At 41.9% G+C, this 251,515-nt stretch overlaps 5 protein-coding genes, 1 long non-coding RNA gene and 2 pseudogenes across 10 annotated transcripts; 4 read left to right on the top strand and 4 right to left on the bottom strand.

Moving 5' to 3' along the window:
• The first annotated feature begins 1,485 nt into the window (after positions 1 to 1,485).
• LOC122429871 (40S ribosomal protein S4, X isoform-like) lies at positions 1,486 to 6,016 on the top strand. The gene is made up of 2 exons (XM_043450534.1): positions 1,486 to 1,630; positions 5,119 to 6,016. The coding sequence occupies exon 2, from the start codon at positions 5,126 to 5,128 to the stop codon at positions 5,915 to 5,917; it is 792 nt and encodes a 263-aa protein (XP_043306469.1). The 5' UTR covers positions 1,486 to 1,630; positions 5,119 to 5,125; the 3' UTR covers positions 5,918 to 6,016.
• Positions 6,017 to 15,545: 9,529 nt separating this feature from the next.
• On the bottom strand, positions 15,546 to 18,382 carry LOC122429682. The gene is made up of 3 exons (XR_006266085.1): positions 17,981 to 18,382; positions 17,698 to 17,751; positions 15,546 to 16,098 (listed from the first exon to the last, which is right to left on the bottom strand). It is a non-coding gene; the product is annotated as an uncharacterized LOC122429682 (long non-coding RNA).
• A 17,031-nt stretch (positions 18,383 to 35,413) lies between these two features.
• On the bottom strand, positions 35,414 to 42,947 carry SRSF3 (serine and arginine rich splicing factor 3). The gene is made up of 6 exons (XM_043449799.1): positions 42,815 to 42,947; positions 40,896 to 41,103; positions 39,507 to 39,641; positions 37,309 to 37,347; positions 37,014 to 37,100; positions 35,414 to 36,847 (listed from the first exon to the last, which is right to left on the bottom strand). The coding sequence occupies exons 2-6, from the start codon at positions 41,099 to 41,101 to the stop codon at positions 36,820 to 36,822; spliced, it is 495 nt and encodes a 164-aa protein (XP_043305734.1). The 5' UTR covers positions 41,102 to 41,103; positions 42,815 to 42,947; the 3' UTR covers positions 35,414 to 36,819.
• An 8,760-nt stretch (positions 42,948 to 51,707) lies between these two features.
• Positions 51,708 to 52,008, top strand: LOC122429739 (annotated as a pseudogene).
• Positions 52,009 to 74,799: 22,791 nt separating this feature from the next.
• LOC122429291 lies at positions 74,800 to 75,420 on the bottom strand (annotated as a pseudogene).
• Positions 75,421 to 84,596: 9,176 nt separating this feature from the next.
• On the top strand, positions 84,597 to 126,065 carry STK38 (serine/threonine kinase 38). Of its 2 annotated transcripts, none has more exons than XM_043449777.1 (14): positions 84,597 to 84,923; positions 89,436 to 89,568; positions 101,862 to 101,913; positions 102,815 to 102,937; positions 104,611 to 104,694; positions 108,278 to 108,401; positions 110,898 to 111,052; positions 114,359 to 114,461; positions 115,569 to 115,630; positions 121,084 to 121,201; positions 122,186 to 122,309; positions 122,516 to 122,611; positions 123,498 to 123,592; positions 124,072 to 126,065. In XM_043449777.1, exons 2-14 carry the CDS (start codon positions 89,438 to 89,440, stop codon positions 124,200 to 124,202), a joined length of 1,398 nt encoding a protein of 465 aa, XP_043305712.1. In that variant the 5' UTR covers positions 84,597 to 84,923; positions 89,436 to 89,437; the 3' UTR covers positions 124,203 to 126,065. The 2 variants fall into 2 exon arrangements, with proteins under 2 accessions (XP_043305712.1, XP_043305713.1); XM_043449778.1 differs by having other exon boundaries at positions 89,433 to 89,568.
• A 3,902-nt stretch (positions 126,066 to 129,967) lies between these two features.
• KCTD20 (potassium channel tetramerization domain containing 20) lies at positions 129,968 to 168,394 on the bottom strand. Of its 4 annotated transcripts, XM_043449781.1 has the most exons (10): positions 168,231 to 168,394; positions 150,197 to 150,339; positions 147,253 to 147,306; positions 144,148 to 144,357; positions 140,918 to 141,191; positions 137,955 to 138,057; positions 137,470 to 137,590; positions 136,252 to 136,449; positions 134,753 to 134,863; positions 129,968 to 133,486 (listed from the first exon to the last, which is right to left on the bottom strand). In XM_043449781.1, exons 3-10 carry the CDS (start codon positions 147,272 to 147,274, stop codon positions 133,194 to 133,196), a joined length of 1,332 nt encoding a protein of 443 aa, XP_043305716.1. In that variant the 5' UTR covers positions 147,275 to 147,306; positions 150,197 to 150,339; positions 168,231 to 168,394; the 3' UTR covers positions 129,968 to 133,193. The 4 variants fall into 4 exon arrangements, with proteins under 4 accessions (XP_043305716.1, XP_043305715.1, XP_043305717.1 ...); XM_043449780.1 differs by lacking the exon at positions 150,197 to 150,339; XM_043449782.1 differs by lacking the exons at positions 150,197 to 150,339; positions 168,231 to 168,394 and adding an exon at positions 168,010 to 168,111.
• A 14,630-nt stretch (positions 168,395 to 183,024) lies between these two features.
• Positions 183,025 to 200,031, top strand: PXT1 (peroxisomal testis enriched protein 1). The gene is made up of 3 exons (XM_043449511.1): positions 183,025 to 183,196; positions 193,372 to 193,502; positions 199,664 to 200,031. The coding sequence occupies exons 1-3, from the start codon at positions 183,025 to 183,027 to the stop codon at positions 199,766 to 199,768; spliced, it is 408 nt and encodes a 135-aa protein (XP_043305446.1). The 3' UTR covers positions 199,769 to 200,031.
• Positions 200,032 to 251,515: the final 51,484 nt, after the last annotated feature.

The raw sequence follows: 251,515 nt of genomic DNA, 5'->3' as shown, positions 1-251,515 counted from the left end.
AGATATTATTGTTAGTGATGAGGATTTTAAAATATATTTTTGAAACCATAACTCTATTAATCATGTTGACCCCTGAGACTCCCCAGGCCAGAATCAATAGATTTCTGGAGTGTCAAAAGAGGAGCAGATACAATTTTGTACAAAAAAGTCATTGCTCTCCTTTAATTAACAAGTTTCCCTTTTTTGATGATGGTGGGGGCCTCCTTGTAAGGCAGTGATCTTGAAAGACAGGTTATGGGGAGAAAGAAATTATTTTATGAATGTTTTAAGCTCCCACTCCTTTATGTCAGCCTGGAGGACTTGATCATTAAGGAGGTTACTATAATCCAGGCTGCAGAGAACTTAGTATATGGCACAGAGCAGTATTTCTGTAATTTCGAGAGAGAGAACAAGACTGATTTCTGGGTCACATCCCAAATTACTTGATGGATAGGAATCTCCAAGGGTAGGAGCCTCTGAAGGGATGTTTATTTAAGCCGGTGCCCAGTTAACTCTTGTCCAAGAAGTTTAGGAAACCTTGGCAGAGAGGATGTGCCCACCCCTGAAGCCCTGGTTCGTTGTGAGAAGGAGAGGGACTGGGGAAGCAGTTGATTGCAAGACTGAGAACTGATCCTTCCCCAAGGTACCTGGGAGGAGGAGAAGAGAGAAACGGTCATTTTAATGAGGTGACTGAATATTTATTTGTTAGGTGCAGTTGAAATGGAGGCAGACCAAGATGCCTAATTGACAAGTTGTCCCCTTCCTTCTCAGTTCCCTCTCTATGAGATGTGGACTCATGAGACAAATTAAGTGAGGGGAAGAAAAATAATGTCTTTGTACATCTGAGTGTCCTGTGAATGAATTGCTGCTCTCAATGATGTCAGAACTTTGTCATCAAAACATCATACCATCGTTATCAAGAAGTCTTCATCCAAGAGTTTCTTCAGCTTTGAAACCCAGCTTTTATGGGTCTGGGGTCGCCCAGGAGCTAAACCAGGTTAAGGCCCCTTTAGGTCTGAGAAGTTCAGGGCAAGAACCAGAACATGCTCTTCTAGTCTTCTGGGAAAGAGTTTGGGAGCAAGAGGCTGGGAATTAAATGTTCCTGGAGGAATCACATAGCCAATAAAGGGTGGGTCCACACAGATGGTTATAAGAGAAGAGGTCAGTGTGCTTCCCTGGCCTTGGCATTCTGGTTTTCTCCAACGGTCACACTTCTCCTGGGCCAAGGGTTCATGTCCCTGGGGCTCTGTCGTCTTTCTGAGAGGGATTTCCTCCTTTTTTCTGGTCACTCTGCCATAGTACAGATGAAGAATTCTGAAATTCTAAATATTTAATGCCTTTGATTATTAATTGTAGAAATAATTATAATAAACTCAGATTTGAACCATTTATACTGTTTTAAAAATTGTAGTAAAGAATTGTAGTAAGAATAAAATCATTTTAAGCATTTAAAGTATGCAACTCAACGGCGTGTAGTACACTCAACAATGTTGTGCAACCAACACCACTATCTAGTTCCTGAGTTTCCTCACCTCAAAAGAAACCCTGTACCTATTACATAGTCACTTTCCGTTTGTTCCTAACCCCCAGGTACCGGCAGCCACTAATCTGCCTTCTGTCTTTGTGGATTTGCCTGTTCTGGATATTTCATGTAAGTGGAATCATATGATATGTGGCCTGTGGCTTCTTTCACTTAGCATAATGATTAAATAGTATTCCATTGTATTTGATATACTACATTTTGTGTATCAATCAGCTGGATATCCTTTATACATTTAAAGTGATTTTTTTTTTAATTATTTATTTTTGGCTGCACTAGGTCTTCATTGCAGTATGGGGACTTCTCACTGCGATGGCTTCTTGTTGCTGAGCATGGGCTCTAGGGCGTGTGGGCTCGGTAGTTGCACATGGGCTTAGTTGCCCTGTGGCAAGTGGGATCTTCCCAGACCAGGGATCAAACCTGTGTCACCTGCACTGGCAGGCAGATTCTTAACCACTAGACCAACAGGGAAGTCCTAGAGTGCTATTTATATACACCGTATCACCTGATCCTCACCAAAACTCTGGGAGGTGGTCAGGGCAAATATTCATTGAGATTTTCCCCATTTTACAGATGAGACAGAGGCTCGTAAAGGTGGAGTTACTTGTCCAAGGTCTCATAGGTAGTCAATAGCAGAATCAGAACCCAGGTCTCTGAGTTTGGATGAACAAAACCTTTCTTGAGCTGTTTGCTTTGTAATACTAAACAGTGTCCTTCCTCCAAGAAGATCATGAGTGGACATATGCTCATCATGGCAAGATAGGTGAGGACTAGGGAGAGTTCAACCCTTCAGTTCAGTTCAGTTGCTCAGTCGTGTCGGACTCTTTGCAACCCCATGGACTGCAGCACGCCAGGCCTCCCTGTCCATCACCAACTCCCAGAATTTACTCAAACTCATGTCCATCGAGTCGGTGATGGCATCCAGCCATCTCATCCTCTGTCATCCCCTTTTCCTGCCCTCAATCCCTCCCAGCATCAGGGTCTTTTCCAATGAGTCAACTCTTCGCATCAGGTGGCCAAAGTATTGGAGTTTCAGCTTCAGCATCAGTCCTTCCAATGAACACCCAGGACTGATCTCCTTTAGGATGGACTGGTTGGATCTCCTTGCAGTCCAAGGGACTCTCAAGAGTCTTCTCCAACACCACAGTTCAAAAGCATCAATTCTTTGGTGCTCAGCTTTCTTTATAGTCCAACTCTCACATCCATACATGACTACTGGAAAAACCATAGCTTTGATAATCAGCCCCAGGGTTTGGTATAAAGGTGGTAGAGCTACAAGAGAGACCATGCATGGCTGCAGCCAGCAAGGGAAGAGTGGGGCACTGAGTCCTGGAATGGAGGTGTTTAGATGGGTGAATCCTACACTCCCTGCTTGGACAGGCCTAATTTTGTCCATTGACAAAGTTGATCACTGCCTACAAGGCCTGATCTTACGAGGCTTTTCTGCTCAGACCTCCTTAAGGATTCTTTTTCCATCTCTGCATGAAGCATACATACTTGCTTAAAGTGCTTTACTCTACAACAGCAAACCTAGCAGTCAGGGCTTTATAAATGTTTGCCAACTAAGTCAGTTTAAGGACTTCAGGTCTCTGATGTTTCACCCTTTCTCCTCAGCAGTGTGTCACCAGTAGCATTCTTCAGTGCAAATGACCAGGACTTCAGGGAGTAGAATCCTACTCTGCTGCAGTGAGAGTTTTATTCCCACTAATATAACAACACAACCAAATAATGAAATGTTTGGAAAGCTGAACAAAGCAACAAAAATAATGCATAACCTTACTACCCTAACACAACTGTTATTTTGAAGAATTCTCTTTCCCTAGCTTTCCTTCCTTTCTACCTTCCTTCCATCCGTCATGAAAGTAATCCAAAATATTGTAATATTTTAAACATCACCTAATATCTCACATGCAGAGACAACCACTGTGAACACTGTGCCTACTTTATTTTTTTTAAGATTTATTCATTTATTCGGCTGCACTTGGTCTTAATTGCAGCCTGCAGTATCTTTGGTTGCGGTATTTGGACTCTTAGTTGCTGTGTGTGGGATCAAGTTCCCTGACCAGGGATTGAACCCAGGCCCCCTGCTCTGGGAGTGTGGAATCTTAGTCACTGGGCCATCAGGGAAGTCCCAGAAAGAGACACTTAAAAAAAAAAAAAAATTTCAGCTGCACCACATGGCATGTGGGATCTTAGTTCCCCAACCAGGGATCCATTCCCCACAGCCTGCATTGGCAAAGCAGTCTTAACCACTGGATCACCAGGGAAATCCCTTCTTCCAGTCTTTTTCAATGCCTTTTCTTCATAATTGCAACTGTACTGAATGTTCCATTCTGTTAGTATATATGTTTCTGTTACTAATTTTTTCCTAATAAGTATGTTTACAGAAATTTATGGAAAAAATTAGCAAAAAAAGGAAATAAAAAATTACCCAGAATGTCCCTTCCACGTATGGAAATTTTAACATGCGTTTTTAAAAAAGATTTATTTGTTTTTGCTTGTTTGTTTTTGGCTGTACTTGGTCTTCGCTGCTGTATATGGACTTCTCTAGTTGCAACAAACAGGGGCTATTCTTCGCTGCAATAATCGGGCCTCATTGCGGTGGCTTCTCTTATTGTAGAGCACAGGCTCTAGGTGTGTGGGCTTTCAATAGTTGCAGCTTGGGGGCTCAGTAGTTGTGGCGCATGGGCCTAGCTGCTCCAAAGCTTGTGGGGATCTTCTTGACCAGGGATCGAACCCATGTCCCTTGCATTGGCAGGTGAATTCATAACCAGTAGATCACCAGGGAAACCCTAACATGGGTTTTTTTTACATAGTTGTGATCCTACTGAATACAGTTTTTTTTCTTTTTTCCCACCTATCTTAATCTCATTTCTGCATGTTGCCTCATAGTCTTTATCATTGACTTCATTTTTGTCTTAATTTTTAATACATAACACATTTATATAGTACAGTATTTTAAAAATCAGGATACTATGGAAAGGTTTTTTTCCCACTTATCTTTCATTTGGCCGTTTTTCCTCCCGCAGCACCCACTGTGACCTGTTCCTTGTGGACCCTCCTCCTGAAGCGCCCTTCTGTGCATATCTAAAATACATTGTACTTAAATATGTTCTTTCCCCATCTTTCCATTTTTTATATAAAAAATAATGAACTATGCACACTCACCTTCTAAAACTCAACAATATATCTTACAGTTTTTCCTATTCAAACAGAGCTTCCTCATTTTTTTTTTTTATACCACATAGGATTCTGCTTTATGTAGGATAGCATAATGTATCAAACTAGGTCCCATGAGGGGAGAGGCAAGATAGGGGTATGAGTACAAACTATATGTATATAATGTAAATAAGCTACAAGTATGTATAGTAAAAACAGAGAATATAGCCAACATTTTTTTATAGACAATATTTTATAGCTATAGATAGAATATAAAATAGAATATAAAATAGAAATTAAAATTGTGAGCTACTGTATTGTACACCTGAAACTAACATAATATTGTATATCAACTGTACCTCAGTTTTAAAAAATATATTTTGTAGAAATTAGGCCCTGTCAATGAATATTCAGGTTATTTTCTCTCTCTTTGTGCGCAGTGCAGCTATGGCTCGGGGTCCCAAGAAGCACCTGAAGCGCGTAGCAGCTCCAAAGCACTGGATGCTGGATAAGCTGACCGGCGTGTTTGCACCTCGTCCATCTACCGGTCCCCACAAGCTGAGGGAATGTCTCCCTCTAATCATTTTCCTGAGAAACAGACTTAAGTATGCCCTAACAGGAGATGAAGTGAAGAAGATTTGCATGCAGCGTTTCATTAAGATTGATGGCAAAGTCCGCACCGATGTAACCTACCCTGCTGGTTTTATGGATGTCATCAGCATTGATAAGATTGGAGAGAATTTTCGTTTGATCTATGACACCAAGGGTCGCTTTGCTGTTCATCGTATTACACCTGAGGAGGCCAAGTATAAGTTGTGCAAAGTCAGAAAGATCTTTGTGGGAACAAAAGGAATCCCTCATCTGGTGACCCACGATGCTCGTACCATCCGTTATCCTGATCCCCTCATCAAGGTGAATGACACCATTCAAATTGATCTGGAAACCGGCAAGATTACTGATTTCATCAAGTTCGACACTGGTAACCTGTGCATGGTGACTGGTGGTGCTAACCTGGGAAGAATTGGCGTGATCACCAACCGGGAGAGACACCCAGGTTCCTTTGATGTAGTTCATGTGAAAGATGCCAATGGCAACAGCTTTGCCACTCGGCTCTCCAACATCTTCGTTATTGGCAAAGGCAACAAGCCATGGATCTCTCTTCCCCGTGGAAAGGGTATTCGCCTTACCATTGCTGAGGAGAGAGACAAGAGGCTGGCAGCCAAACAGAGCAGTGGATAAAATGCTCTCTATGTAACATGATTAGAAGAGTCTTTGTACTTAGTTAAAGGTAATAGCACATAAAAAAATAAAGTTGTTTCCAGTCTGCTGCCAATAATACTACTGTGACTAACATTGTGTGTATGTCATTTCAAATGTGTGAGCCTCCATATGTGGAATAAGTTCCTAGAAGTGGAACTGGTGAGTCAAAAAGTGAATGCATTTATTAATTTTGATAGGGCCAAATTGTACTCTGTAGGTTAGCAGCACCAGCATGTGATTTAACCCAGTGTCTAGCCTTAGTTACTTTCTCCATCTTCTGTTGTCCCTGTAACAAAGTTAGGACCAGCCTCAGGTATAAACCAGTTTTCCTTTCTGGCCACTCATACATAATCTGTGATATATTGAAGGCTACTGGATGACAGACAGTTGCTGTGTGTTGAGAGAGAAATATGTGTAAGACACAGGTGCTGTCCTTGGGAGCTGATCTCAGAGTGAGTGGGGGCTGGGAAGGGAGCACGGAGGAAGGGGTGTGTAAGAAGAGCCCACCGGGCCCTCAGCCTCTGAGGGGGAGGAGCTGGGTGTGGTTTTGCTCTCCTTATACCCTAGCTCCTAGCAGAGCAGATGGTAGGCAGCCAGCGTTCAATATACATTGAGGGAATAAACGATTAAATACCCAAATGTCTGGTGTGGAGGAAAGGGGAAAGGTGCTGGAGCATGGGTGTTGGTCAGGGCAGGCTTCACAGAGGAGAAGAGCATTGGAGGGCCTCTTTGAGAATTTCACCAAGTGAAATTCTAGGCCAGAGAGGCTAAATATTCATTGGCTTCCTGACTCAAAGTTGGGCAAGGAGAGTAGGGTGACAGGAAGGATCTGGAGACAGATCTGAGTGGGTGGGGTTTGGGGGTCCTTCTGATAAGTACTGGACAGTAGGTATCTTCGAAATAAGGCAGAGGGTCTTTGAGTTAAGACAAAGGGGGAGAGGCTAGTGAAGACTGCCGAGGAAAAGCCCCCCCATTTCCCCACTCCGGTGCAGAGTGCAGCTCCTGTGGGGGACAGTGACCATTCTCCTTACCCTGTCCCAGACCCTGGCACACCCTGGACAATCCAAATTCTGCACCCTGCTGGTGCAGGCTGCACAAAGGATGCCCACCCCTTCCCCATCAACCAGGTTCCAAACCCCACAAACTAGTCTGATGGCTTGGAAGCTCTGCCTGCGTCTCCAGTAACACAGATTCCTGATTCTCCCTGGGGAGCAAAGCAGTGTAGTTTTAGCTTCTCTAGTTCATTTCCTAGAATTTGAGAACATTTTAAGGATCTGACTCCTACAGAAAATCAAATGCCAGCCCATCCCCCACCAGCCCACCTATTTTACAAGTGAGGTCACTCAGAAGCAGCGCTAGGTCCTGACTTTCTATCCAGTGCTCTCTGTTCTGAACCAGGGGATGGTGGTCAGGATGGTGACACATAGGGCTCTGGGGCTGGAGAGGGGAGCCCAGTGCAGGAGCGGGAAGCAGGGGAGGGGTAGGGGTCAGCTACCTACACCTGTTCCAGTTGCTGTGTTACAGACCCTCTAGGAATTCCAGATAATACACTCATGTCTAAGCACCCTGCTTGGAAACAGGTTTGCAGCATGGGTTTCAGAAAGTCCTTGGCCCAGGAAAGATAGGTGTGTCGCCGAAAGAAGTGGCCTGGCTAAGGGAGGTGGATGCTGGAACGCCAGGTTCAGGAAACCATCTCGGGTAGAGCTGTTCCACCCCTGCTCTCCCAGGGGCCCCGGACGGCTTCTAATAGTGACTCAGAGCCTGCAGGCAGTGCTCCTGGGAGCCTAGCCAGAGCGGAGTGGCGGCTGGCCTCTGATTCCCAGACAAAGGATGGGAGGCTGCTCCTCCTGACTTCTCGGGACCTTGACTGCTCTCGGGAAGCTGCTTTGAGAATATGCCAGCACTTGATTTTCTCTTCATAAAATCCACAGGGGAGTCTACTTTGGGATTTAGCCTCTAAAATGCTTTTCTGGATACACTTTCAACTCTGGCCCACTCCAGCCAGGGATTCCTGAGGGGTGAGGGGCAAGCACATTCCTTTCTCCTGCAGCGGAAGAGGAAGCAAACAATTCACCTACTAGAGCAGACAGACCTGAATGAAATGATGAAATAAAAACTGTCTCTTACATCAGTGAGTGGGTACCTTCAGGTTTCTTGCCGCCTGGTAGTCCTGATAGAACCCCATGAGAGGTTTTGTGACTCCTCCTTTACAGATGGGGAAACAGGCCCAGTGAAGTCATGTCACTTACTCTAGGACACAGCAGAGTACCCAAGGCCAGGGCTCCATGACTGTTGGCCTAGACAGTGACGACTCATACTCAGGTCCTTGCCACTACCCTACCTCAGGCCTCCCCTCAACAGCTGATTGGCTTTTCAGTCATAAACTCACTCAAAGAGAAACTGAACAATACTGGTTGAGGGCTGTGTTTTTTCAGATTTAGGGGATTGTGATTCATATTAAGAAATGCATTTTTACACCACGATGCAGTAACCAGGCACAAATATAATTTACAACACTTAGAATAGTTGGTAATTATTTTCTGTCTACTTACAAATATGTAAAAACAAATGCAAGTTTCATAAAATAATGCTTCCTCCTACTGCCTGTGGTACAGTCTGGCATTTTCTAATTTTCTTGCTATTCCATGTCGGCCTTTTTTGAAAAGTGCTCATGTGATTCACTAAATTGACTCTGACTTGAAGTTTGAGAAGCACTCTGATGGATGGCAGCTGGATCCCCCCCACCCTTGTCTGCAAGCGGGAAGTGGACAGTGAGGCAAGAGATCAGACTTCGTACACTTTGTGCCTGGCATTGAACTGTGTCCTCTGGGGACAGGAAGAGATACACCCACGGGATCCCTCCCTTCAGTCGCTTGTAAACAGTGGAACAAGACTTGCCACATGTAAAGCAAAGCTGACACAAATTAAAGGCAGAAAGAAGCAGGGCCTCTTAAGGACTATATTAATCTGTTTAGGGGTGCTGTAACAAAATATCACAGACGGGGTAACTCAAAGAAATTCACTTCATCACACTCCTGAGGGCAGGAAGTCTAAGATCAGGATGCCAGAAGACTTGCTTTCTCCTGAGGCCTCTCTCCTTGGCTTGCAGAGGGCTGTCTTCTTGCAACCTCTTCACATGGTCCTGCCTCTGCACATGCACCCCCCGGTATCTATGTGCCCTAGTCTCTTCCTATGAAGATACCAGTTAGATTGGACTCTAAGGTACTGGGGGATAGGGCTTCAGCATATGAATTTGGAGCAGGGGCTGTTCAGTCCATAACAAGGACCTACGTGCACAGCACATTAGCTCATGCATCTTCACCCCACAGTGGGCACTAGAGGCTTTATTCCTGTTTTGAAGACATGGAGGCTAGTCCTGGGAGCGGTTGGCAATGGCTTAGAGTCCTCCAGCGGACAATGGCACAGCATTTGAGTTCATGCTGTACGCTCTCACATAGTCTAGACTTCAGACTTCAGTGGGAGAAGATGGCGCTGGGCGGAGTTTTAAAAAGCTGTCCTGCAGGCAGACGGGAGATGAGTGACAGCAGAGAAGGAGGAGGCAGTGCCTGGGCAGGACCTCATAGCTTTGTCCAGATGAGAGGAAGAGGAGATGGTTCCAGACAAGGACAGTGAGAACTGGAAGGTCCTCCTGAGAACTCAGACCACACTTCCCATTTCACTGAGGAAATGGGACCGGGAAAGGAGGGAGTGATGCAATGCTTCCACCTTGTGTGTCTTCACGTGGAAGGCTTCTCTTCTCCCTCTACTCAAGGCCAAACAACATTGGCAGTTTCTCTGTTCTCTGCGTAGGGCCCAGTATGCCATTCAGAATAGAGATTCAGGTGTTTAGATATGAAACACGGAAGAAAAGAAACAGTGGGTAAGGGGTCTCAGCTTTATGCCCCTGACCTCCAGTGGTGGTGTGTAAAGGTATACACGACATCAAAGGAAAAAGCAAGCAAATTGCTAATCACACACACTTCTAGAGCATGAGGATGTGTATTACATATACACACATTCCTGCCCCTGACAACACACACAATTTTTCCCCTTTTTAGACTTTTCATTGGAGAGACATCCTTCAGCCAACACTGACTCAGCATCAGAGGGTCTTTTCCCTCTCCAGGCTCCTCTTTCCTCTTCTCCCTGCCTCCACTGGAATTCTCCATGTTCTTCCATGAATCTTCAAATGAGGATTTTGCTAGACAAACCTCTCTTTCTTATTTGCCCAAACAACCCAAAAAAAAAAAAAAAAAAAAGGTGTGGAAAACCTAAATAGTCATTTCTCCAAGGAAGACATGCAGATGGTCAACAAACACATGAAAATATACTCAACATCACTAAAAATTAGAGAAATACAAATCAAAACTACAATGAGATATCACTTCATGCCAGTCAGAATGGCCATCATCAAAAAAATCTAGAAACAATAAACGCTGGAGAGGATGTGGAAAAAAGGGAACCCTCTTGCACTGTTGGGGGAAAAGTAAATTGATACAGCCACTATGGAGAACAGTATGGAGATTCCTTTTTATTTTATTTTATTTTATTTTTGGAGATTCCTTTTTAAAAAAACTAAATAGAACTACTATATGATCCAGCAATTCCACTCCTGGGCATATACCTGAAGAAAACCATAATTCCAAAAGATACACCCACCCCAGTGTTCACTGCAGCACTATTTACAACAGCCAGGACATGGAAGCAACCTAAATGTCCACCAACAGAGGAATGGATAAAGAAGATTTGGTGTGTATATAAAATAGAATATTACTGAGCCATAAAAGGAGCAAAACTGTGCCATTTGCAGAGACTTCAACGGACCTAGAAACTGTTATACAGAGTGAACTAAGCCAGAAAAAAAAAAAATTGTATAATATTGCTTATATGTGGAATCTAGAAAAATGATACAGATGAACTTATTTGCAAAGCAGAAATAGAGACATAAAGAACAAACATACAGATACCAAGTGGGAGGCAGGGGGGGTGGGATGAACTGGGATGTTGGGATTGACATATACACACTACTGTATATAAAACAGATTACCTATTGAGAACCTACTGTGTAACACAGGGAAGTCAGTGCTCTGTGGTGGCCTAAACGGGAAGGAAAACCAAAAAAGAGGAGATGTGTGTATACATATAGCTGATTCACTTTGCCGTACAGCAGAAACACACAATATTGTAAAGCAACTATATTCCAATAAAGTATTTGCCCGGTGTTGGCTGGTAAATATTAAACAACCAACTCCCCAGGGGAAAAACAGATATATCAACAATCTCACAAGAGCTGATTAAAAAAAAAAATGGTAGTAAGCTAACTAGGAAGAGATGAATTTTGAGCATATTTTACTTTTTAAAATAATTATGAATTTATATCATGTATTGTCAACAGGGGGGAAAATTGGTTTTTGGCAGGGGATGAAAAACAGCCTTCCTGTCTTTATATATAAAGCACAAAAATACATCCAGTGCATAAACAGATATGCAATGTATCTGTGATATTAAAATTTTACAGGGAGAGTGGTAGGAGGTTAAGGGGAAAATGTCTAAAAAAGTCCTTAGGAGGCTATGAACAAACGGTTGAGAAACACTGAATCATATCATTTGATTTTTAACAACCAGCTCACGGAACTCCTGAATATTTAGTAACTGGCTCTTGCAAGCCTGTCTGAGCTGGTTCCAGCACACCCCCAGACCTGATGGGAACTAAGGAGAGGAGAGAGAAAGAACCCCCTCTGCCACCAAACAGTATGGCAGGTTGGTGGGAAAGATGGCATCAAGGGGTGTTAAAGCAAAGAGTCTCTGGACCCCCATAAATCAATGGTGGCTGCCCCTCCATCAGCCACTGAGTCTCTGCCCACAGCCTTGGGTCCTGGCCCACGTCATCCCATCAGATGGTTCCCCTGTCCCCCAGGAGCCCCAGGGCCTAGGCAGCATGGCAGGTGGGCGGTGGCATCCCGCAGGGCCCCCTACCTAACAGGGCGCAGCAGGGATTTGTGCACACACTCTCATCCTCCCCCAAAGGGAGCTTCAGAGAATTCTAACTGTCTTTGTTCAGTGCCTCTGGTTGGGTGGTTCTGCTGAAAGGTCTCAGGCAGGCATAGGGTGGAGTAGGGGGCGGGGGTGGTGTTCAGGAAGGGAGGGGCTTGCTTTCCCATTGGGAATCAGAGGGGCCTATTCAGTGATGTCCCTCCTCATCAAAAGTTTCCAGTGATGAGGATGACACAGGCTTCAATGCTTGATTAGGCTGGGCCCATGGAAATCTGGAAGGCTTTGGGCGCATTTTCAGAGCTTCCTAAAGCTCTGGGGGTAGGGGTGGGGGCTTGGGGACCTCAGACATGCAGATCCCAACAGATTTCACCATGGGGGCCCCCAGCTGGGCCTTCAGCCTTGCTGTGTCAGTGGCTGGACTGGGGAGGAGAGTGCCCCCCTTGAAGCATTGACGGTGGTTGCTCTAATTGCTTCAATGGAACCCATCCAGAGTCAGCCAAAGGCACTTTGTTTTCTGTAAGCAGGGCAGAGAGGAGGCACTGGGAAACCTAGGAGGAGGCAGTTCCCTTTCTGCCTTCTCTGTCTCTCCCCCTTTCCTGATCTGTTAGGAAGCCAGGGTCTTCCCCACTTATCCCAGAGGTTCTCTGAATCCTCACAAAACCTCTACCTAGCTCCTCAGAATCTCATTTTCCAGAGGCTCAGCTGCCTCCAGAAAGGATCAGGCCTAGCAGTCACCCCAAAGAGCAGCTTTCCTCCCAGCCTTGCCTTTCCCTTTTCCCGTCCTGTAAAATAGGTTTAATCACTGCCTTCTGACCCAGTCGAGGAGGAGGAGTTAACTGGCCTGAGTTGAGGCTCTGGTGACCACTGCCCTTTTGTGCCCCAGTTGCTCTGAGGCTTCTTTTTACAAAGTTCATTTATATAGTGCTTGTATGCTAAGTTGCTTCAGTTATGTCCATCTTTGCAACGCTATAGACTGTCCAGGCTCCTCTGTCCATGAAATTCTCCAGGCAAGAATACTGGAGTGGGTTGCCAGGTCCCCCTCCAGGGGATCTTCTCCACCCAGGGATCAAACGCGTCTCTTACCTCTCCTGCATTGTCAGGCAGGTTCTTTACCACTAGCACCACCTGCCCTTCACTATTTCTCCAAAGAATCACTGGGGGTTGCCCCGCTCCCTATCTGACAACACTGTCCCTATCAGCCACTACATCAGCTTCTACTTTTGGGCCTTTGTCAGACCTCCCCTAGGAGGCCCCTGAGGCCAGCCTATCACTTGGAGCTGAGGGAGGCTGGAATCTGCACTAGCAGAGGGTGGCCAGCCTCCAGCCTGGTCACGGAAGACTTAGCCACAGTGCTCCAAACAGGTGGGCCACATGCCTGGAAGGGCTGCCAAGGTCAGCTGGCCAGAGATCAGGGCAGGACTTCCAGTGCTCACGCTCAGCACGTCCTTTATACACACCGTTCCCTCTGCCTGGAAATCTCTTCTTCATTTGATTAACTCACTCATTTGCCCCAGCCCAACCATCACCTCCTCCAGGAAACAGCTTTCTTCTCATTTCCCACATTTATGACAAACCTCTGTGATGACAGTTTTCAAAGCCAAGGGATCCTGTGTATTGGACCTAACTTCTTTGGGTGTTAAAATGTTGTTAATCTCTATGTCTCCACTTGAAGTTTCCCAAGAGTAGGTAGAAAGTCTGTTCTTGCTCATCATTGCACCTCCATCTAAAGATTTGCTGAATGAGGGGATGAAATGAGTTACCTGTGAGGCCCTCACCACATAGCATTCCCTATGTTGTCCTGAAATCAACTGTTTATATGTCCGTCTCTCTAGGACTAGAGGTACTGAGGTGATTTGGTGAAGAGCCACTGTGACTGGGTTCATACTCACACTCTGCCACTTACTAGCTAAATAATAACCTTAGGCAAGTTACTAAATGTCTCTGTACCTTGGTTTCCGCATCTGTAAAGTGAGGGTAATGGTAAGTGAGTTAACACATGTGAGATGCTTACAGCAGGGTCAGGCAGGTAAATGCCCCAGTGAATGTGGGTGCTGTTACTATATGTCACCCAAACCCTACGGCCTGGGGCATAATAGGTGTTCAGTAAAGACATTGATTGAACCAGCAACATCCTAAAAAAAGAAAACTGAAGAGATGGGAGAGAGTGAGCCTGAGATAAGAATTGGAGGGCCTTCAAGGGTAGAGAGAAGTTAGACAATCAGAAACCTAGCTGCCTCAATATTTCCCTACCTAGCAGTGCTTTTTCCCCCTGTTAGTAGCAGTTCATTCCAAGAGTAACAGCTGATTCCAATTTGCTTTTTTCCACCAGTACTCACAGACCCAGCCTCCAGGTTTGCCCTCAGGGACACCAGGTCCCCCAGCTGACACCCCCTCACCAAAGGTCTGGGTTTCGGTTGCAAGGCCCGCCATCCTCCCAGCTTCTGAGTTTTAACAGCTGCGAGCTTTTCCCTTTGTTTCTCCAGCCCCCCACTGCTTCCTGTGGTTGTGACTCACTGATACTTCGACATTCTCTCTTTGCCTTTTTCAATTCTTTAGGTACTTTAATCATGTTTTATATTAGATTCTCTCTGTTGAAATGACTGGTGTGGTTTCTGGCTCCTGACGACCCTGACTGATACGCTTTTCAGATCCTTGAAACTGAGGCCCAGAGTAATACAGCAGGAGCCAGCACCACAGACCCCTGCTTTGCCTGAATTCTAAGGGGAGATAGCTGCTTCAACCCCTTTCCAGGAATCCTATGGACGAGAGAGGGATATACTGCTCACAGGGATGTCTAATCAGCCCTGGAAAAACTGGGCCAACAGTTAAACCACACAAACAAAACAGCTGCAGCTCCACAGAGAGCTGGCTGCCTGGGATAACGCCAAGACAAACAGGGTGCTCAGGGCCCCACCAGGGCTGCAGGCTTCTTGGGTCTGCATGGATACATCTCAAGAAAAAGGGGTTGAGTCCCCAGAGGCTCTCATTCCTAGACTCCAAGTCTTCCTTCATGCCCTCTTGGATTCTCTAGAATAGGCTGCCCTGTTCTACTTTAGAACCTTCCGGTAAACTGTGGAGCCTTCCAGGGCTTCCTTTCCTGGTGCCTGTCAAAGGCAGTGAAATACACATGGGAAGTTTCTAAAAATACTGACGCCTGAGCCCCACCTCAGTGCTGGTCAGAGATTCTGGTCTGGCCCAGCACTGAGCATTACAGCTCTCAAGTGATTCCACCGTGCAGTCAGGATTAAAATCCACCGAGCTGAAAGAATGTATTAGGACAGCAATTCTCAAATTTGAGAATGCATCAGAATTACCTGGAGGGCATGTTAAACCACAGACTGCCAAGCCTCACCCCAGTTTTCCGATCCAGTAGTCCTCGGGCAGGACCCAAGAATGAGCATTTCTTCTAAGTTCCTGGCAGATGCTCCTGGTCTAAGGACCACATTTTGAGAGTCCCTTACTTATGAAGTACAGCCCAGGTTTGAATCTCAGGTTTGCCAGATGTAGTTGACTATCCACCTGTGAGAGTTTTGTGAGAATGACATAACTTGGCCAAAGAGCCCCACACAGTATGCACTTATGATAATTAGTAGGCAAAGCTACAGAATTCTTTTTATTTATTTTTTTTTTTTTGGAGGAGGGGTGGGTGGAGCCATGTCACACAGCTTGCAGCATCTTTCTTCCCCGACCAAGGATTGAACCTGGGCCCACAGCAGTCAAAGTGCTGAGTTCTAACCATTGGGCCACCAGGGAATTCCCAATAAGGCGACAGAAATCTTGACTTGCAGCAATGTGACACTGAACCCTCATTTTAATCAGAGCCTCAAGTTTCCCCATCTGTAAAATGCAGATAATGATACTCTGGCTCATCCCACTTTACAAGTTGCAGAAGGATCAAAGGAGTTCCTTGATGTCAGTGTCTTGGATACTATAAAGCCCTGTAGGAGAGCTTTATTACAAAGTGGTCAGACCAGAACAGCCCCATCCGGGAGCCACAGGTAGGGTTCCCTGCTCACAGAGGACATCTGAAACAGTAGTTCACAGGCTGGTGAGAGACGAATTCCTGTGAGTCCCGGCTACATTCCTGCCACCCTCAGTATATTCAGACGTCTCAGGGGAAGAGATAGGGGGCTGAGGGTGCAGCCACACCCCACTCAGCAGCATTTCTGCAAAGAAAAGGAATGTGGTGGAAGAGAGCAAAGTTGTGTAAAGGTTCCCTCCCCAGGCCTGGCCACACTGTGGCCCTCAGGTGCCTGTACCTCTGCCCACCTGGCTCCAGGGAGCAAAGACGGGCAAAAGCTGCACTCCCAGCAAGACTGTTCTGCCCCGGGTAGGCGCGTGCCCACTTGGTGCCATCTCTGCAGTTCAACTCAACAGACACATATTGTACATCTGCTAGTATAAGGCTAACAGGCTAGTTGGTATTAATGCTTTCTGAATTTTTTTTTTTAAAATACATATTTTGGAGGAATGGCCTCACAGGGGCTGAGTTGAAAATAGCTAAGAGCCCTTGGCAGTGAGAACTTGAGAAGCCTGTGGGCTTCTACACTGCCAGTAGGGAGGGGCGGGAGGCTTGACTTGACTCAGGGGCCATTTGGCAGAACAGATCAAAAGTCCAAAAACGTGCATTCTCTGACTTGGGGAAGTCTAGGACTCCATCCCAAGATGATATCACAAAATGATCTGATTTTTTTTTTTTTTTAGTCTTGGCTCTAATGTGGGTGCCCTAGGGCAAGTCACAGCTTCATTCCTAGAATGGGGTTTTTTGCCTAAAATGCAGTAAGTGCTCACTGATACTAGCATCTTGCTTGGGGGACCCTCAGATATAGAGCCCCAGATAAGAATTTGGGAGGCGAGCCCAGGAATCACGTGGGGCTCTGAGATGGGGAGGGAAGGAAGTCCGTGCAGGGCACATTTATCACGATGTGCACAGACTGAGCTGCCTGAGGAAGCGGAGTCCAGAAGGTGAGGGGGTACCTGGAGGGCTCTATTCCTTTAAGTCTTGCTTTTATTTATTTAAGTTTTTTTTTTTTTTAAGTCTTGCTTTTAAAATGCTCAAGACTGTCTCCACATTTGAACGTGAGGGAAAAATATTCTTAGGTTTGAGCCACTTATTTTGCTTTTCTGTGATACACACCTGAGTTTACTAATCCTTATCTGCAGCTGGAGGCCAGTGGCTGTCCCCAGCAAGAAGCTTTCCAGGGGGACCCAGTGTGGAGGCCCAGAAACACAGGCAAATGCTGTGATACTAACATCTCCCTAGGGAAGTGATCTCACCAAGGGACTCTACTCACACAACCCACCCTCCTGGAGCCTAATTTTGTAGTGGAAAAGTTCTCCTAGGTAGGAGTTCATCCCTCCCACCCAAATCCCTAGGGTGTCTGGCACCTCCTTCCTGCTCAGAGGTGTCACGGGACCTCCCCAAACGTGGGCTCCCTGCGCCCAACCCTTCCCAAGCCCTCCTTCACAACTGATCCTTCCCTGTGCCCTTCTCCTTGGTCTCTGGTCTCTTAGGCAACAGCCAGCACATCTGACAAGTGAATCGGTGTTACTGGGTTAATGTGTCACCCTCCAAGTAGCCAGGAGGCTACTTTGACAGGAGCCAGGAGGAGTCGAGGCCCTATGCCCAGAGCCGAGTGACGTGAAGATCACCAGAAAAGCTAGAGGCCACCCTGCTGCTGGCCTCACTTCCTGTGTGCCGCTCCCGTTTCCCCCTTCATCCCATCCCCTCCCTTGGCGCAGCCGACCGTGGTCGTAGCTCCTACCTCAGCAAATGCCAGGTCCCCACCCTCCACCGCCATTCTGCTTGAGCTGCCACTCTGAAGGCAAACGGAGTCAGAACAGAAAGAAAAATAGTAAAACTACTGAAAGAGAAGAAACAGCTGGCAGAGTGTTGGAAAAATTCCCAGGCGGGAATCCCCAGCCCTCAAGGGCTCTGACTGGCTGAGGACCTTCTTAAAGGGCAATCTTGAAATGTGCTCTTCACATCGTGGCCGACTCACAGGCGTACCCGACCCCTGGACGCCCCCCTGCCCCAGAGTGTGGTACCTGCATGAGCTGTGGAGGGTCAGAGCAGAGTTACGGTTGAGGGAGAGGGGCAGGGCTGAAGGACGCAGCAGGGGCATGGATGCGTGAGAATCCAAGCTCTTCTGGGATTCTGGGGGACAGGCAAACCCAGCAGGGGCGGGGCTTGGCAAAACCGCGCAGCCCAGAGGGCGTGCGTGCAGGTGCAGGGAGGGGGCCTCCAGGAGGCTGCGCCGGCAGCAGCAGCCGGGCGGTGGCAGCCAAAATAAAGTTGGCCGCTCTTACCTAAACCCAAGTGAGACTTTATATCCGTTCAGGAAACATGGATGGAAACTGGAAAAGGTTGAAACAGGGATCTGGCTTGTGCTTCTGCAAGTCTGAAGCAGGCATGACAGAGGTTGGCAGGCAGGGAGGCAAAAGCAGTGGTACCAACGAGCACAAAAGCAAGGCTCCAGCCATGCACGGAGACCGGCCGACTGGCCACCAGGAGGGGCTGCCATTAGGATTTCTGATGAAGAAATATGAAGGGGCCTGCAGGGTGGGCACAGGGGTGGGGGACAGGGGGTGAGGGAGAATAGGAGCGGGTCTGCAACTTACCCGAACGCTGGGTTTGAGTAATGGAGTTTGGAGAGAAAGACCAAGGCTGGACCTGACACAAATCATCACGTCTTCTGGCCAAGTCTGGGAGACCTTTCAAGTCCCCGTGTTTTGGGCTCAGGACTTGACCCACCAGAGAGGCCCCCTCACGCTTTGTGAAATGCAGTTACTGATAATACAAAGAATAATCCACAATAAAAAGGCAGTCAGTCCTCTTTGATGAGGAGAGAATAATTTCTACCAAGTTCATTAATTCCAGATAAGCTATGACCTAAGGAATGTCCCGAGCCCTATCTACTGATTCTTCTGTCTTCACTCTTCTCCCTCCAGCCAGTAAGGAGGTTAGAGGGGTTCACTGCCCGCCCCCAAACCCCAAGTCCTTGCAGCCATGTGCTTCTCCCCATTTGACTCCACACACACACCCACAGCTTCCCCTGTGGTTCGGCTGGTAAAGACTCCACCTGCAATGCGGGAGATCTGGGTTCGATCCCTGGGTGGGGAAGATCCCCTGGAGAAAGAAAAGGCTACCCACTCCAGTATTCTGGTCTAGAGAATTCTATGGACTGTATAGTCCATGGGGTTGCAAAGAATTGGACACGACTGAGCGACTTTCACTTTCACCGCCCCCAGAGTAATCCTCCAAAGGCACTTGGATACCCACTTTCCCTGCCCAGCATTCACCACCATCCAGGCCAGCCCATGTTACCTGGCACCCTGACCTCCCCCCCTTTCTCACTGAGGGGGGTGGAGTAGAGGAATGTCACTGTCAGAGCAGGGGCTCTGAGTCTGAATCTGCCTCCACTCTTGGTGCCAACATTTCCTCATCTGCAGACTAGAGATAATAACCATACCTACCTATGTGGATGTTTTGAGGATTAAATGAGTAAATAAATATAAAGCACTTAAACAAGTGCAAGGTATGTAGTAAGCACTCAATGAATGTGAGCTATTATTATCTTGGCTATGCACAATATCCACAGAGGAGGGGTTTTTGTTTTGTTCACCAGCTTCATCCTGCTGACTCGAACAGGGTTGAGCACGTAGTAGACAATGTGTGTTCATTTATTTTCTGTTGTAAACTCTGTTCTAACCTAACTCTTCCCTGTAACACATTTTATACATTCCTACCTCCATGCCTTTGCTCATGCCATTCCCGCCTCTTGAAAGGCCACACCCCATCCAGGGTTATTCCTCCTGCTATTTTGAATTGCCAGCCTCCTCCCTGCCCCCTCCCGCCCAGAGGCCTTCCCCAGGCTCAGAACCTGCACAAAACAAGCTCTCAGTAAAAGCCTCAGTGGTTTGTGGCCAGGATTTTTTTTTTTTTTTAACGCTTTGGCTCCAAAACAGAGTTTCCTCACTGACTTGGCACTTAATGTTCACCACCTCCTGGGGTGGGCCCTAAGAAGTGGCGCCCCTCCCCACCAACCAGCGACTATATATGTCACTCATCTTGTGGCTTTGACATTCAGAGAGGGCTTCCCAGGTAAAATTACCTGAATAACTACACATAACTGGACACGTGGTCTCCAAACCACAGTTTCTAGGCTTCCTAATTGGCGAGTTGAGAGACATGGCATCTGTTTGCCCGAGAAACATGAGCCAGGCGGCTTCACATCAACAGCCCGCTTTCCGCCCCGGATGGGGCAACAGCTGCCTTAACTCGGCTGTTTGTGCACTAAAAAAAGAAATTCCATGGTGACCAGTTGACTCAAGCCAGCTCCCAAAGTGAGGAGGTACTTTCAAAGTAATCCCTGATGACACCAAACGCTCCCCACCCAGTCCTTAATGAAAAGAAAAAACAAGGGCAAAACTTGAGCAGGAATTTGCATCAGTTGATATTCTAAACCTCCTGGAGTGTGTGGTGTCTGAGCGGGAGTTGCATCTAGAAGGTCGCAGGCCTAACAGCCCCCGCCAGGCAAGCTTGTCCCCCCCTGCCCAGAGACAGGGCACTCTCCCCACTCCCTGAGAAGGATCACAGTGCCATCAGAAGGTCCTCCTCTGAGGCTGGGGGCGGGGAGAGAACAGGAGGTTGACTTGACTAGCAGCATGTCCGGGCCGGACTGTCCACGGGCCTCCCTAGATAGCATGATCATGTGTTCTCCACAACCAGCAGATGCACACTTACCACACATTAGGCCTTCTTCTCAGTGCATTACACACATAGCTCTTTTTTAAAATTAGTTTATTTATATTTATTTTTGGTTGCAGTGGGTCTTCGTTGTGGTACACGGGCTTTCTCCAGTCGCGGAGAGCAGGGGCTTCTATTTGCAGTGTCCAGGGCGTCTCACTGCCCTGGCCTCTCCTGTTGCAGAGCACAGACTCCATGCACCAGGGCTCTGTTGGTTGGGGCACATGGTGCTCGGTACTCGTGGCGCCTGGGCTTAGCTGCTCCAAGGCACGTGAAATCTCCCCCAACCAGGGGTCCTGTAGCCCCTTCACCGCAGGTGGTCGTGTCCACTGTGCAGCCAGGGACGTCCCACAGTTCTCTCTCAATCCTCACACACAGCCAGGAAGGTAGGCCAAATCACTTCTGCCATTCTACAGGTGGTGAAACTGGAGCCCGGAAGCATTAACTGTCCCACCTGTAACCACTTGAGAATAGCCAGGCTGGTTGGAGCCTGGGCCCATTCTCTGAGTCTAGAGCTAAGTGGACTTTAGTGTGTGCCCTTCCTACCCCTTGAGAGTGCCACCTCTGCACCACCACCCACCCACGCTTCATGCCTCCCAGTCACTACTATCTGCGTGAACTTTGCACTCTGCCCCTGTGGACCCAGGAGAAGTGCTTCCTCATAAGAGGACATCGCCCAGTTTTATAGTTTCCTCCTAGACTCTTTGGCAACACCTGAGCCTGCTGCTTCCCTCTTCCCCATCCCCACACTCATAGTCACCCTCACACACTCAGAATTACACTAGTCTCACACACACACTCGACATACACATTCACAGACAGACAGAAGCGGTGATGACATTCACACACACAGTCACTCACCTCTGTGATGGCTAATGGGATGAGAACTACTTTCTAGAAAATCCTGCCTGGCTCTCCTTAAAGCCCTTTGTCCAGCCCCTGGAGCTCCAGGCTTCTGCCTCGTTTCATGTTTCATAAACGAGTCACCCTTGCTCTGAGGGCCACGGTCGCCCACTCTTTCTGTGCCCGCAGGCAAATCTGGATGTCCTCTGGATGGAGTGGAGAACCAGCTTTCTTCCCCGTGCTGCCCCCTTGGGACCCGAGCCCAGAACTGTGGGCTCTGTGCCCCGGGGAGACCCACTTCCCTGGGAGGCTCCAGCATCAGGTGGGCTGTTAGGGGAGGTCTACACCCAACTGTCCCCCGTCTGCAGACAGGCAAGCCGAGTAAACCAAGATGCCCTCTTCCTCCACCCAGTCTTCAAGGGCACAGTCAGCTGGCACAGCAATGGGAGGGTGTGCCCCACAGACCAGTGCGTGCCAGTCTTGAGCTCACAGACGCCCGTGTGACCGGCTCTCACCTCGCTCACTCCACTGAGGGACACTTCCAGGCCTCTCTGCCTTTGGTGAGGCAGCAGCCCAGGAGGTGTGCCCCCCTTCTCCTCCTTGAGCCCAGAGCCAATGTGTTTCAGGCGGAGTGATTTCATCTCATCTCTTTATTTTACTCAGTTTTATTTTTGGCCCTCTGGTGCAGTGGGATGAGTCAGTCTTGCTCCCTAGATGACGGCTCAGTCATCACTATATGCCTGACTTGTTCTCTCTTGTTTTATGTTATTTCCCTTCACCCTGCGGGCCACTCCCATCCCCCTGCAGCACAGGCAGCCATTCTAGTATATCCTTTTATTTGTACGTATTCTAAGTGCAGGGTTCTGTAGGTGTGTGTTACCGCACAGCGCTGCCTACTACTGCCCTACTCTTTCATTACCCTTTTCCTGACAGTGCTATTTAAAGTGTTTGGGGGGAGGGTTAATAGACACAACGTGTCCCAGAGTGGAAGGGCCTTACACTGAGACTCTCTGTATTAGTGATCATGGAAGTGACTGCACTTTTTCACTGATTTGTGCTTCCTCGAGCATAACCTCAGGATTGTGGGTCATGGGCAAGGCTGCCCAGAGGCCTGAATCCTCACCTCAGCTCTGCCAGACTTACTGAGACCCCCTGCAGGTCTTTTACCCTCTGACCTGTGGATTCCTCATCTGTTAAATAGCCCTTAAACTAAGGCCCTTGGAAGGACCCATCTACCTTGAATGGTCTTTGACACTCAGAAAGGTGCTGTCTAGGAGTCACCAGCCCTGGAATTCTTACCCTGAAGCCAGACAGCCTAGGTTCCAGTTCCAGCTTCCCCAGTTGCTGCCATGTAATACCGGGCAGGTTACTTAACTGTGTCTGTTTTTTAACCTGAAGATAGTAAGTAATAATACCTAACTCTCTGAGGGTTGCTGTGAAGATTAAATTAATTAAATTAGGTGAACAGTGCTGGGCACCTACTAAGCATTAATGATTATTGGGGTTTTTTTTGTTTTAAACTTTATAACAGCCCTATGATCCTATTTTACAGATGACAAGACCAAGGCTCAAGGAGCCAAGTAACATGCCCAGGCTTACATAACAGTATTACTAGGAGCCAAATCTAGGTCTCCCGGTGCTGAATGCTATGGTCTTCCCACGAGAAAGCCTTAGGACTTCAATGTGCAACCTGGAGACATTGTGCAAAACCTTCTTGACACCAATCTGAGTGACAAGAGGTGACCCAGGGCCCACTGCGCAGACACTTGTGGCCCTGGCAGTCTTCATTCCTCACTGGCACCCTTTTGCTTTACACCCACCGGCCCTGTCTGACAGAGAAACTGCTTCCTCCAGGGTTTTGTGGGTATCCACGCAGTCTCTGAATCAATGTGAACCACAGTGGCGTCCGTTAATAGCAGACACACACAGCTGAGATGTGCTGGAAGAGCCAGGGCCTAAGGAGTCAGGCCTTGGTTCTAGTCCTGGCTCCAGTCCTCCCGGAGTGAGGAAATGTTCCTTCTCTAAACCTCAGTGTCCACATCTGTGCAGTGGGAATAGCAACCGTTAACAAAGCTGTGTGAGGGCTGTTTTGAGAGACTGTTCCGATCTTAATCAAATACGAACACCTGCCTGACCACTGTATGACAGAAAGTTCCTGTTAAAAAATCCTGATGCCAGGATTTCCCTGGTGGTCCAGTGGTTGAGAATCCATCCGCCTGCTGTGGGACAACCAAGCCTGTGTGCTACAGGCTACAGAGCCCAGCTCTGTAGCACGGCAGCAAAGACCTGCACGCCGTGTACCCAATGCAGCCAAATTAATACAAATTTTTTTTTAAAAGCCTGATGCAGCCTTGGATGAATTCTCACCCACTGTATGCACATTTAACATTTTTCCTTTACCCTCCAAGAAAACAACTGCCTGGACCTGCCATCCTTACCAAAAAAAAAAAATTGTATTCCTTTTTTGGACTTGACAAGTCCTAGAATATAAGTGCTGGAAAAGACCTTGCAGACCATTTGGTCCCAGTGTAGCAAACTTGGATCTGATTAAGAGCTGCCTCTGAAAAAAACAAAAAAAAAAGCTGCCTCTGCCTGAAGCGGGGGCATGAGCTGAGTCCAGCTGGAAGGACAATGGGGGCCATTTGTTTACCAGGTGCAGTGGGAAGGCACAGGCTGCCACGTGAGGTACATGCCACCTGCTGCCCAACTGTCCCCCCCCTACAAACGGCAAACCAAGGAGGTGAAGATCCCGTCTCTGCCCTCAGTTGGCGCAGGAGATAGGTCTGTGTGCCACCTGGACTAGCACAGGGCAGGGCCTACCTCACATGTGATCACTTACAACCACCACACAATTAAGGTTCCTGAACTGATGTCTTTATCTTTTTGGAATTCTTCAAAATTACAGATAGATTTTAGGGAACAATTTGCCCACAATCCACTTGACCTCCTACTCAATGCATAATTTTAACCACTGAAACAAACAGTGCATATTTGTATTACCTTAGGCATTAAAACACTGCAGTTGGTTTCTTTTAGAAAACAATGGAAATATTTGCTGGGAACTCCAAGACAGCTAGCAAACAGGAAAGACCAGAAGAAAGCAAACACAGAGTAAAAAAGCACCCTTTTAAAAGCGAGGGTTAAAAAAAAATAAATAAAAAAAAAATAAAATAAAAAAAAATAAAAGCGAGGGTTAAGACTCCATGTTTTCAATGCAGGGGATGCAGGTTTGATAGCTGTTCAGGGAACAAAGATCCTACATGCTGTACTGCACAGCTATAAGGTTTAAAAAATTAATTTAAAAAAAGGGGGGAGGGAGGGAAAAGCCCAGGAGAGTACTTATGTGCTTGCAGAGCTAAGGACAGTACCAACCCAGTATCCCTGGGAAAGCAAAACGGAGGAACCTAAAAACCCTGAGTGAGTTGTTTACTCACAACCTGCCCACTTCCAGGATTCCAGCACTGAACAGGCTGCAAAACAGGAATTTATCTTCAGTGGGGAATGGTTTTAAGTATCTCAAAGTCATCATGAGGGAAATACATTATGGGTGCAGGCTCCCTGTAAACATGGGGGTTCAGGGGCAGGTGTCTCAAACTCACGGGTGGGCACCTCAATGCAGGTCACCTCTGAGGTCCCTCTTGGTCCTGACACGGGTACTGGGCTTGGACTCACAGGCTGTGGGGTTCAAACCTGGCTTAACCTTCCTACTGTCTGTGTGACCTTGGGAAAGGTACTTCCTCTTTCTGGTTTCAGTTTCCTCATTTGCAAAGTGGGGCCATGATATCACCTCTCTAACACCCCCTAAACACAAATGATGTTGGAGAAGACTCTTCAGAGTCCCTTGGACTGCAAGGAGATCCAACCAGTCAATCTTAAAGGCTTTCAGTCTTGAATATTCATTGGATATACTGATGTTGAAGCTGAAAGTCCCAATACTTTGGCCACCTGATGCAAAGAACTGACTCATTGGAAAAGACCCTGATGCTGGGAAAGACTGAAGGTGGGAGGAGAAGACAACAGGAGATGAAAAGGTTGGATGGCATCACCGACTCGATGGACGTGAGTTTGAGTAAACTCCGGGAGTTAGTGATGGACAGGGAGGCCTGGTGTGCTGCAGTCCATGGGGTCACGGAGTTGGACACAACTGAGCGACTGAACTGAAACACAAATAAATGAAGACTCTTTCCACTCCAAGCATACAGAATAAAGAAAATAGGACAGAAAAAAAACTTATGAAAATCCAAAGCTATTGGGTCACTTTCTTGTTTATGTGCTGTCTGCCATATCGTGGATTACCTTTGAATTAAAAGCGAGTAATTAAAGAGGATGGAGTAGAGCTCATGTGAAAAACGCTGAGCTTGGCAACTTTCAGCGCTCCCTCTGTGCCAAGCAGAGTTGTTGAAGCTTTACACGAGTTACCTCAGGTTTTGTCCCAACAAGCCGGGAAGGGAAGCAGTTCTGGCTCCCACTGCTCAGCTGTGGAGACTCGAGTTCCCAGAGTCGTCAAAAGCTTCACTATCACAAGGGGCCACAAATACAGGACAGTATGGTCAAGGTCAGCACTGCAACTCCAGAGAAAGCAGAACCTTCTCCCTCTCCTGCGATGTGACCACAAAGCCTCGGAGAAGCCGTTCCCAGCAGAGCGATACTCTATGAACCTGCTTCTGGAGGACCTGCCTGAGTCAAGGTCAGGTTAATTTATTATTCGATAACAGCCTGTGTCCAGCCAAAGGTTTGAGTGTGTGAACTTACTTTTAAAACATTTGTTTCTGTATAAACATATTGCTTGCTCATGGTATTTTTCTCTTCAGTAGCAAAAGAATGCATTCTCTAAACAAAAACGCTAATATGAATAATGTTATGATTAAAACAATACCTCCTAATAGTGGTTTATCATGCTTTCCCAAAAAAAAAGAGGACAAATGATGATAAATGGTATTTTTGAAATCCTGGGAGTCAGTAGCCCACCAATTCTCCCATGCTTCAGAGCCACCATGTCGCCAACATGTCTGCACCCTGGTAACACGGACCACACCCCATGACGCTGCCCCACCCTGATACTGGAACTGAGGTCGATGGGGCAAGGCTCTGAGCTGCCCACGGGGACAGGGAAGACAAGTCCCTTTGTGGCCTGGAAAACCCTCCTTAAAAGAGCTGACACCTTTGTCAAGCTCACAGGTGTCTGCCTGTTGCTCAAGAGTCCGGATCTGGCCACAGAGAGGGAAGGGATGTGGCACAGGCACAAACCGCTGGGTGATCAGACCTGCGCTGACTCCTGGAGCCGGGTATTGTTTGCCCTCCGTCTGAGGCTTTATCTGCCAGGGAGATGGGCAAGCAGCCAGGGCCTTCGCAGGTGAGGGGTTGTACAGCCAGGGCAGTGGCATGCTGCCACACCAGATGTCAGTCTCTCAGGAGAACTGGGCCGGGACTCAGGAGGCTGAGCACCCAGAGACGGCCCGAGCTGGGCTCCATGAGTCTCAACAACTCACTCCCCTGTGCCTTTACCTCAGGCTCCACAGGGTAAAAGTGTGGGCAGCATAAGAACGCTCACATGGTGCCCCAGGAGTCTCCCAGACATTTGATCATGTTTAAATATATGTTTGTATGTCTAATGATTTTGTTTAAGTTTTTTAAGAACATAAAACTTACTAACATGCTAAAGTGAATCTGTTTCTAGGTTGTTGTGAGGTAGACTTTCCATCCTGTCACTTCTGGAATTGCAAAATGAGTTGTTAAAAAAATACTTACTTCTCTGTACAACCAAAACAGGAAAAACTTGGTTCTGAGGTCAATTTAAGACTGCATTCATCAAAACATTTTTTTTCCTATCTTTGTAACTGAATTTATCTACCAGAACTTACAAATCATTTAAATTCCTGTGTATTTTATAGTTATAATATACAATTTCATTCCAGAAAAAGGTTTGACTAGTTTTCAAGTTTGAAAACCACCAGTCCCTGAACTCTTAAGTTTTCCTGTAGTTCTCACTTTTTACTAATCTCCAATTCTAAACCCTGAATAAATTCACAGGCTCTAAGAAGTTGTCAGTCCACAATAAAACCTTGAAGTTTCCTGCCTTTGCTTTTATGCACATGGCTTTTTTCTTTATACAGCCAGCTTTCTATCCTAATCCCATTCTTCAATACTTAGCTCAAGTACAACCTCTTCTACATGAAACACTTAACATGGGTCTTGGACGTTAAGTCTTGATTTCTTCATCTGCAAGATGAGAAACTGCCCTCAAGTGGTGAGGTTTAAGTGAGCTAGTAATATGTATATGTAAAACATTTAGCAAGATGCTGGCAAGAGCTCAAGGAATACTAGTTATTATCGCTATTGTCTTTATTACTATCTTTATTGTTATTATTCTAGTGGAAAAAGACACTTTGGAGTCAACGGAGACACAATTCTACTCAACAAGTGTGTGACCTCAGGCAAATTTGGCCCAGTATTCTCAGCAGGGCAGTACTGCCTCCTAGTGGGTGCCGGGGAAACTGAAGCTCTTCTTTTCCTTTTTATAGTTGTCACACTGGCCAGGGAGCATCACTGACATCAGGGGAAAGAGGACAGACACACTCCATGTCTGGTATACAAAGAACTGCCCATGCCCACAGGTCTGAACCAAGCACAGGTAGAAAGTATTAAGTGTCTGCATAAAGCCATTAAAGAAAATGATTAAATGGAATAAAGACATTGTCTAGAACTGCAAGGAGATCCAACCAGTCCATCCTGAAAGACATCAGTCTTGGGTGTTCATTGGAAAGACTGATGTTGAAGCTGAAACTCCAGTACTTTGGCCACCTGATGTGAAGAGCTGACTCATTGGAAAAGACCCCGATGCTGGGAAAGATTGAGGGCAGGAGAAGAGCAGGAGGATGAGATGGCTGGATGGCATCATCGACTCAATGGACAAGGGTTTGGGTGGACTTTGGGAGTTGGTGAGGGACACGGAGGCCTGGCGTGCTGCGGTTCATGGGGTCGCAAAGAGTTGGACATGACTGAGCAACTGAACCGAACTAGAATTGTACTTTACCTTGTGCAATCAGGACTACTTTTTCCTAATTGTTATTCCCTTTCTACCAAAGGATTGTTGTCGTTCAGTCACTGTCATGTCCGACTCCTTGTGACCCTATATACTACCTAATACTTTATGTTTAAAAGTGACAGGAACTGGTTGATCACATTTCATGTGTTAATTCTTAAATCCTCATAACTCAATGGGACAGTCCTGTATTATTTATTCCACTCGCCTTGCCCCATGTATTTTTTTTTGGCCATGTGGCCTGCAGGATATGACCAGGGTTCCCCTGCAGTGGAAGCATGAGTCTTAACCACTGGACCACCAGCAAAGTCCCATTGTGTGTTTATTTTCTGACACTATAGTTTTAAGGCCCAACTCATTTGTGAGAATACTGTACTATCTCACTTCTCCAATTCAGTGACCTGTTGTATTTGTTTTGACATGCTACCCCTACACTTCAATTATTTCTCCCTCTCTCCTATCATGTTCAAGTTAAGTATGGTCTCATTACTCCCTGGCTGTAGCTTTCATTCTGATTTCTACATGTGCCTTCACTCTTCTTACAGGGCAAGTATGGAATGGCTTCAAGTGGGTTCAAGCATCTGACTTATTTCTTATGTCTTCTGGCAGTCATACCCAACATACACAAATACATTCTATTTTATAAACTGCTCCTTTTTATATTATAGTTAAGGCTTCATCTTCTTTTTTAAATAGTGAACACAGAAAATAGATTTCACTTCAGGATAGTGAAGGATCACTATAAAATATATTATATATATATATGTAATTATATATTATATACCTTATATATATTTTATATATGTGTGTATATATATATACACACACAAAGGGAGCCCCAAATCTGTTGAGAGACCACTCTCCCTCTCTGAGCTTCTTGAGTAAATGAGGTAACCCCAACATCAAGAGTTGATAATGAGGAAAAGCACCATACATGTATGTGCTCAGCGCATAGTATTTCAATTTTCTCTCTCATACTTTGCTCAAGTACTAGCAACCAACTTGATCAGTGAACAAAACAGGATTTTCTGGTAAAAACAATCTCATCCAACTGCGAGGCAACACCAAGGCAAGCACCCAGGGGTGGCGAAAACTGGGCAGCACCCAGTTTTCAGTGCTGCCTTTCCCAGCAAAGTGGCAAGAACAGGGATGTGCCTTTCTCCATATACAGGGAGGCCTAGGAGAACTGGGGTGAGGAGACAAATATACCCAAAAGACTACTGTGGGATAAGAAACAGATCTTAATTCTGATCTTATCATAAGCTCTTTAGACTCACCTATTCAAACTAAATCAGAACTATCTGGGGACAGGGCCCAGGTATTAGTTTCAAAAATTCCCCTAGGAGATTCCAGTATGCAGCCAACAGTGGAAAAAACAACTGACAAAGATCAGTGTAATAACCTCTGAAGTGTTTTGTTATCTATCCCCAACTTTACAGATATAAGTGACTTGTCCCAGACACAAAAAAAGATGGAAATCTGAATACAGGCTGGGCTAATTTGAAAACCCACTTCTAAGGAACTATCTAGTATTTAGAATCCACCTTATCCTCCCTACCTATCCTTGTGACTTCAGAACCCCCTTTTTTGAAATCTGCCTGGACCCCTGTAACCAAAAATGTTCCTCTTGACCTTGTAACCCTGAAAGCAACATCCCCTCAAACTGGACAATATATTCAGAAGCAGGTAATGACCAGGGTCAGTGGAAATACTCGTATGCACTGGGGGCACTCTTGCTTGCCCAGCACGGAAGTGGTTGTTTTTCTTTACCAGCTGAGCCACCAGGGAAGCCCTTAGTTTTGCTTAAAAGCCATTCCTTGACTAACTGCATACCAGTGTTAGCCTGCCACATAAGAGCTAATGCTTATTGAGCAGTGTTGTCAGTCTGTGTTGTCATATCTGCATCACATGACTACAGTCTCAAAGGTAATTCATCTATTTTAAGATGAGAAAAATTAAGTGTTAAAAATTATGCAGCTGGCCATTGGGCTTTAAGTGAGGAAGCCAGGATTTAAACCCTGAAGTCCTCAATATTATGCTGCTCCCTGGAATAGCACTTCAGTAGCTGTTGAGGCAATCCTTGTCCCAGCTCTGCCAGGGTCCCTGCATGACCTTTATCAAATTCACCTTCTCTAAATATAGGACTCCAACTATGAACTCCAAGGCCACTACCAGTTATTCTACACCTGGTATTGCAACCTGGGTTACACCATTACAGCTCAATCACTCCTTATCCAGCAACTTATCCAGCCTTCTCTATACTTCAGTCTCTTCCTCAATAAAGCATAATGAGAACATTACCTTATTACTGACACTCTTTTTAATTATTTCTTCCTGTCACCTGCTTTCAAGTCCCAAAGTTGGCCCTGGTTCAGGAACCCATCTTGGATTATGCACTTAAACTCTCTTCCTTCCATTCACCTCTATGAGAATCCAAATCACTTAGTGTTCTTCCAGGTCAGCAAGCTGTGGCTGCTGGAGGCAATTCAATAGCTTTAATCACGAAGTCCACTGTCAAAAAAATCTAAATGATCACTCAAATGTGCCTACTTAACTCAGAGGAGTTTTCTTGAATCTCCGCAACAGCCTTGTTAGCCGTGGAATTCTGGGGTACTCTCCCTCAGACTCCATTATTTTAAAGAAGGAAAACATAATTGGTATAGTTTTCCCTATGAAGTTGCAATTAATAATAATTAAAATGCTCCCTCAAACAAAGTTTGTTTACCAGTCCTCACAGGCAATACTCACCAATGTTGGTCTCACATTGCTTTAAGGGTTAACACAGGTGATGTCAAAACCAGGAGACTGGAGCAGACATAGCAACTATTAACAGCTTTGACACATGCCCATGACACAAGGTTAATAGTCAACATGGACCGATGGAAACAATGTCAACCCATCTATATTAGCACAACCCATCTATATTGACAATGACATCTTAGTCATTAAATTAGGCATCAGGATAAAGCCATCTGTCTCGCCAGGTGGCACACTGGTAAAGAATGCCCACCAACGCAGGAGACGCAGGTTTGATCCCTGGGTCAACATCCCCCGGAGAAAGAAATGGCAACCCACTCCAGCATTCTGAAAAATCCCATGGACAGAGAAGCCTGGCAGGCAACAGCCCATGGGGTCGAAGAGTCAAGACACGACTAAGTACACACATAAACCCTGACTGCGTAACAGTTGTACTATTTGCCCAGACGATATGTAAGTTCAGACAGCACATTTCAGATGGGCATGCCTCAGACGTGTAATAAAAAGCTGAAGGACACACAGCACTTCTAGCTGTATGAACACTTGCTCATCACAGTATGCCTAACTTTCTAACAAGTTATCTCTAGAAAGGAATTAATTCCCCAGTGTATGTATAATTTACTTTTACTGTAAGGGTATTTTACAACTAGAAAAGACAAGTCCTAAACCCTGTTAGTCACATCTGTATTGTTTAGCAGGATGAGGAATGATAAATGAGGAACTTCTTTTTTGCCCTTTTAACAAGGAGACTCACCTCTCAACTGGATAAGCATTTCATAAGAATAAAGTCATAGACAATGTTTGGCAGATCAGCACTCAAAAAGAAAACTTCCTTTCCTGGAGGATACAGCTGGCCAAGTGAGTAGAGACGGAACCAGAACAAATAATTTTTTAAAATTTCCTTTCCTGACTATTCCAACTGTCCTCCCCCAGCTTCCACCATCCTGAGAGCTTTGATCCTTTCAAAACTATCAGTTTTCATCTACTCCAGTTTTCAAAGTGGGCAGCTTCTATTCCCAACCTCAAACAGCCATACACTGCCAACTGAAGACTAACCAGGATTGACAGTTAAGTCAACTTCTTATCCCCACTAAACTTTTCATTAGAGCAGTAACACTCCCAACTTCTTAGCCTTTCCACCAGTACTAAAGCTAGACAAGTTATCCTACACTGCTTATTTAGCAATAGGGCTGAAAGAAAATAAAAAATTTGACTGAAATTGGTACAAATTCAGTAAAACAGTTTTACCTCCAAAGAGTTGTGCACTCCACTGCTCCTGTCCTCTAACTTCTACTTTATGATTAAGGTTATTTATACTCATTTCGTCACCTCAGATTCTTTACATTCACTTGTTTTCCACTACTGCTAGGTAAGGGGCTTTTTAAAGCACATGAAATATTTGCCACCTCACTCAAGATCCAAGAGCCTCTCAGAACATTTAAAAGTCCTACAACCAACATCTCTTAAGTCATTCTAATCTACGAGTGGATTTATTACTATCTAGTTCAAGGTTTCAACATCCCAATATTGAACAAAGGTCAAGTATTACCTATGCTGTTTTGAGACAGAGCTAGTGTTATGCCTTATCACTGCACCCTATTCCCCATTAAATGCCGTCAGTCTGCATGTGGGCAAAGTGTGACACAAAAAGGATTAAATGACAAATCAACATTCCAATCTGTATTTATTTACAAAACACACTTGAAAGTTAACATGGATGGTTTTTCCTAAACTAAATTTTCTCATTACAAAAGAAATTCTGGTGGCAAGAGAGCCAGCTGGATTGAGTTAAAAGAAAGTGCCAGCTGCCTAAATTTAAAAGGATGTAGAAATTGTTTTCTGAGGGAGTTCTCTCAAAACTTAGAATGTTTTGTATGTTGATCATTTCCATTCCCCTTTCCAAATGATTGATACAAACAGCAACCCTACAGCATTCACTAAGTATTTTTCTTCAGTAACTTGCCCCCTTTGCTACAACTTGAGGTTTGGGGACTTAAAAAAAAAAAAAAAAAAAAAGCCACTAAAAGAATACTAACGTGCCCCAAATGAAATCTGAGAGTTATACACTGAAATAAAAATGCCAATTCATAAATGAACAGAACTTCAAAAAGAGGGGGAAAGTCACCTACAGTCTACTTTTTCTGGAAGGTGTAATTTCACTCTGGAAATAAAGTGAAATATTCTCCATCTCATCTAATCTCCCAACAATGACTACTAGCAAAGAAGGTAAGGATCAACGTTTCCAGAGGTTTTCACTTCAAGACTAAGTACATACATGTACTAATAGATAAGGCACTATATGGCCACCAATGCTTTATGCAAGTAAGAGAACCAAGGGAAAACTTAAAAAAAAAAAAGGTAATATTCTACACATGTACTTCATGTGTTAGTCTGGGAAACATTTTGGCTGTTGTCTTGTGCTCCATCCAGGTAGTTAAAAGAACTGGGATACAAAATTATGAAAATACCATATTATGAATTTCTGCAGTCTCAATAAGCAGTAAGTTGAATAACAAAATTAAGCAGTTAACTAGGTTTATCAAGACAAATTTTCAGTATTTCTTCTCAGAACCTTACAACTATTCTGTATACAGCTGAATTCTTTTGAAGCAGCCAATGAATTTAATAAAGTAGAATGAAGAGAATTTGTGTGAATATATAAAATTGAATCCAACAGTATCAGACTGTTTTGATAAAAATATACTCCAACCCAGTTTTTCTTCAGCTACTTTAATTATAAAGTCTTTCGTGTTCTCAAAAAAAAAAAAAAAAAAGAAAGAAAGAAAAGAAAACCAGAAGGCAACAGTCTAGTACAAAAATATACAACTGGAAGACATTGCCACCAACCAGGTCTGACAACTAAATCATGTTGGGGATTCTGAAAACAAAAGCACATTAATACAAAGTACTAAACCAGTGGTTCTTATATAACCCAGGGATGGAAAAATGAATCAGTAGGCCTGGAAAATACCATTCCTGATAAAGCACTGCAGAAATATGAACCACAACATGCCAATAAAAAGCAACCAGGACTTTCCATCCAAATATGGGTGAGTCTAACTAAAAAAGGTGGTGATGCCATCTACTGATCACATTATCTTTTAAGGAACTGTAAAAAACATAGAAATAGTTGGTAAAAGGTATCTATATCTCATAAAATTAAAACTTCTCTTTTTGCTTAAGATATGGAGGTCAGAAGTAACCCACAATGAAATAAGAACCATAGAATTAACTATTCCTGCAAAAATAAAAACTATAATCCTTAAGACATGTTCCTTATCACCAAGTGTTAACAGTGACCTCTAGTGAACACCTGTTATCATTACATCACAAGTCAGTTTCTGTGACTGCTTTCAGTATAATATTCAACTGAGAATCCAAGACACAACTGGCCAATGGGACTTGTAATTTCAGAAATTAGTTAACTACAGAGACCTTTCTAAAAGCCACAATGTAAACGTAGAATGCAAAGTTTTAATAATTTCTACCTTCTATATTTTTTAACAAGCCATAAAACTGTGCTAAGGCTTCTGGTTAAAGTGATTGCAAATTTGGATCCTAAGGATAAATCAGTTAACTTTATATTGGGTCTGTATTGGCCACTTTGTAGCTATAATGTTTCCTTTTTACAGAAGCCCAATGTGAGACTCTGCAAGTTGCATACTGTCAAAAGTATTCACGTTCATTATAAGGGCAGTGTAATATTGATGTACTGAATTACTTCCACGAATCAGTAGCTATCTTGCCCTGCTTGATCCCAACAGTTTTTAAGCTCATTATGAAAGGCCAGAAGGCCCAAAGCCTGAGCTCTCAGTAAGTAGGCAGTTTTATAAATGTCTTCTGCCAGCAAGGATCATACTGAACTCCACTGACACCAGTTCTCTGCTGTGATAACCCAGGACTCTTCTCCCTTGACACTTTCGTGAAAGGTTAAGAAGGACCACTGGAAATAAACTTGTTTAGGATGAATTTCTTATAAAACATCCTTATAGATTAACACAATGACTTGTCTTTCATGTTAAAGAAAAGTCAGTATAGCACAATTCAAAACTATCTTTAAATAGCACATTTAAGGAAACTAAGCCACAAGACTGTTGCATTATGATTTAATCTAATTGCACAGAAGTTTGAAATTACAACTCCTCTAGATATTTAAGAGGAAGATTATGCATGCCTCCATATTTCAATTCTGCACTGTTACATTTGAACCATGTAGTGAATTTCACATAATGATGGATCAATTTAGAATTCCCATGCAACACCTCAAATTATATAAAATGGAAGCAATTTTTAAAGCTCTGTGGAACATTGTCATGCTAGTGATAAAAGCTTTTTACTGGCAACTTTGGATTATAATGTATCAGGTGGCTATACTTTAAAATGTTGGTCACTGAATAATCATGGACTTTAAACTGGCTTCTGCTCCTAAAAACACATCACTTAGGTGGACACCAGAAAGTCCCTTCACTTCAAAAGCCTCGAACGTTATTTCTTAAAAAATAAGATTTGTGTAACCAACTGCCTTCTGTGGGACAAGAACTATGGTAATAGTGGGTTCAACTATTACAATTATGCTTATATTTTATTTTCAAAAGCACTTTACAAGAAAATATAAGTATGGCTTCCAATAGGAATGTTATACCTGGACTTGGTACCAAGCTCAGATTTTAGTTTTGCAAGGAAAAACAGGCTTTCAGGTTAAACAACAATTTGTAACCAAAACTTTAATCCCAAGGATTCTCACAAAACATATTACAAATGACAGCATGAAAAAAGAATCTTGCACAGTAACTCAGTTCAGCTCTACAATGTACCCTTAAACTGGCAGGACATTTGTTATCTTGAGTATCTCAGATTTCCAAATAAAGAACGTTACAAAGAGCTATGTATTCATATACAGCAATCACAGAAGGAACTTACAACCTAAAGCAAAGGTAAACTAACTTCCTTGAAACTTCTTAGATTCTACACCAACTGGACAACCTTTTGTCCAGTGTGAAGACTAGTGGGATTTTTAAACCTCTAATCTAGTTTAAGGGTGAAGCTTTAATTTTTCCAGCTGGTTTTTGAGTTCACAGCAGTTTAAAAACTGCTTAACTACAGCTGCATACCATATCCCAGCTATGTTGAAAAAAAATCTTCCAATTTTTGCCAGTTTTTATTTCCATAATGTTAAACATTGACTTTAGCTGGGCAGGAGTTAAGAGGTTTATTATCAGCCTATGCAAGACTAAAATTCAAAGCAAATTAAATTTTGCTTAAGGGAACATTGTAAAGTAACAATTCTTGATATTACATGCCCCATATGATCCATTTCAAACCATAGAGAATTACACCTTTGTGTCACTGTTCCAACAGACAAACAAATGTGAACAGCTAAAACATTTTAAAAATGCACCAAGCTTATGAAGTCTCAAACAAAACTTGAATTTTCTGTACATACTCCTGTCAAATGAAGTTATTTCCTGTACACCACTCCTCTTGCAAACTTGTCTTCTATTTCCTTTCATTTGACCTAGATCGGCTGAAAAGTAAAAGTTACATCTGTTAACTCAGTTACAGGCAAAACTTAAAAGATTTTTACAATAAAGTTATAAACATTTTGTCCTAGTAGCTTAAAAGACTTATTTCTGTTTTTAGTATATTATGTATGCAAGCTCTTAAATGGCTCAGGTCATTAAAGATCTTACCTACGAGACCTAGAGAAAGATCGGGACGGCTTGTGATTTCTCTCCCGGGACAGTGATCTCTCTCTTCTCCTATCTCTAGAAAGGGACCTAAAGTAAGGAGAGAAAGAAAAATAGAGCCATTCAGGATTATACAAACAATGTCTCAGTAGTTCTTGAAAGCTAAAAGTTCTGTATGTTACTTGATTCATCACTAAAGTCAGAGTCTATTGCCATTAACTGAGTCATCTGGAAAACAGCTTACAAATTGCACAAACACTCCCACTTCTGAGAATGTGGCCCCCAAAAGATACTTTACCTGCTCCGGCTGCGGGAGAAGCTTCTCCGTCTTGGAGATCTAAAAGCGGAAAACAGGAAAATTAGGCTAACTGTCAATTAGCATTTATGGCGTGAGGCATTTCCCAACTTTTCAATCTCACTGTTGGGCCCAGTGAATGTGCCGAAGAACTGGCACCCATCGTCCAAAAAATAAAACTTTTTAAAGGAAAACAAAACAAAAAAAGGGCACAGAAGGATTAAGGAACCAAAAGCTCAAGTGAAAAGCAGGTATTCCAATCATGGATTCACTTTAACAAAGAATGCTTCACAGCAGATCTGTCCAATGCAAAACTTCATGTCAAACTAACTTCACTACCCAAACACCACACCAAAATGTAGTCCCACAAGTAGTTCCAAAAACAGTACCATAAACCAGTATTTGGAACCCATGCAAACCTGTAAGTCCATGACAAGACTTAGGTACCAGGTGGATAGTGTAATTTTGTGAAAACGCGCTAGGTGTAAATATTGATGCCATTAAGTGCTACATTAGAACTGCATTTGTGATCGTCACATTTAAGAGTGTGTTTAGACTTATCAAAATTACCTTAGCTTGGCCCACTTCACCCCCAAAATTTAAAAATTTTGAAAACTGTTAGTAAAACCATTTAAAGGTGATAGGATTCAACAAATTTTTGCTAGAAAGGAAAGCTAAATCTGTTAGAGTTATTAAAATTTTTAGTTTGGCATCTCACACATGCAAATAAGTTTCACTTGAAGGTCTAGTTACATTATGAGTTCCCTATCACCCTTAAAAGTTTTATTCAAGCAATATATATGTACGTTACCATTCAATTATGCACAGCCAGCCTTTGATCCAGAAAAAAGAATTACTTTAAGCCGCTTACTCCTTATTTTAACCAGCAGTAAACTGTATAAGCAGGAAAAACTTACTAGTTTTTGGGTTTCAACAAGCTAGAAATGGTGAGGTGAGGCTGCCGGACTGACGGCCAGGAAGAATTTGCTGAAAAGGTTTTGCCAGATGTTGCGTTGGATTTAGTTGGTTGGCGAAGGGGGTGTTGTGGATTTTTCCTGCTTTTTTGTTAGCCGAAGGCTGCTGCTGTAGTTGTTGTGAAGACATTTGGTAAATAAACAGCTGAGCTGATTGGCCAGGAATGTGTGGGCGGTCGAGGTGGCTGCTGCCGATTTGGTTAAGGTTGGAGAGAAGGCTGAGAGAAAACAGCATGCTCGGGAACCAAAGGGCGGTGCAACCTGACGACTGGCCATGCCTGGGTCATGTGAAACGACACCAGCCAAGCTGAATGGGGCGCGCTGGTCACATGACGCTGAAAGGGCTAGTTGACTGGCTAATGCAGACTCAGAGGGTGGTGAGAAGAGACATGATGGTGACTCTGTAACGGGGTTCATTTTTATTAATAGATGGACCAAAAAGCACAAAAAAAAAATGAAAAACAAGCCATCAGTACAACCATCTATTAGCTAACAAATACTCTTTATTATGATGGGCAACAGTGTGTTGTTTTGTTTTTCAAAATAGCAAAAGGGGCAAGATTTTGAACTCCTATCTCCTAGGACTTCACTCACCTGTAAGAGGTAAATTCAGTCCTATAGAAACTATTTTGGAGGTTTGAGGAGATGTGGAGTTAGCATCCAGACAGTACTGCCTGGTCCAAGAATGATGCCATTTTCAATTATAAAAAAAACCTGCATTCTCTCCTATTTGGGTTTGAAGAACAGATGACTGGGATTACTTTAGCCCCCTTTATTGGTCAGTGACTTTAGTTTCAGAATGATTTCTACTTTACCAGTTGTAACAATAAAACAGCTGCCTGTTTGATAAATATTACAATCGTGCTAACAGTAGAAAACACATTTTTGTGAAGAGCTAGAGTTGAATGTAATGTTTGTCATTATGGAGTCAAGAAATGGAAAAAGGCCTAAACTGAAGTATAAGGGAAGACTTGGAAAGATGCAACTAGAAGATGAACTAGAAGACAGATCCAAGATAGAAGTTACTGACTACCAACATGAACAGTGACCTAAAGACAAAAGCCAACACTCAGCACAACTCACATATCCCAAACTACACCCAGCAAACACTTCATAAAAACCTGATTCTTCAAAGTTAAAACCCACCAACAAACTTTTAAGAGAGATACCTGTTCCTATTAGCTACTCCATTACACCAACACCTCTAAACACGCTCTCTCTAAGTACCTGCGTCGAGGTGGAGGACTCCTCCTCCGATAATCATCTCGAGGGCGACGACCCCAAGAAGGAGGTGGGCCACGATTACGACTTCTCTTTTCACCATTCGATAGTTCCACTCTTACTCGGCAGCCACACAGTGTTCTAGGAGGAAAAGAAACAGTAAATTCAAAACAGCCAAACTAATTTTGAGAGACGTGTATTAAAGGAAAGAAAAAACAAAAAGCCCCCTCTTATAGCTAGCTAGCTTCTTTGCAAAGAATCCAACTGAATGTCTGCAGAATCCTTAATACCAAAGCAAGTTTTAGTTCCTTATCTTTTTCTAGTAAAGAAAACCAACTTCCTTATGTTTTATTGCTGTTAGTCTGATCACTGGGCTCAATGTTAAGTTACAATTTAAGTATGAAAACCTATGGATTCATCCTCCAAGCTAGTTCATCTGAACATCCTGTTTTGACTTCTTCCTTGGCAAGTTGCAGCAACTGTTTACCAACCATAAATACTCTTATTTGTTGGTCTCTCTCCTCCCTATCCCCTCTAAGCAAACAACAGTAAACCGGACAGAAGCATCCTGGACATTTTACATTTTCCTTTCCCTTCAATCATCACACAACAGTTTAAACACAAGAAACTGTAGCTGAGAACAATTAAAAAAGAAAAAAAAAAAAAAAGACCTTTATATTCCACCTACTCATTGGTCCACAACCACTAAGTTTAGATATGTGGACAGTGATTGGGAAGAGGTGGGGTCCTGGAAAAATGTTTCTGTAATCTGCTCAGCTAAATGACCTTTTACATATCAACTCACAGACCCTTTAATTTTTGGATCTTAATTCTTTTCCTTGGTTTCATGAAACCCAATAGTTTTCAAATGCCAGGAAGAAAAGCAACACACTTGTTCACTGTTAAGACTCAGGTGTTAACTTACCAGCCAGCTAACAGAATATTGTAATGCAAAGGGAAATATTGTTATATGATGCACTTCTTAAACAAATATTTCCAACATGTATCAAAAAGATAATAGTACAATAAACCCATATAACCATCATCCACTTACAATCTGTGGTCATTAAGAGGGATGATTGATCCACAATTATTTAGACACAATTCAAAGGTGACATGATTGATGCTTTGTGGTGAATTTAGATTAAAATGTTTCAACCACATGAAGTCACACACCCAAGAACTGACCATTAAAATTATTTTCTCCAATGGCCAACTGAATAAAAAAACTTCCTAGATATCTTCACAAATTGTTCACTTTTTTTGATTGCCAAAAAAAGGTTTTATGTAAATTTCCAATAACATCAAAGAAGAAACCTAAAAGCCATACATTCTAGAGATTTTAAACATTAAAACACAATAAACTATCATTAATTAAATTAATCGACAAATTACCTCCCATCTAGCTCTCGAACAGCATCAGCTGCATCTCGGGGATCTTCAAATTCAACAAAAGCAAAGCCGGGAGGGTTTCTAGCAACCCACACACTTCGGAGTGGTCCATAATAGCCAAAAGCTCGTTCCAATTCAGTCTTGTTACCATTGTTTCCAAGATTACCTACATAAACTTTACAGTCCAATGGACAGGAATCACGATGCATTTCTGAAATAATAATAATAAAAAATATTATAATCCACTGTGAAAAATAGATTTATTAAAGAGCTCAATACTAAATAAAACCCAAAAAGCTAGGTCTATCCCAAGTTACCAATAACTGCATAGAAGCCAGAACAAATTGTGGGGGGGGAGAGGCTGCGGCAGGGAAGAAAACACACCAGACGAGCGTTTACCAAAGTATAAACTAAGAATTTTATCTATTTCAATTAATTTCACCTACAAGAGGAGAATCACCTACTCAGAAGCAAATTAAAAAACAAATTGAAACAACTCACTGAAGACAAATCACAAAGAAAAGTGATACTAATGTGCCTTCACAGGTCAAGTTAACCAGCACTCTTCACAATGCAAGATAAATCTGTTTTTTAAAAATGTACCAAAAAAATAAATAAATAAAAAATGTACCTTACTCTATTCTCAACAGCCAAAAAGTGTCAAGCCAAATATCCAGCAACAGGTAGATAAGCAAAAGGTACTATCCAAATTATTCCGGAATCAAATACCCATAAATGCTACAAATGTGAAATGACCTATCAGAGCATGCTGTTCTAGGTAACAGACACAAAATAGTGCACATATTACGATTCCAAGGATGTGAATTATCCAAAACGGGCAAATTCAGAAACATTTTAGTAGGTACCAAGGGCTTGGGAAGAGAGGACAGGGCAAAAGGTGAATGGATGCTTCGGTATACAGGTCACTTCATTGGGTATAAAAGACGTTCAAACTAGTCAGGTGATAGTACAACAATGTGAACATACTAAATACCTCTGAATTGTGCACTTTAAAATGAAGTTTATGTTAATTCCACCTCAGAGAAAAAAACATTTGCTGCGTAAAATTTAAGCCACCCAAGGGGGCTTACGTTTTTACAAACTTCAAATACACAGTCACTTAAGCAATATCTAATCAACTTATAGGCCAGTTATCAATTGCATAAAAGAGCAGTCTGCCCATGAACTCAGCTCAAGGGCTTGACAATTTTCTTCTCACTCTGGGTTTATCCATTTTAAAAAAACCAGTCCAGACACATCCTATTTGTGTGACCCCACCCTGCACCCAGGAGTTCTGAGGCCAAACCACTGCTGGGGAATGGGTTTTTTTCCCCTTTTCCAGAAACTTTACGGTGACCAGTTTCAGGCCCACGCATTAACAGGAAAAGTCACAGAACAATTCAGCTCAAGGAAAGTCGGTTTAAACAAAAAAAAAAAAGTCATTGGGTACCGACTGTAAAAAGTGAACTCAAGTTAAAAAATAAAAATAAAAATGAAAGTGAGTATAGAAATCAATTAATATGGTTCGAAAGGCTCAGTTTTGATTAGTGACCTGAAGGGAAAAAACGATGAGAAGCTACCTAAGGAAACGTGCTGCCAAGAAAAAAAAAAGGCGCCATAAATTGAAAAGCCGCGGCCTGGAGTACAACCGACTACCGAATCCCCCTTCTCCTCGACTCGGATAATCGCCCTTCCCGGCTCACTGCCTCTCCGTTACCAATACAGGATTAAAAACACCCCCACTTTGAGGCCTGGGTATACCTCCGAAGGGCCGAGAGCCCCCGCCACAGCCCCGAGCTGAACGTCACAAAATGGCGGCAGCGTCTCTTTGTCTCAGCCTACCGCCGCCATTGGGCCTATCCCCACTTCGACCCCTTTAAGGCCCATTTCCCACCTCATTCCTTTGGTAGTCGTTCGCTTACCGAGATCTTGGGTTAGAAATGCGGAGGTCCAAATCCACAGAACCTAGGCTAGGTCTTCTCAGTCCCCTCCCGCCCAGCGTTCCCGGATGCTCTCGCACACCCGGCGTCCACGAAATGGCGGACCACCGCCTTCTCCTCGCCCTTATTTATACGACACACCAGAGTCACATGATTGGATGGGCTCGCCCAATGAGAGGCGGAGAACGCCGTGACGTACTGGCTACAAACGCTGCGAGAATCGCGGTTGCTGGGAGCGCGCTCAGGTCTTGCCGCCTTGTCTGTAGAGGCGGCACTGGGGTGCTCATCTCTGGTCGTTTCAGGCCCCGAGTTCCCTCAGGTGTAATTCCCCAGTTGCTGACTTCCAAGTTATCCTCAGTCCCGTCTCCCTCACCTCCAAGTAGGCGGGGGTTTAAGAACACCTCCGCTGTCACTCTCACTGATAAAACGTTTTGCTCCTAATAAGATTAAAGTATTAAATAATTATTAAAGTATTCACTAATTACTTCATCCTCGTAAGCGGTTAGCCTGGAACTAAGACCATCAGGTTTAAAAAAGTACTTCGGAATTGCTCCCAAGGTCAATGAACATTTGTGATGTCCCACACTTAGGGAAAAGCCCAAGCCTACCTAGAAAGTCTGTGGAATTCTGGCTGGTATCTCATGTCTCACCCAAACTGCAGGATTTGACCGAGACGATGGCGCATTATACTGGACTCCTGAGAAGTTTAATAGCAACGCAAACGCAAATGAGACTGGTCAGGCCATCTGAAAACTACCACATTTAGCAAATAAAAATGGAAGTTCCAGAAGAAGATTGAATTTAAATTCAGGGCTCCCGAACGAGCGCTAGCCTTTCTCCTAGCAAAGGTTGCTGTATTGGCCTGGGGGCAAGGGTGGGGTCCGTGGGTCACTCATACCTCACTCTGTTTTCTACTTACCCTTAAAAAAAAAAAAAAGAGAGAGCCACAAGATTGGGAGAGAAATATAGCGACTGTGGCTTCCCAGGTGGCGCTAGTGGTAAAGAACCCGCCTGCTAATGAGATAAAAGAGAGGTGGGTTCGATCCCTGGAGGGGGAAGATGCCCTAGAGGAGGACATGACAACCCACCCACTCCAGTGTTCTTGCCTGGGAAATCCCATGGACAGAGGAGCCCTGCGGGCTACAGCCCAGAGTGGAACTGTAGCGACTTAGCACACGTGTCAGAAAAATCACCAAGAGCCCCTTCCTCAGAACAGTGACTTCAGTTAGGAAGTTTGCCTGGTGTTCCCTATCCGCTTTCACTGGAGTCTGTGTTAGTTGTTCAGTCGTGTCCGACTCTTTCGCTACCCCATGGACTCATGGAGCTCACCAGGATTTTCCAGGCAAGAATACTGGAGTGGGTTGCCATTTCCTCCTCGAAGGAATTTTCCCGACCCAGGGATCCACCCGGGTGTCCCGCTTTGCAAGCAGATTCAGTGGAGTCTGACTTAATGCTAAATCTGCTCTCAAGAGAAACTGTAACAACTTGTATTTTTCCACCGTTACCTGAAAGATATACCAATTATTGTTTTGTTTCTCTCAGGTGTTCTCTTACTGTGGCTCTAAAAGGTTTATCCGTAGTAGGGGGGAAATACAAAGATTTAAGATCACCTGACCTGCCTCTTGAGAAACCTATATGCAGGTCAGGAAGCAACAGTTAGAACTGGACATGGAACAACAGACTGGTTTCAAATAAGAAAAGGAGTACGTCAAGGCTGTATATTGTCACCCTGCTTATTTAACTTATATGCAGAGTAAATACATCATGAGAAACGCTGGGCTGGAAGAAGCACAAGCTGGAATCAAGATTGCAGGGAGAAATATCAATAACCTGAGATATGCAGATGACACCACCCTTACGGCAGAAAGTGAAGAGGAACTAAAAAGCCTCTTGATGAAAGAGAAAGAGGAGAGTGAAAAAGTTGGCTTAAAGCTCAACATTCAGAAAACTAAGATCATGGCATCTGGTCCCATCACTTCGTGGCAAATAGATGGGGAAACAGTGGAAACAGTGGCTGACTTTATTTTTCTGGGCTCCAAAATCACTGCAGATGGTGATTTCAGCCATGAAATTAAAGACACTTACTCCTTGGAAGGAAAGTTATGACCAACCTAGATAGCATATTAAAAAGCAGAGACATTACTTTGCCAACAAAGGTCCGTCTAGTCAAGGCTATGGTTTTTCCAGTGGTCAGGTATGGATGTGAGAGTTGGACTGTGAAGAAAGCTGAGCACCAAAGAATTGATGCTTTTGAACTGTGGTGTTGGAGAAGACTCTTGAGAGTCCCTTGGACTGCAAGGTGATCTAGCCAGTCCATCCTAAAGGAGATCAGTCCTGGGTGTTCATTGGAAGGACTGATGCTGAAGCTGAAACTCCAGTACTTTGGCCACCTCATGCAAAGAGTTGACTCATTGGAAAAGACCCTGATGCTGGGAGGGATTGGGGGCAGGAGAAGGGGATGACAGAGGATGAGATGGCTGGATGGCATCACCGACTCGATGGACATGAGTTTGAGTAAACTCCGGGAGTTGGTGATGGACAGGGTGGCCTGGCGTGCTGAGATTCATGGGGTTGCAGAGTTGGACACAACTGAGCGACTGAACTGAACTGAATAGCCCTGAGCCTTAGTTTTTATATCTGTAAAATGGGGCTTCCGTACCAGCAAGGGAAGAGTAGGGAAGGAGAAATGCAGTAGTTGAGGCAGACCCTGAGCTGGCCTTACCTTGGGTGTTTACCAGGTGAGGGATTCTAGCAGAACCTTTCCATTTCTTACTTTTCTTTCCTTCTCTAATTGCTTTTCTTTTCTGGCTCACATAAATTTGCTTTGATTTGCTCCCCTCCTCCAAGGTAAATTGTTCTCCTCTTTTATTTCCTTCTATCAAACCAAAGCTTTTTTTTTTTTTTTGGCTGCACCCAGCAGCATGTGGGACCTTGGTTCCGGGCCAGGAATTAAAACTGGGCCCCCTGCAGTGGAATCATAGAGGCTTAACCACTGGGCTGCCAGGGAAGTCCCAAAGCAAAGCCTTTTTTAAGTCAGACTATCCTGGATTTCGACCATAGTACTCCTGCTACTTACTGTTAAAAGTGTCTGCAGAAGAGTCCCTTACTGTCACTCAAGATCGCTTTCCTCGCTATAAAATGGAGTAATTATAGCAATGCAGGGTTGTTGTGTACTGTCTCCCCTCACAAGAACTTCAGCTTTGGTCTCCTGTGGTCACTCCTGCATCCCCAGGGCCAGGAAGCAAGCCTGATACACAGCAGGTGATCAAACATATTTGGTTAATTAAGTAATTAAATGATGTATGTCAATCAGCTGGCTCAATCTTTGTTCAAAAAAAATATTGCTCTTTTCACATCTCATATCCCATTCTTTCCCACCATTTCCCCTATTTTTGTTGTTATTATGTGTGTGTGTAATGCTAGCCTGCTGCTGCTGCTGCTGCTGCTGCTAAGTCACTTCAGTCGTGTCTGACTCTATGCGACCCCATAGACGGCAGCCCACCAGGCTCCCCCGTCCCTGGGATTCTCCAGGCAAGAACACCGGAGTGGGTTGCCATTTCCTTCTCCAATGCATGAAAGTGAAAAGTGAAAGGGAAGTCGCTCAGTCGTGTCCGACTCTTAGCGACCCTATGGACTGCAACCCACCAGGCTCCTCCATCCATGGGATTTTCCAGGCAAGAGTACTGGAGTGGGGTGCCGTTGCCTTCTCTGAATGCTAGTCTAGTGTGCATTTTTCAGTGGAGCACTCTTAATCCCTCCCGCTGTATTTTCAAATACGTTCTGAACCTCTTCTTGTGGTCATCCACACCACAGCCCAGTGAATTATCCATTTAAATTATAGACTATTTTAATGTTCCTTTAAATTTATTCAACCACCAACCACTCTTGTCTAGACCCTAGAATCATAGGAAGCTTCAAGTGAACATATCAGAAATTCTTGGATGGGCATCATACGTTGTAGTAAACAAGTATCTTTTGACTTTCTCTGAGGAACGATTCTCACAGTAGACCGTGTTATTGACTTAAGTGTGGTTGGATCCTATACCCTACTTTTTTAGGGGTAGAGGCATGAGCACCCCTAGTTAATTAAATCATCCCCATTCTTAGTAGCCTCCCTGCCTTACCCCCATTAGTTCAGGAATGGATGAGTAATCCAACCAGACCTGTCAGCTAATGGGACTTGTAATTTGCAAAATTACAGTTATTTTAAAACTTTTAATAGCCATAATCTAAATGTAGAATATAAGATTTTAGCAATTTTCATCTTCCGTATTTTTTACAAGTCATAAAACTGTGCTTGGGCTCTTGGTTAAGGTGATTGCAAATTTGAACTCTAAAGATAACTTCCTGGGGTTATCTTTATATCATCAGGTTCTGTATTAACTGCATTCTAGCCATAATCTATTATCCTTTATACAGAAACCCTTCCAGTTTAAGACTCTGTGAGTTGTATACTACCAAAAATGCCCACATAAATTTATAAGAGCAGTGTAATTATTGATGTACAGTATTGCTTCCATGAACTAGCTATCTTGTCAGCAGAGAGGTATGTTCCTTTTCTCTGACTAGCAGGGTCTTGAACCTGGCAGCCATCCTCTTTCTAGAAGGGAGGAAGCAGCCTGCAATAAGACCCCCAACCAAAAGAGAGGGAGAGCTGAGAGACGGGGACCAGACTCTTGGTGAAGAAACACTGAACCCAGTTCCATTTTTGAGATTTCCAGTTGTGTGAACATACATGTTCCCTACCTCTGCCTCTGATTCTAAGTCACTTTCAGTTTTTTTTTATCTGTTACTTGCAAACAGGAGGATTCCAAATACAGAAATTAATTACTCTGACACAGACTTCTCATTACCTCGTCTAGAACCATGACTCTAAGCTATGTTACAGTTCTAAAATTTGCCTGCTACCAATTTGCTAAGTGCTTAGAAAAAAAATTTTTTTTAATTGAAGTACACTTCATTTACAGTGTCGTGTTAGTTTCAGGTGTATAGCAGAGTGATTAATATATATATATATCTCATATATATATTCTTTTCCAGATTCTTTTATTCTTTTATTACAAAATATTGAGTAGAGGGAATTCCCTGACAGTCCAGCAGTTAGGACTCAGTACTTTCACTTCTGTGGCCTGGATTCAATTCCTAATGGGGATCTCCCGCAAGTCCCTGGTAAAGCCAAAAAATAAAATTAAAAAACAATCTTTTTTAAGTATTGAGTATAGTTCTCTATGGTATACAGTAGGTTAAGTACTTTTTTTTTTATTAAAAAAATTATTGGGCTTCCCTGATGGTCCAGTGGTTAAAGAATTCACCGTGCAATGCAAGGGATACTGATTCCATTCCTGGTCTAGGAAGATCCCACATGCCTGGAGGCAACGAAGCCTGAGGAACACCACTACTGAAACCACTGCAACCTAGAGCCTGTGCTCCACAATAAGAGAACCCACCTCAATGAGAAGCTCAACTAGAGAATAGCCCCCACTAAACACAACTAGAGAAAGCCTGCATGCAGACCCAGGGCAGCCAAAAATAAGAATTTTTTTAAAAAGAAAAAAAAAAAAACTATTGATGGTCAGGCATTATTAGCATTATGTATAACAAATAGAACTTTTCAATATTGTGATTGATCTCAAGTATCCACGAACAAAAATCTGTTGAGAGTGTAGACCATAATAACAATAGTTTATTAACTGCTTGATATAATCAGTGTCCTCACAGGATGCAGATGGCATACCAAACAAAGGGTTAACTGAAGAGGTAATTATTTACAGAGGTTCGGGTTAAAAAAATCCACAGGGCAGTGGGGAACTCCCAGAGGCACCTCTTCTAGGCCCAATGGGGCAAGGAAGGGAGCAGGGTTACCAGAACCAGACCAACGCTATAGCTATGAAGAGAGGCCCTTAGGTGGAGGAAATGTGGCAGCCCAGTTCAGGCAGGGGTGGGGGTGGCCAGAAATGAAATAACTGGAATTCTTTCTCTTTCTATACTCCCATCTTTTAATAGTGCCTTCTATTGCCCAAGGCTATCTGGAAATCTGAGGACAAGAGAGCTGAGTGATGCAAGCCCAGGTCAGCCACCCAGGGCACAGAGGAGGACAGAGAAGACTGGAAATTGGTCTAGGGTTATAGTGTCCACCACTAGGCTCACGGGGTTATTTCAGTCCAAATTGACATGTACTATAAATGTAAAAATTCTTCCTGGATTTCAAAACCTTGGTATTCAAAAATAATGTAGAGATCTTACTTGTTTTTTATACTGATTACATGTTGAAATGATGATGTTTTTATGCATTGGGTTAAATCAACTATATTATTACAATTAAATTCATCTGTTTCTTTATACATTTTGACTGTGGCTACCAGAACACTTAAAATTAAGTGTGTGGCTCACATTGTATCTGTTGGATGGTGTTGCTCGACATGGACGAGTGGAAAATAACCACACAATGACAACAAATGATCATTTAAAAACTCATTTTAATTCTATGTCCTGGACAACTATATGAAAATAGTGCTTCTGCAAATCACATAGTTTAAAGTTTTTTAAACCTAATTGCCTTGATCCTTTGACATATGGCCCTTCTATGTATTTTTATATTATTCCCTGAACTAGTTTGTTTTTTTTTTTTTTTTTAGGTTACATCACACAGCATGTGGGATCTTAGTTGCTTGACTAGGGATTGAACCTGCACCCCCTCTATCTGAAGTGCAGATTCTTAACCACTGGACCACCAGGGAAGTCCCTGAAACAGTTCTTTGGATCATACTGCGTATTTAACAATCACTCATTCAGTTCCCATCATGGGGCTAAGGTCCAAGATATAGGGGAACTAGAAAAAGAATCACATAACTGGTTGTGAAATTACTTATGTAGAAAATGGTCTGAAGAGGGAAATGGTGTCTTAAGACCATATCATAAGAAAGATTGGCCTGATTAGGTAAACCAAAGGAGGCTTCCTGGAGGAAGTGATGATTTAGCAGAAGCAGGAGATGTCTGGCAAAGTTTGTGAGAAGGAAAGTTCCTGGAAGAGGGTACTGAATACATGAAGTTATTGTAGCAAGTTAGAGGAATTAAAGAAAAATAGGGCAGTGTGGTTGAAGCACAAAGTGAGGAATAGATGTGAAATTTTATGAATATGTAAAATGTTCATGTTATACTTGTATTTATTTGTATGTCAAGTATTTACCAAGCTACTAAGTGCTTTCAGAGAAGCAAATCTGAATCCATCACTTTCAGTCAATAAACATTAATTGTTTTCTCTCTGGAAGGCTCAGAGAGCTGCTACAGTGGTCTGTTAGTAGCATGGAAAGCTCACCCAGGAGATTTTCCGCCCTCCACCATGTGGAAGATTCCAGGTGACAGTTGGACTATTTATTTATTTGGCTGCAGGATCTTACTTCCCCAACCTGTGATCAAACAAACCCCTTGCCCCCTGCAGTAGAAGTATGGCGTCCTAAACACTGGACTGCCAGGAAATTCCCTGGACATTTTATCTTCTGAGGAGGGTTCTAGTGCCTGGAAAAGCATAGTGATTGATTCTGGAGTTCTGATTAATGTTAAATTTGTCAAAGTTTCCAATTCTTTTTATTTATTTATTTTATTTGGCTACACCATGTCGTAGTTTGGGCATGTGGGATCTTTTTTTTTTTTTTTTTTAATTTTTTTATTAGTTGGAGTATTTATTTATTTTATTTGGCTACACCATGTCGTAGTTTGGGCATGTGGGATCTTTAGTTGCAGCATGAGAACTCTTAGTTGCGGCATGTGTGATCTAGTTCCCTGAGCAGAGAATGAACCCTAGACGGCTGCATTGGGAGCTCAAAGTCTTGGCCACTGGACCACCAGGGAAGTCCCCAAAGTTTCAAGTTCTTAAATCCGTTTCTTTCTGTATAGTTAAGCTAAACTTCCAATCATTGTTATTTTATTTTCTAAGAAACTAATTTTTAAAATAAGATCAATAATTCCCACCATCCTTAGATAAGTCTTTAATAGAATCAAGGGACTTCCCTGTGGTCCATTGGTTAGGACACCACACTTCCAATGCAGGGGGGCAATGGTCTGATTCCTGGTTGGGCAACTAACATCCTACAGGCTGCATGGAGGGGCCAAAAAAAAAAAAAAAATCAGAAGTTAAGCAGAATTTTCCTAAACAGTTAACATTATTTACACACTTGACTGATTTAATTCCTTTAAATGTATCAAGCAACACTTGTATATTTAGTACATTTAATCCTCTGAACTATTTCAAAGGTCTATCATAGCAGACTTAAAATTCTAACAAGCAAAATATCCCCTATTCATGGATTAAATGACTTAATAGTGTTAAAATGGCATAGTACCCAAAGCAAGCTACAGATTCGGTGCAATCCCTACCAAAATTCCTGAAGTGGAGGGTGGTCTTGTGAGACTGAACTTTGTATCTGTGAAATCTCATTCTGTCTCCCGATAGACAGTTGATGTGGGATCTGAACACCGACTAAATGTTGGATGACATTAAGGAATGATGATTAATTGAAATGATTTTTTTAGGTCCTTACCTTTTTAGAGATACATGCTGAGAGACTCACATATGAAATAATATGTTCTGGGTTTTCTTCAAAATAATATGGGGGGGACTTCCCTGGTGGTCCAGTGGCTAAGACTCTGCACTCCCAAGGCAGGGGGCCCAGGTTCAATCCTTGGTGGGGAAACTGGACTCCAGAGTTTGCAGACCTCAACTGAAAGATACCCACATGTCACAGCTAAAGATTCCATATGCCACAACCAAGACCCAGCACAACCAAATAAATAAATGAAAATAAATGTTAAAAAAAAACAAAACACATGGGTTCCTCTGCAGTTCACTTCAGCTCCCTGCCACCCTCGCGTCTTCAACATGCCAGGCCCGACCCCCAGCGGCACTAATGTGGGCTCCTCGGGGCAGTCTCTCAGCAAAGCAAAGCACAGTCTGGCAGAGGGAGAATGCCACCTGTGGAACAAGGAGAGCAAACTGTACGACCTCAGCTGGCACTGCGGGGATGTGGCGATTCTACACAGAGGATTCGCCAGGGCTCAAAGGGGGCCCTGTTCCAGTATCGGTTATGAGTCTTCTGTTCATCGCTTCTATATTTATGTTGCATATTTGGGGCAAGTACACTTGTTCATAGATTTGGCTACATCCATCTGTCTGTCATCTGAAGAAGAAAGGAACAAAATCCCAATATATCTTGGATCAAAAACATAGTGATTTTCTGTTCATGAGGAAGAAACTTTCTGTAAGCTTACTGTTTTACAGGGAACTTAATGAAAATTAAAGAATCAATTTTTTTCTATGGCTAATAAACTTTTTAATTAATTAAAAACAAAAAACCCACACATGGGGATGGGGGAAGTCAATTGAGTCTCCAGTCCTCAGCTGATAAAACAAGATTGAGCTCAGAGTTGTTGAAGCTGGGTAATGAGTACATGGGGTTTGTTATGCTCTATTTACTTTTGTTATGTGTTTGATATTTTCCCGTAATTAAGAAGTCAGAAAGAAAAAAAAAAGGAAAAGAAAAGGAGAGAGGCCACAAGAGGAGATCAAGAAAGAGAAAAAGACTAAGTATGCTGCTGATGACATCATAATAGTGTAGCATTTTACAGAACATTTATGGAACATTTACATTCAGTACCCCAGAAAAGACCAGATAGATCCTCAATTCTTCCTAAACCTCTTCCCAGCCACAAGATCCCTTCCTGTCATGAGACTAAACCCAGCCTGACACATGGAAGGTGATAAATGTTCATCAAGCATGAGTATGAAGGGATTTTCAAGTGGTTAAGTTGGTTAAGAGTCCACCTTCCAATGTGGGGGACGTGAGTTTGATCCCTGGTTGGGAAACTAACATCCCACACACCCTGGAGCAACTAAGACTGAGTGCTGCAACTAGAGAAGCCCGCAAGACCCAACACAGCCATAAAGAGGGACAAAAAAAAATGAGTGTGAAGCTCTCGTTGCCAGCCCTCCCCACACTTCCCAGAGACTCTGTTGCCATCTTTCCAGCCTTGATCTTAGAACAAAGAGCAGTTGTGGTCCTGGTGTCTTTTCATCCTTCTCTTCTAACATATCTTTTATTTTAATTATTTTTATTTTTGTTGAAGTATAGTTGATGTACATTCCCTAGTATGTCTTGATTGCTTGCTACATATTTCAGAATTTAAATTACACCCAGATAAAGCTTTACTCTACAGGCAAAATTCTGTAGCTTGCTTCATGAGCTTTCATTGTTTGTTTTTATTTTCAAGTTTAAGGGTCAGGGCCAGCAATTCAGGTTATAACCTGTTCTTTTATAAACTATTAATATAACCTGTTCATTTCAGTTTATAAGTTATAACTATTCAGGTTATACTTCTTCCCATTCACTATGTTGTATCCTCCTTATGTTTAGGCCTCTTAAAGTGTGTTACAGAATCAAAAAGATTGGGAAACATTGAATCAATAAACAGAAATTTTGTGTGTAAGGAAACTGAGAAGGCTGATGGCCACTTAGTGGATTTTAAGAGGATTCACAGCTATTCTTAACACCGCCGCCCCAAAATGACCCCCACATAAACCCACACAGGTTATAGAACAATGCAGGGATGATTTATTTTTCAAATATATAAGCATTATATATATATATGTATGTGTATGTCCATACACACACACACACACACACACACACACACACATATAGAGACACAGAGAAAAAAGTAGAAAAGTTTACATACACAATAATAGCATTTAACCTATCATATAGCATAGGAAACTCTGCTCAGTGGTATGTGGCAACCTGGATGGGAGAGGAGTTTGGGGGGAAATGTATACATGTATATGTATGACTGAGTCCCTTTGCTGTCTTCCTGAAACTATCACAACATCGTTAATAAGCTATACTCCAATATAAAATAAAAAGCTAAAAAAAAAGAGAGAAAAAAAGAATAATTAGCATTTACTTCTAGGTAAGATGAAGATTTCTCTTTTTTTGGCCATTTCTCTACTTGGTCCAATTTTTTATAATTACATCTAATGAAAATTCTTTCTACTGAAATAAAGAGCTGAAATAACGTGGGCATAAAACTTTCATTTTAAATTGACCCATAATTATTTTCCTTTCCACACTGTCCGCGGGGTTCTCGAGGCAAGGATACTAGAGTGGTTTGCCATTCCCTTCTCCAGTGCGCTACGTGTTGTCAGAATTCTTCACTATGACCTGTCCATCTTGGGTGGCCCTGCATGGCATGGTTTATAGCTTCATTGAGTTACTCAAGCCCCTTTGCTATGACAAGGCTGTGATCTATGCGTTGGGGAACTCTCGAGAGTCCCTTGGACTGCAAGGAGATGAAACCAGTCCATCCTAAAGGAAATCAACCCTGAACTTTCATTGGAAGGACTGATGCTAAAGCTGGAGCTCCAGTACTTTGGTCATCTAATGCGAAGATTCAACTCACTGGAAAAGATACCCTGGTGCTGGGAAAGATGAAGGCAAAAGGAGAAGTGGGCAGCAGAGGATGAGATGATTAGATAGCATCATCAACTCAATGGACATGAATTTGAGCAAATGCTGAGAAAAGGACAGGGGAGCCTGGCATGCTGCAGTCCATGGGGTCGCAAAGGGTCAGACATGATGTAGTGATCAACAACAGCAAATTATTTTCTGATCACCATCAGTTGATTATCTGAATTCCCCTAGTCCGGGGATATGTCACGTGACAACTGAAGTTAGCTGAGAGCATTTGAGTAATTCTGTTTCCCCGACATCGCACCCGCCTGCAATACCTTTCTCCATCTGCAGTAACTGCTCCCAAAGCACACACAATAATTATCACCCTGTGGTTTTCTCTGCATATTACTTGATTTACAAAATGTAACTGTAGCACTTAAAACAAGTGGAAACTGGGATGCAGAGAGGTTAAGTAAGTTGCCCAAGGTCACACAGTTTGTAAAGAACAGAGGCGGGCTTCAGACCCCAAATCTGACTCTGAAGCCTAGAGGAGTGGAAAGCAGCCAAGCTCATGAATTGTGACCATTTGGAAAAACTGCCTCGATGTCTCTGGGTGTGTGTGTTTGTTTTTTCAGTTCCCCATGTTCCTCCGGGAACCCCAGGGAACAACAGGTTACATGAACAGTGATCCTTCCTCACTGGGCCCAGGCCCCAGAGTCAGCTCTGTTCCTGAAATCCGGTTCTGATTTCAGCTCCACCCTCTTCCCCTCTCGTGGTGCCTCAGTGTATTACCTTATTTGGCTCTCAGGCCCACAGAGAAGTCTGGAAAAGGATCCAGGCCAGAGTAGGATTGCTTCTACAGTGAGGGGGTAAGAAATCTTTATTTTAGTGACCTTGGCTCGCGCTCTGAAAGTCACAAATACAGGGAAGTAAGTTTAGTCTCAAAAACAGCTACAAGAAGCAACTGAAGAGGGCAGAGCGGAGGTGCCAATGTCACAATTTTTTACGTGTGCATAACTCTGTCTTTAGAAAGAGATTTTTCTTTATTGTGCTCTTTTATGGCTGTCTTTCTTTCTTTCCTCTTTCCTGAATTTCCAGAGTTTGTACCCCAATGCAAGGAAACTCAAGCCCAGAAAGTATAAAAAGTTTTAGGTAGCTGGTGCCGTAGATATCATAGTTTAGCATATGCTTATATGGCTTATGAACAATGTTTTAAACACAGTTCAGAGAGTCTCTCTTTCTTGTCTAATTCTTGAAACTCTCTCAGGTAGATATTCTTATTATCTCCATTTTATGCTTTTTAAAAAATATTTTTATTTATTTATTTGGCTGTGCTGGAGCTTAGGATCTCTAGTTGGAGCATGCAAACTTTTAGTCTGGTCTAGTTCCCTGACCAGGGATTGAACCCAGGCCCCCTGCATTGGGAGCGTGGAGTCTTAGCCACTGGACCAGCAGGGAAGTCCCTCCCTGGGACTTTTAATGTTTCATTGTTGTCGTTTGGTTGGTTTTGGTGTTTTTGTTGTTTTTGGCCGTGGTGCTCCGCTTGTGGGATCTTAGTTCCCTGACCAGGGATTGAACTCAGGCCATGGCAATGAAAGCTTAGAGTCCTAACCACTGGATTCCCAGGGACTTCCCATTATTATCTCTATTTTATTGATGAGAAAACTGAGACACAAGAGTTTAAGTCACTTGTCCAAGGTTCCAGAATTCAGAATGACCAAAGCCAGGCTTGCACCTACAGTCAGGATAGTAACTGTAGGCCCATGCTACTACTGAGACATCCCAGGTTTCTGGGGGCCTTTGCCTTACTTGACCTGTTATTACATTTCAGCCTGTTAAACCCTTACCCCTCCCTTTCTGTCTTCTCCCTTCCAGATTTGCAAGTTCCCCACTTCCTGGCTCAGTGTCCATCAGAGTGCTTCTTCCTCCACTGCCCGCTAATCCGAGGAGCCCTTAGGATTCCCTCCTGGTCTCTTCCTGACTCACTCTATGTCTCTGTCCATGAGGAACCTTCCTGACTTTCAGGAATTAGGTTCATTGCTTTATCTTTGGTGGAGTGATTATTCCTCTATTCCCTGAACCATGCATCTAATACACATGCTTCTTTCTCAAGTCTCCCATGTACTCCAGCCCTCCAGTTCACTATCCCACATCCTGTACCCCACATCTGACTCTCACTGCTTCCCAGACACCGTTCACCGACCATGAGTCTCACAGCTTTCATATTGGCCCTGCCTACCTCCTAGTCATCTTGTCTTTCCTTTCCAGAAACAAGCTGTGTACCTCTGCATTCAGCCTCCTTTGTCTGGCATGCCCTAGCTTAGGTTTTTCAAACTTTTGATCCCAAGCCTAAGAAATACATGTGACATCATAACCCAGTATCCACGCGTGCATGACCCCAAGGGTAGGCAGCATCTAGGCTGTCTCAAAAGTAGCTGACAACACCACATTCATGTTCAAATTAGAATACAAGTGCCAGGTCACACCAATGAGAACTCCAATCCAGTTTGTGTCCACACCCAGGCGGGTTGTTAAAAATATTTAACCATAGTTCAGCCTGAACCCTAGATGATGAAGACAATGGTGGGAGGGTGACAAGAGGAGACTGGGTGCTGTGATGTGAAGAAGACAGGGGTGTGGTGGGAGCATCTCAGAGTAGCAGTTATTTATCAAAGAACACTGATGGTTTTGAATATTTTAGCAACTGCTACCTCTGTTTCAGAGTCTTCCAGCTGAACATCACTCCATCCACTGCTTAGCTTCAGTGTCCCTTACTGACTCCACCATCCAAACCTGCTTTTCTGCCACTTGGGGGAAAAAAAAAAAAAAAGCCTCATCCTTGCTTGGAAAAGAGCCCAGGAAGTCAGCCCTAATTAATTCTAATTTCTGAAAGAAAAGCAGTCTGCTCAAACAGAAGTCAGTGAAGGGTGTTTCATGGCAAAAGAAAGTGTTCCAGGCCTGTTGGGCCCCAGTGTTTAGCTTCTGCCTCACACTAGCAGGGGCTGAGAAGGGCAACGCACCAGTGAGACCATCCAGTAATGACCCTGCTGCAGGGGAGGGAGTTTGGCGGGGAGATGGGATGTTTCTCAATAACTCTGAGCTCGGAACTAGGAAGCAGGCACCCTTTCAGGCAGACTGTGACAAGTCCTCAAAGTACCTTGGCAACCAACCAAGACTTTTATTTTAGAAGCAAACTCTTATCAGGATTCTTGATTGTTGGCTGAGATTGAGACCTTAAGCAATTTCCTGAAACTCTTTTGAATCTCATAGTCATACGTTTCAAATTGCAAAAGGGAAAATAAGAATGACCTACTTGATCAAAAAGGTATGGAAGGATGAAAATAACTCTTTGTTTTGAAAACTGGCAATTACAGGGAAGGAGTTAAACATTTAATCTCTTTCTAAAGGGAACTATATTTAGGATAGCTACACAATCTCAGTTTCTGAAAGTTCTATTTTACTGAAGAATGCCAGCTAATTAAAGTAGAAATAATAAACCAACATTTTTGCAAGCTCTAATGCATTTAATTCAAGCAAGTATTGTCAACTGCTGTTAAAAATCATTAGGTAGGGAGTTACCTGGCGGTGCAGTGGTTAGGGCTCCACCCTTTCACTATTGAGGGCCCAGGTTCAATCCCTGGTTGAGGAACTAAGATCCCACAAGCCACACAGGTAAATCCTGCCCCTCTGAATGGCTAAAATTAAAAAGCCTGTCCATACTATATGTTGGTAAGAATATGAAAGAATTCTACAGACAGGAAGCAGGCTGATAAAATGACTCAGCTGTAAACAGTTGCTTCTTTCATGAAAAAGGAAGGATGACTCAGAAAATAGAACTTCAAATCCAGAGAAAAGAACTGAGAGCCATAAGGAATTATTCCCAGGCCTTAAAACCCAATGGAGGGACTTCCCCCGTGGTCCAGGGGCTGAGACTTCTCGATCTCAAAACGGAGAGGCCCTGGTTCTATCCCTTGTAGGGGAGCTAGATCCCAAATGGCGCAACTAAGAATTTACCTGCCACAATGCAACTAAAGATCCTGCATGTAGCAACTTGCAATGCAGCCCAATAAATAAACACAGAAACAAAGTAACAAAGTGAAACAAAGCAAAAAAAAAAAAAAAAAAACCTTAATGGAGTTTACAAGATTGGATTTCGAAATTTCTTGGGAAATTTCTTTCCCTTTTCCTTTCTATTTTTTTTTTAAGTTTTTGTCGCATCACAGGGCTTGTGGGATCTTAGTTCCCCCATCAGGGATTGCACCTGGGCCCTTGGCAGTGGAAGCCCAGAGTCTTAACCACTGGACTGCCAGGAAAGTCCCCCACCATTGTCTTTTGGGAGCAGGAGACTTACTTTCTAGTTTCATGGGTGCACAGATAGGGAAGAATTCTGTCTCAGGCTGAATTACATCCAGAGTCTCCGCTATATCTAACTTAGATGATTTTAATGAGATTTACATGAGATTTAGGACTTTGAATTGATGTTTTAATAGGGAACCTTGGAATGGGGTGAATATGTTTGATGTATGACATAAATCTTTGAGGATCAGAGTGTAGTAGGCAGAATAATGGTCTTCAAAGATGTCCACATCTCAATACCTGGAACCTAGGGACCTGAGTTCGATCTCTGGGTTGGGAAGATCCCCTGGAGAAGAGCATGGCAACCCACTCCAGTATTCTTGTCTGGAGAATCCCATGGACAGAGGAGCCTGGCAGTCTACAGTCCATGAGATCGCAGGGTCAGACACAACTGAGCAACTAACTCTAACTCACACTATGAATTTATATGTTACATGGCAAAATGAAATTAAGAATCTGATGACCTTAAAATGGGGAAATTATCCTGGATTATCTGGGTAAGCCTAATATAGTCACAAGAGTCATTTAAAAATGGGAGAGTCAAAAAAAAAAAAAAAAAAAAAAAATGGGAGAGTCAGAGAGAGAGAGAGAGATAACTATGAAGAAGGGTCAGAGAGATGCTACATTGCTGGCTTTTTAGATGGACAAAGGGATCCATGAGCCAAGAAATGCAGGCAACCTCTTGATGCAGGAAAAGATAATGACCTGGACTTGCCCCCAGAGCTTCCACACAGGAACACAGCCCTGCTTACACCTTGATTTAAACCTGGTGAGACAAACGTTGAACTTCTACACAACTGTAGGATACTTGCTTTTGTGTTGTTTTAAACCACTAAGCTTGTGATAATTTGTTACATCAGCAATAGAAGATCAATAGCATGCCCTTTTAAGATGTTGCATTTATTACATTTCAGTTATACCTAAACAGAGATGTTAGAAATTAAATGAATGTTGACAGAGAACTGAACATACAATAGTGCCAATTAATACCACACTGGTCCACTTTTAGTCTCAAACTGGGGGTGAGGTTGATGTAATGGTGTGACGGGAGAATCTGTCATTCCCCTAAGACTGGTTGAATCAGTGATGAATCTAAACTTTCTGATGAAATAGTATGAACACACAACACTACTTAAGCTGTGGTCTAGCCAGAATGGTTAAAGTGAGTCTCTTACACCTTTAAATATAACTTTTCAAAATGCATCTATTTATTTATTTTTGGCTGCACTGGGTCTTCGTTGCTGCTCACAGGCTTTTTCTAGTTGCCGTGTGTGGGTTGCTCACTGCAGTGGCCTCTCTTGTTGAGGAGCATAGGCCCCAGAGCACCTGGGCTAATTAGTGGCGCACAGGCTTAGCTACCCCACAGCTTGTGGGATTTTCTCAGACCAGGTATAGAACCCTATGTGTCCCCTGTATTGGCAGGTGGATTCTTAACCACTGGCTCACCAGGGAAGTCCCTAAATATAACTTTTAATTTACAGTAAATGCAGGGCGCAAGATAAACACTGCCACAAGGAAGTAGACAGACAAATCAGAAAATGGAACATTCTACAGTTGGCCTGGTTTCTCTCAAAGTCAAAGTCATGACAAAAGAATCAGAAGGCACAAAGGGCTGTTAGAACCAGATCAATGAACAGTTCTGCATCAATACTGCTTGCAACAAATTTGCTAAGAAGTACATTTTGGAGGGAAATTTGAATGTGGTCGGATAGTAGATAAAATGAAAATATATGAGAGTGGAAAGGAAGAAATTGTTGACTGAAAAAAACGAAAATACAAAGGATATAATTTTGAGTTTAAAAGTGTGTGTGTAGGAAAAGATCCAGATGGATAGTCACTAAGTGTTAACAGTGGTCATCTCTGGTAATGGGATGATAATATTTTATTTTATTAAAATACAATATTTTATAAAAATATTTACTTTTGCCTACTTGGATTTTTTTTTTGCCGGGGCAGGGGTGGCATTCCACATGGCATGTAGAATGTTAGTTCCATGACCAGGGATTGAACTTGTGCCCTCTGCAGTGGAAATGTGAGGTCTTAACCACTGGATCACCAGGGAAGTCCCCCTACCTGGATTTTCTAACTTTCTACTCTACACATGCATGGTTTTGTAGTAATAAATTATTTTATAATAAAGAATATCAGAATTATGTGAGACAACAGATCAATATAGCATTTGGAGTATATTAAGCACAATTGTGGCTACTCCACAAGGTGTAGGGCTGTGATGATAACTAACATTTCCTGAGGGTTCACAAGCTGCCTGGGGCTTCCCAGTGGTTCTAGTGGTAAAGAAACCCCCTGCCAATGCAGGGGACATAAGAGACACAGCTTCGATCCCTGTGTCAGAAAGATCCCCTGAAGGAGGGCATGGCAACCCACTCCAGTACTCTTGCCTGGAGGATCCCATGGACAGATGAGCCTGGTGGGCAATAGTCCATGGGGTCACAAAGATTTGGACAGGACTGAAGTGACTTAGCATGCACGCACATAGGAGCTGCCCCATATATTTCTAACTCCTTTGGCTGTAGTAACTCAGGTTTTCAAACCTTTAGGGTGGTGACTCACCATAAGACATGTATTTTACAGAGCAATGCTGCACACTCAGGGGCCTGCCAGGTGGCCCAGTGATAAAGAATCCACCTCCAGTGCAGGAGACACAGGAGACTCGGCTTTGATCCCTGGGTCAGGAAGATCCCCTGGAGGAGGGCCTGGCAACCCACTCCAGTATTCTTGCCTGGAGAATCGCATGGACAGAGGAGCCTGGCGGGCTACAGGCCATAGGGTCGCAGAGTGGGACACAACAGCAGCGACTGAGCAGACACGCAGCCCTCATACATACACGATGGAGACTAATGATTTCAGAAGACAGTTACTTATCCTGACTGTGGGCATTCTGATATCTTCTGTTAGATTGTATTCTGATTCTATTTCATTTTTTTTAAATACAGTTAACCCATTAAGTTGATTTCATGACCCACTGACAAGTTTTGACCTACAGTTTGGAAACCCTTTTAGTTCATTTAATACATGTACACACAGGCATATACAAACTCCTCTGAGGTAAAACCTGTTATTGTATCCATTTTTTTCTGAAGAGAGAATTCTGGCACAGAGAGGTTTGATAACTTGCCTAAGCACACTCAGCTAGGGATAAAGTGGGAGAACCCGGATTCTAACCCAGGTTGCCAGCTTCAAAGACAATCCTCTGAACTACTCTCTTACAGGGCCTCTCTCACCCCACCTGCCACATGGTGGTAAGTATCTGCTGACAGATGTCTCTGCTCCTCCAAAGGAGTGATTCAAGTTGTATTTGAACAGAGTGCTCTGTTAAGATTATTGGAGCATTCAAGGTTACAGCAGATTTAGGGAGCAGCAGTTATATTTTCTGACTCATATGTCACAATGAACAGTAGTTCTGTGTGAAGAGCATAGACTTCCCAGGCACATAATTCTGGGTTCATATACCTACTCCACACCAGGGACAGATCCAGACTTCTGGGGGCCAAAAAGTGAAAGTCCCTCAGTTGTGTCCTACGCTTTTCCATCCCATGGCCTATACAATCCATGGAATTCTCCAGGCCAGAATACTGGAGTGGGGGGTAGCCATTCCCTTCTCCAGGGGATCTTCCCAACCCAGGGATCAAACCCAGATCTCCCGCACTGCAGGAGAGTTCTTTCCCAGTGGGAACCGAAGTTTTATGCAATTTTGAAAGCTCTTCCTAAGGAGCAGAATAGAGCTCATGGATTCAGAATTAAGAGCAGTACTTTGAAAGGGGCCCGTGCAAGAGAGGGCTCTGGGGCTTAAGCTTCCTTAGCTTCCTGTTTATTTGCCTCTCTGCCCTTTATCAGCCCCTTGTTTCTGACACTCAGTTTTATAGTCTCTGAGATAGGAGTAACGATTCCTATTTCTCTTGGCTGCCAGACGATCAGCTGAAAAACCCCAGCTGAAGAACCTAATACGATATTCACTGATTAGGTACTCAATAAGTACTTGTTAATAGTAATAATAATAAAAATAATTAAAAGAATACTTCATTTAGAATCCAATTTTAAAGCAAGGTTTCAAAATAAAAACATGATATGGAGAAAACTTATTTTCTCGATTCATTTAAGCCCAGCTCTGCAACTCAGCTCTCCCTGGAGTCCAATTATTTTGGTTTCTCCAAAGCTCTCTCTCCAAAGAGAGGTATAAGTAAGAATAAGGAAGCAGAGCATCCAAAAAACAAAGGCAGAAGTAGAGAAGGGTATCAAGGGAGAAAGTCTGCAGCAGGGGTCCCTGAAGGCCAGATTTCCAAGGCGTGGATGTCAACAAGGAGAAAAATTATTTAACTCTTTAAAGTCTTTCTCAATAACCCAGCACTTTTCTGGAGGTCCTATGGTTAAGGCTACAGACTTCCACTGCTGGGGGGTGCAGGTTTGATCTCTGGTCAAGGAACTAAGATCCTGTGTGCTCTGCAACACAGCCAAGAAGGAATTAAAAAAAAATTTTTTTCTCAATAAACCAAAAAGGGCAGATTTCAAGATGCATTTTGGTATTGAGAGAGCAGGCAGCTGGACGTATTCTGTGCTGGCAGAGTCAAGCTTTAGTCACCTGTATTCAGACACTTTATGCTTGTTCTGCTGTGTCCTGAGGGATTATCAAAAAGCAAGAGGCTTCTGGAGTCAGCTTCCTGCACCTAGAGAACCAACAGTATTTGCAGAAAAGCATGAGGTCACTTTGCCTTCCACTTACATCTTATATTCTCCTTTCAGAGTTTGAGATTCTAAAAAAAGGAGGTATGTTAATATAGAGTTACACGAAAATATAACGGGAGTCTTTCTCAAACATGTGGCTTCTCTTGGCAACCTGTGTAGGGTTTTTTTGTTTAGGTGACTGTTGTGTCATTTCGGTAATAACTAATACGTGGGGATGTGTGGAAAGAGAAAAGTCAAAAGATGGTAGGAGGTAATTAGATTAATTAGGTAATTAAGGGGAGATATGTGGGTGATTATTAAGTTTCTGGCTACCTACATTTAGGCATAAGCACGTTTTATTTTTCTTAATAGTTACAATGACTCATACCCTTTGTGATTCAACCATCACAAACTCTTCACACTTCCCCCCAGAAATTCCTCTGTGTAAGGCTGAAGATGAAACAGCCCCTTTCCTACTCGTTGGCAAAATGATTTCTTTCCTTTGTCATGTCTCAAAGTGTTAGTCACTCAGTAGTGTCCAACTCTCTGTGACCCCATGGACAGTAAGCCCACCAGGCTCCTCTCTCCAAGGGATTTCCCAGACAAGAATACTGGAGTGGGTTGCCATTTCCTTCTCCAGGGGATCTTCCCGACCCAGGGATCAAACCCCGGTCTCCCACATTGCAGGCAGATTCTTTCCCATCTGACCCACTATGTCTATTTATCAACTAAAGGCATCAGCCAGTTCTGGACGCATCTATTGCCTCTAAATCCCTGTTTCCCCTGATTCTCATCCACAGCACCTATGTCGGGAGGCTGCTTTGCAGTATTAACTGGTGGCTTTTGTCCCCAGCATCTTCTTTTCTCTCTGGTCTTTCCTCCCATTTGGTGAACTTAATGTTTGTTTTCTGAAATCAGGGAAGGGTGGACTCTGCTGAAAGAGGAGTCTTTTCCTGGCTTTGAGAAACAGAAAGAAGGACTCCTGTGGGGAGACAACACGGAAGGTTGGCCAGAGTTGACTTGACCTCTGGATAAGCTCAGGGTCCTCAGACTGAGGAGAGGGTGACTGGGGAACTCAGGAGCTAGTGCATTCCACACAAGGCCCGGTTCTGTGCCCACATTACCAGACCAGGCCTTCTGGGTGGACTTAGAAATGGGATGAGAAGAGCCCCCTGATAACTGTTTCGGCATCTTCAGTGGTTGCTAGGCAAAATTTCACACAAAGAGGCTGTGTGGCCACCATCAGGCTGCCCTGCTGCTTTAATCATTCCCAATGATCGCTTTGGACAAAGTCCGGAAAAACGTAGCAGGGGGGAAATGTGAATACATGAGGAGGATGAAGGGAAACATTCAGATCCCTATAAAAACTAGGATTCATAAAGACCATAAGCTCTCAGTACATTTCAGCCTGGCCAGCATCACAGGTGATATTCAGGAGCAGAAAGTCACTCCCCCTTGTGTCTTGTCACTACAGGAGTCCCTGGAAGTTAGATATGACTCAGGGGAAGAGCCACTGGTGTAGAATGGCCCTACACATCTAATTGCAACCTGTGATAATTGCTACTCCGGCAAAGCACACACAGGAAGCCCTGCAGACTGGTCTGGGGGGACAGGGAAGGATGCCCTGAGCGGAGACTTGAAGGGTGAGTTAGAGATAGCTGTTTGTGAAGGTAGAAAGACAATGCAGTCCCTGGACTGGCAATTACCCGGTGAGCCACCCAGAACCACTTATGAAAGAGCACCATGAGGAAAACAGCAAGGGAAGGAGGATCAAGGACTGATCAATAGCGGCAAATGCTTCAGAGAGGTCAAAGCAACAAGAAGACTGTTGGATTAAACACGGGAGACTTTGTGTTGCCTTTGTCAAGAGTAGTTTCAGCAGATTGAGGGAAGAAAGAAAAGTTGTGGGAGGCTGAGATGTGGGAGGTGTAGAAATAAAGATGGTAGAAAGAGAGATACTTTCATGAAATTTGGCTGTGAAGAGAATGGTAAAAAGGCAGTAGTGGGAGCTGGATAGGAGGTCAAAGGAAGAGGCTTTCAGGTTGGGGAACTTTAATAGACATTGACAGGAAGCCCAAGTAGAGAGAGCAGGTGAAGGAGAGAGGATGGAGTGGGGGCGGGCCTTCATTAGCAAATGGGAGGTAGGAAGTGAACCAAGCCGAAGCCCATGTAGGAAACTGGTCTAAATAGGTGGAGAAAAGGCTGGACAAGGGTGTCAAGTGGCTAACTGGGGTGGATCAGTGGGTGGGAAGGGTTAGTGAAATCAAAGAATTGGAGAAAGCAGATCTGAAATAGCCAGTAGAATCGGTACGAATTCCATTTGCGCAAGCAAAGCCTTCTGTCTCTGTACCTGTATTTCTGTTTTGAGCTCTGATTCCTCTAGGTGGCAGAGGCTTCATCTCAGTCAATTCAAGAAGAGGTGGCAGGGAGGCTGCTGGGTTCAGGAGCCTGGAACTCAGAGAAGAGATGTGGGCTGTAAACATTCCTTGATCAGAACACAGGGTTTGTCTCTGGAGCCTCAGAAGTCATGGACAGGCCTCAGGGAGAGTGAAGAGAATAAAGCATGACACTTGGGGGAAGACCCAGTAGAGGAAGAAGAATCAGCAAAGGTAACTGGGAAGGTAGGAAGAGAAGCCGGAGACTGTCATGTCACAGAACTAAGGGAAGTGAATATTTTAAGTGAAATAAGAGGTCAACCAGGATTGGGATTATAAAATATTCATGGGTATCATGTCTTCTTTCTTTGGGTTGGGATATGAAACACAAGATATAATCATAGTGTGTGTTAGTTGCTCAGTTGTGTCCGACTCTCTGCAACCCCATAGACTGTAGCCCACCAGGCCCCTCTGTCCGTGGGATTCTCCAGGCAGAAACACTGGAGTGGGTTGCCATTTCCTTCTCCAAAAGGAGCTATAGAAAGAAAGAAAGTGAAATCACTCAGTCATGTCCGACTCTTTGCAATCCCATGGACTGTAGCCTACCAGGTTCCTCCATCCATGGAATTTTCCAGGCAGGAGTACTGGAGTGGGATGCCATTTCCATCTCCAATAATCATAGTACCTACTATTTATAGAGTACATAGTGCCTGATTATGTCATTCAACTAACCAATCATATATTAACTGAGTATGACTGTAGAGAATTTTTATTCTTATGAGGGCAGAGCTGGGGACCACCCAGATAAGCACTGCTAGTGGTTACAGAGTCTCAGAGAAGGAGGCAGATAGCAAAAGCTCAGTGCTTAAAAAAAATGCTACACCAGTTTGTTCAGCTTCAATAATGAGGAGCAGGTGGAGAAACAGCAAGAGAGAGAGCAGCTTATTCTAAAAAGTTTGAAGATTAAGCTTTGAGGGGAGTTCCTGGGTGGTCCAGGCTTTATCCTTCCACTGCAGGGGGCACAGTTTCAATCCCTGGTCAGGGAACTAGGATCCCATATTCGACATGGCACAGCCAAAGGGGAAAGAAAAGATTAAGATCTGAGGGTCTTGAAGCAGTCTGAGATTCAATCTTAAGATTTAGGAAGTGAGGACTCTGTTCATCACCATGTCTTCTCACAAGACATTCAGGATCAGCAATTCCTGGCCAAGAAACAAAAACAGAGTCGTCCCATTCGGAAGTGGATTTGGCTGAAAACTGAATTAGATAGAACTCCAAGAGGAGAACAAGCTGGGTCTATAAGGAATTGCACAAGGAGATGGAACACATATTTATTTTATATTAAGTCACTTGTTTTCTACCATATCACTGAAAACATCAGTCTCTGGACAGCTAGATGTGTTTTCTTGAGAAAATGATTTTTCTCTTAGTTGATTGACTCAGTAATAAATATGTGAGAACTTTCGTCAGTTAAAAAAAAAAGATTTAGGAGGTGAAAACTGTGAATTTCTGTTTGGAACAAGTTCACCTACAGGCAGGGCTTCCATAGGTGGTGCAGTGGTCAAGAATCCGCCTGCTGCTAGTACAGGAGACTCAAGAGATGCAGGTACAACCCCAGGGTCAGGAAGATGCCCTGGAGTAGGAAATGGCTACCAACTCCAGCATTCTTGCCTGGAAAATTCCATGGATTGAGGAGCCTGACAGGCTACAGTCCATAGGGTCACAAAGAGTTGGACTCGACTGAGCAGGAACTCACAGACATCCATAGGCACTGATGCCTGTTCTGATGTGCAGAAAGGGAAGCACCCTGAGAGAATCTCCTTTCTGTAACAGAGTGCAACTGAAAACAGGATGTTAGGGATTAAATCAGATTATCCATGGATGAATGGAGTTCACTGTGAAAAAAGAAAGATCCCTTTCATTATTAATTCTTTTTTTTTTTCTTGGTCATGCTGTGCAGTTTGTGGGATCTTAGTTCCTCCACCAGGAGTTGAACCTGGGCCCCAAAATGAAAGTGCCCAGGCCTAACCAGTGAACCTTCAGGGAATTCCTAATTTGACCCATTTTAGATTAATTTATTTTGGTATATCCATCACTGAAAAATTATACAATGAGGCAGTTCCACTTGTCCATATGTGGAAGGATTTTTCGATATCTTTTTCAGTGAAAAATACAAAGGTACAAAGCAGTGTGTTTGGCGTGCTCTTTTCAGAAAAGGATCTATACGGGTATATTTTGCATATACAAAGAATATGGAAAAAACAAGAAACTGGTGACAAAGGTGGCCTGTGGGGAGGAGAGCTTGGTGACCTGGGATCAGAGCAGAGAGTTTTCATTGTATATTTTTCTGAATGTTGTACCAAGTACTATTTATTTAGTAAGTAAATATATGTAAACATGTAAAAGATGCCTTTGGTGAATCATTTTGCAAGTTTCATTTGTAATACAAACAGCCACTCCCTAATTTGCTTTGGAAATGTTGACATTTGTGTACTGGATTTTCTTAAATACCAGAGTCTGCAAGCCACACCCTGAATGCCCTAAATTTGAGGTCACCGACAAAACCAGCCATGCAAGTGTGATTTTCCAAAAGGTCAAACTGCTTCAAGCAGCAAGGGGCTTAAAACATTCCCAGCCTCTGAGAAGGTCAGAGAGAAGGGCCCTTGGAGAGAATTGGTATAATCCTCTTCTTTCTAAAGAGGCTGAAGGGGAAGAGTCTTGCCTAACAACGAGATAATGCCATTTTGTGGCTTTATAAATATGGGAGAAAAAACCATCTCTCTGCCCATATCTACATAAAGAACTCAAAAAGGATACACAGAACACTAATAGCAGCTAACTATGTAGAGAGGGAAGGTGAGGGATGGGAGGGTAGGAGACAGAGGTAGGAATGAGATTTTTCACTTTGAACCTTTTATAATCCTTGAACCATTTTTTGAACAACACAAACCTTTTTAAAAGCTGTATAGGGATGTCCCATGTGGTCTAGTGGTTAGGGCTCCACAGTTCTGCTGCAGGTGTAATGGGTTCCATCCCTGGTCAGGGAAATAATATCCTGCATGCTGCATAGCATGGCCAAAACTAATAAAAATAAAATTTTTCAATTAATAATATAAAAGCTTTGTAAAGAGAGATGGGGGCTTTCCTGGTGGTTCAGATGGTAAAGAATCTGCCTGCAATACAGAAGACCCAGGTTTGATCCCTGGGTCAGGAAGACCCCCTGGAGGAGGAAATGGTAACTCACTCCAGTATTCTTGCCTGGAGAAGTCCATGGACAGAGGAGCCTGGTGGACTACAGTCCATGGGGTCGCAAAAAGTTGGATAAGACTGAGCAACTAACACTTTCAAAGACAGATGAACGTGACATCTATGTGACTTACAATTCAGTTTTCAAAGAAGACATCCTGAGGCGATGGGCTCAGAGATAAATGAAGAATCTGGTGTTGAAATCACAGGTAAAATCCTGCTGCTTCAAATGCCCATGGCAGTAGGACTTATTTTGCCATATTGAGATTTGTTTGAAATAACATGGGCCATCAGCTTGGCTTAGATCCTGTTTTTGATTATAGACAGATTTGTCAAAACCGCGCAGTAGCAGCTCCTTACTAGTCTGTGGATTCACTCTCATGGAGACACAGGGCAGGACAAAGATCAATAAACAGGAAGTCAGCAAAGCTGGGTCTAACCGAACTTCATATTTTAATTCACCTATGACTTCAGGTCTCCTTAGGCCAGTTTTCACACCTGTAACATGGAAGGATTAGAGGAAATGATCTCTAGCTCTGATAAGACTGAAGTCTGAAATAGCTCTTAGCAGTTTAGAACAAAGGGGGAATTTATGAGAACTTCATTCCTTTGACTTGAAGCTACAAGAATGAGCAAATGATCCTCTTGGCCCTTTTCTCCTACACCCGCCCCGCCCCATGATCATTAGTTAGATCTGTGTTCTTCACTATTCAACAAACATTTCTGATGGAGAGTCACAATGATATTTAAGGACCCAAGTCCTGTAATAAAGAAACTCATATAGGGAACTCTCTGGCGGTCTAGTGGGTAGGGGAACTTCCTAGGTGGCGCTAGTGGTAAAGAAGCCACTTGCCAGTGCAGGCGTACGAGACGCAGGTTCGATCCCTGGAGGAGGGCATGGCAACCCACTCCAGTACTCTTGCCTGGAGAATCCCATTGGACAGGGGAGCTTGGTGCGCTACAGTTCATAGGGTTGCATAGAGTTGGATGTGACTGGAACGACTTAGCATGCACGCACGCCAGTGGGTAGGACCCAGTGCTTTCGCTGCTGTGGCACAGGTTCAATCCCTGGTCAGGTACCTGAAATCCCACAAGCTATGTGGCATGGCCCCCCAGAAAAAAAAAAAAAAAAAGAAAAGAAAAAGTGGAAAAAAGAAACTTACATAATTTTACTTAACCCAGCATTTTCCAAACTTACGTATATGGAACACTTTAGTGTGTCCTATTACTTCTATTTAGAACAACTGGGATTCACATGCCTCTATTTTTAGGGAATACATGAGATCAGCTATCATCTGGCAGTTAAGACAGTTCTGGGGCTTCTGCAAACATGGGAAGATTGAGCACATTCCTAAGGGAGCCTGAGAGTCTTGTGATTCATCTCTCCACCCCACCAACTGAAAGAAAATTTTTCAACAATGGGAGCCTCAGAAACTCACTCATTTTATAGGAAGGTTCCCATCTAAGTACAAAGAGATCAATGGACATCTGATCCTATTCACCTCTGACTTTCAGATTTATTTTTTCTTTGGGGAACTTGCTTCTGTCATCCTTTTTGTTCAGAAATTGTAGTTCTCTTTCTCTCCTTGCTGCAAAAGGTTTAATTCTCTCCCTCCAAATGTTTTCACTCTGAAAACAGACAGGTAGGAAAAGTGTATGCAATGTGCCACACTTCACATTCTGCATTTGTTTTTGAGATTTTTTGCCCTTAATTTCCAAAGAAACACTGACTCATAATCACACATGCGCGCACACACGCACAGAGTCATTTGGAAAAAATTAATTTAAAATCTGTTTTTCTTAAGACTTCTCAATTATTTTAGCCCCATCACTAAGCATTCAGTTTAAAGAAAATAAAAACTCTAAGTAGACAAAATCATGACCAAAGCTATCATTGTACAGTGTATTGGTGGCATATCTGGAAGTCTGAAACCGAGAAGCAATATGAAAAGTCACTTTTGCATTTAGTATTTTTTTTTTTGAGTTTTCAGGTTTGTAGCCTAAGCATTAAGATAAAACTGACCAGGTGGCAGGGCCAGCTGATTATACGAAGGCTTCCCTTAAGAACTACAGTTGCAAGTAAATTCTTTTTCTCCTGACCAGCCTTTATTATTGGCAGTTACCACATAGTATATGGTGTCCCCTTGTGCTCTCCTGGGACAGTGGGAAAGACATGTAAATGAGAAGGCAGCTGGAGAGGGGTGGAGGAGATACCCACCGACTCTCCCACTCTGCCTACCTTAGCACCAGTTCTCTGATGGGTTGTCATTTATTTATTTGGCTGCGTTGGGTCTCAGTTGCGGCTCCAGAGACCCAATCTTTGTTGTGTCATGTGGCTCAGTAATTGGGAGCATGGGGTTTGTTGCTCTGCAGCACATGGAATCTTTGTTCCCTGACCAAGAATCAAACCCACATCCCCTGCATTGCGAGGAGGATTCTTTTTTTTTAAAACATGCATATCATTTTATTAATTATTTTCGGCTGTGCTGGGTCTTCACTGCTGGCCAGTTGCGGTGAGCAGGGTCTTCTCTAGCTGTGTACGTGGGCCCCTCATTGCAGCGGCTTCTCTGGTGCAGGCCACAGGCTCTAGGTGCTCGGGCTTCAGAAGTTGCAATATATGGGCTCAGGAGTTGTGGCTCTCGGGCTCTAGAGCACAGTCTCAGTACGCGGCACCCAGGCTTTGCTGTCCTGCAGCATGTGGGACCTTCCTGCATCAGGAATCGAACTTGAGTCTCCTGCACTGGCCGGAGGATTCTTTACCACTGAGGCACGAAGGTAGCCCAGCAAAGAGGATTCTTAACCACTGGACCACCAGGAAAGTCTCTTTGGTGGGTTGTCTTAATTCACCTGGGACATATTTACTGAAAGATGTGGTTGAATTTTAAAGAGAAGGGCATAAAATTAACTGGGAGGGAAATAAACAAAGAGAAAAAAAATAAACATAATGGGGAAGAGATTACTTAGGATAATGCAGGGTGTGGTGGTTAATTTTATGTGTCAACTTGGTTAGTTTATGGTGCCCTGTTTGGTCAAACATTCCAGATGTTGCTGTGAAGGTATATTTTAGAATCATTAACACGTATAATCACTTGACTGTTAAATTAAGCAGATTACCCTTCATAATGTGGGTGGGCCTCATCCATTCAGTTGGAAGCCTTATGAGCAAAGACCCGAGGTTTGCCAAGGGAGAAGGAATTTTGCCTCAAGATGATAGAAATCCTGCCTGAGTTTCCAGCTTACTTGCCTACCCTGTGGATTTCAGACTTAAGGCTGCAAACCCTTGCCTGAGTTTCCAGCCTGTCCTACAGATTTAGAATTTGCTGGCTCTCCCCAACTCTGATGTTTAAAACAAATCTGTTTCTCTCTACTCTGTTGCCTGTTTCTCTGGAGAACGCTGGCTAACACAGAGAACTCTAGGAAGGATGATCCTACAGCAAAAAAAAAAAAGAGCTGTTTGACCATAATCTGATAAAAGCTATCCAGTTTGACAGAGAACGTGCAGATAAATCAGTGACAGATATCTTAAAACAAAACTATGCAAGGGAAAAAATCGAAGCAATTGTTAACTTCAGGGAAAACAAAAAAAATGACTTAAGACAGGGTAGTGGGACTTCCCTGGTGGTCCAGTGGTTAAGACTCAGCACTCCCAATGCCAGGGGCCTGGGTTTGATCCCTGGTCAGGGAACTAGATCCCACATGCCACAACTAAGAGTTAGCATGCTGCAATTAAAAGATAACTGCATGTCACAACTAAGGGTCCTGCATGCTACAACAAAGATCTAAGATCCTGAGTGCCTCAACTAAGACCCAGTGGAGCCAAATAAATAAATAAATATTAAAAAAAAAAACGACAGAGTCATTTGGTTCAGTTATAAACACTGAATTAAAAACAATCTTTTATAATTGAAGTACAGTTGATTAACAATGTTGTGTTAGGTTCAGGCATACAGCAAAGTGATTCAGCTTTACATATATATAAGAAATGCACATATATTCTTTTTCAGATTATTTTCCATTATGGATTATTACAATATGCTTTGCTGTGTTATACAGCAGCTCCTTGTTTTATCTATTTTTTCTATAGTAGTGTGCATCTGGTAATCTCAAGTTCCTAATTTATTCATCTCCTTTCCTCTGTGGTACCCATAAATTGGTTTTCTATGTCTGTGCCTCTGTTTCTGTTTTGTAAATAAGTTCATTTGTATCATTTTGTTAAACTCCACATATAAGCAATATCATATGATATCTACCTTTCTCTGATTTACTTCACTTAGTATGATAATCTCTAGGTCCATCCATGATGTTGCAAATGGCATTATTTCTTTTTATGGCTGAGTAATATTCCATTGTATGTATGTACCACATCTTCTTTATCCATGCCTCTGTCAGTGGACACTCAGGTTGCTTCCGTGGCTTGGCTATTGTAAATAGTGCTGCTATGAAAACTGGGGTTTTCATAGCAAAAAGATATGCATATCTTTTTGAGCTAGAGTTTTTGTTTTTTCCAGATATGTCCCTAGGAGTGGGACTGCTGGATCATGTGCTGGATCATCTTAGTTTTTTAAGGGACCTCCATACTGTTCTCCATAGTGCACCAACTTACATTCCCACCAACAGTGTAGGAGAGTTCCCTTTTCTCCACACCCTCTCCAGCATCTATTATTCGTAGACTTTTAGAAGATGGCCATTCTGACTGGTGTGAGGTGATACCTTATTGTAGTTTTGATTTACATTTATATAATAATTAGCAAAGTTGGGCATCTTTTCATGTACTGTTGGCCATCTGTATGTCTTCTTTGGAGAATAAAATATTGATTTAAGGAAAATGACAGTGGTGGAAGAAGTTATATGGAAGTTGTGGTGCAACTAAGTAAAATCTTCATCTTCACTGAGGAAGTTAAAAAATATCTAAAACTGGAAATTTAAGAAAAAGCAATGTTATTTAGAAACAAGGTGATAAATAACAGAAGAAACAACTAAAAGCATTGAAAGCAGCTGCTTGCTGATTAACTCCAGTGGCAGTGGGTGGGGCAAGGAACTGCTATTTATCATTATAATATTGTAGATAATTTTGTGCTTTTCAAGTCCATACTACTTCGATAAAAATAAAAATGAAATTAACATTACATGAGTCCAATGTGGAAAATTTGGAAAGTACAGAAAAGTATAAGAAAGAGATAATAACCACTCATAATCCTTCCAACTCAGAGGAAGTAACTATGTACATATTTGAGGAATAGGATTATTAAATGAATTTGATATTAAGCTTTTAAATTTGAGGATTTAATTTGAGGGTTTTAAACTATCATAACTTAGATATAAATGGACAAATACTATAACAAAAGTATGATACTGGAGACTTCCCTGGTGGTCCAGTGGCTAAGGCTCCCAATGCACGGGGCTTGGGTTCAACCTTTGGTCAGGGGATTAGGACCCAAAGTCCCCGCATGCCACAGTGAAGATGGAAGACCCTACGTGCTGCAGCTAAGACCCAGCACGGGCAAATAAATAAATATTTGAAAATAGAGTACAATAGTGTCTGTGAAATATTACAGGTATAATTACAGATAGTAATAATCATGTACAGTATGACCCCATTTGTGTTTATGTGTGCATTAGAAAGTAATTTGTACGCCTGAAACTGATATAAAGAAAAAGGAAAATTGCTAACCACTTGGCAGTTAATTTATTCTACTGAAATCTGTGATTCCCAATATACTACTCAACATACTCACAATAAACATTATTACCTGCAATGATAACTTTCAGCCAGGTGAGGCCATCTAGTTGCTTAAAAGGAGTTCATTAAAATAAATAAAACATAATTGGGGGGGAGGCGGTTGTTTTTAGTGACTGAAACAAGACAGACCTAAAACTGCAGCTTTTGGGAGAACCATCTGTTCTTGCAGTCTTGTATCTCTCCTCGGACTTGAACTTGGCCTCTCGTTGGGCCTTGCGTTTGAGAACAGGTTCTCTGAAGACGTCCTCGTTGACTACAGCTTTGTCCAAGGGGTTATCCACGGAGTACTTTGTGGGCCTGAGTTGATTGGAATGATAAACTTTCACAAAAGACTTGATCTTTGACTTCTTGGCAGTTTTCTTCTTGCCCATGGCACTTGTCACTTTGCAGGGATAGCAATCAATTCCAGCCACCAGAACATGGTTGTAGATGCGGTCTGAGGTGCCATCATCAATGTTCTTCATGATGACTGCTTTGCGTTCGGAGTAGTGACCAGCCAGGACCAGCATCACATTCGGGGTATCATGAACTTGCCTATTTTGGCAGCAACCTCTCAGGGCTACAGCAGAAAGCACAAAATACTAGAAGGAAAGAAAAGAAAAGGGAAGGAGGGAAGGAAGGAAGCAGTCTGAAGGAACACCTACCAAAATGTTGCTCGGCAGTGATTGGGGCTGGGATTGGAAGTAGGGTGGGCAAGTAAGGTGTTAGGACTCACAATGAAAGGAAACACACTCTCAGGATCAAGAGCATGCTAGCGCACGGGCTGTACCTGAACTCAGGGCCTTCTTCAGTGCTGCAGAGACATCCCTCGATGCCTCACTTGCCTCTGTCTTTGCCCTGATGGATTGTGGGCACTTTCTCCTTCTTTTTCACTCAGATATATGTTTACATTCCTTATTACTTCAAGGGATGTGGGCCAGTGGCATTAGAACCACCTGGGAACTTGTTTGAAATCCAGAATCTTAGCTCTGCCCCAGACCTTCTGAATCAGAAACTGCATTTTCTTTCATTTTTTCCTTTCTGGCTGTACCACAAAGCATGCTGAACTTCCTTGACCAGGGAGAGAACCCGTGCCCCTTCCAGTGGAAGCCAGAAGTCTTAACCACTGGACCACCAGGGAAGTCCAGAATCTGCATTTTTAACTGAATCCCAGGGGATTTGTTTGCACACTGACGTCTGAGAAACACTGGGCTAGCAGGCACCATGCACGGTTCCCGCCCTCAACTGGAGGGAATATTCAGCAGCAGTTGATGTCATGGCCACCAGAGGGTTGGACACACACTGCCAGGGATAAGATGCCTATTCCCTAAGGGTCTGTGGTCTTTGCCAAGAGGCTGAGCTTCAGTTGGTGATACAATCACAGGTCAGCTTGACCGAGGAAGAGCAGGTATTACCTTTGGGACAAAGAACAATTCAGAGCAATGTTTAAAGAGAAGGAAAAGGTTAATGGGTTTGAAACTGGGAAAAGGAGCAAGACAGAAAAAAAAAAAGGTGCTAATATTTGAACCAAGTAATTCAAGTCCCACGGAGATGACGAATGACAGTATACTGTAAGGTTATTTATCCAAGAGTTTTTTAGAGAAAACTGTTATAAAACAGAAGCTTGGATTTGGTGAATTATATTAAAATAATAAAAAGGCGGAGATAATATAGAATAGAAAATACAAAGGGAATGACTCTGTTCAGTGTTCCCATTAACCAGAGGTCAATTAATAAGGGTCCTGCTAAGTGCCTTATGTCTGTTCTCCATTTGATGGTTTAGTCTCTAAGGCCTGTCCAACTCCTGCAACCCCATGGACTGTAGCCTAACGGGCTCCTCTGTCCAGGGGATTCTCCAGGAAAGAATACTGGAGTGAGTTGCCATTTTCCTTTTCCAGGGGATCTTCTCGACGTGGAAATCAAACCCAGGTCTCCTGCATTGCAGGCAGTTTCTCTACTGAGTGAGATACGAGGGAAGTCCCTTTCTCCATTTAGATTAGTAAAATAGATTAAAAGAGAACAGCAAAGTAATATACACTGCCATGGCAAACATTATTGGCTGTACGAGCTAATATTCATTCCTCACTAACCTCTTTCTTCTTTGCCTGCCTCTCTAGAAGATCATAAAAAGCTGAGTTTGCTTTCCCAGGGAGGATGACCATGTGATGCAATTCTGGCCAATGAGACCTCTGTGGATGACTCTAGAAACTATGGGGAGCCATCACCACTCTTACCAGAACAGATTCAGAGTGATTGTTCCAGGGCCTGAAGTCGGGTTAAAGTGAGGTGAGCAAGACACTCACCTTGGCATAAGATTTATAACGGTGGCAAAAAATCAGTAATCAAAGTAATATTTCAATGCAATATTTTTTTCATTTATTTTTATTAGTTGGAGGCTAATTACTTTACAATACTGTAGTGGTTTTTGCCATACACTGACATGAATCAGCCATGGATCAATGCAATATTTTTTTTAAAAATACCAGTTAATGCAAAAAAAATGCATAATGAATGAAATAACATTTGAAATAAAGGCCAGATCTGCCAACACCAGAATTTCACAGTGAGGCAAATGAAGCTAAGTATTATAAGAATAGGATCAGATCACCCTAATTTCCAACTCACAGGTGAGGGCAGAGTCGGGGGTGGTGGGTGGGGGTCAAGGTGAATAAGTGATTGGTGGCACTTAGGTATCGTGCCTGCTCTCTAGCTGCAATGGAGCCTAAAAAAAGGCTATCTGTAATTTTCAGTTTTGATAGTAAGAAGTGGGAAATACAGGAAAGGATTCAGGAGATTGATGGTCAAAAAGAATGACTACACTTATTGTGTCCACTACACTTACTGGAGTCATGGTAAAATGTAACCATCTGGGTCCATGCAGGGCTAGATCAGCAATCAGGTTTCTCAGGAGGCAGGTAAGGTGGCCTAGTATTCCCATCTCTTTAGCGTAGTCAATGAAGCAGAAGTAGATGTCTTTTTGAAATTCCCTTGCTTTTTCTACGATCCAATGGATGTTGGCAATTTGATCTCTGGTTCCTCTGCCTTTTCTAAATCCAGCTTGTACATCTAGAAGCTCATATACTGTTGAAGCCTAGCTTGAAGTGTTGCAGGAAGGAAGACCGCTCTTGTCTAACACTCAGAAATGAATTGTCCGGGGAGACACGTGTACAGACAAAGCAAGAGATTTTATTGGGAAAGAGCACCTGGATGGAGAGCAGGAGAGTAAGGGGACCCAGGAGAACAGCTCTGCAGAACTGGCTTGCAGTCTCACGTTTTATGGTGATGGGATTAGTTTCTGGGTTGTCCTTAGCCAATCATTCTGACTCAGAGTCCTTCCTGGTGGTGCACGCCTTGTTCAGCCAAGATGGATGCAGAGAGAAGGATTCTGGGAGGTGGTTGGACATGTGGTGTCACCTTTTGACCTTTCCCGAACTCTTCCAGTTGGTGGTGGCTTATTAGTTCTGTGTTCCTTACCAGGACCTCCTGCCATAAAACAACTCATGCAAATGGTTACTACGGTGCCTGGCCAGGGTGGGCGGTTTCAATCAGTGTCTTCCCCTAACAACTCTCCCCTGAGAAACTTCATACTCAAGATACTTCTTGGGAATAGGGCGGAGGTCTTTCTTCTGTAACTCGTTCCTGCTGTGCATGGGTGTAGGCCTGCCTAGCAGAGCAGAAGTCTCTCTCTACCTGATCTAAGCCAAGGTACTTTTTGCCTGAAACCAGCATTCACCCTTGTAATAACAGTAATTTAGTTAGAAATTGCTGGCTCCTCTCAGAGATGAAATAGACAGGGGCCAAACAGGAGACCTAACAGGATGGTCATCACTGGTCCCCAGAAACAGGAGGCGACATTTGGGGTGAGGGCTGCAGGGTTTGTGACTTCTTTTTTTTTTTTTTATTTGTTGGTGGTAAGGCAACAGAGATATGCTCCAAGAATCTTGTGTTTAGTTTGACGTTACCATCCTCCACCTGGGTCAGGGCTCCATTCTGTAGAAGAACTCAAAGACATTGTTATGCATATTTCTTTAAGTAGGAATCAGGCCCCTGTCTTGAGGCTGTACCAACCTTTGATTGTCTCTCCTCTGTTTCTGTATCCCCTCCCTTCCCTCATTAGCAATTGTTTGAATCCACCCTTTGGAACTCAGGAAAGGTCAAGGAGGCTGAATGAAGCCTATATCCAACAGACAAGAAATGGAGAACACAGAACAGATCTGTACTCCAGAGCCCCACAGAGTTCTGCTCAGTTTTAATTTAGGGAATTGGGCAATTATGACTGTGATAACTTCCTGTCAAAATGGGGCATAGGACTGCCTCAGCTTGGAGAATAGACACTGAATTGGAAGTATTCCTGAGTTCCAAGTTCTAGATCTGAGCCTTGTATGATTAAAATCTCAATCCCTTGGTCTGCCATTTTGGTGTAACATACCTAATTAGAAGTAGTCGGAGGAGTGATAACTGGAATTTTAATAGACAAAATAAATCTCATTTCTTTTTAGAAGAATAGGCCTGAAACCCAGTCTGGACCTGTCACTTTGGGGAGACTTGTAGCCAGGTAGCCAGTTGCCTAGTTTTATAAAAAGTAAGGTTGCAGTTACTAGCTTCAGCAGACATTGTTTTGAGAATGGGGGCATCCAAGCCTGAGACGACTCAGAAAACTCAAGTGTTTAGCAATACGAGGTCTAATCTGAAAGTACACCCATAACATCACCTAGTTATTTCCCAGGATATCTGAACCATAGCTACTCTATTTTGACTTTTAATTGTAAAATTTTCCTTAATAGCCAAAGCAGATGTCACCATTAATGATGTCAGTGTTTCTCTAGGTATGAGAAGATGCAAGAGTTGGGATTCATAAAATCTTCTCCTGAAAAGATCTAACTATCTGAAGACCTGTTCTGCCAGTTTTTCCCAGACCACAGAGTGCCTCATTCCTGATTTTCACCCTGAACTCCTTTCAGGGGAGCTGAAGTTCAGCTGTTGCAGTGGCCATGATTTAATCTTTGTGGATGTAGATGGCAAGTGTCAGTTTTCAGTTGGCAGAGCCCCTTTTCACTCATAAACTTGACCATGATTCTGTGGGGGGCATTTCATGACCAGAGATTTGTTGACAGGCCACTCAGTGTGCTGTTACTGGACTAGGCCATAAAACAGTATCCAAAATTCTCTGGACCACCTGTCTTACTAGCCTCTTGGTCCAAGAAAACATTCCCTCTTGTTGCTTCTTCCAATATCTAGAGTTACAGTGTTACCATCATCGATCTCACATGGAACTAAGTATTATTTTATCAGAGGCCTCAGTCACACATTTGGCAGTGTAAGAAACAGCAATTTTGTAAAACAGATGAAATACAAATAACATAGCCAGCAGCATTAGTAAAGTCATAGTAAGACTTAAGTTAAGAACTTCCATTAGATGTGGCCCAGTATATCCCAGGTCATCTGACTTAGTCTACTCTGTATGAATCTTTATCTTCCAGGGAAATTATATATTGGCACTGTCTAAAAGGCACATCGCCCAGTTATCTGTTGTTAAAAAAACAAAAATTCCGCCAAGTAAATCTTAAGTTGTAATTGACTTTGTTCAGTCTTTGTGAATCAGGCAGTATCCCAGCTAGTAAAGAGAAAGGAGCCCGAAGACCTTGTGCAGAATGGATGGTTTTTACAAGTGGGCAAGGAAGCAATTAGCAAATGAAAGGAAAGGATTGTTTAGGCCAGATCACCTTATTTGGGGAAAGGGTGAGGTTGAATCATGCAGATTCCATCTTCTTCCTTTGTAGGGGTTGTGGAGGGTGGGATGGAGAGGGTCCAAATGACAGATTACCTTGTTGGTGCTCATCAGAAAATTCCAGGATGAATGACTGAGACTACATTCCCCAGGGAAAGTAAAAACTGCAATTAGATGAGGTATTAAATCTAAGTTTGTTATCATGGGCTTCAGCATAAATGATGCCATTTTGGGCCTATGGTTTTCTTTTTAACGCTACAAACTCACCTTTGTAACCAAAAAGTACGTACTGTATAGTACAGGGAACTCTGCTCAATATTCTATAATAATCTAAGTGGGAAAAGAATTTTAAAAAGAATAGATATATTTATATGTATAAATGAATTACTTTGTTGTACACCTGAAACTAACACAACATTGTAAATCAATTATAGTCCACTATAATATAAAAGTTAAAAAGTAAATGTTAGAAAAAAATAAAAATAAAGGGCAAGACCTTGATCTTGAAAAGTAAAACAACAGCAGCTTATCCTTTGTGACTTGCCAAAGAGATGTGAAGATCAGAATGGCTGTTATCAAAAAGATAACAAGATGTGGAGAGAAGGAAATCCTCATGCACTATTGGTGGGAATGGAAACTGGTGCAGCTACTATGAAAAACAATTAAAAATAGAACCACTATTTGATTCAGCTTCTACTCTTGGGTATTTATCCAAAGAAAACAAGAACACTAATTAGAAAAGATGTATGCATTCCTATGTTCATTGCAGCATTAGTTGAAACAACCAGGTTATAGAAGCAACCTAAGTACCCAACAATAGATGAATGAATAAAGATGTAATGTATATATATACATAAAATATTCATATATGAATACTACTCAGCCATGAAAAAGAACAAAATCTTGCCATTTGCGACAACATGGATGAAACTAGAGGTCCATATTACGCTAAGTGAAGCTAGTCAGATGGAGAAAGCAAATGCCGTATGATTTCACTTACATGTGGAATCTAAAATAAATGTAAATGAACAAACATAAAACAGAAACAGAGTTATAGATACAGAGAACAAGTTGGTGGTTCCTAGAGGGGAGGCAGGTAAGAATGGTGGGGGAGAAAGGTAAGGGAGATTAAAAGTACAAGCTTCTAGTTACAAAATAAATGAGTCATAGGTCTGAAATGTACTGTGTGAAAAATATAGTCAATAACCACATAATATCTTTGTATGGTGACACTAGTAAACAGACTTGCATCATTTTGAAATGTGGGCTTCTCTGGTGGCTCAGTGGTAAAGAACCCACCTGCAACGCAGGAGACACAGGAGACACAGGTTTGATCCCTGGTTTGGGAAGATCTCCTAGAGGAGGGCATGGCAACTCACTCCAGGATTCTTGCCTGGAGAATCCCATGGATAAAGGAGCCTGGCAGGCTACGGTCCATAGGGTCGCAAAGAGTCAGACGTGACTGAACACGCATGCACACACGCATTTTGAGATGTATAGAAATATTGAGACAGTATGTTGTAGAATAGGAACTAAAGTTGTAGATCAATTATACATCAAAAACAAATAAATGAACTCAACTTATAGAAAAGGGTATCAGATTTGTGACTACCAGAGCAGGGAGGGGAAGTTGAATGAAGGTGGTCAAAAGGTACAAACTTCCAGATTTAAATACTAGGAATGTAATGGACACTGTGATAGATATAATTAACACTGTTATATATATATGAATACTATATATGAAAGTGTCAGGCGAGTGTATGCTCCTCCGTTCTTTGTCTCGGCACAACAAAAATTTGGAGTGACGGACATTGAAGCTCCCTCGGCGGGTCACAGCTCTTGGAGGACAGACCATGTTATAGCTCTTAAATAAATCAGTGTTACAGCTCAGTGTTACAGCTCTATTTATTTAGATAATAGCAGGAAAATCCATCTTCGAGGAGTGAGGGCACGTTGATCCAAAGACGCGAAGAGAAGAGCGCCCCATCGCGCGAGGGGGAGAGAGGAGGAGAGAAAGAGAGAGAGAGAAAGAAAGAGAGAGAGAGAGAGAGAGGGCTTTGGCTCCTCTTTTTATGTTTCTCTGTCCCTGGGCCTGTCTTATGTAAATTGGGCCTAGGCAGGAGCATTGTTTGTTTTACCTAAGGTTCTCACTCCAGTCCTCGGACCTTCCTTTGTTCTATTTTCGTAGGCTTTCCCCTTCCAGGTGTTTTAGCCACCACCATTTTGGACTCTTTTTCCCTATTCTAACCACCTAACAAAAGTATACTATATATGAAAGTTTTGTTTCTTTTTAAAAAAAATTATCAAAAAAATTTATCTTATTTTGCAAGACAAGGGAGACTAACTTGACTTGGTCACTTCTTGCTTACGCCTCTGGAAATCATAGGCACAACTTAAACTCTTCACCAATATTTTTATGAGGTAACGACTAACCAATTCCCTATCATTTAAGAAAAGTCTAATACTGTAACCAATCACTGTGAAGAATAAGCAGTCACTGCCTCCTCAAGTATTCTTGCCTGGAGAATCCCAGGGATGGGGAAGCCTGGTGGGCTGCCGTCTATGGGGTCGCACAGTCGGACACGACTGAAGCGACTTAGCAGCAGCATCCTCCTCACTAAAGTTGTTATCGTTGAGTTGCTAAGCTGTGACTGACTCTTGAGATCCCATGGACTGTAGCCCTCCAGGCTCCTACGACCATGGGATTTCCCAGGCAAGAACACTGAAGTGGGTTGCTCTTTCCTTCTCCAGGGGATCTTCCCGACTCAGGGATTGAACTTGAGTCTCCTGCATTGCAGGTGGATTCTTTACCAGTAGATCCACAAGGGAAGCCCTAAAGTTTTGTTTCTTTGACTTTGTATTTATGTGAGATGATGGATGTTTACTAAGCTTATTGTCATAGTCATTTCATGAGATAGGTCAAATCATTATGTTGGACACCTTAAATTTATACAGTGCTGTCAATTATACCTCAATAATTACGGAAGAAGAAGAAGAAGAAACAAGAGTTGTGAGGATCACCTGAGATTAAGTTCTTGCATGTGGTTCGTAAACCGAAAAGTGCTATGCAAAAGTCTGGCATGTAACTAAGTCCTTAAGGATAGGGAGGACTTTAACAAAAGTCACTGAGGAAGAAGGGCCTCTGGTCGGGGGAATGAAAAGCAAAGTGGTTTTTGTGTGCTGAGACTAAAGGAAACTGGGCTTTGAAGTCTAGCAAGATGAAAGCAGTCAAGGAAAGCCTATGTTTTTAAGACCATTAAGGAAACAAAGCCTAGGACCCCAAGCTTGAAGGATTAAAACCTTAGGTTTTACACAGATACAGAAGAGCCTGGGGGCACCCTAATACCACAAAACAGTAACGAATGACTTGCACACGTGCTTCTTTCGCTGCCTAGATGGCCTCTATTGAAGGCAGGCAGGGGCATTGTCATCTTTGTTTCCAGGAGCCTGGTAATTTCTGCTCAAGGGCACTGCGCTCCATTCTCAAGGAACCAGTGAGCGTCCAAGTCTTGGGTCCTCGCTAACCCAAAGGATGGGACAGACTCCGCAGCTGGCTAGCCTTGGAAAGCAGGTTCCATGCACACTGGGGTGCCCTCCCCGTATCCGGTATCAGATGTCCAAACATATGAGAGCTCACCCCATCCAAGGCAGTGTATGCTAATCCTTACCTTAAGGCAGTGTAGATGCTGGCGGGGAGGGGGGGGGGGCGGGCGGAGGGAAGGGCTCCGGGGGACCTATTTATGAAGGAAATCAAGAGTTGGTAGGGGACCATGACTACACAGGTGAAAAAACTTCATGGAACTACACAGATGGGCGCGAGTACGCTCTCACACGCAAAAATGAGTGCAAGCCCGAGTGGTTAAATCTGAGGTTTGTCATCTAGTTAATTGCATCGGTCTAGTCCATTGTACTCCGCCGATATTAATTTCCTGGTTTTGATAACGCAATGTAGTTATGTAAGATGCTGAGAGAAGCTGGGTGGGTGATGGGTAAAAGGGACCTTTTTGTACAAATTCTGTCACGTTGGGGGAGAGTTTATAATTATTTCAAAACGAAAAAAACAAACAAAAAAACCCCTAAAAGGACTCTCCCCGCGAGCCCAGCCCGGTCCCGCCCACCCCGAAAATGCCCCACCCCTCAGACTTCTGCGCTCAACCCGGCCTCTCCAGCCGGAATGGGGCGGGGCGGGGAGGGGCGGCGCATGCGCAGACCCGGAACCCGCGCCGCGGCTCCGGGAAGTCACGCTTGCGCAGTCCGGCGCCTTGGCCGCCGCGCCAGCCCGTCTCCGCCGTGGGGTACTGGGCAGCGTTGGCCCCTGCGCTTGCCGTCTTTTCCGGCAGTTGGGGCTCTTCCTGTCGTCTTCACACCCGCAACCGCCCCGCGGCTCCCTCCTTCAGAGTCCCTAACGCGTCCCCTCCCCTCCTCGGGTCGGCTGGCAGCTGCTGCGGGGGTTTCGCCTTTCCTCACGTCGAGACCGCTGGCCCCGCCGGCGTCTGCGGCTGTTCGCCGCCCCCAGCCCTGCCTCTCCCCTCAGCCCCGGGCTCCGGTGAGTGTCTTGCTGCCGTTGTCTTCCGTCCATCCCGGCCTTTCCCCTTCTCTCCTCTTTCCCTAACTCTTTTTTGGGGTTCTCCCTTTCCCTCCGGCGTCCTCTTTCCAGCCCTGCCCTTTCGACCCCTCCTGTCAGTGCTTTCCCTCCCGGCTTCCAGAGGCTCCTGGCCGGTCCTCCGCATGGTTTCCCAGGCTCCGCACCCCGTCCTTTCTCTGTCTTCGCGTGCGGTTGGGGCGGGGTGCCAGGCTCTCTTCTTTCCTTGTCGCCTGCTTTGTCTGCTCGCTGCCACCGCTCATTCCCCTCCAGGATGTCTGTCGGTCGTTACCAATTTTCACGTCCTTTTCTTTTTTTTCCCTGGAGTCTTAAGAATCTGAGAGGTGTTGTCTGAGGCAGTTGTCGAAAGCCACCCTCTCTCCCACCTTGGGGGGCGGCGGTACCTTTGCGTCTGCCCCCTTCCCTATGGTTAGTCTTAGGGTACCGGGCTTCATATAATCCAATTGAAAACCACAGGAAAATGTGGTGGAGCCTTTTTTAAAGAGAGAGTGGAGAAGGAAAGTAAGGACTTGGGGCAGAGTCTGTGCAGAAAGACTTTTAAGTGTGCAGAATGGCAGGTAGTGAGACCAGAGCTCTCACTAGACGAACAGACACAAAGATGATCTTGTTCTTTTTGAAGTGTGCGGGGGAAGGCTGGAGTGGAGACCACTGCGTTTCCTCTCCCTTTCAGCGCACTTTGGCTCCGAGTTAGAGTTAGCCAGGCAGTGGATGTGGTTTCCCTAAGCGTAGAACAACCACCACCTCAATAATAGGCTCCAGTCTCCCCCCAGGCGAGAGATGGCAGCTTCCTCTTAAGGGGATGAGGTCAACTCTATCGCGCTCGGTATAGAAAACCATTCCATGTCCTAACCCCACCCCCGTCATACATACATATTTTCGGCTCCTAATAATGGGCATAAGAAACCAGTTTTTCCTAGCAAATCTTTTATAAGATACTTAACTAAGCGCGTAGTATTGTTCGCGATATGGGGAAGAATATTAAAAGCATTATAGGACAGGGTGCTTGCTTTCCAGTGTCTTACAGTTCCAGGAGGAAAAATTAGATATGTGACTATTAAGGAATAGTCTCAGCTCCAGTGTTGAATTGTCCAAATGAAAGATACTGGGTTGTCAGTCACAAAGACAGAATTGGTGAGGAAAGGGGATATTTACAGAGTTCACAGGGTACCTTTGTAAAGTCAGTCAGTTAACCATGCATAACTCTCTAGACACGACAATTTTCATTTGATCTCCTTTTAATGTTTGCCCAGACTTGTGAAGAACACATTCTTCTGTTACATTTCTTTTTTAACTTTTAAGATTTCTTGCTTACCTATCATTTCTTAATTCTGAGTTGGAGAATGAAACAAATAGGGCAAGGGCCTCCAGTGGCCTGTAGGTCAGGGCAAGAAGGCTTGAGTTGTCAAAAGCTTGAGGGAAAGCCATCTTATGTAAAGTACTTGGTTGACCCAGAAAACCTATAAATTGCTGTAGGGCAATGGTAACTTTTGATGAAAGGTTATTAGAATTATCAATTATGAATTTATGAGCAGAGGAAAAGGATGGGGAGGAGGGTTTGAAGAAAGGCCAAAGGGAAGGATGGTGTAACCTTAGCCATTGCATTAGAGACTGAATGAAGGTTGAAACCATTCTGTTAGAACATTGTTGGCCTTTTATAGGAGTATCTTTGAGTGTATTTAATCTCCCGTTGATCTTTTAAAAAGTTTAGGAAGTCATGCTAGCAACTTAAATAGGTCAAAATGTTTGTTCTCCAGTTTTTATATACCCATTAATATAAATGTAATTTTGTTCTTTACCTTTGTTGACAACTGAAAATCTTTTTTTTTTTTTCTGAAAATCATTAATTTGCTCAATCTATGTTTACTAACTGCCTGTTATATGGAGGGCATTGTTTTTCTTAGGCTTAAACACTCTCTAGTTGTGTTTTTACGTGGAAATAATTTCATTTGTTAAAATGTGTGTATATATATATAGAGAGAGAGAGAGACAGACAGAAACATTCTCCGGAAATTTTCAGACAAGGGAGGAGTACTAAGCACTCTCTTGCTTCAGACTTGTTTTTAAATCTGGTTTTAAAATTTCCTCACCAAACTTAGAGAGCATGTGGTTTTCATTGTGGGTGGAGGGGGTACAGGCTGACAAATAAGGAACCACACCCAAGCTTCATAAACCAGACAGAGGTTTAAAAAGAATTCTGATATCCTAAAAACATTTGAGTTTGCTTTGATGTTAGGAGAAACTTCCCCATAAAAAATAACATTTTATAGTAAGATTGAGATGAATTCAGTGTCTTGAATTTGTGATTACTGATGATTTTAGCACATCATGAATGACTGACTTTGAAGTAGAGCCTTGATTTTGAATCTCTTCTCTGAAAAAATTATTCTTTATGTGATTCCCCCCCCCCAGTATCTTTTTGTAAAATTGCTTAATTTGAAAAAATTGCCTTTTTTCTTAGTAGTAATGTGTTTACACATATCTTAAAAGGCTACATTTAATTTCCAAAACAATTTTAAAAGTTGCAAAGTATCAAGAGGAGAACCTTAAGAAAACTTTTGAAATTAAAAGACGCTTGCTCCTTGGAAGGAAAGCTATGACAAACTTAGACAGTGTATTAAAAAGCAGAGACATCACTTTGCCAACAAAGGCCTATATAGCAAAGCTATGGTTTTTCTAGTAGTCATGTACTGATGTGAGAGTTGGACCATAAAGAAGGCTGAGTGCCAAAGAACTGATGCTTTTAAATTGTGCTGTTGGAAAAGACTCTTGAGAGTCCCTTGGACAGCAGGGAGATCAAGCCAGTCAATCCTAAAGGAAATCCACCCTGAATATTCATTGGAAGGACTGATGCTGAAGCTCAAATACTTTGGCTACCTGGTGTGAAGAGCCGAGTCATTGGAAAAGACCTTGATGCTGGGTTAGATTGAGGACAGGCGGAGGAGGGGTCGACAGAAGATGAGATGATTGGGTAGCAGCCTCGATTCAATGGGCATGAGTTTGAGCAAACTCTGGGAGATGGTGAAGGCAGGGAAGCCTGGCATGCTGCAGTCTATGGGGTCGCAAAGAGGCAGACACGACTGAGTGACTAAGCAACAACAAAGCTATTTAAACCTCATTGGTATCAGTTTTCAAATATGTAAAACTAGGAACTTAGGGCCTCTTGTTTTTAAGGTATCTTTCATCACTAAAGTTATGACTTAGGTTTTTTCTTTTGTAGTATTGTTTCCATCATAGTTCTTTGTTTTAACTTGTCAACTCAAATAGATAGCAGACATCTGTCGAATACCATAAGCCGTGTCACTTGTCATTTATACTTGTAGATGAAGATTTTAGTCATAGATTTTTTTAAACTATAGAAATTGTAAATTTAAAAGTTCTTGGTAACTTAATGGTAATTGTACACACTCATTGACAAAAACGTGGAAAAGCACAGACAAGAAGATGATCTATTGTATTCTCCCTGCCTAGAGTTAGACCACTAATATTTTTTCCCACTGGTAACATTTTGATATATGTTTCTAATAATTCTTTGCATATACAGTAAACACATAAAAGTGAAATGGTATATGTTCTGTTTTATAACCTATTATTTTCAATTAGATTGGAAATATTTTTCCTGAAAAATGTTTTTTGTTTTATTCTTTAAAGGCTTGCCTGACAAACATTTGAACATATTTTAATTGTCTGCATGTTATTTCATTGTAGGACTTTTCCATGATTTAATCAATTCTATTCTTGATTATTCAAGTTACTTGTAGTTTTTCTTTGTCATTACAATGCTGCATTGAATTCCTTTGTGTGTGAATCCTTGTGGGTCTTTGATTCCTTTAAGGTAGATTCCTGATGGCAAAGAATGGTACTGCCTGTGTTACATGTTCTTAATATATGTGTTTGGTATTGTGGTCTTGTTCCCTTCTTTCTGAAAAATGCAACGCTCTTCCTTAAGGATGTATTCATGTTGCTTTTGACTGCTATATGGTTATTTCTTTATATGTCTCCACAACATTTTACTTCTTGATTTGCTTACTGAATTGCTTCTAGTTTCTCTTGACACAGTTGATGGCATAAGGACCATCTTCTGTAGTGCACATCCTGTTCATGCTCCCTTAAAAGCCTGTGTGGAGTTGGGGGGAGTCCCCTGGCAGTCTGGTGGTTTCAACTCTGTGCTTCCACTGCAGGGGGCACGGGTTCCATTGGCGCAAGAAAAGTTAAAAAGGAACCTGTGTGATAGTTTCTCTAAGGCCTTATACCTAGCCATGGTATTTCTGTGTCAAAAAACATTAATGTATACTTGTTTTCACCAAGTATTCTGTTTGTCTGGGTTTTGTTTAATACTGTTTGTATTCCAGAAAACTTAGGTCAATTTACATTCCTATCAGTAGGGTAGGAGAGTGCAGAACTGGTGGATTCTGTCTCCAAAACTAATACCTCTTTTTTTTTCATTGTTTCTAGCAGCCATGGCAATGACAGGCTCAACACCTTGCTCGTCCATGAGTAGTCACACAAAGGAAAGGGTGACAATGACCAAAGTGACCCTGGAGAATTTTTATAGCAACCTTATTGCTCAACATGAAGAACGAGAAATGAGGTAAAGAATTTTGAGAAAATCGAGTTATGGTTTGGGGATCCTTCTCTTGTTTTATGAATCACATTTGTAATATGACTGAAAGGAGACGAGGAGCAGCAACCATGTTCTAACCAATTCCATTACGGTGGAGTAACAGTGTTGTTGATTTCCAAGGTCCTTGCTATTAACCTACTTATTTCTATTTCTGTTTACTGGTCAAGAACATAAAATTCCATGGTACTATAAGAAGTTAATTGGACCAAAACCTTGGAGTTCATCATTAAGACACTGTGATATAATGGAAAGAGCAGTATTATGGAGCCAGATCTGGCTTTAGAATCCTGCCTTTACCATCTGGTCAATGTATGAGGTTAGAACAGGTTTTTAGTCTTTCTGCACATCAGTTCTATCTGGAAAATGAGGAGAGTACTACTTGCCTTTCAGAATTGCTGTGGGTATTAGATGTAACACATATAAGTACCCACCAAAGTGCCTCACACCTAGTAATCACCTGAACGGTGATGGTAGTGTTACAGAGTCCAAGCTCATACTGCTCGCTGCACTGACAGACCAGTAAATTGAGAGACGAGTTGTTGGGGCAAGAAATAGTGACTTTATTCTGAAAGTGAGAAAACTGAGAAGATGGTGGACTCATGCCTCTAAAGAACCGTCTTGCCTAAGGCTTTTCTTCCACTAACCGGGGAGGGAGTAAAGTCAGACATTTCCTGGTTCCAGTCAGCTTCCAGAGGGGCTGTTTTAATTTCTTCCTCCCTACAATCATTCACAGGTGGGCCTGGTCATGATTGTTCCTATGAGCTAAACAAAGGTCTTTTAGCTTAATGCTCATTCCTTGAGAGACAGGGTTATCAGAGATGGGTCATTACGTATAATTTAAGCTTATAGGCAACATCCCTTTAGTGATTAACTTGTAATAGAATATAAAGAGTCTTCCCTATTAGAGTGGCAGGTATTGTTACTGATCTAGTGTGTACTATCCATGTAGTAAGTCATTATTTAAAATTTTTTCCCAGTATTTTATTATGAAAATATTTAGAAGCACAGAAAAGTTGAAAGAATTGTTTTCAATAAATACCCATACAGACATCATATAGATTCTACATTTATCATTTATCACATATTGATCTGTTCATCCCTTAATGCATTTATTAATTCATCTTAATCTTTTTGCTTGTACCTCAAAGTATGTTGCAGATGTCTGTTTGTTTTACTTCTGAATATTTCTGCTTGTATAACGAGTTTGAGATATATATTTTTTAAGGGAGTTGCAAGTTTGCATACAATGAAATGCCCACCTTAAGGGTACATTTCGATGAGTTTTGACAAAAACATATACCTTTGTGACTTAAACCTCTCTCAAGACAGAATATTACCGTCACCCTAGAAAGGTCTTTCCTGGAGATTCTTCTTCAACCCCTGGCCACTGCTGTTGTGGTTTTGTTTCTACCATAGATTAATATTGTCTGTTCCATACAAAAGGAACATGTAAATGGATTCATTTGAATAAGGCACATCTTGCACTCAGCCTAATGTTTTAAAAGTTCATCCATTTTGCTGTTGTGTCCATAGTTTGTTCCTTTATATTGCTGAGTACCATTCTGTTTTCTGACTGTACCATAGTTTGCTTATATCTTCTTTTATTGGTAAAAATTTAGACTTTTTAAAGTTTTTGGCTATTTTGAGTAAGTTGCTCCGAACATTTATATGTAGATCTTTTTGCGAACATTTGTTTTCGGTTCTTAAGTAAATATTTAGGAATGGAATAGCAGGCTCTTGGCTCATAAATATGCATTAGTATATGTTTAGTTTTATAAGAAGTTGCTAGACATTTTTCTAAAATATTTCCAATGTGTATGAGAGTTCTAGTTGCTTTATATGTATATATTTTAAACATTGGTATTGTTAGTCTTTTAACCAGCTCTTTTTGTGGATGCTCAGTGGTATTTGATTGTTTTTTTAATTTGCATTTCCTTGATGATTAAATGATGTTCATAATTTTTATTTATATGCCTTTTGGCCATATTTTCCTTTGTGAAGTGTTTGTTCAAATTTTTTGACTATTGAGTTTTGGAGTTTCTTTAGATACTGAGCCTTTGTTGTAGATGTGTTTTGCAAAGTTTCTACCAGTCTGTGGCTTTCCTGTTCATCTAATTTGGCATTTTTTTTTTCTTTTGAGGTTATTGCCTTCTGTGACCTCTAAGAAACCTTTGCCTACTCCTCAGTCATGAAGATAATTCTCTTATGTTTTCTTCTGGAAGTTTTATAGGCTTAGTTTTTAAATTTATGTGATCAATCTTGAATTGATAAGTGTGTGGGGTATGAGGTGGGGTTTGAAATATATTTTCCATATGGATATCCAATTATTTTAGCACTCTTTGTTGCAAAGACTTTATTTTCTCCATTAAATTGCTTTTGAAAATCAAATGTCATATAATTGTAAATCTGTCTGGGCTGTTTGTTCTGTTTCATTTATCTATTTGTCTGTATGCCAGTATCAGATTGCCTTGATTATTGGAGCTTTGTAGTAAGTTTTGAAGTCAGTATAAGCCCTCAACTTGGTGGTGGTTCTTGTTTTTTTCAAGATTACTTTGAATATTCTAGGTTCTTTGAATTTACATATACATTTAAAAATTAGCTTAATCAGTTTCTGCAGAAAAGCCTGATGGAATTATGGTTGTAGTTGTATTGAATCTGTAGATCAGTTTGAGGGAGAGTTGACATCTTTACAATATTGAATCTTTTGATGCATGTCTCTCCATTTTTGTTCGGTCTTTAATTTTTCTTAGCAATATTTTCTAGTTTTAGGGTGGAGGCCTTTCATGTGTTTTGTTTGTCTATTACTAATATTTTGGGATTTTTTTTGATGCTGTTGTAAGTGGATATTTGAAATTTCATTTTCCACTTCTTTGTTGCTAGTATATAGAACTATAACTGAATTTTGCATATTGACCTTAAACCTTGCAACTTGGTAATTTACTTTCATAGTAGCCTTTTTGTAGATTGCTTAAAATTTTCTTTGTTAAGAATCATACCCAGATAGAGGTTTACATCTTCCTTTCCAGTCTGTACACATTTTCATTCTTTTTACCTTTTCACATTGACTAGGATTTCAGGTGCAGTGTGGAATGTAAGTGATGGGAGTAGACATCTTTTGTTCCCGATTTACAGGGGAAAGCACTGTTTCTCTGTTAGTTATGATGTTAAGGTAGGTTTTTCAAAGATGCTGTTCATTGATTGGGAGAGTTTCCTTATGTTCCTATTTGAGAATTTTTATCATGAGTGGGTGTTGAATTTTGTCAAATGCTTTTTCTACATCTTTGAGATGATCATCTTGTGTTTTCTTTATTCTTTCACTGTGGTAAATTACATGGACTGAGTTTTGAATGCTAAACTCACCTTCCATTCCTGAGGTAAAACCCTCTTGGTCAAAATGCATTGTTCTCTATATATTGATGGATTCTGTGTGGTAGGGGATGGATAAGGATTTTGCAATCATTTTTTATAGGAGGGTATAAATCATAATTTACATGGGATATATGATTTGATTTTAAATATGCAGCTCTGTATGCAGAATAGCAAGATACTTTATACGTGGTGGTGGCTAGCTTTGTTCACTGGGACAAAAAAGAGCACGGGGAATTAAAAAATAAATTTGCATGCTCTAGGCATGTGAAACCTGTTGGGGATGGTTATTTTAAAATACAACTGCTCGCTCGCTCTCTTTTTTTTTTTTACAACTGCTCTTTTGAAATCAGAGCTTCTGGTGTTGCAGTTACAAAGAAATGTTTATGAGTTCTGATTAACTTGTTTTATTTGATAATAGTTAGTTGGTACTTGTTATCTGTTTTATTTACAGTAATGTGTATATGTTAATCCCAATCTCCCAATTTATCACTTCCCTCCATGTTTCCCCTTTGGTAACTGTAAGTTTGATTTCAAGATCTGTGAATCTATTTTGTTTGTAAATAAGTTCATTTGTATCATTTTTTAATTAGATTCCACATATGTGAAAGTTAGTCAGTCGTGTCTGACTCTTTGTGACCCCATACAGTCCATGGAATTCTCCAGGCTAGAATACTGGAGTGGGGAGCCTTTTCTTTTTCCAGTGGATCTTCCCAACCTAGGGATCGAACCCAGGTCTCCCACATTGCAGATGGATTCTTTACCAGCTGAGCCACAAGAGAAGCAGATTCCACATATAAGTGTTACCATATGATTTGCCTTTCTCTAACTGATTTACATCACTTAGAAAGATAATCTCCAGGTCCATCCATGTTGCTACAAATGGCGTTATTTTCTGCTTTTTAACGGCTGAGTCATATTCCATTGCATATATGTACCACATCTTCTTTATCTGTTCCTCTGTTGATGGAGATTTCAGTTGCTTCCATGTCTTGGCTATTGTAAATACTGCTTCAGTGAACATTCGGGTGCATGTATCTTTTTGAATTATGATTTTCTCCAGGTACAAGCCCAGGAGTGAGATTGCTGGATCATATGGTAGTTCTGTTTTTAGTTTTTTAAGGAAGCTCCATGCTTTTCTCCATAATGGTTGTACCAGTTTACATTCCTACCAACAGTATAGGAGGGTACTCTTTTCTCCGTAGCCTCTTCAGCATTTTTTGTTTGTAGACTTTTTGATGATGGCCATTTTGACCTGTGTGAGGTGATACCTTATTCTAGTTTTTGCATTTCCTTAGTGCCCTCTTTTTTGGACGTGAGTTGATATTTGGTCTTAAGTTTGTTGATACAGTTTGGTAAGACTGTCTTATTTGGGGTTTTATCACTCTAAGAAAATTTAAAAAGAAAAGCAGTATATAAATAGCTCATATAGCTCAACATCAGAAAGTCAAACAATGCGATTGAAAACTGGGCAGAAGAGCTGAGTAGACATTTTCCCAAAGAGGAAACACAGATGGCCAGCAGCCACATGAAAAGATGCTCGACCTCACTAATCATCAGGGAAATGCAAATCAAAACCACCATATCACCTCACGCCTGTCAGAATGGCTATCACCAAAAAGAACACACATGACAATTGTTGGCAAGGATGTAGAGAAAAGAGAACCCTCCTACATGGTCAGTGTGATTGTAAATTGGTGTAGCTACTGAGGAAAACAGTATGGAGGTTTCTTAAGAAACTAAAAATAGTTACCATATGATCCAGCAATTCCATTCCTGGGTTTTTATTAGAAAAAACCAGAGTCACTAGTTCAGGAAGCTGTGTACCCCAATGTTTATAGTAGCATTATTTACAGTTGACAAGATATGGAAGCAACCTAAGTGTCCATCAACAGAGGATTGTGTAAAGAAGATGTGTGATGTATGTATACATACTCACACAATGGAATATTACTAAGCCATAAAAAGAATGAAATTTTTACCATTTCAGCAATGTGGATGGACTTACAGGGTGTTATTGCTAAATGAAGTAAGTTAGATAGAGAAAGACAAATACTGTGTGACATCATTTGTATGTAGAATTTAAAACATACCACAAACCAGTAAATATAACAAAGAAAGAAGCAGACTCACAGATAGAACAAACTAGTGGTTACCAGTAAGGGGGAGGGGTCATAAAGAGGTCGGGGAGTGGGAGGTACAAACTATTAGATGTAAGATAGGCTACAAGGGTGGATTGTACAACATAGGAAATATAGCCAGTATATTGTGATATTTGTAAATAGATTGTAGCCTTTAAAAACTATGAAAATTTGAAAAATTTAAAGAACAGTGATTGGCAGGAGCTACTACAGTAGTCAGTAAACTTAGATTGGAACTGTCAGAGATAGATTTTTAAGAGTTTTGATGTCATGGGGGCAACATCACAGAACCTTGAAAAATAAGCAGAGTTTTAATGATATGAGACAATTGATGGTTAAGAAACATTTAATTTTGAATATGTGGCTAATATATGATGAGCAGTTTGAAATAATAAGTATTGGGCTGGTAAATTTGGGGGCTAGTAAAAGAGATCAGGTTGTAATACAAATTTTTGTTTGTATATGTCTTGTCTTTAAAATCTCTAGTTTTTCTCCCACTTACATGCAACTTTTTTTTTTATTTTTACTTATATGGTTCTGCCAGGTCTTCCTTGGGCCATGTAGGATCTAGTTCCCTGATCAGGGATCAAACCCAGGTCCCCAGCATTGGGAGTGTGGTATCTTAACCACTGGACCACCAGGGAGGTCCCTATATGCAACTTTGTGCCATTCTGTTTATAGTAGAGCACTGAGTTATATTTGCAACTTTTTATTTATTTATGGCTGCACTGGGTCTCCATTGCTGCATGCGGGCTTTCTCTAGTTGCGGCAAGTGTGGGGCTTCTGACTGTGGTGGCTTCTCTTGTTGTAGAGCTAGGCATGTGGCCTCAGTAGTTGTGGTGCATGGGCTTAGTTGCTCCTCCACATGTAGGATCTTCCCAGACCAGGTTTGGAACCTATGTTCCCTGCATTGACAGGTGAATTCTTAACCACTGGACCACCAGGGAAGTCCAACATTGGTTATTTTGAACAAAGGGTTTACTGCAGAGGGAAATGAGATCAAAGCTGAAAGGCAGAAGGAAAAATGAAAATCATTTGGAAATTGTCTCCTGTATAAAAGTAGAATAGGGAACATTGGGCTATTTCATAGAAATAGTACAGTGATCCTACATATTGGTTTAAACAATTAAATTTCCTGAGTCTAGTGTGGCAGAATGCTTATTGAAGCTCCTTATAGATGGCAAACTGAGTACATCGAGTAGTGCAAATCATTATTTTTTAATCTGTCTTTTGCCTTTCCTGGCCTCTGTGTTAAGCTTCTCTATCAATGGCAGTTCTCCTGTTCTCTCGTGTAATCCTGGGTATCCATAAAGAGAGATAGGTGTTAATAATCACCTAGTTGTTCATAGAAAATTAATGGTTTGGATAATTTGTAGCAGTTTGAAATGAAAACTGAGGCAACTGGCATTTTTTTTTACAAAATGATCTGTGTTGTTTCTGTTCTTTATGAATATTATTTTGGTGGATTAATTAAAGCCACAAAAGCCTAATTTATTTTTTTTCTAAAAGCCTAATTTAATAGGCAATAATTTTGTGCTTTTCCCTTTCTTCCCCCTAAATCATAAAAGAATTCTTCTACATTTTACCCTCTGAGAACCAGCATCTGCTGCTACTTCTCTTCCATATTCTTACTCAGGTTTTTCTGTTTGCTTTTAGTCTGATCTGATACTGAGTTTTGCAATGTGTGGTTATTATAGTGAGCAAATGCAATGTTTGATTATTACTAGTGAACAAGTGTCAGTTTTATTTGGGCCCCAGGAATGGGTGAGTCTAGACTTATATATTAAGAAGAGGTGGCAAGAATACACAGAACTATACAAAATAGATCTTCATGACTCAGATAACCACAATGGTGTGATCACTCACCTAGAGTCAGACATCTTGGAATGCGAAGTCAAGTGGGTCTTAGGAAGCATCACTATGAACAAAGCTAGTGGAGGTGATGGAATTCCAGTTGAGCTCTTTCAAGTCCTAGAAGATGGTGCTCTGAAAGTGCTGCACTCAATATGCCAGCAAATCTGGAAAACTCAGCAGTGGCCAGGGGACTGGAAAAGGTCAATTTTCATTCCCATCCCAAAGAAGGGCAATGCCAAAGAATGTTCAGACTACCTCACAATTGCACTCATCTCACATGCTAGCAAAGTAATACTCAAAATTCTCCAAGTCAGGCTTCAACAGTACATGAGCCGTGAACTTCCAGATGTTCAAGCTGGATTTAGAAAAGAAAGAGGAACCAGAGATCAAATTGTCAACATCTGTTGGATGTCACAGAAAAAGCCAGAGAATTCCAGAAAATCATCTGCTTTATTGACTACTCCAGAGCCTTTGACTGTGTAGATCACAACAGACTATGGAAAATTCTGAAAGAGATGAGAATACCAGACCACCTTCCCTGCCTCCTCAGAAATCTGTATGTAGGTCAAGAAGCAACAGTTAGAACCAGACATGAAACAACAGACTGGTTCCAAATTGGGAAAGGAGTACGTCAAGGCTGTGTATTGTCACCCTGCTTATTTAACTTCTGTGCAGAGTACATCATGTGAAATGCCAGGCTAGATGAATCACAAGCTGGAATTAAGATTGCTGGGAGAAATATCAATAACCTCAGATATGCAGATGACACCACCCTTATGGCAGAAAGTCAAGAACTAAAGAGCCTCTTGATGAAAGTGAAAGAGGAGAGTGAAAAAGCTGACTTAAAACCCAACATTCAAAAAACTAAGATCATGGCATCCAGTCCCATCAATCTATGGCAAGTAGATGGAGGAACAATAGAAACAGTGACAGAGTTTATTTTTTTGGGCTCCAAAATCACTGTAGATGGTGACTGCAGCCATGAAATTAAAAGACACTTTCTCCTTGAAGAAAAGCTGTGACCAACCTAGACAGCATATTAAAAAGCAGAGACATTATTTTGCCAACAAAGGTCTGTCTAGTTATAAAGCTACGGTTTTTCTGGTAATCATGTATGAATGTGAGAGTTGGACTGTAAAGAAAGCTGAGCGTTGAAGAATTGGTGCTTTTGAACTGTGGTTTTGGAGAAGACTCTTGAGAGTCCCTTGGACTGCAAGGAGGTCCAGCCAGTCCATCCTAAAGGAAAGCAGTCCTGAATATTCATTGGAAGGACTGATGTTGAAGCTGAAACTCCAATATTTTGGCCACCTGATGCAAAGAACTGATTCATGAAAAGACCCTGACACTGGGAAAGATTGAGGGCAGGAGGAAAAGAGGACAACAGAGGATGAGATGGTTGGATGGCATCACTGACTCGATGGACATGAGTTTGAGTAAACTCCAGGAGTTAGTGATGGACAGGGAAGCCTGGCGTGCTACAGTCCATGAGGTCTTAAAGAGTTGGACACGACTGAGTGACTGAATTGAACTGACTAGATATCAGTCAGACTAATTTGTTGAGATTTTTAAAGATTTGTGTAATATTCATTTTTAGGGTAATTCTGGAGAATTCTAAGTTCTGATCATGGAGATACCCACTGTTTATTTCTATACCATTTTCCTTGGTTTTAAGTGATTCATCTGCAGAAATTGGAAATATTGTCCACTCAACTTGCTTGTATAGTGGACTAGCCTTTCCTCCCATCCCTGTTGCCTTTGAATCAAGCTGTATTGGAGGCGAGTCTAAATTAGGTGTAGTAAGGGGGCTAATTACAAGAAGTAGTCATGAATGTGTGTGTATGTTGACACTTCTTTTTTTTTTTTAATTTAGTAAATACATCTTGGGCTTTCCTGGTGGCTCAGAGTATAGAATCTGCCTACAATGACTCGAGTTCAATCCCTGGGTTGGGAAGATCCCTTGGAGAAGGAAATGGCAACCCACTCCTATATTCTTTCCTGGAAAACTTCATGGGCAGAGGCTCCTGGTGGACTACAGTCCATGGGGTCGCAAAGAGTTGGACACAACTAAGCGACTGACATACAACAGACGTCTTAAAAAAGTTGCTGTGTACAAAGCACTATTCTTGGTGGAGAAGGAGGATTCAGATGTGGTCCTTGTCTTCAAAAGAACTTACTGTCTCATGTGGGAAATGGTCTCACATGCTAATAAAGGGAGCTCAAGGAAGCCTTGCTGGATGGGGCTGGGTGTGGCCTCTATGTATGGAAGCGCCTCTCCCCCTCAGGGTCCTGGTTTGAAACTTGAGCTGAGCTGGAGTGACCTCACCAGAGGCTGCGGTGTTAAGCTACCTGGCCCTGCCACCAGAGACGTGCAGTGGAGGGAGCCCGCCTTTGTTCATCACTGTGGACACTTCTAAACACACGCGTAGAAAGACTAATAACAGTGACGCCCCATACAGTCAGCCCTTAGGTTCAGTGATTGTCAAGACTTTGCTAAATTTGTTTCATCTATTCCATTTTATTTTTTCTTGCTATTGTGTTTTAAAGCAAATTTGAAACATCTGTCTTCTGAGTCCTGTCTGCTTCAATATGCATCTCCAAAAGCCTGGCCATTTTCTTGTCATCACAGTGCCAACACGAGTCTGACAAGTCAGTAGCTCTGTGGTGTTGCTTCACAGAGGATGTGATTCACACGCCTTTTGTAAGATGTCACTGTGTTATGCCATTTTTGGTGTCTTCAAGATCTTTGACTTGGTCCCGGTGAATCATTACCATGGATCATTTTGCATGGTAGGTTTTTTCTGGAGTTTTTCTCTAATAAAAGAATCTGAGGGGAATTCCTTGGCAGTCCAGTTTTAGGACTCCGAGCTCTCACTGCCTGAGGGCCCAAAAGTTTGATCCCTGGTCGGGGACCTAAGATTTCGTATTTCACAAATTGCACGCAGTGGCCAGAAAAGAAAAGAATCTGGTTGTGTTCAAGATGCTGCTGCTGCTGAATACTTTACTCTCAGGCAGATTATCTACTGAGACCAGTTTAATTACACTTGCAGCGGCAGTGTAGAATACTTTCCAGTTTGAATTTAGATTTAAAATTCAGAGGGAGCCATCTCTATAACACACATTGTGTGATAGCATGTTAGACTGCTGTCACAGTCTGGTGTGATCATTCAGAGAACATATAGTCAGGAAGTATGATGGTGTTTGATACTCAGAGCCCAGAAGTAGCTGACCAGGGTTGAGTTCTTATAGTTCTTACCATGCGTTTACTCTTCTTACTGTTCCCAACTTCAACTATTTAACCAAAAAAATGGAATTAATTTTCACTCCTGAAGTTACCAGTGGTACAGCCTTCTCTCTCTAGTTTGTGTGCACACATAGACGCATATCCCCAGACAATTCTGGGAACTAGGAGAAGAGGAGTGGGCAGACTGGGAGTCATGGAAATGCTTTCTTCTTCCTTCAGAGTTGGAGTGGATCCTTTCACTTCCTGGGAGTTTGGACACAAATTCTTGTTTATCATCCGAGCCTGTGGATTTGTACTGTAATATGATTTCTAATAGTAAATAAATATAATTAAATAAAAATACTCATTTTCACTAAATACTGGTATTGCAGCAAATATTCACTGACTAAAATAAAACTCTTATTGTCCCAGGTTCCTCTCTGTGTGTTCCCTGTCGTGGTTAGTGGCACCATTATCCTCCCACACAAGAAATTCCAGGACTGTTCGCTTGACTCCTTCTGTCAGCTGGTCATCTTTGCAGTGACTCTGGTCACATATTGAGTTTCCAGCCCTAGTTCCATCTTTATTATCCATCTGACTCATGATTACTTTTCTTGTTCCAGAGTCCCTTCCTACTTCTGTTTCCTGTCTCCTTTCTCTTCTGCCTGTTGCTTTTCCTGATAGTCCATCAGCTCATTACTACAGGTTGCCATTCTCAAAGAGAAACCTCATCACACCATTCCGTTGTGCGTAAGTCTCTAGTAGCTCCTAATTGTGTACAGACTGAGTCAACCATCCTTGTGTGGCGTTTGAAGTGCAGGGTGCCTCAACTGGGCTAGACCACATGATGGTGCTTGTGTACCCTATGTGTCTGTTCTTCTCTGCCCTGCTCAGCTGGCCTGTTATCTGGGATGCTGACAGGGATAGAGGAGATTCTAGCCCCTGTGCTTTCATTTATTATGCAGAATAAATAACAGATGTGTGGAACTAGTTATAAGGAAATTTTACTTGTTTCTCTTAGTTTTATCAAATCAGTATAAGAGTATAGGTCAAAAATATTCTTGGATGCAGTTTCTAAGGTATAGCACTCCAAGGATTTAGAATCTCAAGTTTTTTGTTTTTGGGTTTTTTTTCCTTGGTGCTTTTTTGGTATTGTTTTGTTGTTGTTTGTTGTTTTGGCTGGTCCATGTGGCTTTTAAGTTTTATCAGTGCTGCTAATCACCTTTTTCCAACATTCCCCCCACCCCCCCCACCCCCCTTAAATCTTCAAATTCTGTGTTTACCTTTGTTATTACTGTGCTTGTGGCAGGGAGGAGGAGGAAGATGTGAAAATAAAGGAAGTAGATTTCAGTCTGGGGCAGGGAGAGAAACACCCTGATAGAAGAGGTTATCAGACACCAGCTGTTGGTGGTTTGTTAAGGAGGAACTACCACACACAGAGAGTGAGAACTTTACATTTCGAAATTAGGTTCTTTGTTGTATTAACATCTTAAACAATTTTTGTCAAAATGTAGAACTAACAAAGGATGAGAATCTTTTCACTTGCCTTAGTAACTGTAATTTGTTGTTTTAATGAAGCATTTTGAGTTTTACCTGTTTCTATCAGTAAAAAAAAAATTGTACATAGATTAACAGAAAGTTATCATTCAAATGTGAATTTCATATGTCTTTATTTTTAGACAAAAGAAGTTAGAAAAAGTGATGGAAGAAGAAGGCCTCAAGGATGAAGAGGTAATTAATATTGGAAGAATTTTCCTTGAAACCAAGCCTGACAGATCATGTCTTGTGTAGCAAGTTATTAGCATTGGTGCATGGAGGAAGGGTTTTGACTTGTAACAGGAAATTATGAGGGCGGGTGTGCTTCTGGATTTAGGTACTCATGCAGAGGGAGAAGTTGATTATTAAATATCAGGAAAGGATGGCTTCTAGGCTCTGTAGTAGTAAATTAATTAGCTTTAGAATTCCAAGAAAAGGAAGACATGAAATAAAATTTTAAAAAGCAAATTAGCATTTTTAATTCACTGAAAACGCTCCATAGAAGTGGAACAAATTTCTGAAATTTTTGTCAAGGTGAAATACCTCTCGAATCAGCCTTTTCCCCCCAATGCCCACAGATGTGGCAGAAAATATAATTAATAAGAAACTATGGAAAGAACTGAAATGGCTGTGGAGGTGTTCTCAAAAGGAGGAATGAATCATAGAACCCAGAAAAATGGTGAAAAAAACCCAAGACTTGTAAGAACAATAGGAAGTTAATGCATAGAGTGAACCATAATGTGTAAAAATTCCAGAGAGAAATTTAAAAACCATACTTGTATATAAGAAAAAAATAAAATAAAAACCATACTTGTATATAAAAAAAGTTAAAGGGAAATGTTGATTGTTTATCCTTCCACTTTAGGAACATTAGAGTAGTGGGCTGTGAAGCAGGTTCATCCTCTGTTCAGGGTGGTTATTGTGTCTGAGAACGGGGAGGCAGGGCTGACCTCCTTAGGGTCCTTCTGCGGTGCTTTCCTGTGTGAACAGATGGTGTTTAGTCTGGCGGGGCCCTGCTTTCTGGGTGGGCTAAACCACAAATAAGACTTGTTGCAGAGTCCCTTCCCACCTCTCTCCCTCTCTGTTTAAACATTAGAAACGACTCCGGAGATCAGCGCATGCTCGGAAGGAAACAGAGTTTCTTCGCTTGAAGAGAACAAGACTTGGACTGGAAGATTTTGAGTCCTTAAAAGTAATAGGCAGAGGAGCCTTTGGTGAGGTAAAAACACCACAGCTACTTATCAAATACAGGAATGCCACAGCACATCGAAGCTTCTAACGTAACGTGAGCTTGTGCTGGCTGATAGAACTGTAGCAGGGCGTGGGTGGGCCCTGTTTTGAGCCCCACGTCTAACCTGCTCTCTGTCCTCTTTTTCTTGCCCTCTCACTGTCCCAGGGATCTGGTTGTTCTTCTCTGTTTTGCTAGAGATGATGTTGATGCTTTAAATATTCATCTAGAGGGAGAGTTGATAGGTAGAAATAAATCAATATTTATTACTTAGTGAGTGCTTCTTTCCTAGAATCATGACTAATATTTTATACATGATGTGGTTAAACCTGAGGGGATAGATAATGTTCCAGTGTCACACATCCATTGGGCAATGGTACCAAAGCAGGGCCTAGGTCTTCCTGATCTCAAAGCTGTTGCTTTTCCCATTACACTGCCTTTCCAAGAGCAAACTTCCAGCATATTTCCACCCTTTATTTCTTCCTGCCAGATTGGTACAGCTCTGAAAAGAGGCCCTGGGAAACAATTTATAGAAATAAGTTAATGTGGGTGGTGGTAGAGAATGAAAGTATTTGCAGCTTTGTCCCAGCTGGTTGTTCAAGTGCGTCCTGCTTGATCACAAGAGCAGTCTGCTGGGAAGGGTTTGAATGAGCCTGTGCAAGATCCTCCCCATTTGTGGAAAACACCCGAAGTGGACGACCTACTGATGCAATAGTTTCACTATCATTGTAAATACAAAAGGAGCAGCACATTATAAAAAACCAGCACCTAGGGGAAATGTGAGTACATATTCAAAGGCACAGGTGAAAGATTAAATTGATCCCTCAGTGTTCAGAATCCCTGTTGGCCTCTTGAGAGAGGAAAAGGTACAGGACCACATCTAAAAGAGCTTTATGTTCACTGAGGGGGGGACATGGGGACGAGGAAAATAAGAATGTTTCAGAGAGAAGAAAGCATACTTGTCTTGGGGGAGGAGGAGGGGATGTGCAGGGACTTGCCGAGTAGTTGTGTTTGGGTTGCAGACCATTTCTTTTTTTTTTTTATTAGTTGGAGGCTAATTACTTCACAACATTTCAGTGGGTTTTGTCATACATTGATATGAATCAGCCATAGATGTATACGTATTCCCCATCCCGATCCCCCCTCCCACCTCCCAGACCATTTCTTTTCATCACAAATTATCTGTTCTCTTTCTCTCAAAAAAAAAAAAGGAAAGTAAAAAAGAGAAAGGAGAGCTGCAGAAAACTCTATTTCCCTAAGTATACATTTTAGTTCTTCCCCCACTTCCAGGCATTTTTTTCCTGTGCCTTAGCTTTTGCTATTGTTTTAGACATTGTCGTAAACATTTCCTTATATTTTTTTGAGCTGACTGGATGACATGTGTCATGGGTTTGATGAGTCCAAAGTGAGGATTTTGAATTAGCTTGATCTGTTCAACTTGGGAGCCAGAGCTGTTCAGAGGTGGAGATATCTGAGGATGTTTCGGCACTGACCTCACTGTGTATAATATATCCATTTTGAAACACTGAAAAGCATTTTCTTCTGCTTTGTTATTGCTTATATAAAAATTGCAGTACTTTTTCAGTTTAAATATGATTTCCTGTTACACATGAAACCATTAGTTTGGCATCATGAACTCTTGGCGTTTCTCTTACAATATTTAGGTGCGGCTTGTTCAGAAGAAAGATACGGGCCATGTGTATGCAATGAAAATACTTCGTAAAGCAGATATGCTTGAAAAAGAGCAGGTAAAGCACAATTGTAGCAGTGATTTTAGTCATCTTAATGAATTTTTGTCTTCTAAAACTGTTCTTATTGCTTAATTGAAGTGTATATTCCTCTTTTAGTTTTCTTTAGCCCTGTCATATAATATTACTTTGCTTTCTCGCACCCCCCCCCCCACCCTATAGAAGCAGTTATATATATTTTAGGTACAAATAATACCTAAGACATTATGTGCAGTCTTTTTAAAGTTGAAAATCTACTAGAGAAACGTCTGATATTTGTGTTTTGCAGTTGATCACAAGCTGTCCTTGTCATTAGGAGCTGTTTTTTGAGGTTGTACTTACTATAGTAGCATGTTCCTTACAGAATGTTGAGGAAAGTTGTGTATTATACCTTGGAACTGAGACTTAGGAATTAGACTTTGGAGTTTGATCTAAAATAGGTCTTAATATGCTTCATTCTGTAAATTCACGCAAACCCAGTTTGGGTCTTCTGAGTGGCTTGTCACTATGTGAGAGAGGCCATTCTTGTTTGGGAATGAATTTGAAAAAATATAATGAAGGTGGCACAGCAGTGCAGACTCTCATTTAATGATTAAGAATATTTTCTAAAACTTCAAATCTACTTTGCAAATAGATTTATAAGCTGCATTTAGTACTTTATGCAGAATAAGTAAGATTTTAAATATTAGTATATATTAAAAGTGAGAATGCAGATTTTCTATAAATCTGGTTTAATTAGCAAAACAGATTGCAGTGGGCGATGCCTGCAAATATCCTATAAAATACCAGTTATTACAGGAGGGCAGAGAGATGCCCCCTGGAAAGGAGAGCTCCAGATACAAAACCTCAGAGCCAGGATGGAGGCTGGCCCCATACCCAGTCCTTCCAGCCGCCTGAGAGGAGCTATAATCACTGAGGCTTTTCTGCCCTTCATCTAAGTGCTAGCTCAAAATTTTGGATTTTAATTTTCTCTTTAAAGCTTTCTCTTTAAAGCTTTAGACTCCCAGGAATTTTGGTCAGAAGTAGCATATACCCTGGCAGTAGATCTTCAGACATTATATGTTAACACCAACCTTATTCAAAATGCACACCAGCACTATTAATGTATCTAAAAATCAGTGCGATATGGGTATTGACACTGAAGGAGCTTCAGTTAATCTTGGAAAGGAGAATGTGAAGCTGTACTGATTAGTCCATAGTTTGTATGTCCATAGTTTGTATGTCACAAGTAAATTTTATTTTTACAAGATATATTTCCTGTAGTTTTAACCAAGACTCACAATATTTCTTTATCAAATGAATAGTAGAGTAAAATTGTAAAAAGAAGTACATGTCATAACTTCCGCTTATTAATCCTTCATAGAGGTAACAGGTGGTGACAGGATGATCCAAACATACTGTTTAAAGACATTCTCTCAAGTACTGTACCTTCTTCAAAATCAGGTTCTAAAGACTTCCTACGTGAAGATAAAGGAAGTATCTGTTCGAATTAGGATTTTAAATGAATTAACTTAAATCGTTAGCTCCTCTTGCTGATGGACTCAGCTCCCTAGGTTTGATCTCAGCATGGTCCAGTTAAAGTTTCCGGCCACAGGCTTGACCTGGGGCAGCTGTCCTGAGGAAGCAGGTAGCAGCTTTGTGGGGCAAATCCATCACTTCTGAGTGGGGCTGACAAAGTACAGATTCAGAGTCTGACTTCTTGTAGGTATAGGTGCCCTCTCCAGAGGAAAACTTCTTATTTGCTTTTACAAAACTGAGCAGGAATTACAGCTACCCATTTAGAGTTCCGGTTGTTATTCCTCACAAGATGGAAGTTTCTGCTACCTGGAAAATGAATTTTAGAGGATAAGAGACCAGTGTTTAGCTAGTCTCTTCCCATTTCTCTTCCTGTGCAAAAGGACAGCCTCTGGTTGTGATGCCCGTGTAGGGTTAGGATGGGCCCAAAGACCGGCTGTTCTCTGCTCTCCTAGTGCCCTGGCTCACAGCTGGCAGATAATCCCCACTCCCCTCAGTGTTTAAGGAGCAGGGGAAAGGGAATCCAGAGCCCACCCCTCCTGTAAAATCGCCTGACTCCTAGACCTTGAGTTCTTGACTTGCTGTCTCAGCCCCGGGAGAGAAGGGCGGGGTGTGGTCACTGTGCCTACAGCTTGCCCTGTGACAAACCGGGAATGTTGCAGTCACAGTCTGCCCTCTAAGGTGAGTGACAGGCAACAGTGGTCATGCCTGTCCTTTACTGTGTGTCCCTGCAGTAGGCAGAGGCCTTCACAGGAGCCAAGGGAAACAGGCGGGTGAAGTCAGCTCCGTGCAGTCTTTGTGTAGTAACTGACTGGGTCAGAGCCAGCAAGTGGCATGAGTGTTTCCTCAGATCTTTACTGGGCTTCATTCTAATTTTATAGCACCATTCCTTATCACCGTTACCTTCTTCCATTTTTCCCACCCTCATGCCATAAGTAGGGATGTAAAAATGTAAAATTTCTAAAACACTGAAGTTACTTAAAAATTTCCTTGAAAACAGTTTTAGTAGAAACTGAAAACTCAATAGGAGTTTTAGGCCCATAGGAGTGAGCATGGAAAGATGAGGCAGGTTAGGTGTAAGACAGGAGAGAAGGCTTTGGGGTCTGTGTCCAAATGGAATAGAGAGCGCCTGGCTTTGCTGAAGACATTCCATTAAGACAAGCACGCAGAACATCCTATCAAACAAAACAACAACCAGGGGCCGAGTTTGCCAGTAGAAGTGCCAGTTTGTGAACTTGGTATATCTTCACCTCCAAACATTGTAGGAGGTCCCGGGCTGGAGCGCATGTTAAAATAAAAACCTCTACTCAAGGATCAGCCTGAGTCTTAACAAATTTAGATCTGATTCAACCCAGTCTTGCAACTTAACAGCACTTATACAAGAAGAAAAGGGGTGGGACTTGGTGATATGCAGTGGTGTTTTGATTATTATTGTATATTTAAAGTAGATGAAGTCAACTTGATAGTAATATTTTAATAAAGAAATCCTCCCAAACCTTTGGCAACTTGGTCTCCCTAGCTAAATATTTCAGTAAAAATAGAAAACTGGCAGTGTCATAAATGAGTTGACAACTCTTCTTAGCTGTTCTCATGTTTCAGTTCAGTAAGAACTGAGCACCTCCTGTGTGCACAGCCGTGGCCGAGTACTGTGGCATCACAGTATCGGGGATTGTCAAGCAGGGCACCGTCTTGGCAGATGTCACTGAAGACCTGAGGCAGGATTTGCTTAGAGAGTCTCATCTTGGGGACTTACTTTTATTAAAAAAGAATTATTAGATCAAAAAGATATGCAAAAGAATGGTAATTTTAACTAATCAGAGGTTCACTTTATAGTACTATTAAAGTTTCCATTTGCATTAAAACCATTGAATTTTGCCACTTTCAAGTCTTTCATCACTCAAGTTTTCATTACCGAATACCTTCAAGTCAAATGTTGTCAAATTTTGAGTTCGTAGGTTTGCCTAAGCATAAGCTGTATGTTTTGCATCATCACAATTTAATACTCAACAGTATTTAAATTGTTTAAGCAAATATGCAGTCTGATGAAGCAGAGCAAGGCTTGTCATTAATCCAATGCGTGTACCTCCAGGTTGGCCACATTCGTGCGGAGCGCGACATTCTAGTGGAGGCAGACAGTTTGTGGGTTGTGAAAATGTTCTATAGTTTTCAGGATAAGCTAAACCTCTACCTAATCATGGAGTTCCTGCCTGGAGGTAATTACTTGACGATGAAAGGTCATTTTTCCTTTTTGTTTTGTGGTTTCTCTCTTACATGGATTAACCCTCCTTTCTACTTTTAACCGTGCTCACAAAGTTGCTTTCTGTATCTTTTTAGGTCTGTAAAGGAGGTCAGTAATCTGTCTGTGCTGGGTGCCTTTTTACAGCTTTAGGGCCATAAAAATAACCTTCTCATTCATTCTCATGATTTCAGATGGATATTTCTTTTCTTTTTAAATATATAGAAATATACTAGGAGCTTTGCCTGTCTTTCTGTCCCTGGGAATAAGTCTGTTTACCTAAGTGACAAGATTGATTGAAGCTATTACATTCCTTGCTTCAACTTTTTTTTCCCCCCTGTAAATTATAAAGAGTGAATTTCTCATTACATATATTAGTAGTCACAATCTGTTTCTTATTTCTGAAATTTCACGTTTTTGGTAACTTGACTTGTACATCTTGTAAGACAGCTCCAAAGTAAACCCAGAATAGAACATGCATCTGTTCTGGGGAACACAGTCTGTTTCCCAGTGAGCAGATAAACTGTGAGCACACTGGTAGGGAAAAAAAGAAAGCTTTCTCTTTTTATGCTTTTATACCAAAGCTAGTATAATTGTGGCATAATATTTGATCTGGTGACAACTTTTAGTTATATCTAGGGTCATCAGTACTTTTTATTAACAGTTGATGAAGATTTTAGAAAAGAATCTATATGACAGAATGAGGAGAAACTTTTTAACATTTAGGTGTCAGTTAAATAGGAGTGAGAACCAGCTCAGGAACCAGCCAGCCCCCTGACGTGCATCTCCGCAAGCCTTACCTGCACTGTCTTCCGTAGCTTCCTGTGTCCCCTGGACCCTGCCCTTTGCACTCGGTGGGGTTGGCCTGCACAGCCCAGACCCTCTGGCCTGAGCGCTCTGATCATCTGGGCGCGCTTGTACAGGTGAGGCCACTGGCTGCTCTCCTGGGCCACTGTGCTACGGCCACACAGGTACCTCAGAGCCGGCCCCACTGATGTGCCTCCAGATTGAATCTTTGGCGGCCAGGAGTGATTAGGAAATCATGTTTTTCAAGTTTTGGGGCAAAAAAGGGAGCATCTTAATAAGTGGCTTAATTTTTGCCCAAGGGTAAAATACCCACTTTTCTCCTTCCCTCAAAGTTAGAAATAAGCAGCATGACATGCTATTAAAATCCGAGGTTTCTGTCTCTTTTCCGTTTTCTAACATAGATTGCTTTCTATGCGATGTGAACTGAATCTTTCCTGTTTCTTTTACCTTTAAACTGTATTCATATTTGCTTTGCTTTCATCTGACTGTTGAATTGGATCAGAATCTTTTTTTTCACCATTGTATGTTGATGGTACAGTTTAAGAGCAGAAATACTTAAATTTTGACTTTGCAGAAAACTAAGGAAGTTACTGCTTAACTGCTAAAATACTGACATTGTGTTGTAAAAGTTTGGTATACATTTAAGTACCCACAATAAGCACTGGAGAAAAAACCCCACTGATCTTGGGAGGTGTTCACTATGCACGTTTGGGAGGCAATTATTACACATCCTAGTCTGTAGCATTTTCTTTTCATATTTATAACAGCTTTTGTTGACTAACACTTTGCTTCCTAAATCCTACCTTTTTATATATGTTCTAGTGTTCTGTGAATAGACATTGGAAAGCTTGTTTTCAGCCTCCCCAGATGTTTACGTTTTTGTTTGGGCTTCCCTGATAGCTCAGTTGGTAAAGAATCTGCCTGCATGGCAGGAGACCTCTGTTATATTCCGGGGTCGGGAAGATCTGCTGGAGAAGGGATAGGCTACCCACTCCAATATTTTTGGGCTTCCCTTGTAAAGAATCCACCTGCAATGCAGGAGACCTGGGTTCAACCCCTGGGTTGGGAAGATCCCCTGGAGAAGGGAAAGGCTACCCACTCCAGTTTTCTGGCCTAGGGAATTCAATGGATTGTATAGTCCATGGGATCGCAAAGAGTTGGACACGACTGAGTGACTTTCACTTCACTCAGCCTCTCTAATAATGGCAGTACAGCCATTGTTAGAATGTGGAAATGCCTTAGAGAAGTTTGCAGGTATTTGTGCCAAGTGAAAAGTAAAGTAGCTCTTTCCCCAGTCCAAAAAATTGTCTTAAGCAAATTTATTGATTGATTGGTTTATTATTTTAGTATGAGAGACATTTCCTTTCTCTCTCCAAAGTTAAGTGGAAATCACCGCTCAGGGGTCAGCATCAGTTAGCTTAGTGAAAGTGTTTTGCCATCCGTGGCTGTGAATTTTATCTCTTAAATGTTAGAAACTGCTTACCATTTCTGCTCATGTCGGGCATTTCCGCCCATAGTAGGTCATCTCTGGGATATAGCAGAGACCTATTTAGCACCGCCTTATGGTGGCAGGTAGGGAGGACATATCTGAAAACTGGCTGTTACTCATATTGTTTTGTGTGTTTGTGTGTGTGCGTGTATGTACTTTGTATCTTTTTGTTTCCAGGGGACATGATGACCCTGTTGATGAAAAAAGACACGCTGACAGAAGAGGAGACTCAGTTTTATATAGCAGAAACAGTGTTAGCCATAGACTCTATTCACCAACTTGGATTCATCCACAGAGACATCAAACCAGACAACCTTCTCCTGGACAGCAAGGTACTGTGAGGAGTGCAGGCCGACCAGTGTGTCCTTACTGTCTGAGCAACCTCTGCCTTAACACCTGCATGACCTGTAATCACAGTCGGGGAGCTGTGAGCTCCCTAGGGTATTTTCTTCTTCTTTTTTTTTTTTAAAGGTAAGAAAGGCTTATGAATTCCATAATTTGATTAAATTTTCCTCTTAAAGAACATTTTGAAAAATTATTAAGCATAAAATTGATTTAAGTTATTTTGTAATGAAGCCAAAGATAGTCATCTTCTCAGATGATTAACTACACTAACGCATCCCCTGTTGAGAACCCCTCTGTTGAGGATCCCAGCCCAGAACTAGGAAGTACGGTGACAGCAAGAGTAATCTGTACAAAGCTCAGCTTCCAAACCCTGTGCCCTGGGCTTAAAGCAGAGCCCTGCTCAGCCTCTCTGATGGCCTCTTTGTAGTTATCTTTACATATGCTCGTGAACTGAGTTGCCTGATTCTTAAACTCGCGACAAATCAGAGGAGAATCCCTGTGCTGCTGTGTTGTTGATGCTGCTTGACAAGTTCCTCCACCGTCTGGACCTCACTCATCTGTGAAGTGAATATATTGATTGGGAGATGCTCCAAAGTCCCTTCCAGCTTTAAAATTCTAGATTGTTGTGTTCTGGTACATAGAATTGTTGTCTAGGTTGAATTCTTCTTTTAAGTAGGAAAGTAAATTTAATTCATAGGGTATTTTCCTTTCTTACTGTCTTTTGATAACAGTCTTTGGAAAAAATCTGAAGTTTTAGTCTACTTTCTTTGAAAACCTTAATCTTTCTGTTTCGAGAGAGTAGGAGATTTGTCCAGTAATTTTTTCTGGTTAATAGTTTTTTTCTTCATTATAAGAATAACATACATACATAATGGAAAATTTGAATAATACAGAGAGCTATAAAGAAGAAAAATGTAATGTCATTGTTCAAATTATTATTATTATTTTTTATTTAAATAAATAAAGTATTTTTGGCCGTGCTGGCTGTTCGTTCCTGTGCTTGGGCTTTCTCTAGTTGTGGCAAGTGGAGTCTGTTCCCCACTTGGGATGTGTGGGCTCCTCATTGTGGAAGCTTCTCTTCTTGCGGAGCACAGGCTCTCTGCGGATGGACTTCAGCAGTTGCAGCACGCAGGCCTGGTAGTTGTGGCACACAGGCTTAGTTGCCCCGTGACATGTGGAATCTTCCCCGACCAGGGATTGAACTCGTGTCCCCTACATTGGTAGGCAGACTCTTAACCAGTGGACCACCAGGGGAGTCCCAGTAACAGCTGTTTTAGTATAATAGCTTCAGTAGCTTTCTCTTTGTGTCAATTTATGTACAGTTAGCATCCTCAAAGTAAATAGCTTGATATTCTGCTTTTAAAATGGTAACGTGTATGAGATTATTTTTCTGTCCTTAAGTTCATGTATCTTTTAATAAAGTAGTAGCTCTACTTTGTGTTGTCCTGGGTTCAGATGCCTTGGTCCTGCACCCAGTGCCTTAGTGCTGGCCTCATTGTAGGCTAAGTCTGTGTTCAAGGCCAGCAAACATACTGAAGGCCAAGAGCTGGGGACTCAGTCTAGCTGAGGAGGACTGGGGACACCTGTTTGGTGCAGACATGCTGTCTACAATATGCCAGCCCAGACTTGTAGAGGAGGGCTCATTTATGTGTTTAGCCGTATTGGTTGTAAAACTGAAAATGTAGACATTTTGAGTTCTTGCTGTATAAATGAGAAGAGCTACAGAGTTCTCTGAAAATCTAGGTTTGAACAGCATTTGCTCCAGACACTGTTTTTTAAGACTGTTCTGGAGTTGTCTAGGTAAAACATGTAGTTAAAACTGTGAAACACTTCCCTGGCTTGTGGAACAGGTTATTTGCAAATCTGAAAGGGAAATAGCAGGTTAGTAGGCTCAAAGCCATCTTTGGTAGTTTACCTTTTATGCTTAAGCCTGCATGTGTGTATGCACACAGAGCCAAACCTAATGAGATTAAAAAAAAAAACAACAGCACAGAAAGCTGCTCTTAAGCACAGCTTCTGTAGCCTTGTACCCTGGGATGTTTATATGTTAGGGACCAAAGACCACAGATGGGGAGGTCACTAGGGCTCAGTCCTTGGCCACATCACTTCTGACTGTGTGACCTTGAGCACTATAGAGTTGCTCCCAGCAGCAAGAGTTGCTCCCCTAGTTTTGGTTTTACCTCCTTATCTACCTAAAATTTTGGTAGGTGAACATTTGGTCCTGACTATGGCCATTTGGTTCGTGACAAAAGTTCCTTGAAATTTGGTTCAATCCAAAACATCCATTTTAGACAGAACTAAATACCAAGGACCTTTTGGTGTGGATCAAATGTCCTGCAATGGAAAATTTCACCACCCCTAGAACACCCTCTTCTACCTTAGAGAATCAGGGAAGGAGCCTTACAAGCCTTAATTCTCACCATTTGTGCCAGGAAGATACCATGATTCTCATTTTCCAGATAAGATCAGGGGTTGGAGAGGGGTTAAATAATCCTGGTCTGGAGAGAAAGAGCTTTGACTTCTGGCTTCTTGCTGCCATTTCACCAGCAAGTCGTTTAATGACTCTGAGTCTATGAAAGGTGGCTTAAGAATTACAAATGAGAAAACACATTTAAAGGCATGGTGCCTGGCTCATAGGAGGTGTGAGTTTTCTTTGAAGAGAATGGTGAAGTCAGAGACTTGTGATTGGAATACAGTATGGCAACACTTATCAAGAACTGTACAATGAAGTTGATTCTCTTTGTCTTTGGAATAGTTTACTCCTTGGAATTTATCCCAGTGAAATAATTCAAGTGGAGAAAAAGCTATGTGAATAAAGACTTGCTCAAACAGCCTTTTGTAAAGTCTCTTTTGTAAAGACCATCCTCTGTATCATGCCTGACTAGGGTTGGGAACACGGGCCCTCTCTGGCACGGGGATGCTTATTGTAATCCACATGACTTGAGATTGGATTAAATAGCATTGGGGGGATAGGTAGACAATGATGTACCGAGTCATTTGAATATTATATAGACGTTAAAAAAATCTTTGAAGAAACACAGAATATTGATTGAGGTAGTTTAAGAGGTAAAATTAGATGCTGTGGATACACCCAAAACATATAATATTTGTATAATAGGATTTGGAGTGATCTTTAATTTGTTTGCTGGTATATATTTCTCCTCATAATAAAAGCAGCAGCAGTATCCTTTGGTTGTGGAGCCATAATGGGTAATGCACAGAGCTGGAGAGGATAATGTTCTCTTCCACATCGTGAATGCTCATCTGTTCTTGCCCTTGTTTCCTCTCCATAGGGCCACGTGAAGCTTTCTGACTTTGGCCTTTGCACAGGACTGAAAAAAGCACACAGGACAGAATTTTATAGGAATCTGAACCACAGCCTCCCCAGTGATTTCAGTAAGTGTTAACAGTGATGGTAGCCTTTTTATCCCTGGAAGAGCTATTCCCCCTGGTAACCAGAATATGCAGCATGGAATAGGAGATTATCACAGTTCAAGTCTTTCGAGAATAAAAATACCTTCCCAGGTTTGCCTGTGATTTGTACTATGTGGTGAGAGAAGATGAAGGCCACCAAATGTTTTAAGGCAGATGTCCCAACAAGCATTCTTTGGAGCTCTCCTGAGAAAGTTACAAGGGATGAACAAGGAGCAGGCAAACAAAAGTAGTAGAGGAAAAAATCCTGGGAACAACTCCAGGATAGATTTTTTTTTTTTTTTTTTCCAGGTTAGATTTAACATTGGTGCTGTCATGGCAGAAAGAAGCTTGCGAGTTACTTTCACTCTGTCAGACTGTTGAAAAGTGAAAGTGAGAGGGTTAGTCGCTCAGTCGTGTCCAACTCTCTGTGACCCCATGGACTGTAGCCTACCAGGCTCCTCTGTTCATGGACTTCTCCAGACAAGAATACTGGAGTAGGTTGCCATTCCTTTCTTCAGGGGATCTTCCCAATCCAGAGATCGAACCCAGGTCTCCTGCATTGCAGGCAGATTCTTTACCATCTGAGCCACCAGGGAAGCCCCAAACCATTGAAACTATGTAGTAAAATTACATTTCATCCTTGGGAAGCTATGTCTATAGTATATAATATATACTATACAGAAGTCTCTGATTATGTAGAGTTACTACTCTTGGGGGAAATTTGATAGTAATTTGAAAAGTTGTGCGTGTTTTAGGTCCACTTTGGGACCTTCGCCTCTCTCTGATGAGATTGGATTCCCTGTGATTCTGATTCAATTCCCTGTAATTCTGTTTCAGGCCTGTCCTCCTCTCTGGTCATATTATCTCCAGGGAAGTGCGGCTTACAACTCTCTGTGTGATACTTTGAATTAATGCTTTAGCGCCTCTGACTGGGGCTTACGGATTTGGTGGAAAATGTATCACGTAGAGTTCTTGGTGTGTGGGGAGAAAACCGAGACTTGAAGGTGTCCTGTGGCTTGAACCAGAGCCTAAAAAAGTAGTAAACATTCCTGAACTTTGCTTATTAGAACTTCTTTTCTCTGCTTTTAGCTTTTCAGAACATGAATTCCAAAAGGAAAGCAGAAACCTGGAAAAGAAATAGACGTCAGCTAGTAAGTAATACCTGTGGCTTCTTAAATGCTACAAACCAACTATGAATCAGTTTAGAAATATGCACATAAATTTGCATTTGATAAATGTTTGCAGCTTACCTATTCCTTGTTTTAAATTACCTTAAGAGAAGCCTGTCATATTGGTAGCACCAAAAGTGGTATTTTGAAGGATCGCAGGTATAAAATGAGGTGGTTTTGGTTGTGACATTTTCAGTGGATGACCTCATTCTGACCTTTTACATTGGTGACAACTGCTTTCCTTCCTCTTCTACGTTTTCCCTCTATTTATGGTGGTAAAGGGTTATATTGGAGGTGGAGTTCTCTCAAACTGAAACTACGTACAAATACCTACCCAGAACTTCAAGGCTGTGGTTCTCAAACTTGTGATTGACTTAGTCAATTCACCTGCCCCACCCTTTCCTATGTTATGGCAGAAAAAAGAACTTGGTGATTAAAAATTGGAGAGAAATTTAAGGGAAATGCTTGCTTTAATAATTCATGTATATACACATAAAATTATGCCCCATAAGCTTAAAAATAAGTAACATTATTGCATTTACCTCAGTAGCATGGTGGAACTTATTTAAATAGTGCAAATTTACCAGTGAAATGTTCTGTCTAGGCAAACTTCTATTCTGATTCATTGGTTCATAAATTGCAATGCACATATCCCAGTGTCTAGTTATCGGGAAATTATTGACCAGATGTAATAGGAATGTATATCCCTACATTCTAGGCTTTGCAAGAAACCCAATAGCAAATTGAAAATAGTAAAGCTAAACTGGCAGTGGGTCATTAGAAAGCAAGAATGGCAAGGATGGAAAACTATGACTAACTTGGAATGATGATCATGTGTGTGTATTTCTAGAAATGGTGGTATTTCTGCTTGTTGGTGTATACAGTTGTAACTTGGCAGGTTGGCCAAATACTGTGTTTTGGCCAGAGTCCTTAGTAAAATACTGAATTAGGGCTCTCTATGGTATTTCTAATAATTCATTTAATAGGTTGCTAGTAAGTACCTGTTAGCCATATGTGAAAGTTGGAAGCCTTAGGATTAAGAAAGAATCAAAGAAAGGCTTGCATTTTTTTGATTCATTTGAGGCCCATTCAAGACCATGTTTTGAATATTATGATTTTTATGTTAAACCTGGGCCCTGGGAAAGGCATTAACCTAAACCAAACACTTTTGGAAATGTAATAAATGAAATTAATCTTTGATATCTTTTCTAACATTAATTTCAGGATACTAAAGTTTGGTATGCCTAATCACATCATAGCCTTCTTAGGAACTCTGATACTCTTTAAATGTTTAAATTTTTTAGGTGGTTGAACACCATTTACATAGGTTGTGAAGGATTAGGGAACATTGGGAACAAATCTTCTCAGATGCTTCTGTTGTCTGTCACAGAGCGGTAGATCTTAGCCTTGGCTGCTCACCAGAATCACCTGGGAAACTTCAGAACATACTGATGTCTGGGTCCCACCCCAGGAGATTGTGATGCAGCTGGTTTGGGGTATATAGTCTGGGTACCTGGTTTTTTAAAGGGGCTCTGGGTGATTCTGCTGTGCAGTCAAAGTTGAGACCGTCTACCTAAGAAACTGTTTCTTAGACAGTAGCTCCTGCAGTCCTGGGAGACTGATACTTATCTGTGTTTTGGAAGGTAACAAAAGGTAAGGAATCTTCTATGATTAAAAAAAAATTTTTTTTAAGCAAACTAAGATTTAATCTTTGGCCACTTTTATTTTGGGGGTAATTAATCTTAAATACCTTAAATTATCCTCATACTCTGAGAAGCTTTATGCCCTTTGACATACACCAGGAGAGTCATGTCAGACTTACTAGGAATGCCTTATAGGTTTATAAGGAAGGAGATTCCACAAGTTCTACATTTGGAGTTAAATGTCCTTTAATAGTTACTATTCTTTAATTTGAATAAACTTAGGTTCTCATGCTCTGGTTAAGGTTCTTGCCTTTTTATCTACAGTGGAAGTGGTCATCCTCATATTACCTCCTTTGATAACTTGAAAATAAAGCTACCTTTAGTCTTCACAAGGTCATTTAACCCTGTGCTTCTGACCTTTCGTAAGTGATCCCATTCTGCTAGTAGAAGGTTAATATAAGTTAATGCTTAGTATAAATTTATTGCTCTAGGGTAAGCCTAACATATGTAATTGTTCACCCAGCCTGTTGCTCTTCAGTCTGTTGGAAATCACAGGAAACAAGTGGAGGCTGCACCTTCATTTCTGGCCGCTGAAATTCCACTCTGATGTTTGTAGTGCCAGCACGGTCCTGGGCGACTGTTAGGCCAGTAACCGGTTAGCACATGGGTGTGAGTGAAAGTCGCTCAGTCGTGTCCAACTCTTTGCGATCCCATGGACCATATAGTCCATGGAATTCTCCAGGCCAGATTACTGGAGTGGGTAGCCTTTCCCTTCTCCAGGGGCTCTTCCCAACCCAGGGATCAAACCCAGGTCTCCCATATTGCAGGCTTATTCTTTACCAACTGAGCCACAAGATATGAGTCAACCTTAATTTATTTATTAAACAGAGGTAAAAGTTGAAGTACATCTATGCGTCTAACCTTTGTCAATTAATTTTTTTAAGTGTAAAATTTACAGAAGTGATTAAGAAAGAAATTAAATTGCTATTTGCCCTAAAATCCTAAATGAAATAGTAAGTTGGAACACATCTGAAATTACTCTTAACAATGAACAAAACTTTTTAGAGCACAGCTGCAGTTGACACTGTAAACGCCACTCAGACAGCAAGGGAAGGGCACAGATTTGAGGTGTTAAGAGCTTGAGGTTGGAGGACACGTCAGCATGGAAAACAGAGGTTGGAAAGGGGGCGGTCCCTGATTGCCTGTACTTAGCAGGTGGGGCAGCAAGCGTGGGCTCCCGAGGAGGGGCTCTGGCTGCCAGGTGAGACTGTTACATCAGTTTGGAACCTGCTGTTGCCTGCATCCTGGAACTCCAGGATTTTTTTTACACCTTAGTATCTTGAAGTTATTTTTTTTGTAGCAAGAGATCTCAGTTTTATAATGGAAATCTTCAGACAAATAGGATTTACTTAACATCCAGCTTTGCTGGAATATATTTAGTCTAAGTTGAAGGGTTTCTATAGTTTCTTAACTTTTATAATTAGAATTAAAATATTAATGCTTCTTGGGGAAAGCCCAATCCATATTTCTAACTTGAAAGATTAAAAAAAGAAGTGGCATTTATGTTATTTAACATGGATATTTGAAAGAAAACAATGTACAGTTATTCATATGGAAAAAATGAATTCCTACCTTACAATATACACAAAAAAATTATAGATGGACAATAAGACTTTACAAATTTTAGAAGAAAACACAGGGCAATATGTGTATGACTTCAGTAAGGAAAAGTTTCTTAAGTAACATCCTGAGAAATATGTTCATGTGCGTACCTACCCTTAGTCAGATGCCCTGGAGAAACTCTTGCACCTCTGAACCAGGAGACATGTATAAGAATGTTTATTGCATTTTCATGATAGCAAAAAACTGGAAATAACCCAGTGTCCATCAGTAGGAAAATGGTTACATTCTGGAATAGAATATTGTTTATAGCAGTGAAAATAATTGAACGACAGCCACATGTGACATTATGGATCAAATTTAAAAATAAACTAGAGGAAAAATCAAGTAGCAAGAAGAAGATTGCATGTAGGATGATACCATTTTTACAAAGCTCAAAACTAAGATCTCATTTTGAGAGACTCGTGGCAAAATTACTTTTTAAAATCAGAGGAATGGAATTCTGTGTCAGTTCAGTGGTTAGGATTCTGAGCTTTCACTGCCAGGCTCAGAGTTTAATCCCTGGTCGGGGAACTAAGATTCCACAAACTGTGAGGCCAAAAAAGGTGGTTGTTGTTTTTTTTGTTTTTTTTTTTAAGTTAAAAAGAATTCCAATGAATCAATGATAAAAGGTGATGCAACTAGAAAAAAAGCTAATAGTCAAAGGATCTAAACAATAGTTCACCAAAAAAAAAGAAAACTGAATGTCTGATTAACAGATGAATATGCACTCAGCCTTACTAGAGATCTTGCAAATGAAAACAGCAAGATCCTATTTCATATTCATCAGATTGGTAAAAATTGAAGAGTCTGGCAAAGCCAAGTGTTGGTGAAAGTGGATCACCAAGAGCTGTCCCCACTGGGCATGTTTAAAGAGGACAACTTGTCCACCTTGGAGGACAACTGAAAGATATCTCATTGAGTTGAAGATGCTCATAATGGAAGACCCAGCAGTACTCCCAGTGCTCAGGAGGTGTTACAAGAATGTTTATTCAGGTATTTATACTTGTTAGAGTGAAACACTGGAAGCAGCATAAATGTCCATTTACAGAAGAATGGATAAAAAACATTGTGACTCTTGTATAATGTCACAGCAGTGTACAGCAGTGAAATGGGTGAAATAAGAGCTACATGAATAAATCTCAGAGTCATAATGTGGAATAAAAAAAGCAAGTTGTAGTATTGTAGAATAATACAGCACAGTATGAAACCCTTTATTAAGAGTTGAAATATACAAGGAGTAATATGTCATTTATGCGAATTTCTATAGATTCATAACACAGCAACTTCACGTTGTTATGACTTCAGTGAAGAGGGAAGGAGTCTCAGTTCAATCGTTTACATAGTTTCTTTTAAAAAGACAAATGACCTGAGAGAAACATATCACAGGTTATTAACCTTTCTTTAATATAGGTAATGGGTACATGGATGTTGTATTGTCTGTGGTTTTTTTTCTACACGTTTGCAGTGTTTCGTAATGTTTTTTAAAACCCCACACAGCTGTGGCTTTTAACTTTACAAGTTGTATAACTTGACAGCACTTAGATCTGAGCTTTCCCCACTGGTAAGCCCTCAAACGCTGAGCACAGGAAGGCTGTGATTGCGCTTCACCTGGTAGTGCAGTCCTGGTGTGAGAGTAGATTGCTTGAATTTAGAAAATGACCACCTAAGAACTATTACATACATGTTTCAGTTTGGTAAGTAGACATTTGTAAACCTTTGACCAATAGTTTATAACTTTACCTTTAATTTTCAAACAGGGGTCTACCACCTGACTAGTTCTGAGGCCTTAGGCAACGTCGTTTTGGGCGTCAGAGTTTTATCTTCAGAGTCCTCTTTGCTGAGTTTTGTCATAGGCTCATAAGCAAAAAGTATCAGAGCCTGGCACACACTGGGTCCTCAGTCTGTTTCGGTACTGTTATACCTGACAGATGCCTTTGACCTCTGCCTTTAGTGAATGGCCTCTCACTTCACTGACAAGGCTTTATTTCCATTTTGGAAGGGCTGTTACTTAGTCCTGCTTATTTAGTCTGTGGGTAGCTCTAGGTGGTCTCAAAGCCTCTGGTCTCTAGGACAGAACTCTGGGCGTCCGCCTTCCTGCCAGGCCTCTCTGACATGTGGTGCGTGTTTCAGGCCTTCTCCACAGTAGGCACTCCTGACTACATTGCTCCTGAGGTGTTCATGCAGACCGGGTACAACAAGCTCTGTGATTGGTGGTCGCTGGGGGTGATCATGTATGAAATGCTCATTGGTAAGTCGCGCGCTTTCAGGGAACTTTTTCTGTGGGGTCAGGAAAGAGCCCTGCGCTGATAAGACTGTTTCAGTTGGGGTACTAAGTGAGCACTTCTCCCCCCTTGTCTTCCACTGAGAAGTTTCCTAGGTAGAAAACTCTGGGTCATCAAATGAATCCCACTGTATTCGGGCTCATGGGCACCCTGTCATGGCTTTGCTGATCATTTATCGTGGTTTTCTTTGACTTTTCCATCCTCTCCATCTGGCAGCTCTTTCATTCACTGACATTTATTAAACACCCACTGCACTCAGAGAGCCTTCACTGCGCAGTGTTAGAAGCTCTCTTACTTGCTGTCCCCCTTCTCTCTCAAAGCCTTCAAAGCATGGACCCCTCTGACCTCTCTCCCTCTTGCTTGGTGTATGTGTATTTAGGGGACGTGTCCGTGGGGCTGCCATATGCCTGGGCCCTAGGAGAGCCCTGTCAGTGGTGGCCTAGAGCGAGTCCGTGTGAATGATGGTGTGGCAGCGTCTGGCTGTTGTCTTCGGAACATGGGATGGTTGCCTGTGGAGGGGGATGTGATCTGTGTGGGGGGCAGGTGGAGTAACACGCTGTGACTGCCCTCTCCCCTGCAGTTCTCAGGGGTGGGGTCAGTTTTCCCAAATAAGGATGTTCCTAGAAGGGGTCGTTTCTTAGTGTCACATCCTTTCTTTTCCCTCTTGGGGCACAGGGAGCCCTGTGTCTACAGCTCGGCTTCTGTCCTCCTTCCTCTTGAGCCTAGCTGGCTCCCTCATGGTATCAGAAGCACAACTTCACTTTGGATTTGGGGGGAAATGAACAATTGGTTTAGTTGTTTTCTGGGATGAGTGGGAATCCTGTCCATGTCACGTAGGAAAGGACACGTAGGATCATTAAAATTCTATTAGAATCAAATTAAGTGGAATAATCTCACTCAGATTCAGAGTTCTGGGATGTGAAAGCTCCGAAGTTCCCTTTTCATTACAGGCTACCCACCTTTCTGTTCTGAGACCCCTCAAGAGACATATAAGAAGGTGATGAACTGGAAAGAAACTTTGACTTTTCCTCCAGAAGTTCCTATTTCTGAGAAAGCCAAGGATCTCATTTTGAGGTATCAGAGAACATTTCCCCTGTCCCCCACCTAGGCCTTTTGAGATGAATGAATCCATTTTTTTTTTTTTTTTAGAAATTTCATCATTTCCTAGGTCTGCCTGCCCTCTGCTTCCTCCCATTTCTTTTTTTAAAAAAGGGGGAGGTTATTCCTTTCTTTTTCTGAGGAGACTACTTGAGGTGTGCTGAAAGGCCTCTCTTTTCCAGATTCTGCTGTGAATGGGAACATAGAATTGGAGCCCCTGGAGTTGAGGAAATCAAAAATAATTCTTTTTTTGAAGGTGTTGACTGGGAACATATCAGGTATATCCATATAAAAGCTTTCAGGATAATTTGAGTCTATAGTTTGCTTAATACTAATTTAGAAGCCATTACTGGCATGCCAAATATGGGAAGAGAACTTCTCAGGAATTCAGGGTCTTGTCCTGATTTTTGCTCCCGCTGAGGACTGGGAGTCGGGACTCCGTGTCGGCCGTGTGCCGCGGGGTCGTTCCAAAGTGAAACAACTGAGCATCGTGTTCCACTTGCTTTTTACCTCGGACACACCAGTCTCTAGTGTTGGGGGCCACCAGCCGGACAGTCTGTACCCACAGGTGGAGGCTGTTATTGGGGGGTAGAGGAGGAGGAAAAGAGTGGAGGGTCGGGAGGAAGAGGAGCATGAAATTGTCGTGGGGGGTGGGTCATAGAGCGCTGCCAATGTACTGCCCACACCGCCATAGCCAGCATTCCCTGGTTGCTAAACAGAAGATGAAGTTGTATCTGTTTCATAATTGTCCCTAATTTGCATGCTTGTGATTTTTAACCTTTGCCTTTTAGCCCGTCTACTTGGTGGCACTTCTGGTAGAAAAGGGCAGAGCCCTGCACGAAGGGATGTGTAGAGGTTGGGTTTCCCTTTTCAGCAGACAGGGCAGGCTGTCAGGAGTATGCTAACTTTGAATTTTAATTTCACTTTATTTTTCTTGTCTTTCTTCCTAGCTATGGATAACCGTTATATTTTTTCATCACAATTTTGTTTGGATTTAGTCAGCTAGTGTGGTTGTCAGTGGTCATAGCTTTTCAAAGGAAATAAAGGCTGCCTGTCAGTGGACAGTGTTTCCCTGCCAGTCAGATCAGGGGTCTTTCCCAGACTTGTTAGTTGTGACCCATATGATTACTAACCATAGTAATTTTTGGCATCTGTTCTTGGCAGAGAGAGACCTGCTGCAATATCTATTGAAATCAAAAGCATTGATGATACCTCAAACTTCGATGAGTTTCCAGAATCTGATATTCTTAAGCCAACAGGTAATACTACCACCACCTCAGGCTGCCTTCCTTATCAGTGTATTTTTCCCCCCAAATTTGGGTGTGATGTTTACAGATCACACTTGATCTTAGCCAAAAGGCCGAGAAGCAATGATGTTTACAAATCTGAGTAGAGAACTTAAGTTCTTCAGACTGTCTGTAAGTATTTTTCCAGTGTTAATGCTGGGCAGCAAGTGAGACCTTGCCAAATGGAAAGTGAATACAAACGCCCACGTTTAGACGGCTCAACCACAAAGATTTGCTCTCTCTATTAAATCAAAGGTTAGGTAACCTGAAATGACAGAAATGGGAAAATAAAACTTTAAAAATATTGTGAAAAATATGAGGTTCAAGGAACATAGGCAAGCAAATGTAGAAAATCTGCAGAATGTTCTCCCGAATGTCACATCTTCAGTACTGAGTAGTCAGTCCATCAGGGTAAGGCCGTGAATCAACTCTCACATCTGTTTCTTTCCCAGTGGCAACAAGTAATCACCCTGAGACAGACTACAAGAACAAAGACTGGGTCTTCATCAATTACACCTACAAGCGCTTTGAGGGCCTGACTGCCCGGGGGGCGATACCTTCCTACATGAAAGCAGCAAAATAGTGTTCTTTGAAAAGGGATCCTAAATTGAGCAGAGTTCTTTGTACAACATCATGGTTTTCTTCTCACCTACTTTTGAAAGAGTTTCCAGGAAGCTTATGGAACCCACCAGCGTGGTGAACATGGTGATAGTAAGTGGATTCTCTTCCATAACACATCTGATGACTGGTAGAACAAAGACAACCGTTTCTACTGTGTTGGCCATGAACGGCTGTCCTGCTTCTTTAGAAGCATCATGAGCCAATCTGATGTTTTAAAAAACCTCAAATTTTCCTAAGTTCATCAGAACGAAGGGGGAAAAACAGCCATCATCTAACTTGAGACTGTAACATAAACTTATTATCACCCAGTTCTGGGTTTCTGTGACATGCTTCCTGTCAAGCCCACCAAGTGTTTTTTTTCTTTACGGCTAAAAGTTCATAGTACTAAAGGAAATAAAGCAATAAAGAGCGTCAGCAGCCAGCATTCTGGCTGAAGGAAATGATCCACCATTCTGAATGGATGGTTATGGTGGTTTCTCCCCGGACCTCAGCCTCTGGCAAATGGCTTTTTATAGCCTTCAATCATGGTGCACTTTATTTATGGTACTAGGATAAAGACTTTCAATCCATTTTGATTTATTTGCTCCTGCCCATCTAAAATACTCCTGCTGCTTTTCTGAGTGTTGATGGAGGAGGCCAGCTTGATCCATCATTGCTCTTAGAAGGCCAAAGGCTGCTGGGCATCACCAAGGAGTCGCAGATCATGTGGAAAATTTTCACCTTCTCTTCACGACTGTATCAGAAAATCCCTTTGGATATTGCCATGGCCCAGCAATACCCACAAGTGCTGCCAACAGGACCTCAGCTCCTTCCTGGGAACACATCAGGGGCAGCCTGGGCAGAAGCAGGCGGCCTGGAACCCTCTTGGCGAAGGTGCTGCTCCTGTTCTGTCTCCAGGACCTCCTTGCAAGCTGTGAGGGAACCAGCCCAGTAACAGTGCAGGGCCAGCCTGCAGATGCTTGTACAGTTCACTCCTCAGTCTCTGGTGTGACCGTATTTGTATTCAGTGTTTCTCCTCTTCCAACTTTAAGGAACCATTTTGCCTTGGAATCATGATTACAAATTTTTCCTTTGCAGATGCCTTCCTGGGGGATGGCCCTCTCCACCCTAAAGGGTCACCTGCAGGCCTGGGCTGACCAGGCCTCTTTGCTGGGGTGGTCTCTGAAGAGAGACCCTCTGAATTTTAGCACAAAGTGCCTTTTCTTTCACAGCTGCCACCACCTTTAGAGAACTTTTGCTGCATCAGAAAAATGTGGAGGCTCCATATTAATGCATTATTGCTTTAAAAAATTTTGATGACTCTTAAAGCATCGTTTGCACCTATGTGGTAACTCTGCATATTGCAGAGTGTCGTGGCCAAGTCACAACTGGGAGACTGCTTCTTGCCAGTCTTGAGGTTGTAAACATCAGCTATGAAAGGAAAGTATGTTCTAGCTTAGCCATTCAGGAAAAAAAAAAAAAAAAAAAGGAATATCAAAGTGACAGTAGTAAGTGAAACTGCTTTAGAGGAAGGAAAAAGAATTTTAGGGAAATATTAACTCTGGATGAAGATCATGTGTTTGCCCCTTATTCTTTCATTCATGGTTTGCTGGTGAAGAGGAAGTGAGAGTCTTTTGTGTAACTATGTAGTTTCTTTGGATTACCAAATAGTTGGGGTCTTGACCTCCATGTGTTTTGCAAGAGTGTGTGGTAAGCATGGGTAATGAGAATAGGGGGGTGATAGTCTGTATGTTGGAAACTGGCATGGAATGATTTTTCTTGGGCGGGGGGGCAGGGGACGCCCACATTTTAACTTCTAAACTTCTGAATAAACTGTGTGAAAACAGCTGTATAAATTTGTGTGTGTTAAAGCAAACGTGGCTTGTAATACCGAGAGGCAGAGTGCGGGCGGCTTCTAACCCCTTTGTCTGCAAAGCATTGGAACAGTGAACATCTTTAGGCGGAATGCTTTACTGCCTCAGGGAAGATGGGAGCCTGCCCTTCTGAACTGGAGCTCATGTGAAGAGACGTCTGCCGGCCCCAGCCTCTGCTCCTTGCACCTGGCGGTGGGCACTCCTGCAGTTCAGTGCAGTAAGGCCGAGGGGAGACCCGCTGACCAAAGGACCCTCTGTACAGCTGTTTGTAGCTCAGCCCCGTTTTTCCCACAAGCTCCCAAGATGGACACCTCAGCTCCTGGGGTCCACCAGAGCAGGGCTCTGCTCGGGACCTGTAAGTGAGGAGTCTTCTCTGGGTCCAGGAAAGGAGCCGCGAGGAAAGGAGCCGCGGGCAAAGAGCAAGCAGGGTGGGATCCGCGGGCATCTGTTTAAATGCAGCTTAAACAGAATGTGTTGTCTTCCCATGGCTCAGGAGTTTCAAGAAATATCGGGAACCATTGTTTCTGGGTTCTGTCTCTTAGGGGGAGTTAGAAAATAATAGACCTTAACTGTACCACGTACTAAAGTGAAACCGAATACTGATGTCATTCAGTCTCCTTGATTCAGGAGTACAGCAGAATTTTCTTCAGTGCCTATTTAAGAATTACTTTCAAAAGTAAGAGGCAAATTCCTTTGGGATTAATAGGCACTGAATAGCAGATGGCTGATTTTAGTGCTCATCTATATAACGTAAGAATCCTCTGCCACTGATTGCTAATACTCTTTCTCTGAATCATTTCCTTGGAAAATGTATTTCTTGGATCACCTTCTGTTACTCTCTTCTCGGCCTTTGTGTGTCACCCAAATGGTGTTTTTAAGTGAATGCAAAAAGGATTCAGTGAATGGTATTTTCCTTTCCTAGTCAGCAACATTTCCCTGGAATCGTCTACCAAAGCCAACACTGACACGCTCTACAATGCTTTTCAGGCATATTTTCAGAGATAAACATCTTGCCCACGTTAATACTTAAGCATCCATAAAATAAGAGAGCTCAGTCCCAGGCACACAGGGGAGCAATAGGGAGCCCACGATGGTTCTGAACCACAGATCAGTGTGAGGAAAGAGTTCCCAGCCAGCAAGTTGGCTTAAGAGAATTGTGGCATCAACTGTAAAGTTACTACATTAGTGTTGCTGTAACAGTACCGTTAAGCCAACCCTGAGTTCCTGGGAAGGTTGAGGACACTTTCAGAGATGTTTATAAGTAGCAGTGATTTAGCAGAGGGGAAAGTGCAGGCCGGGATTTGGGAGGCTGGTAGGTATGCTCCCCTGCAGTGACAGAGGCATGGAGCTACGAATAAGTATTCCTTTCTAAAGAACACTTCTCAGTGTTACTGCATTTCCCTCTTGCTTTGGTTTCTTCCAGTTGTATGAAATGTGTTAGTATTAATTATCCCATGTGCAAAACATGCTACTAATTTTTAAAATCATTCCTGTGGTCACTGGTGTCCTAACTGCCTTAGGCACTGGTTTCTCTTCAGCCCCCATCTACCTGACCACTCTGCGGCCCTTTCACTGCTGGGAAACAACTGCTTCACCTCTTTGACTTACGTTTGTAGTTCTACTTCTGCCTAAGTGCTGGGGTTCCTCAGAACAGTGCCTTTGCCTTCTTTTCACTCCTGTGACTTCCTCCATACTGTGGCTTCAACTGCCACTTTTGTGACGAGATCTTCAAAATGACCATCCTGCCCAGAATATCTCCCCAGAACTCTAGATCCCACATAACAAGTGCCTATCAGAAACTACCACCTGGAAGGCCTCTTACAAGCACAAACTGTTCAGGGAGCTTTTCTTGCTTCCACCGGCGTCTTTCTAGCTCATTCTTCCTGCTGTTCACGCCAGAAATTTCTTACACAACTCCCATCAGTGAACATGTATAATTCTTGAACGTGATCATCCATCCTGCCAGACTTCACCATTCCTTGCTGAATCCTTTGTTGTGGTCTCTTAGCTGGCCTCTCTGTTCCTATTCCTTCCCCTTTCAAGTCTGTTGTTCTCCCTGCTGCCAAAGAAATTCTTTTAAATTTCAGATCTGGTCATTGTCCTGCATAAAACCCACTGTTGTTCACTCACTCTTTGTTGTCCAACTCTTTGCGACCCCACGGACATCAGCATGCCAGGCTCGCTGTCCATCACCAACTCCAGAGCTTACTCAAACTCAGGTCCGTCCAGTCAGTGATGACATCCAACTATCTCATCCTCTGTCATCCCCTTCTCCTCCTGCCTTCAATCTTTCCCAGCATCAGGGTCTTTTCCAATGAGTTGGCTCTTCGCATCAGGTGACCAAAGTATTGGAGCTTCAGCTTCAGCCCTTCCAGTGAATATCCAGGATTGATTCCTTTTAGAATTGACTGGTTTGATCTTGCAGTCCAAGGGGACTGTCAAGAGTCTTCTCCAACACCACAGTTCAAAACCACTAATTCTTCAGTGCTCAGCCTTCTTTATGGTCCACCTCTCACATCCATACATGACTACTGGAAAAACCATACAGACCTTTGTTGGCAAAGTAATGTCTCTGCTTTTTAATATGCTGTCTAGGTTTGTCGTAGCTTTTCTTCCCAGGAGCATCTTTTAATTTCATGACTGCAGTCACCATCTGCAGTGATTTTGGAGCCCAAGAAAATAAAGTCTGTCACTGATTCCATTGTTTCCCCATCTATTTTCCATGAAGTGGTGAGACCAGACACCATGATCTTAGGTTTTTGAATGTTGAGTTTTAAGCCAGCTTTTTCACTTCTCTTTCACCTTCATCAAAGAAGGCTCTTTAGTTCCTCTTCACTTTCTTCCTTAAGGGTGGTGTCATCTGCATATCTGAGGTTATTGATAAAACCCTTCAGGCTTCCAAATAGCTTATGCAGTGAGACCAAACACCTTGTCTGAGGTACAGGGGTCCTTCCTTACTCTGGCCTCATTTCTGCATGCTCCCGTCCTTTTCCCTCATGACAGTAGGCAACTATTTCACCTTCACATCTTTGATTACACAGTTGAGCTGGTCTGGAATTCTTCCCTTTAGATTCATGGATCCAAAACCACTATGTTTGTCTTTCACAGTTTGGTTCACATGTCATGTATAGAATCCTCTCCTGAACTCTCCTCTAATCCTCATAGTAAGAACTGGGTACTCTACCCTTTTGGGATTCCCAAGTGACCTCAACTATTTATGGATCCGTCTTCTCCATGCAATTATAAAAGCCCTCTGAAGGGAGGAACTGTGTCCTAGGCAGTGTGTCCCCATGATTAAGCAGTGTTTGCCCTTGAACATACTCAACAGGCCATGTCTTCAGAGCATGTTCTGAACCTCTGTGCTGCTAAGGGCAGGCCTGTCAGGGAGGCCAGCTTGCTTAGCACCCTTTAAGTCATCACTATCACCAATAAGCTCCCAGGCGAAGTGAGCGGGAGTCCAGGAGGCACCCGAGTGGAAGAGGCCGAGACAGAGCCGAGGAGGAGCAAGGTGCCCACAGCAGTGCTTTCCAGGGACCCAGCTTCTTACCTGCCTTTCACTCCTGCCGTGTTTCCTCACTTGCTCTAAACCAAAATTAGAGCAGAGATATGAGCTATTTGGCTTTGTGGGGTCCTACTTAGTTGGATTTGAGGGTTCAAGTGGTCTTGAATGCAAGTTAACCAGACACTTGAGAAGGCAGACTGTTAGGGCTCTGGAACCTACGAATTACAAGGAACCGCAGGTGGCGAAGCAGGCATGGGCTGCAGGTGAGCTCCCAGCTGCGGCAGGAAAGGAAGAGACCCTCCGGGACAGCCTGTGTGCTGCTACCGTCAGCTCCAAACCCAGTCTCTGCTAAAAACAGCAACAACAAAAACATGGACACAAATGATAACATTTTATTATAGAAAAAGCATCCCAAATATAAGGATTTCGTAAACACTGGTAGGTGAACAAGTGCAACTTTAAACGTAAATACAAAGTAAAGAGGCAAAACCTAGGAGCATTTTGCCTTAAAGAGGAAATGTCATGTTCTCCTGCAGAGGGTATCCCACCAGAGCACGAACGCGGCTCCATCTCCCACAAAGGCCTCAGGTCTGCTTGCTGAACTATGCCCAGTTTAACAATTTCAAAATGATGGCAAGAAGTGGCACTGAGTAAATCACCAAGACTGACTCAACTTTCTATTGACTATTACTCAGTAAAGGCTCCCATCACACTCTGGCTGTGCTTCCTCAGAGGAGGACCAGCTGGAACACTGTCCATCCTTCCTGGGCTTATTCCACAGTGTTTTCACAGACCTGCATACGTTAGGTTACCACACAGAATTTAGTTCAAAACAGCATTGGCTACTGCATATTGTGCAATAAATTAAGCTACTTTCTAGCGCCCTTACCCTTTTTTCTGTCATTCTTTTAATGCCTTTTCTCCACTTTGGAGAAACCATTAAGTCATCTCAGACACATTTTAACAGTCTCCAAGCCTGCATCCAGTTCCTTAATGGCAACTGTTTCCTAATCAGCTATATATGACCCGATGCACACACAGACTCAGATCCTAAACCTCAATTCAGGTTTATCTGCTTGCTGACACAGATACCTCTGAATAAGACAGTCTGGGCAAAACCATTTTCTTATGAAAATGTTTCTGTACAAACAGTCTGGCTTTCTTATTTAGGCACTTAGGAAAAAAACACCAAACCTGAGTGCTACCTTTTTCATGAGAAACACCTCTTGCCCAGCTGGCCAGTAGCTGACTCCTGACGGAAGTGACTGTAACCCAGCTCTTGGCCCTGCGAGAACTGTGAGGTCCTGCCACTGTGGAATGTCCTGACCCTGGGGACAGCAGCTGTGGCTGAGAGAAGCCACCAAATCAGAGCAATGCTTCACTCCTGGCCGGAGGGGAGGGCCGCCGAAGATACCCTCTCCACCAGAGGGAGCCTGCAGGCCCAGCTTGCCCCCCAGCCACCACCCCCTGGTGACACCTCCACGCATTTCCAGCTAGCTCACACCCGAAGCGCTGGGTCCAAAAGCACGTCAACCCAATTCTGGGGGAAAAAGACCTAGTTTTTAAAAGCCTGAGGAAATTAAATTATTTACACAGAGCAGAGTATTAAGTACAAGCCATACTTTCATACTTAGCCTTTAACCTAAGCAAGGACTAATTGTGTTAGCTAAGCCATGTTTACCCCTAAATGTTAATATGTAATCTATAAAACAGAAATTACACATAGTTACTACAGACTACACAAAAGTTTAACTCCAGTTTCCTTTGTGATGGCATGGAAGTCAATTGTAAAGGAAGCACCATTAAACAATCTGGGCTGGTCAACTCATGCGTGTAAATGTAGTCCCAGGAAGGTCAAAGCCAAGCCTGACCTCACACGTGAGCCAGTTCTTTTCATAGAATTAAACCTACCTTCTGGGCTACAAAATAACACTAACCCTCAACAGCAACCCTGGCCATCAGCCATACAAACGGATGCCAGTGTTCATCAGAGTGACTCTGTAGCTGGGGGATGGCTCAGTTTAACCCCTTGCTACTAATTTTTCTGAATAACAACAGAGCATTGATGTGTGGTCACATGCACAGAACACACGCCTTAAGAACACTCTTGTTCATCAAGCCTGGAAAGAGTAGCTGTCAGCACACTCCTGACTTTACCTTTGGAGGACTGTGACTAGGGCAGTCATAAAATGGCACTGAGTAGCTTCCCTACTAGCATCTTATGGAAATATGAGACACAGTATCATATGGAATTTAAAAAAACCAGGCCTGTTCTTAAAGAACTTGAAGGAAGCTGTATCCCTTCTTAAATGCTCAGGCCAACCTCTACCACAAAATGGGAGAAAGTCTCAAGATGTGTCTGGCTGTAAACTCTGAATCGAGCTCTCCAGTTCACAGCCACGGGGACATCAGTACAGAGAGTGACCACGCTCTGTTAACACAGAGCCGACAGCATTCAGATCACTAAGCTGGATTCCCTTCTACCCATTCTTCCTTTGGGGTTGACACTGGTATGGTTTTCCTACCTAGTGTGTGAGCAACTGACAGGCTGTTTAAAAAATCAAAATACCTCAATACCTAAAATATTCCATGGTATGAAATGAACATACAACGAAAAATCCTACACTGGGACAAAGCCTAACCAGGTGATGTTTCCCCACTCAGATTCACCCCTAATCCTCCTTCCCAAGCTCTTACTAGTCTTTCTGTTGAGAAACTGAACACTTTTGGAAACTTACTGCTCACATCTTAAAAGCCTGTTAAGTCATATCTGAGGTCTCCGAGACACACCCACAGCAACATGCTAGCCTAGGGTGAAGGGTACAGCTTCACACCAGATTCCGAGCCAGGAGCATCAAAGTGGTCTGATCTGGAGAGTTTCTTCAACTTGGGTTGTGAATTTCATTCGAATAATAATCTGTTTAAGCTCAGAAACCTTGCAGCTAATGTTTCATAAACACTGTTACGCATTATCCTTCCTGTCAAAGAATCTGTGAGGTTTTAGATTGTTCACTGCTATAATGAAAAACAAAACTGAACTGAAGTTCTTAAGAATTTCCTTTTGAACATCTTGCGTAAGAGCCTATTTCTTCCCAGATGCAGCCTGGGCACAGATGCCACCAGGATGGTATCTTCACTAACCTCTAATGGGCATCCCATCAGTGTTTGTTTGTAGAAGGTATAGATTGTCTCCTTTTAAGTTTGGTCCCTTGCTGCTAAGTAATTCGCCTGGTATTAAACAAAACAACAACCAAGAACAGAGTGTGAAGGACGAGAACTGCTTTGCCAAATATGAGGCAACAGGAGTCCTGACTTCCTTTTTTGCTTCCGCAGTTATGCAGACTTGGTGAACAGCACCAGACCCCAAATTTTCAAGTTTCCAGGGCTGCTGCAAAGCTGGTAGTTTAATTACCAGCAAATGCTTTTTCATCCTCTGCTGGAGGCACAGGCTTACTGAAAAGGATACAGATTAATTATGGGAGAAGAGGAAAGGATGGGGGAGAAGCATGTCTCCTACTCAGTGAGACAAACAGGGGAGTACTGGCTGGGCATCCCACACAGAGACAAGGCCTGCAGAGGGACAGACCCACAGCCGGCCCTAATCCTGAAAGTCATTAGAAGCCATCTGAGAAAGTGGGGCATTCAGCCGGTCAAGTTCATCCACTTGGGGTGGATGGTGCATTAAGATTTCTTGGTCCTCCAAGACATCTTCTCCAGCAGCTACTAGATTTGTGAGGGATTTGCTTCTAACACACTGGAAATCCACGTGGCGACTCTTTCCTTCTTCTTTTTCCCATGACATCTGGATAAAGGGGCGCTGCACATAATTATAGATTACTTCAGACCGGCCGCCAGGTCTCCTCTTAATTTTTTCTTTACAGGTAGGATAACCTGAAACGGGGGGAAAAAAGGCCATCATAACCACAGAAAATTGCTCACTCGAGTTCCCATACTTCCTTCTTTCTAACCACATCAGTTTCCTCCCAAGTCTCAAGACCATGTGAAAACCACAGGGAGGAGACCATATTCCCCAGCCCCAGCTGCCCAGGTTAAGTAGGTCTTGTCCCTGAAAGGGAAATAACAAAAACTATATTCTTTCTAATGGAAGGGGGAGAAGCCTCTTACTAATTTCAGAAGTCTCTTTTATTGGCTTCAACACTACAGAACAAAAATCCTACTGTGGCATGGCTACTATGGCCCTCTCATTCTATGGCCTAGAGGGCATCCTGTATGAATAGGTAAGGAAATGTGAAATGTTTAAGCCTAAAGGAAAAACTGGGATGCTGCCTACAGTATCTAAAAGGCTGTCACATGGAAATGGGAGAAATCTTATTCAACTTCGCAGACTGGGACTAGAAGGAAGACGGAAGAGGGAGGAGGTAATCTACTAACTGTGGAAGAATGTTCTCATGGTAGGACAGTATGATGGGCTACTCTGCGAAATGGAGTGACCCCTCTCCCTCTGTCCCTATAGTTATCAAAGAGATAAAGGAGGATGTAGTAGAAAGAGGTTTAATAGATGGATCTCAAAAATCTCTTCCAACTTTAAGTTCCAACCTAAGTCAGACACAGTGACAGGTTCTGAGGGCAACACTGAGACAGCTACAGCAGCAAAACAAGTGTCAAAGACCCACGGAGGGGAGACCAGAATGGCTTCCGCACTCTCTCAAGTCAGTCTCCAATACGCTTCCATGGAGATCACAGGTTGGGAGTCACTGTTCAAATCACTTAAAGCAGGTCTGTCAATACACCCAGACATTCCTCAGAGGTATGCAGTAGAATAAAACGAGTCTCTAAGTTAGTTTTCAGAAGGACCCTTTCAGATCCCAGAAAGGTCCTCACCAGGACTGCTGACTAAACATGACCCTCCCACGTGGTGAGCCCACGAGCCCCGCATTTCCCTCGTGTCCTTCACCCTGACTGCTCTGTATCTTGAGGCAGTCAACTGGAACTTATTCCTACAGCTGCTTTAAAGCATTTTCAACTGGAAATGAAAAGAACACGTACGGGCAAAACAAAAACAGGGTAGGAATGTGGTTTCCATGTGCGTCTATTCTCTAGGCCCTCAAAAACCAGGTTTTAATGACATAAGATAGCCACATATCCGACTATATCCACAAGCCATGCAAGCTGGATACTGACGGGGTTGTTCTTTACCTTCAATTCCAATGCGAATGTTTTTCAAGCCCCGTTCCTTTAACACTGTTTTAGCAACATCCCGATTCTCGATGTATTTGAAAAATCTGTAGAGCTTAGAGCTATAAAGAACTGGAAAAGAAAAAATAAGTCTGGAGTTAGTCATGGAGTGAATACCTCTGTAAGAGAAAGGAGATGAGCTAACAGATTCAGACTAATGAATGACCTGAGCCCTGATGCCAAAAAATTCATATGGATCACAGAGTAAATGTTAAAGAATAAATCAACCATAAGAAACTATGTTAAGAAATTTTTATAGTCTCAGGGTAGGGAAGGCTTTCTGGATATGACATAAAACCTAGAAGTCATAAAGGAAAAACTAAAAAATCTCTGCTTACCCAAAACCAAACAAAGCTAAGAAGACAACGAACTGAGAAAAATATCTGCCACTCTTATTACAAAGGGCTAATTTCCTTGATATCTATAAAGAGAGTAGTCACAAAGAGAGCTTTTACAAACCACTAAGTAAAAGACTAACAATCCAACTTTGTAATGGGCAAAAGGCACGATTACAGTTAACAGAAAAGGAAATTAACATGGCTTTTAAAAAGATGTTCAGTCTCATTCATGGACTAAGAAATGCAAATTAAAACTCCAGCAAGATGCCGTCTTTCACGTACCAGAGTGGCAAATATAAAATTTCAGTAAAACTGTGTCTTGGTGAAAAATGGAAAATAAACTCATCATATTGTTTTGTGAGCTATAAACTGGCTCAACCTTTAGAGAAGATAATTTGGCAAATTTTATTAAAATCATAAAACCACAAAGGTTTTGACACAGAAATTCTATTTCTAGGAATATTATTCTACAGAGATATACATGTGTGAAAAGTCTTTCTTTAAAAATAATTCACTGGAGCATCAGTCATAATTTATAGCTTAAATGGTCAACAAAAGGGCTGGTTAAATCAATTATGGCAACCATACAATGGAATACTATACAGTCATTAAAGAGATGGTAGAAGCTTTTTAATATAAGACATGATATAGAATAGCCTCTACAATATGGTATCTTTTGGGGAAAAAACATGTACATAATTGCTTATGTATGTGCACTGAATAAATCTGGAAGGATATAAAAGAAACTGAAGAGGAAAACTACGTGGATGAGGCAGGGTGGGAAGAAAACTTCTCAATGTATATCCTTTTGTATTTTCTGAATTTTGAATCACTACCAATTCAAAAGGATTTAAAAATGGAACAAGTGGAGAAAGGAATGACAGCACCACTTAACGTGTGGCCTCGGTGTGACCCAGCAGGGACACCAGGGGCAGGCGTGGGAAGCACAGGCACGCTCACACACTCCCCAGCACGGAAGACCTGCGTCACCAGACTGACCATCCAGGTGAGTGTGCTGACCACCAGCTCCCCAGTGACAGCCCACTGGTTCTAAGATCTAGCTCCGACTCTGGGCAGCACGTTTCTTGCTGAAAACATCGACATCATGCAGGGGGCTCCTACTTTGAGAATATTCCTCTCCCATGGGTGGGGGGTGGTCTTCGTCCCAGTCCACAGAATCCTCATCCGTCAGCACGACAATGTGGCATTCTCTCTCCCCTTTCTTGGCACAGCCCACCATGATGGGCAGGATCAGCTCTTCGAGGTAGTGATCAAACTGCTTGTGAGCACCATCATTAGACAGTTCATGCAGTAAAGCACCTGGGAGACAAAATGCAAGTGAACATCCTCTCTGCTCAAATGCAGGTATTACTGGAGTGAAAAGATTATGAGGTAAACGGCTATTATCATTGGTAAGGTCCAGAAAAGTGGCTCATTTCAAGGCAGAGAATGTTTTCTGCTCTGAGGTGATAATTAAGCTTTATCATGAATTTGTTATGTGCTTTACACATTCTACCAATATCCTGTTTAATAAACCCTGAGCATTCTGAACAGTTGAGGTTTTTTCAACATGCAATGTCAGAACATAAGCACTAATTCTATAAGAGATAGAACCATCATTTGGGCATGACTCTTTATAGCACCTCTTCTGAAGATGCTCTGGACTACAATTTAGAGTACCACAGGAGAGGAATAATCTAAGGTTTGGAGACACCAAAGGACTTTCTCTAAGTGGGTACTAGACTCAATGGAGAAACCACACATCCAGAGAACGTCATGGAATATGAAGGAAAATGTATCATGAATTTTAAAGAATTTTAAAATCATTTTACAAAGCTTAGATAATGATAAGAGCATTTAGACAATCAGTTTCTCCATCTTTTCATTTGTTAAGTGAGATTATCACCCATCTTTCAAGGGTTAATTGTGAAAATTAATGCAAGTTCACATCTATAAAGCACTTAACAAACACTAAGTTAATGATAAACTGTAAGAAGTACCAGCCAATTTATGTCCTGTGACTATCAGTGAACCTTCCCTCACATCTGAGGATGAGCATCCTTATTTGTTAAAGAGTTGAGATACCAAGGTCCCAGGAGAAGAAGCAATTAGCTTGGTGACTCACGGGGTCAAGTTAGCCTTAGAACCCATTCATGTTCTTGTGTTTACTTCCTCACAGTTTTGAAGCAAGAGAGGGAATGGTTAGCACCATGTCTCTTTTCTGCAGATGATCTCCAACCCACACTTGAAATGCTTTCTGTTTAGTAATAAAAATGTCAATTCTAAGCAAATTCAAAGTTTAGCTGCTCAAATGCAGTTGGCAGCTCCTCCTGTACTCACTCAGATCTTGACATCGGATAGTGTTGAAGTCAAAGTTAATGCAGAGGTAATCACACGTATCTCTAAGGTCTGGGATAGAGATGCCATCAGGACAACTGATGATACCAGTTTTGTAATAATCCTATAAAGAGAAAAAAGAGGAAATGTAGTCAAAGAACAAGATGAAAGCATCCCTCTTCAACCCTGACTCATTCACTCCTGGTTCAGGTACAGTGCTGGGTTCCTAGAGCTACCACCAAGTTGGTGATTCATGAGACAGTAAAGTGGCTCCCGGCCATCTTGACATGTTTAATCACAACTTGATACCTGACTGAGCTCACACAAGCAAGAAGGACTTAAGGATTACAGGAAGAGAAAACAAAGCAGGAAAGGCAATAACTAGAAACGACAAACCCTGAAGTCAGAGCACAGTCTGACGGAACTCTGAAGGCTTCTGACTACACACGCCCCCAGGGAAGGGGATGGAACAAGAGGTCGCTACACACCAGCACCGTCCGGAATACAGTCGCACTGATTCCTTCTGCAATCTCATACTCGCCCTTCTCGTTGGGACGTGTGAAGTTGTACTCTCTTCCTGGTCCAAACATCCTGAAAGATACCCAGGCAACGGTGTTACCCTCTCCAGCAGGATTCTCCACAGATGAAACTTCTCCCTTCTTCACCTTATCCTGGAAGACTCCATTCCTCTCTTACAATGTAACTTTAAAACCGAGCACCAGGACTCAACCCCTGTAAGACACACTTAAGTCTTAGGAAACTCCCTTCAGACAGAGAAAGGAGGCAGCAGTTGCTTTTAGTGTTTGACTGCAACGAGGAACAAAGCGGCCTCCACAGGTCACCGGCAGTGAGCTTCTGACACACAGCGGCACCCGTGGAGCTGGCGCCTGGAAAATCTCCGGGGCACTGGGCTCCCGGGTGACAGTGTCTCCTGCCCCGAGGCTTCCTGGTCCTCCTCCTCACCCACCAGCACGCACCCATCCAGCACGCCAGCCTCGACGTTTCTGAGTTTTGCTTTTCAACATCTAATCTGATGGACGAATCTGTATTAGTACGTGCAGACGTTAGTGCTTTCCCTTTCCTGGTACATTTTAACAGCCGAGCTCTGGAAAAAACACCCTTCTTCAATCCAAGGAGTAACTCATGATGGGAATTTCAGGTCAAGCCGAAAAGGAGAGGAAGAACTGGATCATAAACAGTTTGACATGTTTCAGAGAGGCAGGCCTGCTCTGGGCTGACTTCAGAGGCCATGGAGGCACGGGGAGGAAACCCTGCTTTTATACTCGTCTGTCCCATCCCTCCTCCCTCTCTCAGATCCCTTCCAGAAAAACTGGCCCCATGACTCCTCCTGCCCCTGCTGCGTGTCTGCGCAGGAGCCGTGGAAGGAGAAGCCAGCACAGAGGACAGGGCGGGCGGGCAGGCGGGCGGGCTCGTCAGTCCGCCCATGGGGACTCACTGCCTTTCCCTTCCTTAACCTGTTGGGAAGCCCTGCTGTCCGGTTGTTCAAAACTGTTATGCTCCACCCTGAATTGGCTGCTTTCCAAGGTCTGAAAAAAAGTCACATGCTCTCCAAATCTCTAAACTGTACATAAAAAATCCATCTGATAAAAGTAGTCTTCAAAGAATGCTGACTTTTTTCTCGAATGTTTTGGGTGAAGTGTAGCTGAGACAGCAATGAATCAAAATAGTGAACAACATGCCATAAATATAACCCCACCTCAGAGCCATTCATCCAGGAGTGGCATGAATCTCCATTAATCATTCTGTTTCTCAGCTTGCCCCCTGTGACTAGTGGCCCACATCTGATGCTCAGTGGCCAGGGATATGAATCCTTTATGTAGCCACAGGACAGAACAAACCCAAGAAACTCTCAGAACTCATGACCTCGGCTGACTCACTGATGAGCCACCTAGATAAAGGCATCTATTACCCAGAAAACGCTTCCCTTTCTTTTCTTGAGCACTACTTTTGGAGGCAGCCTACTTCAGACAGACAGCCTACCCTAAGGAGCACCTTTTTTGGGGGACCTGGGGAGAAGTGGTGGTGGAGATACCAAGACTGAAGACATGAAGTCAAGTCTGATAAAACAGGGCCAATTTAGAAAATGTTTTAATGTTCTAGCTTAATCTTCAGTTCAGATCAGTCGCTCTGTCGTGTCTGACTCTTTGCGACCCCATGAATCGCAGCATGCCAGGCCTCCCTATCCATCATAAGCTCCTAGAGTTTACTCAAACTCATGCCCATCAAGTCGGTGAAGACATCCAGCCATCTCATCCTCTGTCGTCCCCTTCTCCTCCTGCCCCCAATCCCTCCCAGCTTCAGGGTCTTTTCCAATGAGTCAACTCTTCTCATGAGGTGGCCAAAGTATTGGAGTTTCAGCTTCAGCATCAGTCCTTCCAATGAACAGCCAGGACTGATCTCCTTCAGGATGGACTGGTTGGATCTCCTTGCAGTCCAAGGGACTCTCAAGAGTCTTCTCCAACACCACAGTTCAAAAGCATCAATTTTTCGGCGCTCAGCTTTCTTCACAGTCCAACTCTCACATCCATACATGACCACTGGAAAAACCATAGCCTTGACCAGACGGACCTTTGTTGGCAAAGTAATGTCTCTGCTTAATCTTAAGTCATATGTTTAAGAAATATATAGGTTTGGCTCCAGTTAAAACTGGCTGGTTCATCATGAATTTGTATATATGTAAGTAGACACATATTTGAATAGCTAGATTTCACTTAGCCTAAAATTCAGCAAATGGTGTGGTCCATTCTGATTTCTAATTCAGTTAAAATCAGTTCAAAGTCTGGAGAGAGGTTAAATCTTTAGATAAGATCCACTATTAAGTACTAGATGAAAAGCCAAATGTTTGTGTGCGTATACACTCAAATTATTTCACTCTTATCCCAGTCTGCTCTACACGTTAAGGTGTGTACAGCTGGCTAGAAGGAGAGCTCCTCACTCCCAGCCCAGGCTCTAAGAGTACTTCTGGGATGGTAATCCTCCTCAACAGATGCTTTCCTTTTCTTAAACTCGGGTCATAAAAAGCTGGAGGCAGGAGATGCTGAGGGGAGAATAAGACTACATTCTGAATGAAGCAGCACAGAGAATGGAACATGAAGAAGGGAGAGAGCCATCATCACACAAAACAGTCAGCTACAAAGGTCCAGTTTCAGAAAACTTGATTAGTGATGGAGGTCTTAGAAATTGATGCCACCTGGACCTTCTGCACTCCCCTTTGTGGGGGCTCATTTCTCTATATTGGCTTTGTAAATGAAAGTACCTACCCCCCAAAATCACCAACACATGTAAGGTTTTTATGCTGTTTCACAAAAGTATCAAGGTAGAAAAGTAAGCAATTCAGTGTTTTCATTCTCACATCTAATGCAAGGCAAACAGCAGGTATTTCTATTCATAGAGAACAGAGTGAATTTGGAAGGAAATTATCATCAATTACCTGCCCAACATGGTATCCGGATGAGCAGTGAAAATTTGTGGGTTGACAACAAAACGTGTGCCGTCTACAAGAAGTGTCACTTTCTCTGGTGCCTGAGAGTGAACATTACAGCCAAAGCCCACAGTGCTATTTCCAAATCGCTCTGGAGCAATGAAGGGTTCATGATTCCGTTTATTCCCACTTTGGAAGCAAGAGCCTTTGACATCTTCGGGAAGTGACATCATGTGAGGGAACGGAAGATTTGCTGGCTGAGAGGCAGAGTCAAGTGGAAGGTCTAAAAGATCACAGGATACAAACAAACCAAAATAACTTGACAGCCAGCAAAAAGCCAGGGGAGAAAAGTAAACCTTGTCCTTTTAAAACAACAAGAACAAAAAACATTAAACAAAAAAATCCCCAAACTTTAGGTATCCAAAGACAAAAACTCTTGTCTAGAGCACTTAAAGAAAAAACAAACTAGAGACTCACAATGGATGCCCATCAGCTTTTTCTTCTGTGTTGTGTGTGTTTCTGTGTGCTGGGGAGAGGGCAATGAAGGCAGTAATGCCCACCCTCTAAAAATGTAACTATTAGGGAATTCCCTGGAGGTCCAGTGGTTAGGACTTGCTCCTTCCACTGCTGGGGGCCCAAGTTTGATCCCCGGTTGGGGAAGGAAGATCTTGCAAGCCATGGGGCATGGCCAAAAAATAAAATCATTGAACACTGGAAAAAGAATTTCTGTGGGAAGCAAGCAACCCTCTGCCATATTTTTAAACCTCAGCTCGTCTTGTTTCAGAGGCACTTTATTTTCATTTTCACTTCTATCTCTAAATACCACCCATATTTCCTGCATTTTATTTAAGAAACTTGATAACTTCATTAGCCAACACTATTAGTTTCCAACATTCTTAAAAACATTTCTAAGTTTTATTTTCCAAAAAGGATAGTGATAGTCTCTAACTGCCCCACTTTTCCTAGAAATTCATTGAAAAATGCATTTTTCATTATGCATAGGGGAATCCTAACATTACCAACACCATTTTATGAACAGACAGATCTTGCTCTCAATGGAAAAGTTCCAATGCAAATGGTCTTGGATTAGAATTCATTCATGGAATCAAAGTTTTTGTTCTAGTGTCACCAAAGAGCCATTTCCTTAAAGAATTTGACTTTTCTAAACCTGATTCATTATCTGTAAAGTGGAAATAACGTTCACTCCATCTACCTCACAGGATTGGTTTGACTATCAACTGAAATAAAGTATGCAACAGCACTTAAAAATGTATAATACCACATCATGCAAACAGGCTGAAAACTAGATATCTGAAATCTGGCTGTATATAGAAGACGATAAGGAGAAAATATTTTATTTTTTTTTTAAGAAAATATTTTCAAAAGGATTACCAGAAGATTCTTTAAAAAATTTTTTTGGCGACACCATGCAGCATTTGAGATCTTAGTTTCCTGACCAGGTATTGAACCCACAGTCCCTGCAGTGGGGGTGTGGAGTTTTAACCACTGGATGGCTGGGGAAGTCCCAGAAAATTCTTTTAAACAGGGAGCTCTCCTAGTATATTTTATGTTAATGAAAAATAATGTGTTTTTTTAATGAAAAATTTCAACTATATCAAAACCTAGAGTTAATACAGTATGTATACATCACTTGGATTTGGCTAGTTAACATTTTCCTAAATTTTCTTCAATCTTTTTTAGAAAGAAATGTTATGTTATAGGTAGAATTTAATGTCTCACTCCCACTTCACGTCTTGTAAATTTGTTTACAATAATTCATGAACAGGGTTACTGCCTCTGAGAAATTAGTTTTATTTCAGGCACTGAAGATAACCAAATAAACTATTAGCTAGAGTATACTTGATTTTTCCCCATTTGCTTCTAGAGAAAAGGAAACCAAAATTTAGACCAAAAACCTGTTTAGGGTTCATATCCTATAGCCTCTGGTAAATTTTCAATGTGGCCCTCTGTTTGGATACCAAGAGCTAAGTTTCTACACAATCCTTGGGTAAGCTTGTAGCAAGAAAAACTTTAATCACCAAGACAGGCTTTCAACACTGTAAGTGCTGTTTTTAAAAATGAAACTAGGTACCTAATTTAACTCAGTTCTGCAAAACACTGATTTTCCCCCAGCAAAGAGGCAATTAAATTGGACTGATTCCTGAAGGATGCCTCAGGTTCCGTCCTACTTAACTGGGTGAGCAGGAGGAGATTCGCTGCATAAATTCTCTGTAACGGGCACTCTAGGGTGGCAGGTACACGCTGCTTTTCTGTCAGCAAAGGCTGGCCAGAAAGACACAGGTTTAACTCCGAGGCCCCCACCTCTTAGCAGTGTGAACCTGAGCAAGTTACTAATAACCTTTGAAGCCTCAGCTTCCCCATCTGTAAAAAGATTAATCTAAGCAGGGATCAGCAAACTTTCTGTGAAGAGCTAAAAAGTAATTCTGTTTGGCTTTGTGGGTCAGACTCTGCCACAACGCAGGAAAGTAGCCATAGATAGATAGCATGTAAACAAATGGGGATGATGGCTGTGTCTCAAATTTTATTTATAAAATAGGCAGTGGTTCAGAGTTGGTCAGTTTGCCACCCTTGATCTAAAAAAAATAAACTTTTACCACAGTGAGTGCTCAATAAACGGTAACTGCTATTATTATTGTTGCTACTGTTTTTATTAAAAGTTAAAAAGAACCTAACAACTTATCAAGAGCCCTGACATCCATGAACTCACTAGTCTTCTAGTCTTGCGAGGTGAGGAGAATATTAACATCCTTGTCTAGATTAAGAAAGCAGGGCTCAGAAAGAGTAAGGCGCTCATTCATGGTTACAGCTAGAATGTGAATCTCCAAACCCGAAACTATTTTTCTTATACTATTATCACCAAGTTAGATGTACTAAACTGATTAAGTAAATGGGCATTTTAAAGCAACTATATTCCAATTTAAAAAAGGACTTCTCTGGCTGTCCGGGGGTTATGACTCCGTGCTTCCAATCCAGGGGACACAGGTTCCATCCCTCGTTAGGGAACTAAGATTCCATGTGCCACACGGCACAGCCAAATAAATAAATTTTTTTTTAAAGTGGAGATTTTTTGGTAATAGCTTTATATAATTGTGATATGTAAGCTAAGCCAATTAACTGGATATATTATTTAGAGTAAGAACATTTATGCCTTCTGGGAGAACAGGTGCTCAGGTGTCAGAAAGCCCTCCAGACGAAATCAGGGAAGCTAACCATCATACCATCATTCCTGGGACCTAGAGGATAAGTAAGATTTTGAAGACCAGAAGAAGCTGGACTATTTGCTTCTTTTTCTTGAGCTGCAGCTGAAGCTTCATCCATCAGGCAGCTGGCCTCCTGCCGCAATAACCTGTCGCTCTCAGTGCCGCGGTGAACATTCATCCTTGGACTGTGTGTGTATCCCGAACTGTCTGCTTGGTCAAAGAGAAATCCTAGAAGACAGGAATATGCATGATTTAGAACTAGAGAACTCTCAGCCAGTTCTTATTCTTGTTTTGAGAAGAAATGACATCTTAAACATTTCTGACATCTTAAACATTATACTGAGAGGAACTGGGCTGACTTAAGTTATCTTTACCAAATCACTAAGAATACTGATAAACTTGTTACTAGGGAATAATTTTCTGCATATTAACTGGTGGCAAAATAACTTGGTGGTGTTTATACCACAGATTCATGTAAGGGACAGAGTTCAATTTGTCAATTAAAGAAAACTAGCCCATATGTCTCAAAAACTTAAGACATACATTCCTGCAACAGTTAAGCACTAGGAAATGAGAATCACAACTACAATGGTAGTATGACAGTTGAAACCGGAAGTCATGGGCACTAAAAATAATTTTTTTGAAATAATAAATTTACGTATGGTGCTCAAGTTCTCCTTTATAAGTTCTCTCTTTCACTTTCTGTACCTTATGCTTGACCCCTATCTCAATTACACCAAGATGTCACTGGTTATGAGACTAACTCTCCCGAGCAGTGCACAGCCGTCATGAACACCACCTCCTGAGGGGATGCCGTGTGCCACGCACTCGCTGCTTAGGCAGAATGGCTGCCTCACACCTCTCTTCTAGGTCATCACTCTGCCCTGTAGCCTTTACATTCTCTGGGACTGCCCAACTGCTGAAAACATTCCGGAAATTCACCCTACTCAGCACTTTCACAGTTTATACTATACTAGGTTCCACCAGGTATTCTAGTAGAAGAAACATATTACTAGCAACTTTTATGCATATGGATTGCATGAAAACAATACAGGAGGAAGAAGTTATGTTTTAGGAAGAAGTTTTAACTTGCACGAAATATCAATATAATAATGAGCCCTTTTTAAAAAAGGAGCCAATACAGATGCCTGAAAGCAAATAATTTTAAAGAGACACTTTCACAGTTGATGAAATCTTAAAATTCTCAGACAAAAGCTCTTACAACGTAAGGCACACTGAGGAGATAAAGTGAACGTTCTGTTGGAAAACCTGACATACGGCTACAGCTTTTTCCAGATTACCCTTTCTTAAAGAAAAACGTATTTATGTATTTACACAAAAAATGTGGCCCCTTAAAATTGATCCCTAGCAACTGGTAAAGTCAAATAGAATCACCACTGCCTTCAAGTTTGACTCAGAGATGTCAAAATGAAAATCAAGTCTAGAGAATAGGATAAAGAAGATCCATGAAAGTGGAAAAAGCATTCGTAATGCCGGAAGGACCAAAGGGCGGTCTGCTTCTGTCAGCTTAACTGGTTTTGAACCATGTTCCACCCTGTCTACTTGTGCTCCTTAACTCTTCATTAGCTGCTCCAGAACCAAGTTCAAACTTCTTTCTGTTGCTCTCCAAAGTATCTCTTGGAACAGAACAACTTTGAATAAGCTGATTTCTTGAGAATTTGCACAGACTAGACCATTAAATAAGTTACTTAATTTATTCCGTACAATGTGTGAAAAAGTTTCATTATAATAGACTATAATGAAAATATTTTCTTCCCAGTCTGTAAATACCAGGGCTCAAAATTCAGTTTAACTTACAACAATGAATTAATAAACAGAAAGATATGCTTGAAAATTATCAGGGACAGATATCTCCAATGAGGAAAAAGAAAGTAACTTGCTAAGCACTCAACAAGCATTTTATTTGTATTTCAGTTCAGTTCAATTGCGGTCTGACTCTTTGTGACCCCATGAACCGCAGCATGCCAGGCCTCCCTGTCCATCACCAACTGCCGGAATCTACCCAAACCCATGTTCATTGAGTCAGTGATGCCATCCAACCATCTCATCCTCTGCTGTCCCCTTCTCCTCCTGCTCTCAATCTTTCCCAGCATCAGGGTCTTTTCAAATGAGTCAGCTCTTCGCATGAGGTGGCCAAAGTACTGGAGTTTCAGGTTTAACATCAGTCCCTCCAATGAACACCCAGGACTGATCTCCTTTAGGATGGACTGGTTGGGTCTCCTTGTAATCCAAGGGACTCTCAAGAGTCTTCTCCAAAAAAAAAAAAAAAGAGTCTTCTCCAACACCACAGTTCAAAAGCATCAATTCTTCTGCGCTCAGCTTTCTTTATAGTCCAACTCTCACATCCATACATGATCACTGGAAAAACCATAGCCTTGACTAGATGGACCTTTGTTGGCAAAGTAATGTCTCTGCTTTTTAATATGCAGTCTAGGTTGGTCATAACTTTCCTTCCAAGGAGTAAGCATCTTTAGTTAATTTTTATTATAAATAAAACATGAAAATTTTCCCTCTTAAAAAAATTCAAGCCTTATACAGGTATACTATAAAAGCATATCATTTGTAAAAAACATACAAACTATACATTCTCACTCTATAATATGCTTTTTGAAATTAACATTCTAAAAATCCATCCATGTTAGAGACACGTCTACCTAGTTCACTCTTTTTAACTGTTGTGTAATATTCTATGATTCTGCGCTCCTATCCATGAATTAAGTTGTTTCTAACCATTACAATGTTTCAATAAATAGGATCAGAGTGTACCATGGAATTCCAAGAGAGGACCTAATTTGCAGCTTCCCCAAAAGAATTTGGCCTAGAAACATTTTTTCCCCCAAGAAACCATCTCAGGATTAATGCTAAATGGTACGTACTTTAAGAAACCACCATCATTTCTCAAAGTCCCTTATAAACTAATTCTTCTATAATCCTAGAATGATAGAAGAAAACTGTTGATCTATGAAACCTAAGAAGCAAACTGACAGACACTGAATTCTTCAACAAATAACGGGGCAATGAGTTTCAACATTATGGCTGATGGATGGATGGTTCCAGGATGGATGTTTCATTCAACTTTGAATGTGTATTTTTATTGCCTACCATGGCTCATTTCTGTAACCATCCCCCAAATGCATCTTGGTCCTCAGAACAGATCTAAGAAAAAAAGAAAAGAAAGAAAGAAATAAGCAAAGCACTTGAACAATACAGTTCTCCATTGCTACAAAACTATTTGTGGCCAACACAGATCTAAACTTCATAGCACTGTACAACGACAAGAACCAAAGGACCATGACGCACCCCTGGCACACCTCACAGAAACTGAGGAGACTGCTTCAGAAAAGAACCAGGAGTTAGAGATATATAAATAATGGAACTCTGACTGTATACCTATGAAACAAAACAAACATCCAGCAAGCCAGCTCAAGCATCACTTCCACACAGTATGTGAAAGCATTTTTTAAACACTCTAAAGAGCTACACAAATATATATATTTTATTATTTATCTATTTCATAGGTCTCCTGTGAAGGCCCCTATTTTGTTAAGTGTTGCTCTAGCTGACCCAGAACAGCAAAACCTTTATTATAATCTCCCCACCTTGGAAAATTTGCGTACAATCTTTGACGGTGGAATGTTCTGCATATAGTCTTTGCACATAAAAAAATGACATGTTGGTTTCTCCCTAAAACACAGTCATCTCAAGTATTAATCCATAATAAGTATGTATTGTCTTCTTTTTACTTGCAATTCCCTCTAATCAATTATTTATGACGAAAACAAATTATGGAAATGTGATTTGTGTAACTGAGTTCAGATCTTGCAACTGAACTATTCAGATTTTGAACATGTAGCTGGAATGCCTATGGGGCCAAATTTCACATGGATATATCTCAAAAGCATAATGCTTTCAGACTGCTAATGATACAAGGGCTGCTAATGATACAGACTGCTAATCATCTTTTACAAAGTAGGATCCTTTTATACTTCAGGACCATGCCTCCTCCCTGTGTAAAAGCTGGATGGTAAAGATGAGGCAAGATGCCACAGAATTTGGTAAACGAACCAATCCACCCTTCATCTATACTCCACACTTAAATTCAGAAAGTAATTACCTCTTTGCCAAACCTTCATTCCAGACTGACAAATTCTAGTCCTTTCAGTCTGCTCTTATGTGAAAACCACTACATTTGCTTAACTATGTTAACTGCTTATCATTGACTTTGTTCTAGTTCCATTACGCTTTTTTCTTACTTCACAGTAAGAAGAACTCTGCTAATGTGTTCTATTAAAGGGGAATAGGTTTTCCAGTCTTGCTTCACATATGCTCTCTGGTGATGATACCCAGGATCCCTGGGAATAGGTTAAAAAGGGGTGAAGGCGAGAGGAGAGACAATAGAAGTGATAGAGACGATCTAAAATGTCCACATGATCTCCTTCTAGGATGTTACTGATGGCTAAGAGCCTGCCATCTTCAAGATGGACTCTGGGTAGATATATATTTAACCCAACTCCACTGAAGATTTTCTGTTCACTTCCTCTGCATGTGTATTCTTAATGTTCAAATCTCAGAAGAAATTCTGTTTTCTGGTTTTTCTTTTTCTAGATTATTTCTAAAAATATTGATACCACTCCAGTATTAATAAGCCCATATAAAATCTATCCATATGATTTCTAAATCCTATAGTTTCCCTACAGTATGTTCCCAAACCCATAATAATTTAACAAAGAAAAGAGACCTTTGTTGCTAAGTTATTTCCACTGGGTTCTCCCTTCCCTCATACTTGCTGTCTTCATCAAAGAAGTCTAGCAGACTGCTGAGATGAACACTTCTTAGAGACCTCTTGCTACACTGCTCCCCAAATATGATTCTCTATCATGGCTCCACTTCTTACAGCTGTTGCCCTGGGCAGGCTTCTAGGTCTATGTCTCAATTTCCTCACTTGTAGGAGAGGATGATAACCATTAACCACACAGGGCTGATACAAGAAATGAGGCAATTTCTTATAGTGCTTAGTACAATGCATGGCACATAGTACTCAATAAAGTTGACTATCGTTATTCCCAAGCCACAGAATCTGCAAAGAAACTTTCAGAAATCTAATCTTATTTGAAACTGAAACAACCCTCGAAAAAGACAGTAATTATCTTCACTTCACTGCTGGAAAAAAACAACAGGCTTTGGAAAAGTTAGCAGCTTTGCCTAAATCACAACTGCAGCTAAGAAGCAGGGATAGATTCCAAATCTAGATCTTCTGATTCCCATATTCTTTTCATCTAATCATACTGCTTCCCCCAAATCATCCTGCCTTTCAGCCAGTAATGATTCCAGAAGTTTTTCCTTCTATTGCTTGTCAGAAATTAAAGAGAAAATCAGTAGTTTCCAGGGTCACTGTTGGCTGTAGTTCTTATCAAATAGGAGTTATAGTCATAATGCAAGAATCCTGTGATATAAAGATTATATTTTTCCATAAATAAAATAGCATCAGTGTTTTACTGCTTATAAAAGCAATCTATGCTCAATAAAAAAAGTCAATATAGAAAGATATAAATACTTTAAAAATCAAAGCTGTGGTAAAATACATGCACATATATCTTTGGGCACATATTCCATTATATCCTTAGAATAAACTCCTAGAAATAAAATTGCTATGGAAAAAGGTAAATAAGTTTTGATGTATACTGCCAGACTGTTCTTTATAAACATAGCAATTTATCCTCCGTCTGGCAGCATGGAACATCCATTCTCCAGAACTCTGGCTAACAGTATATCAATCTTCCTCATCTTTGCTAGTTAGAGTGAAATATGATAGCTCATTTTAGCATGGTCATTTAAAAGTCATTCATTCTTTTTAAAATTTTTAATTGGAAGATAACTGCTTTACAATATTGTGCTGGCTTCTGCCATACATCAACATAAATCAGCCAGAGGTATACATATATCCCCTCCCTCTTGAACTTCCCTCCCACCTCCCACCCCATCCCACCCCTCTAGGTTATCACAAAGCAAAAAGAATTCAATTTCATCAACACTTGGAAATTTTCACCTTGAAGAGCCTTAAAAGATTTCAGTAGGCAGGGGGAAAAAATCCCATGCTGGGTAAACACTGGGTAATAGTGATTTATTCATGTCAAGTTTGTCAGGCTTGACGAGAATCACTGGATGTTTCCATGGCTTGCTCTCATCTCCCTGGAAGTATAAATGACAAGGTGTAATGACAAGACCACCCACTTGATTGAGGCAAAGCAGTCTCTGGCTTTGGTGTTATTACTATTGATAATTAAGCCTCACCACCAAGAAAATGTTCTTTAAGCATCAGTGTTTTCATCCATAAAAATGGAATGATACCAACCACTATAAAGCTAGATAATCCTTTCTCAATTAAGATGTATGGGGGAAAAAAACATGAAGTGCTATACAAAAGCAAGAGACACATTTGTTATATGAATCTCCCTTATACAACTGCTTAGTTACCATTTTTTGGGCTCTTTAAGCACATCACACCCATCCTCCACTTTTGAATATACTTTTTATGTTCTACTGTATAGTTCTACTGATTTCAGCTACATTTCTCTTTCTGATTCAGCAAAATGACACATGGTACTGCTTTTGGGGCTTCCCCAGTGGCTCAGCAGAAAAGAATCCCCCTGTAATGCAGGAGATGTGGGTTTGATCCCCAGGTTGGGAAGATCCCCTAGGGAAGAAAATGGCAACCCATTCTAGTATTCTTGCCTGGGAAATCCCATGGACATGGGAGGAGCCTGGCAGTCTATAGCCCATGGAGTCGCAAGAGTTGGACATGACAGAGATTAAACAACTACTACTTTTAGAATTCTCTGAATTATTTTTTGCCTCAGTTGCCTAACTTGCCTTTTGAACCTGACCTTTGTGTCTTTCCACTTTCCCCTCAGGAATTTGTTATTGTTTAGTTGCTAAATCCTGTCCAACCCTTTGTGACCCCATGGACTATAGCCCACCAGGCTCCTCTGTCCATGGGATTTCCCAGGCAAGAATACTGGATTGGGTTGCCATTTCCTTCTCCAGGGGACCTCCTTGACCCAGGGACTGAACTGTTGTCTCGTACCATTGGCAGGCAGATTCTTTACCGCTGAGCTAGCAGGGAAGCCCAGTTAGTATAGATCTAACAAAATCCAAATGGCTAACCAACTAACTGCCTTAATATATTCTGAAGAGTCCGTTTTTTTCCCACACTGATTTGAGATGGCACTTTAATCAAATACTAACATAATTTATGCTTGGTCTGGTTTTTAAACTCTCTTACACTGATTAATCTTATTTGTCAATACAATGTCTAATTTAACAATCTTGACATCATTTCTCTATGTCATTTATCTAGAATTTCTAGAATGGTTTAAAGTTGTCAACAGGGAAATTTTTTCTTTAATCTTTAAAATTATATCTTAACCACTCATTTTTTTCTGCAGTGACTGCTAGTTTAGAATTATGAAGTTTCATAAAGCATTAAATTTAATGGAGATGGCAGTTGCACACATACCGGTTTATTACTCATAATGTAGCCTTGTTTGCTGTCTTACTATATGGACGTAAAAATTTGCTTTACCTAAAAATATTACTGCCATAGTTCATTCCAATGAAATATTTTTTAAATGTATGGATAATTAGATGTATTAATACTAGAGCATTTTTGCTATTTTTAAGAGTGTTTAATCAAGTTTTTAATTCAAAGTGAAAATGTTTATTTCAGCTATTTTAATATACATAAATACATTATATACTTTAAAGATGGGTTAGGTTAATATTGCAGCTATACTAGAATACTTTTCTGTGCAAGATTTTGCTTTTCTTGAATACTGGTCAAGGTTCATACACCTGCCTTTTTTTTTTTTTTTGTACCATCAGACTTTTTTTTTTTTCATTTATTTTTATTAGTTGGAGGCTAATTACAATATTGTAGTGGTTTTTGCCATACATTGACATGAATCAGCCATGGAGTTACATGTGCTCCCCATCCCGATCCCCCCTCCCCCTCCCTCTCTACCCGATTCCTCTGGGTCTTCCCAGTGCACCAGCCCCGAGCACTTGTCTCATGCATCCAACCTGGGCTGGTGATCTATTTCACCCTTGGTAGTATACTTGTTTCAATGCTATTCTCTCAGAACATCCCACCCTCGCCTTCTCCCACAGAGTCCAAAAGTCTGTTCTGTACATCTGTGTCTCTTTTTCTGTTTTGCATATAGGGTTATCATTACCATCTTTTTAAATTCCATATATATGCATTAGTATACTGTATTGGCCTTTATCTTTCTGGCTTACTTTCACTCTGTATAATGGGTCCAGTTTCATCCCTCATTAGAACTGATTCAAATGAATTCTTTTTAATGGCTGAGTAATATTCCATGGTGTATATGTACCACAGCTTCCTTATCCATTCGTCTGCTGATGGGCATCTAGGTTGCTTCCATGTCCTGGCTATTATAAACAGTGCTGCGATGAACATTGGGGTGCACGTGTCTCTTTCAGATCTGGTTTCCTTGGTGTGTATGCCCAGAAGTGGGATTGCTGGGTCATATGGCAGTTCTATTTCCAGTTTTTAAGAAATCTCCACACTGTTCTCCATAGTGGCTGTACTAGTTTGCATTCCCACCAACAGTGTAAGAGGGTTCCCTTTTCTCCACACCCTCTCCAGCATTTATTGCTTGTAGACTTTTGGATAGCAGCCATCCTGACTGGCGTGTAATGGTACCTCGTTGTGGTTTTGATTTGCATTTCTCTGATAATGAGTGATGTTGAGCATCTTTTCATGTGTTTGTTAGCCATCTGTATGTCTTCTTTGGAGAAATGTCTGTTTCGTTCTTTGGCCCATTTTTTGATTGGGTCATTTATTTTTCTGGAATTGAGCTGCAGGAGCTGCTTGCATATTTTTGAGATAAATCCTTTTGTCTGTTGCTTCGTTTGCTATTATTTTCTCCCATTCTGAGGGCTGTCTTTTCACCTTGTTTATAGTTTCCTTTGTTGTGCAAAAGCTTTTAAGTTTAATTAGGTCCCATTTGTGTATTACCTGCCTTTTTAATACACTCTTCCTGTGGGTCTAAGCAACTGTATAATTAATCCTTGGTAAAGATCAATTCCCTTCCCCTAACTCCTTTCTCTGTTTTTTTTCCTTCTCAAAGAACTAATGCTATGAAATGTTCTCCCATTTCCCATACCATTTCCTCACTAAGTCTCAAATTAAGGTAAGCTACATTTAGTCACAAGCTATCCTGCTTCCCATATTTACCAGCAAGTGCTTTGGAACCCACACCGCCTGGTTTGGCTCTTGATTCCACCACGTACTAGCTGTGTGAATCTAGGGACACGACAGACGTTTCTCAGAATCAATTTTCTCATCTATACATCAATATCTACTTGGAAGTCCTATTTTAGGGATTATGGATACTTCAGCTAAAGCAATCTATGGCTTGTATAAACACTAAAAACAAAAATGTTAGCCATTATTACTTTTTATATACTCAAAACCAGCTTCAAGCCTATAAAAATCTTCAAAGACCTTATTTTTAAAATCTGTTTCTTCTTTCTTGCATTAACACCGAACCTCAACCTTCATTCATTATCTCAATTCCAATACCAAAACCTCTAATTATCCAATTAAAAAAAATCATCTTAGCATTAAAAAAAAAAGGCACACATTTAGAGTTATAAGATAAATAAGTACTGGAGATGTACAACATGATACAGATAATTAACACTGCTTTCTTTACCTTACCTATGAAGGTCGTTAAGGGAGTAAATCCTAAGAGTTCTTATCACAAGGGAAAAAACTCTTTTTTTCTATTTTTGTAATGTTTCTATATGAGATTTATGTTCTCTAAACCTACTGTCATCGTATCATTATGTATGTAAGTCAAATTATGTTTTACATCTTACATATACAGTGCCATGTGTCAATCATATCAATAAATGTAGAAGGGAAAAAACTGTATCTCTGGGTATCTATATTTTTATAGAGATCAAGTACTAGAGTCCTTATATTCGCAGAGGTAATAAAACTCAACTATGACATCACTGTTAACTCTTAATTCCAAACATTTGCTGGTAACAATCATGTCATTTCTATAACCAAACCTGTAGTTTTAGAATTAAAAACTATACATCTTTCTAATGGACTTCTGTACTGACTAAGCACTTTTATCAGCTAGGTTTCTTCTTTTTTTAAATCTCAAAACCATGGAGAAGTTTCTGGTAGTCTCTTCAGATTATCAGCGGATTAGTCCCAACATATGTGTTATAGTCAGCATATATTTACCAAACCCTGCTGTGTGGAAGGCACACCGCACTGTGCGCCAGCACTGAGCAACACAAACAACTGAGCCACGTTCTCAAGGGCTGGCCCTAGGCTCCCACAGAGTAGGTGGGGCTATGTGAAAAAGACAAGCAACTCTAGGTAATAAATACAGAACAGGGGGTTCAAACCAGTGGTTCCAGATTCTCGGGCCTAGTCTTACAATGGGTCTGGAATTTGTAATTAAAAATTAAAAAGTCAACTTCTTAGGCAGCTCTTATGTGGCACTCAGGTTTGGGGATTATAAAATTAACACAAAAGTTGGAGAGCAAATCACCTCTAGACAGTGTGGTTGGGAAAAGGAAGTCTTCATATGAGATAAAATCTGAGCTGGGCTCTGAAGCAAAGATTTTCTCCTCAACTTTTTGTTTTGAAACTTTTCAAATCTACAGCAAATTGAAAAAATCACTATAACCAGTAAAATCTTATATATCCTTCAGATTTACCAATGATCATCTGCTCCCCTACCACACAAGTTTTTCTGAATCACTTAAAATTTAACATTACAACACTTAACCCAAGTTACTTTAGCAAGCACGTTCTAAGAATGAGAACATTCTCTTAAAAAAACACACAGCAGCATTGCTCTCACATCTAAGAAAATGAATATTTGTATAATACTAATATATAATCAATAATCAAATTTACTCAATTGGCCTACTATTTTCCTGCATAATCTTTTTTGGGATCCATAATTCAATCAAGGCGCATTCCTTATATTTGGCTGTTCTTAATCTTTCATATTCTGCACCCTGCTGTCCCTACCCACACAATTTGGGGGACTGTTGTTTTACATGAAATTGACTTTTTTTTAAAAGTCAGAGAAGGGAATTCTCCTACACTGTTGGTGGGAATATAAATTAGCGCAGCCAACTATGAAAAACAGTATGGAGGCTCCTTCAACTAAAAATAGAGTTATCATATGACCTAGCAATCCCACTCCTGAGCACATATCCAGAAAAGACAAAAACACTAATTCAAAAACATACACGCACCCCAATGTTCACAGCAGCACTATGTACAATAGCAAAGACACGAAAACAACCCAAGGGCCCATCAACAGACGACTGGTTTAAGAAAATATGATATATAGATACAGACACACACACACACACACAGAATACTACTCAGCCATAAAAAAGAATGAAATATAACCATCTGCAGCAACATAGAGGATAGACCTAGAGAATTTCATACCAAGTCAGAGAAAGACAATGATGATACCACTTACATGTGGAATCTGAAAAATAATACAAATGAACCTATATACAAAACAGAAATAGACTGCCAGACATGGAAAACAAACTTTGGTTATCGAAGCGGAAAGAGGAGGGGTGACAAATTAGGAGAACGGGATTAACAAATGCAAACTACTATACATAAAATAGATAAGCAACAAGGATTCACTATCTAACACATACAAAAACATTCAATAATCACATAGGAAAATAATCTGAAAAAATACATAACTGAATCACTTTGCTGTGCACTAATAAAATATTATAAATCAACTATACTTCAATAAAAATAAAAATTATTTTAAATTAAAAAGTCTAGGTTAGTTCTAACATCCATCTCATTGTTTCCATGTGATGAGGTACAAGTTAAATTTTCTTTAAACAAGAATACAGTTGTGTCCTTCAAACTGCCATCACATCAGAGGCACCTAATGCCAGGCTACCCCACTACAGGGAATGTCTGATTATGTGGTTAAAGCAGTGACAACAGGTCTTTCTGTTGTAAAGAGAGATCTGATATCCTATCTCCCAATAACTTTTCACCCAGTGGTTTCAGCATCTATTGATGATTCTTGCCCGAACCAATTTTAATATTTGGGACTACAAAATGATGACTTTCTAATTTTATCATTCTTCCTACATTTACTGTCTAGCATTCTTCTGTTAAGTAGAACTACTACTTCACTCTCCCTTTATCTTTCTTTTTAAGTATAATTATGAACTCAAAGATTTATTTTAATCTAATGTATTAAAATGACCTATTACCATCTTTCTTTCTTTTTTTTTTTTAACTTCTCCAACTATGGGTTCAAATTATCCCAGGTATGGCTAGTGGGATTCCCTTCAAGCCTTCATCTGTCATTTAAACACAATTCTACTGGTTTTTTGAGGCTACTTCCTATATAAGTTTTCTAAGCTCATCTTTCACCATCTCTGACCCTGACTTACAATCAGCCAATTCTCCAGAAGCCTTTCTTCTTTTTAGTGGACAAAAGCATTTATAAATCAAGATCTGATCACCAGGTGTCTTATCTATTGGGGTATCACAGTCTACTGAAATGGTTTAGAAGCAAACCTGAAGATTTTTTAAAACACAAACTGATATTTTCACCTCAAATTTGACATTATGTTTTTTCTTTACTTATTTTATCTTAGTACTATATCTTTTCTCTCACAATGAAAATCTTGGTTCATAATTCAGTTTTAAAACTATAATATTAATGTTACTAACATTTAAACCCACTAAGTTTAAGTGTCTTTTGGGGGCTAATTTTTTTTGTCCTTGAATTACATTTCACTAGGGATGTATAGTCAGCATACTATGTTTATTTTTAGTTATATTATTTTATTCTGTATGTCCTGTAATCTAGGTTCATTTTTGTTTTTTAATCCTTCAATCATAGCTTATTTTTCATTATTTTAATTTTTGATCATGTAAAACATTTACATGGTTCAAAAGTTAGTGTTACAAAAAAGGAATGCTCAAAGATGTCTCTCCCTTCCCCTCCATTATTTTCCTATCTATTCCCTACACATAACTAGTTTTATTAATTTGTTTATCCTTTGTGTTTCTCTTTATAGATAATGTGTGTACATACATATAAATTTTTAATTCTTCTGTTTCTCACACAAAAGATAGAATACCATATCCAGTTCTGTACTTTGCTATTTTTCTTTATAATATATCTCAAATTCACCCCATAGGAGTGATTAGAAATCTTCCTCATTCTTTTAATTTTAATACTCAACTCTTAGATGTTAATAAAACTAAAGTTCTACCTATTAAAGAAAAGAAAGGGCATAAAACAGGGTGAATGATGTATAACAGGTAGAAAAGTAACAGTGAAAAGGCACTTTATTAGTATAAGAAAGGAGTGGAGGGGTAGACCAGCCAGGTTAGAGTGAAGGATTAATACAAAAGGGTGGGAGAAAACAAGAGTAACCATCACACCAAAGAACTCCAGGGAACCCCATGCACGCCATCATTTAAGGAGCTATACAACACACAACTTAGATGGCTGTATAGAACAGCCCTAGGAGAACACAGGTTGAAAAACAAGTTGCAGCTAATTTACAGAGGCCTTGAATTATAAAGTAAGATAGAGTTAAGGGCTTTGTCCTGTAGGTGAAGTTTATACATAAGGAAGTTTCATATTCAACATGTTACTTTAAAATAAATATAACCACAGATGGACAAGTAGAGTAAGAGGTTACTGGAACTGTCTAGTCGTGAAAGGAGCTCAGTGGGTTGACAGCAAGAAGGGTAGTACCTAGGAGATGTAGGAGAGAAAGGCAAAGCGCCTCTGATTCCGCAGCCTCTCCTTCATTTTCGTGTATGAATTGCTAGCAGAGGCCAGGCTAGCAGATTGGGAGACAAAAGCACAAGGACAGTAGTGACAAGATTATAACTGCCTAGATATATTTCCCTGTCTTCTCTACTTGAAATTCCTAACTTACTGCTCTTATAAACTTTCTGTCAATAAACTTAGGTCTAAAAACAGCTTTTGTGCCAGAAGAGACTATATTACATTTACCTGAATTTAAATTAAGACTTAAAGACCTTACATTCAATTTGTAACTGACTAAAGGCCTTTAACCTTTTAACATGTTCTTTTTTTGTTTTAGTACTTCAATTGCCTACCAAGCCAATCTTAAAGTACTCAAAAAACCTTCGTAAATCCTTAAACTTAGATTCATTAATTTATCTGAAGTTTTTAAATACTGCAACCCCTTTCAAGATGCAAAGTTTTCTTACATCCTTAAATAACCAAATCTAAACCCAATTACTCAAGAACACATTTTACATTAGAATCACTAATTAATCAGTTGAGATTCAATATGCCAAATTACCACAGTCCATCTTAAGTCTAACCTTTGTTGATTTTAACATATATCATTTGCTACATGTTATTCTAAGTACTTTATAAATGTCATTGAAATTAATACTAACAAAAACAACAAAAACCCTCTATGAAGTAGCTGCTATTATTATTCTCATTTACAGATGAGGAAACTGAGGAATAAAAAAGTTAAGAAAAGTTCTCACAGTCACACAGCTAATAAATAGTACAGCTAGGCTTCAAACACAGGCTTCTGGCTTCACAGTCAAACGCATGGTACCCTTAAGCTGTGTTATCTCTGCCTATCGGAGATTTACTTCTGATTTACTTCATGAATTCTATGTTAAGTTTCCCAAGTTTGGAGATATGACCTGAAGCCAAAGATCTGGAGCCAAGACATATGACCTTTCTGTGCCAGTAATGAACACTCCTAGCACCTTTTCTGTTTAAATAGTTGCTTCGAAACAACCTCTAAATCAATTAACTCCAGATAGCGGTTGATTTTACAGTCTTGAGTTCCTGAGTTCAATTTAAGACCTTACTTAATTCTGCTATAACTCAACTTTATTATCTAAAAACAGAGTAGATCAAATTCTGTAATTTCCACACAGGGTGCTTCTATCTTTTGATGGATTCAACTAGTTATGCTCATTCTAATGACAACTTTAAGCTAGGAACAATCCAAGGTATGTAACAGGAAGAGACACTGAAGTTAAGATTACTTAATGGCAAACTTCCAGGAAATTTCCAAGAGCTATAATATTAGCAGTAATGTCTTAAAACAGTACAAGGGAGTACAATTTTTAAAATTTTAAATGTATTATTCAATATAGTAGGCCATTTGATAAGAAAGGCTGAGTTCTTGTATAGCAAGATCTGAAGGTCTTAGAGGACAGATCTATGAAGTAATAGAACAAATGTTGAAAATTCTGGAGACAATCCACAGTCACTGTGTCAGAAAATGATTCAAGGACCAGTATTAATCAGTGTTGAAAGTTTTCACTGACATAGCAAAAATGAGGGCAATGGAGATAATGTAACACATGCACACAAACATACAAACACAATTATTACCCTAATTCTAAGACAACTGACATTGACTAAGACATCAATCTAATAACAGTGATTCAAGAAAGTACTATCATATTAATACATACATGATTTTAAGACATGGCCCGATTTAAAAAATATTAAAATGTGAACTAAAGAATTGTGGCAGATGTTAGTTTAATGCTTTCTTGGTACCTAAACTAAGTTTTACTTCATTTTTTATATTAAATGTCTTTTCTTTTATAAAATAATGGTGACAAAAAATGATAGGTGTTTTGTTTTTAAATGCTGGTCACCTGATGATGGGCTAATTTTACCCCCATGACAATAAATGTCAAAAAAACCTGGGGTCCAAATCACCTTCCATCTAGGACTACAAAAACACTATTAGTTCAGTCCAGTCTAGCTAAAAATATTCCAAAATAAAGAATCTCTTGCTTATTATTAGCTCACCCTATTGTTGGCCACTAATGCTTGGGGGGAAAAATTTTTTTTTCCCTTTGTGCCAAGCTGAAGTCTGCCTTCCTCCCTGCTCCCACCGTGACTTCCATGCACTGGTAAGCCCTATCGCCTAGAATAATGCATCCATCAGAATGGGATGGGTGAAACCAAAAAAGGAAAAAAAAAAAAACACAAAAAACCCACATCCGTTTGAAGGCATCAGACAACTAGCAAGAGAGCCAAGACTGTGGAGGAGCTGTGATGGTCAGTTTTATATGGCAACCCACAGGCTACAGTCCTAGTTATTCAGTCAAACACTAATTTAGCTGTTACTGTATTTAATCATTTTAGGTTAAATAAAGAAGATTATCCTAGATAATGTGGGTGAGCCTGACCCAACCAATTCCAAGGCTTTAAGAGCAGAACTGAGGTTCTCTGAGGAAGAAAAAATTTGACTGGAATGCTGCTTCAACTCCTGCCCAGAGTCCCAAGCCTGCCCTTCCTGATGTCCTAGTCCGATCTCCACATGGCATATACTAACACCCTTCAACAGATAGCTTACTATATATGTGCCTGTATTTATATACAAATAGATGATATGGATTATTTTGATGGTATATAAATAATACATAGAACCATAATACACAATTAAAACCATCCTTTAGAGAAAAATTCCAGGACCAAGTGGCTTGACTAGCAAATTCTTCCACATCTTTAAAGGAAGAAATTATATCAATCTTATCAATATAAACTGTTCCAGAGAACAGGAAAAGAGGGCATACATCCCAATTCATTTTCTGAGGCCAGCATGTAACACTGGCTCAAAACTTCACTAGGCCATTACCAAAAAGCATGATGGACCACTTTTTCTCATAAGCACAAAAATCCTATACAAATTATTTTTTTAAAAAAATCACCCCCCCCCCCAAAAATCAAACCCAGATACGTAAAAAAGGATAATACATTATTACAAAGGTCGGCTTAACATTCTAAAAATTAATTCATCACATGAAAAGACTAAAAAATGTTTTATAATAACTAAAATAGCATGAAATAGTATTGACAAACTAGATTTCAAAAAGGCAAGTTGAAACAATTTAGTCATAGAAAAAGATTTAAAATATTAATATTCTTCCTTAACTACAGGCTTATTGTATGAGATTTTTAAAAAACTGTTTTATTGAATATGCCAAAGTCTCTAAAATGAATGTGTTAACTACTTTTAAAATGAGAAAAAAAAAAAAAAAGGAAAACATACCTCTAAAAACAGGGAACTCTTCAAGAAAATGGTGGAGTTTTTAAAAAAAAATCTTAGAATACTTTAAATTTTTTAAAGTTTAAGAAGAAAGTGACATATCACTACTTAAGAGATCTTGACATTTTCCCCCATCTAGATTCAAGAGGAAATATTAGGAATACCAGACAAATTAGGAATTTAGGTTAAATACATGAAACAGTTTCTCAAGCAGATTAAGCAATAGGATAACAGAATAATCTTGACAGCTTTAAATTCAACACAAGGACTTAATGTGGAGGCATGATGTGCTTCCTAGGGTACTCAACAGCAAGTTCTAAGGAACAGGTGGAAGGTAGGAAGGTGGAAGGTAGGACAGGTGAGTAGGCACAGGATAAAGGATGATGTTCAAGTCCCAAGGCAGAGGACGCTCAACAATAAGGACAACAGAACGTTCAGATGGTGTTAGTTGCTCAGTCGTGTCCAACTCTCTGTGACCCCATGGACCGTAGCCCACCAGGTTCCTCTGGAATTCTCCATGGAATTCTCCAGGCTAGAGTGGGTTGCCATTCCCTTCTCCAGGGGATCTCCCCTACCCACGGATCAAACCCAGGTCTCCTGCACTGCAGGCAGAGTCTTTACCGACTGAGCCACCAGGGACAGATTACCTGGCATTTAAATTACCTAGCATTTAATTCCCTAAACAGACTGTTATGAGCTAAATTAAATCGTGTTTCCCTAAAAATCTGCATGTTGAAGTCTGTTACCCTAAATCCTCCTTTAAAGAGGCGGTGGCTCTTTGAAAGAGTGGACACGACTGAGCGACTAACACTTTTCAAGATTAAATGAAGTCACTGAAGTGAAGTTTCTCAGTCGTGTCCAACTCTTTGCAACCCCATGGACTGCAGCCTCCCAGGCTCCTCCGTCCACGGGGTTTTCCAGGCAAGAATACTGGAGTGGGTTGCCATTTCCTTCTCCAGGGGATCTTCCCGACTCAGGGATTGAACCCAGGTCTCAAGCATTACAGGCAGACGCTTTACCCTCTAAGCCACCAGGGAAGCCCTGATGAAGTCATTAGTGGGCCCTAATCCAATACAACTGGTGTCCTTTTAAGCAGAGATGAGGACGAGAGAGGCACAGAGGGCAGACAGACCATGTGAAGACACAGGGAGAAAGCAGCCACCTACAAGCGAAGGAGCAAGTCCTAAGAAGAAACCAACCTCACCAACACCTTGAACTTGGGCTTCCAGCCTCCAGAAATTCTACTGTTTAAGCCACAGTTTGTGGTACTTTGTAATGACAGTCCCAGCAAACTAATACCGGAGAAGGCAATGGCACCCCACTCCAGTACTCTTGCCTGGAAAATCCCATGGATGGAGAAGCCTGGTAGGCTGTGGTCCATGGGGTTGCTAAGAGTCGGACACGACTGAGCAACTTCGCTTTCACTTTTCACTTTCATGCACTGGAGAAGGAAGTGGCAACCCACTCCAGTGTTCTTGTCTGGAGATTCCCAGGGACGGGGGAGCCTGGTCTATGGGGTCGCACAGAGTCGGAGACGACTGAAGTGACTTAGCAGAAGCAGCAGCAGACTAACACACAGATATAACTGCAGAAATTAAAATGTTATCCTTTCCCACCAAAAGAGATTTAAGGCAAATACACTAAAGGAATCTTACACATGGTTTTAAGGTATATACTGTGGCCTTCCTATAGAAGTATAGATCATTGGTTGTTTTATTCTGAGAGTTGAACTTTCTCTAGTAACCTTAACCAGATCATGTCACAGATCTTTCTACTACAACCCAGGGCTTTCCAAAATTTTAGTAAGCCCTGCCTCCCCCATGTTACAGTAAGAAAAGAGATAAAGTTTAATTTATATCTACACTATAAAAGCCTTAACATTTCAACACTCAAAAGGACAATTCTAAATCTAAAGAAAATATCAACAGTATCTTATTTTTAAAAAACCAATTAACAGTCAGCATCTCCTGAGAACTCACAACAGTCAGGTGCAGAACAAAGCATTTTACATGAATTAACTCAATCCTAATAACCCTCTGAGGTAGCTACTATTACAACCTCTATTTCAGAGAAAGAAACTGATGAATATCCAAGCTAGTAAATGAAAGAGCTAGGATTTAAACTCAGGAAAAACTGGCTCCAAAGCCCACATTCTTAACCACTGCCCAGCGAAGAATAAGGAGGGCACTACTGAGCATAAATATTAATTGATGGAGTCAAAGTTTGAACGCTGGCTCAGCCACTTACAAGGTTTATGACTTTGGGCAAACTCAAGGCTATGGTTTTTCCAGTGGTCATGTATGGATGTGAGAGTTGGACTATAAAGAAAGCTGAGCACCGAAGAATTCATGCTTTTGAACCATGGTGTTGGAGAAGACTCTTGAGAGTCCCTTGGACTGCAAGGAGATCCAGCCAGTCCATCCTAAAGGAGATCAGTCCTGGGTGTTCATTGGAAGGACTGATGCTGAAGCTGAAACTCCAATACTTTGGCCACCTCATGAGAAGAGTTGACTCATTGGAAAAGACCCTAATGCTGGGAGGGATTGGGGGCAGGAGGAGAAGGGGGTGACAGAGGATGAGATGGCTAGATGGCATCACTGACTTGATGGACATGAGTTTGGATAAACTCCGGGAGTTGGTGATGGGCAGGGAGGCCTGGCGTGCTGCGGTTCATGGGGTCGCAAAGAATCGGACATGACTGAGCGACTGAACTGAAGTTCTTTATGTCTTAGATTCGTTGGCTATAAAATGGAGGTAATTAAATGAGAAATGTAGACACGTTGAGCGAAGTGTCTGGTACAAAACAATGTCTAATTAATCGGGTACATAACAATGTCTACTAATCAATCCGGTACACAACAGTGTCTACTAATTAATAAGTCCTTATTATTTCTTGTTTTGGCCACACCCAAGTGAGAGCTGAATCTTAAGTTTCCCCACCAGGGATGAAACCTTCACTCCCTGCTGGGGAAGTGAAGAGTCTTAACCACTGGACTGCCAGGAAAGTTCCAAATCCTTACTATTTCTAATTCTACTTTCATGACTATACAAGAACAATCCAAAAACGTCTACTTTGGGGACTCTAAGAAAAAATAGCACGGGGTTCTCTTCTTTCATCTATACTTCTTTTGTTCCTACCATTCCAGAAATGCATATACTATTCTAATAATCTCATTTCTCCTAAGAGGTATACGGAATCAGATTAGCAGTTAGATCAGTCTTACTTTCTGTCTCCAACAGAGATACCTCATAATTTGAGTAAGGACAACAGTATAGTTACATGGCAAGTTCAAAAAATTCTGGACTTTGCTCAAACATCCAACATTTAATAAAAATTCAATGTACTTATCTTAACCTTTACTGAATTTAAAAAAATACCAACTTCATAACATTTCTTACAAGATAACTCTTTGCTCATTATTTCAAGCTTCAGAATTCCTTATTTTAGTATTCCCACTCTTCCTGATTTATGTGGTTAGAACACACTCTTCTTCCATCTCCATTTTTCCAAATACTGCTTTTGTATTCATGTTAAAGTCTCAGTTTTCTTCATCTACTTATAACTGAATTTCTCTAAACCTTTTCCATTTTTGAAGCATTTGTCTTGAGATGATTTAGTGGGAAGAACACTGGGCTAGGAGCCAGGGGTCCTCACTCTGCCATCTCATCTCTTAGATTCCTCATCTTAAAAGGCAAGAGGACTGCACCATATAAATTTTTAATAGGTTCCCTTATATCTCTAAGCCTCATAGTTCCATGACTCTGGGTCTTCCCACTAGAAATCATTCAGCATTACAACAATTTCCCTACACTTTTTACTGCAGTTAGCCAAGGAGGGTTAGGCATGTACAGATTCAAGGGCAGAGGAAGACGCGATAATCAGGAAGCCCAGGGTTATAGAAGGAAAGACAACAGTATTTTGTGAATCAACAGAAATAGGTTAGTATGAAAAGTGAGACACTAAGAAGAAACCAAAGACAAAAAAAATGTCAGAAAACAACATAGCCTAACTCTAACCTCATCACTATACATCTATTAATATTTGAAGGGCTAAGAAACAGAAAAAGCTTTTGGCAGCAGAGGTTATCCAGCCTTCATATTTGCCTCAAGGGAGCAACGCAACTCTGTGACATCTTTGTAATGGTGTTGCTAAAATGGCCTACTACAAAATAGGCATTACTGGGGTATCTGATGACTGAATTAATGTTCAGATGAACTGAAAGCCCTCGTAAATGCTACTGGTACTGCTACATAACAGGAAATCTGAGTTCAAGGCCATGGGAATTACACAGCATTAGCTGTCCTGGTTCTACAGGGAAGAAGACTGAAATTAGTTGGGAGGGGGGAGATTTAGCCTAATGGCATTTCTAATGAGCTGATGATACTGGAAGCAGGCCCCCGAAAGATAAAAGGACAGATTAACAGACACAGACTACCTCCAAGGCAGGCTTCCAATGTGGGGCTAATGGTAAAGAACCTACCTGCCAATGCAGGAGACATCAGAGAGGCAGGTTCGATCCCTGGGTTGGGAAGATCCCCTGGAAGGCACGGCAACCCATTCCAGTATTCTTGCTGGAGAATCCCATGAACAAAAGGAGCCCGGCGGGTTATGGCCCATCGGGTCACAGAGTTGGACATGACTGAAGCAACTTAGCACACAGAACGCATCTCTAAGGCATTAGAATATGTATTTCCTACGCCAATGTCCTGGTAGCTCAGACGGTAAAGAATCCGCCTGAAATTCGGGAGACCTGGGTTTGATCCCTGGGTTGGAAAGATCCCCTTGAGAAGAAAGAGCTACCCACTTCAGTATTCTGGCCTGGAGAATTCCATGGACTATATAGTCCATGGGGTCGCAAAGAGTCAGACACAACTGAATGACTTTCACTCACTCACCCTGATGGCAGAGTCCAAGAAAGCACTCTTTAGTTTCCTTCTAAAGACTCAGAACTTCTTGGCTTATCACTGGTTAGGGGGCAAAGGAGAATAAAAATCAACGAAAGGATAAGGAAGTTGGCCAGTTCTAAAAATTCTCAGGCCAGTCTATTTTGCTGTTTCGCTAAGTGTGGTCCCTGGATCATCAATAACAGACCAAGAAAGCGGGTGCTGGCTTAACATGCAGACTCAGGACCCATCACTGATTTCCAGAATCAAATTTCTGAGAGTAGTACAAATAAAAACCACATGAGTTATCACTGCACACCTCTCAGAATGGCTATCATCAAAAAGAACACAAACAAATGTTGTTGGCAAGGATGTGGAGAAAAGAGAATCTTCTTACACTATCGGTCAGAATGTAAATTGGTGCACCCACTATGGAAAACAGTATGGAAGTTTCTCAAAAATGAAAATCAGATCTACTATGTGACCCAGCAATTCCACTCCTGGCTATACATCTGAAAAAAACAACAAAATCACTAATTGGAAAAGATACATGTACCCTAATGTTCATAGCAGCATAATTTACAATTGCTAAGATATGGAAGGAGCCTAAATGTCAATCAACAGATGAGTGGATAAAGAGGTAGGAAATATATGCCATGGACTAATACTCAACTAAAAATGAAAAACAAAATTTTGCCATTTGCAACAACATGAATGGACTCGGAGGGCTTTATGCTAAGTGAAAAGTCTGACAGAGAAAGATAAATACTGTATGGTATCACTGATATGTGGAATGTAAACAAAAAATACAACCAATATATAACAAAAAAGAAGCCAACTCACAGATATAGAGAAAAAACTAGTGATCACAGGGTAGCAGTGGGAAGTACAAACTACCAGGTGAAAGACAGGTTCGAGGATGTACAGTACAACACAGGAAATCTAGCCAATATTTTGTAATAACTGCAAGTGGAAAGTAATCTTTAAAATTATATAAACAATTTTAATATATACAAAAAACAGGTAGATGGGTATTTACATTTTCAAGGCACAAATTCATGTTTAACAACCGTCCCAGACTTTGCAGGGAGGGTGAGAATAAGTTGAGGATGAAGTTCTTTTGACTGGATTCATCAAATTCAGCTGCGATAACAACACTGTTTGCAGACCATTAAAAACTCGTAATTTCTCAGGTAACAGCTGCTGCTAGTTGTTTAACAGCTAACAGGGGGACAATTAAAGGGCCTGAAAAATGCATTTTCATAACCCGGTTTAACAGTTCATTGCCGCCTGTTTATCTTGTTAGTTTGTTCAATGGTTTCTCGTTTAAAAATAAATCGGGATCAATCCCGGAATTTTCAGAAAGAAGCACAAACTCCAAAAGAGAAGAGATTTTTTGAAAAGCGCAGAACTAATCAAACTGAAGACACTCAACGCCATAAAAAGTAAGGTTTTATTTAAAAGAAAATTACCAGTTCAGTCTCCCCCAGCTCTTCAGCACCGATGAAAGCTGGTAATTTGTGGGTGGCAGAGAAGGAAGACTTTGAAGAAGGGGTGCAAAGAGCGACAAGTCCGACCCAACTACCTAATTTTTAGTGAATTCAATGAATTGACAGAAAAAAACAAAACAAAACCAAACCACGTAGGCAAGTGTTTTATCAATAAACACTCCCGGGCTCTCATTATTTCTCCTCCTTTGGGATAAAAACACCAAAGGCCTGCAAGAAAGTCAAGTTATACTTCAGCTGTCCCCCGACTGTGTAGACGTCTGTCCACGCAAAGCGACTGCCCCCCACGCCCCCGCCCCTTCCCCGGATTACTAGGTTTTACCCTCAGCACGGAAACCGGCGCCTGGAACCCGTTTGCCAACGTTTTTCCTAGAGATGACTGCAGCGCCGCGGCCTTTCGATGGGGTTACGACCCGGAGGGCTGCCGCCCGAGCGCCGTCCTGAGGAGCGGGTCCCCTTACCCCCCGACACAGAGACACCTCCCGGGGCCAGGCCCGCCGCTGCCGCACTCGCCCCGCCGGTTCTTCGCGTCGGACCACTTACCTGACGCTCCCGCCGCGCTCCAGAGTCCGGGGCCCGAATCCGCCCGGGAGGCGCGCGCGCTCACGGCGCCGCCAGCAGCAGCCGCGGGGACCGGCCGTGCCGCAGGGCGCGCACCCCGCACCCCCCTGCCCCGGCCCGCGCGGCCACGCGGCTGAGTCACCCGGCGCTTCACGTTAAGAGTCCCCCTCGCCGCGCAGGGCACGCCGGGAAGGCCGGGCTCCGGCCCGCCCCCTGGGCCGCAGGCCACCCGGTGTCCCCTTTCCTTCCTGACACGCCCCACGGCGCCAGGGAGGGCGCTCCCCCACTTGCACAGCCACGAGAGGTCAATTTCTGAGCTGCGGATGCCCTGTTTCAATTATTGAAAGTCTGAAACGGATAAGTTAGTAGTTACCTGAATTGCGAAATAAGCGCGCGCAGCCCCGGGACAGCCAACGAGTGAGTGTGTGAAAGTCGCTCAGTCGTGTCCGACTCTTTCTTGGGACTATACAGTCCCTGGGATTCTCCGGTCCTGGATACTAGAGTGGGCAGCCGGTCCCTTCCCCAGGGGACCTTCCCAAACCCGGGGATCGAACCCAGGACAGCCAATACTTTTAGAAAATTGTGGAGCCCGGATTTTTACATCCATCTAGAAGGAGAAGTTTATAAGAATATGGAGTTCCTTAAACACGTTTTGCTTGTAAATCCCTATACTGGATATGCATTCTGACCGAAAGGAGGGTGAAAAGCTCCACGTTTTTCTCAAATCTTGAGTTTAATAAAACTACATACTATGGCAAACAAAGCTGAATTACAAATTTTTAATCACCCTGAAGCAAATTATTGGAAAATTGTGTTATGAGTAAAATACTTCAACACTCAAAAAATCTATGTATACCCCATGACCTATAAAGCATATAAAAGGACAGAAATAGCGTCAGTCCTTTCTGTCGTGCTTTCTACTTAGTGCATGCTGTGTGCTAAGTCGCTTGGGTCATGTCCGATTCTGCGACCCCATGGACTATATAGCCCGCCAGGCTCCTCTGACCGTGGGATTATGCAGGCAAGAATACTGTAGTGGGTTCCCATGCTCTACACTTTTAAAAGTTAATAGAAGTTATTATGCAAATATTGTTTTAAAATTGTTTTAAAAACCAATTAATAATAGCACGATTTCTTAAATTTTGAGTGCACTTTTTTGTTACTTAAGAGTCTAAGAACTAGTTTAGGATTAGAGTTGCAATGGAAGGAATAAGAGAAAATATCTCATTCCAGTAGCTTGCAGTGGTTGCTGGATACCTGTATACCAAAACTGCCTCATTAAGGGCAACGACTTTAAAAAATTGAAGCTATAGTTTGTTCATTATAATTTTATCTTAGAGGTGTAGAGAGGATCATTACCTAATTCTCTTCTTTCACTTCACTTATAATGACTGTAAAGCATCCAGCATTGTGTTTGACATTCAAAAAACGAAGATCGTGGCATCCAGTTCCACCACTTCAGGGCAAATAGAAGGGGGAAATGTTGAAGCAGTGACAGATTTTATTTTCTTGGGCTCCAAAATCACTGCGGAGGGTGAGTGCAGCCATGAAATTAAAAGATGTTTGCTCCTCGGAAGGAAAGCTATGACAAACCTAGACAGCATGTTAAAAAGCAGAGACTATACTTTGCCAACAAAGGTCCGTCTAGTCAAAGCTACGGTTTTTCCAGTAGTCATATACAGATGTGAGAGTTAGACCATAAAGAAAGCTGAACACCAAAGATGCTTTTGAATTGTGGTGTTGGAGAAGATTCTTGAGAATCCCTTGGACAGCAAGGAGATCAAACCAGTCAATCCTAAAGGAAGTCAACCCTGAAAATTCATTGGAAGGACTGATGCTGAAGCTGAAGCTCCAATACTTTGGCCACCTGAAGCGAAGAGCCGACTCATTGGAAAAGACCTTGATGCTGGGAGTGATTGAAGGCAAAAGGAGAAGAGGGTGGCAGAGAATGAGGTGGTTAGATAGCATCACCAACTCAGTGGACATGAATTTGAGCGAACTCTAGGAGATAGTGAAGGATAGAGGAGCCTGGCATGCTGCAGTCCCCTGGCATGGGGTCGCAAAGAGTTGGGCACGACTTAGCAACTGAACAACTGTGTTTGAATCAGGATGGGCTAGGTTATAGTACTGCACTAGTCACCTGTAGGTCGGGTGACTCTATAGGGCAGCTCACCTCCACGTGGTGGCTCAGCATTTCCAGCTGCTTCCGTCTCTGGCTCTGCCAACCCAACATGAGGCTCCACATCAGAGACGGCAGAAGAGCTAGACTGGAGGATCCTGCAGAGGCTTTTCTTTGCCTCCTCCGGATATGGGCCTTTCATTGCCGAGGACCTTTCATTGGCCTGAGCTAGTCACATGGCCAAACCTGACTGACTCCAAGAAGGCTGGGAGATACAACTTCCTGTGTGCTGGGGAAAAGGAATAAGAAAAAAAGATTTAGTAAACACAGCATTGTCTCTCTGACAATGTTCAATTGTAAAGATAAATATAAACCAATTTAAAAGTGTTACAGGATCCAGGCTTTACAACCAGAGTAACATAGAGAATTGTTCAAACTAAAGCCTTTATTTCCACTTCTATAAAGTACAGTGTTATGTCTGTTGACTTAAAAAAAAAAATCACAACCTAAAAGTTGAGGGTTATATTTTACTTGGTGAGAAGTTTTAGGACTTGAAACCCAGGAGACAGCAAGTATCTCAAGTAACCCTGAGATGTGAGGGTTACTGCTGGTCGAGGAGGTGAGGGAGAGGAGCCAGGTTATACAGTGTTTGCAACAAAGGGCAGGCAGTCTGAACATCAAATGATTATTGTTAATTAAAGAAAACCAAATATTCCAAATTAAGGAATTTAGCACTTTTCTATGTATGGGAAGACGCAAGAGTCTGGGCTTACTGAAATCATTCCTTTTATATGCACCTCAGCATCTGGGGCTAGTATCCAAGGTTTACACACATTGAGCTTCCTTTTCTCAGGGCTCATTATGGGAAGTGGCCATTGTGTGATGGCTGCTAGACAGCAGGTATTCTCCTTCCTGAGTGTCCTCCAAGCTCACTGGCTTACATTGGAGGGCTGCAATTGCTGATTACTGTGACATCCTTATTTACTGATATGGCAGGAAATATTTCACTTCTCATGTCCTTTGAGTGAAAAGAAAGAACTTTTCTGATGTTCATGTAAGGCAGTTCCTGAAACAAATTCTCCCTTTCTGGAAAGGTTTCTCTCAGCAAATTTGTAATATATTATAAAAATCTGGCCCCAGCGTTGGAGAATTAGGCTAACTATTGTGTACTTTAGGAGTTAAGAGTAAATTATTCTATTTTTGCTTCTAATTTCATATACTGTTAATGAGTGTCCATGGGGTCACAAAGAGTCAGACATGACTGAGCGAGTAAACAACAACAAAAACAAGTTTCATATAATGAATAGCAAATCAGATCTGATATTTTGGGGGTAAGACATTAAGGAGATGGAGTATGAAAACCGTATGGTCACAGAAAGCTGATTTTTATCAATTTATTTCTAATTTAATGAATCTCCAAAACCTGAATCTCTCAGATGTGTTTGTATCTGGAGCTGAAACCTTTCTAAGGTCAAATTGGCAGACCAGAAATTTTCTTTTTTTTTTTTTAAGACCAGAAATTTTTGATTGTCACAATGGCCAGTTCAAAAGGCAATACAGTTTATTTGATTGTGTTATTTAAGTTCCTTAAATATAACATCTACTACCAGTAAATATTACAAAGCACTTTCCACAGTATTTCTCATGACAACTTATCAAAAGCCTTGTGTGAAAGAAAAGTCAAAATGAAGCTGAGAGAGCTCTCTAAAATGGAGCCAGGAGGCCACTGAGGAAATGTGACTTATGCATGCTCGGTCTGGATGGAATCTGACCTTTTGATCTGATGAAGTAATCCAGAACATTTGCCAGAAACTGCTGACAGTCTATCTACTTATTGGACTCTCATCCTAAAAAACTCATGATTCCTTAAAGACAAATATTTTCTGACTTGCATTGGAGTTAATCACCATTTTTCACCAGACAACTTTTAACAACCTCATGACTTTTTGTGTTTATAAGCCTCTGACTCTTTTTCTTACCAGGAACACTTGTTTAGGGTTACCCAAATCTATGTCTCCAGTTACAGGTCTTAAGACCTAAGTAAATTTTCTTATTTGTAGCCGCCTGCAGAATTTTTTGGTTGACACCTGGGAGATAGATTTTACTACTCAAATTCACAAACAAGGAAAACAAGATAAAAACACGTAAAGTATCTAAGGTCATTTAACTACTTAGTGGTTCTGGTGGGCTGAAAACAGACCAGCTGACCCCAAGGTTCTTGCTTGACATTCCTTGAGTGAGTGGCAGCTCCACCTGCTTCTAGGTGAACTCCTGAGCACTTCTAGACGGTACCCTAAATGGCTTCAACTGTTAAAACCAAATAAATTAAGGTTGACTCTATCTTAGAATGAAAATATTTTAAAGTAATAGCTATTATCAACTAATCATATAAGAAACTAATTATCCTTTCTACATACTACATTGTATGTAGTAAACATAAAAACAACCCCCCAAATGCCAAGATTTTTTAACTCATTCAAAAGAATTACATTTGCAAAAACAATTTCTTTAAATGCTTTAGGTTGTATAATCTCTAGATCTGCAGCCATATCAAATGAGACTTTATGAAAGAATAATCACTTTCATTTGGGAGTCCAAAATTGTGCTCAAATATAGATGTAAATGACTATTTAATTTCTGACTTTTTAGAGGGGGACAGAACCCTGCATATTGACCCAAAGTAGATTCACAAGAATCTTTTTTACTTCACTTTCATCTGTTCACCTTCATTAACAATCTCTTCATGAAAGTCACAAAGGCTTAGGACCAGCAGGAAACAGATTGGACCTTAAGTACATAATCAACCAGAGAAGCAAGAATTTTAAGTTCTTGGTGACTAGAATTTGCTACTATATCTTTATTAATGTACATATGCTTTACATACAACTTCAGTATGCCATTTAGTCTCATTTATAGGACTATGTTTCATCTGCAAATTCAACAAACACATAGCCATAGTCCAAAGGTATCGGACCCCAAGAGAATTACAAAGATGACAACCGCAGGGTCTTTCCTCTAAGGGAACTTTAAAAAGTTAAGTTTGGATATTTGGGTAACCAAATAGGAGATAAAGGTAAGTGAATCTACATCAGACTATTCCACTATGAAGTAAAAAATGATAGAATATCCTAATTTTACAGTCCTCTGTGAATTAATAGATATAGGCATTATGCATCAATAGGTCCTAAGATTATAAAAAGAGAATTAGATATTATATGCCTCCTGAGGGAAGACCACCCCACCACCTAAAATGCTGCTAGAGGGATGGAACCTAAAGTGGGTCTAGACTTGAGATATAGTTGCCAATTTATAGGAAATAGAGAACAGAGGGACATGTTGAACTGCACCATGAATCACACAATCTGTGAAGTCCTGACTGCAGAGGACTCTACAGGTCAAAAGTCCTCTTTTCTTCAAGAAAAAACTTGTAAAGTTAAAAAAAAAAAAACAAGACTTACAAGTTCAGTTTTTTCAAAAATGCGTGTATGTGTGTAGGGGGAAACCTGTACTGTCTAGGCGAGAACATTTGGGTGGTCAAACCATTTTTAGAAAGGAAGTAAAGTGGTTACTGTAATGGTTACTTGTTCGTTGTTGGTGAAACGGTTGTGATTGGGAAGCGATAGACAGAAGGGACTCCTAAGGGTAGTTCTGTTTCTTGACTCAGTGGCGATTACAAGGGTGTTTGCCTTAGAATTACTGATTAAGGCAAACATTGTCTTTGTCTTGTCTTTGGTTTCTGTGTTTTATTTTATGATAAAAAATTTTTTTAAAGAAAAACTGTAACTAGAGGCCAATCCTACCCAAGAGCAGAAATAATATTTTCTTCACAATGAGCTATTTGCAAATGTATCCACTTGGTGTCCTGGGAAAATATTAAGGTTAAATTACTTTAAAAAGAAAAATGCTTTTTAGAAAACTTTTGATATTCCATGTTGAATTACAACTTGGGAATTTTATTTAGATACTGTCTGTTTTTAGAAGGTAATGGACAAGTAGGTAGGAGTGTATTTTGAACGTTAAAGGGGTAAAATGGAATGAGGAAACATAAAGAGACTAGAACAATTTCTTGATGCTTAATGGTTAAATTCCAATAAACTTCAGGGGAGTATCTATTAACATTTCCCATTGAGATTTTGTTGAGGGCAAGAATTCCCTCCCTTTCCTATCCTACATGGGAAGATAATTTCATCTCAGAATTCTATGACTTTTTAAAAGTACAGAGAATAGAATGCTCAGCTTGAGAGTCAAGAATCAAATAAAACTCTTAAACAGAAGTACTGTGGGGAGTCAGACTGAAGAGTCAAAAAATGTAGGTATATGTTATCCCAGGCTTCAGCAGAGGCTGTGTGTAAACCATTGATATGTTTATCTCTCATTACCCTTTTTACCAGTTTACAGACTCTGACCTTCCAATCCAACCCACCAGTTCTGACCACTGTCCTTGTTTACCAATAAACAAGTCTCATTCTCGAGCTCAATACTGAGAATGCTGGGAAGGTTTTTTTTTTTTAACCTTATATGAGTTTTAAATAAACTGCATTTTGAAAAGAAAACAAAAAGGCAAGTCCCCAAATATACATTCTTCGAGCTAGGATTTGAACCAGTGACATTTAGGCTCACAAAATAGATTCTAGCCACCCACTGAGCCACCACATAAAACCTTGAGCTTCTTTTCCTTTGCTCAGATCATACTTTCTCCTTTCCCCAAACATTCAGTAAATGAAAAAAGGACAAAATTTATTTACCAAAGCATGCATCCTGGTCCCTTTGCTGTCTGAGAAACTTTATAATGAAAAACAAACGCATAAGTATTTAGTATGTTTAGCTAAGAGGGAGAAATCCCAAGGGAATAGAAGGGGAGCGGAAAGAAGGAAATGTGGAGGCAATATCAGACTAAAAAGGAAAAAGAAGGAAGAGAGAAATATAGGAAGAAAAAGAGCTGGGGAGAAGGAAAAGAGAGAATGACAAAGAGGTAGGGAAGGAAAAGGAGGAATCAGAGAGGCAGAGAGAAACTGGGAGTGGGAGAGGGAGGAAGCTGGACTTAGAAGGGAAGGAAAGACAAAGAACAAAGAATTGCAGCAGAAGCCAGGAGAGGTGAGTTGAGTTCCTTTTTTCATTCTACAAATATTTATTGCCTATCCACTGTGTGCAAGGCATTCTGATATAGTCATTTCTTGGGAGAAACAAATATGAATTACTCTCTTGCACAAAGAGTTCATTATTTCATTTCTTTAGTACTTCCCGCACCCCCCCGCCCCGCCCCCAAGAATAAAAGTAATTTATGCTTCTTCAGAAGATTTGGATGGCAAAGGTGTGAAAGGACGAGCAGAAACACACCAGGCCTCTTCCGGCCTAGGAACTAATCCACTGTCAGTCCTGTTTCCGTCTCATGAAGTCAGGGAAGAGATGTAGGATGCAGGGTAAAGAAACAAGACCAATAATCACATACATCTAATTTTATATCATATAATAGGTAAAACTTTATAAGTACAGCAAATTTAAATTTATACAATCACTTCTCCTCAACACTTTTTTGTTTTTGTTGTTTGGCTGCACCATGCAGTTTGCAGGATCTTAGTTCTCTGACCAGGGATCGAACTTGTGCCCTATACAGTGGAAGTGCAGAGTCCTAACCACTGGACCACCAGGGAATTCTCTAGAACACTTTTTTTTTCATATTCAGATAAAACTTTATTATTCTGACTTTGAAATAATTATGACAGTACTCAGCAAGGTCCCAGGAAGTTCAAGTTACAAGGCTCCCTTCCCAAAGTTACTAAATAAATCACTCACACGGAACATCCATCCTTTTTCCAATACAAAATAAATGCCTATGTAATTGTTAGGCTCTGACAAATGCTTTAAAAAGCCTCTAATTCATAATTCATTTCTATTCAATAACCATTCATTGAGCCTCTAAACACTATATGCCAAATGATGATTGTGACAATGTCTCTATTCTGAAGAAAGCTGCACACACAAAAATGTTCTGCTCAACATGAACATCTCAGGAGATGTTAAAGATGATTCTATCCTAGAGTCAAATAAGTTTAGTGTAATGTAGTATAATTTCCATTTTCAGACCCCAAATTTAATTTGGCATATTAAGGGCCAAAGTAAGTCCTATAATAAAGAAGCCCAGCTTTGCACATACTTAACTAGCAATTAATAAGCAAAACTACCTTCCAATGAACACCAAGCCCCTTCCTCATCTCTTGCTTTTCTAACTACTTTGACCTCCACAACGAATGTATTTGACTGCATCAGAACACTTTTTTATAGCAGTTTTTTTTTTTTTTTTTTCCTTTTTAAAACCAGGATCCAAAGATCACACACAGTGTCTGGTTGTTTCCCTTCTTTAGCATCTTCTAATCTAGGGCAATGCTCCACATCTGCCCACCATTTTATGTCCCATAATACCAGTTTTTAAAAAGAGATCAGCCAGTTAGCTTGCAGAATGTTCTCATGACTCTTTCAGACTCCTAACAATTTCCAAGGCCATTCTACTTTGAGGATTTCTTTGTCTCTTTCAGTACATGATTTTTTACTGAATTTTAATTATTTAAGCGATTTGTAATTTCCAGCTGCTCTTAGATTATTTCTTCTTCTAGCATCCTGTTCTTGTTTCATGGATGTAATGCTTTTCTGATGATACTATGATTTTTTTTTTTGAAGTATTTTTATGCTCCTCGCTTCCTCTCTGTTTCTTGCGATTCCTTTCTCTCCTGATTCTTACGTACTGGAGATTTTAAATTATTTTATGTTGAAGTTAATTAATCTTCAACATAAATCCAGGATTTATAGACTTCCCTGTAGCTCAAACGGTAAAGAATCTGCCTGAGATGCAGGAGACCAGGGTTCAATCCCTGGGTTGGGAAGTTCCTCTGGAGAAGGAATGGCAATCCACTCCAGTATTCTTGCCTGGAGAATTCCATGGACAGAGAAGCCTGGCGGGCTACAGTCCGTGGGGTTGCAAAGAGTTGGACCTGATTGAGCGACTGACACACACACACATCCAGTATCTGGGAACTGTGGCCCACTTATATTTTCAGAGAAATGGCCCCAGAGCTGACTGGGGGCCACTAGTGTGTGTGTGTGTCTCGTCGATTGAAGGGATTCACTATAGGCTGTTCCTCTGGGTCCCTTAAATGTCAGTGTCTGTGGTTCTTTTTTTCTGGCATGGTTGTTTTCTCCTGAGAAGCACCGTTTATTTTCTGCTAGAGATTAGAACGTGGCTGTGATGTTCTTTATGAGAATAAGAAGAGATCTGGTGTCTCATTTTCAAATTCAGACTCAGCTCCTCTCTTTTCATTATGATGTCTCACTCCCACTCTGATCTATGCCTGGTTCTGTGCCCCACATAAGAACTCCTTTGGTTTACTTATACCAGAGGTGACATTTCTTGTTTCACATGATGGTAAAAGTAGTAGTCTGATTATATCAGGTGGAGTCAGGACCTGGGGATCTGATCGCTTTCTTAAACATATTTTCAAACAAATCTCTCTTTCCAGTGCTACAGTCCTTCCATCTCCACTCCTCTAACTTCTTCCTGCATTTTACCTGCTTCCAATTCTGGAGTCTTTTCAGGGTTCCTCCTGGTGATGTGCCTTGCTTCTCCGTGGTTTCTCCTTCTTCACCACTGAGATTTGACCTTCCTTGGGTCTTCTAAGTCCTTTGCCACCCGCCATCCATTTTCTATTTTCATGTGGTGTAGTTTGGGGTGATTATCAACTCTAAATAAAGATGAAATTTGTGGGGTTTTTTTTGCCCTCCTTTTTATTTTTGAGAGAAGTGGTATGGGGAAGGTCTCAACTACCTTGAATTGAAAACTCTTCACTTCTTATTTTTAGTTCTTCAAATACCTTGAATTCTTTACCGCTGCTGGGCTTTTACATTTGGTGTTCCAGCTCTCCGAGATATTCTTTTTCTCTCCCTCATCTTCCCTCCTGGCCAATTCCAAGTCATCTTTTAGGTCCCAGTTAAACATCATTCATATATGAACCCTTCCTGGCCATCCAGACTAGGTTAAGTACAGTCCCTGTGGTAGATTTACATAACACCTGGCATGACTCTGATTAATGTACATGCCTAACTCCTCTGCTAACCTCCACAAGGGAAGGGACCGTTTCTGTCTTGTTGACTGCTAGTGTCTAGTGTAATGCTTAGCATTCAGTAGGGGATCAGTATGTTTTTCTTACTGTTGATAACATATATTGCTCATTATAAAGATTTGTAGCTTAATTGACAGTTGCTGCTACCAATAAGTAGCTATTTTTAATTCAACAATCCTCATTATTATAATTGTCTGGATATTAATATGAAAACACCATAATATGGACTCTTGTGTTTATTGTACAATGAATACTTTTTAAATTATCATGTGGGCTTCCCTGGTGGATCAGATGGTAAAGAATCTGCCTGCAGTGTGTGATACCTGGGTTTGATCCCTGGGTTGGGAAGATTCTCTGGAGAAGGGAATGGTGACCTACTCCAGTATTTTTGCCTGGAGAATTCCATGGACAGAGGAGCCTGGCAAGCTACAGTCCATGGATCGAAAAGAGTCAGACACAACTGAGTGGCTAACACACACAAATCATGTACTGGCAGTAATATAATATGCCCTCAAATCAACATACTATATAGGTTTTCTCTTCCTCCTGTTTCAAATGACCACCAGATAGGATGGCCTAAAACAACACAAATTTATTATTTCATGGTTTTGGAGGTAGAAAATCTAAAATGGGTTGGCAAGGCTGCATTCCTTCTGGAGGCTCTAGGCGGGAATCAGTTTTCTTGCCTTTTTCAGCCTCTAGAGGCTGCCTGCATTCCTTCGCATATCACTCTGACCTCTGCGTCCACTGTTACATCTCCTTCTCTGACTCGCTTGCCTCCCTCTTATAAAGACCCATATGATTAGTTCAGGTTCACATAACCCAAAATAATTTCTGCTTTTCAATAGCCTTAACCACATCTGCAAAGTCCAGTTTGCTGTATAAAGGATAATGTTCACTGGTTCTCGGAATTAAGATGTGGACATCTTCGGGGGGACCATTTTTCAGCCTACCACACATAGACAACAAAATATGAACCCACAGATGAATTAGTTGCTGCAGGAAATGATAAAAACTTGACTCACATATGTTTAAAACATTAAATTAGATCAACCTCCAAAGTAGATAAACAATTTAAATGAAAAATATCATTACTATGCCTTGAAATAAGAAGATACCTAATGCAAACCAATGATTATTAAATAGACAACATATATCAGCTCAACAATTACTTAGACTTCCATATACCTCCCATGATTATGCTTTTGAGAATCCTTGAATTTCCTCAAGTTTTCAGGTAGTCACAGCATTTTGTAAAGGCGATTATACTGTTAGTATAGTTGTTACTAACAAGAGTTTAGTGTTTTTCTTAGATATATTTAAAAATAAATTTTAGATGAAAAATATAGCTGGTGCTCTGTATTCACCGGTTCTGCATCCTTGGAGCTCAGTTGGTAAAGAATCTGCTGCAATGCAGGAGACCTGGGTTCAATTCTTGGGTCAGGAAAATTTCCTGGAGAAGGAAATGGCACCCACTCCAGTATGCTTACCTGGAGAATCCCATGGACAGAGGAGCCTGGCAGACTACAGTCCATGGGGTCATAAGAGTCGGACACGACTTAGCAACTAAACCATCACCACCACCAGATAGAAAATATTCAGAAAAGATAATTCCAGAAAGTTTCAAAAAGAAAAAAACTTGGAATTTGTTGTGGGCCAGCAACTATTTACATAGCATTTACATTATATTTACAACTATTTACATGGCATTTACATTGTATTATGTATTATAAGTAGTCTAGAGATGGAGGCCTAGCAACCTACTCCAGTATTCTTGCCTGGAGAATTCCAGGGACAGAGGAGCCTGGTGGGCTACACTCCATGGTGCTGCAAAGAGTCAGACACAACTGAGGGACTAACACTTCATTTCAGAGATAATTTAAAGTATATGGGAGGATGTGCATAGGTTATATGCAAATACTATGTCATGTTATATAAGGTACTTGGACATCTGTGGATGTAATATCCAAAGGGGATCCTAGAATCAATCCTCCATGGAAACCAAAAGATGGCTGTATAATTAGCACTGATTATGTTTCAATAAATATCTCATAACATCCTACAGAATTACTTGGGAATAATTATAATAAAAACCTATTTGGGGAAAATGAAGTCTAATATGCTCAATTATTTAACAGGCCATAATTAGATACTTTATTCTCAATTATCTAGCAATGTCATGTGAACAACCAGTACAAAAATGACGGTTTCACAATGAGCTGGTGGGTAACGCTGTCAGCTGGCTCTTTCAGACAAGACTCTCACCCTGAAACTATATCTTGATTGTCAGTTTTGCCCATTTAGTAATTTAATAATTGTACCCAGGTCTGATCTGGCTCTGAGGCATTAGCTGGAGAGGATGTCCTTTTCCCAGTGTAAAGTTAACTTGAGAAATCAAATAAGGTTAGAAGATTGCCTGATGAGAATAGTTAAAATGTCAGACAGCCTAAGGCATCAAAAATGACCAGGCACACACTACACTTCATCCCACAGCTCCCACACCCCAAACATGGCCCAAATTACAATAATCAAAATTTGTAATAGCATCCTACACTGGAAAATGTCATACATTTGAATAACAATGAGATCAGAATTTTACCTGATGGCATTGTTGTATGGCAGAAACAAACACAACATTGTAAAGCAATTATCCTCTAATTTAAAAAAATGAGAATTTTACCTGATGATATCCCCCAACTTAGTTTTTCTAGCTGAGATTGCTGCTTACTGTCGTTCTCTCAATGCCATTTCTTTTCAGTTCTTGCTTCTTCCTCTAAAGCTGCAATACAGCTTTATCATATTTATCGTCCAATACAGTAGCCACTGACCAAATGTAGCTACTGAGCCCCCAAAGTGTGACTAATTTGAACTGAGATGCGCTGTAAAATATATACCAGGTTTTGAAGACTTACCCTAATGAGAATATAAAATATTTCATTAATAAGTTTTATATTGACTACCTGTGGAAATGATAACACTGAAATTTACTTAGGGATACATTTGGTTAAATAAAACATATCATTAAAATTCATTTTATTCAGGATGGGGAACACATGTAAATCCATGGCTCATTCATGTCAATGTATGGCAAAAACCACTATAATATTGTAAAGTAATTAGCCTCCAACTAATAAAAATAATTGGGAAAAAAATAAACTCATTTAAAAAAAAAAGATTTCCAGTAAGACATAGTTATCCCATTTTAAACTAATATTAGGAAATGGATTTTGATGATTTTTAAATGTGTTTTACTAATTAATAAATTATAGGCATAGCAAATATTGATAATAGCTAAATGTACAGTAATTAAAATAGCATATTCCTTAAAGCAAATCAGCTAATTTCACTTGGTTTTCAATTAAAAAAAAATAGATACACCTAAAAAAATAAAATAAAATTCATTTTACCTATTCCCTTTCACTTAATGTTACATATGTGTTTCACATATTTTTATTGGACAGTACTGACCCAATGCTTCAGAAGGCCTCCTCTGCTACCTTTAGTTGCTTTTTATGGTTTGACCTCTCAGTCATTCTTTTATTTTCTGTTAACTGCTTAGATTTAGAAGGTAAAATAGCAAGTCAAACTCTGTGGCCAACCTTTAAAATAAGATAAGTAAGTACACTGATAGACAATGAAAATCATCAATTCTTCAACTTACTGGATTGGTGCTTTACTGCTGCTGCTGCTAAGTCGCATCAGTCGTGTCCGACTCTGTGCGACCCCATAGACGGCAGCCCACCAGGCTCCCCCATCCCTGGGATTCTCCAGGCAAGAGTACTGGAGTGGGGTGCCATTGCCTTCTCCGATTGGTGCTTTAATATTAGAAGAAAAGGGAGGGGTGTGCACAGAATAGCCTTCATTGGCATCTGCAGAGATGGACTGTGTGTATATGGAGTATTAAAGAGGGAATACAAGAGCCATTCTGGGGAGGAAACACACACACACACACATACACACACACACACACACACACACACACTGGGGAGGAAATACACACACACACACACTGGGGAGGAAATACACACACACACACACACACACACTGGGGAGGAAATACACACACACACACATACACACACACACACACACACACTGGGGAGGAAATACACACACACACACACACACACACACACACCCTGAAGTAGGATGAAGAATATATTCCATCTCTAGTCTTCCCCATCTGTCTAGATTTTTTAAATCTATTTTTCTTTTGGCTATACTATTAATACTTTGTCTCTCTTCTCTGTGTACCAATTTAAGACTGTTCCCTAGATGGAATGTAACTATTAAGATGAAGAGAAACTGCTGGGAGATGAGGATACAGGGTGATGTATCAGATCTAAAGACCAAACAACATAGATGTTTACTTCAGTTGAAAAAGAACTTACAGATCACCCTGTTCCATCTTCCACCCAAATGCAAAACCTTTTTATATATGGAATAAAGCCTGTTTGTGTTAAAATATCAGTATTCATTTATCATACCAAATATATACTGAGAAATGGGAGAAATCCTCTGAAAATATTTTTAACAGGAAAAAAACATGAAGAAGAAAAAACATGATGCCATTGTTTATGAACCTAAAGAACTTCTGAATCCCTCTCCCAATGTAACAAATTGTTGCAAATCACTGTGGGTGAAATACAGTTTTCAGAATGCTTACATGACCCAACTTGTCAGCTCCCGGCCAGTTTCAGCCATGTCAAGGAACCCAGGTAAGATATTATTTGTATTAAACTAAGTTAAATATTCTATTTAGCTTGTATTTTTCCTGGTATTGAAGATATAAAATTGGGCACTGGAGTATTTAAATATTAAGAAGTAGTGTAAATCTATTCATCGAAGTTCTTACATAGTAAAAATCTAAAACTGACTTTGCTTCATGGTATAAATCTCCTACTTTCTATAAGCCCTGAATCACTGATGTGACAACTAATTAAGATGACCCCAAATTCACTAAAACAGATCAAATTCATCTTTTAATAAAAATATACCTTTAAGTTTGACCCGAAAATGTCTGCATTGTCAAGGTAAGGAAAATTCAGTGTAGGTTCCTTCTTGATATTGTCAATATAGGAAAGAACATGAGGGAAAGATAAACTTGAAATTTTGCTTTTCAAAAATGTATGATTCCTAAATGTCCCAAAATGTTGGAAAATTAAAGTGCTGTGTTTTGAAAAGCATTAAAGAATGTTAGAGTTAAATGCATGTGGTTTTAGACTTTTAGATTAAAAACATGCTAGACACCTGAAAGGATTTAATCTCAAACTATTTTCCACTTTAAAAGAATTACATGCCACTAAGAAAGTGGAAATTTCAAGCATCCTGATGAGACTCTGGCCACCACATCAAATATGGTATCCATTTTCTAAAAAGAACTCAATTGACCAAAATTTTGAATTTTCATCTGGACAGGTGTCAACAATGATATCTCCAAACCTGAGACTGTGTCACCTATGATTACCTTATAGAACATATATTTCGTTTTTCTAAGTTGAGATATAACTCGTACCATAAAGTTCAAACTTTTAAAACACACAATTCAGTGAAAGAAAGAAAGTGAAGTCGCTCAGTCGTGTGCGACTCTTTGCGACCCCATGGACTGTAGCCTACCAGAATTCTCCGTCCATGGGATTTTCCAGGCAAGAGTACTGGAGTGGGTTGCCATTTCCTTCTCCAGGGAATCTTCCCCACCCGGGGATCAAACCCGGGTCTCCTGCATTGTTGGCAGACGCTTTACTGAGCCACAATTCAGTAGCTTTTAGTATATTCACAAAGTTGTGCACTATTTTAGAACTTGTATTTTACTGCAAACCTTTTCCAATGTTTTCACACTCACTATATCACTTAATCCTCACCGATCCTTATGAAACTGAGGTGCACTGTGGGCGGTTGCCACATTTACCCCAAAAGTTTTCCTAATTAGTTTCACCTCAAAAAAAGCAGAAGCAGAGTGAGGAATTACTAATGCTACTACGTTTGAGTTAGAGTGACAGCCAATAGAGTTCTCGTTTTATTACGTATGTAAAATCTTATTTGTGTCTGGCATTTTTGTCTGGTGCGCCAACAGTGCATGCAACGGCCGCCGGTTACCGCTCAGTCAGAGGCGGTAGCCGCCACAAGCCACGCCCCACCCCCACTCCCATTTCCTTCCCTCACAGGCTGAGCAAGAAGGAGCGCGTTTCTCTCCTTTTATCGCTGAAGGAATGGTGCTGAGCAGACTGAAGGGGGCAGTGTGAGGGACACTGAGTTATTATGACGTTGAGAACGCTAAAGCGTTCTCAGGGTCACTGGAGGGGTGGTGTACTCCGGATACGTGGCCTCCCTCCCTCTCAATCGGGTTTGAAGCAGACAGCGAACAAGGAGAGCCATCCCCGGCGCCAGAGACCGCCTCTGGGCACAGCGCGCCGTGTGCACTTCCCATTGGTCACAGCCGCTCACGTGACCTCTACTGCCAGCCCCGCCCTAAGGGTTTTTCCGGCCGCCGACCGGGTACCGGCCCCGCGTCTGAGAACAGCTGAGCGCGCAGGTCATCCAGATGTGGGAGGTCGCGTGGAGGACCCTGGGAAGCTCTCCTGCTGGGATCCTGATTGGATGGATGGACGGATTTCAGAGATAGATTAGATAGGTTAGATACGTGTCCGACTCTTTGCGACCCCATGGACTGTAGCCCACCAGGCACCTTTGTCCATGGGATTCTCCAGGCAAGAATACTGGAGTGGGTTGCCATTTTCTTCTCCAGGGAATCTTCCCGACCCAGGCACTTTAACCTCTGAGCCACCAGAGAAGCCCAAGTTAGATACAGGGAACTCTTAATGAAGAAGCTGATTGAGAAGATCCCTTTCTCCTCTTAGTGCTTTTGTCCCAGCCTGTAACACAGACTGAAAATGAAAATCACAAGCCATTGCTGGCTGGAAAGTGACTGGTTGAAGCCCAAACTTATCTCTGTTACTTTGGGGGCATCTACACTAGCCATTATGAAGAACTAAAGAGCCTCTTGATGAAAGTGAAAGAGGAGAGTGAAAAAGCTGGCTTAAAACTCAATATTCAAAAAACTGAGATCATGGTATCTGGCCCCATTACTACATGGGATAGATAGGGAAACAATGGAAACAGTGACAGACTATTTTCTTGGGCTCCAAAATCACTGCAGATGGTGACTGCAGCCATGAAATTAAAAGATGCTTGCTCCTTGGAAGAAAAACTATGACCAACCTAGATAGCATATAAAAAAGCAGAAACATTATTTTGCTGACAAAGGTCTGTCTAGTCAAAGCTACCATTTTCCAGTAGTCATGTATGGATGTGAGAGTTGGACTATAAAGAAAGCTGAGCACTGAAGATTTGATGCTTTTGAACTGTTGGTGTTGGAGAAGACTCTTGAGAGTCCCTTGGATTGCAAGGAGATCAAACCAGTCAATCCTAAAGGAAATCAGTCCTGAATATTCACTGGAAGGACTGAAGCTGAAGCTCCAATACTTTGGCCACCTGATGTGAAGAACTGATTCATTGGAAAAGACCCTGATGCTGGGAAAGATTGAAGGTGGGAGAAGGGGACGACAGAGGATGTGATGGTTGGATGGCATCACCGACTCGATGGACATGAGTTTGAGCAAGCTCTGGGAGTTGGTGATGGACAGGGAAGCCTGGCCATGCCACAGTCCATGGGGTCACAAAGAGTCGGACACGACTGAGAAACTGAACTCAACACTAGCCATATGAACATATCTGTTTGGTGCTGCGGGGGAGGAATCCATAGTATTTGTATGGAGAATGTGTGTGTGTGTGTGCACACGCATACACCTGCACTTAGTCATGTTCAACTCTTTGCGACCCTGACTATAGCCCACCATGCTCCTCTGTCCATGGGATTTTTCCAGGCAATAATACTGGAATAGGTTGCTATTTCCTCCTCTAGGGGATCTTCCCGGCCCAGGGATTGAACCTGCATCTCTTGGGTCTCCTGCATTGTCAGGAGGATTCTTTATCACTAGCACCACCTGGGAAGCCCATGTAGAACTAAAAGACATTTAGAAAAATTGAGGAGGTGGGTAGGATTTGGAGAAGTCTGGAGCAACCGTCCTGATATGTCGTTTAAGATAAACTAGACACTCTTGGGAAAACAAAAATGATTAAAAGTGGAAAGAGGCCCTGCCCACCTCTAAAAATGTAATAAGTATTGATAGGAAAAGTGTGTGCGTTCAGTCATGTCCAACTCTTTGTGACCCGTGGACTATAGCTTGCCAGGCTTCTCTGTTCATGGGGTTTTCCAGGCAAGAATACTGGAGTCGGTTGCCATTTCCTTCTCTATTGATAGGAAAGGGCAGAATTATATACACACACACACAGAAAAATTTCCTGGAAGTCCAACAGGACTCTGCACTTCCCATTGCAAGAAGCCCAGGTTCAATCCCTGATCAGAGAACGGAGATATCACAAGGTGTGGGGTGTGGCTGAAAAAGAATCTGTCAGCAATGAAAGAGACCCAGGTTCAACCCCTGGGTCAGGAAGATTCTCCCGAGAAGGGAATGGCAACCCACTTCAGTATTCTTGCCTGGAGAATACCATGGACAGAAGAGCCTGGTGATATAAATCCATGGGGTCACAAAGAGTCGGACACAACTGAGCAACTAACACAGAGACACTCATAGATATATAAGTAGCGTAAATGGGATATATTAATTGTAGAAGTCAGAAGAGGGTCCAGTTTTCAGCTTCTTTCTGCTTTATATATATATATATATACATATATATATATATATATATAATTATCTCTCTAGTTGTGGTGCATGGGCTTCCGGTCGCAGGGGCTGCTTCCTGTTGCCAAGCATGGGCTCCAGGGCACAAGGGCTCCGTAGTTGTGGTGCATGGGCTTAGTTGCACCATGGCATGTGGGATCTTAGTTCCCAGACCAAGGATCAACCCTCGACCCCTGCACTGGCAGACAGATTCTTAACCGCTGGACCACCAAGAAAGTCCCTTGGATGCTTTTTGCTTTTTTTTTTTTTTTTTTTGATGCTCCTAAGGCTCACCATCTCTCTTTCCTCCTCTAGATGGACACATTGACTTTTGTTTGTTTGTTTGTTTTTGACATTTTTTATTCATTAAAAAAAAATACTAGGGCCAACTATATTTTAGGCACTGCGTTACATACTCGGGCGACAATGGTGAACAAAAACTGTAACAGCCCCTTCCTCCCTGGCACAGATGGTCAGGTAAAGAAGGCAGACAGCAGTCAATCACATATACCAATGTTAAATGTAATGTGATAGGGTGCTAAGAGGTCCAGATGCTATAATGGGGCTTTGACCTAGGAGGGAGGTTAGAGAAGGCTTCCCTGGAGCTGTAACCCTGGACTGAGACCTGAGGGGGTTAAGGACGGTGCAAGTTGCAGGCAGAGGGAATGGCTTGTGCAAGGGAGAGCTAGTAGCCTCTCCCCTTCCCATGACTGCTCATCTCACCCATTTCCACTAAAGACACACTGATCTTGCCTCTAAGTTCTCAAAAAACACTTTTTTCTTTTAATTCCAAATTCTTAGGGAGTTAACGGTAACCCATAATTACTGACAGACAATGTGTATCCAATAGGTAAGTATGCTGATACACACATCTAATATGCAGTATCATCTCTCTTATTTTGGACTTCCCAGATGGCACTAGTGGTAAAGAACACACCTGCCAATGCAGGAGACTCAAGAGGCGTGGGTTTGATCCCTGGGTCGGGAAGATTCCCTGGAGGAGGAAATGGCAACCCACTCCAGTATCCACACCTGGAAAATCCCGTGGACAGAGGAACCTGGCAGGTTATAGTCCATGGGGTCAAAAAGAGTTGGACATCACTGAGCACACACGCATTTGCCACACCGCAAGTGTTTCACCAGTAATTGTTCAGACATGCACGAAATACAAATAGTTGTTATGCTGAGTTCCAGAATACAAAACACACTTCTTGCTTTGAGCACAATCTTCTGTTGTGTCTTATCTCTAGGTCCTTCCTTCTCTGCCCCTTTGTCTACCCAGCTGGAATACCCAAGGCTTGTTAGCATTCTTATAGTTCCATTTCTCCCAGCGTCCATTACTGAAACTTACCCAACTTGTATTCTGTCTTCATACTGCAGATGCTAGATTTTGTACTTCCCAGGTGACAGTCAGTTAAAATGATAGTTGCAAATCATCATGCTTTTGATTGGCACAGGTAGGGCTGGTCCTAAATCCATTCTGAGGTTGATGATACTCATTTGGAAGGTCTCCCCACTCAGTTGCCCTTTCTTCTCTCCACTTGTTACGTTACAAAGGTAAAAGGTTCTGCAAATACTCTTCACATTCTCTTAAGGCTCTGGGGTTCAGGAGTGGTCACGGCCACCAATAAAGTCTGTAGGTACCGAAGTGATTTTTCCCTGAGAATAGTCATCTCCAAGTAATGAAATAGGGGATTAAAGCTGTGACTGCTTAAATCAGGCTGAGTGCCAACAAAAAAAAGTTGATCAGTTGGTCTAAGAAAGAAATGGAAATTTTTTTTTCTAGCCAAACTGAAGATTATGACCCTGGAATAGCCTCTCAGAAAACTCTGTTCTGTCCATTAAAGGTCAAAGCACAGTTGTGTACATTTTTTAGACAGTATGCTGTACATTAAATGATGGATTGTTGACAGTTTACATAATCCAGATCTACAAGTAGTGAGTCATGGAAGTGAAGGTCGCTCAGTGAGTCCGACTCTTTGCGACTCTATTCCTTCTCCAGCGGATCTTCCCAATTCTTGAATTGAACTGGAGTCTTCTTCACTGAGACAGAGTCTTTACCAACTGAGCTATCAGGGAAGCCCCGTTTAAACTTAAGCCACATCTTAACTGGCTTCTCATTTGCACCATAAACTTTCTGTATTACCTTTGTTTTCTGGACTTTCTCACTGCCTCTCCTCCACTGCTCACATGATTTGTAGTTATGATATCTTCAAGTTTCCCAAATTTTCAATCATGTTATGTCTTCAGTCAAATCTCCCTTTCCTCGGGGACTTCTCTTTTAGAGCTGTAGTTACGATATCTTCAAGTTTCACAAATTTTCAGTCATGCTATGTCTTTGATCAAATCTCCCTTTCCTCGGGGACTTCCCTTCTAGAGCTGTACTCTTGTTCCAATCTCATCACTATCAGGCCTGTCATCCTGGGACTTCCCTTCCCAGGATTCACCTTTTGCTGATTTTGTTTTTTTCCCCTTGGTTTAGTCATACTCTGTTTCACTGGAAAACCTCCTCAAGAGGCTCCCTAAGAAATTGTTTATGGGAGAACAACTTCCTGAGTCCTTGCACGTCTGCAAATGCCTTTATTCACCCTTCACAAATTATTGAGAATTAGGTAGGCAGAGACTTCTAGGTTGAAAAGAATTTTTTATAAAATCCTCGAGGGTGGGAATTCCCTGGTGGTTGTGGTTAGAACTTGATGCTTTCACTGCCAAGGGCCAGGGTTCAACCTCTCTGGTTGGGGAACTAAGATCTTGGAAAGCACGTGGCATGACCAAAAAAAAAAAAAAAAAATTCTTGAGGGTATTAATTGTTCTGCCATATTCTAGAATCCATTACTGATGGGAAGTCAGTCATCAAACTAACCCATATTTCTCTTTGGAGATCTTTAGCATATTTAGCCAAAATGACATCTTTTGAAATGTCAGTATGGTCCAGAGGTGAGGATTTTATTTCCCCTTTTGTTGTCCTGAGAATTTGGTGGGGCTTTCTTTTTTCTTGGTGAGATGTTCTAATCTGGAGTTTGCGCTGGGAAGCTGTCTTATGCTATTTAACAATTTTCCTCCTCTATTTCTTTCTGTGACTGTTACTAATCACGTCCTGGTCTTTCCAGATTGGTTCTGTATATCACCTATCTTATCTCGCCTATTTAAAAATTCTGATTTTTTTTTCTGAGTGATTTTCTTTTCTCAGACAATCAATTGTATTTTTAATTTTAGCAATCATATTTTTAAAAACTGAAAGATTTTGTTGTAGGTTTAGTCTTTTTTCATAGCATTTTCTTTTGTTTCCTAAATGTAATATTGTCTTTTTTAATAAAGACATTTTTTTGATGTAGACCATTTTTAAAGTCTTTATTGAATTTGTTACAATATTGCTTCTGTTTTTATGTTTTGGTTTTTTGGCCACAGGCCTGTGGGATCCTAGCTCCCTGAGCAGGGATCAAACCCACAACCCCTGGGGAAGGTGAAGTCCTAACCACTGGATCGCCAGGGAAGTCGCTAAATGTAATATTTTCTTAAATCACTCTAAACATATACATTAGAACTTGTAAACATTCTCTTCTGTCTCCTGAATTACATCTGTTTTCTTCAGGATCACTATTTTGTTTTTTTATCTGGTATTTCTCTTTCATTCTATGGTTCTTCTCAGTTGCCTGGTGATCTATTATTTAAAAAAAATACGACCAGTTAACTCGTGTGGGTTTTTTCTGCTGTTATGTGAAGACTGTTTTCCCAGTTGGTGGCAGTAGCTAACACTTATATAGTATTTGGGCTTCCCTGATAGCTCGGTTGGTAAAGAATCCGCCTGCAATGCAGGAGACCTGGGAAGATCCCCCCTGGAGAAGGGAAAGGCTACCCACTCCAGTATTCTGGCCTGGAGAATTCCATGGACAGAGGAGCCTGGTGGGCTACAGTCATTGGGGTCTGCATCGGACACGACTGAGCGACTTTCACTCACTCACTCATATAACATTTATCCATGTTCCAGGTGTGGTCCTGCACAGATTAAATGTATTAACTCACTTAATCATTTCAACAACCCCTCTACAAGGTAGTTACTATGGTATCTCATTAAGTTTGTGCTGTGTGCTCAGTCGTGTCGGACTCTGCGACCCCATGGACGGTATCCCACCAGGCTCCTCTGTCCGTGGAATTCCCCAGGCAAGAATGCTGGAGTGGGTTGCCATTTCCTTTTCTGCTCACTAAGTTTAATATTCCATCAATTGTAAAATGTACTATAATTTTGCTTCCTACTAAGAAAATAAACAATGCTGTTGGAATGTGACATGCTGCTGCTGCTAAGTCACTTCAGTCGTGTCCGACTCTGTGCGACCTCATAGATGGCAGCCCACCAGGCTCTGTCATAGACTATAAAACACATTCTCTTTTAGAGGCATTATAAAATCTTAGAATTGATAATATATTACCATTCCCATTTTACAGTTGAAGAAACGAAGGCATAGAGATTAAATAACTTTCCCAGGTTACATAGTTTTATCTATAGATTTTACATGTGAACCCAAATGATTTGGTTTCAGAATCTTACCATTATGCCTCACTGCTTCCCAGGGCTCCTCACTGAATGGGGACTCATCTAGGGGGTCTGAACTGGGGGAGTTTTAGGGTGATGAGTTAGGGAAGCTGACTTTCTGGCCCCAGGTCCCTCAAATGCCAGAACAAGGAGACCTTTGACCTGAGGCATCAACATTCATAAAGAAGTTTTAGCTCTCTCCACAAGATTTGTTCTCCTGTTAGGGAAGCGTGGTCTGGATTTTTTACCTGAAATCTGATGGGTCCAGTGGCTGGGGCTGTCAAGGGTACCAAGTGGTACAGTAGATCCTCATCAGAATTCTAGTCAATGACATGTTTCCCTTTCCCAGCTTCCGGGTCCTGGTGAGTTAAGGGGCTTCCTATCATGGGTTCTTGGCACTTTCTCTTTCTGGCTCATTTGTCTGTATCTTGTCTTCTCTTCTTTCTGCCTTCTAGAAACACATATAGATCTCTCATCTGCTGTTGACTCTGCTTCCCGTTCTTTGCACTGTTGCAGTTTTACTCTTTTTTATACTTTCATTTTGGTGGGGTCTTGGGAGGGACAGGAGAAATGGAAAGGTCAATGCTTGTGCTCAGTCTTAAACCAGAAAGCCCTAGATCTCTATTTTTTATTGAATAAAGTCAATATTATAAAAAGATGACCACCATCTGAGACAATAAAATATTCACATTATAGCTGGCAGTGGAAAAGCACTTACAAAACCTTAAAGTCATATTTGCTTAAAAGTTTTCCTAAGTGCAACTGAAAGAACCTTTTGTATGTTGATACAACATTTTTTAAAGTCCCAATACATTGAGGCTTGTTATTTGCTTTATGAAGGAATTATTCTTTTGAAAAGATTAATGATGAGATTTTTCCAAATTCCCCACTAGGTCATTTAGATGACAAGTTTTATTTTCAGAATTCTATGTGGATATGTATATGTCCACACAATTTTTGGCATAAAGTGAGATAATTTTTCCTTTTGGATATTAAAAATTCAGTATTGGAATATAATAGAGCACTTGAAATGTGGTCAGTGCAATTGAGAAACTGATTTTAAGTTTTACTTAATTTTAATTAAGTTAAAAAAACCCTGATACTTGATTTAGTTGTTGGAACTAAATTTAGGTATATGTGGAACAACTTGGATATATGAATTTACTTTTTAATTGTAAACTTCATGAAATCTAAATACAAATCAACACTTCATGAAATAAAATACAAGGATTTCCAATGAAATTAGTTAATATCGGGATTGAGATGTGTTGTAAGTATAAAATAAATACTGGATTTTGAAAGCTTAAAAAAGTGCAAAACATATCACTAATAATTTTATATTGATTATATGTCATAATACTTTGGATATACTGTCTTAAGTAAAATACATTACTAAAATTATTTTTTACCTGATTTTACCACTAGAAAAATTAAAATTTATATATAGCTTGAATTATATTTCTACTGGACAGAGCTATTTATTCCAATGCAAGGCTTTGCTTTCAATAATCACTATGATGATGGTATTTCATTCCTCTCGTTGTCTAAGACAGTTTTAAGTGACTAGTGGTGAGTGATAGTTAATGCAGTTATCTCTTTGAACCCTTTTCTATCAATGTAGATCACAATCCACCTTCTCAGCCCAAGGAGGATAGTGTTGGCCAGAGCCATCACCGGGAGGAAATAATTCACAAGTTGGCCGTGCAGCTGAGAAACATTGGGGACAGCATTGAGCAGAGAATGGTGCGAGAGGTGAGACTTAAATTTCTCCAGCAAGGGCCTAGCAGGAAAGAGCAAACAGAACAATGGGTGCCAAATAGCTGGAATGCCCAGGAATTAGCAGAACACATGGATTAATAATGTCCAGATTACCAAGCATGAGATCTGAAAATTGAGAAACTGAGCCAACGCCAGTATTTGATTTCACATTTGCCTCGCAAAACTGGTCCACAGACCAGCAGCATCAGCATTATTTGGCAGCTGACCAGATGTGCAAAATCTTGAATCCCAGCCCACAGCTCTGGCATCAGAATTTACCATTTTGCACACACCCTTGGGGTTCTGAGTTGTAAATGTGAGAAACTTTGCCTCACACTCTCATACTAGGATGCATGTGAGAATCATCTGTGGAGTTTTAAGACCTATAGATGCTGGACCCCACCTTGAGAGATGAGTCCAGGTGAATGTAATGCTCCATCATGGAGGAGAACCTTTGACTTAGATTATGGTTATCCTCCTTGAACCAACCCAGGTTATGCTCTAAGCCCAGCTCTCCCTGATTTCTTTGTTTCTCCTGATTATTATAAGAAGTAATAAGGGAAAACATAAAGATTACTGTTTTAAATCCTGTGAAAGTGTTAGTCGCTCAGTCATGTCTGACTCTTTGTGATCCCATGGACTGTATAGCTCACCAGGTTCCTCTGTCCATGGAATTCTCCAGGTAAGAATACTGGAGTGGGTAGCTGTTCCCTTCTTGAAGGGATCTTCCTGACCCAGGGATAAAATCCTGGTCTCCCGCATTGCAGAAGATTCTTTACCAGCTGAGTCACCAGGGAAGCCCAAATTTTAGGCGCGATGAAATCCATGGCCAACTTAGTTTTCCTCCAGAACAACCTGTAACTGGCAGCAGAAAGAGAATAACCATGTGGGGCTCTGTGCTAGGACAGATGGCTGACCCTTGCAGCCCAACTTCTTGCCCTTAAATTCATCACAGGACAAGTACCTGTGGCGATTTCTTGTTTATCCCTGCTGCTGCCATCATGCTCACCTCAGGGAGTGCCAGGCCTCCTTCTATGCTCTGGTTCAAATGTGGCAGTACTCAGCCATCCCCTCAAGTAAAACATTCCCGGAGACAAAACAAGAACAGAAGGTTCCAACAATAACGTTACTAAAAGTAAGAAGAAAATAATCACACAAAATATTGATAGACTGATTTTATGCAAATATTTATTGAGTACCTACTATGTACCAGACTCAGTCCCAGGTATTGACAGACCAAGTTCACTCAAACAAATACTTATTGAGTGTTTCCTATATGCCAGACTCAGTTCCAGGCAGAGAGCAGGACGGAAGATGAGCCTACTCTCATAGGACTCATAACATAGGAGAGGGACGAACAGTGAAGTGGATGACTAGACTGCTGGGGATACTGAGTGATGGAGATGACTCTGAACGGGCCGTCAGGAAAGGCTTCTCTGAGGAGGTGATATTTGAGCAGAGACTGGAAGTGAGCCAGGGGAATACCTGGGGAGAAAGTGTTCCAGACAGAGGGAACTGGGAGTGCCAAGCCCTTGGCATAGAAACAGGCATAAGGAACAGCAAGGAGGCCAGAATGGCTGAGCGGGGTGGGTGTTGATGTCCAGTGGCTGGCCTCTGTCTTAGGAGTGGTGGTAAAAGGTGTTTGGGTTTTACCCTAAGTGTTTATAAGAGAAGCTTCTGGGGAGGGAGAGTAGAAGAGTGCCATGTTCTGATTTATATTTAGAATGAAGCCAGTAGACTGTTCTGAACATTGAGTGAGATAATTCCATGGAAAATGATCAGTACATGTTATCAAAGCCAACAACTTAATTTGTTTTTGGCCTTATTTGAGTTGAACACTTCTTGGCCGTGTATCATTTATTACAGAGCACTCACGGTACTCTCCACCTTCCTCCAATGCTTCAGTTTCTTCTGCAGTTTTCACTGATGACTGTGCCTTAAGAATTACAGGCAAGTCCTTAGTTCACCTTTTCTGCTTCTTTATCAGCTAGTACTCTGAATACTCCTGGTTCCTTCTAATTTTTCCTCTGGAGAAAGCAGAATAGGAAAAATCACAAGCACCTATTTTCTACATTTATCTCAACTTAATCGGGAAGTCACTTCTCCATGTCACCTCCTCTTCCATTTTCCTTTTCTTCCTTTCCCTTACCTCTTTTTTTTTTTTTTTTGGTAATGATTTTTTTCCCCTTACCTTGTAAGCTGTAATTTACTTATGTCTTAAATTTACCTCTGCCGCTTAATAAATTAACACTTTTCTTCCTTTTTAAAAAATAACCTTATTAAGAAAATCCACATGTCATACAATTCATCCATTTAAACAGTATAATAAGTGCTTTATGTTTATTCATAGAGTTGTACAGCCATCATTATAATCAATTTTAGAACGGTTTCATCACCCCAGTAAGACACTCCAAACCCAATAGTAGTCCCTTCTCATCTCCTCCCATTTTTCCTTCCAGCCTCACCAATCTATGTTCTCTCTCTATGGATTTGCCTATTCTGAAATTTCATATAAGGGGATTAACATGTGGTCTTTATGTCTGACTTCTTTCGCTTCAGTTCAGCTCAGTTGCTCAGTTATGTCCGACTCTTTGTGACCCCATGGACTGCAGTACACCAGGCTTTCCTGTCCATCACCAACTCCCAGAGCTTACTCAAACTCATGTCCATCGAGTCGGTGATGCCATCCAACCATCTCATCCTCTGTGGTCCCCTTCTCACTTAACACAATGTTTTTTTCAAGGTTCATCCATGTTGTAGCATGAATCAATGCTTCATTTCTTTTATTGATGAATAATATTCCATTGTATGTATATATATCACTTTATTCATCAGTTGATGAACGTTTGGGTTGTTTCCACTTTTTGACTATTATAAATAATGATGCTATGGACATGTGTGTGGAAGTTTTTGTGTAGATGAGTGTTTTCAGTTTTTTTTGAGTACATACATAGGAGTGGAATTGCTGAGTCATATGACAACTTTATCTTTTTGAGAAACTTCCAGACTGTTTTCCAAAGTGGCTGTACTATTTTATATTGTGGCCCACCAGCAAGGTATGAGGGATCCTCTTTTTCCACATTCTTGTCAAAATTAGTTAACTGTCTTTTTGATTATAGCCAGCCTAGCAGGTATGAAGTAGAATCATATTGTAAGTTTAATTTGCACTTCCCTGATAGTTAATGTTGTGCATCTTTTCACATGCTTGTTGGTTATTTATATAAATCTCTGGAGAAATGTCTATTCAGATTTTTTGCCCATTTTAAAATTGGGTTGTATTTTAATTATTGAGTTGTAGGAGCTCTTTATATGGGCCTGCCAAATGGTGCTAGTGGTAAAGAACCCGCTTGCCAATGCAGGAGACGTCAGAGATGTGGGTTTGATCCCTGGGTCAGGAAGACCCCCTCGAGGAGGGCATGGCAACCCACTCCAGTATTCTTGCCTAGAGAATCCCATGGACAGAGGAGCCTGGAGGCCTATGGCCCATAGTGTCACAGGGGCGCCCATGACTGAAGCGACTTAGCACCACACGGCAGCACAGTTCTTTATATATGCTGAATATAAGTCCCTTATGAGATATGTTATTTGCAAATATTTTCTCCCATTCTGAAGGTTGTCTTTCATCTTGACAGTGTTCTTTGAAGTGCAAAAGTTTTAACTTTGATGAATTTCAACTCACCTATTTTTCTTTTGTGGCTAGTGCTTTTGGGTCATACCTAAGAAATCATCATGAAGATTTATGCCTATGGTTTTTTTCAAGAGCTTTAGAATTTTAGCTCTTAAATTCAGAGCTAATTTTTATATAGGGTATGAGTTATAAGTTCATTTTATAACTCCAACCATGGTCGAAAGCAAAGACCTCAGCTTTGAATGTTAACCATGAATGTTAGACCTTGACTTCCAACCATGCTCATGAGTGATGGACAGGGAGGCCTGCCATGCTACGGTTCATGGGGTCGCAAAGAGTCAGACACAACTGAGTGATTGAACTGAACTGATAAGTTCATCTTCATTCTTTTGCATATGGGTATTAAGTTGTCACAGCACATCTGTTGAAAAGAGTACTCTTCCTACTGAATTGCCTTGGCACCCTTGTCAAAAATCAACTGACTATAAACTGGGGCTTTATTTCTGGACTCTCAATTCTATTCCATTGATCTATGTCTATACTTATACCTGCCCTAGCTTTTCTTGCAATGTTTTACAAAGCTGGCTTTGACCTAGACTTTTAAAGTAATCTTTCTTGTATTGAAAATTGTCATGTAGGGCACTTCAAATAGACCACAGAATATTTAAAAAATAATTTAAAAAATTCCTCCTTAGTTTGACTCTAAAATGCTAAAAGGCTTTACTCTGCTGCTTCCAGGCTTAACTCAAGTAAGTTTAACAAAATTTTGAATCTGGCATGGTATATTTCTTTCATATGCAATCATTTATTCACATTTTATACTTTATTTAATCAAGTGGTCTCATTGATTCTCCAGATGTCTTCCTGCTTTTGATGAATTTAAGGAAACTTTGATTCTTGCTCTTGGAAATCCCTGGCAAGGAGCACACCAAGGTGTATTTTTGTCTGCTTAATTGATTGTCCTCAATCTATCACATAGCTTGACTTCTTATTCTTTTCACTTAAGCAAGTGTTTGGTGTTTTCAAATAGGCCTTGATTCTCAACCTATTTTGCCATCTAGTTTTGAGGGGTTTTGATTCAAAGACCTGTTTTTTTTTAATCTGGGGCATGTAATTTTCCTAGCTATAAAGTATGTTTTAAAACAGTTGTTCTATGCTTTTAGTGTCTTAAATGCACCTTTGAAATTTTTCTCCACAGGACTCTATCCTGGGTCCTAGAAACTGCCCTCTCCCTGACCCTATAGGCCTAGGAGTGGCAATAACTCTGTTGTTAGGCCACCCTTACGCCTCCTCCCACTTTTGTAAAGTGTCTTCATCCAACCCTGTATTATCCTAATTTGAGAGTGTCATCTGTTTTCTCTGGGACCTTGACAGTAATGTATAAGAAATTTCTTAAGTTTGTTAGAAGGACAGGTGGGAAATGAACATTTACTAAACCTTTTCTTTCAGGTACTCTGGGATACTCTTATTTCTTTCATTTAATTTTCCAAATAACCCTATGAATTAGTGGAATCGGTATATCAGAAGCATTTGAGGTTCAGCAAGATTAGATAACCTATCCAAGGTTACTCAGCCACTAAGTGGCAAAACCAGAATTTAAATATATGAGCATCTGACTCAGTGCTCTATACATTTTCTTGTCTGCTTTGCTGAAAGGAAATTCAATTTTTCTTTTTTTAATTAAAATATTTTTAATTTTAAATTTTTGGCTGTGGCATGTGGGATCTTAGTTCCCTGAGTAGGGATTGAACCTGTGCCCCCTGCAGTGGAAGCCCAGAGTCTTAATCACGAACCACTGGACCACTGTCAAAGTTCCTCAATTTTTTCAATTGATATCAATTATAAAAGGGAAAAACAAGTCCTTTCATGGTTTCCAGTTACAGTGGTATTTACTTATGAGCTTCCTCGCTGGCTCAGTGGTAAAGAATCTGCCTGCAATGTAGGAAATGCAGGAGATACAGGTTTGATCCCTAGGTCAGGAAGATCCCCTGGAGGAGGGGGTATGGCAACCCACTCCAGTATTCTTGTCAGGAAAATCCCATGGACAGAGGAGCTGGTGGGCTACAGTCCATGGGGCTGCAAGAGTCAGACACAACTGAAGCGACTGAGCACGCACCAGAAACCTCTGAGGTCTTTGCTTACAACCATGCTCACACTCACCCCCTCTTCACCATCTAAAGTCCATTCTTCCAGCCCCAAAGCAGACTCCCTTGGTTCTTTGGGAGGACTAAGAAAGTGCTCTGGGAAGCCAGAGGAAGAGGTTAATCAACCTGGAAAAGAGTGCCCAATTTGCTGATGGTGAAAATGGGAAAAGATGTCCAGAGGAAAACTTCCCCAGGTTCTGTGGATGGTACGGACATCATGAACAAACCAAGATATTCTTCCACTCAGACACTTCACAAAGCAGCCCGAGAAGCAAGTTTGTGGCACTGACTGAATTAATATTAATACTGAATTTCTAACTTTGGATTATTTTATCGCCTTTGAAAAAAACTCACCCTCCCTTTCTTGCTCTCTTTTTAAACAGAACTTTCAGCAAGAAGGCAGAGATATCCTGGCTCACTATGTCTTCGTTTTCTTTGGAGGAGTTCACATGCTGCTGCGCTTTCTCTGGAACAACCATTTGATGTAGAAGGGACGTAAACAGCAGGCTCTGCTTTCCTTCTACCCTCTGAGAAAACATGAATCCCACCGGGGCAGATGCAAAGAAGACCCTTTTCCTCCTCCTCTCTCTTTCACCCATCATTGTTGCTTTTGTCTGGTTTGTTGAAGAACTGTGGACCCACTGGTCATTTGTCTGTTGTTGTCTGGCCAACCAGCGATGAGACGTCTGTGATGGTCTCATAGTGGAGCCCAAGGAACTTAGGAACCCAGGAGGCCTTACTGCTTAGGAAACACCAGCACTGTGGATAGCCCCAGTGCTCCTTATAAGGAAACCTTGTAAGGGAACCTCCCATGAGTGCCACTGAACCTCATTCCCAAACCAGAGGTCACAGAAATGGGTGCGTTCTCCTGGGCCCCCGGCCCTGGGTAGCAGGCCCTCCAGTGAGCCGTTGGCTTCATTGTCGTTGCCTGTGTCCAGATCTGTAGCGTCTGTCCTCTTTTTACCGTTCTGTCTACCTCATATTCCCTCCCTCCACCCTCTGAGAAGCATGACGAGTGTTAAGAAAGTTTGCTGTTATAAACTCTAAGTTCTGTTTTGAGTTCTTTGTAGGAAAAGTGTTATTTTAGAAAGTTAATAATTAAAAATGAAATAAATATGGTTATTTTATTGAGCATGAAACACCTGTGCACATTTCTTTTGTGAAGGAGGGATTCCCCTTGTTTCTGCTCATACAAGTTCATAATTTTGTAGTTTGATCATACATAGTGTTGTGTTTGTCCTTCCAAAGGGAAATGGTCCCATCTTTTTAAGTCCATCTCAGGCAATGCCTATCATCACCTATGTTTTGGCTTCCCTAAAATATCTTCTTTATTTTTTAACTCTTTTGAGTATGTATTTATTCACTTATATGTTTAAAAAATCAAAACCATATAGGAACATTTACAATGAAAACACTTGCTCTTATTTGCTTTCCTGAATTCTAGTTATAAGTTTGTTACATACCCTTCCAGAGTTTCTTTGTACAAATACCTGCCTGGAAATAAATACATGCCTGGAAGAAAAGCTATAACAAACCTAGGTCCGTACAGTCAAAGCTATGGTTTTTCCAGGAGTCATGTACAGATGTGAGAGTTGGACCATAAAGTAGGCTGAGCACTGAAGAACTGATGCTTTTTGAACTGTGGTGTTGGAAAAGATTCTTTAGAGTCCCTTGGACAGCAAAGAGATCAAACCAGTCAATCCTAAAGGAAATCAACCCTGAATATTCATTGGAAAGACTGATGCTAAAGCTCTAACACTTTGGCCACCTGATGAGAAGAGATGACTCATTGGAAAAGACCCTGATTTGGGAAAGATTGAGGGCATGAGAAGGGAGAGGATGACATGAGGGCCTGACAGAGGATGAGGTAGCTGGATGGCATTGTTGACTCAATGGACATGAGTTGAGCAAACTCCGGGAGATAGTGGACAGGAAAAACTGGTGTGCTGCAGTTCATGGGGTCTCAAAGAGTTGGACATGACTGAGCGACTGAACAACAACAATATATATTCACACACAAAAGGTAGCATATAATTCCCTGGTGGCTTAGATGGTAAAGAGTCTGCCTGCACTGCAGGAGACCTGGGTTTCATCCCTGGGTCAAGAAGATCCCCTGGAGAAGGAAATGGCAACCCACTCCAGTATTCTTGCCTGGGAAATCCCATGGATGGAGGAGCCTGGCAGACTGCAGTCCGTGGGGTTGCGAAGAATCGGACATGACTGAGCGACTTCACTTAATTAACAGACACTGTTCTGTACCTTGATAGCATGGTGGTCAGGTACTACTTGTCTTACAAATGTTAACTTATTTACTCTTCATAAGAACATTAGGAGATAGGTATTATTATTATTAGCTCCATGGTAAGTCCCCTACATCCAAACGAGTTCCATTTGGAGAGTGTGTTCCTAAGTCCAATTTGTTCGTAGTCCAACAAAGTTAGCCTAGGTACTCAACTAACATGACTGGCTATCAGTTCAGTTCAGTCGCTCAGTTGTGTCAGATTCTTTGTGACCCCATGGACTGCAGCACACCAGGCTTCCCTGTCTATCACCAATTCCCCGAGCTTGCTCAAACTCATGTCCATTGAGTCGGTGATGCCATCCAAACACCTCATCCTCTGCTGTCCCCTTCTCCTGCTGCCTTCAGTCATTTGTTGCGTCAGGGTCTTTTCCAATGAGTCAGCTCTTTGCATCAGTTGGCCAAAGTATTGACGCTTCTGCTTCAGCATCAGTTCTTCTAATGAATATTCAGGGATGCTTCCCTTGTGGCTCAGCTGGTAAAGAATCCGCCTGCAATGCAGGAGACCTGGGTTCAATCCCTGGGTTGGGAAGAGCCCCCGGAGAAGAGAAAGTCTACCCACTCCAGTATTCTGGCCTGGAGAATTCCAGGGACTGGATAGTCCACGGGATCGCAAAGAGTTGGACACAACCGAGCGACTTTCACTTTTCCTTTAGGACTGACCAGTTGGATCTCCTTGCATCCCAAGGTACTCTCAAGAGTCTTCTCCAACACCACAGTTCAAAAGAATCAATTCTTTGGCACTTAGCTTTCTTTATAGTCCAACTCTCACATCCATACATGACTAATGGAAAAATCATAGCTTTGACTAGACGGACCTTTGTCAGCAAAGTAATGTCTCTGCTTTTTAATATGCTGTTTAGGTTGGTCATAGCTTTTCTTCCAAGGAGCAAATGTCTTTTAATTTCATGGCTGCAGTCACCATCTGCAGTGATTTTGGAGCCCCCCCAAAATAAAGTCTCTCACTGTTTCCATTGTTTCCCCATCTATTTGCCATGAAGTGATGCGACTGCATGCTATGATCTTAGTTTTTTGAATGTTGAGTTTTAAGCCAACTCGTTCACTTTCATTAAGAGGCTCTTAAGTTCTTTTTTGCTTTCTGCCATATGATTGGTTATATAGTACTGTAATAGGTTTATAACATTTTTCACACAAATAATGCATAAAAACAAACACAAAAATAAAACATTTAAAATCTGACAAAACAGTACTTTGAAAAGTATGGGGACTTCCCTGATGGGGAAGGTTCAATCCCTGGTCAGGGAACAGCTAGATCCCACATGCCGCCAACTAAAAAGATCTCATATGCTGCAATTAAAGATCCTGTGTGCTTCAACTAAGAGCTAGCTGCTACTGCTGCTAAGTCGCTTCAGTCGTGTCCGACTCTGTGTGATCCCATAGACGGCAGCCCATGTCGTCTGGGATTCTCCAGGCAAGAACACTGGAGTGGGCTGCCATTTCCTTCTAAGACCCAGTACAGCCAAATAAATAAATAAATATTTTAAAAAGTCCAGTGGTACAGTACAACAGCTAGCATGCAGGGGCTGTCATCGAGGGACTAGGCAGCAAGAGTTACTGACTGGAGGGAGGAGGGAACGTGGTAGATGTTGGAGCTGAAAGATCGTCAGCCGTAAGAGATGGACGGCAAGCTGTAATTTTGCTCACATCTGACACTGATGGCACAAGTTCCTTGCTGGAACCAGATGCACATTTGCATCTTTAAAAGTTCATATGTAAGGGACACACTCTACTTTTATTATTAAGGAAACTAAGGCAGTATTTTGTAGAGAGAGGCAGTACAGAAGGTAACTAAGTTGTTCAAGGGCACATAGCCAGTAAGTGATATAGTTGGGTTTCCAAGCCAGCAGGTTATCCCTCAGAGTCCAGGGACTTAACCACTCTGCTGTACTGCCTCTATGAGAGCTGGCCACGGTCCACAGAGAGCCTATCAGACGACGCACAGGATTCTGTTAAACGGATGCAGCATCATTTATTTCATCAGCCCTCTCTTAATGGATGCTAAGTTGTTTCTAATCACTCGGTACTGTAAGCCATGCTGAAATAAATAACCACGTACCTTTTGTATATAGGCAGGTCTATTTGTTGAACAACAGTGGCTCAGGGGTAAAGAATCTGCCTGCCGATGCAGGAGGTGCGGGTTTGATCCCTGGGTCAGGAAGATCGCCTGGAGAAGGAAACGGCAACCCACTCCAGTGTGCTTGCCTGGGAAATCCCACGGACAGAGGAGCCTGGCGGGCTACAGTCCGTGGGGTGAAAAAAAAGTCAGACATGACTAAGTATCTGTTGAATACACTTCCAACGCTGGGATTGCTAGGTGAAGGGTACACATTTGCAACTTTGCTAATCCTGCCATCCTACCTTCTGCGGGGCTACACCACTTTACATGTCCTCGGTTCTCTGTTCCCCTCAGCCTCTCCAGCAGATTGTTATGAAACTTTTTAATTTTTTCCAAATTAGCAGGTTAAAAATGATTATCTCAGAACAATGTTAATTTGCACATCTTTTACAGTGGGAGAGTCTGGGCATCTTCTATGTTCAGAAGCTATTTGGCATTTTGTTTTAATGTGGATAGTCTATGCATGTCCTTTGCTCATTCTTCTACTGGGTCTCTCATCTTGTTCTTCCTGGTTTCTAGGCGCTTATGATTTATCAATGCTAAGCCAATAGCGTCTACACCTTTGGCTTTTTTTAAAAAGGATTTTCTTTTTAAAAAAATTTATTTATTTGGCTTCAAGGTATGTGGGATCTTAGTTCCCCAAACAAGGATCAAACCTGCACCCCTTGCATTGAAGTTCGGAATCTTAACCACTGGACTGCCACGGGAGTCCCACCTTTGGCTTTTTGGCCGGTTATTAAGGCTTCTTGCCTCCTCTTCTTCCACGTGTATTGGCTTGCTTTAGTGGTTACACTCTCCCTCCGCTTCCTCTCAAAAGAGAGGGAGCTGAGGCAGGTACACTCGGGTGGTGGGCAGGTGGGCACCACACCTGGAGCAGCCAGGGGCCTGTGAAAGGCAGCAGTCGGGATCCACTAAGTACCCGGGTCTGGGTCAGAAGAGCATCCCAGCGTCTCTAACGGTGGCATTTGGGCCAGAGGGCAGGCCATGGCAGGGTCGGAGGTGTAAAGGCCACTCACCCTTAAGGGGAGAAGCACCTGGTCTAGGTGGACAGCACAGGAGGCCACCCCAGCCCCCCATCTGCAGATGAACATGAAGTTGGTCTGTTGCTGCCGCGAGACCAGGACCAGGGGTCCCTTGGCTCTGCCCCCCTAGGAGTGCTGTCCATCCGCGAAAGGGGTGCGCGCAAGACCTACGCCTCCCAGCCAGTGAGCCCTCGGGCACTCTAGGACTCCGCTCCCACAGGGGCCAGCCCCCTGCCTGCCCCCAAGCCGACCCTGTGGGAGTGGAAGCCGGATGCCGCTCTTTCGTTTCCCAGGAGGATACCAATTACCAGAGCACCCCCTGGACCTGCTCAGCCGGAACCCCCGCGCACAGCACCTGGCACTATTTGAGATTCCACCCCATCAGACTTTCCAGTTTGGGGGTCAGGTTCGGGGTTTGGGGAAGGAGGGCCTAGGAGTGCTCTCTAGGGCCCAGCAGCCGCAGCCCTTGGAGCTTCATGAGGGACAACCGGTGGCCCCCTCACCTCCACGTGCAGGGCAGACGAGAGCCTGACGGCGGAACCACGCGGCCGCGCCCAGAGCCGCCGGCCCTCCGCCGCCGGCCCTCCGCAGGGCTTGATGCAGATTCCGTGGCTGACCCCGTGCTTGGAACCTGGGCCAGTCCTGGGGCACAAGTCCTGTAGGAGAAACCTTTTCACCTAATATTCTTTGAATCCGTGAGGAACACAAGGTCCCTTTAAAATTCTTTTTGTTGTAGTTGATTTACAATGTCGTGTTTAATGTCTGCTGTATACAAAGTGACTCGATTATACATATATATGTTCTTTTTCATATTCTTTTCCATTATAGCTTATCACAGGATATTGAATACAATTATCAGTGCTGTGCAGTAGGACTTTGCTGTTTATCCATCCTATATAACAGTTTGCATCTATTGCTAATCTCAACCTCCTAATCCTTCCCTCCTCAAAATCCCCTCCCTCTTGGCAACCACAAGTCTGCTCTCTATGTCTGTGACTCTTTCTGTTTGGCAGGTAGGTTCATTTGTGTGTATCTTAGATTCCACATGTACGTGATATCATATGGTATTTGTCTTTCTCACTTCACTTAGTATGATAATCTCAAGGCTCATCCATGTTGCTACAAATGGCATTATTTCATACTTTTTAAGAGCTGGGGAACATTTAATATTCAGTTTATATATATATTATATATATATTATAAATTAAAATTAAAATTTATATTTATATTATATTTATAATTATAAATTATTATAAATTTTATATTATATTTATAATTATAAATTATAATTATTATAAATTAAAATTAAAATTTATATTTATATTATATTTATAATTATAATTATAATTATTATAAAAATTAAAATTTATATTTATATTATAATTATAATTATAAATTATAATTATTATAAATTAAAATTATTATATATATGTGTGTGTATATATATATATATAAACTGTTGTTTCCGTGTCTTGGCTATTGTAAATAATGCTACTGTGAACATAGGGGTGCACGTATCTTTTTGAATTCTAGTTTTGTTTGGGTATGTGCCCAGGAGTGGGATTGCTGGATTATATGGCAGTTCTATTTTTAGTTTTCTGAGGACCCTCCATACTGTTTTCCATAGTGGCTTCACCAATTTCATTCTCACCAACCGTGTGGCAGGGTTCCCCTTTTTCCACGCCCTCTCCAGCCCTTATTATTTGTAGACTAAAAAAGTCCCTTTTACTGATCACTGGACTGGAGGTGCTGACTGCAAGAGAATAAAAGGTGAGGGTAGGAGTCAGCATGTGGAAATGAAAGAAAAAACAAATTACATTCCAGGAAGATGACAGGCTTCAAAGTTTCAGGTTCTACCGGGGGTTGTGTGTGACCTTAGGTCCTTCAGAGACAGCAAGGGAAATTCCTGCCCATCTCTCTGGACCTGGGAGGACCACATCTGTGGTTGATAACGTCTGCAAAATTCAGGGGTTTCCCTCTCAGCATAGTTTTTGTGTTTTCATGGAGGCAGAACATCCAGAAAGGAGTGGAATTCGTCCCCACCCTCCAGCCAAACACAGGAAAACAGACCCCTCTGACTCAGGTATCTAGTTTTGAATTTGGGGGCTGTTGGTCTCAAATGTCACAGAATAGGGAATCACATTCAAAGTGCAATTGGCAGTTGGTCCCTAGAGTTCCTGGAAGTCCTGACTGGCTGCGCAGGCCTGCCCTTGACACCCGCATAACGCCGGCACACAGTCTCTGAGTTTTACACCATACAGCTTCTAAAAAAGTAATTATTTTATTTTTTGGCTGTGGTGGGTCTTCATTGCCACACACAGGCTTTCTCTAGTTGTGGTGAGCGGGGGCTACTCTTGGTTGCAGTGCACACACTTTTTATTGCAATGGCTTCTCTTGTTGCAGAGCACGCACTCCAGGGCGACGATCTTGGGCTCAAGAGCATTGGCTCAGTAGTTGTGGGGCATGGGCTTAGTGGCTCCATGGCATGTGGGATCTTCCCAGGCTCCATGGCATGTGGGATCTTCCCAGACCAGGGATCAAACCTGTGTCCCTTGCATTGCAAGGCAGATTCTTAACCACTGGACCATCAGAGAAGCCCCACCATACAGCTTTTTGTGTCTCCCTTCTGCATTATCAGACTGATCTCCCTTGGAGACTCTGAAGTCCTGTTGCTATCCTCCACACATCCTTTTCCTTGCATTCGTGCTAGGTGTAGGTGTTATCATTAAAATGACACCTCATTCTGCTCTCTGCCTGTCCCTGACTACTGAGGCATCCTGCCACATGTTTATTAGTGGATCTGCTCTACTGCAGAGCTTCTCAACTGAGCGGTTTTCCTCTCCCTCCCCAGGGACAGGTGGCAATGTCTGCAGACATTTTTGATTATCACAACTCGTGAGTTGGGGAGGGGTGAGGCTGGCATCTAGTGGGTAGGCACCAGGGATGCTGCTACGTATCTTACAAAGTGCCCACAGCAAGGGGCTGTCAGACCCAAAGTGTCTACAGTGCTGAGGTTGATAAATCCTGCTGCACTCTCAACTGCTGGGAAGGTTCTTTGTCTTTTAAAAAAAAAATCAATTTAGAGATGCTCTTGACCCGTCACAGGCATTTTATTTTTTCAGATTATTTATTTATTTGGCTGTGCTGGGTCTTCTCTCCAGTTGCGGCACACGGGCTTCTCGTCGCAGTGGCTTCTCTTGTTGCAGAGTACGGGCTCTGGGAGTGCAGGTTTCAGTAGTTGTGACTCGTGCGCTCAGTAGTTGCGGGCCCCCTGGCTCTAGAGCCCAAGCTCAGCAGTTGTGGCACATGGGCTTAGTTGCCCCGAGGCATGCAGGATTTTCCCAGGAATCAGGGATCAAACCCATGTCTCCCTGGGTTGGCAGGCAGACTCTTTACCACTAAGCCACCCAGGGAAGCCTGCAGGCATTTTATCTGTCATCTGCATTGCAATGGGGAATTTTGGAATTCCCCCAAATCCATCCTCTTTTAATTTTGTTTATGGTATCTTTTGACACACATATAAAAATTAATGCAGTCAGGTATGTGCTTCACTTTTTATTACAGTCTCTGAGTTTCTTGTCATGGTTGAGTCTCTGCTACCCTTGTTCAGCGCAAATGGTTTTCTATTTCCACTTCTGTCAGGGTTTCTATTTATTGTTCAATTCATTAGGCCTTAATCCATCTGGAACTGATCTTTGTGACGGGAGGGAGGTGAGGGTCCAAATACAGATTTTTCCAGGTAGAGAGCCAGTTGTGGTTTTATCATACCTCAAATTAGCTATCCTTTCCCACTAAATTAATGTCACGCACACACACACATGGCTCCCTCTTCTTTTCCAGTGATACTTGTCAATCTTCGGTTAGTACCATCAGATCTTGATTATGTGGTTTTGTAGTACCACAAGGGCCAACTGTCACTTCTGTTCCTTTTTTTCCCTTAAATAATTTTTGGGGCAATTCAGACATTTCTTCTTCTTTCTTAGGTCTTCAAATAAATAACGGAAGCCTCTTCTTCCTCCCAGGCTGGGTTTTGTTGCTCCGCTTTCTGTGTCTGTAGCACAGTGCACTTTTCCACTGTGTCCTGGTCAGGACCGTCAGGAGACAGTCACTGGTCACCGGGGTCCCTCCTGCCTGCTTCACTCTGCGCCGGGTCCCAAGCAGCAGCATGGTGCCTGGCACGTGGCTGGAGCTGGAATAAGTGAAGGAACACGTGATGCATATCTTTTTTTTTCCAAACCTGAAAACTAGTTCTCCCTTTTGTGTTGTTTTGGGACCTGGCGGTCAGAGGTTGGCTTAGTCCTTGTCATGGTCACGGGGTGGCCTCAGACAGTCATTTCTCTCCTCTGCTTCAGTTTTCTTGCCTGTCAGGCTGGACCTGATGAGCCCTGAGCACCTTCCACTGCACACAGCCGGGGGCAGGGAAGTGATGAAGAGCTCTGGGGAGAAGCACCACACAGACGGAAACGCTGGGTTGCCTCATCGCAGGCCCAGTGCGGGGGCCTCCACACTTTCAGGGGCCCACGAAAATTGCCCAATTTCTTTTAAAATCGGAAGAAAACAAAGTCATACATAAGTCACATGATCTGGCTTTAAACCAGTCATACACCCTTAAGTCACATGACCTGGCTTTAGGTCAGAACCCCCTAGAAAGGGGGGTGGGGTGGGGAAGAGGCTCAGATAGGAAGGGAAGAAGAAAGTTTGGGGAGAACTCTTGAGAGAAAGGGCACAGCCTGCCCACCAGAATACTACCGCTGTTGCCTGCTCCATGTTCACGGCCACAGCCCCGTTTTCCAGATGCCAACACGCATGCAGGCCTGTAGCTTAGAAACTGCAAGTCCAAGAGTCAGGCCCAGTATTTCTGGGCCGAGCCCCGCCTCCGGGGAGACAAAGGGCAGTCAAGATCCCAGACGTCCTCTCAGGCTGTCCAACCACTGGGCAACCCGACCAAGCTGGAAGTGTCCCCATCGGGTGCTGAAGGTAGACCTCTGTGCCCTCTGTGAGGCGAGGCAATTTGGGCCTGGGTAGAAGCTCCCGGTGACCAACCCCTCCTCTCTGGGCGCGTCCCTGGGATTCCACCAGCCACGGCTCCAGCTCCTCTCTCAGCCGGGAGGTCCCCCCGGAAAGCTGCAGGTGGGCTCTGCCGGGGCTCTGGCGCCCTCCAGTGGCCATCTGCTCTAAGGCCCGCTCTCAGCCCCTTCCCCTCCTTCCCTCCCCCGCCCTGGGGGACCTGCAGCCTGATTTCTTCCTCCTCTCCCTCCAAGCACAATGAAGCGACCTGCAGAGGGAGGCATTTCTCCCTCAAAGTCTCCCAGGTCACTTGCCCCTCCCTGGCCCACCCCACTACTTTAAGTCAGTGAGTCAGCTTTAAATCAATCAGCATCCCCTGAAATCACATGAGCTGGCTTAAAATCAATCAGTCCCTGTGGAGGTCCTCTATGGAGTTTTTGTGGAGGTTCCCCCAAAAACTAAAAATAGAGTTGCCATGGGATCCGGCAATGATACTCCTGGGCATATATCCAGAGAAAACTCTAATTCAAAAAGATACGTGTACCCCAATGTTCATACCAGCACTAGTTACAATAGCCAAGACATGGAAGCAGCCTAAATGTCCATGGACAGATGAATGGATAAAGAAGATATGGTATGTAAATAATATGGAATATTACTCAGCCATGAAAAAGAACAAAATAATGCCATTTGCAGCATTAGGCCATGCATCTGAAGTAAGTCAGAGAAAGACAAATGCCATATGGTATGACTTACATATAGAATCCAAAATATGACACAACAAACTTATTTACATAAAAAGAAACTCATGGACATAGATAACAAACTTAAGGTGAGCAAAGGGGAAAGGAGGGAGGGATAAATGAGGAGTTTGGGATTAGGAGATACAAATTATTATACATAGTAAATAAACACAAGGTACTACTGTAGAAAAAATCAGGAGGAAGGCCCCCTCAGTGTGTGTGCACACACACGCATACTCATATTCTCTCTCTCACATACACAGACACACACACTCACACACTAACACCAGTCCAGGCACTGACTCTGAGGTCACAATGAACAGGATGCAAAAAGCAATTAACACTGCCAGGCATTGTGCTAATACAATTATTGAAACTGCTAGCTGAAAACAGTTAATGGAGTAACTAAGATAACTTGACCTAAAAACTTTGATTTAAAATCAACCTGGCATGTGTATACTGTCTAATTATTCTCTCCTATGATCTCCCCTCTCATTAAAGTCAAATTTCTTTGTGACAAATTCTACATTTTGCACCATGATTGGGAAGAAGCCACGTTCAGTCATCTGCTGATGACAGTGGTGGGCTATCAGAGGAGTGAAAGGGGAAAGGAGTGTCCTGCCTTCCCAGGTGCAGGGAGATCCATCTCTGCAACAAACCACTCCCTCCTTCCCACCTTTTCCTCCTATTAGGAAACCACCGACAGAAATCTACTAAACCTGCATCAGCTGAGGACCCCAAACGACTAGGCGCCTAAGTGGGAGTGGGGTGCCCCTGGGGCTGGAAGAGGCACCTCAGAGGAAACTCAATAAGCTGGCATCCAATTCACTTCTCCACCGGTGAGAAAACCCAGGCCAAGGCGGGACCGGCCTGCTGGAGACCAAACACCAAGCCGGTGGCAGGCGTGGGAACAGAAACTTTTCAGCGCAAAGCTTCTCTGGCTGCGCCCGCCATCACCTCTCCTTCTAACTCACGGTTTCCTGGCACATCCCCACCCAGCAGAGTTCCAGGAGTGGTGTGTGGCTCCTGGCGTGGAGATGCTGTTGGCTGGACCGGGCTTCTGAGGCCACGCTCCAGGGTGGCCCCTGGCTGTTGGGCGGTTTTCTCTTGTCTGCATCTCTAGCCAGCTGCCTGCCAGGCCCTCGGCCAATCTAGGATTCTGCGATGGGGTTGGGGCCGCGTGCAGGAGGCGCCTGGCGAGGCTCACCTGTGGGAGGATGGTCGTGGCCAAGGCTTCTGTCGGCAAGCTCCCGGACTGCGTCTGAACAAACGGCGTCCTTACTGTGTGGAAATTCTCAGAGGTACCACCATAACGTTTTTTAAACATATGCGCCACTCGGCATATTTAGGAGATTAAGAAATTCCCCCATTAAAATTCTGGAATGACATGCATTTAGAATGAGCCGGAAGACACAGTATGCGCCCAGATGATCTATTACTTGGGGGACTTTAAAATTCTCACCAGAAATCATTCACTGTCTTCACCTTCTTGGGCATCAGCACAGGCAAGGCTTGGCTGCACTCTGCATTTATCCCTGTGATTTCTCTAGAGTCTTTCCTTCCAGGAGAAATCTCTGGGCTCTTCAGGGACTGCGACTGGTGACAGGTAACTCTGAGACTGAAACGCTGGAAGAAGAGAGACAGAGTCTGCAAACATTTGGATAGCTGGGGCAAGGGAGATTTCTCCATGGAGAGTTGTAAACACAAGTACAAAGGCCCGGGTGTGGGGCTGGCATGAAAGGTGGCCTGACTGAGGATCAGAGGCCCAACTCAGGAGATGCCCTGAGGGGCCTTCTACCAAGGGGAGGGCAGTGGCTACATTCCTGCTGGGAGGAGGGGAACACAGGGATCAGGCCCTTTTTCTGACTGATCCTGGGAAGGAGCGCATCAGCTCCGGGCTGATAAGCCCAGGGGGGACTGGGACTGTGTGGCCTGGTCAGGAAATGGTGGATCCTGGCCGTCCAATGGTTGGGACTTCTCACTCTCACTTGGGTTCAATCCCTGGGTGGGGAACTAAGACCCCATAAGCTGTGTGGGGTGAGGGTGGGGTGTGCAAAAAAAAAAAAAGAAAAGAAGGGAGGTGATATCCTGAGTTCCAGCAGAGTCTTTGTGGGGAAGGGTCTTCACAGGAAGCCATTTCCCAGACTCAGAGGGTGAGGAGATTTCTAGGCCTTCAGGTCACCCTCAACATTGTTGAAAGGCAATGGGCTGTGGAGGAGACAGGAGGCAGGACACTCAGACCCTGGGCTGTGACAGGTTGGAAGGAAACACAAATGCATCTCAAGGGTCAGAGAGGCTGGTTGGGAAGTACAGGCTGCAACCTCTCAGTTAAGTGGAGTCCATGCTCCCAGTTGGCAAGCCTGCAGAAAATTTCCATTAAATTTGGAAATTCAAACTGAAATGGAGCCAAATAACCCACGACTTCTCCAAAAAATAGCTATAGAATAATTAATTGGAAACCACATGCAATTAAAAGACGGTAGACACAAACTTTACAATTCACACGAAAACTCACCAGAAATTGTTTACTGCTGCTACTGCTAAGTCACTTCAGTCGTGTCTGACTCTGTTCGACCCCATAGACGGCAGCCCACCAGGCTCCCCCGTCCCTGGGATTCTCCAGGCAAGAGTACTGGAGTGGGTTGCCATTTCCTTCTCCAATGCATGAAAGTGAAAAATGAAAGTGAAGTCGCTCAGTTGTGTCTGACTCTTAGCGACCCCATGGACTGCAGCCTACCAGGCTCCTCCGTCCATGGCATTTTCCAGGCAAGAGTACTGGAGTGGGGTGCCATTGCCTTCTCCGAGAAATTGTTTACAGACACATTTAAATGTAAAAGGATAAAAACTGTTAGATGAAAACATAGAAGGAAAACTACATAAACTTGGGCTTGGTGAATTTTAATGCAAAACCTCAACAGCCTATTCACAAAAGAAATAAAATTTTGAATATGGACTTTAAAAATTTAAAACTTTATAAAATATTCAGAAAACCGAAAGACAAGTCATAAACTGGGAGAAAAAAAATCTGCAAAATGCATATCTGATAAAGAATTTGTACAACTATAAAGCAAACACCTTCATTACAAATGAGTAAAGATTTGAACAGACACCTGGCCAAAGAAGATATATATATAATAGGTGGACAAAATATGATAAGCATCGTATATACCATTAGAGAATGACAAATTAAAACAACAAGACACGGGCTTCCCTGGTGGCTCAGAGGTAAAGAATCTGCCAGCCAATGCAGGGGATACGGGTTCAAGCCCTGGTCTGGGACGATCCCATAGGATATAGAGCAACTAAGTCTGTGTCCTGCAACTACTGAGCCTGGCTCCACAACGGGAGAAGCCACTGCAATGAGAAGCCCGCGCACCACAGCTAGAGAGTAGCCCCTGCTTTCTGCAAACAGAGAAAAGCCCACGTAGCCACGAAGACCCAGCACAGCAAAAAATGACACAACAATCTTAAGAACAAGACAGCCCACCCCCACTAGGGTTGCTAAACTCCTCCCAAAATGACAACACGGATAACTGGAGGAGGCAGAACAGCAGCCCTCCTTCACTGGGGACGGGACACGAATCCGGCCTCTTGAGACACAGGGTGGCAGTATATTCCAGAGCCAAACAGGTCTCACACCTTGAGAGCCACCCTTCATGCGTCTAGTAATCATACAACTGCTTTGAAAAGCTGTATCAAACAAAAACAAGGATGCTATTACACACAGGACCTCTACTCATGTCTGAACCTTACAGCAATCAGGATGTCTTCAGGAGATAATGCATAAGCAAACTGGGGTACTTCCATGTGAAGGAGAGCAGAATACAACACCTGAAATGTGGAATTTCAAGAGAACCTAAAGAGAGCTAAACCATTTTTTAAAAAGAAAATCCATGTTGGAGGTTCACAGTTACCAACCTCCAGTGTTAGCACACAGCAATACTGAATAAGACACGGTGATCCTGGCACGAAGATATACATATAGATGAACGGAACGGAATAGAGGTCCCAGAGATAAACCCATTTGTCTACGATGAATGGATGTCAGACCACAGTAACGGCAGTAAAGGTGGGGGGAAGTGGGGGACTTCCCTGGCTGTCCAGTGGTGAAAAGTCTGCACTTCCACCGCGGGGGCATGAGTTTGATCCCTGGTCAGGGAAGTAAGATCCTGCATGCCACACAGCCAAAAAAAGAAAGAAAGAAAATGGGGGAAATGGTGTTTTCCATAAATGGTGCTAAGTGATTGGATATCCACATGCAGAGGAATGAAACTGGACTCTCACCTCATACCCCATGCAAAAAGTATCTCAAAACACACAAAAGCCTTAAATGTAAAAAGTAAAATTTCACTTAGTCTCTTGTATCCACAGGTTCCACGTCAATGGATTCAATTAATGCCGGAGCAAAAATATTTATTTTTTAGATTTACTTCATACATTTATTCTTTGTTTTGCAAAAGAATGTTTAAAAGCTTTCTATTGTAAAATAAAACAGATAAAAAGCCACATAAAATAAATGTATAGTTTATTATTATATTATTATTGTTGTTATTTTATTTTTATAAGATGGACTCCCTCATAGACTCCCCAGGTCAAGAAATAGAAGCTTTCAAGACACCCCAGCAATCCTTTCATGTGCTTCAGTCCCAACTTATCCTTTTCCCTGAGAGTAACCAGGCTCCTGACTTCTATAGTAGTCACCTCCTTGTGGGTGTATTTTTAATAGTTTATCACCCATCCCTAATTGGGTGCATTCTTAGGATACTGCAGCTTAGCCTTGGAAGAAGTCTTTTAAGTCTCCTTTAGTTTATAGGTTCCCTCTCTTTTTTTCTTTTCCTTATGGGTTATCTGTTAGAAAACCCCCAGGGAATTTGATCCGTAGAGTTTTCCACAGTCCTGATTTTGTCGATTGTGTCCTATGGTATAGCTCAATAGATGCCTCCATTTTCTATATTTTTGTTGATTGGCAGCTGGATGCAGAGCTTGATTAGACTCAGTTCTGCCCCTTTGGCAAGACTAACTCTGCTTACTCAGAATCTGCTCTCAGAGCAAAAAAATATTTTAAAAAAATTCAAAAAGTTTCAAAAGCAAAAAAAATTTACCACATGCTGGCAACTATTTAAATAGCGTTTACTTGTTTTACAACATTTATATAGCATTTATATTGCATTAGCTCTTAAACATAATCTAGGAATGATTCAGAGTATACAGGAAGATGTGCCTAGGTTATTTGCAGAACTTGATTATTTTATATAAGAGATTTGAGCATCCATAGATTTTGGTATCTGCAGGGTGTCCTGGAGCCAAACCCTCATAGATGCTGAAGGACAACTGTGTAAAGTCTCCAATAAGACATGGGGATGAATCTTCAGAATCTTGGATTTAGCAATGGTTTCTTCAATCTGACAGCAAAGCACCAGCAACCAAAGGAAAACAGTCAGATTTCCTCAAAATCAGAAACCTCTTTTGCATCAAAAAATGCAATTTAGAAAGTGGAACCACAGCTCACAGAATGGAGGAAAATAACTCCACATTATATATCTGATGAGCCTTTATCCAGTGTGTATCAAGGACTTTTAGAACTCATCAACAAAGACAACCCAGTTTTAAAGATGGACAAAGGACTTAAATAGACTCTTCTCCATACAAGACATGCAAATGGTCAACAAGCAGATGAAAAGATATGATGGAAATGCAACTTACAATCACACTGCAATAACTCCTTCACCCACTTTAAAATGAGTATAATCAAGAAAATTAAAAATAACATATGTTGGCAACAATGCAGAGACACGGGAACTTTTAAACCTTATTGTGGAAATGGAAAATGATGCAACCTGTGTTTACTCTATGAATATGCAATTGCCATATGGCTCAACAACTCCACCCCTGGATATAGAACCCAAAGAATTGAAAACAGATGTATACATCTATTGAAAGCAGCATTGTTCACAACAGCCAAAAGAGATAAACAACGCTAACGTCCACCAATGGGTAAATGGATAAACAATATGATGGCTGAGCCATATTATTCTACCATAAAAAGAATCAAGTGAAATGACATCACCTCAGTTGAAAACAGTATGGCAGTTCCTCAAAAACTTCAACATAGAATTAACATATGATCATCAACTCCACATGAGGGTATATACCCAAAGGATTGAAAGTAGGGAACAGATACAGGTACGCCCATCTTCATAGCAATATTAATCACAACAGCAAAAGGTGGAAGTGATCCCAGTGTCCATCAATCAATAAATGGGTAAACTAAATGTGGTATACACAAAAAGCACTGAAAATTCAGCCTTAAAAACTAAGGAAATTCTGACACATGCTACAACATATATGAATTTTGATCCATTATGGTAAGTGAAATAGCCCTGTCACAAAAGGACAAAAATGGTATGATTCCACTTAAACAAGGTATCCAGACAAGTCAAATTCAAAGACAGAAAGTAGAATGCAGTTGCCAGGGGCTGAGGGGAATTAGTATCCAGTGACTACAGAGTTTCATTGGTGAAAATGGAAAAGATCTGAACATGGATGGTAAGGAAATTTGTACAACAGTGTGAATGTGGTTAATGCCATGGAAGTGTGTTCTTAAAATTGTTTAAATGGTAAATGTTAGTACATTTAGTCACAATAAAAAATGGAGTACTAATACATGTTACAGTATAGAAAAGGCCACTCAGATCTCACTTATTTTGTGCACGTTCAATCCATCAAGGTTGTGATGAGAGAAAATGAGGGGAAAGTATCAGTCATGGTTCCAGAAGAACAAACAGGATCAGAATGAAAAGAGACATTTCCTGAGAGCTGGGGCAGCTGTTGAAAGTTGAAGCGGGCCTGAGGATTGGATCATAATGTGGAAACTATATTAATTTCCTTATGTGAAGGTCTTGTGCTGGTTCCCTGGAAGACGGTCCTCGTTTTGGGTAAGACACACTGACGTGTTTTGTGTGCAGTGGCAAAAGTGAGCACTTTGTACTGCCACTGAAGATTTTCTGTACATTTGAAGTTACTGGTAAATAAATTACTTTTCAAAACAATCGTGTCAATAAAAGGAGAGAAGACAACGAGCTTTGCTATAGAGGCCAAGCTCTACCCAGATCCTTCTCACCCAAAATGATGACGCAATTCACTTTTATATGATTTCACATATTTTAAAAGGGCACTGGGGGAAGACTGTATTAGTAGTCACTGTGTCTTGGGTGCTGTGGATGACCTGGATGTGGTAGAAACAGTGGGATTTCTAATTCCAGCTTTCCATATCAAATCACCAAAAAAAAACCTGTTAGGACGAAAAAATGAACTCAGTAAACCTGCAGATACAAAATCAGTATACAGAAATCACTTGTAGTGTTTCTACACACTAACAATGAACTATCCAAGACAGAAATCCAGAAAACAATCCCATTTACAATAACATCAAAAGAACCAACCACCTAGGAATAAATTTAACCCAAGATGTGAAAGAGCTGCACATTGAAAACCTTAAGACATTGATGAAGAAATCTGAGGACACAAATAAATGGAAAGATATTCTGTGCCCATGAATGGAAAGAATTAGTAATGCTAAAATGTCCATTCTGTCCAAAACAGTATGCACATTCAATGCAATTCCCATCAAAATTCCAATGGGTTTCTTCACAGAAGCTGAACAAACAACCCTGACACTTGCGTGGAAACATAAAGGACCCCAAAGAGCCAAGAGGATCTTGAGAAAGGAGCAGAGCAGCTGGAGGAAACTCACGCATTGCTTGAAACCACATTACGAAGTTACAGAAACCACACCCTAGAAATGGCTCCAAGAGAAGCACACAGGCAGGAGGAATAGATCACCGTGCTGGTGTCTTGGGGACATCTGGAGGAGTTTCTGACAGTGGGGATGCAATCTGTCCATCTTTTCCCTCCTTGGTAGAAATCTCCATGTGACATGAACCTCTCTAAGAACCCTCCCTGAATTGGCACCTGAAGGAATCAGCGCTGAGATTCCAGTTGTCTCCACAGACAATAACACAAGTGTCACTTCAACAAGATAAGTTTAAATGCTATCATTGGGAATTCCCGGGCAGTCCAGTGGTTAGGACACGCTTTCACTGCCAGGGGTGTGGGGTTCAATCCCTGGTCAGGGAACTAAGATCTCATGAGCCCCTTGGCACAGCTAAAAGAAAAAACATGCTATTACTGCCCTCTATTCCAAACATGAAGAGGGGGCATGTCAGCAGGGCAGAGGCCTAGAGTTTAGAGCTGTCTGACTTGACTGGACCTGTTCATTTACCCTCAACTGGCCTCACACACATCTGAGTTACTGGCGATGACCAAGCTGAATCCAGAGACTTGCCAGTAGGAAGGACACTGATGGAAACTTTCCTATTACCTGTCTTTTGGTTTCTCTGCATCTGCTAGTCAGTAGGTTGTGTCACTCCCTATGGTGCCTGGGTATCAGATTTTTAATATAGTTATCACCAATTATGAGGACAAACAGAAATCAGCTATCCCGTGAAATCTCTCTGAAACTGGACGACAGTCACTTTATTTTCCTAGTTTAACAGGTTAATTAGTTGCTACTCATTACTAACTAGCCCTGTTTTACCATCACACCAGGCAGTCAACTGAGATTTACCCATATTTATATTTATACTAGTTCTACTTCAAGGAGCCTTCTGGATCAATCAAAGATGTGAGCAATGTCACCTCAGTGTGGAAATACTCGAAAGGCAGAATAAATCCAGTTTAATGTAATTTATAGAAATCATTTCTTATAGGATAAAGGTCTTCATGGTAAAGGCCAATATTTGTCACCTAGTTAAAATAAATATATAATACCAATCTGATCTCATCTGATCTCAAAATTGTGTTTGCTATATACACACATACCATCACACACACACTGGCGTGGACACATACCTGTGCACATGGTCAGACAAACCCTCTGCTTAAGTTACCAACAGCTAAAACTACCAAGGTCTTCCCTTGTGGCTCAGCTGGTAAAGAATCCGCCTGAGATGCAGGAGACCTGGGTTCGATCCCTGGGTTGGGAAGAGCCCCTGGAGAAGGGAAAGGCTACCCACTCCAGTATTCTGGCCTGGAGAATTCCATGGACTATACAGTCTATGGGGTCCCAAAGAATCAGACACGACTGAGTGACCTTCACTTTCACGTTGAAGCCAGTGAAACCCCACAATTATGAGCTAACGGTGTGGCAGGAGCTGGATCTGGGTTTAAATCCTGCCTCTGGCTGTGTGACGGGGCACTTCACCTCCCTGCACAGTTTTCCTCTGCTATTGAACAGCACCCATGACAGAGGGTTAATGCGAGGATCAGACAGAATAGTGCCCGCTAAACCAGTGCTTCTCAAACTCCAGAGTACACACAAATCACCAAACTTCCTGGGAATCGTGTTTTAAGGCTGGTGCCGATTCAGATTCTCAAGTGGGGCTTGACGTTCTAAGTTCCTAGGTTATCCTGCTGGTCCACGGACCAGACTTTGCATGGCAAGGCACAAACTGCAACGTCACAGAAAGGAAACCAAAACCACTCTCCAGCGGTCCTGCCAGTCAAGGAGGAGAAGCAAGCCAAGCAACGATTGTTTTTGGCGCTCAGTGTGAGCTTGGCACGAACTCAGTTCCCCTCCATGCGGAGACAATAACACGTCTGGGGCCAGGCTTCATTCTGTCCCCTCCTTAGCCTTAGCATGACTCAATTTCCCTTCTTCCGCCCAGGGTCATCCAGGGGCCCTGGGAACCCATGGAGATGGGGAGTCTCATATCTGGCAGAGTCCTGGCAAACCTCCCCTGCAGCCACCAAGGCCTTCGGGTACTCGCTGGGCTGCTCGTGGTGGGTGTAGCATGGAGAACAACTGTTCCTGGGGTCCCCGTTCGAGGCAGTAGACTCTATACCTACCTGGAAGGAAAGATAGGCAAATGAGTGGATTTAAAGTAAACGCATCTTCCAGGAATTACAATCAGCTCTGAGAGACACACACGGCCTGATGGGAGGAAAAGTGGCGCTTTACACACCTGCCGATAATAGAGTTAGAGAAAACATTCATTACCTTTAAAAACCACTTACCAGATGACACCTTGTAAAGCAATTTTCCTCCAATTAAAAAAAAAAAGTTATTAGGGAATTCTCTGGCAGTCCAGTGGTTAGGACTCAGTGCTTTGACTGCCATGGGCCGGGGTTCAATCCCTAGCCAGGGAACTAAGATCCTGCAAGCCATGAGGCCTGGCCAAAAACACAAAAACAAGCAAACAGAACACAACCAGTTACTAACTTAGTAACTCATCAGGTGGAGGCCATCTCTGTCATCTTCAGTCTCCCTCTCCCACCAGGCCCACTCATCTCTGTGTCCAAAATGGAACTTGAGGTTGATGTTCAGGTCAGAAAGTCCAGCCGCTGCTGATCAACAGCGTCATCAAGCATCAGAGCTAAGGGCAGAATATAGTAATTCACTAAGTCTTCTGTGCTCTCCAGGCAGGATGATTCCATCTCTGAGGCCTAGATAAAAACCCCCTTAATACTCAATTCTGTGCTAAAGATGTGGTCTGTATAACAAAGCCATTGTTACTCTCAAGAATGGCCACTTGCAGAGAGATATGGTGAAGTGGTTATAAAATTTCTGCCAGAAGTAGCCCTGTGAAAGGCTCCATTTATGTAAAAACTCCTGCCCATGCTGGAGAAGACGCCTGAATGCTACGGCATTATCTGTGGCAAGTGGAGAAGAGAAACCTCTGGCCACCAAGTCGTCATTATCCTTTAATTTCTTAAATTTTTTCTGACCCCCAATATTATCATCATCTAAATAAAAGTTGACTCACTGGACACGTCTTAACAACAACAAAATGCCCAAGCCTTGGGGAGTGTTGCTAAAACAGAAAGGCATGTCTCTTCTGATTTTTAACATTTCAATAGAAGTTATCCCAGCAAACACTGCTCCAAAGAAAAGCTTAAGTTTGGGGGTGGCAAGTGGGGAGTGAAGGGTGAGGTCTGGAGGTGCAGTGGGGAGGAGGGCCTTCTGGTCTGAGGGGTCAGGGAGAATGTGGGGTGCAGGGCAGGCTGCAGAGGCCCATCCCTGACGAAGGGCAAAGGGGTCCCTGAAGCTCGTGCTGGGGTCAGCCTGGCTGACTCAGACAGGGAAGCAGATCAGGACTGGGGCTGAGACCCTGAGAAGGTGAGGACAGAGACCTTAGGGAGCGGGTGGTCTCTTTCTCATTGGTCCTGGGTCTGACCAATGAGGAACGCCGGGGGAAACTTCCCAACAGCAAAACCTGCACATACCCCATTTCATGCGGTAAGTGATGCTCTGAGAATAAAAACTATCTGAAGCCCGTCCACAGGGAGCCTTCAGCTGCTCATCCAACAGACTGTCCCGAGACGTGCAGTACCAGGTCGTGTGCTGGGGGCTGTCCTACACCCGTCACAGGACCCTGGCTGGCCTCTGACACCCAGGTCCAGGCTTGGGGTGGCCTGCTGATTAAACCTGTGCTCCTTTCTCAGGAATGAAGTGAAACCAGAAGGAGAAATGGTGAGAGGAGCAGCTGGCCCAGGATGGGGCTCGATCTCTGTGGCTCACCACCCAGAGCACAGCCTGGGGCGGGAGCTGGGGCCTGTTTCAGACTTTTAGGCGGGGATGAGCAGAATGAGGCTCACCTCAGATGGGGCTGCACCAACCCACGAGCTGTCAGATGTTTTCACTTTTGCTCACATTAAATGAACTCTACGGTAAGGCCAATGCCCGAAGCTCATCATAGCTCCTACCAGCTACTGCAGAGGCCTTTGACTGATAATAAATGATACAGTAAGATAATAGATAATATGCACTTTGGTAGACAAAATCTTTCAGAATCTGTACCCATGGAGCAAAAATATAGAGGGTTTTTTTTTTGATGGGGGTGGGGTTAATGGATGGTTTCATGGAGGCTCTTGCAGAACTGAACTCAACTGGAAAATTTTACTTCTAGGCAGAGATAATTCAGAGTCATTCCCAAACACAAAGATAAGCAGAATGAACAAATGAGCCTCCTCCTCACCTCCCCAAACACCCCATCTCTAGGCCCCCCGCCAACCGCCCGCCCCCGCCCCGGCCTTTTCCCCCAAGTAGCTTCCCAGTTTGTCTTCCCAGGAATTTGGAATAAAGTTCGGGAAAGAGGTGTTCCCTTCAAATCCAGGGACGTGCTCAGAAGTCCTGAGTCCTGGTGATAAGTCCTCCCTGTGACAGGGACCTCTCTGATACATGTGGTGCCTGGCCCAGCGCAGCCCTGTCCCCCTGCGCCCCCTCACCTTCCCGAGCTCTCACTGTGGTTCTCCTGAAATGGTTGGAGACTCTCTGCCTTCACTGTTTAGGATTCCAGGCACACTCAGGCTGAAGGCTTCTCTCCCTGGAAGGGCCTGCAGTTTAAAACTTTGTCCACCAGGTGGCGCAAAGCCTCTTGCGTTGGTGTCTGGGTCACTAATCTGCAGAGCATCTGTTCCAAGACAGAAGGCCTGCCTTCTCCTACCAAGATGTGAGTATGTAACTCTCCAACTCAGGCATGCTCTGTAAGGAGACATCCAGCCCCTGCTTGAACACGTCCACTAACGGGGCGCTCACTACCTCTTGGGGCAGAGTTAGTAGCAGGAGTGAGGGTGGAACTGAGGGGCACGAAAAAGTTACCTGTTCAAGGACGTCACTTTTCCTTTCCCAACCAGCCAGGCAATGGTTTTTGCAATTCCTAGCTTCCCAGGCTCTTTCGTGGGAATAACTTAACTCCTTTTCTTATCATCTTATCTCTGGGTAGCTCACCAATTTGCTGAGCAGAGGCCTAGATTAGACCCGTCTGGGGCATAAGCCTCCCTACCTTCGACCCACACCCTCAGCCGCTGATTAGGAATCAAAAGGACTAAGCTCCCTCAGTTACCGTGAAGTCAAGCATCTGAGCCAATTTCCATATCTGTAGAATAAGTAACAGCATTCTCTGATCTACTGGCCACATTTTGTTGAGAAACTTCAGATGAAATAATGTATTTACTTAACAACTATTTACTAAACACCTATGATATACTACCCCTTCATGGATCACAGCCTTGTCATGGTGAAGGGGCATGATAACTCAGTGAAGCTATGAGCCATGCAGTGCAGGTCCACCCAAGACAGATGGGTCACAGTGGAGAGTTCTGACAAAACGCGGTCCACTGGAGAAGGGAATGGCAAACCACTCCAGCATTCTTGCCACTAGAACCCCATGAACAGCATGAAAAAGCAAAAAGATATGACACCCCAGGGGAGATGAGCCCCCCAGGTCAGAAAGTGTCCAGTATACTACTGGGGAAGAGTGGAGGGCAATTACTAACAGCTCCAGAAAGAATGAAGCACTTGGGCCAAAGCAGGAACAACGCCCAGGTGTGGATGTGTCTGGTGGTGAAAGCAAAGTGCGATGCTGTAAAGAACAATATTGCATAGGAACCTGGAATGTTAGGTCCATGAATCAAGGTAAATTGGACATGATCAAGCAGGAGATGGCAAGATTGAACATTAGGAATCAGTGAACTAAAATGGATGAGAATGGGCGAACTTAATTCAGATGACCATTATATCTACTACTGTGGGCAAGAATCCCTTAGAAGAAATGGAGCAGCCCTCAGAGTCACCAAGAGTCTGGAATGCAGTACTTGGGTGCAATCTCAAAAATGACAGAATGATCTCAGTTCATTTCCAAGGCAAACCATTCAATATCACAGTAACCCCAATCACTGACGCTGAAGAAGCTGAAGCTGATTGGTTCTATGAAGGCCTACAACACCTTCTAGAACTAACACAAAAACAAGATGTCCCTTTCATCATAGGGGATTAGAATGCAAAAGTAGGAAGTCATGAGATACCCAAAATAACAGGCAAGTTTGGCACTGGAATACAAAATGAAGCAGGGCAAAGGCTAACAGAATTTTGCCAAGAGAACATGCTGGTCACAGAAAACAACCTTTTCCAACAATCCAAGAGACAACTCTACACGTGGACATCACCAAATGGTCAATACCAAAATCAGACTGATCATATTCTTTGTAGCCAAAGATGGAGAAACTCTATACTGTCAGCAAAAATAAGACCTGGAGTTGATTGTGGCTCAGATCATGAATGCCTTATTGCAAAATTCAGGCTTAAATTGAAGAAAGCAGGGAAAACCCCTAAGCCATTCAGGTATGTCCTGAATCAAATCCCTTATGATTATACAGTGGAAGTGATAAATACATTCAAGGGACTAGATCGGATAGACAGAGTGCCCGAACACTGTACAGGAGGCAGTGACCAAAATCATCCAAAAGAAAAAGGAATGAAAGGAAGCAAAGCGGTTGTCTGAGGAGGCTTTACAAACAGCTGAGAAAAGAAGAGGCGTGGGCTGATTCATGTCAATGTATGACAAAACCCACTGCAATGTTGTGAAGTAATTAGCCTCCAATAAAAATAATTGAAAAAAAAAATAAAAGTACTGCATGGAAATGTAAATAAATGAAAAAAAAAAAAAAAAGAAGAAGAGGCGTGAAAGGCAAAGCAGAAAGGGAAAGACACACCCAACTGAATACAGAATCCCCGAGAATAGCAAGGAGAGATAAGAAGGCCATCTTAACTGAACAATGCAGAGAAATAGAGGAAAACAACAGAATGAGAAACACCAAAGATTTCCTCAAGAAAATTGGAGATATCAAGGGAACATTTCATGCAAGGATGAGCATGAGAAAGGACAGAAATGGTAAGGACCTAATAGAGGCAGAAGAGATGAAGGAGAGGTGGCAAGAATACACAGAAGAACTGTACCAAAAAGGTCTTAATGACCTGGATAACCATGATGATGTGGTCACTCACCTAGAGCCGGACATCTTGGAGTGTGAAGTCGAGTGGGTTTTGGAAGAATTTCGATTAACAAAGCTAGTGGAGGTGACAGAATTCCAGCTGAGCTATTTAAAATCCTAAAAGATTTGCTAAAATTTGTTGTAAGATTTGTAAAGTAAGTTTTCTAAAGTTGTTGTAAAATCCTAAAAGATTTGTAAAGATCTGTTGATACTAAAATTCTGCACTCAGTATGTCAGAAAATTTGGAAAACTCAGCAGTGGCCACAGGACTGGAAAAGGTCAGTTTTCATTCCAATCCCAAAGAAGGGCAATGCCAAAGAGTGCTCAAACTACTGCACAATTGTGCTTATTTCACATGCTAGCAAGTTTATGCATAAAATCCTTCAAGCTAGGCTTCAGCAGTACTTGAACCAAGAAATTCCAGATGTACAAGCTGGGTTTCAAAGAGGCAGAGGAACCAGAGATCAAACTGCCAACATTCACTGGATCATGGAGAAAGCAAGGGAGTTCCAGAAAAACATCGACCTCTGCTTCATTAACTATGCTTATGCCTTTGTCCATGTGGATCACAACAAACTGTGGAAAATTCTTAAAGAGATGGAAGTACCAGACCACCTTACCTGTCTCCTGAGAAACCGGTATGTGGGTCAAGAAGCAACAGTTAGAACTGGACATGGAACAAATGACTGGTTCAAAACTGGGAAAGGAGTATGATAAGGCTGTATGCTGTTACCCTGCTTATTTAATTTATATGCAGAGCACATCACATGAAATGCCAGACTAGATGAATCACAAGCTGGAATCAAATTGCCAGGAGAAATATTAACAACCTCAGATATGAAGACGATACCACTCTAATGGCATAAAGTGAAGAGGAGCTAAAGAACCTCTTGATAAAGGTGAAAGAGGAGAGTGAAAAAGCTGGCTTAAAACTCAACATTTTAAAAACTAAGATCATGGCATCTGGTCCCATCACTTCACAGCAAATAGGAGAGGGAAAAGTGGAAGCAGTAACAAATTTTCTTTTCTTGGGGTTCAAAATCATGGCAGATGGTAACTTATACTTGTTCCTTGGAAGGAAAGCTATGGTAAACCTAGACAGCTATTAAAAAGCAGAGACATCACTTTGCTGACAAAAGTGCATATAGTCAAAGCTCTGGCTTTTCCAGTAGTCGTGTACAATGAACCATAAAGAGTTGGACCATAAAGAAGGCTGAGTGCTGAAAAACTGATTCTTTCTAATTGTGGGGTTGGAGAAGACTCTTGAGAGTTCCTTGGACTGCAAGTAGATCAAACTAGTCAATCCTAAAGGAAATCAACCCTGAATCTTCATTGGAAGGACTGTTGCTGAAGCTCCAATACTTTGGCCCCTAGATGTGAAGAGCTGACTTACTAGACAAAACCTTGATGCTGGCAAAGATTAAAGGCAAAAGGAGAAGGGGGTGGCAGAGGATGAGTTGGTTAGATAGCATCACTGACTTTATGGACATGAACTGGAGCAAACTTCAGGAGACAGTAGAGGACAGAGGAGCCTGGTGTGCTGCAGTCCACAGGGATGCAGAGTCAGACAAAACTTAGCCACTGAACAACAACAATAACGATACACTAGGATTGTTTTAGGTTCCCACCCATGAAAGTCACGTCTGAGATAGACACTGTTGTTAGTCTCTGTTAAGTGCAACCAAATGCAATCTTAATGGATATGAATTATGCAGACAGGAAACCAGGAGGAGTTGATTAAGATGGCACAGAACTATCCCTTTTCTATCCCCCTCCTCTGCCCATGGCAGAGCCATAAGATAAGACCAAAGAGATCATTAAATCTACTGAACAGACCTCAACACTCCAGGTTAGGCCCATCTAAACATGCCAACTCAAGGAAGTCCTGTGTATTGTCCACAGTGATCTGGTTGGAAAGTCCCAGAGTTCTAAATATAGCCCTTGAAGTCCCAGCAATTCTGATCAGGAAGGGATTTCCCCTCTGTCAGATGATCGTCCACTTCAGCCAGTGACAGGCTCAGGTTCTGAACCTGTGGCATGGGATGAAGGTGTACATATCAGATTCCCAGAAGTGAGCAGGCACAGAGTGGGAATCTCCAAGAGATTCTGAAGCAAGTGACAAAGCACTTTTCTTTCCACCAGCACTCAGGAGCATCAGAATTTAACCCAGTTTAGGGATGGGGAAACTGAAATTCAAGATGTGGGAGGAGCTTGAAGGTCTGGGATCTGGATTTCCTCTAGACCCCCCGCTCAAAGCTTTGGAATACACCATGTCAACTCAATCTCTCCACAGACTCTAAGATGATTTGCAATATTTCAAAAGTTATGTTTCCCTGGCTGAACAGTGAATAATTCACCAACTCAGGTCTTGATCAGTATCAGAAAGAGAAAAGGGACTTTGACAAAGCAGAAGATCTGAACTAACAGTGCAAGGTCCTCAAAGAAATAACAGAAACAGAAGCTTGGTGGTTCAACCACATCTGATCTTGAGCAAAACTTTTCTGATAATACAAATTATTTCATCTGACTCCATAGTGAGGAAAACATGCCCAGATGAAAATCCAGCTCCCCTTCAAAGGAAGCCAGGCCTGATGATTCTGCTCCTACTGTTTTTCGTTAGGGTAACTACTGTATCAGTTACACCTGTAGTATATGAACGGAAATCTCAGTGGCTTAGCAGGTAAACATTTTGTTCTGTTTTCAACTATCTTTAGTTTTATTGAGATATAACTGACATACAACACTACATAAGTTGGAAGTATACAGGATAATGGTCTGACTTACACATATCATGAAATGATTATCACAATAAGTTTAGCGAACATCTGTCATCTCATATAGATACAAGATTAAAGAGATAGAAAAAAAACTTTTTTCCCTTGTGATGAGACTCAGCATTTACTCTCAACAGTTTCACATACAACACAGAGCAGTATTCATTATATTTATCGTGTTGTACATTAACATCCCTAGTACTTAATTATCTTTTAACTGCATGTTAGCACCTTTTTACTACCCTTCTTCCAATTCTTTCCCCACCCCCAACACACTATGCCTCTGGTAACCACAATTCTGATCTCTTTGTCTGTGGGTTTGTTTGTCTATTTCTGAAGTACAATTGACCTACAACTCTATGTTAGCTCCTAATACATGACATAGTGATTTGGTCTTTCTGTACTTTTCAAAATGAGCATCAAAATAAGCCTATTTACCTTCTGTCACCATACAAAGATATTATGTAATTACTGACTATATTCCATGACTCATTTATTTTGTAACTGGAAGTCTGTACCTCTTAATCTCCCTCACCTATTTCTCTCCTCCTCCTATCTCCCTCCCCGCTAGCAACCACCTGCTTGTTCTCGGTTATCTATGACTCTTAGTTTCTGCTTAGTTACGGCTGTATATTTGTTTTGTTTTTCAGGTTCCACATAAAAGTGAAATCATACAGTAATTGTCTTTTTCTGTCTGATTTCATTCACTTCTAGCATAACACCCTCTAGGTCCATCCATATGGTCACAAATGGCAAGATTTCATTCTTTTTTATGGATGAGTAATATTCTGGTGTGTGTGGGGGTATCACATCTTCTTTATGCATTCATCTATTGCTGGGCACTGAGGTTGCATCCTTATCATGGCTATTGTAAACAATATCTTTTGTCATCCCCGTTCAGTCTGTGTGTCTTTTAGATCTGAAGTGAGTCTATTACAGGCAACATATTTATGAGTCTTTTTGTTGCCATTCACCCACTCTATGTCTTTTGATTGGAACATTTAGTCCATTTACATAAAGTAACTATTGCTAGGAACATATGTATTGTCATTTAAAAAACTGTATTGGGTTCTTTTTGTGGTTCTTTTTTGTTCCTTTCTTCTTTTGTTCTCTTCCCTTGTGATCTGGTGACTACCTTTAGCGTTATGTTTGGATTCCTTTCCTTTTTTGTGTTTGTAACTATTATAGATTTTTGGTTTTTATAAATCTATAATAAATATATTCATTTATAATAAATAGTTTTTATAAATCTATTTTTGGTTCTATAAATCTATTACAGATTTTACCATGAGGTTTGTATATAACTATATACATAATTTTATGTATACACAGACGGGTTGTTTAGTCACTAAGTCATGTCCGACTCTTTGCAACTGCATGGACTGCAGCACATCAGGCGTCTCTGTCCTACACTATCTCTTGTAGTTTGTTTAAATTCATGTCCACTGAGTCAGTGATGCTACCTAACTATCTCATCCTCTGCTACCTCTGGGAGTATCAGACCACCTTACCTGTCTCCTGAGAAACCTGTATGTGTGTCAAGAAGCAGCAGTTAGAACTGGACATGGAACAACTGACTGGTTCAAAATTGGGAAAGGAGTATGACAAGGCTGTATACTGTCACCCTGCTTATTTAACTTATATGCAGAGTGTGTCATGCGAAATGGGCTGGGTGAATCACAAGCTGGAATCAAGATTGTTGGGAGAAATATCAACAATCTCAGATATGAAGATGATATACCACTCTAATGACAGAAAGTGAAGAGGAACTAAAGAACCTCTTGATGAGCATGAAAGAGGAGAATGAAAAAGCTGACTTGAAATTCAACATTCAAAAAACTAAGATCATGGCATCCGGTCCGACAGCAGACAGAAGTGGGAAAAGTGGAAGCAGTGACAGATTTTATTTTCTTTGGCTCCAAAATTACTGTGGACAGTGACTGCAGCCATGAAACTGAAAGACACTTGCTCCTTGGAAGAAAAGCTATGACAAACCTAGAGAGCATATTAAAAAGCAGAGACATCACTTTGCTGACAAAGGTCCATATAGTCAAAGCTATGGTTTTTCCAGTAGTCATGTACAGATGTGAGAGAGTTGGACCATCAAGAAGGCTGAATGCCAAAGAACTGATGCTTTCGAATTGTGGTGCTGGAGAAGACTCTTGGGTCCCCCTTGGACTGCAAGGAGATCAAACCAGTCAGTCCTAAAGGACATGAACTCTGAATATTTATCAGAAGGACTGATGCTGAAATTCCAATATGCTGGCAGTACTAGAGGAACTGACTCATTGGAAAAGATCTTGGTGCCAGGAAAAAATGAAGGCCAAAGGAGAAGGGGGCAGCAGAAGATACATATACACACATGTACACAACCCTGAATGATCCATGGCCTGCCATATACCTTCTAACTTCCTCTTATAGATTGAATTCCCCCAAATTCCTGTATTGAAGCCCTAACCTTCAATACTTCAGAATATGACTATGTTTGGAGAGAGTGTCTTTAAAGAGGCATTAAGTGAAAGGCCATTACAGTGGGCCCTAGTTCAATCAGACTGGTGTCTTATAAAAAGTGAGATTAAGACAGTCAGAGAGACACCAGGGATACGTACACACACAGGGTAAAAACCATGTTAGGAAACAGTGAGAAGACAGCTGTCTGGAATCAAGGAGAGAGGCCTTAGAACAAACCAACCGTGCTCACACCTGCATCTTGGACTTCCAGCCTCCAGAACTGTGATAAAGTAAACATCTGTTTAAGCTACCCAGTCTGTGGTACTCTGTTATGGCAGCCCTAGCAAACTAGTACCTGTTCTGTCCCTTAAGGCTTCTCTCTGTTATGGTTCAGTACGTTGATAAATTAACCTGTGATGACGTTTTAATGGAGGTGATTATGTACTCAGCTGCTCAGTCATGTCCAACTCTTTGTGATCTCCTGGACTGTAGCCCACAAGGCTCCTCTGTCCATAGAATTTTCCAGGCAAGAATACTGGAGTGGGCTGCCATTTCCTACTCCAGGGGACTTTCCTGACCCAGGCATTGAAGTCGTGTTTTCTTTGTCTCCTGCACTGGCAGGCAGATTCTTTACCACTGCACCACCTGGCCAGCCCCATGGAGGTGATGGAGTCCCTCAAATTTCCCTCAATAACGTATCTAAACTTAAACATGAATCTTTAATGCCTAACCCCTAAAAGAAACTGGCAGTGAGGTACTATAGGTACTAGCTCAGCACCCACCCCTCTTGCCATCGTCCTGCTAATAATTGCTTTTGCCTCTGGGAGCAGCTCCTCTTCTATTCCATCATAGTCTCTTGATCCTGGCAATGGGGGAGAGCTCTGAAACCTAGGCAGGTTCACTGAGAGAAGTTCCCTGACTATAGTGACTGTTCCAGAGATTGCACACGACCCAGGACAGGCCAATCAGAGACCTTCCCTAGGATTTTTCTAATTGTAGTGGCAAGGAAGTTATCCCCAAGCTGGTGGTGGCCATGTCCTCTGCCATGAGAGGATGCCAGGGAAGTAGGAAGGTGATGTGGGGCGCCAGCAGGGACTGGTCTCTCACATCCAATTGGCAGGATTTCTGAGCTGTCCTAATCCCTGTGGATCTCCCTTCAATTCTTTTACAAACTTAATAGCTTTCTAATAAGTCTCTCATTTAAAATGGTTTGAGCTGGTTCTGTCTTAGGTAAATAAGATGAATATGACTGTATTTCGAGGAGAAGGTATACTTTCAGTCAAATGATTACTTGGAACCTTTCAAGTTCACACCCAAGCCTGATACTTTTCTCTTTCCTAGGAGGTAAGTTCCTCATCATTAGAGGTTTTCAAGCAGAGAAGGGATGTTCTTTGTCTGGGATGAACCAGAGGGAATTACTGCACTGGAGTTCAAAAGATTTAACTGGGTGGCAAGAATATTCTCAGTAAAATCACTGATCCTGCTGTGACAGTGTCCTCTTTTCTCTTGAAAAGAAAAACAAAGTTGGAGGATCCACATTTCCTGATTTCACAACTTACCACAAAGCTACAGTAATCAAAACAGTGTGGTACTGGCATATGGATAGACATGTAGACCAATCAAATAGAATTGAGAGTCCTGGCGGGGGGTGGGGGAGAGAATAAAGGGTCCTGAAAGAAACCCACACATAAGAGTGTCAAGAGTATTCAACAGGGAAAGAATAATCTCTTCAACAAATGATACTGAGAGAACTGGATATCCACATGTAAAAGAATGAAGTTGTACCTTTACCTCACATCATATATAAAAGTTAACTCAAAATGTTATCAAAGACATAAATTTAACAGCTAAAACCATAAAACTCTTAGAAGAAAATTAGGAGTGAATTTTCATAACCATGAATTAAGCAATAGTTTCTTAAATATGACACTAAAAGCATAAGCAACAAAAAAATGAGATAAATTAAACTTCATCAAAATTTAAAACTTCTGTGCTTCAAAGTATACTATCAAGAAACTAAAAAGATAACACAAAAATTGAAGAAAATATCTCCAAATTGTATGCCTGACAAGGGACTTATATCCAGGATACAGGAAGAATTCTTACAACCCAATTAAAAAAAAAAGACAAATAACCCAATTAAAAATTGGGCAAAAGACTTGAATAGATGTTTCTCCAAAGAAGACATACAAATGGTCAATAGCACATGAAAAGATTCTCAGCATCACTAATCATTAGGGGAATGTGATCAAACCACAAAGAGATACTACTTCACATGTACTAAGATGGCTGTAATAAAAAAGATGAACAGTAACAAGTGTCAGAGAGGACACAGAGAAACTGAAATCCTCACATATTGCTGATATGTAGCTGCTATGAGAAATGGTTTGGCATCTTCTTAAGCTAAAGCAGATTTATGATATGCTCCAGCAATGTTATTCCTGAGCACATAACCAAGAGAACTGAAAATTTATGAATATGTATATTCATACATAAATATTCACAGCAGCATTATGTGTAAAGCCAAAAAAAAAAAAAAAAAAAGAACCTAACCCAAAGAAACAAATAATAGAAGAATGGATAAACAAACATGGCATATCCATATAATGGAATATTATTTGGCCATAAAAAGGAAGAAAGTTCTGATACATGCTGTAACATGGTTGAAGGTGGAAAACATCATGCTAAGTAAAAGAAGTCAAATACAAGAGGTTACCTATTGTATGGTTCCATTTACATGAAGTGTCCAGAACTGGCAAATCCATAGAAATAGACGGTAGATTGGTGGCTGCCAGGGGCTGGAGGGAAGAGGGAATGGGGAGTGACAATTGATGGCTACGGAACTTCTTTTCAGAGTGATGAAAATGTTCTGAGGAGCTGAATGTCTTCTTCTCATGAATGTTTGATTCTTATGGAATCAGATGGTATTTATTTCATTCTTTGCAACTTCTATGTCATTTTCAAATTTCTTTCAGGGATGAGGTATCTGATTAAAGTGCTACTAGGAAAGTCATAACAAGCATGATTCATGGTTGCACTGCCCTTTGCCTTTCTTTCTCGTATCTTACATGGGATATTATTATATCAAGGATAATATTTGTGAGTTTTATCAGTCTGGGTTTAGTTGGAGGAAAACAGAACCTCCATCAGCTAATTTTAGCCAAAAGGAAGCAGGGGTTTACAAAGTCATTGAAAGAGCTGGAGGAGGTTCCAGGTGGGACCTCTAGGAATGTTCCAGAACACCACCACCAGACAGCAACATGCTGGAATGTTCTTTGTAGCAGAACACAGCTTCTCTTTAACCCTGCTTTGTTCCAGCAGCATCTGCATCCACAGAAATTGGCCCCTATCTCACTTGCTCCTTCCAAATCATGGGCCAGGGCATGTGAACTGTCAGATCTGAACTCAAACCGGAAACTCTAGCTGTTAGTCTGGGAAATGTACTCTTCAGTTTTCCAGCCTATGAGATAGAGGAAGGGACCCTTGGAGGAGGTTGGGATACATGTGAATGGGGTCAATCCATCAGGACAATCAAGATCTTAACATTTAGGGACTTCCCTGGTAGTCCAGTGGTTAAAAATCTGCCACAGGGAACATGGGTTTGATACCTGGTTGGGGAACTAAGATCCCAAATGTTACAGGGCAACTAAACCCAGAAACCACAACTACAAAGCTCATGTGCCACAAACCAGAGAGAAGTCCACGGGCTGCAACAGAAGATCCCACATGCCACAATGAGCACCTCATGTGCCGCAATTAGGACCTGATGCAGCTAAATAAATATTTTTAAAAAGATCTTAACATTTACTAAAATTTAAATAAATTTTAACATTTAATACATTAAATTATATTTAACATGGTTCAATACTTACTTGAGTTAAATAACTGGTGATCCTTTTTGTGTGTGTCTGTGTAAAATTTGTATTTGTTTTGTGAAGTGACTTTTTCCCATCTGTGGAGTCTAGAAATTGACCCCTGAAGCAGATCCTTGAAATCTGGAAGTGCTCATATCTGACGCTGAGCACTTTGCATGGCTGACACTGAAGTGAATAACTGTTTTCTCTACAGGAAGTGAGACACTCCTGTGCATAATATATGGGAAGCAAGAGCTTCCTTGTATTCTCTTGAGCATAATGAGCACTTCCTGGAGGAAACAATATAACTTGATAAATTGAATATTTTTTTCAATTAAAGAACCAGCTGCTCATGAATAAACTCAGAAGCCAAGAAGTATTTGAGAAGATGCTTAACTTCATTAATAATTGAATAGTTCAAATGAGAGTGGCTTATGGATCGACAGCAATGAACAGGCTCAGGGGTGTCGGGAGTGGGAAGAAGCAGCCACACTCACAAACCACACAGCTGGAGGCATGAAGAAGTGCAAAGTTTTGGAAGAGAATTTGGTAGCCTACCAAAGTTTTAAACATGTCTTCCTTGTAACCCAGCCATTCTATTTCTAAGGATATACCTTTCAGAAATAGTCTCACATAGTACAAACATATATTTAAAGAGATATTCTCTGACGCACTGTGTTACTGTCCCAAAAGCTTAGGAAAAATCCAAATGACTAGCAATGGGGTTTGGATAAATAAATATAACAAAATACCATGCAGCTAATGTAAAGAAAAGTAGATTCGTAAGTGGTGATGTGAATGGATATGTGGACACTTCTGCAGGAGCAGGGCTGGGCGTCTTGATCTTTTGTCAAATGGTGATGCTATCCTTGTCTATGGCTATTTGGAACTGGTGAAATCCTGATTCAGAAAACACGGCACAGTAAGGCTTAGGTTGATTTTGTTGTATAAGATAGTTTATAAAAACTGTATCAAGGAATTAAACTGAAAGCATGGGATATTCACCAGTCTTTATGTCTTCCACTAAGTCATGAGAAGTTTACTTACCTCTCAGCGCCTCAAGTGAGAAAGGAAACGTTGAACTTGAATGTCCTTGTCAACCATCTTGGGTTAAAAGAGGGAGTGTTACCTTGGGGAGGGAGTGGGGACCCAGCTGTGGACAAGCTGATGTAAGCCCACCTCCTCCTCTCCTCCCCTCTCCCCTGCCTGCCTAAGTTGAGTTGGGAGTGGGGGTTGGGAGTTCTACCTTTTGAAAGTTTCAAGCAGAAACGTCATCCACAGAAGGCTGAGGAGCCAATGTGGGTAAAATGCAATTTTCTTCATGTCACCTTGCCCGGGAAATACAGGGACACTGCTGAACACCCCTCCTGACTACTGACTGTTTCTTGGAGTTCAGAACATTTTCACATACTAAGTTAAAAAAAAAATTATCTGGGGTTTGGAAAGCAGAAAGGAGTCTTCTTTGCTCTTTGGCCAAAAACTCCCTTAAGACAATGTTTTTTGTGGAACCACCACAAGAACATCTTAAAATAAAAAACAGCAAGTTGTGGAAGAGTATATGATGAATGTTCCCATCTGTGATGACAATAACAACAACAATAAATCATAGAAAACAGCATACACACTTTGCTATTAAAAGTACCCCATCCTGGAGAAGAAAATGGCAACCCTCTTCAGTATTTGTGCCTGGAAACTCTCATGGACAGAGGAGCCTGGTGGGCTACAGTCCATGAGGTTGCAAAAAAAGTTGGACAGGACTTAGCAACTAAACAACAAAACAATAAAAATCGGTTCATTAATTGTAACAAATTAGTACTGTGTCATATTAATGTGATATGTTAGTAGGGGAAACTGAGTGTGAGGTGTATGGGAACTCTGTACTATCTTCCCAACTTCTCTATAGATCTAAAACTTCTAAAAAAAATTGTCTAGAAAAATTGAAAAAAAAAAGTATCCCAGAAGAGTATATTCAAAACAGTGACTCTCTCCCACATGTGGGGGTGTTATGGGGTCCTGGTATTTTAGGTCACACACAGGTAAGTATTACTACACAGTGCAACAGCTCTGCTCCCAGCAAAGTTGGCCCAACAGGCTTGCCTGCCTGTCAGCATGGCTTTTGCTTTGATAAGACCTTCAAATTCTGTCCTGGACAGCTTCCTGGTGAGTGGAGTGACCTTCCTTATCAGCTGAGAGCACAGTCACCTGCTAATCCTAAGGTCCACCTATTCCTTGAAACATAGCTCCTTCTCGGTTGGACCCTAGTACCTGAAATCCCACCATCTGATAACTGTCCCAGGGGAATTTCAGAAGCATCAGAAGAGGCTGGCTCTCAAGTTTCACCTTGTGGGCAACCTCTGCAGGTGGAAACCTGGTCCTACCCCAGACTTCCATAGAAAGTCAGCGCTAAGAACAAAAGTCACTAAGGACAGAAAAACCTCTGAGTAATGCTTTAGGGATCAACCTTAGCTTCCCTTTTTTCGATGTTGGTTTTGCATTTTTTATTTCAAGATAAACTATTTTCTCTTTTATTTCATTTTATTTGCTTATTTTTTAGAGTCCATGAAGGGAACACTTTAAAAGTAACAGGATGGTACTATCATCTGCCTGGCACACACCCCTTCTACTGGACAGTCAGGCAAATAAAGCTGCTGCTCCTGAGGGCTTCCTCTAGGAGGAGGGGGAATCTCAGTGGGTTCGTGATTCAGAGAAGACAGACAGCTGAGTCGTGAACCTGGACTTGAGTTAGCTGGGTGGGGGTACCCAGACCTGGAGACCTAGATTGCTGAATGACTGTGTGTGAGAGTGTATTAGTTCCCTGTAGCTACCATAACAAATTGCTACAAATCTAGGGCCTTAAAATAACAGAAATTTATTCTCGCACAGGAGACCAGAGGTCCAAAATCAAGTCATCAACAGGGCTGGTTCCCTCTGGAGGTTTTGAGGGAGAACCCATTCCATGCCTTTCTACTAGATTCCACTGGTAATCTTTGGCATCCCTTGGTTTGTAGACGCTTCATGCCAATCTCAGCCTTCATCTTTACATGGCTGTCTTCCCTGCGTGTGTCTCAAATAGCCTTTTGCTTTTCTCTTATAAAGACATCTGTCATTGTGTTTAGGGCCCACTCTCAATCCAGGACAATCTCATCTTGAGGTCTTTAATTACACCCCAAGACTTTTTCCAATAAGGTCACATTTCATAGACTCCAGGGGTTCAGACTTGGACATAGCCTTTTGGGGGTCATCACTCAGCCCACTAAAGAGAGGGACACACTGGGATGGAAGATAGTTGCTGCTCTCGTTGCCCTTCAAGTTACTGCGATTATTCATGGCATGTTGCAAAACTCTCTTTGCCTAGTAATTTGCATAACCTCGTATCTGTAAAAGAGGTCCCAGCCCCTGGGGACTAAATTGCATTGTTTCAGCCAGTTCGGACCTTGCAGGAAGATGGGTGTAATGAAGCCCATTTGCAGAGGAAGCGGGGATGCTGAATGGAAGGAGAAATAGGCGGGCGTTTGCGGGTGGGCAGCCAGCTCCTGAGGACTAGGGCCTTCTTGAAACCCCTCTCCTCCCCTCTGCTTGTTGTCAGACCCAGGCCCTTTTGCTGGTGGGGATCTCTCTCCCAAATGGGAAGACTGGATTTGGGTTTGTTCAGTGGCCAGAAACCCAGAGCCACTGCTTGGCATTCTTTTTTTTTTCCCTCCCACCCCTGCTTGGCATTCTTTTTGGGAGGGAGGTAGTGACAGAGAGGGCCTGGCCCACAGCCAGACTTTCTCTGTGAAACTGAAGCCTAGGTGACATGTTTGAGGGGCCAAGTGAACAGGAAGGAAGCTTCCTGTGAGACAAAGCAAGCTGGAAGCTGTCACTGGGGGAGATACTCCGGAATCGCGCCTCTGAACCCCCACTGGTAAGGGGGCAGGCCATTTTCTCATTATTGCTGGTTTTTGGTTTTATGTCAACTTTCCTTTATTGAACCATGTATACTACTGAAATATAAAGAAATCACCAGAGTTTACAGGAAGATTACCAAGACTAATGTCATTAACTCAAAATGAGGCTTCATGAACTGAAACAATTCACCTTCATTTATCAGCACAGAAACGTAAATATTTGAAGCTAAATAAAACAGTCTACTTAACTTCAAATCCTGTTCCATGAACATCTTTGACAATCATTTGACATAATTTTAGGTACTATACAAATAGCAAATAATTTAACAATAACTTTAATAAAACGATTTAACTAAATTAAAAGTATAAAATTCTGGTCAGTTGTACTTTTACTTTTTTTTAGTCAGATGGTAAAAGCTATAAATTATTGAGTTCCCTACCCCCTAAACATCTGGAGTAACCCTGTATACAATAAAAAAATGTAAGTATAAAATGTTAAACTATTGATTGCATAAGGAAAAAATGTAGACTTCACCATAGCAAAGATGACTACTAGCTTTGGTTACTATTAGATTCAACCACCATTCAGTCACTGAATTATCTGAGTACCCATAACAAGCCTGGCACTATTCTAGGCACTGGGAAACAATGAACAACAACAAAAATAATAGTTTTTAATCAACATGGGACTTGCATTCTGCTGTGGGAAATAGACAAAAACAAACACAAAATAATAAGAATCATAAGTGTGGTAAATTCTATTAAGGAGACAAACAAAACTTTGCCACAGATTAGTCCTTGAAATGGAGAAGGAAATGGCAACCCACTCCAGTCATCTTGCCTAGAGAATCCTGTGGATGGAGGAGCGTGGTGGGCTGCTGTCCGTAGGGTCGAGTAAAGTTGGACACGACTGAAGTGACTTAGCATGCATGCATGCGTCAGAGAAGGAAATGGCAACCCACTCCAGTGTTCTTGCCTGGAGAATTCCAGGGACAGAGGAGTCTAGTGGGCTGCTGTCTATGGGGTCACACAGAGTCAGACATGACTGAAGTGACTTAGCAGCAGCAGCAGTCCTTGAAAGCTGGACTGTGGAATTCTAAAACCAAAAAATAAAAAATTCATGAAGAGCTACATCAAGATGACATAGATTCTGCAGACCTTTGCTAACATATAAGAAAATTACAGACACTGCCAGTGAAAATAGAGATCAATCTTTCATTGTTAAAGCTATGAATGGCATTACTTAGCAATACAGTAGCCTCATAAGATAATTAACCTCACAGTTCCACAGAGTTAAAAAGTTTGTAAACACAATATTAAAAAAAATAAAATTAACAGGTGCCTAAGGAGATAGGACAACCAAATGTAACATGGTATCCTAAATGGAGGGACTTTCCTTGGTCGTCCAGTGGTTAAGACTCCATGCTCCCAGTGCAGGAGGCCCAGGTTCATCCCTGGTTCAGGAAACTATATCCCACATGCCACAACTAAGGATGACGAATACCGCAACTAAGACCTGGTGCATCCAAATAAATAAATTTTTTAAAAAGAAGAGTAAAAAATATCCTGAATGGAATCCTGAAATAGGAAAAAAAGAAAAAAAAGAAGAAGGAAATCTGAATAGGCTACAGACTTTAGTTAATAATGCATCAAGATTGGTTCATTAATTGTAACAACTGTACCATACTAATGTAAGATGTTAATAACAGGGGAAACTGGGTGGGGCTATCTGCATGATCTTAATTTTTTGGTAAATCTAAAACTGTTCTGAACAAAATCAAGTATACTTTTAAAAAACATATAAGATAGCTTCAGGAATTATGGTGGAAGGAAGGGAAGTTAGTAAAAGACTTAAATTAAGAAATGATAAGCCATAAAACTCTGCAATGTGAATTAAAATATAACTCAAAAGGGACTTCCCTGGTGGTCCACTGGCTAAGACTCTGGACTCCCAATGGAGGGGCCCCAGTTTGATCCCTGGTCAGGGGACTAGATCCCACATGCTGCAACCAAGAATTTGCATGCCACAACTAAAGACCCTGCATGCGACAATGAAGATGGAAGGTCCCTTGTGCAGCAATTAAGACCCAGGACAGTCAATAAATAAATATTAAAATACAACTCAAGAAATTCAAAGGAAACATGCAGATACTTAAGTTATGATCTCTATTCATTCTAAAATCTTTCTAGGACAGAGATCAATGGATTTTTCATACAAACTAAATAGCTCTGCATCAAAACACAGGATAGGCAATAACACCCTTGGAGTGCACAATAAGTATTTTAGATCCCTATTTAACAATAGTGACTAATAGACTATATTTTATATATGGCACTGTCCTGAAATTGTCATAAAATGCCTGGACAAGGATCAACCTCATAGGTCTAACTACATTATTTCCTTCAAGAAACAAGTTTACTTATTCTGTGTTTTCCAAGTCTCCTGTAAATGTATCACACTTTGATAATTAAAAAAAAAAAAATTAAAAACAGAATGAAACAAGTTTATACCTACTTCAGGAAAAAAAAGCAGAGACCTAGTAAGGGGGCAGGGAGAAAAGATTATGTATGAAAGGAGAAAAATTATTTCCCAGGTCTAACTGAAAGGAATACATAAGGCAGTACATACTTAAATCTAATTGAGATAACTAGATAATGAATCTATTCCTTCCCTATTACTCCTAACCCCAAAAGACATCCTACAAAACAAAGATGTCCCTTATTCTAAAGTCTTCTCTTACAGATATCTTAAATATATAATTGGAAAATACTCATGAAGAAATGGAATAATTAACATTTCCCCAGTAATTCTTGTTTGCACCACTCTGAGGAGAATCATACTGCTTCGTGTTGAGACGAGAAAAAGGAGAGGAAAAGTATGAAAAATTCCAAGTAGACCAAGGAATTACACTGCACCATGACTTCCCCTGTGGTTCAGTGGCTAAGATTGCACACCCAATGCAGCGAACCTGGTTCAATCCCTGGTCAGGGAAATAGATCCCACATTCCCTGCCACGACTAAGACCCAGCGCAGCCTAGTAAGTAAAATAAAAATAAACAATTTTTTTTAAATGGCATCTGGCACAGATTGGGAAAGGCATCAACGCTGCCGAAAGAACTGTCAAGGATGCAAGTCAAGAGAAGGAAAGGAGGTTTTCCAACAGGCCACAGCCTAACCCCAGGGGTAAAAATCGCCAGTGCCCCCACTCACTCCCCAACCACTCCATCCTCAAGTAGCCTCCAATCCAATGGACATCCTCCATGGTTGGTCTTTTAGTGGCTCAGTCGTGTCCGACTCTGCATTGCAGGCAGATTATTTACCGACTGAGCTACAAGGGAAGCCACATCCTCCATCACCCACACCAGCTCCCCATCCAGGTGGAAACAACCCAAGTAGCACCCAGGACCTCCACTTCCCTCCTTCCACAAGACTCGCACTTCTGGGGGCCAAGGCTCTGAGGAAAGCAGAGCGCAGACCGCACACTCCCTGAAGGACGAAGAGGCCGGATCCGGAGGGGGGCTTCCCGGGTGGGCCTCATGGAGCTCACCAGCCGGCCTAAGAGCCAGGAGCTGGCTGGGGTTCGGGCAGGGAGCGGCCGTGAGTGAGCCCATGTGCCCGGAAGGGACGCTCGGGCGGCGGGGGCTGGGCGCGGGGAGGCCCGGGTGGCGGGAAAGGAGCCGGCGGAGCCGGGGACGCGAGGTCGAAACCCGCCGGCGGCGAGAGGGGTGGGTGGACGCGGGCGGCGGCTGGGGGTGGAGCCCGGCGCCGGGAAGCCGCGCACTCACCGCTCTGCGCCTCCGCGAACGCCGGCTGAAATCTCCTCAGCGGCGTCCGGAGGTCCCCACCCGCGGACGGGAGGGAGCCGGGGGAGCTGCTGCCGCCTCAGCCCGCGAGGCGTCCCGCGCCGACGCTGCTCCCGCGCGCCGACGGAGAGGCTCGCGGCAGGGCGGGCGCCGAGCTCCCGCGGCCCCTGCAGGCCGGGCGGCGGGCGCGGCTGAGGGCAGGGCTCCTCTGTACCCAGGCCGGCAGCCCTCGGCGTCGTCCGGCACCGAGTGGGGCCTGAGGCTAGGAAAGGAAGGAGGGAGCGGCTGGAAGCAGCCATGGGCGCGCTCGGGGTGCCGAGGCTGGAATCGCTGCCTCCTCAGCGTCTGGTCGCGACACCGCGGTCTGGGCGGCGGGGCCTGAGCGCGGCCGCGTCGGGCGTCTCTTCCCGGGCGAAACCTCGGCTGCGGCCGCCAAGTGCGCCCCGCGGAGCGAGCGTCTGGTTATTGTTTCTATTCTTATAAAGTCCTTCATCCCGATTTAGTTATCTACATTTTTTTTCCCCAAGTTTTTTTGTTTGCTTTTTTTTTTTAAAGTAGAATTATTATACGTAATGCTCTAATGCGTCTGGAAAATATTTTACACTACAGTATAAAGTGTAGATCTAAACCGATCCTCCTGTGATTTCTGGCCAGTTTCTCCAACATCATTTACTGCATCATCAGTCCCCTCTTCTTTTTGGTTTGTGAGCTTTCTTTCTCAATAAATTTGTATATTATTTTGTATGGCTTCAGAGCTTATTTTTTTTCTTGATTGATTTGCCCATTAATTCTTGTGGATGCAGCCTGATTTACTTCTTTGTTTATAATACATTTACTATCTAGAAGAGAAAACATCCCCTCCTCATCTTAGTTATTTTTCTTTTCCAAAAATTTGTAAACTCACTTGCTACTTTTCCAGTGATATATGGCCAGGGACATTTTTGTCAATTTAAAAATTCTGTGTCAATTTCTTTTGAATTTTAACTGGATATATGATGGATTATGAATTAACAGAGTTGACAGTTTTTTCATGGATGTTTCTAAATTTTCTCACATCTTTTATATCATTTATGGATCTCATGCATTTCTTCTTAGGGGTAACTAGAATATTTAAAAATTGCTACCGTGGCTAGGATATTTTCTGCTGTATCTTCTAATAGGTTATATAGAAATGCAGTAAATAGAAAATTAAGTAACAGTAAATAGAAAAATGACTTTTTTGGTGTGCATTTATTTGGCACACAGACTCTTGTGTTATTCTGAGTTTTTAGTAGGTTCCAATTTTCTGGCTGTATTTTTACAAGTGATAACAATATTGCCTTCCTATGTCTATATCTGTATCATCCATATCTATAAAGGATTTCAATATGAAATGAATGAAAATACAAAATGGAGAATCTCACACATGTGCCCTCAGAATAACAACTTCAGAACGAAGAGACTGGGACTTCCCTGGTGGTCCAGTGGTTAAGAATCCACCTTGCATTGCAGAGGACTCAGGTTTGATCCCAGTTTGGGGAGCTAAGTTCTCACATGCTGTGGAGCAATTAAGCCCACATGGCAACTGCTGAGTTGCCAATAATATGGCACCACAACTAGAGAGTCAATGTGCCCCAAGGAAAGATCCAGTCTGAACTTAAATATTTTTTTAAAAAAAGAGAAGAGAAATTGGTTTCCATTAAATGTCTGATTTACAGGAGACTGAGACATCTTACCAATGAACATTTGTCAAGAATCTCTCCCTGTTCTCAGGCCAATAAGCTTACTGCTTGGTCTCTGGCTGGACTTCCCCGTCTTTGCACTCCTTGCCCATAAATAGACTCCTTCCCAAACCTTCAATTAATTCAGCATGTACAGCATGCATTTCCCAAATTGCAATTCCTCTGCTACTCTCAAATCTAAAGTTTCTGGTAATTTGAGATTGCCTCAGTTTACCTCCTTATTTAGGTTGACATTCCATGGTGTCAGAAGTGGGATCCAAGGGAGAGCACCTCAGGAGGGACAGTGACTCTCATCATTGAGCAAGGTACCTGTGCTGGGCCCCTTGTGCTCAGGGTTCTTAGAGTCACCTCTTCTGGCTTGATGAGTCTGCTCTTGGGTTTCAGGCTCCCTCCCTTAGGTCAAGCTCTCCAGATTTATTTAGGATTTGGATAAGGACAGATTGTCCTTCCAGTGAGTGATCTTTTAGTTTCTGAATTAGAATACATTTGGATTTTCCTGAGAGCAAACCAAAAACTAAAATTGGTAGACACAGATTGAACACCTAAGTGCTGCCAGAGTGCTCCCCACTTGTATATGAGAGACAACCGTCCTCAAGGCACAAGACTCCTGTGTAAGGATAAGGTGGTCACAAGTGAGCAAATTTCCCAATAGGCCACTTACCACTCACAAGAAAATTTCAGGTAACAAGGGACACCTGGGCACAGGTTGGACAAAGAGGGCAAAGGCTGTCTGCCAGAAAAAAGAAGTATCCCATGAAAGGCATACTGTGAAACAAAACTGAAGTCCCAACCCTAAGCATATCCCATTGGCTATCCAGGACTTTTTGTGTTTGCTCTTGGGGAAAAACTCCAAAAATGGGATCCTAGTCATCTAAATGCTTTAAGGTTGGCCCCTCTTTAGGAACCCCAGCCAGTTTTATGTTTAAAAAATTACAGTGTCTCCACATGTGAATGGACTAATCTTACTGATGACAACCTAGAATTATACTGGCCACTATGAAGGCTGTTCCGATTAGACAAGATCATTCATTTAAGAGATGTGCTTAAAGGCAAGTGTTCCCGAATCAAAGAGGATGGATACAGATTTTAGTTAGTATGCAGATGCCTCCAAAAACTTCAAAATTCCAAAATTTGAAAACTTCACGGAAAGATTCATTGGGAAAGGCTAATAAAAAATTAAAGATATAAGAAGTACCTATAACAAAAGACTATGAGACTGATATAACGCCTACTCCTGCCCTCTGTCCTCCTTGACTTGGGTACTCATTCCACTAATTCTCATCTGAATCGCCTTTCCACTCTGAAGAGACTATAGGACTGTAAACAAAAATCCACTGAATTAGTTATCCTCATATCTACCCTCAAAGAATGGCCCCCACATGTGTCTGTCCCAGATTTGACAGGATTCTGAGGGGTTTTCTGGTAAACTGCTACCAATTATTCCCTTAAATAGCCAAGGGGAAACTAAATTGAAGAGTAATGGAGGGAGTTCCCTGGTGGTCCAGTGGTTAAAACTCTGAGCATCCCATTCAAGGGGCATAAGTTTGATCCCTGGTCAGGGAACTAAGAGCCCATATACTATGTGGCATGGCCAAGAAAACAAACAAAGTAATGGAAAGCCTTGCCAAATTTTGGTAAATACCAGAATTACACTATATTTTAAACCCCACTCACTTTGGAGCCTACAAATTGGATCCTAGGAAAACTGGCAATGACCAACTGAAGGGTCAGAATTCTTTTAGAGTCAGCTCTCCTGAATCTGTCTATCGCAAGAAAGAGAAGAAAATAGAATTTCATGTTGTCCCTTCCTTTTGGAATCCAGATCCATTGGTTATTGATCTTTTCTCTCCTGAGCTAGCTGTTAGCTTCTTGTTTGTTTCATTTTGTGTCCTGAGAACTTGGCATGACAATCATCAGGTTGGGGATCCCAAAATATGGCCAGATGGAAATGTCTGTTGCACCCCATTTGTGACTAGGTATGGCTAGATAGGGGACTTCCCTGATGGCTCAGATGGTAAAGCGTCTGCCTACAATGCGGGAGACCTGGGTTCAATCCCTGGGTCGGGAAGATCCCCGGGAGAAGGAAATGGCAACCCCCTCCAGTAATCTTGCCTGGAAAATCCCATGGACAGAGGAGCCTGGTAGGCTATAGTCCATGGGGTCACAAAGAGTCAGACACAACTGAGTGACTTCACTATGGCTAGATAGAGATGTGGATTCCACAGCATTTGCAGCTAGAATCCTTTTGCCAGCCCTCAGGAGAACCATCTTTCATTTATGTGGTTATCTTTGGGGATGGCTCTGGATCCTGGGAAGACAATCCCTTCTGCACTCTCTTCAGGGATGCCTGTATGTGTTTATGCCATATATGTCTTTCTGCCCCTGAGGAATCCTGCTTACTGCTGAATGTGGTATCTTTTTGCATGTGTTCTTACAAAGCTGGCATTGTTGTCTTTCCAGTTTGTATTTTTAATTTACATAATGTTATTTGGTATATCTCATTCTGTTTTTCACTTCCCCCCCCCCCCCCCCCCCGGTAAACACTACATCTCTAGTATACTTCCACATTGCTATTGATTGCTTCGAATGTGTAAATAATTCTCCAGGGTGTCCATCCGCTACCTCTTATCTGTCCTTCTTCCAGGATCTTTCAACTCCCTGCTACCACAAATGGTGCTGCCATGGATATCCTTGTTTCAATTCAGTTCAGTTCAGTTCAGTTCAGTTCAGTCGCTCAGTCGTGTTGGACTCTTTGAGACCCCCTGAACTGCAGCACACCAGGCCTCCCTGTCCATCACCAATTCCCGGAGCCTACCCAAACTCATGTCCATTGACTCGGTGATGCCATCCAATCATCTCATCCTCTGTTGTCCCCTTCTCCTCCTGCCTTCAATCTTCCCCAGCATCAGGGTCTTTTCCAATTGACTCAGCTCTTTGCATCAGGTGGCCAAACTATTGGAGTTTCAGCTTCAATATCAGTCCTTCCAATGAACACCCAGGACTGATCTCCTTTAGGATGGACTGGTTGGATCTTCTTGCAGTCCAAGGGACTCATAAGAGCCTTCTCCAACACCACAGTTCAAAAGCATCATTTCTTCGGCTGTCAGCTTTCTTTATAGTCCAACTCTCACATCCATACTTGACTACTGGAAAAACCATAGCCTTGACTATATGGACCTTTGTTGGCAAAGTAATGTCTCTGCTTTTTAATATGCTGTCTAGGTTGGTCATAACTTTCCTTCCAAGGAGTAAACGTCTTTTAATTTCATGGCTGCAGTCACCATCTGCAGTGATTTTGGAGCCCAAAAAATAAAGTCAGTCACTGTTTCCACTGTTTCCCCATCTATTTGCCATGAAGTGATGGAACCAGATGCCATGATCTTAGTTTTCTGAACGTTGAGTTTTAAGCCAATTTTTTGACTCTCCTCTTTCACTTTCGTCAAGAGGCTCTTTAGATCCTCTTCACTTTCTGCCATAAGGATGGTGTCATCTGCATATCTGAGGTTATTGATATTTCTAACTATTATTGATATTTCTAACTGTTGCTTCCTGACTGGCAATCTTGATTCCAGCTTGTGCTTCATCCAGCCCAGCGTTTCTCATGATGTACTCTGCATATAAGCTAAATAAGCAGGGTGAAAGTATATATGGTGATTGCCACCATGAAATTAAAAGACCCTTACTCCTTGGAAGGAAAGTTATGACCAACCTGGATAGCATATTTAAAAGCAGAGACAAAACTTTGCCAACAAAGGTCCATATAGTCAAGGCTATGGTTTTTCCAGTAGTCATGTATGGATGTGACAGTTGGACGGTGAAGAAAGCTGAACACCAAAGAATTGATGCTTTTGAACTGTGGTGTTGGAGAAGACTCTTGAGAGTCCCTTGGACTGCAAGAAGACCCAACCAGTCCATCTTAAAGGAGATCAGTCCTGGGTGTTCATTGGAAGGACTGATATTGAAGCTGAAACTCTAATACTTTGGCACCTCATGCGAAGAGTTGACTCATTGGAAAAAATCCTCATGCTTGGAAGGATTGGGGGCAGAAGGGGATGACAGAGGATGAGACGGCTGGATGGCATCACCAACTCGATGGACATGGGTTTGGGTAGACTCCGGGAATTGGTGATGGACAGGGAGGCCTGGTGTGCTGCAGTTCATGGGGTCTCAAAGAGTCCGACACAACTGAGCGACTGAACTGAACTGAACTGAACTGACAATATACAGCCTTGATGTACTCCTTTCTCAATTTGGAACCAGTCTGTTGTTCCACGTCCAGTTCTAACTGTTGCTTACTGACCTGCATACAGGTTTCTCAAGAGGCAGGCCAGGTGGTCTGGCATTCCCATCTCTTTCAGAATTTTCCACAGTTTATTGTGATCCACACAGTCAAAGGCTTTGGCATAGTCAATAAAGCAGAAATAGATGTTTTTCTGGAACTCTTGCTTTTTCAATGATCCAGCAGATGTTGGCAATTTGATTTCTGGTTCCTCTGCCTTTTCTACAACCAGATTGAACATCTGGAAGTTCATGGTTCACGTATTGCTGAAGCCTGGCTTGGAGAATTTTGAGCATTACTTTGGTAGCGTGTGAGATGGGTGCAATTGTGCGATAGTTTGAGCATTCTTTGGCATTTCCTTTCTTTGGGATTGGAATGAAAACGGACATTTTCCAGTCCTATGGCCACTGCTGAGTTTTCCAAATTTGCTGGCATATTGAGTGCAGCACTTTCACAGCCTCATCTTTTAGTATTTGAAATAGCTCAACTGGAATTCCATCACCTCCAGTAGCTTTGTTCATAGTGATACTTCCTAAGGCCCACTTGACTTCACATTCCAGGATGTCTGGCTCTAGGTGAGTGATCACACCATCATGATTAACTGGGTCATGAAGATCTTTTTTGTACAGTTCTTCTGTGTATTCTTGCCACCTCTTCTTAATATCTTCTGCTTCTGTCAGGTCGATACCATTTCTGTCCTTTATTGAGCCCATCTTTGCATGAAATGTTCCCTCGGTATCTCTAATTTTCTTGATGAGCTCTCTAGGTTTTCTCATTCTATTGTTTTCCTCTATTTCTTGGCACTGATCGCTGAGGAAGGCTTTCTTATCTCTCCTTGCTATTCTTTGGAACTCTGCATTCAAATGGGAATATCTTTGCTTTTCTCCTTTGCTTTTCACCTCGCTTCTTTTCACAGCTTGTTTATGTGCCCTTAAACAGCTTTGAGAGAATGGCTAGGAGTGGAATTGCTAGTCCCTGGAAAGTAGACATCAGTTTTCACTAACACTGCCTGATTGTTGTCCAGAATGGCTGTACCACTCCATATATTCCCTATCTGCCTGCAGAGTATGGAAGTTTTCTGAATGTTGAGCTTTAAGCCAACTTTTTCAGTCTCCTCTTTCACTTTCATCAAGAGGCTCTTTAGTTCCTCTTCACTTTCTGCCATAAGGGTGGTATCGTACGCTTATCTGAGGTTATTGATATTTCTCCCAGCAATCTTGATTGCAGCTTGTGCTTCACCCAGCCCAGCATTTCCCATGATGTACTCTGCATGTAAGTTAAATAAGCAGGGTGACAATACACAGCCTTGATGTACTCCTTTCTCAATTTGGAACCAGTCTATCATTCCATGTCTGGCTCTAACTGTTGCTTCTTGACCTGCATACAGATTTCTCAGGAGACAGGTAAGGTGGTCTGGTATTCCCATCTCTTTAAAGAATTTTCCCCAATTTATTGTGATCCATACAGTCAGAAGCTTTGGCATAGTCAATAAAGCAGAAGTAGATGTTTTTCTGGAATTCTCTTGCTTTTTCTATGATCCAACAGATGTTGGCAATTTGATCTCTGGTTCCTCTGCCTTTTCTAAATCCAGCTTGAACATCTGGAAGTTCTCAATTCACATACTGTTGAAGCCTAGTTGGAGAATTTTGAGCATTACTTTGGTAGCATGTGAGATGAGTATGATGGTGTAGTAGTTTGTACATTCTTTGGCATTGCCTTTGGGATTGAAATGAAAACTGACCTTTCCCAGTCCTGTGGCCACTGCTGAATTTTCCAAATTTGCTAGCATATTGAGTGCAGCCCTTTCACAGCCTCATCTTTTAGAATTTGAAATAGCTCAACTGTAATTCCACCATTTCCACTAGCTTTTTTCATAGCAATGCTTTCTAAGGTCCACTTGACTTGCATTCCAGGATGTCTGGCTCTAGCAGAGTGATTACACCATCATGGTTATCTGGGTCATTAAGACCTTTTCTGTATAGTTCTTCTGTGTTTCTTGCCACCTCTTCTTAATATCTTCTGCTTTTGTTAGGTCCATACCTTTTCTGTCCTTTATTGAGCCCATCTTTGCATGAAATGTCCCTTTGCTATCTCTAATTTTCTTGCAGAAATCTCTAGTCTTTCCAGTTCTATTGTTTTCCTCTATTTCTTTGCATTGATCCCGGAGGAAGGCTTTCTTATCTCTCCTTGCTATTCTTTGGAACTCTGCATTCAGATGGACATATCTTTCCCTTTCTCCTTTGCCTTTTGCTTCTCTTCTTTTCTCAGCTACTTGTAAGGCCTCCTCAGACAACCATTACGCCTTTTTGCATTTCTTTTTCTTGGGGATGGTTTTGATCACCGCCTCCTGTACAGTATTTCAAATCTCCGTCCATAGTTTTTCAGGCGCTATGTCTATCAGATCTAATCCCTTGAATCTATTTGTCACTTCCACTGTATAATCATAAGGGATTTGATTTAGGTCATACCTCAATGGTCTAGTGGTTTCCCCTACTTTCTTCAATTTAAGTCTAAATTTTGCAATAAGGAGTTCATAATCTGAGCCGCAGTCAGCTCCTGGTCTTGTTTTTGATGACTGTATAGAGCTTTTCCATCTTAGGCTGCAAAGAATATAATCCATCTGATTTCGGTGTTGACCATCTGGTGATGTCCATGTGTAAAGTCGTCTCTTGTGTTGCTGGAAGAGGGTGTTGCTATGACCTATGTGTTCTCTTGGCAAAACTCTGTTAGCCTTTGCCCTGCTTCATTTTGTACTCCAAGGCCAAACTTGCCTGTTACTCCAGGTATCTCTTGACTTCCTACTTTTGCATTCCAGTCCCCTATGATGAAAAGGACATCTTTTGGGGGAGTTAGTTCTAGAAGGTCTTGTAGGTCATTATAGAACTGTTAAACTTCAGCTTCTTTGGCATTAGTGGTTGGGGCATAGACTGGGATTACTGTGATATTGAATGGTTTGCCTTGGAAATGAACAGAGATCATTCTGTCACTTTTGAGATTGCACCCAAGTACTGCATTTTGGACTCATTTGTTGACCATGAGGGCTACTCCATTTCTTCTAAGAGATTCTTACCCACAGTAGTAGATATAATGGTCATGTGAATTAAATTCACCCATTCTGGTCCATTTTAGTTCACTGATTCCTAAAATGTTGATGTTCACTCTTGCCATCTTCTGTTTGACCACTTCCAATTTACCTTGATTCAGGGACCTAACATTCCAGGTTCCTATGCAATATTGTTCTTTACAGCATTGGACTTTACTTCCATCATGTCACATCCACAACTGGGCATTGTTTTCACTTTGGCTCCATCTCTTCATTCTTTCTGGAGTTATTTCTATTTCTTCAGTCTTTTCCAGTAGCATATTGGGCACCTACTAACCTGAGGAGTTCATCTTTCAGTGTCATATCTTTTTGCCTTTTCATACTG

Source organism: Cervus canadensis, chromosome 28, assembly GCF_019320065.1.
Source record: "Cervus canadensis isolate Bull #8, Minnesota chromosome 28, ASM1932006v1, whole genome shotgun sequence".
NCBI lineage: Eukaryota > Metazoa > Chordata > Mammalia > Artiodactyla > Cervidae > Cervus > Cervus canadensis.
Note: the sequence above shows the minus strand (reverse complement) of the source record. Positions and strands in the feature narration are given on the sequence as shown.

Excerpts from the sequence above, each read along its gene's own strand:
- KCTD20 (XM_043449781.1), bottom strand. The coding sequence starts at position 147,274 with ATGGTTACAGAAATGAGCCATG. Across the intron at positions 144,358-147,252 it reads GGTTACAGAAATGAGCCATG|GATTTCTCTTTGACCAAGCA; the intron begins GTAGGCAATAAA and ends CCTGTCTTCTAG. Across the intron at positions 137,591-137,954 it reads CTGTATTCCGGACGGTGCTG|GATTATTACAAAACTGGTAT; the intron begins GTGTGTAGCGAC and ends TTCTCTTTATAG.
- PXT1 (XM_043449511.1), top strand. The coding sequence starts at position 183,025 with ATGAAGAAGAAAAAACATGATGCCATTGTTTATGAACCTAAAGAACTT. Across the intron at positions 183,197-193,371 it reads AGCCATGTCAAGGAACCCAG|ATCACAATCCACCTTCTCAG; the intron begins GTAAGATATTAT and ends CTATCAATGTAG. Across the intron at positions 193,503-199,663 it reads AGCAGAGAATGGTGCGAGAG|AACTTTCAGCAAGAAGGCAG; the intron begins GTGAGACTTAAA and ends CTTTTTAAACAG.
- SRSF3 (XM_043449799.1), bottom strand. The coding sequence starts at position 41,101 with ATGCATCGTGATTCCTGTCCATTGGACTGTAAAGTTTATGTAGGTAAT. Across the intron at positions 39,642-40,895 it reads GTTCGAGAGCTAGATGGGAG|AACACTGTGTGGCTGCCGAG; the intron begins GTAATTTGTCGA and ends TTTTCCTCCTAG. Across the intron at positions 37,101-37,308 it reads TTCTCCCGCAGCCGGAGCAG|GTCCCTTTCTAGAGATAGGA; the intron begins GTAAAGTATCTT and ends TCCTTACTTTAG.
- LOC122429871 (XM_043450534.1), top strand. The coding sequence starts at position 5,126 with ATGGCTCGGGGTCCCAAGAAGCACCTGAAGCGCGTAGCAGCTCCAAAG.
- STK38 (XM_043449777.1), top strand. The coding sequence starts at position 89,438 with ATGGCAATGACAGGCTCAACACCTTGCTCGTCCATGAGTAGTCACACA. Across the intron at positions 102,938-104,610 it reads GCAGAGGAGCCTTTGGTGAG|GTGCGGCTTGTTCAGAAGAA; the intron begins GTAAAAACACCA and ends TACAATATTTAG. Across the intron at positions 122,310-122,515 it reads GCCAAGGATCTCATTTTGAG|ATTCTGCTGTGAATGGGAAC; the intron begins GTATCAGAGAAC and ends TCTCTTTTCCAG.